The sequence below is a fragment of the Benincasa hispida genome, chromosome 7 (genome assembly GCF_009727055.1).
Source record: "Benincasa hispida cultivar B227 chromosome 7, ASM972705v1, whole genome shotgun sequence".
In the NCBI taxonomy this organism is placed as follows: Eukaryota; Viridiplantae; Streptophyta; class Magnoliopsida; order Cucurbitales; family Cucurbitaceae; genus Benincasa; species Benincasa hispida.
In genome coordinates this window covers 264,531-519,844 of record NC_052355.1, presented here as the reverse complement: position 1 = coordinate 519,844, position 255,314 = coordinate 264,531, and the positions used below count along the sequence as shown (strand labels likewise).

Below are 255,314 nucleotides of genomic sequence, written 5' to 3'. Positions count from 1 at the left end.
ATATTTCTATATAGAATAGAATTCAGAGTTATCAGAAATGACATATGAAAGTAGCGTAGAGAGCCTGGTAGCAATTCCTTGCTTCCCAAGGCTTTTACACTGTGTCATTCTCTATCCTGCCCAAAAGCATGAATCTTGCTGTCCCTAGATAAATAAGAGTCTGCCCTCTCTCTAGTTTCTTGATGCTTCTCGGCTACTCTCCATAGTGTCATCGGATGATCTCTCGTTATAATCTCCCTTCACTTTCTTCCGCCTTCTAAGTAAAAGAAAAACTATGAACAAGGTACTTCTATCTATAGGGAAAATTCTCTAAGCTGAATGAACTCGTTCACTAAAGGTGGTCTTCGATATTTATAGAGCTTCGGGGTGAAAGGCTTCTTCTCTCTTATGATTACACTGATGGAATGACATTAATTCTCTGTCCGATGCGCCAAATATTTGTCACTGAAAAGTTGAGTGTACTTGCTACAGTAGGTCGTTAACGGATTGTCAACTTAATTCGGAATCGACCGTCATCAGCTTTCTGTCCCATCGTGATTTATTAAGCTTTTCACCCAGATGTGCCCACCATGATGCGCTGGCTCTATGCGGCCACCTTCTTGAGTAGATATTCGCGAGTGTAAATAATCACATAGCCTTGTATCAACGCAATCTCTTAATGCGCTTGGACGTTAATTTATTTGGATTGCATTTCCGCCTTGCGTCAATGCATTTTCTGCAAAAAAAAAAATACATAAGTTAGCTATTTTAATGCGATGGACGTATGCGATCGCCATGTTGTGAACTTAATGCTTTTTGACGCAATATTGTATACTTTTATCATCGCAATCCTACATTGTTTTATAACTTTGTGCTGTAATAATGTGTTGACGATTATGAATGACTAGGGTTGGATTGAAATCCGTTGACGATTCCAACTGCAAAGCATATGTCGAGACGTGTACATAACATAGTGTACATCAAGCTCCTGTTTGCTGATGCATAAGGAATTCTTTTCATTTTCTTAACTTCATGAGGTGTCTTAGGATACTACTCCTTGGACAAATGACTTTTGTGTCTAAAAGGTAATATACCTTTTTTGAAAATTTCATGTTATATCTTGAAACAATTTTGTCAATATAAGATTCTTGAGATAGTGCTAGCATTTTATTCTTGCGATTTTGAACAATTTGGATTCCAAGGACATATTGCACATCTCCCAAATATTTTATTTGAAATTGTGATGCTAGTCATCTCTTTACATTAGCAAGGAATCCTGTCTCATCCCGAATGAGTAGGATATCATCAACATAAAGTACCAAGAAAGCTATAGTCTTGTTGACTATTTTCTTGTAAACACAAGTTTCATCAACATTTTGTTTAAAGCCATAAGATTTGATCGCAGTGTCAATCTTATATTCTAGGGTCGAGATGCTTGTTTTAATCCATAAATGGATCTATTAAGCTTGCAAACTTTTTGCTCCTGACCCTATTTAATAAACCCTTCTGGTTGAGACATATAAATATTTTCATCAAGATGACCATTCAACAAGATTGTCATTGTTGGAATATAGAAACATGCAGCGGAAGAAAACAAGATCATTAAGCATTCTAATTCTTCAATTTTGACATCAAAATATGCATGTTCACAGAGAATTAAGAGGGTTTCAACACATACCTTTGAATATCCTTTTCAAACACGAATTTGAGCTATAATCTTCTCCAATCCTTGCTGTGGACCACCACTAGAGCTTCCTTACTATTCTCTAGGAGCCTTAGATTGAGTTGTGGGACTCAAAACAAGCTTGAACTTAGGGAATTGGAGGAGTGGTTTTCAGGATTTCTAGCTTGTTGAAGAACAACTTCTTCAACCTTCAAAAACTCAGCAGTTCAGCATTGCATAAGCTTTTTCACTCAATCAAAAATAGTTTTATTACACGACTCTCATGCAAACTGATCACTTCAAGTGATTTCAGCTACTCCTTGAATTTTGTGGTGGAATTGTGTGTAAGAAGGTGACTAACCTTCTTGCTTGAAAGTGGGAAAATCCCACATTCGGATTTTTCTCAATTTTCAAATTTTCCTCTTTTTTATTTTTAATTTTTTAGTTTTGAAATTGATTTTCAAATCAAAACTTTTTCCTTTTTAAATTCTTTAATTAAAGTTGAAATTTTATTAATTTTACAAAAATTAATTAAATAATCAATTTTTCTAATAAAATTAATAATTAATAATTAATTAAACAATTAATTAATTCTATTAATTTAATATCAAATATTAAATTAATTTTTCACTAATTCCATTATCATGAATCCCTATTCATGAAATTAATATTTACATCATATTTATATATTCATCGATTCTCCAATTACATTTAATTCCAAAATTAAATGTGTAATTATATTACATATAATTACTAATTCCCTTAATTCGAATTTGAATGTTTCAAATAAACTTATCACGCTATTCTAAGGCTAATTCGTTTATGAGCTAGTAGGGGGACCTAATGGACCTACAGATCGTAGGCTCCAATGATCCGAGATTCATTGGCTATATCTTTACACCGAAGTAACCCTTATTCGTTAACTGCCGGGTCACTCCATTAAAGCCCAGTAGTTGCACTCCCTCACTGTAGATATATTGTGTCCACTCGATAACGGTTGGGTGAAAAGGCTGTTTTACCTCTGAGATTACCTCTTGTTCCTTAAGTCCCACTAATTCTCTAATGAACAATTGGTTTGTGATCTGATCATCAAATGAGTCCCTCTCGAGCCAATGAGAGGGTGGGGCCCCTTGTTCAAGATCTGAAATCAGCACTTAAGGGAACAACCTCTCTAATATCCTGAAGTGAATCCCAGCTATCTAATATCCCCAGTTTTACCCCCGAGATTACCTCTCTAATATCAAACTGAGTCCCTCTCGAGCCAATGAGAGGGTAGGAGTGAATTTTGTCTTGCACCCTATGTCCCTAGCTATGTACCCAGTCTTACCCCTAAAATGGGAGGCTTATTGAGCCGGCACTGTTGAGCAAACCTTCACCCATGTAAATCTAAGAATAATCACGAATAAATAGGAGTTCATAGTTAGTTCAGGATTAAGGTTAAGTTACGTAGGTCATAGTTAAGAAATTGTTAGTCTTAAACAGTAAATAGCGTTATAAAGTAAGAGTGACTTATTTCTTGGTCCAATCTTATGCAAACTCATTACACAGGACGCCCCCACTCCTCATGTCATCACATGAAAGAATAAGGATCACTTCGTTTGTAGCACTTTACACTCCTTGTAACAACTACAGAGTGGGCGCATTCGATAGTATTATCAGAATAAGGCACCCAACCTTATTCGTATAATATAGATCATTTTGATTATTTACTCAAACCTGATCCACTTTTATATCTCCACATAAAGTTCAAATGCTCATGTAATAGTCATGGATCTTTTAGTTCACTGGATTTATTTCTAAAACAAAATAAGCAATTCAGATATTCAATAACAACTTTATCGATTTACAGAATGAGTTTATTGTTTACAAACCATGAGTTTTATGACATAAAACCCAACAGTCTTGACATCCATTTGCTAGATTTCATAATCATAGAAAGTAGCAATGGATAAAAGCATTCTAGTAGATTTATTCATGGCAATAGGAGAGAAAGTTTCTTCATAATCTACCCTCTCTCTTTGGGTAAATCCTTTTGCCACGAGTCTGACTTTGTAGGTTTGTACCTTACCATTTTGGTCTCGCTTTCTCTTGTAGATCCACTTGAAATTAATAGGTTTTACCCCATCTAGTTAATCTACAAGTTCTCAGACAGAATTGAAGTACATGGACTCCATTTCTAGGTCCATGGCTTTTATCCATTGATCTCTATCTATATTTTCCATTGTCTGTTTAAAGCTCAATGGATCCTCTAAGCCATCATCAGGTATGATGACTTGAGTTTTTGTTAAACCCATATAGTGGCAAGTTGTTGAATAATCTTTCCACTACATCGAGGCATTCTCAACCCATTAGAAGGATGTGATGGATCAACAACTTTTTTGAAGGACGAACTTGATCAACAACTATTGTTGATTTATCTATAGATTCTTTGGACATCTCATGTAATACTAGCTTACTGTGAGGTTGATGATTTCTTATGTGATCTTCTTCTAAGAATGTAGCATTTGTCAATACAAATACTTTATCTTCTTGAGGATCATAAAATAGGCCACCTTTTGTTTCTTTAGGGTATCCTACAAATAGGCATATTTTTGGATATCGTTCCGATTTCTTAGGGTCTTGTAACAATACGTGTGCTAGGCATCCCCATATTCTGAAGTGATATAAACTACCTTTATGTCCTCTCTAAAACTCATACAACGTTTCTGAAACATTTTTTTAGGGAACCATGTTCAGTATATGTACAACAACTTGTACTGCATACCCCCAAAGGAACTGAGGTAAATGAGCATAACTCATCATTGAGCAAACCATGTCTAACAAGGTTCAATTTCTCCTTTCTACTATACCATTTTGTTGTGGTGCACCAAATGCAATGAGTTGGGATTGAATTTCATGTTCTACTAAATAGTTCTGGAATTGTTAATCCATATACTCACCACCCTGATCTGATCGAAGTTTTTTAATCCTTTTACTAATAGGTTCTCAACCTCAGTCTTATACTCTTTGAACTTTTCAAGAGTCTCAGACTTATGATTCATTAGGTAAACATAGCCATATTAGGAATAATCATCAATAAAACGGACATAATATTTAGATCCTCTTCGAGCTTTAACATTTATTGGACCATAAAAGTTTGAATGTATAAGTTCTTGAGAATATTTGGCTCTAAAATCTTTTCCTGAAAAAGATATTTTGGTCATTTTTCCCTCAAGACATGATTCACATGGAGGTAAAGATATTTCTTCTAACTAATTTTGATGACCATTCTTTATCAATCTCTCAATCCTGTTGAGATTTATGTAACCAAGTCTTAAATGCCAAAGATAGGCGTTAGGAGAAATCTTTCTTTTTTTTTTTTATTTCGAGTTTCTACTGTTTTAAACATCTCTATATTTAAAATGGCTTTTGCCTAAGTTGGTTTTCACATATACAAGTTATTTTCAAGTTTAGCTATACACATTTGAACACCTTTTGAACTAATGAATACTTCATTTACATCAAAAATGACTTTATACATATGTTCCAGTAAACAAGACATAAAGATTAAGTTCCTTTTTATTTTAGGTACAAAATATACATTTTCTAGTAAAATGTAAGAATCTCCAAAACATAACTTGATGTCTCCTACTACTTCTATTGAAATGACTTTACCTATTCTCACCTTGAAAGCCATTTTGTTTTCTGATAGCTACTTCCAGGTACTAGTTTCCTGAATGAAAGTGCAAATATGATTAACGACACCTGAATCTAGTATCCAAGTTAAGTGAGAACTTTCCACTAAACATGTTTCTATTACAAGTAAATCAAATTTATCTTGATTTGCCTTCTCAGCTTTCTTCTATGCAAGATACTTAGGGCAATTGCATTTCCAATGTCCGTCGATATTACAATGGAAACATTTTCTTTTTGTAACTTTCGTCTTGCTCTTTGTAGCAGGAGTCTATTTCTTCCCTTTTCCCTTTTCTTCATTTGGTTACTCTTATCCTTTGAAGATGCAGACTTCTTTTCGGAGGGTTTTGAACTAGATGATGAACCCTCCTGAAATTTCCTTTGGGAAATAACATTTGCTTCCCCTTATTTTTTTTTTCATTAAAGATTGATAAGTTTGGAGTTCATTCAGGAGAGTTGTTAAGTTGTAATCAATCTTTATTCATTACTGCATTTATACAAAAGGTTAGAAAACTCTTCGAAAGAGATTCCATTATCATACTAACTTGACTACTCTCGTCTCTGACAACACCGTTCGAAGAGTTCTTCCCTTCTCTCTTATAAATCTCATAACCACTACTAGGGAGTGGGGATCACATTGATTGAATGTGAAATTTTTTTTCACAGAAAGCTTCTTCTTCCTCTCATCTCCTTCAACAAATTGTTCTTTAAAATTCTCTCAAGATCTAAAAAACTTTCCTTTTTACCAAAATCACAAGGATGCCCATACCTCTTCTGTGATTCTCTCCTTGAGAATAAAAAGGAAGATTTCCTTTGTGGTGTCCAAGAAGCAAAGGTTACTGTGTTGCTGTAGAGATCTTGATCCTGATCCTATCGGTCCTTGATTTTGCAGTAGAGAGGAAGCGAGAAGACCGAATCTTTAAGGGTAAGTTTAGTTTCTTCCCTTTTCCTCTCTAAATTCTTAATAGAAGCATGTTTAAGGGTGTATGATTTTTCCTATAGCTTCCGTCCTCTGGTTTATTCTATGCACTGTAAAATGAAATTGAGATTCAATCACATTCACATGCTTCTGCTATGGGTATTCGGAACCCTTTAAGCACAAGTGTCAAGTTTTACTCAATTACTTCTCAATTGGTATAGATGAAAGGAATTGAATCCTGGTAGAAGCGTATGATTGCGTTCTTTGATTTTTTGAATGAATTAAAAATACAAATAAGCAAGAAAAGGTTAAGCAACATACCTTTGCTAATCCACAATTGCAACAAAATATTCTCTTCGAACCAATAGTCTTCTCCTCGACGTCTTCCTCTTTCCACGAGATCTTCCTTGTTGGGACTCTGGCAAGGATCTAATTTGTGGGAACCCTTCTTGAAAGAATATAGGGAATGGTAAATAAAACTTTTTAGAGAACATTTCTTTAAAATTTGGGAGAATTTTCTTAGGAGAAAAATCTCTACAAAGTAGTTGTAAAGATTATGCTTTAGAGTATATTCCATGAGAGCTTCCTAAGGTCTAGGGGTGATTATCGGTCAGTCGGTGTTAGTTTTTGGCTAAAGCCGACACCGACCACCATCTTTTTAGAAAAGGGTGTCGCTAGTGGACCATTTATTTGGTCAGTCGGTTGATTTAAATCAGTTTTTTACAAACGTCAAACTGAATGAAGAAATAAGAGAGAAAGGAAAAAAAATAATAAAGGATGAAACACATGAAATAAAAACAAGTGGATATGGAAAAAAAAAAAGAAAACAAAAACAAAATAAATGAGAAAGAGAACAAAAATAAGAAAGAGAGAGAGGATACAACACTAGCACGTCGACGGTGGTGGCGACAATGATCTGTGGAAGGAAGTGGAAAAAAAGAGAGCGGTTAGAAAAGGGAAAAAAAGAGAGGGTGAGAGAAGAGAGAGATAGAGAGAGAAGAGAAGGGAAAGGAAGAGAAAAAATGAAAGGGAAAATGAAAAGTTAACGTGTGAAAAGGAGTGAAATTGATAAAAAAAAAATCAATATTTTTTGAAAAGTACAAATGGTATTAAGAAAACCAATGTTGGTGTTTAGGATAAAATCGGTGTCATTAATTCAATTTAACCAAGACAAATGAAATTTATAATACTCAAACAACAACTAAAACTAACACGTAGTTATAGCAGAGTAAGAGGTTGATCCACAAGGAACCTATGTTAATTGACAAGATTTTGATTATTGAATTCCAAAATGTACTGGGGGGAGTTGTTTATTTTAAAGAAACTAAGTACAATCAAAGTTAAAGCAAGTAACAAAAACTTTACATGAAAATTCAACATCCCATAATCCAATAGGGTAAAAATCCTAAAGACCCTATTAGTTAATTAACATGTACCATACCAAATAGTCCTAATCTATGTAAAAACAATTCAATTCAACAAATTCATGTTCTTTTCTTAGATTGCTTTAGAAACTAGGGTTCTCATGATTATGACATTCATGAAACACATTAGAGTAAATTTCAAGAATGATTGTCTGAATGCTCTAAATTAAGAAGTTCAAGAATTAATTTTAGAAAGAAAGTCCTAATTAAAACAAGAAATCTTAATTTTTGCAATATATCTTACTATTACGCAACAATGCCAAGGAAGATTTGCATACAAGAAATTAATAGAATCAAGGCATAAACTATTTTCCATTAATTTCTATTCAAATTCAACACAAGAACATTCAAGAATGTAGAAAATTCAAGAAAATACACAAAAGATCTTAAGAAATTAAACTTAGACTGAAGATTTTCCAAAAAATTTATTTACCTAGCCATAAATTGGAGAAGTCTTGAAGGAAATCATTGAAGAATTGATGAAATACATTAAGAAATTTATAAAAAAAGACTTTTGAATTACAAGAAATCTCTCAAGACAAAAGTAAATTTATGATTTTTCTCTCTATAAAAAAAGATGAAATCTGTCCCATTGAAAATCTGGAAAATTGAAGCATTTATCTGATGAAGGTCGCAGCATTATGATCCTAGGCTGATGCTAGCTCCGATGCTTTGTTGCGCAAAGACAAACACATTTTATTTTTTTCCATCAACTTTCAGAGCGTTGCAATGCTGGGTATAGCGTTGCGACGTTGCCCTGTTTTTACAGTTACTGTCTTCTAGCATTGAGGTAGCGTTGGACTTAATTTTGTTGGGAGCGTTGCAACGCTCTGAGTGTTACTTGAGGCGTGTAGATTTGAATTAGTTGAGGGTAGAATCATAATTTGCCATTGCCTCTTCTTCTTAGTTGATTCTTTTATCTAATTTGGCTCCATTTAGCTCTGAACTTCTCATAATGGCTCCAAAAGTGCCAGGATTAGATTTTACCTACAAAATCGACATTTTAATCAAACAAATAACATAGAATTGAGGGAATTAACATAGAGAACACAACTCTTTTCAAGACCTATCAAAATACCCCTAACTTAGCTCTTGGTCATCCCGAGCAAGTTAAAAACTAGAAATATGCATTTATTCAAGCAAAATGTAAATTTGTTTATTGTTTATTGAGATTATTTAAACTTTCATCCACTTATTCAAATTGTTTATATGCTCAATTGACTTACACAAAAATTCAACTCTCATCTCTTTTCTCAACAATCAAGGAAGTAACTATACAAGCATTTATTTAAAAATTTAAATTTTTCTTAACAAAAAGTTGAAACTTATATTTGAAGAGAAAATGTATTTTTCTTATAAAGTCATAAAAGAAAAATAAACAAAGTTTTAGTTTATTTAAAGGCCAAAACTAGTGGAAAGGTGATATCTAACTCTCAATTCCTCTTCGCCCTACATTGGCCCAGTTATCGGTCTAAGATATATCTAAATTCCATTGGAGAGAGGCAATTCTAAGGAAAGGGTGTCTTCTTAAAACTCACACACAAAATTTAATTGACATTTATTTTACCTAGAGGCATAGCTTTCACACTCACACCGTCGGGAACTTATCACTCTTTTCTTGCGGGTCCTAACAAGACATGATGGAGGTAGCTCTTTTTGCCTCTATCCATACACACACATGTTAGTGAAAGTTATGTTACTTTGGTTTGGCAAGCTTGCTTAATTACCCCCTTTTTTTTATGCTAGCAAAATTTTCTTTTGTTTTTTTAGAAAGCCTATCAAAACTAGTAGGACTGGATTTTACCTACAAACTGGACATTTTTATCAAACAAATAACGTAGAATTGAGGGAATTAACACAGAGAACATAGATCTTTTCAAGACCTATCAAAATACCCTCGACTTAGCTCTTGGTCATCCCGAGCAAGTTAAAAACTAGAAATATGCATTCATTCAAGAAAAATGTGAATTTGTTTATTGCGATTATTTAAACTTTCATCCACTTATTCAAATTGTTTATATGCTCAATTGACTTACACAAAAATTTGATTCTCATCTCTTTTCTCAACAATCAAGGAAGTAACGATACAAGCATGCATTTAAAAATTTAAAATTTTGCTAACAAAAAGTTGAAACTTATTTTTGAAGAGGAAAAGTCTTTTCCTTGTAAAGTAATAAAGAAAAGACTACAATGTGTTAGTTTATTTAAAGGCCAAAACTAGTAGAAAGGCGACATCTAACTCTCGATTCCTCTTCGCCCTACATTGGCCCAGTTATCGGTCTATTTTATACCTAAATTGTATTGGAAAAAGGCAATTCTAAGGCAAGGGTGCGATTTTGAAACTCACACACAAAAAATTTAATTGGCATTTCTTTTACCTAGAGGGATAGCTTTCACACTCACACCGTCGGAAACCTATCACTCTTTTCTCGTGGGCCTTTACAAGACATGATGGAGGTAGCTCTTTTCGCCTCTATCTATGCACACACACAAGCACACGTTAGTGAAAGTTATGTTATTTTGGTTTTGCAAGCTTGTTTAATTAACTTTTTTTTTTATGCTAGAAAAATTTGCTTTTATTTTTTTAGAAGGTCCTATTTTATCCTTTTTGTCTAGACTTACTACTCTAACAAGTCCTATCGGGGTGACAAAGAAAATTAAGTAGACATTACATTTTTGAAAGTTTTAAGATTCTAAATAAATCTAAATTCTAAGTATTCAATTTTTTTATGAAATTAAAAGGGAGAGTTTTTCTTTTCAAAAATGGTTTCAAAATTTTGTTTGAAAATTTTAAGATGTCTAAAACTATCTTTACTAAAAAGTGTGTATCATCAAAATTTCATTGATAAGAATCAAGAGATTGTATAAAAATCATTTGAGAATATAAAACAAATGAATGTGATTCTTATTGTGTGTTTTCATGCATTCAATCATTCGTGCATTTATTTATTCAAACCAAAATGATTAAAGAGTTAAATAATAGTCTTTTGGAGCATTAAGAATTCAATGGTTATGTTCTTAGAGAATCAAAGTTATGGTATCAAAATGTATCAGAGCCTCAAATATATCAAGATAGATCAATTATGAGTTACAAAATCTATATAACTAACTAACCCGAGCTCAGATGCTCAAGGGCTCCAGACATACATCATTATATATCATCATAGAGCAAAAACTTTAGTAAGGCTCATTTTTCCTGCATAACCTCAAAAAGAACTTGGTAATTGAGTATAACTCATCATAGAATGAACCTATTTCTCCTTTTTGCTACACCATTTTGTTGACATTCTAGGTGTTGTGAGTTGGGACTGAATTCCATGTTCTATCAAATAGTCTTGGAATTTTAAGTCCATATACTCACTCCTTTGATCTGATCGAAGTGTTTTAAGCCTTTTTTACCTAATTGGCTCTTAGTCTCAGCTTTATATTCCTTGAACTTTTCAAGTGTTTCAGACTTATGATGCATTAGATAAATATGGCCATACCTTGAATAATCATCAACGAAGATGATGAAATATTCATACCCTCCTCTAACTTTAGCATTTATCAGACCACAAATGTCTAAATGCCCTAGCTCCAAGGCTTCCTTGGCTCTAAGAACTTTTCCAGAAAAAGATCTTTTAGTCATTTTACCTTCAGGATAAGATTCACATGACAGTAATGAATTGTCTTCTAACTAATTTAGATGACCGTTCTTAATCAATCTCTTAATCCTGTTGAGATTGATGTGACTAAGTCTCAAGTACCAAAGATAGGCATTTGGAGAAATTTTCCGTTTCTTATTTGGAGTCTCAATTGTTTTAAACATCTCTATGTTTAAAACGGTTTTTACCTCAGTCGATTTTAACATGTACAAGTTATTTTATAGTTTTGCAGAACAAATTTTGATATCTTTCGAAGTAATAAACACTTCATTATTTTCAAAAAGAAAAAAAAAACTTTGTAATTTTGTTTCAATAAACATGATACAGATATTAAATTCCTTTTCATAGAAGAAATGTAATAAACATTTTAAAGTAAAATGTATCTATCTCCTATAAATAACTTCATATCTTCTATAAATATAGATATTATTACGGATTCGGCCCCCTAATGACCCCGACATTCCTTTCAGCATGCTTTGTCCTCACTCACATGCATCCTAAGAAAATTTCCAACATAGGATTGCTCCAAGCTAAGCATGCTTAAATTTAGAGTTCTTATGATTGAGCCACCGAAAAGGAAGGTGCACCTTGTTAGTATAAATAGTAACTTTCAATTCTTTTTAAGCCCTTCTTAACCATACTTTCATGTCCTCAGGATCCCTCTCGTTCGGATGTGATACCGGTTCATTCATGTATCCCTCCTAAACTCGGGTCATTACAATCCAGGTCACTAAGCATCTTTCGATGCAAGTAAATCGTATTTACTATGTCGTTGATTTTCGCATTCTCATATATATAGTTCAAAACTTTAGATGAGATGAGAGATAGAGGACATTCTTCTATTAGAACTTGTTTTGAATAATCTTTTGCTAGTAATTTGTATGTTGAATTTTTATTACCATTAACTAATGTGGATGCCAGTAGTCTAGAAAAATTCAACATGCTGAAATTTAAAAAAAAAATCTTATTAGTGAATTGCAACTAAATCCAAATCAAGTTCTAGCAAAACGTAATAATGTACCCAAATCATAAATTTCCTTCTGATTTTCCTTGGGTTTCACCTATTCTTCAAAGTTTTTTTTTCATTATTTCTCCTTCGATTTGTGGGTTTCATACCCAAACCAAATCCTAGGGCTTTTTCTTGGATGATTTTTGGGATTTCTTCATTTGAGTTAAATTATTGGTTTTTATTGTGTATTTGTTTCATAAATTTACTTTACATGTTGAAGATCTCTTGGATTGTATGGATTTTATGCTTAAATTAAATAGTGTTGAAAATTTATTTAATGAATTATTTGTTGAAATTGGAATAAATTATTGGGATCTTTCTGAGTGCAAGTGGAATTGAATTGTATTGTTATATAATTTGTTTGGGGTTGGGTCGATTTTGAGGATTTGGTTAATTTTTCCTAGTTAAACCCAGTTTTTGTGAGCCTCTCATCTATATATCCATCATGAGTCCTAGGAGAGAAAGTAGGAAGAGTGGGGCTAGCACTAGTCGGGGTGGACGTGATCCTGAACAAGTTTTTGAGCGCCCTAGGTTTAGTTCACAAGGGGACCTATGTCGTTTCTTCTAGGAACATAGTCCCTTAGAGAGCTTTAGCCTTAGAGGCCGATATCTACCTTCATGTCTGCGCTGAGATATAGTGGAAGGATGGAAAGCCTTAGCTAACCATCCTGGCAAGGCAGTTGTACCTATAGTTAGGGAGTTTTATGCCAACATTGATGAGAATAAGGATTTCTCGTTAGTTAGATGCATTAGAGTTCCCTTTTCGTTCATTTGCATCAATCGAGTCTTCGGGTTGACAGACTTCAATGATGAGTTTAGCACATTCTGCTCCTAACGTTTCCCCAAGTAGGAGGTTATTGAGACTCTATGTGGACTTGGAGTTGAGTGGGCTAGGTCACGAGGTGTTGCAGTTAGGTTTAGGGGAATGGATGTGTCCGTCTTTGGACAATCTAGCATGCCTTTGTATGTTTCAAATTGATGCCAGTGCTACGTCTTACTGACGTCACAATTGACCGAGCCAACCTTCTATACTATTTAGTTTAGAGTATGTCCATTAACGCGGGATAGGTCATTAGGGCCTCGATCCATCGATGTGGACATTGCTCCACCACTGGTAGCTTAGGGCACCCTAGTTTGATTACCGAGCTGTGCTGGAGTTCCGGGGTGGAAATCCCTAATGATGAAAAAAGGATGGGGCATAGGGCACCCATTTGCAGGTCGTCAGTAGTTGCCTTCCGTGGGCGCGGATTTGATCTAAAGGACGAAGATGAAGGGAAGGACGAGGATATTCCCACAGTAGAGGAGCTTCCCCATGCTGATCCTCAGGATCAGTACGATGTGCTAGTAACAAAGGAGTCTTTCGAGGAGCAGGCTTTGAGGATGTCAATTAAAGCCCCTCAGGTGGCTACCGAGTCCCTAAGAGTGAGTCAAGAGACCGCTCGTCGGGCGAGGCATATGGAAAGGATGGTAAACAACATTTATGAGCAGAACCGTCTTTACTAAACATCAGTTTCTAGAGTCACCTTCAGAAGGAATCAGACTCACTCGACTCCGATTGAGGCTAGTCTTCCTTCTCGTGCCCTTGGCAGTATTTTTTTCTTTTTACTTTACTTATTTTTCTTTATTTTCCTTAGTTTTGTTTTGTTTTGTAGTTTGTATTTTCTTTCCTTTAGTTTTTCTAACTTCTTTTTTGTTTTGAAGGTTTCTTTTGCTTTTGTTTTTTTTCTTTTTGTTTTTGTTTTATAGGGACGACCTAGAAGAGAAGAGCATCTTTCTGTGAGGCGAACCCTACTACCACCACCATCCCGTGCGTAATAATATTTTCAAGAGAGGTTTTTTGTTCCCTTGTTACTTTTTCTTTTTGAGCTTTACTTGAGACATTGGAGACAATGTATTATTTTAAGTTGGGAGGTATTCAAGGGTACTTGTTGGGTAATTTTATCTTAGCTTGGGGTCCTTGAGCACTGTGCTCGGACTATGCTTTGTGTGCTTTAATTGTCTTGTTTGCTCTATTTCTCTGTTGTTATTTTGATGGTTTATGACGCACTCTTCCTGAGATAAAATTTGCATGAAAGAACGTCAGTAAGCATGATCATGATTTTTAGCCCACTTTTAAAAGAAATTTTCTTTCCTCTCGTACATCTTTAAGTAATTGTTTTGCGAAATTAAAGTCTTGCATGCTTAGAATTGGGATATCTGGTTAGTATTTTTGTTGTTTTAGAGCAAAACTAGACAAAGTAGATAAAATAGGGCCTATTGTAAATTAAAAAAAAAAAGAGAAAAGAAAGAAAAACGAATTAGTTGCAATTCTAAAAAAAATAATTAAAAAAGGCAATAGCTAGCTTGCCTGCTAAAAAAGAAAAAGAAAAATAGTGTGTGTGAGTGCATAGATAGAGATGAAAAGAGCTACCTCTGTCGTGTCTAGCAAGGGCCCTGTGAGAAAAGAGTGGATAGATTCCCAGAGACGAGGTGTGAAAACTAGCCCTCTAGGTAAAATAAATGTCCTTTCTATTTTTTGTGTGTTTAGGCACCCTTATCTAAGTGTTGCCCTCTTTTTTGCAAGTTAGGTATGTTCAAGGTTGATAACCGAATCAGAGTAGGGGGAAGATGGGATGAGGACCTTATAAAACTTTTCCAGGCTGTGTAAGCTTAACATGCAAGACTCTAGGCTCACTCATGCATTAATAGATTAAGAACCATTCTCAAAATTGTGCTTCACTGATTGATTGTAATTGAATTTCGTTCTTGATTACATTCTTTATTCTAATTGACTGTTGAGACTGGAGTAGCAACCTTGCAACTAGAGCAAGCATATGATTCATGATTATTTGTTTATGTGTTTTACCTCAAGAATTAAGTTGGGGATATTTGATAGCTCTCAAAAGAAGCTATTGTTCCTAGCTTAATTTGGGCTTGTTATTGGATTTTAAGTGTTTATTGTGATATTTTGTAGGTAATGAGCAACTAAGAGGTAGAACCGACTATTTTGAGTTAAACGGGGTTAATTTAAAGTAAATTAGAGTCAAATTGAGCATCTGGGCTTCAAAGAAGCAAAAAGACCAAAATGTCCCCGCTTCAATATCACAATGCTCAACCCATGCCTTGGTCCAACGCTAGCCTGACGCTAGAAGGCAGAACGTAGGTATGCAGGGTAGCGTTGCAACGCTCCAATTGTAGTAGCGTTTCCCCCCACCGTTCGCGTGCACGTCTTATTTAGCCCAAACACAGGGCAGCATTGCAACACTGGGATTTATATTATAAATGCCTCTCTTCATCTTTAGGTCAAAATATGTTGAATTTTGGGGCCGAATTTGATGGAGGTCGAGGTTGATCTTCAATCTTCTTCTTTTTCCTTCGAATTTTAGTATCTTTAGGTTATTTTTTCTTTTGATTTTGGGTTGTAATCAATGGATCAGATGTTTATCTAAAATTTGTCTATGGATTAAGAGGTAATTTCTATCTAATTTCTTTGAGCAAGAGCTCTATGTTTAATTTCTTGAGAATTATTTAATTAAATTTGATGTTCTTCAATTCTATGTTTTTCTTTGAATCTTGGTGTAATTAGATTTTCATTTGTGTGTTGGACTGACGTCTCTATCATAATTGCATGTCTTTGCTAGTTAAATATGAGCTCGCATTCCTTGTGTTCATGAATACTTGAATTTACCCTAGCAGCAAAAGATTAGATGTGAATGCTTAGATTTATAGGCTGACCTTGAATCTTGTAATGCATGCTTAATCTAGATTTGAAGAATAATTTGGTTAATTAAATATGAATTTTCTTGACATTTAATCACATGATTGAATCCTCATTCTTAATGCATATGATTTTTAATTCTATATGATCGCTAAAAATCCAATAAAATTAATAGTATATAGTTTAATAGGGCATGGTCTATCCGACCTTAATTAATAATTAGGACGCTTGATTAATTTTGATTTCATTGATCGTCAGCCTTTGTAGATATTAGTTAAGTCGAATTAATTTAGTAGTTGTGCATGCATAGAATGAAATATTTGTTTAATTATTGATTCCCATGATAGAAATGGCATAAGAACTCTCTCTTGCTATAGAAATTAAATAGACCCCTATCCAAGATTACATTTACACTTTTATTTCAATTTTACGCATTTATCTTCTCCACACAAAAACACCCATTTACCGCTCTAGTTAAAAAAAATTTAGCCAACGAAACAAATCGTGCTTCTCTACGGATCAATTCGGACTTACCACTGTTGCTACGTTTTAGTAGTTATAGGAGTAGTTCGGTATTTACAAATTTTCTTTGCTTCGTAGTTCTTTTCGGGAATCAAACGACACTGGAAAGTGGCTCGAACAAAAATGGCACCGTTGCTGGGGATGCCATTGATATTTCATTAGCTAAATTTCTAGTTAAAGCATTCTTTTGCTTTTGATTTGCTTTCCTTTTTGTGCCAGTATTCTAAGCATGGACAAATATCATCAATAAGGATGGAGACAATCAACTGGAGCTACTCGGCCTAGTGATGAAGTTTTTGACCTTCGAGGTCAACTTGCTAAGTTAACTTCTTTAGTTAGTCAATTGGTTGTAAGTAAACCACAATAGGTGTAAGCATGTAGGATTGATCACCTTGAGCAAGCATGTTCAAACTTCACGAAAATTCTAAGCACAAGTACGCAACATATCCTCTAACGTTTGGTTCAAACGTTCCATCTGGCCATCAGTCTATGAGTGAAAAGCTATACTAAAATCCAATCGAGTACCAAACGCTAACTAGAGACTCTTCCAAAAACTAGATGTAAAGCGAGGGTCTCTGTCTAACACAATGAATACAGGTACTCCATCCAACCTCATTTAAATTAAAATCAACTAATTTTAATTTTAATTTTAAAAATTAAAGGGAGGGAAATAACTTCCCTCCCCTTAATTCTTTCTTAATTTCACATAGTGAGTGAGGCAGTTGGACTAGTGATAATCTTCTTCACAGAAGACTTGTCATAAAGACATTCTCTGTATTTGAGATCTCAAGAAAATCCCAAACATTCTCTCTTCTCCTCTTAATCTATCTCCTTATTCCAAAATCACAAAGGTCATACCTCCTATGAATCTCAGACCCTATAGAGAATACAGAGGTAATTCTTATGGTGGTTGTTGGATCGATATGGCAACCCTAGAGGGGTGAATAGGGTTTAATTAAACTTTTTTTCTCTAAATTAACTCAATTAAACTAATTAATACACTTTTTATAAATAATAAGAAAAATTAAATTTATGCAACAAATAAGATACAAAAAATGTGATAATTTAGTTTTATCAAATTTTAGAAAATAAATAAGAAAAAACTAAAACATACAATAAATTGCTTAAATTAATTGCAAAAATAAAAAGGAAAGAGTTAGAGAAGAAGACACCATAATTTTTATAGTGGTTCGGTCAAACTCGACCTACTCCACTCCGCAAGCACCTCTTGAGAATTTGAATAAAATCTTTCTGACTCTTTCCACGTATTAGAGCCCAATCGTTACACCACCGCTCCTTTTATGGGTTCAAGAGCAAACCCGATCCTTTCCACGGTTTAGGATCAAACCGTTACAAATGTTGGAATTTTTGAAGAACACAATACAACTCTCGCAAGAGTGGATTTACAAGTTTAAGCACTCAACAAATTTATCCCCACAATACAATAACACTCTCTCAAGAAGAAGATGAAAAGGAAAAAAATTGGAAAACTTAGAGAGAGCAACAATGGAACTTTTGAGTTTTGGAGAATTATGAATATATAAAATTTGTTGGTTTAAAATTTGGAGAGGAAGATGGTTTATATAGAGATGGAAAAATTTTTAGAAACCACAATTAATTTGGACCATTAGATTTTGGAAAAGAGAAATCAATGGTGGAGATTTTAAAACTAAACTAGTCGTTAGATACAAACAAAATATAATATTAAATACATTTTTTTAAAAAAAATTAATCCAAAAAATAAGAAAACATACCATGTGTCAAAAACTAGCCGTTAGACACAAATATAAAATAATATTAAATTCATTTTTCTTTTAATTCATTTTCTTTTTTAAATTCATTCTTTTTAAAGTCAATCCAAAAATAAAAAACATACCATGTGTAAAAAACTAGCCGTTAGACACAAACATAAAATAATATTAAATTTATTTTCCTTTTAAATTTCTTTTAAATTTTAATTTTTTTTATTTTAAATCAATCCAAAAATTAAAAGTTCATCATATGTTAATCACTTAATGATCCACCATTCAATCAATATGCTACCACATGTCTACATGCAAATGGTCTGGTTATGCCACATCATCCACCACCGTATTTTCTCTATAGACTTGTTTTAGTTTTAGCTCTGATTTGAATGATTCAAGAGGTGTTGGAATCGTTGTTCCGAGCTCTACGCTATGGACATATTAAAACACTAAGATTTTCAATAATTAAAAATTGAGTTTGTTATTATCAAAATATTGATAAATTAATTAATTTGAGATTAAGGGCCAAAAAGCCAACAGTGGTCTCCCTTGGTTTTACCGTTCTTGGTTGTAATTGTTCGTAATTTTCATTGTCCATGGTTAATCATTATTGAAGAAGAGATTTCGTGAAGGTTGTGAGTTCTTCAAGGGTAAGTGATTTCTAAACCCTAATTCCTTTTCCCTTCTCTCCGCATGCTATAAATTAGTTGATTTTATGTATATTTTAGTTCTGTAAGTTTTTATTTTGTGAAAATTAAAAATTGGGATGATCCCTGCTTCTACAATAGAACTTTACCATTTCTCTAGATATAACTATAGGACAAAATGGTAATTTTGGCCCGACTGTACTTATGAGTAATTTATGAAGGGTCAACGGAGCGTTCATTGGTTATTTCCAATTGACACGGAAATATATTTGTAGTACGAAGAGTGCAGCCGTCGGTCTTTAGTAGAGTGATCAACAGTTAATGGAAGTTGGTTAATTTAATTAGAGAGTTTAATTAATTAATCAATTACCATTAGAGCTTCAATTTATAGGTGCATAAGGTCCACTCGTTAACTTAATTGAGACTAATGAGAATTGCATTAACTTTGGATTAATTTGAATTGTTCAAATTAATAAAGGGAATAAATTATATGAGATATAATTAATTTAAAATTAACTATATGAGATATAATTAATATAAAGTATATGATACATTATAATATAAAGTTTTATTTAAGAGAAAATAAATATTTGAATATGATTAAAATATTAATTATATGAATGTGATTCATAGAAAAACTATAGGTTAAAATTTATGTAAATATGATTCATATTAAATACTATAGGTTAAGTAAGAGAATATTAAACTATAGGTTATATTATATGTGATATAATATAAACTATAAATTACATATTATATTAGATATGACATATGGTTTCAATAGATGATATATATATATACACAGTAAGTTGGTTATTATATATATATTATAATAATAATAATAATAATAAATTATTTTTTTTAATTATTTAGTTATTGGAAGGGAGTTATGCGATAACTCCCCCTTCTCTTGCGGAACGTGGGTGATAGGAAGTTAGGAATTTATTCCCTTCTTCTTTCATTCTCATAGAGAAGCTCACATAGAATAGAAGAGATTGTTCACTCAATCTGTATAATTCTCTCTCAAATTCAATTCCCCTTTCCTTGTCAAAATTGAAGGAAGCCCACAAAACTCTCGTTGGTTCTCTACCCTTCGAGAATACCAAGATCTTCGTGTGGTGATTTCTGAAATTTAGAATTCCAATTATCCTGTTCGTGAGTTCGTGGGAGAACAAAGAGTTTGTGGCTAAAGAGAGATCATGAAGAGATTAATCTTCAATGGTAAATGTTTTCAACCCTTTGATTCTTCTAATTTTCTGTACAACATGCTTAATTAGGAATGTATATTCTGTTTCTGTCCTCTGTAATTTACACATTCTGTTAAATTAAATTGGTATTACGATCCGCTTTCGCTTCGGGTGTTCACACACCGTTTGTAGCATTTACAAAGTGGGTCATATCCATAATATTACCAAGATAAGACATCCAACCTTGTTCATCTACTTTAGACCCTTTAGGTTATTACTTGAACATAATCCATTGTATGTCAACTACATACTGTTCAAGTTTCAGGTAAATGACATTGAATTTTTTTTTACTGGATTGAGTTATGCAATATTGAGACATAAAATAAAATAATAATAATTTTATTATTAATATAAAAATTTATTTATTTACAAACCACGAGTTTAGGGCATAAAATCCAAATTTCAGTTATATATATATATATAAATAAAAGTTATGAAAATACTAAAACCTTAACTAATAAAGAGGATCGCCATCTCCCGCCCTCTCCATGCGATTTTCCTCCCAAGCTTGGCTTTGCAAGCCATCTTCTTCTTTCTCTTTCTCCTCTTCTTGTTCACTTTTCTCGCTAACGATGCCATGATTATTTTCTTTCTATCTTGTCTCTTTTGCGTTTGAATACTTTTATTTTACCTACTTTTTCTCCATTCTGTTTTTCTTCTATATTGTTCCATTAGTACATTTTTTTTTTCTATTTCTCTTTGTTTTTCTTTTCAGATATGTGGCTAAAGTAGAAAAAAAGATTATGTCTTTTTTTTCTTTCATCTCTATTGTTGAGTGAAATAGATTCAAAAAACTTGGTTACAACCGAACTGAATCGAGTGAAATCGAAGATGAATGGTTTGGTTTAAAAATTCGAATCAAAATAGTTTCAGTTTTTGCAGTTTAACAATATCAAAACCAAACTTTTTGGTTTTGGTCCATGGTTTGGCCCAAAACCAGATCGAACCGAACCTTGCACTACCCTACCAGTACCTTCCTACTTGTACTTCTTGTTTAATGTTTCCTACAATAGTTTTGATGTATTGTAGGCATTATAATAAACATTAAACAGTGTTCTCAAGACCATTAAATATGTAATTATGGCATAGAAAATTTGAATGCATCCATACTAGCTTCATAGCTTTCGTTTCAAGAGTTACAACTTCTGGTGAGGTAATTGAGCATTCTTCCTTCAAAATATGAGTAAGATTCAATGTGTTGAGGTAGAAGACCATCTTCTTTTGCCATCTTTTGAAGTTGTCTCCTTTTAAACTTCTCTGGTTTTTCCGCATGAGGTTTGATAATGGACGATCCCATCATGGCAAAAGTAGCAATATTGGTGGAGTAGCTTGCAACCATTAGTTCAGATAATAATCGTCTTTAGATAGTTGAATGATATATATAAATTGAATATACTAGCAAATTGATTACACCTCAACTAGATACAATACACACACTGTATACCATAATAATGTTCAAACCTACAAATAAACAAAATAATATAACAAGGCTTATAAGAACCTCAAGATATATTGTGGAAATAGGTAGTCGAGACATGCTTCTTGAAAAGCACTGCCCTGAAAACAATTATTAGTTATGCACAAGCTGCAAGCAGACTACAACGATAATCGCATTAGGATACAACGACTAACTTTGGTAGAACTGCAACCTCGAACTACTCAGATTTAGCAAAACTTTTGGATACAAGCTCTTAATTCAACTCTATAGGATCGATATGACAATCATAGAGGAGGCTAATAGGGTTTAATCAAATTAATGAAAACTTTTTCCCTAAATGGGCCCAATTAAGCAAACTAACACACATTTTGTTAACATATAATTTAAACAATAATTTCAACCCAAAATAGTCAAGAAATTAATAATAATACTTTAAAGCACCCCATTTGATTTTAATAACAAGATTGGTAATAAATGTATAAAGTTATGAGCTACCCATCAAAATTAACTAATATGAGTAATTAATTTCAAGAACAAAAATTGAAATTAGTTTCAAGCAATAAAATACAATAACAAATCAATTGCAAAATTAAAGTAGTAAAGGATAGAGAAATTGGCCCTAAAAGTTTTTAAGTAGTTCTGCACAACCAGCTTACATCCACTTTTCAAGCTCCTCTTGGATAGGTTACTCAAGTTTGGCTCTTTCCATAACATAGAGTTGAACTGCTACAACATTACTTTTCTGGACGCAAGAATAAACCCGATCCTTTCTACGATTAAGGATCAAACTGTGACAACTACTCTTTTTAGGGATCAAGAACAATCCTTACAATGAATTTGAAAATGTAGAACAAGATGAGAAAAACACTCTCGAAGAGTAGATTTACAAGTTTTTGCTCACAATGAATCAGTCCTCACAATGCAATATCTCTCTCTCAGGAACAAGATAAAAAGAAGAAAAATAAAGATTGAATAGAGCAATAATGGTGACTTAGTGAGTTATAGAGGATTAAAAATAATGATAATTGTTGTTAAAAATTTGAAGAAGATGAAGTGTTTAGAAAGAGAGGGAGAATGGTAAAATCCAAATTCAATTTGGGTCTTCGGATCTTGTTAAAATTCAAATCAATGGTGGCTATTTTTTTTTTTTTTTTTAAAAAAAAAACCAGTCATTAGACATAAATATAAAATAATATAATAATGTATATTTTTTAAATCTTTTTTCTTTTAAAAGCCAAAAAAAGTCATGTGTCATTCCTCCATGGCTTCAAGTGACACCTTTCAATTGGTCCACTTTGATGAAAAAACATGTCATGTCATCAACTCGGATTTTTTCTATTAAGCTTATATAGACTATATCTTCTTCGTTTGAGCTCCGATTTAAGTTATTCAAATTGTGTTAGAATCGTTATTTCGAGCTCTACATAATAGGCACTTCAAAACACTCAAATGATTAATAGATAAGAGCTGATTTCTTTCATCAAAATATTAATTAATTAATTTGAGATTAAAAGCCAAAAAGGCAACAAACTCAAGATCCAAAGAAATAAAGAAAGAAAAAAAGAATTCATCAATTTGGAGTGAGATGCTACAAATGAAGAACCAAGTTGTTATCTATGAGCTAGCAACTTAGTAACTCTCCAAAATACAAAATAAAATCAAATGAATACAAAATTGAAACATTTGTCAAATTTGATACAATTGAGTTATTACTTAACCAAAAGCAAACATAACCCATTCAAACTGAATAAACTACAAATTTAAGTTTCGTACGTGTTAAATTTGTACATGATCTTAATTTGATAGTCTCAATCCAATTTGAAGTTTCAATTTAATCTACCTAATTAAATCCATTTTTATGTTTGGAGAAAGAGTTTCATTTTCTTTTACTATAAATATCCATATGCCTTCACATGAAGTGTCATTTTTCTTAAATAATAGACATCTATAAACTTTGAGATAATTTTAAATAATTGTGCCCCAACAGTTTGAAAAGCTTTGTTTTTATCTCAATAATAATTGAAAAAGAGATCAGCCTCATCATTCTGTGTATAGATTCAAATCGTCTCATAATGAGATATAGCAATATATATTTGTATATACGATCTAATAACAGAGTTTAGGATAATACACATATCAATTAATAAATTAGGTAATTTCATTCAATAATTTATCATTATCGGTTGGTGCTTATGGAGAAAAAATGCCTGAAATAAATAATTAAGATGTTTTGGGAATAAAATTTCAAGAAATCGAAATTCGATAATTTTAGATATTGCAAGAGAATATCATCAATTTCCAAAAGCATAAATAAGATTTGTTTATTTTGTAGAATTAGGTCTGCAAATGTTATATAATATTATTTGTGAACATATTACTAATAAGCAATTTATAATAAATAATTCATTGAATAACATTTAATAACATAATTGACTATATAATTATCCCAAAAATAACACTTCGTTACTAAATTATTTAATTGAACAGATTATTGGTTAGTTTAGTTAATAAATAATTTTAATACATAATTTTTAAGAGTAGTTGAATAAATAATTAATTTTATTAATTTAATATACTTTCTTCCACGACAGTTGTAAAAGTCTAGCTTGGATTGGGAGGAAACCTGCTCATCCTACCACAAAATAATAATAATAATAATAATAAAAAAGTATTTGACCTTCACGTAACTAGTTTGTTTGAAGGGAAAAAGAAATATGACATACGGAAGAGAAAACTCGCATAATAGTATGGTATTCGCCACATACATCCCGTTGCTTAAGTTAGAGCATTTGAAAGTAAGTTTCAAGTCACCTTAATTGGAACCATCATAACGTATTTATAGAGGCCGTCCACTCAGATTGTTCCGATTTGGTTTCAAAGTCACTTTAGCATAATCCTACAACTAATTGTTTGACTGAGGGGCATGTTCTATTTCGTGTTTATTGGCTAGGATCGACCTCGACCTTTGGTCGAGGTCGAGCATCTTCCCCTAAGCCCATTTTGGACCTAGGGTGTTATACTTTAGGCCTATTCCATTAGTTATTTTGCTAAGTTTGACCGAGGTAGAACTTAATGATGTGGGCTTTGACACGAACTAATTCTCTCTTCTAAGCTTGAGCTATAATGCTATTTTTTTACCGAAATCTAGTTATTTTCTCGATCTCATTACTTCTCTTTTTTTTAAGTTGATCCTTTGATACAAAATCATCCATAATAATACTATTATATTGTTGCCTCCGACTTCATTCAAGTCTAAGCCGTTTTCTGATTATAGCCCTTCATTTATTGTGCTAAATTATTAGTTTCTTTATTTCATAATATTTTGTATTAATTTTCATATGTTTCTCACATAGGCTTGATAAGAAGAGGTTCCCCAAATATATATAAATCTAATATAAAAGAGAAAATAAATTTAAAAAGGGAATTAAATTATGGAATCCAATATTGTTCCTGATAAGTACAGAGCCTCTTTGCATTTGGAGGATCCCAATGTTGAATGGAGATATGGGAATCCTCCAACTTATGAAATTGCTAACCAACTCTTTGGAGAGGGAAGAACAAAGGTTGTTTACATATATGTATATATATTAGAGATGGCAACGAGACCGGGACGGGGCGGGATGCATTCCCCGTCCCCGTCCTATTCTCCATTTTAGGGGCTCGGAGAATCTCTGATCGGAGATTCGAGTATTTATTCTCTTTTTCATCGTTATTTCTCTTTCAAGTATCATATTAATTAAATAAAAAAGCTTTTGTTTTGTTTCTTGGTAGGAGTGGCCAAATGAATCTCCCGAAGAAAAAGTGCAAAATGCTATCAAATCATGGCACATGGAGATTGTCCACAAGACTAAATTACAGGATTTTAAGACTATAATCCCTGAAAAATTCAAGCTTTTTGTCAATGGTAATTTCCTTTTTTTTTTTTTTGGTTTACAACATATTGTATATGATCATATGATCTTATTTAATTAAATTTTATTTGGTTAAGTATATGTTTTATTTCTAACATTATTCTTGAGTGCTCTACTATTTTATGTTTAAATTTTAGTTAATACTTTTTAGGTTACAAAATCACTTCTAATCCCTAAATTTCGGTAAAATTTACAATTTAGTTTTTGACATTGCAATGTAACGATCTAATCCCTCAACTTTTAATTTTATAATAATTTAGTTCTTAAACTTTACTATGTAACAATTTAGTTTTTATACTTTGAAATTTGTAATACTTTAGTCATTATTTTAAAAATTAGTGTTAAGATTTAATGAGATTTCTTGCATAAATAAAATAATAAATTAATTACATATTCAATATTTTTATAAAATACAAAGCATACATCATAAAATCATAAAAACTGACATCTAATTTTGATAAGTTTATTTACGTTGAGGACTAAATTGTAACAAATTTAAAAGTATAAGGACTAAATTGTTACACACTAAAATTTAGGAACTAAATTATTATAAAATTAAAAATATAAGGATTAGATTGTTACACACTAAAGTTTAGGAACTAATTATTATAAAATTAAAAATATAGGGATTAAATTGTTACATACTAAAATTTAGGGACTAAATTATTATAAAATTAAAAATATAGAGATTAAATCGTTACAAATCAAAATTCAAGGATTAAATTGTTACTTTTATGAAAGTTTAAGGGTGAAAAATGATTTTCATCCTAGTTTTTATGTCGGTGAAGGTTATAATTATAAACGTTTGACACGATTTCAAACCTTTTTTTTTGTTTCTTAATTTACTACTTTTCTTGTATTGCCTTAAATTAGAATGTTTTCTTGTAATATCATTTTTTCATTAAATAGTTTCTTGTAATAACTTTTTGTAATTTATTATCATAGTTGAATACTCGTCTATCCCTATTATTTGTCTTTATCTAACAGCAATATTATGGTGTGAATCTTGATTGATGAAAGTGAACCATACACTTATTTTTTTTAATCAATTTTGGCGATGACCACCCTAATGACAAATTTCAAACACCACTATTTTAAATTATTAGTTAATAATACTTTATAGTTGTTATTTATAATAATGTGATATAAATAAAAATACTTGTAGTATATTACAAACCAAACAAACTTATATATAAAAACACTTTTAAGAAAAAGTTATCAAACACATGAGCATTTTAATTTTAAATAATTTTGAAAAAGATTTTTTTTTTTTTTTTTTTTCTAAATGAATCTTTTTATATGTGGTATAGGAAGAGATGGGTTATCAGGAGAAGAAATACTTAGGATTGGAGGCTTCAATGCATTGCTAAAGAGTTCTGTGCCAGAGGAATTGCAATATTTCAAAGCAGACAGAGAAACATTTGAATCAACTCATAAAGACTTTAAAACATGTTTTCCAAGAGGATTTACATGGGAAGTTACAGAGGTTTATTCACCTCCTCCTTTAATTGCTTTCAAGTTTAGGCATTGGGGTTTCTTTGAAGGACCTTACAAAGCCCACCCTCCAACTGGTGAATTGATTCAATTCTATGGCATGGCAACTCTCAAGGTAATAAACTTATTTAACATCTAAACCTATCCCGTTCGAGTGATCATTTGATTTTTTATTTTTTAAAATTCATCGGATTTTTCTTTATCTTTCTTAACTAAATGATTAGTTAGATTCAAGTTGTTATAAACCACAGGTCCATTTGGTTACCATTTTGTTTCTGGTTTTTGGTTTTTGAAAATTAAACATATGTCTGTCTTAATTTCTTTTGAGAATTTGCATCTTTCTTAAGTATAAGATAAAAACTACTTTTTTTGTTTTTTAATTTTCCAAATTTGGCTTCGTTTGTTAAAATATTAATAAAAGGAGGGTCGCAAACCAAAAAATTTAGAAGTGAAAGAAGTATTTATAGACTTAATTTTTAAAAAATTAAAAACAAAAAACCGAGTGATTTCTGATCAGATGAATTGGTTTTTCAAATGACCATTATTATTTTATATTTAAAAAAATGTACTTCCATTTTACCCTATTTTTCCCATAAATCTACTTGCAGTAATATATGGAATTTAAAATGTCAATGTCGACGAAAATATTGAATTCTCATATTCAATATTGGAACAATGAAAATATTAACAAAATATGTCAATGTGAATGAAAGTTTCTAAAAACAAATAATTAACAAAATATTTGGAATTTTGGATTAATAAATAAATATTTTCCACCTTTTAAACAAGTTAAAATATTTATATTTTATTCACATTAATGACATTTTATAGATCATTTTTCATGTTTCATGATTTTTTTCTAATATGATGGAAATGTTAATTCACTCATCATATCAATTTCAAGAACATATAGAAAATATCGATGAAAATGTCATCAAAATTTCAATTATTGGTTATATTTTAAACCTTTTTATAAGTTCATATGCGTTCAAAAGATCATTTTATAAAAGTATTTTCATGTGTTTAATGAATACATAGGTCAATACATAAGACCTATGTAGGTGGTACAAAATTAATAAACTCAGAAGAAAAACATTTAGAACTAATTTTAATTTTTTAATTTTTTTTTTTGTTGAAATTTGTGAATTTTTAATATGTACATTGGATCTTTATATAATCTCTTTTTCGGAACTTGATGTTATTGAAATAAGTGTTAGTTCATATGTACGTATATTATTGAGTAAAATTAGTAGGTAAATTAACTGAAATTAACTGGAGAGTAAAAATTACAACAGTAATTTACATTTAGATTTCAAATTTACAACTCGTAAATTAAAGAGACAGTTACAAATATAGACATTAGACCTAAAATATTAACAGATAGAATATAATGTAAAAAAATTACAAATATGACCAAATTTAAATAGTCTATAGTGATAGACCATATTATTAGTAGGAGTCTATCAATGATAGAAGTCTATCACGGATAGATTTGACTATATTTGCAATTTTCTTTAAATGATGTTATACACTTGGTTATTATTCCTAAAAATACTACTAATAGCAATTACCCTAAATTAAATTACTATAAAACACCGATTCACCATTAAATTTTTAGTTTTGATATTTAATTTGTACTCATGTTTTTAAAAATCAAGTCAAATTTTGAACCTTCAGACCTCATTTAATAATCATTTATTTTTTATTTTTTAGTTTTTGTTTTTTTATTAATATTTCAATTATTTTACTTAAAAAATATGATAAAAAATTGGGATGAAATAGACTTAATTTTGAAAAACTAAACATAAAAAAGCGAATGATTACCAACCCGCGCTACTAAAATCAATAAAATCCTTCCACAAGTGGTTTGTATTGATTAACCCAAATAGAAATTTATTATTATTATTATTATTATTATTTAAAAAAAATATATACTTTAACCTTCCATAATATTCAATAACTGTAATAAGAGAAACTTTTTTTTTTTTCTTTTTCTCATTAAAGAGAATGTATATAAGTAGGAGTGCAATAAAAAAATCGGAAAATTGAAAAACTAAACTAAACTGATCCAAATTGAATCACTAATTTGGTTTTATTTCTAATATACAATTAGAAAATTTAGTTTGTATTTGAAGAAAACAAAAAAATTATTACTTTAGATTAGTATTTTAATTAAAAATCTAATCAGAATCAAACTGAACTAAAGGTATATATAAACCTTTAAAAACAAACTTTAGCCCTAGATACTTTTTTAGTATTTTAATTATTATGATGCTTGCATGTTTGTTATTTAGACAAAAAATGGCAACAAAAGAAACAAAGATGTCTGGTTTCAATCTATATATATAAAAAGAATAAAAGAAAGAAATGAAAGAAATTTGGCCCAATAAAAATGAAAAAGTTAGAAGAAGAAGAAAAATGTGCAAACCGATAAAAAATCGATCCATTAATTTTGTCCTTTTTGGAATGGATTTGGTATATACATAAACTAGAGTTCTCTTATTGGAAGGATTTATAATATTCTTGAAAAAAATGGGTGTGTATAGACTATAAAATAACATGATTTTGCAGTACAGGTAGATTGTTTATCCATGAAGATTGAAGAATTTCATATGTACTATGATCCAGGAGAGCTATTTGGAGCTCTTTTTAAGGCCAAAACAAGTACTGCCTCAGAATCCAGAGGCCAACATAATCACAAAGATTTAGCTGCTTCAATAGCCTGCCCATTTTCTAAACTCAACTACCACTTCAAATAAATAAATAAAATAATAATAAATACTTTGTTGGTCTAAGAATTATATACATGTATATGTATATGTTATGTGTAATTGTAACCTATTGATCTATATGTATACATATGCTAATCCCATATGAACAACTTGTTTTTTTTTTTCTATGGAATAAATTTTATATCAAGAATATAATAAAGAATACTTGGATAAGACATTATTATAAATTACAAAGCACACAACATTTTCTCAGTTGTTATATGTTTAATGATCATAAATTTGTCTAAGAGAGTGTAATGTCCCCTGTTATTTTAAGTCTTTTCTTGATAAAGAAAGATTTCGAAGACGAAAGTCTTTAAAGGAGGGAAGTCTGTAACACTCTACGTTATAAATTAAGTTTATTTAGATTTTAAATTTAATTAAAATATAGATTTCTAAATTAAATAGATTATGAAATTTCTAATTTAACTATGTTACGAAATTTCTTTTTTTTTTTTTTATAAGGAATTGTTCCATTAAAACTCACGGGCATCAAATCAGGCGTTATTTGGGCCCATAATGGGAAATAGTTACACCAAGTTTTGGATTGGCAAATTGGAGGAAATAGTAAAGTCGAGGGGTGCCTTTTCATTTTTGTCAAAAAAAAATGAAAATAATAAGATTTTTGGCAAAAATATGTCGACCCTAAAATTGCCCCTGGTATGGTCGATTAACAGCTTTTTAGAGTTTTGCGTAATTGCTATACCTTGTACAAATTCTCAATAGAAATACAGTGTAAATGGAATTATCTGTTATGAGACCGTGTATCAATTCTCAATAGAAATACAGCGTAAATGGAATCGTCGGTTATGAGACTTATAAAGGAACCTTGTTAAAGGTCCTTGAGCAGAACACAAGAACGTCCCAATTTTCTAATTTTCACAATATATTTTACAGAGAAGAACATAAAATATGCATTTAATTTAAAAAGTACAACGTGCTCAAAATTGAAATATAAGAAAAATAAAATGGGTAGAAAACCCTTAACTTTGAAGAACAGTTCTTCAATTGATTCCCTCAAACAAACGAACACCATCACGAAATTTCCTTTATATTCTCAAGGATGAGAACCCAAGAGTTTGTGGGCTCAGACTATTTTGGAAGAAAGAAATTTTTTTAAGAAGAGTAGAGAGTTTTAAAGAGGAGAGCAAGAGCTTGGAAAACCACACAAGAAAAAATTTAAGAACTCTTCTATAAGTTTTCTCTCGATGATGGAGGAAGAAGATGATCTCTCAACTGCACCCTCCTCTCTTCCCATGTAGTAGAGAGAAAAAGGGGAGGGAGTTGTTTTTTAAAAAAATAAAATTAATAATAATAAATAAAATTAATTTTAATAAAAGCTTTAATATATTATATATATATATATATATATATATAAAATAACTACTTTATCATATAATATATATTAAATCATATGTTATATCAAATATAACATATAAACTATAGTTTAGTATTGTATCTAATATAATGTAACCTATAGTTTAATTCTCTCCAAGTCATACCAATGACTTTTAATATCGATCACATTTATATTAAATTCATTATATGAATCCAATTCATATAATTAATATTTGAATCATATTCAAATATTTATTTTCTCTAAAAAATACTTTATATTATAATGTATCAAATACATTATAGTAATCATATCATATATAATTAAAATTAAAATTAATAATATCATATATAATTAATTATATTTGAATCATATTCATATATAATTAATTCCCTCAATTAATTTGAACAATTCAAATTAATCGAAAAACTGATTCTCATTTATTCCCCTCGAGCTACTAAGGGGACCTCATAGACCTATAGCTTGAAGCTTTAACAGATAGTGAATAATTAATTAAATTATTCACTATCTGTTAATTGTTGACATTCCACTAAAAACCTACAGTTTCACTCTTCGCACTACAGATATATTTCTATGTCCATTGGATATAACCAGTCAACAGTATAATGACCCTTCACAAATTGCTCGTAAGTACAGTTGGGTCAAAATTTTCGATTTGCCCATGTAGTTACATCTATCTTCTTGAGTACTACTAATCCCTGTAATGAACAATAAATCATAGTCCAATTATGGTCAAATCCCTCTTGGGCCAAGAGAGGGTGTAGCGCCACATTATTCAAGCCCTAAAATCAGGCCTTAAGGGAGCAATTTATCTACTTCCCGATGTTGGGGAAGGAGTGAATTCCTTCTTGTGTAGCTATGTTCTCAGTTCCCTAATCAGACGAATCCCCAAAATGGTAGGCATGTTGAGTCGATGATCTGACCACTCTGACCCATATAAATCAAAGGACCGTCTTCATAGATAGGAGTTCACAACTCACTTAGGATTTAAGTCATGTTATCTATGGTCATTCTGGTGAAATGTAGGTCTCTATTATGAACGACATTATATAATGAGACTAAACATTTCGTGGTCCAATCTTATACAAACTCCTTTGTGTAGAATATCTCTGCTCACATGTCTCCATATGAATGATGAGGATCAGATCATTTCTAGCACTTTACAACAATTGTAACATCTACAAAGTGGGTCATACTTATAGTGTCACTAGGATAAGGTATCCAGGCTTATCCATCTACTACAGACCATTTAGGTTATCACTTAAACATAATCCACCCGTATGTCTCTACATATATGTTTAAGCTACAAGATAACCTTGGATGTTAGTTTATAGGTTTGTGGTTAATGCGACTCAAATTGAAATAAAACATCATATGTTTTATTAAATAAATTAGATGGTTGTACATTACAAATGTAAACTATAGGACCATACGAGATTTAGGGCATCAACCCCAACAATCTCCTACTTGACCTAAAGCTAGTAGAGTGTACAATATAAGTCAAACTAATATATAAAGTACACAAACAATAAACTATGGCATAACACACCCAGTACAAATCTCCCACTTGCTCTAGTCTAAACGTGACCTGTCCTATAGACCCATACTCTGTAGGTGACCCAAACACCTTAGCCGTGAGGGTCTTTGTAAATAGATCAATAACGTTGTGCTCTGAAGCTATTTGTGTGATGATCAAGTTCTTTTGATGCACAATCTCTCGGATGAGATGATACTTCTACTCTATGTACTTCTCACGCTTGTGACTTCTAGGTTCTTGATAATTAGCCACAACACCACTATTATCACAATAAAGGGTGATGAGCTTTGATATGTCTAGAACGACTTTTAGATCAGTAAAGAATTTTCTGAGCCAAATACCTTCCTTAGCAGCTTCACAAGTTGCTACATACTCAGCCTCCATAGTGGAGTCAGCAATGCACCCTTCCTTGGCGTTTCTCCAAACTACTGCCCTTCGTTAAAAGTGAACATTGATCTTGATATGGATTTCCTAGAATCTTTATCAATCTGAAAATCAAAGTTTATGTATCATGTAAGTATCAGATCCTTACAACCATGCACGAGCATGTAATCCCCCGTTCTCCTTAGATACTTGAGGATATTCTTAATGATGGTCCAATGATCATATCCTGGATTAAACTGATATCTACTGACTATCCCTACCACATAATAGATGTCAGATCTAGTACACACTATTGCATACATTAGACTACCAACACCCGATGAGGATCCGTCTCATTTCTTCAACCTCTTGAGGTGTCTTAGGATACTATTTCTTAGACAATATAACTCCATGCCTGAAAGGTAGTAAACCTGTCATGGGGTTCTTCATCGAATACTTGACAAACATTTGTAAATTATAGGTTTAACCTCATCAGGTTGATCTACAAGATCTAAATGAGTCATCAACTTTTTGCTCTTGACTTTGGGTTATGAATCCCTCGGACTGGTCTATATAAATGGCCTCTTCAAGATTACCATTCAGAAAGGCAGTATTGACGTCCATTTGCCAAATCTCATAATCATAATATGAGCCAACGAACAGGAGGATCCGGATAGACTTTAGCATGAAAACAGGTGAGAAAGTCTCCTCATAATCAACTCCCTCAACTTGGGTATAACCCTTTGCCAGTAGTCTAGCCTTGAAGGTTTGTACCTTCTCATCAGCACCTCGTTTTTTCTTGTAGATCCATTTGCAAATTATAGGTTTAACCTCATCAGGTTGATCTACAAGATCCCAAACTGAATTGAAGTACATCGACTCCATTTTGAGATCCATAACTTTGATCCACTCATCTTTGTCTACATCCTCCATTGCATTCTTGTAAGATAATGGATCCTTAACATATTTATCGGCTACCATAGCTAGGATTTCCGTTAAACCCATATAACAGACAAGCAGGTTTGTAACCCTCCCACTACGTCAAGGCTCCCTCAACACTTGAGGTGGATTTAACCTACTAAATTATCCAACTTCAACAACTCTTGTTAAGGTTTCAGGTTCTTCAACAAATCTTGTTGAAGCTTCAGTAGATTCCTTTGAAAGTTCATTCAACACAATCTTACCGCGGGGCTTGTGCTCCCTTACATGGTCTTCTTCTCGAAAAGTAGTGTTTTTCGTCACAAACACTTTATTTTCCTTAGGGTCGAAGAAGTAACCACCTCTCATTCCTTTAGGGTAGCCTACAAATAGGTATAGTTTTAAAAAGGGTTCTAGTTTCTTGGGATTTTTCTTAAGAACATATGTCGAGCAATCCCAAATTATGAAATGACATAAACCAGCTTTACGACCATTCCATAACTCTAAAGGTATTCTGGTAACACTCTTGGATGGAACATGATTCATATATGTTGCTGTTTGTACTACAAAACCCCAAAACAAATTAGGTAAGGAAGCGTAACTCATCATGGACCGAACTATGTTCAATAGGGATCAATTTCTCCTTTTCTGATACACCATTGTGCTGAGGTGTACCAGGTGTTGAGAGTTGGGATATAATTCCATGCTCTATCAAATATTTTTGGATTGTAAGATCCAAAAACTCTCTACCTCAATCAGGTTGTAATGTCTTAATTGTTCTACTTAATGCATTTTCAACTTCGGCTTAAATTCTTTGAACTTTTCAAAGGATTCAAACTTATGTTGCATTAAATAAACATACTCATATCGTGAATAATCATCAGTAAAGGTTTATTGGGGATTTGTGAAAGCAATTAAGATTCTATTTTGTTCATGAGAAATATTATTGATTTGAACATGTGTAAGAAACAATAATTGTACATGAAATCTTGGTAATCTATAGTGTCGATTTAAAACCGACATTAAAGACCTTTTATAACATGATCTTCGATGTCTTTTCAATCGATATTGTACCCCTATAATGTTAGTTTTAAACCGACATTAAATCCTAGTTTTGTAGTAGTGAAAATTGGAAACTTGTTAAAAAATATTCCTATTTGTAGGCGATCCAAAGGAAGCAAGAGGTTGTATCTTCTACGATCTAAGAGAAAATAAAGTGTTTGTGTCGATAAATGCTACATTCTTAGATGAAGACCACATTAGGGAGCATAAACAATGCAGTAAGTCGTGATAAATGAACTTTCTAACGAAACTATTGAAACTTCAATATGAGTTGTTGAAGAGGCTGATATGTCAACACGAGCTGTTGATGTTGTTGGGATTGGTGTCATAATTCTCTCGGAGTCTCGTAGTTTGTAATCTGTACACATTGTTTTGAATAAAATAAAAGATATTTTATTTGGCATTTACTGATATCCAATAAACAAATATCCATGGTTATTGTATGTAAACTTAAGCATGTATATGAGATATACAATTGGATCATGCCTTAAGTGATAACATAAAAAGGTCTATAGTATAAGGATTAAAGAGGGATACTTGATCTTGGTGGAACTACGGATACGACTCACTTTGTAGAGGTCTGCAATTGTTGTGAACTACTACAGATGGTAGATCCTGACCATTCATGTGGAGACATGCGAGCAAGGGTGTTCTAAAAAAATTTGTATAAGACCGAACCACGAGATGACTAGTCTTTTTATATAACGCTGTTGATACTTGAGACTTACATCTCACCTAAACGACCATAGGTGACATAAACTCAATCTTGAGTGTTTTGGAAATTCATGCCTTCGAGGGTTGTCCATTGATTAGTATGGGTGAAAGTGGCCAGATTGTCAACTTAACATACCTACCTTTTTGGGGATTTTTCTGATTTCGGAGCTGGGAACTCAGTTACAAAAGATGGAATTCACTCCTTCCCCGAAGCAGGGGTAAGTAGATAGATTGCTCTCTTAAGGGCTGATTCCAAGTCTTGAACATAATGACCACAATTTCTCTTTGGAAGAGAGGACTCAGTCATAGTAGGACTATGACTTATGTTCATTAGAGTGATCAGTGATACTTAAGAAGTTAGATGTAACTACAAGGACATAATGGTTATTGGCCCAGCTGTACTTACGAGTGATTTGTGAAGGGTTATCGCACTGTTGATTGGTTGATATGGACACAAAATATATTTGTAGTAAGGAGAGTGTAGTTATCGGTCTTTAGTGGAGTGCCTGGCAGTTAACAGATGGTAGATCCCATGACTAAAGAGTTTAGTCAGTTATTCATATACCGTTGGAGCTTCAAGCTACAGGTCCATAAGGTCCCCTTGGTAGCTCAATAGATTTAAGTTGAGAATCAGTTCTTGGTGTTGATTTGAAATGTTCAAATTGACAAGAGGAAATTCAATTATATGATACGATCGATATGATGTATGAGATATATCAAGTGGAGGATTAATGTAAATGAAATTTACATAAAGTACCATGAAATAGAAAAAGAACTATGGTTTATATGTTTCATGAAATGAAATACTAAAGCTATAAGTTATAAATATAATATGATAAGTTAATTATCATATATATATTTATAATAATATTGATTATTGGATAATTATCTCTTTTTCTCTAATAACCAATTGAGTAGGAGGTTATTGGTGGTTTCATGGTAATCGTGAGATAAAAGGAAAAATGTTTTCCTAATTTTAGTAAGATTTGCTAGAGTTTCTATTCTCGGCAAGTATTCATGGATCGTTGTCAAGTGAGATTTGTTTTCACTAAATGATAGCTGAAAGAGAGACTAAACGATCGTAGAGTGACTGCACGATAGTTCACTCAGCTGGGCGTCTTCTAAACGATCGCGGGACTTTTGCTATATGATAGCTCGCCATCTTCTAAACGATTCGGCATTCGTTTATACAATATACTTTTGTCATCTCCCACTTCCTCAATCGTTTACATGATTGTTACTTCTTCGGTCTCTTCCTCTAACCAAGTCCACACAGAGCCCACAATTCCTCTAACCAAGGTAGCCGTTGTGGTGGTGTCTTACTCAACTTGACTATGTTCAAGGTTTTGGAGGCCATTCACTGGGTTCGTGTTCTTGGAGATCGTTGAGTTCGTGTTTGCTAATTGATCGTGATATGTTGCAGTCGCTGTGGTTGAGCATTTGTGTGTTGCTATCTTGAAGTCTGAATGATCTTTCGTAATCGAGGGAGTTTGAAGGTGAGTCTACAAAGGTATGATATTCTATCCCTTGATGTTCTTAAAGCATGCTGTAATTTCGTATTGTGCATGATCTATATGTTTCCGTTTCTTGATTGTAATTGTTATTGTTTAATAATGAATGGAATTTGGAATAATCATTCCGTTGCTCATGGAAATCCTCATGTTTGATTTCCTTCAGTTGACACATCAAGTCAAGCATATCCATCTCAAGAATTGAGAGTACTGGATGTAGTAGGAGGGTTATAACTCAACCTACTCACTATATCGGTTTAATAGAAGCCCAAGCCATCATTCTAAATGATGATAATGAGGATCCATTGTCCTATAACTAGGCAATGAATGATGTGGACAAAGATTAATGGATTAAAGCCATGAATCTGGAAATGGAGTCAATACACTTCAATTCAGTCTAGAATCTTGTAGATTAACTTGATGGGGATGAAATCTATAGGTTGCAAATGAATCTACAAGAGAAAAAGGGGTGTGGATAGAAAAGTGAAAACTTTTAAGGCTAGACTAGTGGCAAAGGGTTATACCTAGATAGAGGGAGTGGACTATAATGAAATTTTCTTGTTTGTTTTCATGCTAAAATATATTTGTATTCTTATGTCTATTGCCACATATTATGACTATGAGATATAGCAAATGGACGTCAAGATTTCCTTTTTGAATGATAATCTTGATGAGAATATCTATATGAAGCAACCAGAATGATTCATTGAACAAGGTCAAGAGTAAAAGATTTACAAGCTTAATCGGTCCATCTATAGATTGAAATAGACATTTCAATCTTGGAATATAAGATTTGATGCTACGATCAAGTTGTTGGTTTACAGAAACATGCAGTGAAAGAAAACAAGATCATTAAGCATTCTAATTTCTTAATTTTGACATCAAAATAAGCATGTTCATAAGGTATTAAGAGGGTTTCAACACATACCTTTGAAGATCCTCTTTAAACATGAATTTAAGCTGCAATCTTCTCTAATTGATGTCGAGGACCACCAAAAGATCTTCTCTACTATTCTCAGTCTTGAATTTCTTTCAATCTCATAATTGAAGAGTTTTATCATTCCCTTTCATGAAAGCACTCAAGAGACCAGCTGATGCCACTTCAAATGCATGGAATTAATGGGCAATGTGTGTGAATTTAGGAGGAATACCTCCTTACTTCACCAAAATGTGGAAAAGTCCACTACAAAATTTCAATTTCCATTTTCAATCTTTAATTTTAATTAATTCAAAACTAATTAAAATCAAAACCAACATTTCAATTTCTGAAATTGAAATAAAAATGAAAATCAATTTTAATTTTTAATTAATTGAAAAATTTTAATTAAATAAATAGTAATTTAATATAAAATATAAAATTAATCACATACCTAATTTAAAACATGAATCCTATTCATGTAATCAATATTTAAATATTATAAACTCTCCAATTTCGTTTGATTTTGATAAATTAAACGTTAATTAATTATATCAGATATAATTATACAAACCCTAATTTGAATTTGAACGATTCAAATTCAAATCCTAAATTCAATTTGAACACTTCAAATTGATATCATTCCAAATTCACTCAATTTACTAATTCAAGGTGTTCATGTTTTACGAACTAGTAGAGGGATCTTATGGATCTACAGATCATGAGCCCCAACGATTTGAGATTAATTGGCTAAAACTCTTTAGACTGAATTAATCAATATTTGTTAACTATCGAGTCACACCACTATAGCTTGATAGTTGCACTCTCCTCACTGTAAATATATTTGTGTCCACTTCATTTAACCATAGTCAATAAGTCCACCCTTCTCAGGTTATTCGTAATAACGGTTAGGTGAAATGTTGTTTTATCCCTAAAATTACGTCTTCCTCCTTAAGTTCCACTGATCCTTTAATGAACAATAGGTTTGTGATCCAATCATTAAACCAGATCCTTCACGGGCCAATGAGAGGGTGGGGCCCCTTGTTCAAGACCTAGATTCAATACTTAAGAGAACAACCATTCTCTTATCCCTAAATCGGGTAGGCATGAATTTCATCTTGTATCCTATATCCCCAGCTATCTACCCAGTCTTTATCCCCAAAATGGGAGGCTTATTGAACAATGTTGTTGGTTACTCTCACCTATGCAGATCAAAGGATAATATCGAATAAATAGAAATTCATAGTTAGATCAGGATTAAGGTTAAGTTACTTAGGTCATTGCTATGAAATAGTCAGTCTTAAATAGTAAACAACATTATAAAATAAGAGTGACTTATTTCTTAGTCCCATCTTACGCAAACTCATTGCATATGACGCCTATACTCCTCATGTCACCACATGAACGAATTAGGATCACTTCGTTTGTAGCACTTTATAATCCTTTATAACAACTACAGAATGGGTTGCATTCGATAGTGTTACCAGCATAAGGCACCCAACCTTATTCGTATACTATAGATCATTTTAATTATTTAGTCGAACTTGATCCACTTTTATGTCTCCATATAAAGTTCAATTACTCATTTAATAGTCATGGATCTTTTAGTTTATTGAATTTATTTCTAAAAAGAAATAAGCAATTCATAAATTCAATAACAACTTTATTGAACCAAACTTCAATAATAACTTTATTGAATTTCAGAATAAGTTTATTGTTTACAAACCATGAGTTTTAGGACATAAAACCCAATACAAGTTTTATGGCTTTGACTAGAATATTGATGAACCTTGTGACTACAAGAAGAATATCAATAGTTCAATAGCTTTCCTATTGTTGTATGTGGATGATATCTGATAGGTCTTATAAAAGATTATATTTTCTATGATTAAACCCTCAATTCTATCTTGATTCTTTGCTTTAAATGTCTATTTTTTAGGAAAAATAATCTCGAGAGCCATTTGGAGTCAATGCATCAAAATTAGGCAAACGGGATAAAAAAAGTCATGAAGTCAACACAATTGAAGAAAGATAACAAAATTACAAAAATGCCATCGAAGCGCAGTGTCACGACCCTACCTCAGCATTGTGCAACGCTAAAAGACTGAAGCATCACTTCCTCAGCAAGATAGGGTAGCGCACAATGCTACCTTCAGCATCACGATGCTTCGGACAGAACGCATGATGGACTATCTTACGGTGTCACTCAAGAAAGAGGCCGTTCAAATAAATGTATATGCACTGAACAAAGCCTTTATACTAACTAGTAATACAAGTAGTAAGTCTGGGGTCGAACCATAGAGAGCCAAATATGGACTCCTCAAAAGTTAGAACTTGTAGGAAGTAACCAAGGGGGTTTTGAAAATTGTTAAAATAAATTGTGAAAGCGAAAATTGTGCAATGTAAACAATTGAGAAACTTCATTATCAAACAAATATGTAGCTTGAGTAATTATAATTTAATTCATTCCTCATTAATTCTATCATAGACTGCTCGAAAGATACGTGAGATTATTCTAATTAAAAACTTAGTATACTCTATTAGAATCCTAAACAATAGTCCATAAAAATCTAGATTAAAAGAAAAGCAAGAATCCTTAACCAATCAATTAATCAACATGCATTAAGATTCAATGAAAAACTAAGCCAATTAATTAGTTTTTATCGTCTAACTAATTAATTGATTGAAACTTATCTAAGTTAGAAAGTAAATGCTTGCTATTTGGAATCCCACATCAACACAACAAACCTACTTAACTCATGCTTCTAGCGATGACTACCTAACGATTACAAATTAGGGTCAATCAAAGCAATCAATTTAACATGCATAGCTAATTTGTCAGATTATCTCATACACGGAAATTGAATAATATGCTCAAGATAAATTTCATAAAATTCATAATAAAACTCACGGAATTACAAAATCAGTCTCAAGAATTAAATTGGAATGAAATTAAATTAACAAATCCAAGCTAAGTTCTTACCCTTTAGCCATGGAACATTCGAAAATCAACACAATTGACAAAGGGGAAGAACTTATTTTCATAATTTCATGTAACATCCATATATGCATGCTTCTTACATAAAATCGTGTATATAATGTCATACTAATCAGTCGTGAGAACCATGCATAATCTCATATTAATGAATCGATCCTAGTGCATCACTTTCATGTACTAGACTCCTTGAAGACATGTACATAATAAATCATTCATAAGTTCATAATAAATCATATGGCATACATTCATAGTTTCAAAATAAATAACATGAAAATTTGTACATCAATATCTATCTAGTTTTCACCTGGCACTGTGGCATTCTAATAGTGATGTCACTTACTTCAGAATTTAGGCCTATGCTCAATCATTCTTTTAATAACTAATAAAATTCTAAATCATGCTTATACATAAAACATGCTTCAAACATAATTATCACATGCACATGCAACCTCCCTAATTAATAGTCGTGATACATACAATCTCAGAACCAACAAAATTATTCTTAATTTTATTGCCTGACAAGAAGCCAGCTGCAGTAGTAAGATTACTTACCTCAAATAAAAACCAAAAATTAATCCAAGCAAATTCAAACTTCGTAAAAATCTTGAATCTTGAATCAAGCCTAAACATCATCCAAATTTAAAATCAATAATAAAATCCTAGTTCAAATCAATAAGTTAACCAAAATTTATCCAAATGTCTCAAATTTAACTTACCCAAGAACTAACAAGACAGAAGACTAGAAAAACGACCTCACCATGGCCAAATCACGATCAACGACACTAGATTTGCAACGAGACAAATCAAAATCAATATTATGGAGAGGTCATAAAGGTAGGTACGCCACTTCAGGATTTGGGGATGTCCAGCCCACGTGCTTGTGGCTAACCCTAAAATGTTGGAACCTCGTTTGAAAGTATGTCTATTTGTAGGTTACCCCAAAGATATGAGTGGTGGATACTTCTATGATCCAAGTGAAAATAAGGTGCTTGTATCGATAAATACTATCTTCTTGGAAGAAGACCACATAAGGGATTATAAGCCACAAAGTAAGCTTGTTTTAAATGAGATTTCTAATGAGACTGTTGAGACTTCAATAAGAGTTGTTGATGTCAGTACATCTAGTCAACCATCTCAAGAGTTGAGATTTTCTCGACGTAGTGGGAGGGTTATGAACCCACCTGTACGCTACATGGGTTTAACAGAAGCACAAATCATATCTGATGATGGAGTTGAGGATCCGTTGTCTTATAGGCAAGCGATGGAAGATGTTGACAAAGATGAATGAATTAAAGCCATGAATCAGGAAATAGAATCAATGTACTTCAATTCTATCTGGGAGCTTGTAGATCAATCTGATAAGGTAAAATCTATAGGTTGTAAATGGATCTACAAAAAGAAAAGAGGTGTAGATGGAAAGGTACGAACTTTTAAAGCTAGACTTGTGGCAAAGGGTTATACTAGGGGTGAACGGTTTGATTCGGTTTGGTGATCAAATCAAACTAAATCGAATTTTGTAATATGTGAAACCGAACCGGACCGATTTATTGGTTCAAACCGAACCGAACGATTTCAAATTCAATTTTGGCATTTTAAAAAAAAATCCATGTTATATTTTTTTTATTTAAAAAATGGTTCGGTTCGGTTCGGTTTTAAATTCGGGTTTGTTCTTTAAATTAAAAACGGTTCGGTTTTAAATTCAGTTTTACTCTTTTTTAAAATATATAAATAAATAAATATATATATTAGTTAAAAACAGTTCGGTTCGGTTTCAAATTCGGTTTTCGAAAGTGAAATCGAACCGAACTGAATTAATTCAGTTTCAAAATTTCTTCAAACTGGATTGAACCGCATTTTTCGGTTTCACTGAGTTTTTGGTTCGGTTTTCAAAAACGATTCGATTTTTGCAGTTTGAATGACCACCCTTAGGTTATACCTAGGTTGAGATAGTGGACTATGAAGAAACGTTCTCACCTATTGTCTTGTTAAAGTCTATCAGGATCCTCCTGTCCATATCCACATTTTATGATTATGAGATATGTCAAATGGACGTCAAGACTGCCTTTTTGAACGATGATCTTGAAGAGACCATCTACATGGCTCAACCAAAAGGATTCATTCAACAAGATCAAGAGCAAAAATTTTGCAAGCTTAATCGATCCATTTATGGATTGAAATAAGCATCTAGATCTTGGAATATACGATTTGATACTGCGATCAAATCTTATGCCTTTGATCAGAATGTTGATGAACCTTGTGTTTACAAGAAAATCATCAACAACTCAGTAGCTTGCCTTGTGCTGTATTGGATGATATCCTACTCATTGGGAATGTAGGTTTTCTGACTTACGTTAAGAAATGGCTAGCCGCCCAATTTCAAATGAAAGATTTGGGAGAGGTGCAATTTGTTCTAGGGATCCAGATCATAAGGGATCCTAAGAACAAAAGGTTGGCCTTGTCTCAGGCATCGTACATTAACAAGATGTTGATCAAGTATTCGATGCAGAATTCCAAGAAAGGTTTATTACCCTTTAGGCATGGAAATTTTTTATCTAAGGAACAGTATCCTAAGACACCTCAAGAGGTTGAGGAAATGAGACAGGTTCCCTATGCATCGACTGTTGGTAGCCTTATGTATGCAATGTTATGTATTAGACCTGGCATTTGCTATGCAGTAGAGATTGTCAGTTGATATCAGTCCAATCCAAGATTAGATCACTGAACGACGATCAAAACCATCCTCAAGTATCTTCGTTGAACGAGGGACTATATGCTCATGTATAGAGATAAGGATTTGATCCTTATAGGATACACAAACATTGATTTTCAGACTGATAGGGATTCTCGAAAATCAATATCAAGGTCAGTGCTCACTCTGAATGGAGGGGCTATAGTATGACGAAGCATCAAGCAAGAATGCATCACAGACTCCACTATGGAAGCCGAATACGTAGCTACTTGTGAAACTGCTAAAGAGACTTTTTTGCTTAGGAAGTTCCTTACTGATTTGGAAGTTTTTTCAAATATGTCTTTGCCTATCACACTTTATTATGATAACAACGAGGCTGTGGCAAATTCTAAGGAACCTCAGAGTCACCGAAGAGGCAAGCACATAGAAGGAAGTATCATTTGATCCGGGAGATTGTGCATCGTGGTGATGTGATTGTCACGAAGATCGCGTCGGAGCACAATGTTGCTGATCCATTTACAAAGAATCTCACGACTAAAGTGTTTGAGGGTCATCTAGAGAGTCTGGGTCTACAGGATATATGGCACCTTGTCTAGGGAAAGTGGGAGAAGTTATTGGGGTATAGTGTATGCCCTAGTTTATTGTATTTTGTACTGTCTTTGTATTGTACATTAGTCTCCTTAGGCTTTAGGACAAGTGGGAGATTGATTGTCGGGAATGGTGTCCTAAATCTCTTGGTAGTCTCGTAGTTTGTAAACTCTCTAAACATATTCTTATTAATAAAATAAATGTTATTTTATAAGCATTTATTCAATCCAATAAACTAAGATCCGAGGTTATTTTATATAAATTTAAACAAGTATGTAGAGACATACAAGTGGATCTTGTTTAAATTAATAACCTAAATAGTATGTAGTAGATGGATAAGGAGGGATACCTTATCCTGGTGACACTACGGATACAACCCGCTTTGTAGATGTTATAAGTGTTGCAAAGTACTACAAATGTTCTGATCCTGATCATTCACGTGAAGACATGCGAGCGGGGGTATCCTATACAAAGAGTTTGTATAAGATCGAACCACGAAATGATTAGCCTCTTTATATAATGTCGTTGATAATAGAGACTTACGTTTCATTAGGATGACCATAGGTGACATGACCTTAATCCTGAGTGAGTTGGGAACTCTTACCTATGAGGGCAGTCCTTTGATTTGATAGGTGAGAGTCTCCAGATTGCCAACTCAATAAGCCTACCATTTTGGGGATTCGTCTGATTGGGGAGTGATAACGGGCAGAAATGCACGTTATTACAGTGCTAAGTTAATAAACAATGAAGGTTTGCATTGATAAAATATGTTAGATTGCATCCAAAAAGCATTAAGTTCATAACATTGCGGTCGCATGCGTTCATCGTATAGAAATAGTTAATTTTTGTATTTTTATGCAGAATATGCATTGACGCAAGGCGAAAAGCGCGATCACAGGATATCAACGGTCAAGCGCAGCATTACCGCAAGGCTTTGTGGTGATTTGTGTTCGCAAACATCTGCTCAAGAAGGATTTCCGAATAGAGCCGACACAACTTGGTAGGCTCATCTGGGTAAAAGGTATAATTAATCACGATGGGACAGAAAGCTGATGACGGTCGAATCCGAATTAAGTTGACAAGCCGCTAACAATAACAAGTACACTCAGCTTTTCGGTGACAAATATTTGGTGCATCAGTTAGTGAATTAAAGCTATCCCATCTGTACAATCATAAGAGAGAAGCCGCCTTTCACCCTGAAGGCTCTATAAATACTAAAGGCAACCTTCGAAAAAGGAGTTCGAATACTTAGATAATTTTCTCCATAGTTAGAATAGCCTTTTCCATAGTTTTCCTTTGTATTTTAAGGCGAAGCAAGAGAAGGGAAGAGATGTCGAAAGATTNTGATGACGGTCGAATCCGAATTAAGTTGACAAGCCGCTAACAATAACAAGTACACTCAGCTTTTCGGTGACAAATATTCGATGCATCAGTAAGAGAATTAAAGCATCCCATTTGTGCAATCATAAGAGAGAAGCCACCCTTCACCTCGAAGCTCTATAAATACTGAAGGCATCCTTCAGAAAAGGGGTTCACGAGTTTAGCCAGTTCATAGTTAGCCTTGTCTATAGTTTTCCTTTATATTTTAAGACGGAGCGAGAGAAGAGAAGAGAAGCTGGAAGATTGCTCAGGGAAACTCGAGAGTGAACCCAGAGGCGTAGAAAGCAGAGAGTGGGCCGACTCTCACGAGAGCGAGATTATCTTTTGAACAAGAGTAGCAATGACGGTGTAAAAGCCTGGGAAGTAAGAGATTGCTACTAGGCTCTTTATTCTCTTCTTGCATTGTTATTTTGTACTTCAACTTTATATATATACAATGGAAGTTCTTTATCTACATTTGTTCACTCGCTTAGCACGCATGAGTAGCTAAACTTATTGAATGGGTTGGGAAGAACTAAGCAAACATGACCTAGGATTTTTATTGCTTACGATTATCTTGTTTTATGCTGTGCCCAACATCCCTTTAGAGCTACTTTAGAGAGAGTTTAAAGAAAGAACTTAAGACTTGAGAGAGCTAGGTTAGAATCTAGACTCGAGAGAGCAAGATTAGAACTGCATAAACAAGAGATAGGGACTTAGAGTTATGCTTTGTTTGTCAACCTGCATCGCATGCATCCTAGAGATAGATATGATATTATGTGGTCGCCTTGTTTATATGTGTGTCATTTTGTCATCGCATAAATAAGAATAGAGGCTTATGTGTAGGTCCTATAGACTTATCGCATATATCGCATGCATTCTAGCATTAGAAGCCGTGGCATTAGCATCGAGAGATGGTTTACTATTGTATGTTGATAACTTGTAGAAATACAAGTTATTTTTGCTCTTAAGTTGGAACAACTAAGGTTTTTAATGATAAATTCTCCTCATTTTTAGTAGAAACGCATAGAATTACTCAAACATTAGCAAACTCATGCAAAAGAAGTTTTATACTAAATACTGCGGCGCTAACACATTGTATTGCAGGATCTTTACAGAAAGCTAACGCATAATCAAGAAGTGCCGTAAGGAAAGCTCTAACACATGGTCCATGCGTCGGAGGGAATTTAACGCAGAGAAGATACATTGATCCAGGCTGATTGTGTCACATCACCACTTGCAATATGGGTATCTACAGCAAGCGGCGTCTGAAAAGCTTCCGAGAGTCAGGCGGCTAACTAGGGCATGGACTTTAATGCTGCCCATTCACCAAGTGGACATGACCAATGCCTATAAATAGATGAAGACCCTCCAGAGTTCGCAGACAATTAGACAAACATACAAATTTATCAAGACTCTCACTCTCTGTAATTAGCGTAGTCGTAGTTTAAGTTGTGCTATGGTACTGCGACGATCAGAAGGGTTGAGAATCACCACCACCATCGGTCAAGGAGCGGAAGAAGCCAAGCTTGAGAAAGACACTTCGTCCAACTTCTATACAAGTGATTGTACACAGTAGAATTGAGCCAAAGAGATACAAGAGATTGTACTCTGCGGCTTGACTAATATCCTTTAATCTCATTTATCACTTTCATTGCATTTGATTGAATATTTCTTTTGTAAAGACAATTTTCTTCTTTATAAAATTCATATATTTGATCCATCACATTTTGCCATTGTTTATTTCTTGTTTATGTTGAATGCATTTATACTTTATGCAAAACTTCATTTCAACGCTTAAGCCAACTTGATCAATTGGTAAATGCATCTTTAACTTAGATTATCCGAGAGAATAGATAAGTCAGCATCAAGTAGAACGCCTAGTACATCTAGAGATAGACTTATTGGTGTCTATTGCATTCTGTTTTAGACGCATGCATCCTAGAGATAGGTTTTGTATGTTATTTGCACTGAGAAGTATTGAATAAATTTTAACACATAAACAAAGATAAGCAAATCATCTCATCTCATCCACATCACATTCTGGTTTGTGTACACTCATCTTAGACCGACGCATATCACTTACATTAAAATTCATTTTTGCATGATCCATTTAATCACTACTCAACTCTTTTGTATCTTCTTGCACAGGCACAACACTTTAGTGTAAATTACACATTTTTCTCACATATTTAGGAAAACCCCTACAATAGCTACAATGCAAGGTCTGCGTTTGTTTAACTGAATCCCTGAGTTCGACCCTAGACTTACCAGGAACCTAAATTAGATTTATACTTGGGTCTAGTTTAGGAAAACTTGAACGTCAATAGAAGGAGTGTTGTGCGTTCTATTGCATATCTTTAACACACCAACGCATTACAATTACATAACGCATCAAAGCATCAAACGCATCACTTATACTTAGAACTTATTTTTCCAATTTATTTTATACAATACACTCCCAGCTCGAATCACAATAGCAACGAACAAGTTTTTGGCGCCATTGCCGGGGATTTAGAAACAGGACTAACTAGAAATTTTGTTTGTATCTTTTGTAGGAACACTTCAGTCGAGGGAGTATTACAAGTTAAGCCTAAGCTTATGAATGTTTTTTAGCAGGGAGAGCACTCCTGAACTCATATACGACCCCGAGATTGAAAGGACCTTCCGACGTAGAAATCGATATAATCGTCGTCGAAGGTTGAGCAGCAATTTCTCAGACAATAAAACAGGCAATAAGCAATGGTAGACAATCAGGCAAATTAGAACTTAGATCAGCAACTAGCTCATGCTGCACAAAATTCGATCCTAATGGCGAACAGCAGCACGGGTCTCATGAGGGAGTACGCATCCCCTGTTCTATATGATTTCTCTCCAGGAATCATATACCTAATGTCAGACGGGACGAGGTTCGAGATGAAATCTGTAATGCTCCAAACTGTTGTACAATTTGAGGGTGGTCGTGGTGAAGATCCTCACGCCCACATGAAGCGTTTCCTGGAAACGTGTATCTCATTTATGATACCTGGAATCACCCTAATGGCGATCAGGTTGTCTTTGTTCTCCTATTTTTTACGTGATGACGTAAAACAATGGGTAAGCTCACTGGAGCCTGATGAAATCACCACCTGGGAGAAGTTGGTGGATAAATTTACATAAAAATACTTCCCACCTACCACCAACGCGAGGAGGCATCGAGAGATTATGAACTTTGAACAAAAAGAAGCCGAGACCTTAAGCGCCGCATGGGAGCGTTTTAAGGGACTGGTCAAAAATTGCCCGAACCATGGACTACCACTAACTATCCAAATGAAGACTTTTTATGGTGGATTGAATAGAGCATCGCAGATGGCAGCAGACGCAGCAGTGGCTGGTGGAATTATGGATAAATATTACTCTGAAGCTAAGAAGATTTTAGATCTCATTGTTAAGCACAATATGGAATGGGTGGACGATACGTATGATGGAAGAGCTGATAGGAAGAAGAGATCTCAGAATGTTAATTCTATCGATTCCAACGTAATAGCCACACTTTCTGCACAAGTGGCTACGATGACCAACCTTTTGCAGAACATAACGCTAGGAAACGCATCAAATCAGGAGAAGGTGAGTTAGGTAGGAGCATTCGGGCAACCCATGGTTAGCTTTGTGGGCTGTAGAAAGATCCTCACTTCTATGCGGATTGCCCACAAAATCCTCAGTTAGTATGTTTCATTAAAAACAACCCATTTTCCAATACATATAATCATGTATGGAGGAACCATCCAAATTTTTCTTGGACAGGAGGAAATCATTAGGAGCACCACCCAGGGGCAAACAAATAGCAAAGGAATGGACCGCCACCTGCATTTCAACAAATATATTAGCATCACCAACATCCCTTTAATAGAGAAGGATAGGCGTCGAGCTCAGGATCTCCGCTTGAGAGCCTATTAAAGGAGTACATAGCCCAGAATGACGCGTTGCTGAAAAGCCAGGCGTCGTCTATCAGAAACCTGGAAATACAGGTAGGGCAGATAGTGAGCGAGTTGAAGAACATGCAACCTAGAGTTCTACCTAGCAACACTGAAACACCTGGGAACAATAATGGAAAGGAGCAATGTCATGCGGTGACGTTGCGAAGTGGAAAAGCTCTTGAAGAAAGAAGAATGAATCCAAGAAACAACAGTCCTTCAAAAGAATGCATCACACATTCAATGGAACAAGAAGAAAGAACGCCTGAGACTACAAGCCATTCAGAAACCAGTATGTCTAACGCGGGAAAACCTGCGGTGCCGCTGAATGCACCATTCCCTAGGCGTCTGACGAAGAAGAATGATGAACAAAAATTCAAGCGCTTTCTTGAGCTCCTAAGGTAGTTGCATATCAACATTCCACTTGTAGAAGCCCTGGAGTAGATACCAAAATATGACAAATTTTTTAAGGACATTTTGACAAAGACAAAAAGAGTCAGCGAGATGGAAGTAATCGCGCTAACCCAGGAGTGCAATGCATTAGTAAGCAATAGTCTACCCAAGAAACAGAAGGACCCTGAGAGCTTCACAGTTCCTTGCTCGATAGATGGATTGGATGTGGGTCGTGCGTTGTGCGATTTGGGAGCTAGCATTAATCTCATGCCACTCTCAATCTTTAAGAAATTGGGAATTGGCGAAGCATAACCCACTTCTGTTACTCTTCAGCTTGCTGACAGAACGATTAAGTACCCTGAAGGAAAGATTGAAGACATTCTGGTAAAGGTTGACAACTTCATATTCCCAACAGGCTTTATTATCTTGGACTATGAAGCAGATAGGGAGGTACCAATTATCCTTGGATGCCCTTTTTTAGCTACTGGGAAAGTTTTAATCGACGTGTATAAAGGAGAATTAACTATGCACGTAGATAATAAAGAGGTGAAGTTTAATGTGCTAAACGCATTAAAGTTCCCAGATAGTGAAGATTGTCAGCTGAACAGTTTAGAATTGCCTGAAGAAGAGACCCATGTATGCGAGGTCCTTGCATTGGAGAAGAACCTGAAAGAACCAGAGCCACCAAGTCTGAGTGAGCGGCAGACAAAACCAACGTGTCCATCGCTTGAGGAAACATCAGAACTCGAGTCGAAACCGTTACCTAGTCACCTAAAATATGCCTTCTTTTTTTCAGGGAAGTTAAAATCCAAGTGGTTAGGACCCTTCATCATTAAAACAGTCTTTCCATATGGAGCAGTGGAAGTAACACGGGAAGATGACACCAACGCATTCAAGGTAAATGGCCAACGAGTGAAGCCATACTTTGAAGATGAACTGGAACGTCAAAAGTCATCTTTCATACTATGTGAAGCCATCTGAGGCCCGCGTCGAAGCATCCCTGCGTTCACATTGCCATACATTCCATAGACGCTTCCTCTATCCTTGAGTTTTTCTTTTTTTTTTTTTTGCATTCTGTATTTTACAATACGTTTGAGTTTGTTGGTTTGTTTGTTTGTCTATGTTTTTAAGATTGATTGTTCTTTGTTTCTGCCTTCTTGAGTTAGAAATTTCACTTGTTTTTTTTAAAGCTGTGTACAATTGGGAGGGGAATAATGAACGCATCAGACTCAAGTTTAATGCATGGCCCAGTTGAAGAGAAGCGTCTCGAGAATACAAAAGCACTCGAGTGCTTAGAAACCCAAGACGTCCCTTCAGCTTCACATTTATTACGGATGTCAGGCACCGCCTGACGTCAGCCCACTAACTCTCTCAGCCTATAAAAAGATCAAATGTTTCATTTTCCTTCTTCTTCCTCATTTCTCACTCGAGCTATCTCTAAAAAAAACAAAAAAAAAAAAAGAGAAAACCCTAGCCTCTCCGTTTCCCTCACCTCTGATCTGCTCAAGCTCCTCTCCGGCCACAATGTTGTCCGCATCAAACAGTCAGAACCAAACCATGAGTTTTGGGAACGACTCACCAATAAGTTTCTACTCCTCATCCTCTGTTTCGATTTCACCTCCCCCGAACCCTAGAAAAACCTCCAAAGCCCCCCTATTCAAATCAAACCCACACACGGCGAAGCCACCTCCACCTCCCAACGGCCATCTAGGTCGAAACCTTCCACAAAACTCACAAAACTCCCCTCTAAAATCACCAAAGCCATCACAACCCTTCTGGCCAAGACCTCTCAACCAAAACTCAAAACTACCCCTAAGCCAAAGGCCAAAACCCCTACAAAACCGAGGCAGCGTCCGTCATCTACGGCTGCCAGTAAGCCTTACACCCAGCCTGCCCCACCACCATTCATTTCTAACCTAACCCTGGTGGATGCAACGTGTGACCCACTTCCAGCATACCTTCACAATGCACCATCACCAGCCGTGCATCCACCGCCTCCACTTTCTATCTAGACCTTAGCCACCATTTATCTAGTCGAATCAGACCCGTCAAGCCAACCGCCACATTCACCCATAGTCATATCCTCCCCTAGGTCACCTCATACTCCATCAGGTATCCCTCCACTTACTCTACCTAGACCCCTTTCTGACAGTTCTGCGTCAGAGCGCAACCGTGAAGAGTTGGCGGAATTGGCTCAACTGGACGAGCAGGAAGTTTTTGGTTCTATTTTGGTGAGCCTTAATCAAAGCCAAGAGGAAGAGTAAGTGATGCATTTAGACCCACCTAACGCATCACTTGAATTGGACGAAGCGGAGCGGTATGCTATGATGCTTGAAGAAGAATTAGAAGAAGAAAATGGAGAAGAAGAAAAAAGGAGAATTGGCTCAGATGCGTCTCAATCACGCCAACCTGATGCGAATGAAGGGCCCTTAAAATCAACGAGAGTAACAAGGAAAAGAAAATTAATATTGGAGGAAGAAGATGAGCAATCTGCATCCGGTCACTCGAATGATGCAAGCGCATTGCGAAGTTAGCCTCAAGGCACGACGCACTAGAGAAGGACTTGGAAGACTATCAGGCCGGTAAGCAAGGGTAGAAGAAGACAACTCCCAAAAGGGAATTGGAGGAATGAATTGAGAGATCAGGTAAGGGCCAAAGAAAGCAGGCAGGAAAACGCAAGGTAATTGGACGCGTTACCTAAGAAGACCTCAGGAAAAGCGTCAATTCAGTGACATATTGTTCAAAAGAATTCTTTCCGAGCGCCACCTCACTGCCAATATACATATCAGAAACAATAAACGCAATGGGCTGGTGTTAGTTCTGCATTGGGGACACACGAATTTGGCCCAACCTCGTCTGCATGTTCTATAGCAGCGAATTTGACATGGAGAAGAACACAACCTTCGTTGATGGGGTATTAGTTTGTTTCTCAGCCGACAAGATAAACAAAGTGTTCAATATCGATAGTAATCCGGATGCGAAAGGTAATTGCATCTTGAAGCAGCCAACGCCAAGCCAATTGGAAGATGCGTTAAGAATGGTAGCCAAACTTGGAAGCGAGTGGCAAACATCTAGAAACGGAGCAAAGATGCTAGCTTCCAGGAACTTAACCCCAGACGCAAACCTAGGGTACTATCTGATCAAAAGAAGCATCATGCTTACGACGCATAATGAAACACTGTCAAAGAAACGCGTCCTGGCTACCTATTGCGTCATGCAGTGCATCCCTTTAGACATTGGAAGAATAATAAGGGATCAGATCAAAGCCATCAAGACTAAGCCACGAGGGCAACTCTACTTCCCATGGCTGATCTGTGCACTATGTGAATGCGAGGGCATCCCTCTGGGAATGATCATGAAGAGATCGATGGTTTAATAAATATAAAGTTAGTAAGGCGTTTACTTCGTGGTTCGCCGCATCAACCTGCCTTACCTAACAAAGAAGTGGTAACCAAACCTCGATCATCAAAGCGCGCCCTCAAAAGAAGATGCGTCCAGATTGTTGAACACAGCGATGAAGCTTCAGAACATAAAGATTATGAAGCAGAGCTTGATCATACGGGTGAAGAAGCACAGACAATCCTCAACCTTACTCTCTATGACTCGCCAATGGCCCCACTAGAAGGGAGTCTTGATCAAACGCATTAAGAACCTACTGGCAGAGATCAAGACATCCCTTATTCCCTTCCTTCGCCCTCACCAAGTCCAATTCCCAATTTTGTGCCTCCTCCAACAATCTTTGAACCAACTGGGTTAGGATTGAGCAACGTAACAAATTTTGAAGATCCAGATGGAAGAAGTGAAAAACCAATACCACCTCAATGCAGCGCTGACTTAGAAGTGTTGAACACTTTTATTAGTGATCAGCTCAGACCACTGCCGCGTCCATGGAAGGTCTTCAACAACAGAACCAGGTTCGAAGAGATTATCTATGGCAGCAAACAAGATGGATGCAAGACCAATTCATTTATACAATGCAGTACATCAACCAGGTCTTGGTTGGAATGCTTGCTCTGCCTCCATTGCCTGCTCATCTTAGAAACCCCTTGCATTTTATGGATGAAGACCCTGGAGAAGAACGCAAGGATGATGTGCCAGAACAATAGAGTTTTGGGGTGTTGGGTTATTTTGTATTTTGATTTAGTTGATGTTCTTTTGTATTTGTTTGACTTGTTTGTTTGTTTCATGTGAATCTATGAAAATGAATGAGAAATTCCTATCATTTTGTTCCTTGCGTTTGACCTTAGCATACTTTATTTTTGTTCTTTAGATATTTTCTAAGTCTTGTGCTTTGCTTAACCTCAGTGATATCAACAATATGAAATCTATAAGTATAGAGTAGGCGTTAGGAAAATCAACAAAGCCTGAACTTATCTAAAAAGACTACATGTTTTCTTTCTAACGCGTGCAAGCTTTAAGTCTCAACCTCCTTTCAGACTCTCAAAGCCTTTTTGAAATTTCTTTTCTCTTTTAGCAATGAGGATTTAGCTCATCTCTAAATTTGGGATGAGTATAGCTCATCTCTAAATTTGGAGATGAAGGAAATTCGAGTTAAGACGCATCAAACGAGTACATCATAAAGAAAAGGGAACAAAATAAGAAAAATGTTAAACATAACTCCTCTGTCATTACTTCAAAAGAAAAACCTCAAAATAGCATGAGTTAAGAAGTTGGAACAAGCACTTAGCCATAGTTGGATGCTCGCATGACACCCGTGGCAGCAAGCCAAAACGAAGTTAAGTCTTCTAGACCAACGCGTCCAATAGAACTCTTCTATCTATTCTGAAGAAATGATATCTTGAAACGCATGAATATTATATATGAGTTTAGTTGTGAAGGGTTCTCACCCGTAGTTGGATGCTCGCATGACACCCTTGGGGGCAAGCCAAAAGAAAAGTGAGATACCTAGAACAACGCATGAGTAATTGAAAATTCATATTTTTTTTCTTTTTATCCGGAATTTATCTTAAAAAGAGAATCTAACGCATTGCTGGTTTAGGAAAAACGGGAATGTTTTGAGAAACAAAAGAAGTTGTTGATAAAAGGCTTGCTGCATCTGAAACTAAACATTAATCCTTTTACAAAAGAGTCAATTTGAGTTACATTTTCCAAACATTTATCTCAAGCTTATGACTGAATATGATGAGAGGCGAACTCTGCACATTTAAGACAAAAGAGATAACAAAGAATTATTTTGAAATGCTGGAGGACAAGCATTGTTCAAATTTGGGGGTGGTGATAACTTGTAGAAATACAAGTTATTTTTGCTCTTAAGTTGGAACAACTAAGATTTTTAATGATAAATTCTCCCCATTTTTAGTAAAAACGCATGGAATTACTCAAACATTAGCAAACTCATGCAAAAGAAGTTTTATTACTAAATACTGCGGCGCTAACGCATTATATTACAAGATCTTTACAGAAAGCTAACGCATAATCAAGAAGTGTCGCAGGGAAAGCTCTAACGCATGGGCCATGTGTCGAAGGGAATTCAACGCAGAGAAGATACATTGATCCAGGCTGATTGTGTCACATCACCACTTGTAGTATGGGCATCTGTAGCAGACGACGTCTGAAAATCTTCCGAGAGTCAGGTGGCTGACCAGGGCATGGACTTTAATGCTGCCCATTCACTAAGTGGACATGAACAACGCCTATAAATAGATGAAGTCCCTTCAGAGTTCGCAGATAGTTAAACAGTACATAGAAATTTATCAAGACTCTCACTCTCTGTAATTAGCGTAGTCGTAGTTTAAGCTGTGCTATGGTGCTGAGACGATCAGAAGGGTTGAGAACCACCACCACTACTGGTCAGGTAGCGGAGGAAGCCAAGCTTGAGAAAGACACTTCGTCCAACTCCTATACAAGTGATTGTACACAAATAATTGAGCCAAAGAGATACAAGAGATTGTACTCTACGTCTTGACTTAGTTCCTTTCATCTCATTTATCACTTTCATTGCATTTGATTGAATATTGCTTTTGTAAAGACAATTTTCTTCTTTATAAAATTCATATATTTGATCAATCACATTTTACCATTGTTTATTTCTTGTTTATGTTGAATGCATTTATACTTTATGCAAAACTTCATTTCAACGCTTAAGCCAACTTGATCAATTGGTAAATGCATCTTTAACTTAGATTATCCGAGAGAATAGATAAGTCAGCATCAAGTAGAACGCCTAGTACATCTAGAGATAGACTTATTGGTGTCTATTGCATTCTGTGTTAGACGCATGCATCCTAGAGATAGGTTTTGTATGTTATTTGCACTGAGAAGTATTGAATAAATTTTAACACATAAACAAAGATAAGCAAATCATCTCATCTCATCCACATCACATTCTGGTTTGTGTACACTCATCTTAGACCGACGCATATCACTTACATTAAAATCCATTTTTGCATGATCCATTTAATCACCACTCAACTCTTTTGTATCTTCTTGCACAGGCACAACACTTTAGTGTAAATTACACATTTTTCTCACATATTTAGGAAAACCCCTACAATAGCTACAATGCAAGGTCTGCGTTTGTTTAACTGAATCCCTGAGTTCGACCCTAGACTTACCAGGAACCTAAATTAGATTTATACTTGGGTCTAGTTTAGGAAAACTTGAACGTCAATAGAAGGAGTGTTGTGCGTTCTATTGCATATCTTTAACACACCAACGCATTACAATTACATAACGCATCAAAGCATCAAACGCATCACTTATACTTAGAACTTATTTTTCCAATTTATTTTATACAATACATTCCCAGGACGAATCATGATAGCAATGAACATATGTGTGTTGCATGGTCGCATAGCATGAACGCATCCTAGGAAGTGTTAGCCAAATCCTTTCTCAACCCGTTTGCTGCATACTCATCGCATTTTTCGTTTTATCAACTCTTTTCGAAACTCCGCCGCATTTGTTTATTTCTATTACCGCAATAACAATTCAAACAACTACTTGATTTATTTGGTTACCGCAAAGTGTCTTGAAAATTACCACCGCAAACTATTTTCCCAAGTCTCTAAGTTCGACCCTGGACTTACCAGGAAACTCAGTGGAGTTTATACTTAGAATCCGCTGAGAAAATTTGATTGCTCAACGCATTTTCATCATTGAATTTCATCCATAAATCCACCTCATAAAATAACGCATCAGAGAGCTGGGAACTCAGCTATAAAAAACGGAATTCACTCCTTCCCTTAAGCAGAGATAAGTAGATAAATTGCTCCCTTAAGAGCTGATTCCAGATCTTGAACATAATGGCTACACCCTCTCTTGGGAAGAGAGGACTCAATCATAGTGAGACTATGACTTATTGTTCATTAGAGGAATCAGTGGTACTAAAGGAGTTAGATGTAACTACAGGGCAAAATGGTAAATTGGCTCAGCTGTACATACGAGCGATTTGTGAAGGGTCATTGCACTATTGATTGGTTATATCCAATGGACATATAAATATATCTATAGTATGAAGACTGCAACTGTCGGTCTTTAGTGGAGTGTCCGATAATTAACGGATGGTGAATATCGTGATTAAAGAGTTTAGTCAGTTATTCACATACTGTTTGAGCTTCAAGCTACAGGTCCATAAGGTTCCCTTGGTAGCTCAATGGGTTCAAGTTGAGAATCAGATTTTGGGTTAGTTTGAAGTGTTCAAATTAACAAGAGAAAAATTAATTATATATGATATAATTAAGTTGATTTAATTATATGTGATATAATTGATATGATGTATTTGATACATTATTAATTGGAGGAAATAATATTATGATTTATATTAAATACCATAAAATAGAAAAAGAACTATGGTTTATATGTTGCATATGATGCAATATTAAAACTTTACGTTAGAAATATAATATGATAAGTTAGTTATTATATTTATTTACAATTTATTAATTATATGATAATTAATAATTCTTTTTCTCAATAACCAACTTGAGTGGAAGGTTATCAGTGGTTTTATGGTAACTGTGATAATTTATATGTTGCATATGATGCAATATTAAAACTTTACGTTAGAAATATAATATGATAAGTTAGTTATTATATTTATTTACAATTTATTAATTATATGATAATTAATAATTCTTTTTCTCAATAACCAACTTGAGTGGAAGGTTATCAGTGGTTTTATGGTAACTGTGAGATAAAAATGAAAATAGTTTTCCAAATCATTAGATCATTCAATTCATCGTATCATCTCACAAAAAAAAATTCGCTATCGAGTAAAAAGGTTTTATTAAATGATAGTATTAGAGAGCATAAACGATCGAGCGTCGAGTTACTATATGATAGTACTCATTTACTACATGTTTGAGTATCAAGTCTATACGATAGACTTCTTCTACACGATCATTTGATCGCATACTTGATCGTCTACTCAATCATTTACTTCCTCCATTCCTCTATCCAAAATCATACAGAGCCCACAACTCTTAGATACTCATACCGAGAATATCAAGGTAACCTTTGTGGTGGTGTCTTGTTTACTCGCTGTTGATCGAGGATCAAGTTTTACTCAACGAGGATTAAGGATCGAGTTCAACTCGATTGTGATCGAGGTTTTTCCAGTTCGTATTGTTTATTGTGTTGATCGTTGCGTTCGTGTTCTTGTTTGGACGCGTTGGAGACTAATCGAGGGAATACGAGAAGAAAGGGTTCTTTAAAGTTATTATACTCGATCCCTTGTATTTCATAAAGAAGCATGTTCTAATTTATTCTTCATGCATAACTGTTTCTGTATGACTATAAATCTATGTGTTCTTTCTCAATTGAGTTTGGAAAGATCTGATTTTGCTCACTGGTTCTCTAGATTTAGAGTTCCTTCAAGTCCTGCCCATTATTCGATCGTCTTCCTCCTTCCTTCTAACCAAAATAAGTCAAAGGCCACCACTCCTGGATTCTCACACTGAGAATATTAAGGTAATCTAGTGGTAGTGTCCGGATCTATTCGACGATCGATTTTCTACTCGTTGCTGTTTGAGGGAGCTTGTGTTCTTGCTCGTTGTGTTCGAGATTGATCGAGTGATATACTTGAAGAAAGTTTCTTCAAAAGCATATTGTCTCTCTAACCTTTGTATTTATTTCAAGAAGCATGTTGTAATTTATGATTTAATGCATAATTTGTTTAGTATGACTGTAAATGTATGAATTCTTTCACAATGGAGTTTGGGCGATCCACTTCCGCTTATAGGTCCTCTAAAATAGAGTTCCTTCAAATAATCCAATATCCTTTCCAAAATACTTTCCTTTTCCTTCTCTGATTCCAAATCCCAAATCTTTTTTAAATTAAACTCCCAAACCTTTTTGGGAAATAAATTTAAATCAATTATCCCAAAAAACTCGATTTAAATTAATTATGTTCTCCAAATATAAACAATTTCCAAATCTCCCAATTTTAATTCAATTTCTCAAATTAAATTAAATATTGAGTTAAATCCAAACTCTTCTTAAATTAAATTTAAATTCCAATTTCAAATCCTACATCGAAGTAAATTTTAAATTTGAATTATCCTTAACAATAATTCAATTTAACCTTAAAATTCATATTAACCCCCAAAATATTTCAAGATAATTAAATCTAGATTACCTAAAAATTTTGGATGTCACAGCTCTAATGATCTTAGATTAATTAATTAAACTCTTTAATTAAATTAACTTTCATTCATTAACTAAAGAGCAAATCACTATAAACCTATAATTGAACTCTTATACACTGTAGGACATGTTGTATCCATGGATATAATCAGTATAAGCAAGTCGATCCTTCACGAGTTATTCATAATTACAGTTGGGTCAAATGTCCATTTTACTCCTGTAATTACTTCTTTTCTTTAAGTACTAATGATTCCTCTAATGAACAATTTGTTTATAGTCCAACCATAAACTAAGTCCCTCTCATGCTAGTGAGAGGGTGGGACCCCTTGTTCAACACCCGAAACAACACTTAAGAGAACTACTCATCTACTTACCTTATGAGGGAAGAAGTGAATTTTGTCTTATGAAGTTATGTTCACAACTCGCTATTTAATCAAGTCTCCAAAATAGTAGGCTTATTAAGTCAAAAACTTAGTCCACTCTTTCCTGTGAAAATCAAAGAACTGACTTCACAGTCAGGAGTTTATAAATCACTCAGAATTAAGATCGAGTCGCACATGATCATCCTTTGAAATATTAATTTCATCAATTATTGGATTTATAAAGAGAGATTATTTATTTCGCGGTCCGGTCTTATACAAACTTTTTCTATAGGATACTCCCACTCACATGTCTCAACATGAATAGTTTGGATCAAACTATTTGTAACTATTACAAAGTGGGTTGTATTCATAGTGTCAATGAGATAAGGCACTCAACCTTATCCATATTGGGGTTAATGTCCTAAACTCTCGTAGGGTCCTGTAGTTTGTAAACACTTGTATGAACAAACGCTTGTGATGTAATAATATGAGAAATTTTCTTCACCGTTATCTTTGAAATATGAAATATTTTATTTGCATTTACCACAAACCAATAAACTAAGATCCCTGGTTGTTGTTGTAACTCAAGCATGTGTGTGGAGACATACAAGTGGATCATGCCTTAAATGATAACCTAAATGGTCTGTAGTATATAGATATAGGAGGAAAACCTTATCCTAGTGACACTACGGATATGACCCGCTTTGTAGATAGTTACAAGTGTTGTGACGTGCTACAGATGGTTAGATCCTGATCATTCATGTAGAGACATGCGAGTGGAGGTGTCATATATAAAGGAGTTTTTATACGATCAGACCATGAAGTGTTTAGTCTCGTTATATAACGTTGTTCATGACAGAGACTTTTATTTCACTAGGATGACCATAGGTAACATGACCTTAATCCTGAGTGAGTTGGGAAATCCTACCTATGAGGGCGGTTCTTTGATTTGCATGGGTGCGAGTGGCCAGATTGTCGACTCAAACCTACTACTTTAGGGATTCGTCTGATTGGGGAGTTAGGAACTCAGCTACACAAGATGAAATTCACTCATTCCCCGAAGCAGGGGTAAATAGATGGATTGCTCCCTTAAGGGCTAATTTCAGAGCTTGAACAATGTGGCGCCACACATCTTTTCATGGCCCAAGAGGTATCCACTCATAGTAGGACTATGATGTTAGTTCATTAGAAGGATCAGTGGTACTTAAGGAGTTAGATGTAACTATAGGGGCAACACGGTAAATTGACCTAGCTGTACTTACAAGCGATCTGTGAAGGGTTATTGTATTATTGATTGGCTATATCTGATGGACACAAAAATATATCTGTAGTAAGAAGAGTGCAGTTGTCGGTCTTTAGTGTAGTGTTCGACAGTTAATATATGGTGGATCTCATGATTAAAGAGTTTAGTCAGCTATTCACGTATCGTTGGAGCTTCAAGCTACAGGTCCGTAAGGTTCCTTTGGTAGCCTAATGGATTCAAGTTGAGAATCTGTTTGTGGGTTAGTTTGAAGTGTTCAAATTGACAAGAGGGAGTTTGATTATATATGATATAATTAAACTGGTTCAATTATATGTGATATAGTTGACTTGATGTATGAGATACATTATTTGGAGGATATTGATATAAATATGATTTATATCAAGTAAAGGAGAAAAAGACTATGATTTACATATGATGTGATAATAAAACTATAGGCTATAAATATAATATGATAAGTTAGTTATTATATTTATTTATAATTAAAACAATTATATGAAAATTGTGGGTGGTTTCTCCTTTGACCGTGCGTGAAAGTGGGAGTTTATGATCAGTTTTCATTACTGAAGGATAAAATGAAAAAAATTTCATTTTGTAAAGATTCGCTTCATTAAGAGCATTACTGATCGTTTAGTTAACTAGAGACTATACGATAGCCTTCTAAGCAAGAGTCTAAACGATCATGCAAACGCCTTTCTCTAAATGATCGTGTAAAGCATTTTACTAGACGTATCACGTGGCAAGCGAGATTCACTAAACGATCATGTAAATGATCAAGCCTGTTTTGCTAAACGATCGTGTACCTGCTGAGTTTTACTAAATAATCAAGCATACAAAGTCTATACGATAGACAATATACTCTCCCACTTGCTTGGTTATATAATTCGATCGTTATTTCCTCCAATCCTCTACCAAATCCATCAGAGCCCACACCTCCTGGATTCTCACTCCGAGAATACCAAGATTGCTGAGTGGTAGTGTTCGAGAGGTTGCTTGTTCATGGAGAAGTTTGTTCGTGACCACTAGACGATTGGGTAGGCGATCTAGGCGAGAGTGAGAGATTGCTGTCCAAGTTCTTCACGGGAGTGAGAGATCAATAGAAGAAGAGTTCTTTAAATGTATATCTCTCGTTTCTTTTGTATTTATTTTTGAAAGCATGTTGTAATGTGTTTAAGTTGCATAACTGTTTTGTATGTTTGTGAATGCTTGTAATTCTGTCATAATGGGCTTGGAACGATCTTGCTTCCACTTATAGGTTCTCTTTGATAAGAGTTCCTTCACTATAAACCTTTAGGTTATTTATTAAACATAGTCCACATGTATGTCAAGTACATAGTATTCAATACTATATGTAATAACCTTGGATTTTTCTGGTTAATATATAGATTATGCATCATTAATAATTAATTTAATAAGTTAATTAATTACGATATTTTCGGATACAAATCCCAACACTTCGTAAATATTACAAATATTGTAAGTGTTGTTCATGTGGAGACATGTGAGTGGGATATCCTATACAGAGTTTGTATAAGACCAGACCGCAAAATGATTAATTTCTCTTTATAACAACATTGACTGCAGAGATTAACATTTCATAAGATGACCATAAGTAACTCGACCTCAATCTTGAGTGAGTTATAAACTTCTGTCTATAAGGGCAGTCATTTGATTTGTATGGATTAGAGTGAACTATATTATCGATTCAATAAACGTACCATTTTGGGGATTTGTCCAATTATGGAGTTGAAAACATAGCTACACAAGATGAAGTTCGCTCCTTCCCACCTTTTGGATAAGTAGATGAATTGTTCTCTTAAATGTTGACTCCGGACACATTCTAAAAACATAAGATTTGCCACATTATATTTGAAAGAGTTGTCCATTGCAGGCGCATAGAGACTCACATGTCATAATGTACCTCATACCTAATTGAGCAAGATTCTAGGCCTAAGTTGGGCACATTCTCAATAGGGTTGAAACATAGTTTTTTTAATTCCCTTTCCTCTCATTGTTTGCTTTATCAATTCATTTTTCTTTCTATTTTCATACAACTCCAATCCACATTTTTTGTTGGTTACCTCTCGATCATTTTCCTAAACTCAATTAGCTTTTAAATCGTCAAGGAAATCTTGTGAACTATTGTATTCGGTTTAATACTTGGAACATTCCGTTTTATATTACTTGACAACAGTGATACTTTCACTGAAATTAAGCATCAGCCACACACTAATCAACAATTATTAAAATTCAAGGTCGCCTCTTGGAGACACGACAGTCTAGGCAAAATGTTAGTGATGTCATTTAGTTGATTTCATGACACGTGGACGATGTCTACGAGAAATTGTCTAAAATAAAACGCTCAAATTTGTACATTATAAAAATAGTACATTTTCTGCAAAATCGTTAAATGAGTTTATCTCGGGTCTTCTCGGCCAAAATCATCCCTGAGATTGAGTTAGAATTTTGAAAGTAAACAATTCCTCCATGTGTATGAAATCATTAACTGAAAATGAATTTTAGGCTTGCTTTACAAGTTTTGGTTCTTAAATTTTTTTTCATGTGTTTGGTACTCTTGAAGCTTTCAATCCATCTCTTTGCAAAAAATTCAAGAAAAAAAGTATATATATCGATATTGCCTTTTATAAATGTATTTTGCTTGTTAATCGCATGTTATTAAGCCCAATAGATATTTTTTTCGTGGTCCTTTTTTATGGAAATTCAATAATCTTGGTTAAGTTTGATTATATTTACTTGAGATTTAGAGTAGGGTTTGAACTCTCGGACGAGATATTGATACTTTTCTCATCGAGATTACGTACACTCCTCGAGATTATGTATGATTTTAATAAGTTTTTTTTGTAAATCTGTATGAATGTTTAGGATGTAGCATATATTTTTTGTTTCAGGGACAAATGGAAGGAGAATGAGAAAGAATATGTAGTGGGCCTAGGTTTGATCGTAGACGTTGAAATAACATATGAGGAGTTTTTACGGGAAATATATAGAATTAGTGGGATAAATTCCATTGAGTTTGATTTGGTTATAAGGTGTTTGTACAATTTAGGTGGAATGTATCTGCTTTTTTTTATTAGTAATAAAAAAAATCTTCATTTTTTCTTAAATGATGACGATGTGTTTCAAATGACTCTTTTGGTGTTGAAGTTATCAATAGTAGAAGTCAATAAATCTAGAAATACGGTCCTGTCATTTCCAGTTCAAATGGCTCAAAATGTTCCCCATTTCCATCTCACCTTGATTTTATTTTCGAATACAATATGGTTTCGAATGACATGTGATCATTAAGACCATTGAATGATAATGTATTTTTGTAAGAATTGGGAGAAGATATGGATGAGTTATTAAATAGGGAGGATGTGGATATATCTGAGGCGGTTGTTAATATTGAGTATGTATATGTTGTAGACATGTCAACGAATTCTGATGTCAACAAAATTTCAAAGTGAAGGGAGACCTCGGACGAAGTGAGGAACTGACATACTTTCTCTTTAGATGAAGAGTTTTTTCGATTAAGGGTATTTTTGTCCTTTCACACGACTGCACCATTTGAATTCTTAACATTTCAGATTCAATCTCGAGGATGATCTTAACCGAGAAAGTTCGAGATAAACTCATTTAAAGGATTTTAAGAAATCATGTTATTTTTGTAATGTCAAAATTTGAGTGTTATTTTGGACAATTTTCGGATGCCTATCCCAGTAACAAAGCCTCTCCTTCGGAAGTCTAAAAAATAATGATTTTTATAGTAAGTTTGAAAATGGCAATTTTTTTTTTCTTAAGTAGAAAACTTTGCTTAGTTACCATCACCAATGAATCCTACAGACGTTTAAATGCGACTTTATATACCAATAACATAAAATTTTACATATATAAATGTATGGCTCTTACAATTTCTTGATCAAACAGCAAAAAAGTAGACATCAGATTGGTTCATATTAATTTATATGTATAGCAAAGTGTGATAGACTCCTATCAATTTCTATTACTAATAGATATTATTATACACTTCTATCAGCCTTTATCAACTTTTGTCGAAGAAGATTAAAATTTTGCTATTTTGTGCAAATAGTTTCCTTTATTTTTCTATTTTTGAAAATCTTCCATTTATAAATATGTTATATCAAACACATTTTCAACTATTCTTTAAATGAGATTCAATCTCTAAAATTGTTGTCAAATACATATATGAAAACACAAACTATTATTTTCATTGAGTTTTTTATTTTTAAATTCCTATTTTCAAATTATAATGAATTACCAAATATGACGTCAATCATTTGTCATAATCTGACCCGTTCCATAAAAAAGAATAAAAAATAGAAACAAAAACATCCCTCGGTAGAATATTAAATTAGAATAAGGTTAAAATACAATTGATTAACTAATTACTTTGAATAAACATCATTTTCTTTTTTTTTTAAATGAAAGTAATAAAAAAAAGAGGGTTGAAACTTGACATCGAGGTTAAATTATTCCAAAAGACAAAAAAATAAAATAAAGTAAAATAAAAATTAAAAAAATCTCCATCCTCCATTGAGAATTTCTCTCTCTTTTTTTTTAATCAAATATGAATTACCCAAATTACCCTTGAGAGTCCCCAATAATACATACATAGAGCAAATACAGAGATCCGCAGGCTATCAAACAACAATCTGCTGTTTCTTCTCTGTACCACAGGTTCCACTTTCTTTCCTATTTTTCTACAATTATTGATTTTTTTTTCTTTTTTTATTTATTAATATCGTGGATTATATAAATTTGATCATGTTTAATTTCTTCAATTATTTGTATCTGTTAAGTATGTATATACATAATAAAATTCATGGAAAAGTTAGGGACTAATTTGCAATTAATTTGAAGGTGGTATATGAAAAATGGAGAAGGTGGGTAAATATGAAGACAAAAGCATTGAGGTTTTTCTCAAAAACTACAAGCTTGGAAAAATTCTTGGAGTTGGCTCAACTGCAAAAGTTAAGGCTGCAAGGCATAAATTAACTGGACATCAAGTTGCCATCAAGATCCTCAACCATCGCAAAATTGCAAAAATGGGTCTCGAACAAAAAGGTTTCTCTTCTTCGTTATCTATTTATTTACCATTTGTCTGCCACGTAACGGTTTGATTTTTACTTTTATATTTCTTCTCAATTTTTCTATTATGGATTTCATCGATTTTAAAAAAACCATGTTTTTAAAGATTTCTTTTTTCTTTTCTTTTTAAGTTTTTAACTAGTAGATTTGGCTTTTGAAACTGAGTAGAAAGTAAAAATATTTATATGTCCAGTAGTGTTGTAGAAGGATTTTGTGGCTTAATTAGATTGAAAAGAAGAAGAATAATTATGGATAAGAGAAAGATAGAATATCGTATAGTGATTTTATATGTACAAAATCTCTAAAAAAAAACGAGCAACTATATAAAATAAGAGTGAGAAACTTTCTTTTTCATAGAGGAAGAAGAAATTATTCTCTAAAAAAACCTTTCTATTTTTTCTCACATCTTACTGACTTGATTTGAGATGGTTTTTCAATAATGGATATCCCTCGATTTATAATCTAAATAAATTTGATCACCACTCATATAGAAATTCGTATTTGACAATATGAAATATCTAATGATCAGAAATTGACATTGGGAAATATTAAAATATCTAACGACCATAAATTGATCTTAGGATTAAGTGTAAAATCTAATGGTCACAAATTCATTTTACAATCAAATTCAACTTTTCAAAAAAATAAAAAAATAAAAAAATGGTTATAAGCAAATGATTTATCTTCCGTAAGAAGTATACTTTATTTTATTCTAAATGCATCCGGTAATGAAATGTTGAATTAAATAAATGTTGTATAAATGAGTTATTCAAAATGTCAATAAATAGATGTTCATACTAGAAACTTTATTTGAAATTAGTCCACATAAGTATACAACTGAGAATAGGATTTTGAAAATATATTCGAAAGTCAAATCACAATTAAAAAAAAAAAAACTCATTACATATTAAATTATTATTTTTAATTTTATCTTTATTCTTTCATTTGGGAATTGATATTCTTGTTTCTAACGTCCATTGATATTATTCTTACGATAATTTATTTTTAATAAAAACTTAATATTTAATTAAGACAAAAGTATGGATACTACATTTCATATATTATTATTTTGGTAATTGATTTTGAATGATAAAATCGTTAGAAATATTTCTAAAAATAGTAAAATATCATTGTCATTAATAAAAAAATAATGAAATTTTGTTATATTTATAAATAAATTCGACTTATTTTTCTATATTTAAAAACTAATATTTATTATGATCACTTTTAAGTGCTAATTTAAAATAATGGTACATACAAACCTAGACCTATGTATCTATGTAGCAAGATTCAATTCATGCTCTTTTAACTTTAAGACAAGTTTGAATAACCCTTTTTTCGATCTAAAGAAGAATGATAAGAAAATTAGGAATATTCTTTTTTTTTTTTAATTTGAAATCAACGAAGAAAGAATATTTAAAAAAAAAAAATCATAAACACGAAACAGACGATAAGCCATGACAGGCCAAAACATGAGAATTCCTGTCCCAACCTCTTCGTATAAAACATAAACTTGTAGATAACAGCTTCAGCCTCAACACAAATTAGGGACAATGTCATTGCCTTAAAACCAAACGAAGTGGCCTAAATCGTATCAATACAACAATATCACCTCCCCCTCACGACAAGATGTTTCAACATAATAGAGGATTATGGTATTTCAAAAGAACTTAAGAAATACACCCTATGACTAACCTCATATAATGGTGTTATAGAATCGAATAAGTATCGAGATTATCCACAATCCACACACACTTAAAAGAAATCGAGCTCAATAGTTTTCGATTATAATACTTATTTTGATTCCCCCATATAGCCCAAGCCCCGACATATGTGAGGGCAAAGGTCACACTCCGACATTGAAGAAACTCATTTACCCACAAACCGTCATCAAAACTCCTAAAGTCTACATGATTCCAAACTAGTAAGAATATTTTCCAAATTGATCTAGCTCGCTCACAAGAAATCAGAGTACAGTTAGTGTACTCGACCTCATCTCACACTCCTAACAAAAGGGAGAGGTATTGATATGATGTCCACAAAGATTATAACTATTCGATAAAAAAAAAAAATTATGAAACGCCTTCTCCACCAACTATCCCATCTCCTCACACTAGAGGAATGGTGATGATTGCCACACTTAACCAAATACTTTCTGCACATATCATAATGTCAAACCACCTATCGTTTCCCAACCACTGACAGAGGAGAATATTCAAAATAACTTCCCAGACCAATGGATAAAATAAAGGGTTCACCTGTTCCACATCTTACCTGCAGTTATCCAACAAGGTAGAAGTAAATAACTTCTACGCTTTTCCAAAATTTTGGGTGATGATCTTTAAAGAAATGAGTCTAGGGATTCAAAGATCCTCAAAAATCCCCAATCTATTTTTGAAAACTATGCTTGAGTGAGGAAAAGGCCCCAACAAAGCCTTTCCAAAAGTACAGTCTTTGGAAATTAACCTCATAATATTATTTAGAATGAACCATTTGATGGAACAGACACATACGCAACGGAAGAAAAAATAGATCTAAAGTACTCTAATTAGGTTAATTTTAAAGAATAAGCATGCAATTAAAACAAGTAAATAAGGATAGCAGCAATACAACCTTTGTATGCTTGAGTCTTCTCCAAAATATATAGTTCCAATGTCCTCATGAACGGTTCGTAGACCACCACGAGAGTCTTCCCCACTATTTTCTGGTCTTAGAACGAGATGGTGGGAGCCAGTGAGTGACTAATTTGAAGAGGAAAAAGTTAAGTCTTTGAGAGATAAAATTATGAGATTATCACATAATCTCATAAATTTCTACTTGGCCAAGAATTTTAAAATTCATTAAGCTCTTCATTTTAAAGACAATTTCATGCAAAACATGCAATTTTTAGTTGGATGAGAATTTGACAATAAAAAATCCACTAATTCAAAGTGGGATTAATGGGGCAAGTGTTTTCAATTGAAGACAACATTTAGCAATGCAAAAGTCGGCATTTCCCACTCATAAATGTTGAATCTTTCCACTAACATGGTCAAAGGTCAAAGTTTGACTCTCAAAGTCCAAAGTAAAAAGTTTTGACTTTTTAACTTTCAAAGTCAAAAGTCAACAATTTGACTTTCATTACATTTTTTACCTAGTCAACAATTTTGACTTTTAATGTAATTTTGACCAATTCCATTTAATTTCAAAATTAATTTTAATATTAAATAATTAATCAAATAATTTAATTAATTTAATTTAATATTAAATCTAACACTAAGCCCAATCAATATGAATCCCTATTCATAATCTTATTTAAATCTTATTAAATCTTATTTAAATATATCATATTTTCTCTCTCTTTATGTTTAATTTACAATTAAACGTTAGTTTAAATATATCGTATATATTTAACACTTTATTTCAAAAACCGAATTTTTAACACTTCAAATTCGTTCGTCACACTATTCTAAGGTTTACTCCGATATGAGCTAGTAGGGGGACCTCATAGACCTACAGATCATGGGCTCCAACGATTCGAGATTAACTAACTAAACTCTTTAACCAAATTAACCACCATTCGTTAACTACTGGATTACTCCACTAAAGTCTAGTAGTTGCACTTCCGTCACTATAGATATATTATGTCCACTCGATATAACCATGATTAGTAAGTCAACCCTTCACGGGTTGTTCGTAATAATGACTGGATCAAAAGTTGTTTTACGCCTGAGATTGCATCTTGCTCCTTAAGTTCGACTGATCTTTTAATGAACAATTGGTTTGTGATCCAATCACTAAACCAAACCCCTTTCGAGCCAATGAGAGGTTGGGGCCCCTTATTCAAAACCCATAGTCAACATTTAAGGGAAAAATCTCTTTACTATCCCTAAAAATGGGTAGGAGTGAATTCCATCTTGCATCCTATGTCTCTAACTATCTACCTGATCATACCCTTGAAATGTGAGGCTTATTGAGCCGCCGTTGTTAAGCCAACTCTCACCCATGCAAATCTAAGGATAATCCCAAATAAACAGAAGTTCATAGTTAACTTAGGATTAAGGTCAAGTTACCTAGGTCATTGCTTTGAAATAGTCAAACTTAAACAGTAAACAATATTATAAAGTAAGAGTGACTTATTTCTTGGTTCGATCTTATGCAAACTTATTGCATAGGACGCCCCTCGCTCCTCATGTCAATACATGAACGAATCAGGATCACTTTGTTTGTAGCACTTTACAACAAATTATAACAACTACAGAGTGGGCTACATCAGATAGTGTTACCCTAATAAGGTACCTAGCCTTACTGGTGTACTATAGACCATTCTGGCTATTTACTGAACTTGATTCACTCTTATGTCTCCACATAAAGTTCATGTATTTATATAATAGCCATGGATCTTTAGTTTATTAGATTTCATCCTTACAAGTGCAATTCACATATTCAACAACAGTTTTATTAAATAAATGTCATTAACATATTTGATAATAGAATATATTTAACAATACAAACCGCGAGTTTTAAAACATACAACCCTACACCATTATATTGATCTCAACATTAAAATAGAGAATAAAATATAAATTGATTATGAGTTATAAAAGTCGAGGGGGGAAAGATATTTAGACACTGAAGTTTGTAGTCCCATTATAAAAGTCCAGGGGAAAAAGATATTTAGATATTTAGGTAGGAGTTCACAACTCACTCAGAATTAAGGTCATGTTACCTATAGTGATCCTAGTGAAATGAAAGTATCAATTATGAACGGTGTTATATAATGAGACTAAATATTTCGTGGTCCGATCTTATAAAAACTTATTTGTATAGAATATCCCCGCTCGCATATCTAATATACGAATGATCAGGATCATATCATTTGTAGCACTTTACAACATTTGTAACATCTACAAAGCAGGTCATACTCGTAGTGTCACCAGGATAAGGTATCCAACTTTATCCATATACTACAGACCATTTAAGTTATCACTTAAACATGATCCACTTGGATGTTTCCACATACATGTTTAAGTTACAATGATAACCATGGATCTTAATTTATTGGTATGCGATTAATGCAACTAAAATATCAAATATTTTATAGACTGAAGTGAATAAAATATCATATATTATAAATCGCATAATGTTTGTTCACACAAGTATGTTTACAAACTATAGGATCCTACGAGATTTAGGACATCGACCCCAACAATGCTTTCTTTCCTAACTCTTAAAATATTCTAAAGTTGTGCTCTTTTTGGGACATAATATAAAAAATCTCAAATCTTCTCAAGAATAATAATTCCAATAATAATGTTACATATATAAATTCTTTGACAAATCATAAAACATTTTTCTCCAATAATCACGAATATATCAACAATATTACTAAAACAATTCAAAGTAAAACCTTAAAAGTTTTACAATTTCATCCTTTTAAATTTCAGGATACTAAATCAAAATCTAAATTTAGATAACGTAGGTTATTATCTTCATAATTCAAAATTTTATTTTATTTTAATAGTAAAAGCATTTAGGAGGAATTTGGATCATAAGCCTTCCCGATCTCTACTTGACTTGAAATGGTTTCGTCGTTGCATTAGTAACTATTAAATACCCACAACATAAAAAAGCTTCACTAAATTGCTCAAATCCTTAATTGGTCTTTAATAATTGGGGTCACCATTTTCACGATTTTAAACTCTAGTTTTCCTACCAATGCCATAATTTAAGAACAAAGTTTCCAATTAGTTTACTTGTGTCCATCTTTAAAAGAAAAAAAATATATTCTTCATAACCGAAACTCAACGTCCTTCTTTCTTAGGAAGAACTTGAAATTTGAGCTACCAAATGGTCTCTTTTAAATTCCTTCTTCCCAAACACCCATTAACATTACCCTAATTTAAGCTAAGCTTTGGAGTTTCACCCTAAGGAAGAGGAACCATCCAATACTCAATCTTTATCATTTAGATCCCATGAAAAACTTTAAACAAAAGAAGAAGGAAAAAAAAAAAAAAAAAGAAAAAGAAGAACCCACTAAAATAACTCATTCTTTAATTTCCACTCCCAAGAGAAAACCTCAAGCAAAAGGAAATTTAAAAACTTACTCGAATGTTGAACTCTTCTTAATATTACTCTTCTCTTCAAGTGTAGCAACAAGAAAACCCCAAAAGGTCTTCTTCTTCCCTTTCTATTTCTCACCCTCATCTCTTTCTCATTCTTTCTCCCCAAAAGAACGTGGGTTTCTAAAAATATTTCTAGATTTTTTTTTAAATAAATTGGCTTTATGTCCCTTCCCCTCTTTCTTTTATAAAAAAATAATTTTCATCATTTTTTCCTTGGAAATAAAGTTGGCAACGGGGTGGGGTCGGGGATGTACTCCCCGTCCCCGTCCCCGCGGAGATTTTTAATCCTCTTCTCCTCCCCATTTCCCGTTTTGAGAAGTCGGGGTTGGGGTCGGAGAATCCTGTTCGGAGATCGGGTCCCTACGGGAAAAAATTCCCCGCTCATTTGTTTTTCTTTTTAATTTTTTTATTTAAAATCAATAATTTTTTGTATTTCTAATGAAATGATATACTTTTTAGGTAACAAGTTAGTATTTTTTTTATTTATTAATTTAATAATAAAAAATATTTTAACATTTCTTTATTTTAAAATTTAATAAAAGTTAAAGTTAATTATATAATGAAAAAAATTTAAAAATTAAAAATAAATAAAAATAGTAGCAATTGGGTGTTACAGAGGGGATTGATCTCGCTAGCAAATATCATCAACCCATTGAGTGAGAGAGTGATTCTATGGTCGATAGATCCTGAGCTCTTCATCTTCGTAGACTAGACCCTAACACTTAGTCTTTTCTTCTTGTTTTTGTGGACTTCTATCTATTTGCGAGCTAGTTAGCTTGGCTCATTTTGTATTGTTTCTGGCTTATGGGGCCTTAGTAATGAAATAAGTTTACCTTTCTTTCAACTCTTCGCTTTCGTGTTTCAAGTTGTGTTCACTTGGTCTGCCGATTCTGTGTGGATTCAACCATCTGTCGTTCCTCTAGTTTGTCATCCAACTTCCCCTAGCAGGTCAGGGGTAGCTTGAAGGCTAGCCCTAGCCTGACTTTGATGGGATATCGGAGCAAGCCTAAAACAAAGCTGAAGTGATGCTAAGATTGTGAACGTTGACAGGAATCATATCATTGTAAAGAGCGGTAGGTAAACCATTGATCGCTTCAAAAACCACTCTCATCGTTAGATTATGTTTTGATCAGACACTTGGGGTTGCGCATGCAGGGGTATAAATTATGTACCTCTAAAGTCTTCGTTCATTAGCAAAAAATGGCTTATTTTCTTTTTTTTATTATTATATCTTTGTTGAGTCTTCAGAGGGAGCACCATCTTTTACAGCCTCGTCAAGATTCTGTAGTCTGATTTACAATGGCTCAAGCTTCTATCTCAACTAGTCTTTTTTTTCCCCCCTTTTTTTAGCTCAGCTCCTATGTACATAGTTATTGTCAAGGTATCGAGCGGAAAGGAGCAGTTAAACGGTCAATTTCTCTTGTTTCTTTTATTTATCTTTTGCCCTCTCCAAGCTTGCCATGTGACCACTTGTGTATGTTTCATTCTTTCATGTAAATTTTCTATATTACCCCTCAGTCTTTAGGGTTTACTATTCTTCCCTTGTATAAAGAGGATATGATACCTCAAATGTAAAGTGTGTGGAAATATATTGGAGAATACAAAAAAGGCTCTTACTAAATGGTCTGAGTATCTCTCCTTCTTCCCTCTGTCTTACTCTCAACACTGAAAATTCAACTTGGTAGTAGAGTAGCAATGGCCAACGCCTTCCCTTCAATCAACTCAAGTGGACAAGCCTCAAACCCTACATATAGCAATCCGCCCCTAAACCAACTCCTATACCAAATCACCTCCATCAAGCTTGACAAAAGCAACTTTCTTCTTTGGAAAAACCTGACCCTCCCCATTCTAAAAAGCTATAAGTTGTTCAGCTACCTCACCGGAGAGAAAATATGCCCACCTATGTTTGTCCAACAAAACGATGCAACCATCACGCCATCGCCAACCCCAAAGGTACTACTCACAGAAGCTAAAGAGTCGGGGGAGTCAAGCTCAGTGCCTTGTACCCAGACCATTGTTAACCCACTTCATGAGTCCTGGACAGCAATGGATCAACTTCTTCTGGGATGGCTCTATAACTCCATGACTTCAGAGGTTGCCACATAAGTTACGAGTCACGAGACTGCTAAAGGGCTATGGGATGCTCTATAAGAGCTATTTGGAGTTCAATCCCATGCTAAGGAAGACTATTTAAGGCAAGTTTTTCAATCCATTCGCAATGGGTCAATGAAGGTGAATGACTACCTATGAACCATGAAATCCCACGAAAACAACCTAGAGCAAGTAGGGAGTCCAGTTGCCTTATGGGCTCTGATTTCTCAAGTGTTGTTGGGTCTTGATGAAGAATACAACCCACTCGTTGCAACAATGCAAGGAAAAATTAATGTTAAGTGGACCGATATTCAATTAGAAATTCTAATCTATTTAAAACAACTCGAACATTAGAACACTTAGAAAACTAGATCATTCAGTGGATCCACCTCCATCAACATGACCACCAGCAAAAATCCCAATACAGGAAATAAAAAATCAAACCAGAGTCAGTTCAATGGCAGCAGACCTTCTCAACAGCATAACAACAACCAACGTGGAAACTGGCGCAACAGAGGCAGAAGGCGATGGAACAATCGTCCGGTTTTTGGGTATATGCCCTAGTTTATTGTATTCATATGTTTATTGTACTCATATGTCTAATTACACGCTAATTTCTTTTAATTAAAACGAAATTATGCATGTAATTGAAGGAAAAACAGTAATTAAAAAGGGATGAGATACAACTTTTGTAGCTCCTGAACAACGCTTTTCCTCGTCGAATCTCGACCCGAACTCTTCTAGAACACTACTAGAGTTGACCTACTATCCTCTGGACTCAAAACCGGATTGTGGGACCCGGTGGATGAAGAACCCCGAGAGAGAGAGAAAAAAGATGGAAAAAAGGAATGAATTTGGGTTTTGGTTTGGGTTTTCTTTTTAAAATTTACACACAGAAAAGAGGTTTTTTTCCAGCCCAAATTAAAAAAAAAATTGGCAAATTGTCAAAAGTCTTTAATTTAAAATCAAAAGCCCATTTTATAGAAAAAAAACCATGCAATAATTGCATGAACCAAATCCATAAAAACCCAACACCTATAATCCACTATCTTAGTGGGCTTAATGTCTCCACTGTAAGCCAACACCTAGCCCACTATTTTGTTAGTGGAATTATCTAACAAAATTTTGGATTTTCCCACTAACTTTAGTCAAAGGGCAAAATAGTCATTTGGTCAAAGTCAAATTTTGACCAAAAAGTCAACATTTTGACTTTTTATGTTTTTTTTTCGTGTTGTCTAATTTTGACCTCTCGAGCATGAATCCACATTCATTTTCTCGAATTTCAAATCACATTTGAATATAAGGTTGGTCAAAGTTTGACTTTTCAAAGTCAAAAGTCAACTCTTTGATTTTTACATCTTTGACCATTTCCATCATTTTCGAGCTTCCGAATATGAATGTATCATATTCTTCATATTTAAATCATATTTAAATATTAAAGTTGTATCTCTAAACTGAAAATTCCGACCACTATATCACATATACTTGTTGGTTCTCTCTCTTCACCTAATGCGAACAATTCGAATTATTTTACCATACTGTTTTAAGTTTATTCCATATGAGCTAGTAGGGGAACCTAATGAACCTATAGATCATGGACTCTAACGATCCGAGATTAGCTTGCTAAACTCTTTAGACGGAGCTAATCAGTATTCGTTAACTAACGGGTCATTCCACTATAGTCCCGTAGTTGCACTCCCTTCACTATAGATATATTTGTGTCCATTTGATATAACCATGATTATTAAGCTAATCCTTCACAGGTTATTCGTAATCTCGTCTGGGTCATAAAAATCGTTTTACCCCCAAGACTACATCTTGTTCCTAAAATTCCACTAATCCTCTAATGAACAATTGGTTTAAGGTCCAACCTATAAACCGAATCCTTCTCGGGCCAAGGATAGGGTGGGGCCCCTTGTTCAAGACCTGGATTTAGTACTAAAGGGAACAACCTATCTACTATCCCTATAACGGGTAGGAGTGAATTCCGTCTTGCACCCTATGTTCTGTTCTTGATAAACATATGAGTACAATAAACATATGAATGGACAATAAACATATGTTCTGTTCTTAATATCACAATGTTGAATTTAAGTGATAAACATATGAGTACAATAAACATATGAATACAATAAACTAGGACATATACCCAAAAGTTCTCCCACTTGTCCTAGTTTACAAACTTCGTAGACCTAGACTCTATTAGTGACCTTCAAACACTTTAGCCATGAGGGCCTTTGCAGAAGGATCAGCAATGTTTTGCTCAGAAGATATCTGGGTTACTACAACATCTCCACGGTGTACAATCTCTCGGATCAGAGGGTATTTGCGCTCAATATGCTTACCACGATTGTGGCTTCTTGGTTCTCTTGAATTTTCAACTGCACCACTATTATCACAATATAAGGTGATAGGCAAATGCATATTTGGAACAACTTCCAAATCTGTCAAGAATTTCCTCAATCATACTACTTTCTTTGTTGCTTCACAAGCAGCTACGTATTCAGCTTCCATTGTGGAGTCCACAATACAGTTTTGCTTCACACTTCTCCACACTACTGCTCCTCCGTTAAGAGTAAACATTGATCCAAGTGTAAACTTTCTAGCATTTTTATCGGTTTGAAAATCAGAGTCAGTGTATTCAGTAAGGATCAAATTCTCAGTACCATACACGAGCATGTAGTTCCTTGTTCTCCTAAGATACTTGAGGATATTTTGAATGGCAGTCCAATGATCATATCCATGATTGGACTGATACCTACTGACTAGTACATAACATTGCATACATCAGGCTCCCTACTGCAGAAGCATAAGGAATGCGTCTCATATCCTCAACCTCTTGAGGTATCTTAGGACATTGATCCTTTGACAAATGAATTCCATATCTGTAAGGTAACAGACCTCTTTTGGAATTCTGCATCTTATACCTAGATAATATTTTGTCTATATAAGTTGCTTGAGACATGGCTAATGTTCTGTTCTTGCGGTTCTGAATAATCTGAATCCCGAGAACATACTACGTATTCCCCAAATCTTTCATTTTGAACTACGTTGCTAGCCATTTCTTGATGTCAGTTAGGTAACCTACTTCATTCCCAATGAGTAGAATATCGTCAACATATAAAACTGAGAACGTTATAATAGAATTAAGATCTTCTTGTAAACACAAGGTTCGTCAACATTCTGTTCAAAGCTATAAGATTTGATCGCAGTATCAAATCTTATATTCAAGGATCTAGAAGCTGTTTCAACCCATAAATGGATTTCTGAAGCTTACAAACCTTTTGTTCTTGGCCCTGTGCAATAAACCCTCTGGTTGAGCCATATAGATACTCTCCTCAAGATCTCCGTTTAGAAAGGTTGTCTTGACATCCATCTGCCAAATTTCATAATCATAAAAGTGGTAATGGATAAGATAATCTCTAATCGACTTAAGCAGGGCAACGGGAAGAAAAGTTCTTCATAGTCCACTCCCTCTCTCTAGGTATAACCCTTTGCCACAAGTCGAGCCTTAAAAGTCTGTACTTTACCGGCTTGGTCTCGTTTTCTCTTGTAGATCCACTTACAACCAATTGGTTTTACATCATTTGGTTGATCTACAAGTTCTCAGATAGAATTGAAGTATATAGACTCCATTTCGAGGTCCATGGCTTTGACCCACTGATCACAGTTCACATCTTTTATCGCCTGTTTATAGGTCGATGAATCCTCTATGCCGTCATCAGGTATGACAACTTGTGTTTCTATTAAACCCAAGTAACGGTTAGGCTGATGAACAACCATCCCACTACGTCAAGGCATTCTCAACTCTTGAGAAGGATGTGACTGACCAGATGTACTAGTTTTATCTACTACTTTAGTAGATGAGTTAGCTCTATCTGTAGCGTTTTTGGAAATTTCATTCAATACTAGTCTACTGCGAGGTTAATGACTTCTTATGTGGTCGTCCTCTAAGAATATGGAATTTGTCGATACAAATACCTTATTCTCTTGAGGATCATAAAATAGTCCACCTTTTGTTTCTTTTGGATAACCTACAAATAGGCATAGTTTTGAACAATGTTCCAATTTTTTAGGATTTTGCACCAACACGTTTATGGGGCATCCCCAAATCCTAAAGTGACATAAACTGCCTTTACGCCCTTTCCATAGCTCATGAGGTGTTTCTGAACACTTTTAGAGGGAACGTTATTCAAAATATAGACAGCAGTCTCTAATGCATGTCCCTAAAAAGAATCAGGTAACTCAGCAAAGCTCATCATTGAGCGAACCATGTCCAACAAGGTTTTGTTTCTTCTTTTAGATACACCGTTCTGCTGAGACATATTAGGTGTAGAGAGTTGTGACTTGATTTCATGTTCAATCATATAGTCCTGGAATCTTAAGTCCATGTATTCCCCACATCGATCTGATCGTAGTGTCTTAATTGTTTTACCTAACTGGTTTTCAACCTCAGCCTTATATTCCTTGAACTTTTCAAAAGAATCAAACTTGTGATGCATTAGGTAAATATGACCATACCTTGAATAATCATCAATAAAACGGATGAAATATTCATACCCACCTCGAGCTTTGACATTCATCGGTCTACAGAGGTTTGAATGTACGAGCTCTAAGGGTATTGTGGGTCTGAGACCTTTTCCAATAAAAGATCTCTTAGTCATTTTTCCCTCAAGACAAGACTCACATGGAGGTAAAGAATTGTCTTCTAACTGATTTAGGAGTCCATTCTTAACCAATCTCTCAACCCTTTTGAGATTTATGTGGCCAAGTCTTAGGTGCCATAGATAGGCATTAGAAGAAACTTTTTCTCTTTTATTCTGAGTTTCGGCTGTTCTAAACATCTCAGTATTTAAGACAAATTTTGCTTTAGTTGGTCTTAACTTATATAAGTTTTTTTTAAATATAGCAGAACAAATTTGAATACCTTTTCTGAAGATGAACGCTTCATTAACTTCAAAAGATATTTTATACATTTGTTCCATAATACAACCGATAGATATTAAATTCCTCTTCATAAGAGGTGCATACAAAAAATCTTTAAGTATGATATATCTATCGTCGAAAAACAACTTCAAGTCTCCCACTGCTTCGGCTGAGAGAACCTCTCATGTTCCAACCTTGAGGGTGATCTCGCCTTCTTCAAGCTTTTTCCAAGAACTAGTTTCCTGAAAAGAGAAGCAAATATGATTAGTGGCTCCTAAATCCAATATCCAGGTTGAGGTATCATCCTCCACTAAACATGTCTCAGCAACTAGTAAATCATATTTACCTTGTGCTTCTTTCAAGGGAGGGGCCTAAGACAAATCTCAAGTCATCCATGACTAGTGTTGAATTCAGATTGTTTTTCCATGTTGAGTAATTATCGCCGTTTAGTTTCTCGGAAGCTAAGAGTTGATTTAAAGAACTAGTCATGCTGAAAAGAAAAACATATCCTTTTTACTAAAAAACATTAATCTTTCAAATCCAATCAAGTTTAGCAAAAAAAATAATAATGTACCCTTCATTATTATATTTTGCAACGATATTTCAATGGTTTAGAATAACCTCCACCAAGGGGTGATCGACTATTCCTCCATTGAACCAAGACTATCTTGACTAGATACCATCACCAGAATAACTCTTATTCCTATTGTAACTCAGTTATCTCTACTTTGGTCAAGAATTTACTAACACTTAGTAATTCTCGTNAGATACCATCACCAGAATAACTCTTATTCCTATTGTAACTCAGTTATCTCTACTTTGGTCAAGAATTTACTAACACTTAGTAATTCTCGTAAGTGTGACCCTCCATTTTCAGACCTCAAAGATCAGAATCATTATGCTCCCGAAGTTGGAAAGACAAGAATGAAAACGGACATGAGAGACCTTATCAATTTCTAGAGTTCGTGGAGTTCCGAATCCTATATAACAACCCTTCGATTGGTAAGGTCGCTCCAGGGAAGACATGCAGGCGCATTATAGGAATCTCACGGTGTGACCTAATGGAAGAGACCGTAGGATGTGTTGACACACTTCCTTCTCCCACTTACTGTGAACAACTTCCCTTATTCACCTTGGTATTGACTCATGCAAACACTCTCTGTGGAGTCCGCTCCTAGGGCGGCCCAAAGCCAAGCATGAATCTCACGGTGTGAACTCTTAGGGACGCTAGAGTTAAAAGTACATTACTTCTCTGCAGCTGAAGTGTTCTAGACGGTTAGGGTATAAAATATTTAGCGATACATTTCGGCTAACTAAACATATCCTAAGTCTAGGTGATTCATCTGAGTATAACTTTTATACTGAATTTTTAATCTACGATGTGTAGGTGATAAACAAATTTTATTACCTCACACCGTTCACGTATGCTCATAAAACCAGTTTAACCTAACTCAGACGTCGGCTCGATCTCCAGGTAGTAGATGTTCCGTGAACCGTCAACTTAAAAACATTCAACCTTAGTCATCTTATCTGACTTTTTGCCAAGATCTTGCCTGGTGACTTTTCTTGTAACTACGGTTTTAAAAGATATCGACCTATTTTCTATGAAAATTAGGATTGGTCGATGGTTAACCCTAAATGAGCATGCATCTTATCTTTGTTATAGATTTTAGAAGTCTAGGTTATTTTATAATAATTATAACCCTAGAGCATTCATCTATTACATGCTTCCTTCAATCAAACATGCTTTAATATAACACTTATATTAAAACTATGCATGCATAGTATATATTTTATAACACATAGTATATATTTTATAACACTTATAAGATATAAAAAATGCATGTCACATGCTTTTCCTATGGTAGGATTTTAAAACTATATGGCATAATATGCACACATAATGAAACAACATTATACATCACATGTATAATAGGTAAACAACACTAAAGTGAACCGATTTTGGAATTAAAAACAAATAAATAACTAATTTATTACAAAATTCAGCAACCAGCTTCCCGGAATCGGCTTCAAACACTTTGAACCATCTTGAACCGGCCCAAAAACTCCAAAAAACCAAGTTGAACCGGTCAAATTGGCTCAACAAGGTCAAACGGATCGGTCTAGACCGTTGGACCGGCTGGTCAATGGCCGCCGGTGCAGTCAATGGAGGCGTGGGTCGGGTTGGGTCGACGGAACGCACGGGTTGCAAGCAGCAGACAAATGCGCTAGCCAGCTACGAATTGGCTCGGGCGGAGCTGGCGACAGGACTGGTTCGGGTCACGAAACGGATGGACACTTCATCGACAGCTGGCATGCACGGGCTACACCAAACCGGGTCGCATTCAAACTGGTGGGCTGGGTTTGGGAGCTTCTCTCAGGTCTGGAAGCAGAATTTGGGTCTGTGAACAAATTTTCTCCATTTTTGCTGCTGTTCTCTCTCCCGAAATCAAGAAATTACAGCCTAATTTCAACTCTAATGACCCTAACAAATTAACTCTAATGACTCCAACAAATTTACAGACCCTTTTTCACACATTAATGCTCATAAACATGTGAGCAATTACAAATTTCCACAAGAAATTTAGAGAAAAACAATGTCAAAATCATAATAAATCCACTTTAGTCCACATTTCATTCAACACTTGAATAGATAGGAAAAAAACACCCACCAAAAGTAATTGAGCGTAATTTTAGCATGCTCTGATACCACATGATGGAACTCAAGACATACGCAGTGGAATTAGGATCTAATTATACTCTAATTGCTTTTAATTAAAAGGAAATTATGCATGCAATTGAAGGAAAAACAGTAATTAAAAAGGGATGAGATACAACTTTTGTAGCTCTCGAACAACGCTTTTCCTCGTTGAATCTCGACCCAAACTCTTTCGGACCACCACTAGAGTTGACCTACTATCCTCTGGACTCAGAACCGGGTTGTGGAACCCGGTGCATGAAGAACCTCGAGAGAGAGAAAAAAGATGGAAAAAAGGAATGAATTTGGATTTTGGTTTGGGTTTTCTTTTTGAACATCACACAAAGAAAAGAGGTTTTTTTCCAGCCCAAATTAAAAAAAAAAAAAATTGGCAAATTGTCAAAAGTCTTTAATTTAAAATCAAAAGCCAATTTTATAGAAAAAAAATCATGCAACAATTGCATGAACCAAATCCATAAAAACCCAACACCTATAATCCACTATCTTAGTGGGCTTAATGTCTCCACTGTAAGCCAACACCTCAGTGCCCATTTATTTTGTTAGTGGAATTATCCAACAAAATTTTGGATTCCACTAACTTTAGTCAAAGGGCAAAATAGTCATTTGGTTCAAAGTCAAATTTTGACCAAAAAATGTGACATTTTACTTTTTATGTTTTTTTTCGTGTTGTCTAATTTTTGACACCTCCGAACATTGAATCCACATTCCTTTTCTCGAATTCAAATCACATATTGAAATATAGGTTGGTCAAAGTTTTGACTTTTCAAAGTCAAAAGAGTCAACTCTTTTGATTTACATCTTTTGACATTTCCATCATTTTCGAGCTCCGAATATGAAACGTATTCATATCTTCATTATTTAAATCACATTTAAATATTAAAGTTGTATCTCTAAACTGAAAAATCCGACCACTATATCACATATACTTGTGGTTCTCTCTCTTCACCTATGTGCATTTCGAATTACTTTTACATACTGTTTTTTTAAAGTTTATTCCATATGACTACGTAGGGAACCTAATGACTATAGATCATGGCTCTAACGATCCAAGTTAGCTTGCTAAACTTTAAGACGAGATAATTAACATCGTAACTAACGGGTCCATTCGAATTATAGTCTCATAGTTGCACTCCCCTCACTATAGATATATTTGTGTCCATTTGATATACCATGATTTGTAATAGCTAATCTTCCACAGGTTATTCGTAATTCTTGGCTGGGTTCATAAAAATCAGTTTTACCCCCAGAACTTACATCTTGTTCTAAAAGTTCCATCTAATTCTCTAATGAACAATTGGTTTAAGGTCCAACCTATAAACGAATCCTCTCTGGCCAAGGAAGGGTGGGGCCCCTTGTTCAAGACATGGAATTCAGTTACTAAACGGACAACCTATCTTACTATTTCCCTATAACAGGTAGGATGAATTCCGTCTTGCACGCCTATTGTTCCCAGCTATCCACCGAATCTACCTTGAAAGGGAGGCTTATTGGACCAGCGATATTGAGCTGCACTCACCTATGCAGATCTAAGGATAATTCCGAAGTGAACAGGAGTTCAATATTAGCTCGGATAAGATAGATGTTACCATGAAGGTCATCAAATTACGAAATAGTCAGTTTATACAAAACAAGACATTTAGAACGTAAAAAAGTGACTATTTCATGGTTCAGTCTTATGTTAAACTCTTTACATAGAATGCCTCCATCACATTTCTATAGCAACGATTCAGGATCACATCGTTTGTACTAACTACAAAGTGGGCCGCATCCATAGTGTCCCCAGAATAAGGCGCCCAACCTTATTCATATACTATAGACCATTTTGGCTATATATTTGAACTTGATCCACATTTATGTCACTACATAAAGTTCAAACTTCATTGAATAGCCTCAAAACCTTAGTTTATTGGATTCAAGATTACAATTTCAATAACAACTTTATCGAGAAAGAAAAAAAATAAGTTTATTAATTTACAAACTACGAGTTTTAGGACATAAAATCCAACACTAGTATGTCAAATATGCTCCAAACTGGAACACACTGCCCCTCAATGTTATCAGCTACTCAACTGACAGTTTGGTCCAAATGCTCATGGAGAACAATCGAGCAGATGACCCTTCTTCTCGAGGAAACAAAATCCTAATCAAGTCCCCAATTCCTAATGGCCTCCTCTAAATCAGGTGTTTGTCGCAACCCAAAGCACCAATCCTTTTGTTGCAACACCTGAGTCAGTGATTGATCCAAGGTGGTATATTGACAATGGAGCCTCCAACCATGTAGCCTCTGATCACAGCAGTATGACCAACCTTTATGAATATTTAGGTAATGAAAGAGTGATTTTTGGTAATGTAACCTCTCTACCCACAACTCACATCGGTTCATGTTGCATTTCTACTAATGATTGCTCATTGAGTCTTCATAATGTGCTATGTATGCCTACCATTGCAAAGAATCTCATAAGTGTGTCTAAACTCTTAGAAGGTAACAGAGTCATAGTTGAATTTCACTCTTGTTACTGTCTTATTAAGGCTATCAATACCAGCCAAGTGGTGCTGAAGGGGGAGCTTGACGATGGACTGTATAAACTAGCTTCAAGTAGATCCATTGGTAGTACTTCATGTGTGGAATGCAACAACTTGAAGTCGGATAAGAAGATCATGGCATGCTCTATCGTAGTTAACAATATGAGTGTCAATGCTGTGTCTAAATGATTTTGCATAGAAGGCTTAGACACCCTTCCCTTAAAGTCCTTAATGATGTAATCAAACTTTTCAATCTACCATTGAAAGCCAATGAAGAAAATTTATTTTGTGAAGCTTGCAAGTTTGGAAAGTCCTATGCTCTTCCTTTCTCTCCTTCTACCTCTCATGCTGGCTCTCCTTTTGAACTGATCCATTCAAACTTGTGGGGGCCTGCCCCTATTATCTCTACTGCAGGTTATCGTTATTATATACATTTTATTGATGACTTTAGCAAATTTGTATGGATCTACACACTCAAGCTAAAGAGTGATGTCCTTGCTACCTTTTACCACTTTATTACCTTTGTCAAAACTCACTTTGGGGTGGAAGTCGAATCTCTACAAATTGATAATGGAGAAGAGTATGTGAAAATTCACAAGGTATGTATTGAAATGGGCATACTGTCTAGATATTCTTGTCCTTACACCTCTTCACAGAATGGTAGAGCTGAAAGAAAGCATAAGCATATTGTAGAGATGGGCCTCACTCTACTTGCTCAAGCATCTATGCCACTACACTTCTAGTGGGATGCCTTTATGAAATCCACACTCATCATCAATGGCCACCCAACCCCAGTCCTTAAAGGAAAAGCTTCCATGGAAGTTTTGATAAAAAAGACCTTCAACTTCACTGATTTACGCTGCTTTGGGTGTGCCTGCTACACTTGCCTGCGACTCTACAACACACACAAGCTTCAGTTTTGATAAGAGAAATGTGTTTATTTAGGACCCAGCCTAGTGCACAAGGGGCACAAATGCCTCAACAGTAATGGTAGGGTATTTATTTCCAGACATGTTGAATTTGATGAATCTTCCTTTCCTTTTGCAATAGGTTTTGGCTCAAGTCCTGAGTTCTCACTACAACTCAGCCTATCCTCCACTTCTTGGCTATCAAACCCACCGTGGGCTCACTCTACTTCCCCAACCTATCCATCTCACTTACCCCCAATCCCAACTCATAATTTTCCTACATTCCGTGCACGCCCACTTTTTCAGCCCAACCCTTCCCCCATCTCTGCCCCTAGTCCAAGCTCAAGTTTCTCAACACCCACTTTCTCGCCTCCTCCTCACTCATTAATCCACTCTACTCCTCGACTGACTGAATGTCAGTCCCATGAATTTTTCTCAGAAATTGATCTTATGTCACACAACGCATGGATGCATATGATGCAAGGTTCAAATCCATGTGATACTACTTCTAGAAATGAGTTAATTAACAATGTTCTTGTAGTATGCTGTGTGTTGTCACAAGTTTCCTTGCATTGAAACCAAGTATAATTTCAATGCAAGTTTCTCGGTGTGATTCGAGGTCGAACATAGGGACTGTTTGAGGTTATTGCATTATGCTTGTGATACATGCGACCAGGGGTTTTCAATTAATAAAAGTTGTTGTGTACAAGAATATAAACATGTGATAAAGTAAAGTAAGCGGTAAAGATGCGATAATAAAATAAATTGCGTTAAAGTAAATTGCGTTAAAGTAAATCTAAGCTAAGATGATACAAGATACAGGTCTCATGATGCAAGATACTGAGGTCAAGGCTGGCTGTGAAGGTTATGCAAAGATCGTGTAATGCAGTGACAAGACTTATGTACGAAGTAGAAACAGAAAAGATAATTAATACAAACATCGCAAGTTCCTTAATTGCATTAAAGGCATAAATACGGTTCTGATTTTCCCATGACGTACACCTCTCGATGACCGGTCACGTTCCCACATCTCTGTGGTGAAACAAGGACAAACGTAATGAACGCAAGGTTGCTTCCATCTCTGGAAGTACTTCTTGCTTTAGCTAACGCATTCTTCTAACCTTCTCTTGACAAATCAGAATGACATCTTCACTTCTGCTCTCACAGGTGAAGATGCCATCTAGCATGTTTTAGCTAAACGTTCTTATTTCTTTAGCACAGAGTAAGTTACTTGTTTAATTCATATTAATTACCAAGGGATTAAGAAGACTTTATGAAGAAAGCGATAAATGGAGGAACGAAAATAGACAGAGAAAGGGGATCTATTCAGCGTTTGATACATGATGTGTGAATGAAGAGATTAAGAAGGTGAAATACACTTGATGAAAATAGAGATAGAAACAAATACAAATGAGCGCCAACGTCTTAATACCGATCTGGATGGAGATTTGCTTGTCGGTATGGATGGATCGTGCAGAAGGATGAACTTCCCTCTCAGGCTTGCTTAACCGGTAGCAGGGATCTAAGCATAGAGCCTCACGGCGGGGATCTGGAAAATTCGCACTGAGACTCACCTCTCGGTCTTATCTCTTTTCTTCTTGGATTTCTTCCGATCAGTACTCAGCTCAGCCTTTCTCTCAGTAATTTAGCAGCAATTAGCCCTAGTATCAATTATACCCGTATCAAGTATATCTTCTGTGAATTCTATGGGGGTATTTATTGGTGAAAAGCTTTGACTCTTGGCAATAGACCTCACTTCTTATTATGGAAATTCCGAAGATGGAGGAATAAATATTCCTTCTGTTATGCAATCAGATCGTCAAATCTGCACAACGATTAGTTGTACACGTGTCGCAATCCTCTCCCTTTGCATTGCTCATTTGCATCTTTCGATCGGTTGCTCGTATGCAATATTGTTTTTATTACCGCATGCAGTTGAAATTTAGCTCGGGATTGACTGTCGCATTGTGCCGTCATTGCGTTAATTGTCTCTTCATTGTTGATTGTCGGGCGCAATGTAACAGAAATGCGTTATTCAGTTTCTCGTTGAGCTTGATCGTAAGCGGTGACTTGGTTTCCTACGAAACAGAGTAAAAATATCTTCTTCTACCATCTTAACGATGTTCGTGGGTGTAATTGCGTTAATTCATAATTATTGTATTTCTGAGCTAATTTTCATACAATCAACGCATATTTCTTCTCTTTTGGCCGCAATATCTTGATAAGACAGCATAAATAACTTGAATTTCTACAATTTATCACACCCCCAAATTTAGATATATGTTTGTCCTCAAGCATATCTTCTAGTAAGACAATAAAGCTAAATTCCTCTCCGATATTTTGCGTCGATTGGCTGCTCCGAATGTTACACTCAAGCACATTTCTTAACAACACAATTTCTTTCTATCCTTGCTAATTCTGAACAAAGCCCTACTTTATTCTTCTATATAATAAAATTCTGCTCAAAGATGCTTTTCAAATTTTGAAAAGAGAATGTTTATCTCTTCTTTGTCAAAACAACTCGATATGTCTATATGCAGCGGCCAAAATTTGCGTTATTTATTAGAGACTGTTGGTCATGGTTACACTCTTCGTTTTCGTTTGTTCCCATGGGTGTCATGCGAATATCCAACTATAGTTGTGTGCCAATTTCAACTTTAACTCATGATATTCAGAGGAGTTGTCTCTTACACTCTTTTATTTTCTTTTTTATTGCGTTGTTCTTGGAAACCCACCTTCGTTTTGGCTTGCTCCTACGGGTGTCATACGAACATCCAACTACGAGTAGGCTCCTTTTACAACTAAACTCTTATCAGGTTGGGAACATTTTTTAGGTTTTCCCTTGCGCTGACATTGGAGTTTGGCATAAGATTTTTTTTTATTTTTTTTTATATGAAATAAAAAATGAACACATTTTCTTAATCATCACATATTCTTCATCTTATCTGCTCAGACCTTCCCCACCCCCAAATTTAAAGATAAGCAAGGTCTTCATTGTGTTGTTTGGATAGACTAGACAAACACTTAGAATAAAAATTTCAAAAAGAAGGTTTGAGCAGAACTTTGAAAGATAAAAGGTAAAGTACTGCTAAACTAAGAATTAACTAAGTGTTAGTCAAAATTTGCAAAGTACGGGAAATGTTTCTAAGTATAAACATATATTACATCATGACAACGCAATGAATAACGCAACAATAAAAGCTCAGAACATCGCAAATATTGACAAAGGATGATAAAGAAAAAGGCACAGGAAGAAAGGAGTGAATATGTACTCGATTGTATTGAATATTAACAAAGTATATAAAGAATTAAAAATTAACGGAACACAAAAATTTCTGCCTATACAAAGAATCAAAGAATTCCTTTAACTTAGAAAAAAAAATAATGAATTGAATAAAAATATAGAATGGTCGCAAAAATGTAAAACTTATTGTTGAGGAGCTAGAGGATCTGGAGGAGGGTTCTGAGGTGGTGCTGCAGAAGCATCTTCAAAATTCAGTTGCTGCCTGAGATTCGGATGCATCATGGGACCATGAAGATAAGCTGTGAGAAAGTTAAAGTACTTATAGTTTCTCTCCGCAATCTGTCTTTGATGGCAATGGACTTTAAAAATATTGCGTTGAGGATTGATCAACGCCTCCCTTGATGTGGCAGCAGTGCTTATATCATCAATTTGCTCCATTACCACATCAAATCTTTGGTTGAAAAAGTCTTGTTGCTGAGCAAAAAGTTTCTGCTGTTAGGAAAAGAGAGACTGCATTTCAGCTAACTCAGCAGCCAAGGAAGGGATGGAAGGTTGTGCCTGCGATGTCTCGCCAGCATCATGTTGGGGTTGGGCAGAGGTGCCTTCACCCAAATCGTGTGGGTCATCAATATGCAGCGGTGGAATGGAAGGTTGTGGTGATGAAGCTGCAGGTGAGTAGACGGGTGGGTATGCGGTTGGAGAATTTAGAGTGAGAAGAAGGTTGGTGAAATGCTCATGAAGTGGAGAAGAAAGTTGTGCGGGTGAGCTCGAAGGGCTTAGAGGGCGGATAACTAAGAGTAAAGGGTTCAATAGTTCTGGATCTTGCATTGTTTCTTCTTGGACTCCCTTTTCCCTTATCATCTCTACGCTGCCTCTTTGGCCTGGGTTCTTGCGGCGTATTGAGATCGATTGCAGGCCTCTTTAAAGGTAATTCTGTGCAATGTGGGGAGTCTTTGAGGAGCAGCCTCAGGATTTTGATATTGATGAGGCCATGGACTTCTTCCATGGGTTCCTCTTCAATGCCTATGCCCACTGACAGGCACAGACTTGAGATAGTCCATGAAAAGAAAGATTGTCCTCTAATGTGCCCCACAAAGCCTCGAATTTGGCTTGCGATCAACCGACCCACATTGATTGGAATGCCGCACGCAATGCAGTATACGGTCATAACTCAATCCCTTGAAATGGTCTTGTCATGGGAAGTTGGGATCAACCGCTTCTTAACCAGATAAACCCAAAGCCTTACCTCCAGAAGCAGAGTCTTGGACGCAAGGGTCTTGATGCCTTTTAAAGAAACAATGGCTGGGCACTAGCAAAATGTATCCCAGCCATGCTCCACGACCACGCTCATGATGAGATCAGGTAGTGGCATTGGCGCAGGGTAAAAGACCATCTCCATCAACAAGTCGTCATTTTCTTTCTTTCTGGATGGACGTGCCTTTGCCAATGCAGACTTGCTGCTTTCTGCAACCGCTTTGCCCTTTTCTTTAGCCAACGCAAGGCGGGATTGTTGCCTTTTTTTTCTTTCCTGTTCCTTGTGTTGTTGCGCCTTATTTCTTCAAGCCTTAAGATTTCGTTATTGCAGCGAACTTCCTCATCATGCAATTTTCTTCTTCTATGACCTTCTGTGATGATGATTTTTGCCTGCTCCATTTTATCCTACTTTTCCTCCTCTTCTTTTCTTTTTATTTATTTTTCTTCTAATGCGATTATTAATTTTTGAGGTTCAATAAAAGACCCTTGCGGCGCATTCTCCCTGCGACGCCGTATCAGGGGGGTATCTTCTTCTTCTTCGCCTTCTTTCACCGCAACCATTTGCGTTGTTTTAGGTTGCACCGGTTCCAATAATTGCGCTATTTCCCCCTATCCTCCCTCATGGAGGTTGATTCTCCATCCTTTTTAGGGCTCACAGCCTTCTGTTTCTTTTCTTCTTCCTTTTTTAGGCGCTTTTTTTCATGCCGGCGCATTCTTCTCTCTTCCTTCTACTTCTTCTTCCTTTCCTTCTCATCTTCCTCATCTTCGTCATCATTTTTCCTCTTTATTCTTTTTCTCCTTGCGATGATGAGATGACTTAGCTTCTCCAGCCTTTCTCCCTTTTCCTTCTTCTTCTTTTTCTCTTCAGCTCCTTCTGGTTGCGTCTCCATTGCAACTTCAGAAGTCTCTACCACAACTTTAGCCTCCTTAGCAATCTCTTCCATCGCAACTCTGAAGCGTCCGTCATAGGTTTCTGCGTTGGCAATTACCTCAGAAGTCTCGAAGGTTAGAGTGTCTCTTCTTGTATATTCTTCAATCACCACTGCCTCTGCCACCACCATTTCTTCAGCCACCACCACCTCTTCAGCCATCACCGCCGCCACCNAGGGTCTTGATGCCTTTTAAAGAAACTGACCACTTCGTGCCCGGTTGCGTTAATATTTGCAGTGCATCTTCCAACTGTTGTTCTGTGGCATCATCAATGATTTTGTTACCCGATGCATCTGATCCTTCATTTGGTATAGCTCATTGATATCCTTTGCGCCGAAAGGCACCACTTGCCTTTTTATGGTCATCGCATCCCTAGTGCCATGTAGTCGTCCATGGTAAAAGTCACGCATTACCTTTGGAACAACAATGGCTGGGCACTGGCAAAATGTATCCCAGCCATGCTCCACGACCACGCTCGTGATGAGGTCAGGTAGTGGCATTGGCGCAGGGTAAAAGCCAATCTCCATCAACAAGTCATCATTTTCTTTCTTTCTGGATGGACGTGCCTTTGGCAACGTGGGCTTGCTGCTTTCTACGATTGCTTTGCCCTTTTCTTTGGCCAACGCAAGGCGGGATTGTTGCCTTTTTTTTCTTTCCCGTTCCTTGCATTGTTCTTTCTTCTCTCGCTCGGAAAGTTCCTTGCCTTTCTTCTTCTGTAAGTGCCTTCTATTAGCTTCGCGCTTCTTCTCCTTCTCTTCTTTCAATCTCCTCTTCTCTTCTTCGCTCTTCTTTTTCTCTTCCTCTTCTTCTTCTCCTTCTTCTCTCTCAAACTCCTCCACAAACTGCTCAGAGGCCAACAAAAGGCGTTGTTCCTCTTCAATTCACCTTATTTCTTCAAGCCTTGAGATTTCGTTATTGCGGCGAACTTTCTCATCATGCAATTTTCTTCTTCTATCACCTTCTGCGGTGATGAGTTTCACCCGCTTCATTTTCTCCTACTTTTCCTCCTCTTCTTTTCTTCTTCTTTCTTTTTCTTCTAATGCGATTATTAATCTTTGAGGGTCAACATAAGACCCTTGCGGCGCATTCTTCCTGCGACGCTGCATCAGGGGGGTATCTTCTCCTTCTTCGCCTTCTTCTGTCGCAACCATTTCTGTTATTTTAGGTTGCGCTGGTTCCAATAATTGCGCTGTTTCCCCCTATCCTCCCTCACAGAGGTTGATTCTCCATCCTTTTCAAGGCTCGCAGCCCTCTTCTTCTTTTCTTCTTCCTTTTTAAGGCGCATTTCTTCACGTCGGCACATTCTTCTCTCTTTCTTCTTCTTCTTCTTACTTTTCTTCTTCTCTTTCTTATCTTCATCATCATTTTTCTTCTCTTTATTCTTTTTCTCCTTGCGATGATGAGATGACTCTGTTTCTCCAGCCTTTCTCCCTTTTCCTTTCTTCTTCTTCTTTTCCTCTTCAGCTCCTTCTGGTTGCGTCTCCATTACAACTTTAGGAGTCTCTACCACAACTTCAGCCTCCTTAGCAATCTCTTCTATCGGAACTTTGGAGGGTCAGTCTTAGGTTTCTGCGTTGGCAGTTACCTCAGAAGTCTCTATGGTTAGAGTGTCTCTTTCTGTCTCTTCTTCAATCACCACTACCTCTACCACAACCATTTCTTCAGCCACCGCCACCTCTTCAGCCACCACCGCCGCCACCTCCTTCGTGGACAGTGGTTGGTTTACAACCCATGCCTCGGGTAGTCCTCCTCCTTGCTCCAAATGACTCAGAATGTTGCCAAACACTTCCTTGTCATCACGCCTCTTTTTCTCGCTCTCAGTTGAGACGGCAGGAGTTGGAACTGGGGTATTTTTAGTGCTCTGCCCCCTCTTAAACTGAGAAGGCTAGACGGACAATAGGTTTCTCTGGGTTCTACCGGCGATTCTCGAGACGGTATGGGGTTGGGCAGCAAGCCTGCGACTGGCAGCAATGAATGCTGCCTGTCGCATGGCGATTTGGTCAAATGAAGGGGTTGAGGGTGAAACAGAAGATTGAGACGTTTGGTCAACCATGGGAGCTTAGTTAAAAGAGCTGGAAAATCATTAGGGTTTTTGGGAAGAAGAAGGTTTCGTATGCTGGTGCTAGGGTTTTTCAAAGTGCAAATGAGGTAAAAAAAACTCACAGACGGGGAAGGTTTTCTATTTATAGGTTGAGCCGCAGTGGGCCCAACGCGATTTTTGCGGCGACGGGCCTCAAGAATCTCAAAAGGCCCGTCGTTCGAACTTCTCTCATTTATGAATATTCAGAAAAATGTCCTTTCGTCTGCAGAATCATCATTGCTTTGGGATACGAAACGATTGGACATCTCAAATGCAAAAAGAATTTTCTTTAATATTTTATTCGAATGAACACAATGTAAAGATTAATGCAATGTGCTCATCAACGCAAATGCATCTTCCCCGAGGACGGGCAACAACATATACACCCCCGCAACAAACCCCTTAACTAACACATTTCTGGAGGATACCTCAACATAGTGCATTTAGCTAAGGACGGGCAAAGGATATATACGCGTGCAACACACCCCTCAGTTTCAACGCATTAGAGTTGAATGAACGCAAAACATGTCTTGCTTGGTTCAAGATGCATCCATTATCGCCTTGCATACTTGTTGTTAATTATATGATTTTATTATTATTATGATTATGATTATTATTTTTTTCATCAACGCAAGTTGCTATGACTTGCGGTAATAAATTTCCCTTTATTTCTCAATCATTCACTAATTAAGAACCAACGCATTAATTACAGAAAAGTTCAAAGAATTAAAGATGGTATAATAAGAAATGCAGGGGAAATAAATGAAGAGTTAAATTCATAAAGTCAAAATACGAATTAAATGAAGAAGTAAAGACACAATTCAAGAATTCAATAAGACAGAAATTAAAGAAATCATTAAACATATTTGTGAGATATGGACCGGAAGATGCGTTTCTTTGAATTAGCGCAATCCACATCCCTGCAGGCGGTCCGACTTGCCTGCTCAATGTCCTAGGGACATTGTTCCTTTCCATTGGATCCCGGGGCTTCTGAGTTGCTAGGCAATGTTCTTAGTGCTCTATTTCTCAGCTCAGATGCCAGCTGGCCCATTTGGATCTCCAAATTTTGAATTGAAGATACCTGCGCTTACATTACTGCATCATTTTTGTCCATGTATTGTTTCAGCAGGGTCTCCAACGAGCTTCCAAAAGTGTTCGAAGATGAGGGTTGCTGGTTATGCGATTGCCTTGGTTTCCCCTGGTTCGAGTTATGGTGAAAAGGAGGATTTCCTCGACTGCCACTCTGATGGTTGATTGGCCCCTCTTGGTTAGGATTGCCACCCCAACCGAAGTAAGGATGGCTCCTCTCGCTAAGATTGTAGGTGTTGCTGAAAGGATTGTTTTGGATGGCGCATACTTGTTGGAGATTTGATGGGCACATTTCTGCTACATGAGCCCCTCCACAAATAACGCAACTTATTGTGGCCACTTGAGGCGATGCAGCGGGTTGTGCTGATTGTTGGGAGATGGCTCCTTGATTTGTTACCATCGATTGAAATATCGAGGTCACCGCGGCCATCTGAGCAACCAATGTGGTCATTATCTCCGCAGGGATAATGGCAGTTTCATTCTTTCTTCTTTCGGCGCCTCGGCCTCCATAGCCATCATCAATCCAGTCATCCATGTTCCGCAATATGTGGTCAAGGATGACTTTAGCCTCAGTATACGTTTTGTCCATAAAACCTCCTACCGCGGAGGCATCAGCAATAGCCAGCATTGATCTGTTCAGGCCGTTATAAAAGGTCTCCATCAAAATGCAATCAGGTATCCCGATATGCGGGCAGTTTTTCGCGGGCAGTTTTTCACCAATCCTCTAAATCGCACCCAAGCGGTGCTCAGGGTCTCATTTTTCATCTGCTCAAAGTTCAAAACGTCCTTTCGTCTCCTTGCATTGACGGCCGGTGGAAAGAACTTCTTCATGAATCGCTCCACCAGTTGATCCCATGATGTGATCTCGTTTGGCTCTAGTGAGTGAGCCCACCTCTTGGCTTCATCCCTCAAGGTATAAGGGAACAAATACAGTCTAATACTCTCCGGGGTTACGTCAGGTAATGAGAAGTTGCCGCACATTTCGACAAAGCTGGTCAAGTGGGCATGCGGGTCTTCACTTTGTAAACCCCCAAATTGCCCTGCATTTTGGATCATTTGTAGCATGACCGGCTTTATTTCGAACCTTGCGTTCTTTTCAATAATAGGCCTCGAAATCCCAGGCGAAAAATCATATAGGTTGGGTGCCGCATAATTCCTCATGGGGATGTTGCGGTCAGCGCCCGGAAAAATAGGATCCCTGCCACTGCCTAAAAGCTCTTGATTCTCTACGGGAACCATTGGGTCGTTTTATCTGCCATATCTCTCTTCTTTCACCTTATCCCGATTTGACATCCCGTGCGTGAAGTTACGCTCGATCTCGGGTAGCTTCGAATTCTGTTCAGCCACAACATACTCATTAACTGTCCAAGCTCTTTCCTGTGTTGAACAGCATTTTTACAACTGAATATCGTCCGACAAATACACAAACACCTCAAATATAACGTTAACCAGTCTCCGACAACGGTGCCTTTAAACTTGTTTCTCAGAAATTTGATCTTATGTCACACAACCGCATGGTAGATATGACTGCAGGTTCAATGCCATGTGTACTACTTCTAGAATGCGTTATATAATATGTTCTTATATATGTTGTGGTTGTACAGTTCTTGCGTTGAAACAGTTAATTTCCGCAGTTTTCTCGAGTTGATCCGAGTCGACACGGGACTGTTGACGGTTATGCGTTATGCTTCTGATATGTGACAGGGTTTCAATTATGAAATTGTGTATATAGAAAGTAAACAGTTGAAAAGTAAGGTAAGCGGTAAAGATGCGTAATAGAAATAATTGTGTTAAGTAAATTGCGTTAAAGTAAATCTAAGCTAAGATGATACAAAGATACAGGTCTCATGATGCAAGATATGAGGTCAAGGCTGCTGTGAAGGTTATGCAAAGATCGTGTAATGCATGACAAGACTTATGTACGAAGTAGAAACAGAAAGATAATTAATACAAACATCGCAAGTTCCTTAATTGCATTAAAGGCATAAATACGGTTCTGATTTTCCCATGACGTACACTCTCGGTGATCGGTCACGTTCCACATTCTCTGTGGTGAAACAAGGACAAACGTAATGAACGCAAGGTTGCTTCCATTCTCTGGAAGTACTTCCTGCTTTAGTTACGCATTCTTCTAACCTTCTCTTGACAGATCAGAATGACATCTTCACTTCTGCTCTCACAGGTGAAGATGCCATCTAGCATGTTTTAGCTAAACGTTCTTATTTTTTAGCACAGAGTAAGTTACTTGTTTAATTCATATTAATTACCAGGATTAAGAAGACTTTATGAAGAAGCGATAAATGGAGAACGAAAATAGACAGAGAAGGGGGTATGAAATCGATCGAGACATTCAAATTTCTATTCAGCGTCTGATACATGATGTGTGAATGAAGAGATTAAAAAGGTGAAATACACTTGATGAAAATAGAGTTAGAAACAAATACAAATGAGCGCCAACGTCTTAATGCTGATCTGGATGGAGATTTGCTTGCCGGTGTGATGGATCGTGCGGAAGGATGAACTTCCCTCTCAGGCTTGCTCAACGGTAACAGGGATCTAAGCACAGACTTCGCGGCGGCGATCTGGAAAATTCGCACTGAGACTCACCTCTCGGAGCCTTGTCTCTTTTCTTCTCGGATTTCTTCCGATCAGTACTCAGCTCAACCTCTCTCTCAGTAATTTAGCAGCAATTAGGCCTCGTATTAATTATACCCATATCTAGTATATCTTTTGTGAATTTTATGGGGGTATTTATAGGTGAAAAGCTTTGACTCTTGGCTGTGGACCCCACTTCTTGTTATGGAAATTCCGAAGATGGAGGAATAAATATTCCTTCTGTTATGTAATTAGACCGTCAAATCTGCACAAAGGTTAGTTGTACACGTGTCGCAATCTTCCACCTTTGCGTTGCTCATTTGCATCTTTCGATCGGTTGCTCACATGCGGTGTTGTTTTTAGTAATGCATGTGGTTGAAATTCAGCTCGGGATCAACTGTCGCATTGCGCCATCATTGCGTTAATCGTCTCTTCATTGTTGATTGACTGGCACAATGAAATAGAGATACGTTATTCAATTTCTCGTTGAGCCTTGATCTTAAGCGGTGACTTGGTTTCCTACAAAACAGAGTAAATATCTTCTTCTACCATCTTGACGATGTTAGTGGGTGTAATTGCGTTAATTCATAATTATTATATTTCTGAGCTAATTTTCATACAATCAACGCATATTCCTTCTCTTTTGGCCGCAATATCTAGATTAGGAAGCATAAATAACTTGTATTTCTACAAGTTATCAATGACTATCAATACCCTATCCCTCAGTCCTCATCCTCTTCTTCTCCACCTCCTTCAGCTATACCTTCCACCCTGCCCCTTCCCAACCATCCTATGATCGCCCTTGCCAAGGCTGGCATCTTAAAACCTAAAGTGTGGCTATCAACCTCCGATCCTAGTTGGACACTAACAAAACCCATTCGTGTTGTTGATGCCTTAGCTACCCCAACCTAGAAATCGGCTATGGATAATGAATACCAGGCCCTCATCAACAACAACACTTGGGTCCTTGTTCCACCCCCACCAACTGCCACTATTGTTGGAAGCAAATGGGTTTTTAGGATTAAATGGCACCCGGACAGCTCAATTGATCGGTACAAAGCCCGGTTTATTGCAAAGGGGTTTCACCAGAGTCCAGGCATTGATTTTTTTGAAACATTCAGCCCTGTGGTGAAGACGTCGGCTGTCTGCGTAGTGCTATCCATTATTGTATCGTGCAACTGGGAGCTTTGCCACTTAGACTTCAATAACACCTTTTTCAATGGCCATCTCAAAGAGGATGTGTATATGGCCCAACCTCCCGGATATGTTAACCCCTCTTTTCCTTCACGTCTGTAAGCTTCACAAAGCTCTTTATGGCCTCAAGTAAGCCCCTCGTGCCTGGAATACCATGTTAAAGTCTGTTCTACTTAGCTGGGGATTTCAAAACAGTCGCTCCGACTCCTCTCTATTTATTCAGAGGCAAGGGTCTTCAATAACTCTACTCCTAGTTTATGTCGATGATGTCATCCTTACCGACAATAACACATCCCTGCTTAATCTCCTAGCTCACACCCGCAATCATGGTTTTCCCTGAAAGACCTTGGCCAACTCACATACTTTTTGGGAGTCCAGGTAATCCGCACCTCTTCTGGTCTTCTTCTTAGTCAGTCCAACTACATTGATGCTCTCTTGACCAAGTTGAACTTCCTCTCCCTAAAACCAGCTCCCACCCCTTCTACTATGGGAAAATCCTACTCCTCCCATGATGGCACTCCAATGGCCAATCTGTCCCTTTACCGAAGCACTATTGGTGCTTTACAATACTTAACGAATACTCGTTCGAACATTACCCATTCATTGTAAAACACCTTAGTCAATTCCTCCAACACCCAACCGACACCCACTGGCAGGGAGTTAAACAAATCCTCCGGTATCTGAGCAGCACAAAGACATGGGCCTCCTAATCTTTCCATCCGACAATCTCAACATTACTGCCTTCTTTGATGCCGATTGGGCATCCAATCTTGATGATCGATGTTCCGTGGCTGCCTACTGTGTCTTTTGGAAACTCTCTTGTTTCCTGGTCCTCGAAGAAACAATCCACCATTGCTCACTCTAACACGAAATTAGAGTACCGAGCTCTCACTCACACCTTTGCAGAAATCATCTGGCTCCGACAATTACTGTTCAAACTTGGGCTCCAGAATCAAAGCCACCCCTACCATTTGGTGCAACAACCTCAGAGAAGGTGCCCTTGCCACAAACCTAGTCTTCCATGCTCGAACCAAGCACATTTAAATCGACATACACTTCATCTGTGATTAGATTCTTCAAGGGCTTCTTCAAGTCCGATATGTCTCATCTGCTTATCAGATTGCCAACTGTCTCACAAAACCCCTTTCTCATTCTCAGTTTTTCTACCTGCGATCCAAACTCGAGATAACGAAGTTACCCGCTCGTTTGACAGGGATGTCAAGGTATCGAGCAGAAAGGAGTAGTTAAATGGTCAATTTCTCTTGTTTCTTTTATTTATCTTTTGCCCTCTCCAAGCTTGTCATGTGGCCACTTGTGTATGTTTCATTCTTTCTTGTAAATTGTCTATATTACCCCTCAGTCTTTAGGGTTTACTATTCTTCCCTTGTATAAACAAGATATGATACCTCAGATGTAAAGTGTGTGGAAATATATTGGAGAATACCAAAAAGGCTCTTACTGATTGGTCTGAGTATCTCCCCTTCTTCCCTCTGTCTTACTCTTAACACCGAAAATTCAACTGTTATTACATTAACAAAGGATTTTTTTTTGTCTATCTTTAATTTAAATTGTACTTTAGCTTTTATAAATTATCTTTCTACAAAAGCTTCTAACTCTAGGATGCAATCGTGACCTGGACCATGAAATTTGGCTTGAGTTTACCTTGGAAAGTAAGGACAACATAGAAAAGGAAGGAGTGATAGCAATCCAAAAAGTAAATATTATGAAATTTTTGTCTGACACGGTTCAAAAAAAAATTGATGAAAGTATATAGAATGAGAGATGCCAAAGTAAAGTGAGAGACGATTGACATTTGTGGGTCATGGACTCAGTTGATCGAAGTGGCCTTTAATGTCGTGGCGTTGCATTCTCGCGAGGCACATTGCTCGCTTTTGACCGTCTCAACCTCATTCAGGCTAAGGAACTTAAGCATATGGTGGTAGTGGATAAGGGGTCATGGGTTTATCCAAGATCACATAAGGTATGGATAGTGGCTCGTGATGGAGTTGATGTTCAACATACGAAATCTATTAGGATCCTAAGTACTCTAACTACATCAATTTTAGTGCATTAGCATGTATGCTCATGAAAATATCAGAAATAGGATTTCAAGAATACAACCTTTGATGAATTCACTTAGGGGACGTTTAGCGCGCAGAGTTGAGTTGAGTTGAGTTGAATTGAGTTGATAATTATTATAGGAGGAGAGTAATTGGGAGAGTTGATGCAAATAACGAGGTGAGAAATGTGAATTAGTGCGAATAACGAGGTAATAAACCTCTTTAATAATGGGTGAGCCAAATGGTGGGTGGGTTTTTTTTACCCACCCAACCCAACCCAACTTGGGGCCAAACGCCCCCTTAATTTCTACAAACCTCCATGAATTTCTTCTTCAAACCTCGAAGTAGACTACCACTAAAGTCTTCTCTACTATTCTCATGCTTTAGATTGGATTGTGGGATCCATATTGAGAGAGATTTGGGAGGATTTTGAAAGTTGAAGAGAGAGAACTTTTAACAGAAATTCTCTTCTCCAATTTAAGCTCTTGCATGCATGAATTTCCTTCAAATTCAGCTTGTATTTATACAAATTATACATTTAAAATAAATAAGTAGGGAAGTTGTCACTCTAACATCCACTAATTTAGTGGATTAGGTGGAAAAAAATGGAAAAAGTGGGAAAATCTCACTTTTCATTTTTCCAAACATTTTTTCTCTTAATTAATTTAATTTTCTAATTAAATTTAAAGGAAAATTATTTTTTAATTTGATATTTTCAAATTCAAATGTATTTAAAATACTTTAGTTTGAATAAATAATTAATTAAATAAATTTAATTAATTAATGTAATATCAAGTACTAAATTGATTAAATACCTAATCCAAAATATGGATCCTTAATAAAAAATTAATATTTAGATCTCATTTTAACATTTTCAACTATCCAAATCTGTTTAATTTGTTAATTAAATGTTTAATATATCGAATATTGTAATCCACCCTAAACCAAATTTGAACATTTCAAATTCTCTCAATACGCTATTATAAGGTTAATCCTTTTACGAGCTAGTAGAGGGACCTAATGGACCTACAGATCATGAGCTCCAACGATTTGAGATTAATTGGTTAAACTTTTTAAACTTAATTAATCAATATTCGTTAATTATCGAGACATTTCACTATAGCTCAATAGTTGCACTCTCCTCACTGTAGATATATTTCTGTCCACTTGATTTAACCATAATCAGTAAGTCGATCCTTCACAGGTTGTTCATATTTACAACTAGGTCAAAATTATGGTTTTACCCCTATAATACATCTTGCTCTTTAAGTCTCCACTGATCTTCTAATGAACAATTGGTTTATGGTCCTACAAATAAACTGAGTCCCTCTTAGCCATAGAGAGGGCGAGGTTCCTTTGTTCAAGACTAGGAGTTAGTACTTATGGAAACAACCTATCCGCTAACCTTAAAATGGGTAGGGGTAAATTTCGTCTTGCAGGACTATGTCTCCATCTATCTATTTGGTCTTAATCTTAAAATGGGAGGCTTATTGAGTGACAATGTTGAGCCGCTTTCACCCATGCAGATTAAAAGATAATCCCGAATAAATAGGACTTCATAGTTAGCCTAGAATTGAGATCGAGTTACCTTAGGTCATGAATTGAAATAGACAGTTTTAACAGTAAATGGTCGTTATAAAGAAAAGTGACTATTTTGTGATCCAATCTTATGCAAACATCTTTTGCATAGGATGCCTCCACTTGCATGTCCCCACATGAATGACTTTGGGATCACATCATTTGTATCAATATATAAAGCGGGCCGCATCCATAGTGTCCCCAGGATAAGGTACCCAATCTTATCTATATACTTATAGACCGTTTTGGCTATATACTAAAATTTGATCATCTTTTATGTCTCTACATAAAGTTTAAGTATTCATATAATAGCCATGGGTTTGTTAGTTTATTGGATTTAGGAATCTATAAGTGTAATTTATATGCTCAATAACAACTTTGTCGAAACAATCTCAATAACATCTTATTATAAATAGAGATATGTTTAAAGTTTACAAACGGTGAGTTTTAGGATATATAACCCAACTAGTCTACCCAAGATCACATTGTATGGGCTTAGGCCATCAACCACCAGAAACTTTGAGCCATGTGTTCAACTCCTTCCCCAAACTTTATGGGGAGGTTCATCATTAATATGGAGTCACATTTTCAAGACAATTTAACCAACGAGGTTGAAGACCTCTTTAACTCATTTCGTACCTAAATCAAGTTGTTTGAACCTTCAAGGTCATGTCCCTAGGTTACTCATTTCTCTTTTAATCCTTGTTGCTTTCCACCCTAACGAGCTTAATTTCATAGATGTGCTTTTAGGCTCTGCAAAGCATCTCAGTGTAGGAGGTGGTGAGCTTCTTGCTCAACGAATGGTGGAGACCTTCTTGATGAAAGTTTGGAATGTGTGATGTAATCTCTATACACTTTACCTTACCAATCGCATTGTGAACAAGTGGGTAGATGGCCGTAGGGCTCCATGTTCTCCAATGAATTGGTCAATAAAGGCATTGACAGGCTTTCAAAATGACTCAAATGCTCCCATGGACAATTTTTTATACTAGGCTTGAGTTGAATTGATGAGATATACGTTGGAGGCTAGCAGATGATTTCTGGCACTCCGTGTCGCTTCATGGTCGAGCAATAAGTGTCAGTATGTTTTATCTGGTTGGTGCTTCTGTCATACTCTTTGATGATAGGGAGCTAGCTTTTCCGCCATGTGTTGGTGAAGGGGTCGCTGTTTTTTTTTTTTTTTCTAGGAATAATTTGGTAAGCTTCATGCTTATTAGTTTCTTCTAGCCATGTTGGACAACAACCATACTGTTTAGCAGCTTCTTAGGTATATTCCCTCAAACAGATTTGTAATAGTGGGGAGAGGCTCAATTGCAATCTCTCAGTCACAGTCTTACACGACCTCCAAGAAAAGGCTAACTCAGTATTTTAGGCCTTAGCCTTCCTTTCATAGGATCACATATGAGGATTGGTTTAGGGGCTCGCCTCCCATTATGCATGTAAGAAGTGACCTTCTAAAGGAACTTTTATCAAAGAGTACCTCTGAGTGAAAGCAAGATCGTTCCAAACTCATTGTGACAGAAATACTGCATTCACAATCAAACATACAAGTTATGCATTTAACAATCAATTACGACATGTTTTTCAAAATTAAAGAACAAAGGACAAGAGACATACCAGTTGAAGAACTTTTCTTCTTTTAATTATTAGTCTCGTCAAGTCAGCAACTCTCGCTGTCCTCGCTGAGATCGTCAAGGCTATCGTCTACCAAATCTCGTTGTCGTTTACCACCGAATGGACTTCTCACGAACAGGCAGAAGAAGGAAACAACCACTCGGAAACCTCGGTATTCTCGGAGTGAGAATCCAGGAGGTGTGGGCTCTATTGGATTTGGTAGAGGGAAGGAGGAAGAAACGATCGTTTACCACGACCAAGTAAGTGGGAGATATTGAAAGTCTATCGTATAGATGGGTGCTTGATCGTTTAGTACAAGATGCACGATCGTGTAGTAAAAAGGGTCTGATCGTATAGACGATCGTTTAGTAAAATCACTCGAGCCCGCGATCGTTTAGCAAACGCTCCTCAATCGTTTAGTAAAGCGCGCGTGTACACGATCGTTTAGTAAACATTGTGCTATCATGTATGCTCTCATTTGCTAGGTGATGGGCAATGTACCAATTCGTGTAGTGATTAACCGATGCCTTGCAAAATGAAACCATTTTCATTTTATCCTCCCGTTAAGAAAACTTATTGCAACCTCCCACTAACTCATTCGGTTACAGAGAAAAAATCGCCAACAATTATCCCATAATTGTTTAATTAAATTAAAAATATATATATAATCATATTATACCTATAGTTTAATATCACATCAAATGCAACATATAAACCAGTATTTTTTTCCTCCACTAGATATAAATCATATTTATATCATTTTCCTCCAATAATGTATCTCATACATCATGTCAACTATATCATATATAATTGACCTGTTTAATTATATCATATATAATCAAACTCCCTCTTGTCAATTTGAACACTTCAAACTGACCCAAAAAATGATTCTCAACTTGAATTCATTGAGCTACCAAGAGGACCTTATGAACCTATGGCTCGAAGCTCCAACGGTACGTGAATAGCTGACTAAATTCTTTAGCCACGAGATCCACCATCCGTTAACTGCCGGACATTCCACTAAAGATTGACAGTTGCACTCTTCTCACCACATATATATTTCTATGTCCATCGGATATAATCAATCAACAGTACGATAATCCTTCACAGATGCTCGTAAGTATAGATGGGCCAATTTACCGTTTTGCCCATGTAGTTACATCTAACTTCTTAAGTACCACAGATCCCTCTAAGGAACAACCAACATAGTCTTACTATGTGTGGACACCTCTTGGGCCATGAGAAGGGATGTGGTGCCACATCGGTCAAGTCCCAAAATTAGCCCTTAAGCGAGCAATCTATCTATTTACCCCTGCTTTGGGGAAGGAGTGAATTCCATCTTGTGTAATTGAGTTCCCAGATCCCAAATCAGATGAATCTCCAAAGTGGTAGATTTGAGTCGGCGATCTGGCCACTCGCACCCATGCAAATTAAGGGACCGCCCTCAAAGGCAAAAGTTCCCAACTCACTCAGGATTGAGGTCATGTTACCTATGGTCATCCTAGTGAAGTGAAATCTCTATCATGAATGGTGTCATATAACGAGACTATAACACTTCGTGGTCCGGTCTTATACAAACTTCTTTGTATAGGGCACCCTCGCTTGTATGTCTTCACATGAATGATCAGGATCAGACCATCTGTAGCAAGTCACAATACTTGTAACTATTCTACAAAGTGGGTCACATCCGTAACGTTACCAAGATAAGGTTTCCCTTCTATATCCATATATTGCAGACCATTTTGGTTATCACTTAAGACGTGATCCACCTGTATGTCACCACATACATGCTTAAGTTACAACGAAAATTAGAGATCTTAGTTTATTGGTTTGTGGTAAAGCAAATAAAACATCCAATGTTCTATAGACAATAGTGAAGAAAAATATCATATATTATTACATCACAAACACTTGTTCAATACTATGTTTACAAACTACAGGACCCAACAAGAGTTTAGGGCATCAACCCCAACACCTTCGTCATGGCTTCCACTTAAGCGATGAATTGGATTATTGTCACCTGTAAGCTAAAGAAGAGGTTGAAGGCTTGGTTAGCTTGATTGGGCCTTGTCGTGGTTTTGTGCGACCTCCTACAACAAGGTTGTGGTTTGATTGTCTTGTCCTACGATGGTGCCTTCCCCTGTGGGGTTTGGCTCTTCATCACCTGACTTGGTTCGTCCTGCATTGAGCCCAAGATTGTGTGGGGCCACTTCTTGCCTGTTTGAGATTTTCTGTTCGGGTGTGGGGCTTCGGATCATTAATTAGCAAGATTGGGTATGTTCTTATGGCACACGCTTCAAGCTTAGCAGGCCAAACAAACCTAGGTAGCGTGAGGCCAATTGTTGTCAACTATTGTCACTCTTCACAGATGGTGCCAAGTGTTGGCACTCAAATCTCGCTCGCGTTCAATTTTGTTGTGTGTCCCTTATGGGCTTAATCTCTAGCTCGCTTCCCCTGGTGTGGTCTCGCTTCTGAGTTGTCCTACATAGGAGATTCTTGCATTGATATGGTGCCAAACTTACCATATTCTGATGCCTATGATAGTATAAGAAGTGTATAGTTCAGTTAAACACACAAGAAGTAAAAATAGGGCTCTTCTGTGGAGATTACTTACTCTTCCCCTACAGAGTTGTCGAATGAGGCTTTTATTGATTCTTCCTCTGACACTCGGTTTTGGTTGCATGTAACGTCAGTATTGTTCAGGTTTTTTTTGGCGCTCGAGGTTGCATGATGTCAGACTGAGCCCAAGTTGGTTATTTCTTAATAGATATATATTTATCGGCCTGTCTATTCGACCCAAACCTCGAGACATTGAATTTTCCCTTTTGGGACATGTTTTTCTCTATACCTCCTCTCGATATCCTACGGGCTTGAGTTTGCTCATGGGTTTTTGGCCTTGCCTTAGACAACCCTCAACACTATTTAAAGGTGTTAATCAGAAAACAGATCAAATGAATTCTTAAGACTGGAGGTGGGAGCGAAATTGAATCATTTTGACTTTATTAACAAAATTAACTTTCGACCTAAATAATCTTGGTGACAAAAAGTGAAATGTATTATTCTTTCTTTTATGAATCAATCTAAGTATAGCTCAATAAAAAAACACACCGGTTACCTTTTTAAAAAATGATGGTTGTTTCCTCATGACCCGGTTTGAACTTAAAATAACATAGAATAATAATTTTTTATTTTTTTTAAAAAAAATACTTCTTCCAAGAAATTACATTATATATATTCTCTCATATTTAATCGTTTATATATATTTTTATGTGTGGGCTATATTTCCATATTGATTAATCTATTGAAGAATTTTCTTTTTGGTTGACTTGCCTCTACATGGTATTTACTTTAATATTAAAATTGATGCAGTTAGAAGAGAAATAAAAATAATGAAGTTGTTTAAGCATCCTCACATAGTACAACTATATGAGGTTATAGAGACACCAACTGATACCTATGTAGTGATGGAATACGTCAAATCTGGAGAACTCTTTGATTATATTGTGGAGAAGGGTAGGTTAAAGGAAGATGAAGCTCGTAGAATTTTTCAACAGGTATATAATATTTGAGTTTGAAATAACTTTGGAAACAATAAAGTTGTTTAATGAAAACAAAAAATACTATTTTTACTTTCAATCCGTCCAATTTTAGTACATTTATGACATGTTTGGGAGTATACCTACAACGGTTAAAGTCAATTTTGTCATTTTCAAAAGGGAAATTCTTATCAATAGAAAAATTCCAAAAATATTTACACCTTACTTTTAAAGAGACCCCTTACTACGAAAATGATTTTAATAACTCAAAATCTAAATATTTAATTGATTTTGAACATGACCCAAATGATTTTGACCACTTTAGAATCACTCCAAAACATGTACTTACTTCAAATAGATCTTAAAATACTAGTAACTTTTCAAAAAAAAAAAAAAAAAAACAATAATAAGAAAGTTAAAATACCATTTTGGTACCTATATTTCGGACTTTGTCTAGTTTTAGTCCATTACTTTCAAAAGTCCAATTTTAATCTTTGTACATTCAATAAACTCTAATTATAGGAGTCTATCTTTTTTTTTCTCCCTCAAGAAAATCATTTTTATTTAATTGTTACAGTTCAAAATAGACTTGAAGGTGTTTCCAAAACTATTTTCAGCGTTTTGCCAAACATTTTTTTTTCAAAATGACTTATTTTAAAATTTTAATAACTAAAAGTTAAACCAAATACATTCTTAGTCCATCCCTACTAATTTTTATCGAAATTGGTTCATGATAATAATAATAATAATATTGTTCATTTAAGAAAAACAATATGTTAATATATTTTCAAATTTATAGTAAAAATACTAATAGATAATAAACAAATTTTAAAAAAATGTATAAAGAACTAATATTAGGGACTAAATTTATGACTTATTGAAAGTATAAGGATTATAATTTAACATTTGAAAGTATAAAAACTGTCTAGAAAGATTTTATCAAATCATAGAGATTTTTATAATTTAGTTATAATTTAGTTCATAGAGTTTATTCTAGAAAGATTTTATCAAATCATAGAGATTTTTTTTGAGTTTTTATCGAATCATAAAAATTAAGGGTGTGTTTGGAATACATTTTCAAATGTTTAATTTTGAAAAATAAAAAAAATTGAAGTATTTGACGATCGCTCAAAATAACTTTTCAAATGTATTTTAATCTGTTTTTATAAAAAAAATTTAAACAAAAATAAAATTTTAAAAAAAAATATATATATTTTTTAATCTTCTAATCGAAACGTTATTGAGACAGATAATATGTGGAGTGGAGCACTGCCACAGAAATATGATAGTTCACAGAGATCTGAAGCCTGAAAATGTGCTTTTGGACTCCAATTTCAATGTGAAGGTAGCTGATTTTGGTTTTAGCAATGTGATGTATGATGGCCATTTCTTCAAAACTAGTTGTGGCAGTCCTAACTATGCTGCTCCAGAGGTACTGTTTTTTTTTAAAAAAATTTTTATTTTAAAAAAATAAAAAATAATAAAAATAAAAAAACTACTATGGGTTAATTTATAAGTTTAGCCCTTAAATATATTTAAGCCCCTGCTTATTTATCTATGTTTTAAATACATTTTTCAAGTCTTTAATTTTAAAAAATAAGTTATTTCAAAATAAATTAAAGTGTTTAGCAATCACGTATTTTAGTTTTTTTATATCAAAAGTGTTTAAATAAAAATAAATTTTTTGAAAAACAATTTTTTCTCTAAACTCCCAATTTTTTAATATAAAAATGTTTAACAAATTTCTAAATTTTTTTAAAAAATAAAAAATCAATTTTGAGTCACTGACTTCTAACATTATTAAAGTTTTTCTTTTTCTCCTCTCTCTTTGAGTGATTCTAAAGTTCAAACAATGTGGTAATTTTAAACATCTAATAAGTTCCTGTTCTAAATTTTTTCTTATACATTTGTATCAAATTATTATTTTATAGAAAAATGGTATTATAGTGTTTTTTTCTTGAAATGTATGAATTTTTACCATAAGTTATTTTTTTGCATATCTTTATCGAAATTACTGTGTTTATGAAGGTTTTCACGTTGTTTCTTGTTAAAATTAGTGTGTAAAGCAGCAAAAATTGAATAAGAGTAAGAATTACAAAATATTTTTAATCGATCAATTTGATCTAATTTTCAATTTTTTAAACTTGATAGGTCTTTGAACTATTCAAATTATTTAAATTTCATGGTTCTACTTGACATAAATTTGAACGTGTAGATTCCATTAGATATAAATTAAAATTTATATCTTTTACATTAATTGGTTGTTGAAAGTTTTGAATGTCAGGATCTATCGTACACAAAATTAAAAGTTTGATGACTTATTATTATACAATTTCTAAACTTTAAAAATTTACTAAAAAAATTTAAAATACAAAAATTGAACAGATATAAACTTTAAAATTTAGGAACTCTAACTTGTAATTTAAACTAGAAATCACTCTTTTGAAAAGTAAATTGATTTTATTTTATTTTCCTTTTTAAACAAACACTCCAGAAATGATTGTATAGGGATAGATCAATAATTACTAGTAATAAAAAAAATGTGTGGTCACTAAAATTAATCTTCCAGATAAATGCCACTAAAAGAAATTTGTGATTAAAGCACAGTTCTAAAAAAAAATATTTCAAAACAAAAGTGTTTTATTTAAAAATACTTTTCCTGACGCAGTAGGACTTGTTTGGATTGATTAGAGAAAAAAATATTTTTCAAAATAATCTTACTTTGGAAAATTTTCATAAATAAAATAAAAGTAAAACTATTTACAGAAATAACAAAAAGAAAATGGATAAACACTGATAGACTTCTATCAACGTCTATAAGGGATAGAAACTAGACATTGATAGACTTCTATCAACGTCTATCAATGATAGAAACTGATATAAGTCTATGATTGATAGAAGCTTATAGAAGTCTATAAATGTTTATTAGTGATAAAAACGAATAGAAATATTAAATTTTATTTTTCTTCTTTTATATTTTTGAAAATCTCCTTTGAAAGAGTTTGAAGTTTGGTTTTTTGTTTTTTTATTACCATTTTTCAGGTTATTTCTGGAAAATTGTACGCAGGACCTGAAGTAGACATATGGAGCTGTGGGGTTATATTGTATGCTATTTTATGTGGTTCTCTTCCTTTTGACAATGAAAACATTCTTATCCTTCGTCAAAAAATAAAGGTAAATCTTATATTCCATTAAAAACAAAGGTAAGATTTAAATTTATCGACATAAATTATAAGAGACCGTTTGTTTTATAGAAATTAAAAATTTATATGAGATAGATATCAATATTATCGTATTTGTTATGCAGTAATATAAGAGCATAGATAAAACATCCTCTTCATTTTTATACCTTTAATTTTTTTCTTATATATATTGCTCTTTTTTGTTTATATTTTATAATTAAAATAAATATTACCAACGATATATATCACTCTTATTGGTTATATCCTAGTAGTTTTTATTGATTTAAGAAAAATAATTAAATTTACATTATTAACAAAATCTTAAATAAATATAAATTATTTAATCGAGAAAAATATCACATAAAAATAAGGGCCATTTTTAAATATAGAAAAATAAACCAAAACATTTACAAAATATAGCAAAGAACTATCAATGATAGACGCCTATCATTGTCTCGTGTCTATCATTGATAATTCAAAAAATTTGTTATATGTTGGAAATATTTTCAACAGTTTTAGCATTTGAAATAATTTCCCTAAAAATAATATAAATTATATTAATTTAAAAGAAAATCAAATTAATAAAAAAATTATATGTTATATAAATTCAAATTATATTAAATGATTAGTTATATACTATGAATAGTCATAAGGACATTCATGAAATATTATGTAGATTTTAGACATTTTCGAGTAGAAATTCTACAAAATAAACATAACTATCCAACTATTTCTAAATATCTTTAAAAATATAATTACAAAATAAATATAGATATCTAAAAATGCCAAACATCTGTAATTCCGAACATAAAATTTTTTTTATGTTCGGTACTCTAAAAAAACAAACAACCCTAAAGTAGGAAAATTTATTGGGTCACAATTGATCACATGTAATTAATATACATGACAATCTTTCAAAAAAAAAAAAATTATTTGTGTGTATCTATATACACATGTCTTTCATTAACGTATTGGGGTATCTCATTGATGTATCTCATTGAAGTATCAATAATAGATGTTGATATACCAATAGATATTTTAAATGATCGACGTGTCAATTAGTAATGTATCTCTATCATTTTATTGGGGTGATGGAAAGATTTTGTTCTTCTTCCAAATTTTTATTTTTATATCCACCTTTTGTTTTAGAAAGATCATTTTATTTTAGCTAATTTTACATTAAAATTGGGTCTTCTTTTTTTTTTTTTTGTTAGAGATTGAAATTAGTCATTTTGTTTTCTCTTGGCAATTTTTTAAATAAAAAACATAATACTCCATAATAATTGTTTTTTTTCTAAACAACAAATATATATGCATCTAATAATTAAAATATTAAAAAATACCTAATGTTAGATTTTACTTTGAAGGGAATATATATATTCTCGGTTTGGTTTTGTCTCGAGAAAAACCAATCCGAACCAATAGTTTTTTATTCTCCAAATACAAATCAAGATATCCAATTTTATATTAAAAAACCAAACCAAACGAGTGGATTAATTTGATTTTCAATTTGTTTGGTTGTACACGTAATCATGATGAACTAACAAACGTACATAAGTAGAGTATATATATTGGTTTAACTAAAGTTTTGATTAGTTTGTATATTCTCCAATGCTTGTAGAATGGTGTGTATAAGCTTCCAAGTTATTTATCGGCTGAGGCAAGAAACTTGATCTCAAGTTTACTGATAGTTGATCCACTTAGACGAATAACCATGCCTCAAATCCGCCAGCATCCATGGTTTCAAGCTCATCTTCCTCGCTATTTAGCTGTCAAACCAACTTCCACTTTGGGACAACTTGAAAAGGTTAGTTATTACTTCTCAATATACTCTCCATGTACCAATCAAAACCCACGTTTACTTCGAGTTTATTTGGAATATATTTTCAAATGTTTAATTTAAAAAATAAGTTATTTTAAAAAAACATGAACCATTTGACAACCACTCGAAATGACTTTTGAAGTATATTTTCAATCATTTTTTCAAAAATATTTAAATAAAAATGAGTTTTTTGAAAAATACTTTTTTCTTAAGTCAATCCAAACCATCCCTTATTTTCTCTTATTTAATTTATTTTTCTTAGGTATTACCTAATAAACTTTCAATTGTTTTCTGTGCTGGGTGATTATTATAGTTATGAATTATAATAGTTTTTCCAGTTTATAATAGTCCGTATTTGAGATGCAGAGTATTTTAGTTTAGTTATAATAATATATGTTTAGGTGTAGACTATTTTAGTCTAGATAATAAATGGTAAATACGGTAACAAAGAGAAAAAGAAATGATGAGTAAGAAATAGTAAACATTGTAGAAAGAGGAATTTGAAATAGTAGTATTGTAATTAATTCTAGGTTGTTAGTTGGAATTGGAAACACTAACTATTATAACTGGAGCACCAAATGTGGAGTGAGCTATAATAGCACACTCCACCAAATTCATGTTAGTGGCCTAAACACCCTCTTATTGCTATAGTAATATGTCATGTAAAGTCAGGTATTTATTTTATTGTTCAACAATTTGTGTTGAGGATTCACATTAAAAAAAAGTGAAAGAACTCCAATTCTTATATAAGATATATGAGTTACTCTTAATATTATAGTTAATCTTGAGAAGAAATCTCGTGTTATCTCCATACAAATTTGCACATACAAATTTGCACATCTAATCTTTACAACAGATGTATATGATATATGAGTTGTTTGAATTTTATTATGAATCACTGAAATAGTGCTTATGTGCAAGAGTACATGAATCAGAATAAAGAAAAGTGATGAGTTAATTATGATCAAGTACCTTTCATAGGGATTATACTTGAACTTCTTTTTAGCACAAAAACTTAAGTACAAGTTATTATTAAAAGAACAACCTCTTGGAAGCATGAAGGAAAATTAGGCTAAAGTTTAGAATGAGGAGAGAATTATGGAGAAACTTCATCTATCGAGTACTTTGACATTTTGGTTCAATTAGAGTTTTCTTAGTTACTTATTTACGAGAGGTAGAGAACACCTCTATTTGTAGGTGTCAATAGAAGAGTATAGAGAATCCTAATTAATGACCTAGCTAGGGAATAGTTCTCTCTAGAAAACTACACAACCTTTACATATTCCAAAAAGTCATAGTGAAGAACTCAAATGATTAATTGGAAATTGCAAAGTACATTTAACACTCTTAATTTGTAATTTTCAGAAGCATCTCAAACTTCTTGAACGTCTCTAACGTAATATCTTTAGTGAATATATTAGTTGGTTGATTGTTGGTATTGTTGAACTCTAAGTAGATTTCTTCTTGTTTACCAAATCTCTAATATTACGATGGCGTAATTTATTGTGCTTTAACCGAACATGAAAGATAAGATTCTTGATCAGTGCAATCGTTGACATATTATCACATACGATTTTTTCTTTTCGTATTGCCTACTCTATTTTAAGATCTTTGAGGATTCTCCTTAACCAAACTACTTCACAAGTAACTTCAGTTTGTTGCTTTCTCAAACTCCAAGAGTATTAGAACCCAAACAAAACACAACTTAAAGTACTTTTTCGATCGTCAAGGGAACTTGCCCAATCAATGTTAGTGTAGCCAACCAACTTGTAATCTTTCTCATAGACATATTTGAGTTCATCCTTTTTGTATAAACCTTGTTTTTGGAGCATCATCAAAACTTTGTGGCTAATCACAAGCAAACATAACAATTTGTTTACTTGAAGCATGTATATCTTGCAAAAATCACATTATTCTTGAGGATATTCTGAGTTATTATTGTGCAGTTGACAAATAAAGAAAATAGAAAAATGTAAAACAATAGAGAATTGACACACAAATTTACATAGTTCACTAACAGTTTGTTACTACGTCCATGTACAAAGGAAGAGAACAATTTTATTATAAAGACCCTCATACTTAGTCGTTCTGAGTGCTAGATATGAAATTCAAGGCATTCCAACAAATCTCCACCTTGATTTGAATTCTCTTACAGATAACAAATGTCAAATGTTACACAAAACATTGTCAAGTATACCTAGACTTTTCCTTGTCTCAAAGTGTCCTAGAAGGAACCATCAGCAACTTAAAACATTCAACAAGTCTAAGTAATGTAGAAATTTGTCATGTGGAATCGACTTGGTGAACTTCTCGAAAAGATTATCAGCAATACAAATTTTCATCACCTTAACCCTTTACTCACTTCTCAGGAAGTGATGTGTTACATCTATATGCTTAATCCTCTCATGATGAACTTGATACTTGGCTAGGCATGCTGCACTCAAACTACACAATACACAATAGCCGTATCATAATGTAAACCAAGATAACCAACTAGCCCTCTCAACCATGTTCCTTCTTTAGCAGCATCTATCACAGTTATGTACTCTACTTCAGTAGTAGATAAGTAACTATAGGGTTTAAGGTTTCCTTCTAACTAACAGAACCACCCAAGGTGAACACATAACCGATCATAGACCCCCTACTGTCAACATCTCTAGCATAATTAGAATCTAAATACCAGTCACTAAACACTTTGTATCATTCTCATAAACGAAACGAACATCAAACGTACCTCTAAGGTAGAAAAATCATTTTCATAGCTTGCCAATGTTTCTTTCCAAGTTGACTCATGAACTTATTGACAACATTAACAACATGAGTGAAATCAAGCATAGTATAACTATAGCATACATCAAACTTCCCACTACACTAGCATACAGAACTCGAGAGACTACTCATTCTCAGCTTGAGACTATGGTGAAAGCACAAATGAGAAATGAGAATTTGTAATTCTGGGAGTATCTATAGGCTTCGTTGATGACATACCAAACTTGAACAAGATCTTCTGTTTATAACCTTTCAGGGATAAGAAAAGCTTGTTTTAGTCTATTCGTATAGATCTCCATACAATTTTCTTTTTACGAACACTTAAATTCTTCATATTAAATTTAACACTGAGAAGATTCTTCAACTTTTGAATACCATACTTGGACTTTGCAGTTATAAACATATCATTTACATATAAAAATAGATAAACCACTGAACTATCATCAACTTTGTTGTGTACACAACAATCATATAGATTTTTATTGTAACCTAGTCAAACCATTTAGATGTTGAATCATTTATCCCATTGTCTTTGAGATTTCTTTAGTCCATACAAGGATTTCTTCAACTTACAAACATAATCGCCTTTACTTGGACATTAGAACCCATCTGACTAGGTAATGTAAATCTCTTCTTCTAAGTCTCTATGCAAGAAAGCAATATTCATATCTATTTGTTCAAGTTCTACATTCTAATGTGCTACCATAACTAGTAATACTCTTATTGAAGTATGTTTGACTATAGGTGAGAAAATCTCATTGAACCAACGTCTTCTCTTCGTGTGAACCCTTTAACACCAACCCAATCTTTATATTTCATATCCTCTATAGATAAGATTCCTTCCTTAAAAAATTTTCTCTCCTTAGGTCATTTGACCAACTCCCATTCTAGTCTTTATCAAAAGATTACATCGCATCCTAAATAGAAGCAAACACTAAGCAATTTCACTACACGAAACAACTTCTTTACAGGTGAATAGCTCGTAAGGATCCACCTATTCATTAACTTGCAATGCATAATTCACCATATCCTTCAAATCATACCTCTTTGGAGACCGAGCACTAACTCTCCTAACTCTATCATGAGCCATGCTTGGCTGACACACTTATGAACTAGAAGTCTCAGGTACAAAAACTTATGAAATCTCAATCACATAAGTTTCTAACACATCAGGCACATCAACTGATACATCGGTTTTTGGTAGCATATCAATTTCTGTAGCAGTTTGTTGGTCTTCTCCACCTTGATGTTGTAATTCATTCACAATTGAAGTAAGTTACATCTCGACCATTTTATCAACATTATTACTCTCCCTTGCAGTAGTAGACGTCATAATAGACTTGAGTTCAAGTTAAGCATAAAATTCTCATTAAAGATCATATTCCTACTAAGTATAAATCTATTCTTAGAAGGAGAAAAATTTTATATCCCTTAACTCCCTCCCTAAAACCTAAAAGTACACACTTTCTAACTCTCGGTTCTAATTTACCCTCATTAAAAGAATATTAGATAGCACAACCAAAAACTCTTAATAAAGAATTATTTACAGGCTTACCAGATCACATCTCATAAGGCATTTTACAGGGAATACCTATGTAAGGTCAATGGTTGATCAGATAACATGTTATATTTATTGCAGCTAGCAAAAGCCTTCTAGTCAACATAACATCAAAGAGTATGCACCTCGATCTCTCCAACAACGTCTGATACATACGTTATTCAATCTCATTCAACTGTGGAGTATCCTTGATATTATGATGACGAATAATACTCTGAATTTTACAAAACTCATTAAACTCGGACCCACAAAATTCCATATTATTATCCGTTCGCAACCATTCGATCTTTTTCCCAATTTGTGTTTTAATCAAGTTCTTCCACTACTTGAAATTCTTGAAAGCTTCACTATTATGATTCATCATAAATACCCAAGTTATTCTTGAGTAGTCGTCAACTATGGACATAAAGTACATGTTGCCTTCAATGGACTCAACTCTGAAAGGTCCTCAATAATCGGAATGAATGTAATCAAGTGACCCCTTTATACAGTTAACACCTCTTAGAAATTTGTTGAGATGAAGCTTCCTAAATACACAATATTTACAGAATTCAAGATCATGTATCTTATGCCCATGAAGCAGATCCCTCTTTGAAAGAATTTGCATCACTTTTTCATCATATGACCATGTCTCATATGCCACAACTAGGTCATCCTCCTTGTGATCTTTAGACGATGCAATAGCAGGATAACCTGATATTGTGGAACCCAACAAAAAAAGTACAAAGTTCCACGTTTTTACACATCTTAGAACCACCTCAAACCCTTCTAGGCATACACTGCTCCACCTTTACCTTTGAAATTGTAACCCTTACTATAGAGCACACTTAAAGATATTAGACTCTTCATCATTAATGGAACATGTCTAACCCTATCCAAGGTGTAGAAGACACCATCACATGTCCGTATCCTGATTGAGCCTATTCCATCTATCTTGCACATAACATTTTTAGTCATACTAACTTTCCCTCCTTTTATCTATTGATACGTTAAAAACAACTATTTGTTCGAATACATATGATATGATGCCCTAAAATCGAGAACCCATACATAGTCATAATGTGATTGTTCATTTACAACTAGGGGTAGATATCCTTCAGAAACAATCCCAATTCCTTCAGGATTGATCTCAATTTCTGCAACAGAAGCAAAAACTTCTTTCTTTTCTTGTTATTTTTTTTCGTAAGACACTCAATTTTCAAATGTCATTTTTCTTTACAGTAATGGAAAATGTCATCAGACTTAGAATCCTTGGACTTGGTCATTGTTGAAATACCTTGAATCTGTTTGTTGGTGCTTCGAACAACCTAGTACAGGGGTGCACCCTGGTGGGGGATCGGGGGAAATGCCCCCGAAACCTATTCAGATTTTTGTATTCAGTATATTTACTTATTTGCAGTTATTTACGTTTTTTTACCCTAGGGTTTAGAGCAGTGTGATATATAAACTCTCTAACCTAGAGGCATTTTTTATATAGCTAACACATTGTTAGTGAACCACGTGTGTCATTTTTTCCCTACTCTACGTTTCTTTTTGTGTTCTTTAATTATCGATTTCGTAACAAACTTGATTTTAACGTAATCGTGAACAAACATAATGCATGGGGTCCCTTGTAGAGAAACGTGTCCTAAACATGTAATGCAATATAACAATTAACATAATCATACAACATAATAAAGGTACACTACCATAGAACATTTAAAGAGAGGGTGAGATAAACTACTTACTGTGATCTAGTTATTCCTTATTATTCTTTATGATTTGATCAGTAGAGCTTTTCTTTTTTAAACTAGAAGGAAATTTGGGCAGCACCTTACCCGAACTTTTCTCTTTTAACCTCACAGAACTTCCTCACTCACACTTACTTTTTCACAGGATTGAGAATGGGTTAAATCTTCGGCAAAGGGTCCTATTTATAGTAGTTTTCAGCTCTTCTCAGTGTGACAAATCATCCTACAGGTGGCTTCTTTAAAATTACTTAGGGTTAAGGATTTCTTTCAATAAGACACCTAATCTTGCTAACGTTTGCCCTTACGTCATCATTCTTTGTTTGTATTCAATTTTAGGGTTTTTCCATGTATAATCTATAAGGTCGTGGCCAAATTCAATGCATAATCCATGCTTCTGTCCAAATCTCGCTCTCTTTGTTCTCAGAATCTCGCTCTCTCCAGCTTTTTCGCTGGTTTGGCTCTCGCGACTCTCGTTGTCGCTGTCACTGCTCTCGTTGGTCTCGCTCTCGCTGTTCTCGCTCTCGCTGTTCTCGCTCTCGCTTTCACCCTCACTCCCGCTCTCGCTCCCGTGGATGTAGCTAACACATTGTTAGTGAACCACGTGTGTCGATTTTTCCCTACTCTACATTTCTTTTTGTGTTATTTAATTATCGATTTCGTAACAAACTGGTATCCGAGCCTTGTTAGGATTTTTTCGAAATTCCGCATTTTTTCGACAATTGAAGATGTCTGGCGTGAACGTAAAGATCGAAAAATTTACCGAGCGGAACAGTTTTGGTTTATGGCAGATCAAGATGAAATCCCTGCTAAAGCAGCAGGGGCTGTGGGCGCCGTTGACGGGTAAGTCAAAGAATGTTGCCGTGGATGACGGAAAGTGGTAGATTCTTGAGGAGAAGGCTCATTCAACGATCACGCTATGTTTAGCTGATGACATTATCATCGAGGTCACGGATGAAGAAACTATCGCTGGTCTTTGGTTGAAGTTGGAGAGATGAGGAAATCTTTAACCAAGAAGTTGTTTATGAAGAAACGTTTGTACATTCTATGTATGCAGGAAGGTACATCTCTATGAGACCATCTTGATCAATTAAATAAAATTTTATTAGATCTGCGTAATGTAGAGGTTAAGGGTTGATGATGAGGATGCTGCCCTAATTCTGTTGACATCTTTTTCACTGTCTTATGAGACTTTCGTGGACTCGTATATTGGAGGGAAAGAAACTCTGACCTTAGAAGATACAAAGTCCATGTTGCTTATGAGAGAAGACCGTCAGAATGCAGGAAGTTCAGTTACAGAAAGTCAGGCATCTGGGTTAGTTGCTACAAGAAGCAAGGGACATAGGAATTCTGGTAAGCAGAAGTCGAACTAGAATAAAAGGTCTTCGAAGTCAAAAGGTTCTAGATCAGATGATATTTGTAACTACTGTAAAAAAAAAAAAAAGGCATTGGAACACCGAATGTCCTAAGATAAAAAGGAATCAAGAAAAGAAGGAAAAGAGTGACAAAAGGGAAGCATCCGCCTCTGTTGCACAAGTTGAGATTGATTCTGAAGAAGTCGAGATCGATTCTGAAAGAGATCTAGCTTTAGTTGTGAATGAACAGTCACATTCTGATGATGTGTGGATTCTTGATTTTGGGGCATCTTATCATATGTGCCTAAATAGAGAGTGATTCTCAACCTATTAGGAAATAGATGGAGGGAATGTTAGCATGGCTAACGGTGCTGTGTGCAAGATAGTTGGAATTAGCTCAGTCAAGATACGAACACATAATGGTGCCTTCTACACTTTAAAAGAGATTAGGCATGTTCCACTAATGAAGAAGAGTTTGATATCCTTTAGTGTACTCGATAGCAAGGGTTACAGTTTTGAAGGTAAAGGTGGAGCAATGTATGTCTATAAGGGTTCTGAGGTAGTTTTGAAAGGCATAAAGCGTGGAACACTGTATTTTCTATTAGGTTCCACAATAACAGGTTATGTTGCTGTTGCATCGTCGGTCGTTCACAAGGATGATATGACTAAGTTATGGCATATGAGACTTGGTTATATGAGTGAAAAAGGGATGCAAATTCTGTCAAAAAGAGATCTTCTTTGTGGGCATAAGGTACAAGATTTTGAATTATGTGAACATTGTCTATCTGGGAAGCTTCATCGCAACAAGTTTCTAAGAGGTGTTCATCGTACAAAAGGGACATTTGATTATATTCATTCAGACTGTTGGGGACCTTCTAAAGTTGAATCTATTGGAGGCAGTAGGTATTTTTTGTCTATAATTGATGATTACTCAAGAATGACTTGGGTTTTTATGATGAAACATAAAAGTGAAGTCTTCAAGAATTTCAAGAAGTGGAAGATATTGATTGAAAATAAAATTGGGAAGAAGATCAAAAGGCTATGATCTGATAATGGTCTGGAATTCTGTGGATCTGAATTTAATGAGTTATGTAAAGCTGAGGGTATTGTTCGCCATCATATTGTTAGGAATACTCCACAACAAAATGGGGTTGTAGAATGTATGAATCAGACGTTGTTGGAGAGAACAAGATCCATGCTCTCTAATGCAGGGTTGGCTAGAAAGTTTTGGGCAGAAGCAGTGAATACATCATGTTATCTGATTAATCGTGGACCTCACACAGCTATTGATTGTAAAACACCTTACGAGATGTGGTCTGGTAAGCCTATAGATTATTCTTTATTAAAATTTTTTGGTTGTACTATCTACTATCATGTTAATGAGGATAAATTAAAATCAAGAGCTAAAAAGAGTATATTTGTGGGTTTTGGGGATGGAGTTAAGGGATATAGAGTCTGGTCACCTTCTAAGAATAGAGTCATACTTAGTAGGACTGTGATATTTGATGAAAATTTCATGCTTAACTCAAATGTAAAGCCTTTTGTGACGTCTACTGATGTGGAAGAAAGTAGTAGTGTTGATAAACAGGTGGAGATGCAATTCACTTCACTGTGAATGAATTATAACATCAAAGTGGAGAAGATCAACATGTTACTACAGAAACTGATGTGCAACCAGAAATTAATGTGCCTAGAACGTCAGAAGTTGATTTTCCTGAGAATTTAAGATCATGAGTAGATCAACCGAGTATATCTCGTGATAGAACTAGAAGAGTTGGTGTTGGACCTTCTGTGAGGCATGGGTTTGAAGATATGGTTACTTTTACATTGCAGGTTGCTAAAGAGGTGGATCCTCATGAGCCATTCACCTATAGAGAAACTGTGTCATGTGGTGAGTCTGCTAAATGGCTTGCTGCTATGGGAGATGAGATGAAATCTCTTGACAAAAATTAGACTTGGGAATTAGTTAAACGACCAAAGGAGAGAAAAATTGTCACTTGTAAATGGGTCTTCAAGAAAAAGGAGGGAATATCACCTTCAAAGGGCATTAAATATAAAGCTCGAGTTGTTGCTAGAGGGTTCACACAAAGGGAATGAGTTGATTATAATGAGATCTTCTCACCAATAGTCAGACATACTTCTATCAGGGTGTTACTAGCTATAGTAGCACATAAAAATTTGGAACTTGAACAACTAGATATGAAGACAACTTTCTTACATGGAGAGTTGGAAGAAGAGATTTATATGACCCAACCAGATGAATTTCAGTGTCCAGGTAAAGAAGATTATGTTTGCAAGTTGAAGAAATATTTGTATGGGTTAAAGCAGTCTCCAAGGGAGTGGTACAAACGATTTGACAGCTATATGATTGGACTTGGCTATAACAGGAGTCCATATGATTGTTGTGTATATCACAACAAAGCTGATGATGGTTCGATGATTTATCTAATTTTATATGTAAATGATATGCTCATAGCTGCAAAGTTCAAGTTTGATATTCTAAAATTGAAGAATCTTCTCAGTGCTGAGTGTTATATGAAGGATTTAGGTGCTGCTCAGAAAATTCTGGGTATGGAAATTTATAGGGACAGAGGTAAGAATAAGCTCTTCTTGTCACAGAAAGGATATATTCAGAAAATATTGTCTAGGTTTGGCATGTCATAAGCTAAGCCTATAGATACTCCTAGTGCTGTAAATGCTCATTTGTCATCTGAGTTTTCACCACAGTCTGAAGCTGAGAAGGAGTACATGTCTTGAATTCCTTATGGTAATGCAGTGGGAAGTTTGATGTATGCTATGGTCTGTACTAGGCCTGATCTTGCCCATATTGTTAGTGTTGTCAGCAGGTTCATGGGTCAACCTGGGAAGAAGCATTGGCAAGCCGCTAAGAGGATTTTTCGTTACCTTAGAGGTACATCTGATGTTGGTCTTGTTTATGAGAATTGCACAAAGTGTTTGGTGACTGGTTATTCTTATTCTGACTATATTGGAGATGTTGATAGTCGGAGGTCTATGACTGGCTATGTGTTCACTTTGGGTGGTTATGTTGTTAGTTGGAAGGCAACCTTACAGCCTACAGTTACCTTGTCTACTACTGAAGCAGCGTACATGGCCTTGACAGAAGTTGCTAAAGAGGGAATATGACTGTAGGGGTTAGTTGGTGATCTTGGTTTGCATCATGACCAAGCTATTGTATATTGTGATAGTTTGAGTGCAATATGCCTAGCCAAGGATCAAGTTCATCATGAGAGAACTAAACACATAGATGTAAGATATCACTTCTTAAGAGGTGAGCAGAGAGTTAAAGTGATGAAAATTGGTACTACTGATAACCCTGCTGATATGTTCACCAAACCGGTTCCACAAGGTAAGTTCCAACATTGTTTGGACTTGCTGAATATTTTGAATTGTTAGTGGTCCCCTTTGTGGGACACTTTGAGGTATGAGGGAGAAGTCTGGGTACGTCTGGCGATATTGATTTATGTTGCATTTGGTACATCTGTTATTTGGGAGAGAATTCAAGTCAAGGTGGAGATTTGTTGAAATGCCTTGAATCTGTTTGCTGGCGCTTCGAACAACCTAGTAGGGGAGCGCGCTGCCCTCGAAACCTATTCAGATTTTTGTATTCAACATATTTGTTTATTTGAAGTTATTTACATTTTTGATCCTAGGGTTTAGAGAAGTGCGATATATAAACTCTCTAACCTAGAGGTGTCGTTTTTGATGTAATTCTGAAAACATTCTTTCGAAATAATATTGTTCTCCCTTTGCCCGTGGACGTAGCTAACACACTGTTAGTGAACCACGTATATCTGTGTGTCGATTTTTCCCTACTCTATATTTCTTTTTGTGTTCTTTAATTGTCGATTTTAGAACAGTCATTCGGAGCACTAACTATTAGATTCAAGGCATTCCAACATTTATCTTGATTTGAAATAGCTTAAACTAGGGATCCTGCAGGTGTTGACGTGAAATTGTTTGGCGATTTCAAATTTAGAGAATCTTCTTGCCAATCGGGATCATGAATATTTTCATCATGTTGAGAATGTTGAGAAACATAATTCTCTAAATATCAGGTGGCCATTTCATCGAATAATAGTCTCTTGATATCACCAATTTCTTCGTTTGTGGTTCTTTCCTTTTGGAAGTAAAATTCTTTTCTATTTTGATTAGGAGCGGGAAGGCTTTTCTTATTGACGTATTGACCTTCGTTACTATCTTATTGTTTTTACCATACAAAATAATGCATTTTCCATCATCAAAGTGAACTACATATCTTTTTTGGAGCAAATTACCAACACTCAATAAACTTTGAGTTATGCCATGAACATAGAAACATTTGAAATGTACCTTCTATCTCTTATTTTTGGTATGAACAAAAATGACATCCTTTCCTTCTGCTTTCTACATATTGTCATTACCAAGCTTTACTTGAAAACTAAAATTTCGATCAAGCTTAGAAAGAAGTCTTTATTTCTTATCATATGATTACTACAGCCACTATTCATATATCATATATTTTTAGATTCACATTGGTCAAATGTACAATTTCCTTTTGTAAAATTTGCTTCATCTTTTTCCTTTTATTTTGAAACCAATAATTTTTTTGAAAGGTATTGTAATTAAAGTGTGGGATAGGGGAATCGAACCTAAAACCTCGAGGTCAATAGTATGAACACTATGTCAGTTGAGCTATGCTCTTGTTGGCAACCAATAATCTTTTTCATAATGACTTAGAATCCGACATTTAATGCATTAAAGCAACAAATTAACTTCCTTTTGCGTTGGATCTCACCATTTTCTCGTCTCTTTGCTTTGGCGGACTCTTATCTTCCTTTTGCGTTGGACCTCACCATTTTTTAGAATTTCTAAGTCTTCTTTTTTGCAAAATTGAGCTTGATATGAAAAGCTTGCTCCACAAATTAACTTGGAGACTCATCCAGTCGTTCTTCATGAGCATGAATTGAACCTATTAACTCAAAGATTGTCAATTGAGACACATTTTTGGACTCTCCTATGACAGCAATGACATGATTGAATTTTGGAGGAAGACAACGAACAAAGTTTTCATTGACCTTCTTTTTTGGAATTTTCTCCCCACAACACTTCATTTGATTAATTATCTTTGAAACTCAAGAAAATAATTCTCGAATGTTTTCACTTTCCTTCATCACCAAGTTTCCATAATCTCTCCACAAAAGATTGCAACTTCATGGAAATAACCTTTCTATTCCCTTAAATTCTTTTTGCAAAATTTTCTAAGCATCTTTAGCTTTTTTTAATACAAAATGTTCAAAGAAAAATAGACTTACTTACACCGAAGCGCCAAAGCATCTCTTTTTGTTCTTCTTAAACTTTGATATCGTGATCGGTCTGAGGTGCCTTCATTTTCTTCTACAGAAGGTACTTCATAATCTTCTTCAATGATTTTCCTAAGATCTTGAGAAATAAAAAAGGTCCCCATTTGATTTTGCCAATATTCATAATGTCTCCATCAAATATCAGAACTTGATTTGTTGGGAATGAAAACAAGTTTGGAACACAATTTGTGTTCATTTTAGGATGGATTTATACCAAATTTATTGGAGGCAATGAAAGAAAATTACACTAGAGTTTAGAATGGGACAAAATAATGGAAAAACTTCTTCCATTTAGTGTTTTGATAGTTAAGGTTCAATTGGAGCTTTCTTAGTTACTTACATGCAAGACGTAGAGAGCATCTCTATTTATAAATGTCAATAGATGTCTCTAGAGAATCGTAGTTAATGACCTTCGGAAATAGTTTTCTTTGTTAAATTATATAACATTTACCTATTCCAAAAAGACTATTGAAGAACTTAAAGGACTAATTGAAAATTGCAAATTACATTTAACACAACCGTGATTTGTAAAGAGTAGAATTGAGAAAGTATATGCAATAAGCTTAAGCAAAGAGATTTTACGGATGGCATATTAAAAATTAATTAAGCTAGACACATGATATACATGGATCAATATATAATTTTAGGATACATATGAATAGTGTGTATATTTATAATTATTTATTTATGTCCTTTTTTTTGGGAGGTATCTCTCTTGGATGGTATATAAAAATGGATCATTGTTCTCATTTGTAACCCATCAAAACATAGCGAATTGAAATAATTAGAAGTTTAAAAGATTAGTTTTATTCATTTTCCTCATTTGTAACAATGGATCAAAGCTAGTTGTTATTTACATATTTGAATCTCAAAGGAGTTTAGCTCATAATTATGAATTAAAGAACAGTGGAAATAAAAAATGTTGCGTGAAAGAAACAACGAAAACTAATTTCATTGAATTAAAATAACAAATAAATTAGCGTTTTGAACTATAAACAAAAAGAATTACAATAACTTGAACTTAAACACACAATAAATAAATAAATAAATAAAGCTAATAAAGATTTTCTAGCTTGTCTTTCCTTTTCACTTGCCAAAACCTCTTCCAAGGATGATAAGTCCTCACAAATCATTGAAGCAAAGTAGGAAAGATACATGAGTGAATCGATATCACGTCCCAATGAGAGGAATCCAAAGGATATGAAATCTAAGTGTGGTTCAGAAAGACATAAAATAATTGAAAGTTACTACCTATACCAACTAGATGTACATTTCTTTTCAGTGGCTCAATCATAAGAATTCCAAGATTAAACGTGCTTAGCCTTGAGAAATTCTATGTTGGATGTGTTGTGAGTGTCCAGTCACTTGTTGCACAAGACTTTATTTTTAAACTTGTGTTTTGTGAGCTCGCAATGCTGGGGGTTATATGTTTAGCCCAATTGGGGGTAAATGGGTTAGTTTATCTTGAAAGGATAGAATTTTTTTTCTTTGAGATGGGATGGCCTAATTAAAAAGTGGAAAGTTGAAAAAACTCAAAAAAAAAAGAAAAAAAGAAGAGAAACATGAAGAGTAATGCAGTTCAGTTTTTTAGGAACAACGTCCACAAAGTTATCGATTACTAAAATTTCAACCATTGGACTTTACTGAAGTTTGGTCAATCTATTAAGGACACAGGTCAACCTATTAAGGACACATAGGGTCTCACTTTAAACAGTGAGATTTTCGTTTTGAACTATGCTTTGTCCATAGTCGTTGTTGAACAGAATCTGTAAAATTAAGTGATATTTTCATTCTTTTTATCTCTCGAGCATTGATCTCTTATGCATGGAAGTATTAGTAGGTTGTGAATCTTTGTATGACTGATTTGGGTTTTTTATTCACTTAACTTTATCATAATAAGAGAAGGTGACAAGGGTGGGCTCCTCACAAGTACTGTGGTTTTTTACTCTAAATATCGAAGGGGTTTCCACGTATAATTTGTGTGTGTTATTTGTTTTTGCTCTTCCAAAATTTTATAGTTTATTGTTGTCCATTCTTGATTGATTGTTTAGTGATTATTCGGTGATCAAGTTGTGATATATTAAACTACTATTGTCTGGTTGGTTGTTTTAGAGGTGATCCTAGTGTGGATTGTTGATATATTATTTGGGTCCTATCAGGATGACCTTCTAAGAGTTTTTCTAAGAATCATGTGAATGATGACAAAGCATGCTGAAAGGATTCGTGTTAGTTTGCGGGAATAGTCTTTAATACACTTTTGTGTATTGGCAATATTTGTTTAAGTCTAATTGACGTCATTAAGATTGTGTCTGCATTTGTTCTTGTTAGTTTAAGGTTGTCATATGAAAATGTTGTTTTTGCAAAATACTTTCTTTAGGTAGAATATTCTGTCTGTAGTATTTTTGCAAATCTTTTCCTTCTCCTGCATAAGTTCTTTTGGAAATTAGGGTCGGTCTTCCTTGCATCCACTATGTGTATATAATGACACTTAGTCTTTGTTTGAGAGTTAGCGTTTCTAACAAATATTGATTGGCAATTGTCTTGTGAAACTCTTATCACAAGTGTGTTCTTTGTCAATCTTCTTGAGCCGTGAAGATTGTATTGCTGTGAGGTTGGAGATCTACTCTACGCCGTTTATATACTTCATCAATAGTCTTCTTGAGAAGGGATTCTCAAGCTTAGGGGGAGTCTAAGCCAATCGAGTGAAGTGATCTTTACTTGAAGGAGAAAGATAAGCTGCAACTGAGAGGGAGTCCCATGACTTAAGGAGAACTTAAGTCTTGCCGAGAGGAAGTCTCTATCTTAGGGGAGCCTAAGAAGTTCGTCACTGATATCATTACTTAGGGGGAGCCTAATATCCGAGAGAGAGAGTCTCTGATCTAGGGGGAGCTTAGGTGTACGGTTGAGTGGTTGAGTTCTATAGAGGTCATTGTATTGGAGTGGTCAATACAGATAAGTATTATGTTGTAATTGCTTAACATTTATATTAATGAAGTTATCTTTCTACACAAACACTACTCCAAGAGGCAGGTGTGAATCATAGAACTGGGTTAACAATCTCTAGTGTTATTTTATTTTATTATTATTTCTATTTGTTAATTGTTATGTGAATTGTAGTTACAAAGTTTGTAACACCCTTTAACGTGTGGTAGGTACTTTCATATTATTTTTGTTTTGTATAGGAATAGCTTACCATTATCTTTGGTGTTGCGATCCTAGTGTATCTTTATGGAAGGAACCATAGAAGGTGGCTCTACCTCACATCCACCGGTCTTGGATGGAATAAACTATGCATATTAGTAGGCAAGGATGACAACGTTTCTGAAGTCCATTGACAAAATATCCTAGAAGTCTTTCCTCGTTGGTTGGTCTCACCCTGAAATCTCCAATGAAAAAGGTGAGAAAGAACTCAAACCAAAAGTGGAATGGTCTGAAGCTGAGGATGAAGCCTCTTTAAGCAACTCTAAAGCGTTAAATGCCATTTTCAATGGTATTGACAAGAACATTTTTAGGTTGATAAACACTTGTGTCTTTGCAAAGGAAACTTGGAATATTCTTGTTGTTGCTCATGTAGGGACATTAAAAGCTAAAATATCATGACTTTAGTTGTTAGCCATAAAGTTTGAAAATCTTAAGATGCATGAAAATGAAACCATAATTGAGTTTAATGTGCAATTGCTTGATCTTGCAAATGAATCCTTTGCTCTTAGAGAGAAAATCTTAGAGGAGAAACTTGTGAGAAAGATTCTCGGATATCTTCCTAAGAAGTTTGACATGAAAGTGACTACGATCGAAGAAGCTTAGGATATTTCTACTATGAGAGTTGATGCTCTTTGGTTCTCTTCTCACATTTTTTTTGAAATGTCTCTAGAGGACAAGCTTGATAAAAAGAGTCATAGCATTGCCTTGCAATCTACTGTAGAAGATAAAGAGCAAGATCGAGTTGAAGAATCAGATGAAAATCTTGTTGATGCAATTTCTTTCTTGTCGAAATAATTCTATCATGTGTTAAAAAAAATTTGATAGAAGACCAAACTCTTTCTCTTCCCAAAATACCAAGTTAGGAGGTCATTTAGGGTTTGGTTCTCAGAAGGTTTAGAGGATAAAGAAGAATGTTGATAAAGGATGATCCTTTGCTAGAGAGAAATTTGTTCGATGCATAGAGTGTGAAGGTTTTGGCCACTTCCAATCCGAATGTCTGACCTTCTTAAAGCGACAAAACAAAGGGTATATATTGACTCTGCATAATGAGGAGTTCATTGAGGATTGTGAATCTGATGGAGATGTTAGAGCTTTTGTCAGTTGCATTTCCTTTGACAGCTTAAAAGAAAAACTCCAGGAATATGATTTTCCAAATATTGGTGATGAAAGAAAGTACCTGATTTGTATGTTACATCGACCTATCATGATCTTTATAAACAATGACACGAAGACAATAAGGCGTTAGAAGTTCACAAAACTAGAATTGAATCATTGATGCTGATAATGCTAGACTCATATAAGTTATTTTTTTTTATCTAAAGAGGGAACTGAAGAAAGTTAATATGGATAAAGAGGCTATATGACATCACTCACATATTATGGGACTGATAACCTAGACCAAATTATCTCTGTTGGTCAAAGCTCAAGTGATGTTCATGGTATTGGCTATTCGAACTCCAAGAAGTCTTATGGTCGAGGGGAAGCTGATAAAGGAAAGTAGAAAATCATTTTTGTGGACAAAAGAAACCATAGAAGAATATCCAACTAACCAACGCAACTCACAAGCCATATTACAGAAATGATCAGCAAGTTAAAAGACAATGGATTTGTCATTACTGTGGTAAGAAAGGTCATATTAGACCTCATTGCTATAGACTGGTTGGCTATCCAAAATAGAATTTCGAATCAAGAATTCATGCTCATGAATTGGGAATGAATAATGGTTTTTGTAGATCCAAATAAGTATGAATAGTGAAAAGCAACTTAAACTACTATAATGTAGTCTTGACTTCCTTTACATCCTCGACCAAAGGGGATTGGTTCTTTGATAAGGGCTGCTCCAGGCACATGACTCGAGAAAAATGATATATCTTTGATCTTCAAGCTATCAGCTTAAGGCAGTCACTTTTGGAGATGGAACTTAAGGAAGAATCATTGCCAAAAGGAAATTAAAATACTCTGGGCTCTCAGCTCTTGATGATGTGATGCTAACTAAAGGTCTCACTATTAATCTTATCAGTATTAGCCAGTTTTGTGACCAAGGTTTGAATATTAGCTTTACTAGAGATAGATGTTTTGTCATTAGTAATGCTAAGGTTCTCATCATGACAGGCAACCGTTCATCTAATAATTGTTATCTTTGGTCTCTCGCAAATAATAACTCATCTTCTTTTATGTTAAAATGTGATGAAACTGCCTTATGGCACAAAGACCTTGGTCATGTGAATATTGAGTTTATACAGGAAACTGCTTCCAAGGATGTTGTGATTAGATTTCCTAGTCTGAAAGAAAATGAAAAGATGAGTTGTAGAGAATGTCAAACAAGGAAGCAAGTTAAAGTGTCTCACAAACGAGTTCCTGTGGCTATTACAGATCGTGTGTTTGAACTTCTTCATCTGGATGTAATGGGTCCCATTCAGGTGAAAAGCCTTGGAGGAAAACAATATGTTTTAGTTTGTGTGGATGAATTTTCTCATTACACCTAGGTTCAATTCATTAAGGAAAAATCAAATACCTCTGTTGTGTTCAAAGTCCTGTGTCTTCAAATTCAAAGAGAGAAAGATCTCAATGTAGTTCATATATGGAGTAATCATGGGCATGAGTTTGAAAATGATAAATTTGCCGATTTCTGTGCAGTAGAAGGAATTCATCATGAATTCTTTGCACCCTTCACCCGTCAGCAAAATGGGGTAATTGAGAGGAAGAATCGCACTTTAGAAGAGATGGTTAGTGTTATAATTCATGCACATATTTTCCTCATCATTTTTGGGCTGAAAGCCTTAGTACTGCTTGTCACTTTCACAATGGGATTGTCCTCTATCCCGACACAAACTGCACAAATTATGGAATTTAGAAGCGAAGGAAGCCTAGTGTCAAATATTTCTATATTGAAGCCCGTGCTATATTCTAAATGATAGAGACTAGAGGAAGAAATGAGTGGTGAAGGGATCTTTCTTGGATACTCAGCAAATAGCCGAGCCTCTAGAGTCTACAACAAAGGCACTAAGTGTGTTATAAAATCTATCAATGTTCTTATTGATGACTCTATTATGCCTTCTTCTGTTGATGATAAATCTAAAATTGAGAAAATAGATAATCATAAATCTGAGATGAGTGTTTCACCAGATATCAGTGACATTTCTCTTGACATATCTGAGAATGTTAATTGGGATGCTTTCTCAGAAAGTGGAAATGTTCAAATGTGTGCAAAGCCACCATCTAGCACAATCATGAATAATCATCCTTCAAGTAATATCATTGGAAATTTAGAAGTAGGAGTGTTGACTAGGAAGAAAGAAAAAGTTGGATTGCTTGCAAATGATTGGGGATGTGTGTTTCACCTCCCTTGTGAAACCTAAGAGAGTTGCTGATGTCTTAAAAGACAAATGTTTGGTGAATGAAATGCAAGAAGAATTAGGTCAGTTTGAAAGGAGTAAGGTGTGGGAGTTGGTCCCTCAACCTGTATCTACCAATGTGGTTGGAACCAGGTGGATCTTCAAGATCAAGACTGATGTTGATGGCATAGTCATCACAAACAAAGTTTGGCTTGTAGCTCAAGGTTACTTTCAAATTGAGGGTATTGACTTTGATGAAATCTTTGCTCCTATAGCCTTGGAAGCCATGAAACTGCTGTAGGGAATAGTTTTCCTCTTGAAATTCAAGCTCTATCAGATGGATGTAAAAAGTGTCTTATTGAACCGATACTTAAATGAAGAGGTGTATGTGGAATAACCTAAGGGAATTACTGATCCTCTCCATCCTGATTACGTGTTCAGGCTCAAAAAGATCTTGTATGCTTTAAAACAAGCACCTCGTGCTTGGTATATAGGTTGACCATTTCTTGTCAACAATGGTTACATGAGCGATAGAGTTGACAAAACCTTGTTCGTATAGAAACAAAATGGAAATCTGGTCAAAGAAATGCAAACTGAGTTTGAGATGAGCATGGTTGGAGAACTAACATACTTCTTGGGATTTCAAATTAAGCAAATGAAAGATAGCATCTTCGTTTTTCAAAGTTAGTATGCCAAAGTTATTGTGAAGAAATTTGGTTTGGAAGATGTTAACATCGTGAGAGGGAGTCTCACGATCTAAGGGGAACTTAAGTCTTGCCTAGAGGGAGTCTCTGACTTAGAAGGGAGCCTGAGACATTCATCACTGATATCATTACTTTGGAGAGCCTAAGTATCTGAGGGAGAGAGTCTCTTATATAGGGGGAGCCTAGGTGTATCGAATGGTTGAGCTCTACAGAGGTCAATGTATTACAGTTGTCAGTATAGATAAATACTATGTTGTAATTGCTTAACGTTTATATTAGTGAAGTTATCTTTTCATAGGCACACTGCTCCTCAGGTGTAGGTGTTAATCATCGAACTTAGTTAATAATCTCTGATATTATCTTTTTTTATTATTTTTATTTGTTAATTGTTCTGTGAATTTTCGTGACATAGTTCGTAACATCCTTTAACGTTTGATAGGTACTTCTATATTATTTTAAATCTTTGCTCTTAGATGCAGTTTAAGACAAGTAATGATGGCATTATAAGGTCGAAGGAGAATATCGGGGCTTTTTCTAAGAGAGAAAAGTTACGCATTAAAGTGTTTTAAGACATTCAAAAGTAATGGTTGAAAATGAAAGCAACTTGAAGTTGAAAACTACAAAGATGAACAAGACATTATACCTCAAAAAGTGTGAAGCAAATTAAAGCCTGACTGTTAGTCACATAATATATTTGGTTGCATTGCTTATTTTCATATATCATATAAGAAAAAAAGTGACAACTTCAAGGCTTAAAGATTATGCAATCATATAACCATGATGATAATTATTATCCCAGATATGAAATTCAATGAAATAGAATTTTGGAAATGGAATGTATTCAATGAAGATTAGATACCATTACTTATTGAAATCTTCATATCCAAATTTCTCTAGAGACGAAGAAATGTTACTAAGGAAAACAAGAAATATTCTAGAGATCTATAATGCTTCAAGAAGAATGACAAAAAGACGTCAATATTGATTTTGATTTCCAATAAATTAGCTTTAATGAATAAAGAGGTTGATCCATAGGGAAGTATGAGGAAGCTAAACTTCGTGATCATCATGATCGATCACAAGAAGAAACTAAAAAAAAAGCCAAAAACTATGAAAATGAAAGAGAGAAAGGGGGAGAACGGGCTAGAGGCCCAAAATCGGGTGATAAAAGACCTAAAAACGAAGAAAGTTTATAAGATCACGGCAACGCTGCAATGTTGAAGACCTTTTCAATGGCATTGTGCCACATGGCCGTAGAGAGATGCAACGCTTTAATGTGGGCGCGCCTTCTGCTTCGCGATAGCACCACGACGACAGAAGGCAGCGCCACAACATTGTGGCTAATGTTGCTGTTTGTGAGTTGCGCATGATGCCACACCTAGATGAGGAAAATTCATCTTTTCACGTCCCTTGAAGCCTCGATTGCTCTATTAAATTCCTAATTTCTCTAAAGCAGACCCTATAATATTAAAGACATTAGAACAACTCATTTAGGGAGCTATCAAATGCATGTATGAAGAAAAAATATATAGTCAACACCAGTGCATTAAGAGGATAAAAGCAAAAGTACGATGTGGATTATGAAGAAATTTTTGTACTTGTGATTCTCACTTAAAGACGGTTGGTTTTCTTTTAGCTATTATTGCACAAAATGTTTCAAAAGTACATCACATAGATGTCAAAGTCAGTCTTTTTAAATGGCTATGTGGAGGGAAAAATATATGTTGAGAGACCTCGACTGTGTCAAGAGACGTATCGAAGCGCACTCTTTAGACCAAATAAAGACATAAATGTTGATTTATTAAGGCCCGGTTTGGTATCATTTTGTTTTTTGTTTTTATTTTTGAAAATTTAGTCTGTGGACACTACTTCCACTTCCAAAACTATTTTTTTTTTTTTTTGTTATCTACCTTTCACCAATGTTAAAAACAAAGCTAAATTTTGAGAACTAAAAAAAAGTAGTTTTCAAAATGTTGTTTTTGTCTTTGGAATTTAGTAAAGAATTGAACCATTGTACTTGAGAAAGATGTAAATCATGGTAAGAAATGTAGATGAAATAAGTTTAATTTTAAAAAACAAAAACAAAACACCAAATAGTTACTAAACAGAACTTAATTATTTGTCTTTGTGTTTATGATTTAATATGGTTACTCGAAATTTATAATACTATTGGAAGATGTTGAGTTTGTTAATATTTATCTCTTCTCAACATAATTTGTATTTTGCCTAAATATATATTTATATTGTTTCTTGCAGATCGATGAGGATGTTCTTCAAAAAGTAGTTATGATGGGATTTAGTAAGGATAAGTTGGTTGAATCTCTTCATAACAAAAGGCAAAATGAGGTATTTTTCTTTTACATGATCAATGTGACTAATCATATTTAAAATATATCAATCTCAACCTGTTAAAAGTTTTGTTAATTGATCAAGTTAATGATAGTTTACAGATTAAAGATATTCTAGTAATTAGTTGAGTTCATTTTGGTCTATTGTTGACATCTTCAAAATATTGATTAACTATAATTATTTATATATTAGTTCTGATGTTTCGAAAATATTTAGACTCTATTTGATAATCATTTAATTTTTAGTTCTTTTTTTTTTAAAATTAAAACTATAGACACTACTTTTACCTCCAAATTTGTTCATTTGTCATCCATTTTTTATCAATGGTTTAAAAAACTAAGTCAAATTTTGAAAACTAAAAAAAAAGTAGGTTTTAAAAAAATTATTTTTGTTTTGGAAATTTGGCTAAGAATTCAACATGTACCTAAAAAAGATGCAAATCATTGTAAGAAATAAGGAGGAAATATGCTTAATTTTCAAAAATAAAAAACACAAAACAAAATAGTTACCAAATGGGATCTTAGTTGACAATGTTGTAATATTTGATGTAAAGTATTAATTCCACATTGTTTTAGGGAACTGTGACATACTATTTGTTATTGGGCGATCGATTCCCTATTTCTAGTGGCTATCTTGGTGCTGAGATTCAGGAATCAACGGTAAGTTTATTAGGATCTGTTTGGTTTACAATCCAGATTATATTTTATATTTTTAGATTCATTGAATGCAGTGAATATGTGTTTGGCAGACAACCCGGGTTTTGTTTCTAAAAACTGTTTTCGGATTCTGTGATCCGAACAGTGTAAATTTTGAAAACAACATTTTTAAGTTTTCACTGTATCCAAAATTGAATTTTAAAATTTAATTTAAAGTGCAAAATTATATTAAATAAAGTTTAAAACATTTTGAAAAATAGTATATGTCAGGTTATAAAATCAATTCACTTTTTTTAAAAAAATTAAAATATGTATTATATAATATATTATAAATTACGTTAAACTCCATATTCAATCTGTATGGTTTGAATAAAGGTAAAAATTAGTTCATATGGTTTTAGAATTTCGATTGTAATTCCTATGGTTTGATATAACTTCATATATAGTTTCTATGGTTTGTTAAATCCTCTTAAATAATCCTTACCATAGAGACTATTTATAAAACTTTTATCAAACAATAAAGGGTAAATTCTAATTAACAATAATACCTATATTCTAACTTCTTCAGCTATAGAAACAAAAATTTCAATTTATCCTATAAATTTTATATTATTACAAAATAATAATTTATAATTTTTTTTAACATAAAACATGTTCATCAATAAATTTATTATCAAGTAATATTTAGTAGGTAACTACAACTAGTTTGCAATTATTTAAATTAGAATCTAGTTTCTGAATTCTACTACCAAATACAAATTTGAAAACATGAAATACAACTCTGTTTTTATTTAATCCATTGTCTTTAAATTTATGTTTTCAAATTCTCTACCAAATAAACCCTTAGTTTTGTGAGATAATTATTGGTTTTATTAACATATTAACCATGATAGCTTTTATTAGACATGTTAGTAAATAAAACTTTCTTAAGAATATTATTAATAAGAAAATCATATAAATAGTCCAAAGTAACTAACATAAAATATAATCTATTAGATAACATGGAGTATTTATCTTATAAAGAGTGAGATCCATTGGTTCCTCAACCTATCTTTTAAGGAATATTCTTGATCAGATCTAATTTTTTTTTATTGGACTAATTACTCATTTGGGTTTTATGGGTTCTGATACCGTTTTAGATAATACAGGATTTCAACTCAAAACCAATTAGCAATAAGAGGAATATCCTATCTATCTCGTGAAGAGTGTAAGGTTCCTTGGTTTTTCCAATGATCCTCAACATAACCTCACCCTTAATACTTCCCACAAGATGGATTTTGAATATTAGTCACACTCATCTTGGACAACAAGGGAGAAACAACTTTACATGATCAAATGGGAAGAAGCTTCACAATACAATTATCAACTTTTTTCTCTATTGAAGTGACAATCAAGTTCAATTTGCTTCGTGCACTAGTGGAACATTAGATTAGAAACAATATGGATGACCACAAAATTGTCATAGAAAATAGTACTTGGACAAGCTACTGAAACTTAGGGATGAGTAAAGTAATCTGAGAAATCGAGTCGAATGACCGAAACCGGCCGAACTAAAGGCGGGTGGCCGATTTATTTTCAAAGTTGGTCTGCCGTCAGTTTTGATAAAAACAAATCGACCAGTTGGTCGATTTAGAGATAACCCAATCTCGACCAACACTAATACCATTATGAAAACAATATATATTATAGTATATATGTCCATTAATTAAAAAAAAGCGTGCATGAATGGAATGGTGAGAAATTAATCGTACATCTCATTAATGCTCAAAACCATGGGCAATAGTAGTTTTTGGAGAAAACCACTTTTAATTTCTAAAACAATTATATTAACTATATTCTCTTTGTTCTTCCTCTCCGACTCCCAAGTAACCTACTCAACTTTTCTATTCGTGTAAATAAATAGCCAATAGAGTGACACACGATATAACTTGACTTCTCGATTAATCACTTAGGCTCCTACTAAGCGTGAGTCCTCTCAATGAAATTAGGCTCCCCCTATGTATGAGTACATTAGTGAATAATTATTTAGGCTCCCTTTAAGTATGCAAGACTCCCTCTCGGTGTGACTTAGGCTCCTCCTAAGAATCCTCTCAACTCCTACCTTTCCTCCTTTAATTGAAAACCACTCCACTTGATAATTTAGACTCTTCCTACGTTTGAGAATCATTTTTCAAATAAGAAATCAAGTTTGAAATGAATTAATGAAATATTTCAAGATCAATAGAACCTCCAACTTCACAATCTCTAGGATTGAAAATGATTTCATCGTTCAACCACCATAGAGCACACAATATTCAAAATGATTTATGCAAAGCTACAACCCTAGCAAGAAAACAAAAATGCTCTTAAATATGCACAACAAAAAAAATGAAACAAAACCCGATAGAAATCCGTAAAAGCCCGATAGAAAAAAGAATTGTGAGAAACAATTACACAAAACTTCACAAATAAGGAATATAACCTGTAGAATCTCCATGTCGAGAGCTATCCTATTGGACAATTTCAGAGACAACTAGCAGAACATATCATAGGATAAAAGTCTGTGACAGTTTCTGAACCTAACTTAGATAGCCAAACAGAACACAAACAACCAGCAGAAAACAACCAGTAGAAATAAATCGAAAGCAATAAAGAACACCAAGATATATAGTGGTTCGACCAGTTTGGTCTACATCCACTTTGAGAACCAGCTTGAATTAATTTTATTAATGAGCAAAAAGGAATTTACACATTACAGATAATCAACGAAATCACTAATCTGTAATTTCAATATCCACTGATACTGAGAGATCTGCAGTAACGTCGCCTCTGAAAATTGAGAACAATCCACTACAAAACAGCCTAAAACAGTGCACTACCACCTCTGACCAGTGAACCACGTGTAAACCCGCGCGTCTCTCTCACTGTCAACCTACCGAACAAACCATCTGTTCAGACCGGACCTTCCCAGACCGAACCGCACTCCTACGTGGACACCCACGCTCGAACCCAACAGACACCCGTCGGAAACTGAGACCCCCTGTCTCTCTGTCGATCTCGCCGGACACCAATGCCGTCTGAACTGGAATTTACAGGTGCACCCATGATCCAGACCGCCCAGATCTGATCTCCTGCCCATCACCCACGCAAACGCCGACAGACCCACGGCCGGACGACTGCCTCCCGATCACTCAATCCAGACGGTTGCGGCTCTGTTTGATTTCTCGTTTCTCTCTGTCGACTGTAGGGTTGGAAAAATTCCCCACAGGAAGCCCCACCCCGATCAGGGCGGGGAATCCCCGGTTTGACCGGGAATGGGATCAAAACGGAGAATTTTTTTGGGGCCCCATCTGGGGATAGGGCGGGGACAGGGATGGTATCCCCGCCCCGACCTCGACTCCGATCCCGATTAATCCCCGACCCCGATTTTATATATTTATATTTTTAATATTTTATAAATATATATTTATAATATATAAAATAACTTATTTATATGCATGTTTATAATGTATTAACTATAGACTTATTAGTGTTTGTAAGCCCAATATTGAATATATAAATTCTAAATTTAAGCTCAAAAGTCAAGCCCAAACTTAAAAAATTAAAAGGAAAAAATGGGGAATCTCCGCGGGGATCTAATAGGGGATTCCCCGCGGGGAATTGTAGTGATCCATTTCCCCGATGGGGAATCCCTGCCCCCGTCCCCACTTTCAAATGATGGGGACGAGGGCAAAGAAGGGGGGGAATTTCCCCCACGGGGCTGGGGACAGGGGACTCTCCCCCGCCCCACCCCGTCCCTGTTGCCAACCCTAGTCGGCTGCAGTGGCTTACTCACACAAAGGCTGCGATTTTTCTTCAGCCAAAAACCAAAACACGCGAATACCGCCCTAAGTGGAGAAGAAAGGGAAATTATAAAATTGCAACTGTTCATAAATTATAAGAATGCCATTGGGCTTTTAAATTCACCAAAAACCCAATAAAACCCACTTAAATACCTTGTTATTTTCTACAAATATCTCTCATAACAAGAGTATTTAAGTGTCAAGCTGATTCTCCAATCTTCTTATCATCCAGATTTAATATTCAGCCCATCTAATAGGTATTTAAACCTATGGGCTGGAAGAACCTTGGCTAACATATCTGAAAAATTCTCAACTGTATGAACCTTGACCAGTTCAACATCTTTCTAGACCATAACTTCTCTAATAAAATAAAATTTGACATCGATATGCTTAGACCGTTCGTGATGAGATGGATTCTTCGCATGATGAATAACACTCTGGTTATCACAACGGACGATAGGAATGAATTCCTGCAACAACAACTCACCAACTATCCTTTTCAACCATACTGCCTCTTTCATAGCTTCACCCACTTAGATATACTCTGACTTAGTAATAGACAAGGTAACAACTGACTGTAGAGTAACCTTCCAACTGACCATATTACCAAAAAAATGAAAAACATAACCTGATAGAGACCTTCTTTTGTCAAGGTCTGCAGCATAATCTGCATCTGTGAAGCCTTCCAACAGTGCTAATTTATCACAATCCCTGCTAAAACAAAATGATACACTGACACTACCTTTCAAATATCGAAGCACCCATTTAACTGCATTCTAATGCTCCTTCCTAGGATTTAACATAAACCTACTTATCATACTCATAGCATATCCCAGAATCATATCATCTACATATAGAAGTAGCTAAATATATGTACCTTTCTGAGATAGTTTCCAGTACACGTAGGCATCATATGAGCTCCGTGAAACCCCTGCTTCAGAATAAAAGTGTCAAACCTGATATACCACTATCTCGGCGATTGCTTCAGTCCATAGATGGACCTGTAAAGACGATAAACCATATCTTCCTTTCCTTTCACCTCATATCTCTTAGGTTGAGCCATGTAGATCACTTTCTCCAATTCTCAATGAAGGAAAGCTGTGGTGACGTCCATCTGTTCAACAAACATATCAAAGTAAACAGCAATAGATAAAATTAATCGAATGGAAGAATGCCTCACTACCGGAGAGAAAATCTCATGAAAGTTAACTCCCTCCTTTTGAGTGTAGCCCTTGGCTATGGGTCTAGCCTTATACCTAGGCTTGATATCACCTCCTTTACCTGGCTTGATTTTATAAATCCACTTTGACTGAATGAGTTTTCGGTTAGGAGGCTTTGGAACCAATGACCATGTCTGATTCTTTTGCAACGAGAATAACTCTGCTTCCATAGCATTCTTCCATTGTTCCTTCGAATCAGATATAATAGCCTCCTCAAAAGTAAGAAGCTTTGCTTCAATACTGTCAGCTGCACAAGTAAGAGCATAAGCAACTAAATCAGCATAACCATACCTCGTAGGAGCCTGCCTCACCAGCTGAGGCCTGTCACATGTAAGCTGATAGTTCTGTAGGTCACTACTACTTGAGCTTTCTTCACCAAAAGCTCCCTCATCAATCAAAGTCATCTGCAATTGAGGCTATCTACCATTAGAACTAGATGACTGATCACTGGAATCACCTGAACTAACTGATGGTCGTGCTTTAGAATCAATCCTAACCTCTGCCTCAACCTAATCAACTGTTTTCTATTTCTGCTGTTCTTTGACACGAAATGACATCTTTGTTTCATTAAAGGTCACATCTCTACTGATAATGCATTTATTTCTGCCCTCTTCCAAGCACCAAAGTTTATATCCTTTAACACCCTAAGGATAGCAAATAAACATACATTTCAGTGCCCTCTTGTTCAGCTTCCCTTCCTTAACATGAGCATAAGCTAAACATCTAAACACTCTGAGATGATCCAAGCTTGGAGCTTTTCCTGTTCATATTTCTTGAGGAGTCTTTAGGTTTAAAGCGGGAGACAGACTTCTATTAATAAGATAACAGGCTGTTTGGCCAGCTTCCCCCTAAAATTTCAAGGATAATAAAGCATTTGTCAAGAGACATCTTGTACGCTTCATAACTGTTCTATTGAACCTCTCAGCTAAACCATTCTGCTGTAGAGTGTACGTAACAGTAAAATGCCTCGTAATTCCCTCAGATTTGCAAAATTTATCAAATTTTTTATTCACAAATTCCAAACCATTGTCTGTCCTCAGATACTTTACCTTCCACCTGTCTGGTTTTCAACCTGCTTTTTCCATTCAAGAAATTTCCCAAAAGCTTCATCCTTCAATTTCAATGGATACATCCACACCTTTCTTGAAAAATCATCAATGATCGACATAAAGTATCTCGAACCTTCTATAGAAGGTATCTTTATAAGACCCCACAAATCTGAATGAACATCATCCAAAATTCCTTTGGTAGAATGCTTCCCTTTCCCAAACTTCACTTTGGTAGACTTTCCCATTATGCAATGTTCACAAAATGGGAGTTCAATGTCTTTAACTCCTCCAAGAAAACCTTGTTCTGAAAGAGCTTGAAGACCTTTTTCACTCACATGAGATAGTCTGTAATACCATAACATAGATTTATCTGTTTCTTTCCCAGATGCAACAACAACACTCCTGAAACTGCAGCACCCTCTAACACATAAAAGCCATTCCTCAAGGTCCCCTCCAGCTTAACCAAAAAACCCTTGATGACCTTCAAAACTCCATTCTCAGATTTATAGGAATTACCTTTTCTATCTAATTCGCCCACTGGAATTAGATTTCATTTGAGTTCTGGAACATACCTTACGTTTGTAAGAATTCTGATCATACCATCATGTGTTGCAATTCCATCTAACCCAATTCCTTTTACATCACAAGCACCATTATCACCAAGCAAAACTGATCCCCCATCATTTTCTTGAAAGTCAATCAAGAAATCCCAATTAGGAGTCATGTGAAACGTGCACCCTGAATCCATGATCCAAGCATTCTGAATGTCCTTGTTGGACACCATCGAAACCTCTACTGAATCATATCCATCAGTAACATTTGCTGCACTAGAATCCCCTGCATGCTTGCTACTTGATACTTTCTTGCTCTTATTCATAGGAAAATTCTTTCTAAAGTGTTCTTCTTTATGACATAGGAAAAACTTTTTGGTTTTCCTCTTTGATTTCGACCTGGATCTCGACTCTTTTCCTTTTTCGTTCTTTTTCTCACTTCTGCCTCTGCCCATGAGTAACTCTCCATCCTTGCGTTCCTTTTTAATCTCGAGATTTCTCGTTCTCAAGGCATCCAACACTATATCAATGGACAATGAATCTCGTCCATATTTAATAACTGCCTTAATTTCTCAATACGATTCTGGCAAAGAATTCAGAAGAATAACTACTTGATTTTCATCTGACATCTTCTCACCGATGTTATTGAGATCAACTATAATCTTTTGGAATTCATCTAGGTTCTCTCCTAAGCCTTTACTTGAGTCCAACTTATATCTAAAGAATTTCTCATTTAGATATAATTTATTTGGCAAGAACTTAGTCAAATAAAGACTTTTCAGTTTCTTCCACAACTTCGCTATAGTAGTGGCCTCATCTACTAGCCTAAACACTCCATTTGACAAGCCATCTCATCCCTATCCCTTTTCTCAGCTTCTATAATTGTTGGTGGAAGGTTATTTTCGTCTAAGATTTTGGCTACCTTTTGTTGTACTAGAATAGCCCTAATCTTCTTCCTCTGTAACCCAAAATCACCTTTCCTATCAAATTTAACAACTTTGAGTCGTGTAGACATCGAAGCCATCTGTCAAATTAATTCCAACAAAAATCCTGAACAAAGAATGAATAATCTAGCACACAACCACACACCCTCCTTGGATCAACTGGAGCTCTGATACCACTTGTGAGAGTTTCTGAACTTAATTTAGATGGCCAAACAAAACGTAAACAATCAGTAGAAATAAATCGAAAGCAGTAAAGAACACCAAGATATATAGTGGTTCAACCAGTTTGGTCTACATCTACTTTGAGAACCAACTTGAATTAATTTTATTAATGAGCAATAAAGAAATTTACAAATTACAGATAATCAACAAAATCACCAATCTGTAATTTCAACATCCACTGATACCAAGAGATTTGCACTAGACATCGTCTCTGAAAACTGAAACAACCCGCTACAAAACAGCCCAAAACAGTGCACTACTACCTCTGACCGACGAACCACGCGCAAACCCGCATGTCTTTCTCATTGTCAACCTACCGAATAAACCGCCTGCTCAGACGAAACCTTTCCAGAGACAACACTTCTACATGGACACCCACGCTCGAACCCAACAGGCACCCACTTGAAACCAAGACCACCTGTCTCTCTGTCGATCTCACTGGACACCCACACCGCCTGAACCGGAACTGATAGGCGCAACCACAATCCGGACCGCCCAGATCCGATCTCCTGCCCGTCACCCACGCAAACGCCGATAGACTCACGGCCGAACGACTGCCTCCCGATCGCTCAACCCAGACGGCTGTGGTGCTTTTTTATTTCTCGTGTCTCTCTGTCGGCTGCGGTGGCTTACTCCCACAAAGGCTACGATTTTTCTTCAACCAAAAACCAAAACACGCGAATACTCACTAAGTGGAGAAGAAAGGGAAATTACAAAATTGCTACTACTCATAAATTACAAGAATGCCATTGGGCTTTTAAATTCACCAAAAACCTAATAAAACCCACTTAAATACATTGTTATTTTCTACAAAGTCAACAAATCTTAACTAAATATAGTCCACATCTCTCTCTTCTTTCCCCTCTCTTTCTCTCCTCTCTCATGTGACCAACCAAATTCTCTCTTCTTTTTCACTTCTTTTCATTACACCATTTCACTTCTTTTTTTTTTTTGTTTTTTGCTTCTTCTTTTCTTTTCAATCTCCATTGTTTTGTTTTCTCTCTTCTTTTTCTCTTATTTTCCTTTTTATGTTTTTTATTCTTTCTTAGTTTTTCAATTTTTCTCTATTTTCATTATTTTTTCATTTTTTTTTTCATTCTCCTTTGTTCACTTATTTTCTCATTTCATTTTTTTTTTCATTCTCCTTTGATCAGTTGGTCGAACTCCTCAACGTCTCCATAAATAGTCAATTTTGGTCCAAAATTGGTCTCGTCTGACTGATGATCACCCCTATTGAAACTTGTAATTCACTAAGTAATTGAGAAATCCATATAAGTTTACAAGAGCTTGATACTCTGTGTTTGCGGAAGCTAAAGAACTTTCCAATAAATAAGAGAATCACCTACAAAAAGAAATGAAAAATCGTAGATTTATGAGAATCTAGGCATGAAGCCTAATTAAAATCGAGATAGGCATGAAGCTGTCAGAACACGAATGTAAAAGTAGTTCTTAACCAGAGGAATGCTTCAATTACTACCAAAGTAGATAGTGAGCCATGTCAATTACCAACGATGAGACAAACATTGGCTTAGTCTATGAACCATGAATATAATGCCATATCTAGAAATTGTTAAGTAGATAAACATGTCAATCAATCAATGATAAGTAGTAAAATTCTCCAATAGAGGACCATTATTAGTAGATAAATAAAGATTCAGATTCATAGGATCTGAAAAAGGTTTATAATCTAGATGTCAACCATCTTCAAGAAGTTGAACCACATGACAACGCTGAGAAAGGAAAAGTCCGTTAATGACTTGATGATTGCCAAGGTCTTTGTGCTTAAAAACATCATTCAAATGACTTTCATTCTATTATAAAGTTGGATAGATGTTCTTGTTATGTTGTTGTCATCGACATAAACCAATAAATCAAGAGAAGTAGTTCAAAAACTTTGAAAAAATAGAGAGTAGTCAAACTTGGATGGCTGGAATTCTTCACCAATCTTCACCAATCTCTCAATCCTATTAAGATTAATGTGTCCTAGTCTTAGGTGCCAAAGTTGGACATTTTTTTAGGAGAAATTTTACATCTTTTATGTTGAGTTACCACAATTTTAAATATTTCAGTGTTATGGAGGGCTTTAGTAGCTAATGGTCTTAACACTTTTAATTTTTTTTCCAGGTCTACTGAATAAATATTGACACCATTCTTAGAAACAAACACTTTATTTACAAGAAAATTAATGCAATATGATTGTTCTAGCAAACACTTTATAGAAATTAAGTTTCTCTTTAAACCAGGAACTACATATACATTTTCTAGTAAAATGAATTTATTCTAGAAAGTCAACTGGAGACCCCCCACTACCACAGCCGAGACGACGTGTCCAGTTTCAACCCGCATCATCATCTCACCAGCATCAAGTTGCCCCAATAATTAATTGATTGAAACGAAGAACAAACATGGTTAGTGTTGCTAGAATCTATAATCCAAACAGAATCATCATTCTTCACTAAACATGTTTCCAATACAAACAAATCAAATTTATCTTGCTTGGTCTTCTTCTTTTCTGCCAAGTATTTGAGGCAGTTCCTCTTCCAATGCCCATCTTGGTTGCAATGGAAATAAATTTCCTTTGTACCCTTGGCTTTCTTTTGAGTAGGCGCCGATGGGTTAGTTTTTCCCTTTCCACCTTTCTTCTTCTTCCATATTTTATTGTCAGAGGAAGAAGGTACAAACTTTGTCCTAGAGGTCGAAACTCTGTAGAACTTCTTAGAGGATGAAGCAACATTTTTTTCACCCTTCTGTCATTTGCTTTTCATCAAGGACTAGAAGGCTGTAGCTTGTTGAGGAGGGTGGTTAAGTTGTAGTCCATCCTATTCAAAATAGCATTGCCTAAAAATGAAGGAAACTTTCAGGTAAAGATTCCAAAATTATGCTAACCTGGCTGGCTTCATCAATGACCAACCCATTCATCTCCACCACGTTGAAATGGACCATCATATTGAGAACATGTTCTCGAACAAATGCCCCTTCTTGCATATGGGCATTGAAGATGTGTTTGAAAGCGTCATGCTTGAGCTGCGTGGATGGTTGTCCAAACATTCCCAACTCCATGTTCACATGGGTGGTGAGCATGAGCTCATGTTTCTTGGTGAAGACTTCAAAAATACTAGCCAAGATGAATGCTCGGGTCTTTTCATTTGCCTATGTCCATCGCTCATATGTTTCTCGAACATTTCGAGCAACATTGGAAGCTAGAATGGGAGGACAGTCCTCTATCAGGACGAAATGAAGGTCATCAATTATTAAAATCGTGTTGATCATGTTTTTCCATGATATGTAGTTTTCGCTAGTTAATTTATTAGTAGCGAGCAAATTAAAAGTAGCAGTAGCCATTGAAACAAATTTTCTCAAACATAAAATTATTTATAATTAGTTTGTTTGCATTAAACCACACAAACAAGCAATCAATTTTAGCAAAATAGTCTAATGTACCCTTCATGACATCTATTTTGCAATGATGTTTCAGTGAGGCAGGACAAAAGTTACCGTAGGGTAATCAAGTGCCCCTTTACGGAAATGAGACATTTTCAACCATTAGACAGAAAACAACACCTTGTCACTGTAATTAACAGTCACCATTGTTTAGTCCAGAATTTGTTAACTTACTTAACAATTCTTGTAAGTGTAACCCCCTCATTTTAGGTTCTAGAGTTTCACCCAATGAGCCAACCTTAGAAAAAAACTTATTGAGACATGAACCTAAAGCAACCCTATCCATTTATGGAGACAGAATAAAGCGTCATGCAAAAATGTCATCCTTTAGGGCGACACCTACGGTGTCACAAGGCCATGCATGAAACTTTACTTCAATCTAATGAGAAAGACCGAGAGATATATTGTCACACGTCCTGCTCCCACTTACTGTAAACACTCTCTTCATTCACCTTGATATTGATCTATACAAATGCCACCTGTAGGGGGATAACTATGGTGCCTTCAGGCCGAGTATAGACCTCACGGTGTGGATTTTAAGGAGAAACGTGAAAATGATAAAATGAAGTATCATATACCCCATTTTCCTCCCACTGAGTGTTTTACCTAGGGTTAATTAAATTAGGAAAAATCCAACTATTGATTTTATCTAAGTGTTTGTTTAATTTGCCTAAAAATAACTTTTGTATTTGGATAGTTAAACAATTTTGATTAAGGTATATTAAACTCTTTGATAAGCTTTAATCAAACTTGCATGCATGTAACAAATCTATCTAATTCACCTTTCCAGGTAAGTTTTCAAGTAGGGTTGTTACGTTTCCGTCAACTTAAATACCCTAGCCTAGACAGAACTCGCCTTAGACAAAAGATCCCTTATAGATATATTTATTACATTGTTAATCTTTTATTAAGATTAATTTAATCCTATTAAACTGATTAAAAGATCAAACTTAAATTCCTAATCTCATTAGAAACGTGATCTTAGGTCTATGTGAATCATATTTTAAAACAATTTTAAAAGATGATTATAACATAAGGTTTGCATGAAATTCTTAATTATTGATTTTAATTTCTAATTTCATATTTGTTATAACAATTTTAAACTAAAAAAATAAATTAAAATCATACATTGCATGCTTTGACAAACTTTAGTAAATCATAGCATTTATAAATTAACCTAAAGTAGTGTTATGCTTCATGGAATTTTATTTCATTACTAACAAATAACAATTATATAGTAAAGTAATGAAACCTACAATAGCATTGAACTATATATTATAACATTTATAATATAAATGATGCATGGATATGCTATTAATCCATGCATACATTAACTATATATTAACAGGTATACTATATGATGCATGAGAATGCTATATAATTTAAATCATGTGTATACATATATTATAACATTTATAATATAAATTGATGCATGAAATTAAATGTATGATCTATTGCGGGATTTAATTCTATATGACATACGATATGACATATACTTAAGTATAAAACATACATCACATGTATATTAAAAATAACAGTTAATGGATCCGGATAGAACACCTAAAATAAATTTTAAAATTAATTATTACAAGAATAAATGTCAACCGGTTCAAATACAAGTGAACTGAGCCTTAAACTGCTCGAACTAGACCAACCAGCCATCGAACCAAACCCAAATCGATCGAAATGACTGAACTGGAGCTGTACCAAAGTGAGCCACAAACCAAACCGGACCATAACCAGTTGGTTCTTTCCGCATTGCAGCTTAATGACACAATGCCCAGCGTTGCAATGCTAGGGCACAACATTGCAATGTTGTAGTACAGTCCTGATTATACTGCTGCAAAATCCCTCGACTCTTCATTGAAATTTGTCCCATCTTCATTAGAATCTCATCGGAAACGCCACAAACGACTTAAGGACTTGTAAATACAGACTCAATAATAATATTATGCCCCAAAACATGGGGTATTAGAAACAAATTTATAAAGAAATAAAGCCATAAATCTATGTATCCTATCCCGAAACATCCATTAACAATACCACATTCATCAAACAACCATTCATCATAGAATCATGACAGAATATATCAATTAAAAATCTCACCATGACTGTAAAAATATTTAGGAAAAAAAAAGAGAATTTGGAATAAAAAAAAAATGGCTATGATACCAACTGAAGGATCCACATTGAAGGGACCCTTGAGTGGAAGCAGATCCCCCAAATCCCTATTTTTCATAATTGAAAATTTTTACAGAGAAAAAGAAAAAATTATGCATTTAGTTTTAAAACATACAACACGCTAAAAGAAATAAATAAATTAGGGTTTCATAAACCCCTACCTTTGAAGAACTCAAAACTTCACATATCCTTTCCCACGAACAATCACGAACTGTGAATAAAAAGGCTAATTGGGCACCACCGCAAGGAAACCTTGATAGTCTCTAGGATGAGAACCCAGGAGGAGTGAACTCTAACTATTTTTTATTATTGAGGAAAGAAAAAGATTGAGAGGATGAGAGATCACAACGGAATTCTATGGAGAGCACGGTACAAATCTTAACTCTGTGTGTTTTTGCAGGAAGAAGAATAACTGACCATTCAGTTTCCCACTTCCACGATTAGGAGAGAAAGAAGTGGGGAGGAAGTAAAAACTTTAATTTAAAATAATTAAATATTAAATATATTTAATTAAATAAGTAATTTAATATATATTAATATGATAACTACCTTATCATATAATATATATTAAACTATATGTTATATCAAATATAACATATAACCTATAGTTTTAATATTGTAACATATACAATATAACATATAGTTTCTTTTCTCTCACTAATGACATTTAATATAAATCACATTTATATTAATTTGAATAATATGAATCCAATTCACATAATTAATATTTGAATCATATTCAAATATTTATTTCCTCTCAAATAAACTTTATATTATAATATATCAAATACATTATAATAATTATATCATAAATAATTAATTTAACTTAATTATATCATATATAGTTAATTCCCTTAATTAATTTAAACAACTGAAATTAATCCAAAAACTGATTCTCATTTAATCCCATTGAGCTACCGAGGGGATCTCATGGACCTGTAGATTGAAGCAGTACATGAATAATTAATTAAACTTTTTAATTAAATTATTCACCATCCGTTAACTGAAGGGCACTCCACTAAAGACCATCAGCTCCACTATTTGCACTACATATATATTTCTGTGTTCATTAAATATAACCAGTCAATAGTATAATGATCCTTCACAAATTGCTCGTAAGTACAACTGGGTCAAAATTACCATTTTGCCCTTGTAGTTACATCTAACTCCTTAAGCACCACTGATTCCTCTAATGAACAAGAAATCATAGTCCAACTATGATCAAATTTCTCTCAGGCTAGGAAAGGATGTGGGGTCACATTGTTTAAACTTTGGAATCAACTCTTGAGAGAGCAATTTATCTACTTGCCTCGACATTGGGGAAGGAGTGAATTCCTTCTTGTGTAATTGTGTTCCTATCTCCTCTATCAGACAAATCCCCAAAATGGTAGGTTTGTTGAGTTGGTGATCTAGACACTCTCACCCATACAAATCAAAGAACCGCTCTCATAGGTAAGAGTTCACAACTCACTCAGGATTTAGGTCATATTACCTATGGTCATCATGGTGAAATGCAAGTCTCTATTATGAACGGCGTTATATAATGAGACTAAACATTTCATGGTTTGGTCTTATACAAACTTCTTTGTATAGAATATCCTTACTCACATGTCTCCACATGAATGATCCGGATCATAATACCTATAAAGTCAGCCATAGTCGTAGTGTCACTAGGATAAGGTAACCAACCTTATCCATATAGTACATACCATTTAGGTTCTCATTTAAAACATGATCCGTCTGTATGTCCATACATACATGTTTAAGCTACAAGATAACCCTAGATTTTAGTTTATTGGTTTGTGGTTAATGCAACTAAGTTTGAAATAAAACATGAAATATTTTATTACATAAATAAAATGTTTGTACATTATAATTACAAACTATAGAACTCTACGAGATTTAGGGCATCAACCCCAACATTATTCATTCTTTGAGTTAGCCCATTCAATTGAGGAGTTTTAGAAGATGTCTTTTGATATTGAATACCATGATTTATGCAATACTCATAAAAAGTTCTATAGTACTCATCTCCATTATTAGTCCTAGTATACTTCAACTTTTTACTAGTTTATCTCTCAACAAGGGCATGAAACTATTTAAACATTTGTAACACCTGATCTTTAGTATTCAAGGTATAAACTCACGTTTTCCTTGGATAGTTATCAATGAACATCACAAAATATGATGCATCTCCAAGTATAATTTATGCATGATCATTTGTACATTTATTCAATCATCATCCTTCAGTTCTATGCTATACTTGACATGTTCATATCATGGACATATTATCAATCATAACAACTTCTTATGGAAACTTTCCTATAACCCACTTTTCCCGCCAATGTGCACACCGACAATTCTTTTCCCACTAGTAATGCTTAGGTAACTTGACTATATTTCCCGTCGGTCGTCACCGACTATTATTTCCTATCGACTGAGGCCGACTATATTTTATCGCCAAACACCTTTTATTAAGCATGCTAACTTATGTAGTCCGAGTATAATCTCAGTTGCCATAGAAATTTCACAAATAATATCATGACAAACAACATAACATCATAAGCATGCATTTTGCACTTACATATGCATTTATCCACATATCAATGCATAAAACTAAGTAAACACTCACCACAAGAAAGTTTTTCCACTAAAATCACCTTGAGAATACCTTATTGAGAATTCCTCCATACCAATGGAAATTTCTCAATTAATACTTGTTATATCAATAAATAATGTCAAAATAGCCAAAATACCATTATATAATGAAAATATCAGCTTACCCTACTCCATTTTAGCCAAAATCCCAAAATTAGCCTTTTTAGAGGTTATTTGGATTGTGGTAGGCAGTTGGGCGTTTGGCAGTAGGAAGGGTGGGTGTGTTGTGCCGCATAAGGGCTGACGCGTTGGGCATGCGTTGCATGGTGGCCTATTGCACTGGGCGTGATGTGTCGCATGAGGGGGGGTAGTTGCATTGGGCTAGCGCGCGGGATGCGTCGAGCGAGGCACGCGAACGGATGCAGCGTGCATCCAGGCTGACTCAATGCCTCACCAACGCAACCTTTGTTTCTTTTGATCTTCAATTAACTTGGCAACCTAATAATTCAAACGTACCACTCTAAATGTGCTCTCAACACAAGATTTTTGGTGATGGTATGAATAAATCCATCTCGCTCAACCCCTCTATTTATAGCCATTCCAAACTCACCTCCATGTGACAACTCAACTCCCATTTGTCTCACTTTGGAGCTGCCAACACTTAGCCTATCCAGCCTAGCCTTGAGTTGTTCTCATCTCAGCTTGCTAGCCAAAATTCCCTTTTTCGCATGAAATCTCCTTCACCCACCTCCGACTTAGGGTGATAAGACTTCTATTGCATGAAATCTCCTTTGTCCACCTTCTATTAGAACTTTGTGTGATCCTCCTTTTGCCACCTAAATTACTTAAACACTTAAAACATATTTCTCTACTTGAATTTTTTAAGACTTATGCTCGTATAACTATTGGCATCTTTCCTTGGAGTTTTTTCATCAATTAGCCTTATCGTTTATCCTTAACACATAACAACTTACCCTTTCTTCATCAAAGTCCCATTTAGCCATCGCATGAGTCAGCCATCACCAACACATACGGTGTCTGCTCACCCTTGACGCATGGCATACTAGGTATGCTTGCTCGGCCTACTAAGCATGGACGCACGGTACTGACCATCGACGCATGGGTGTGCTGCCTAGGGCTTGTGCACTTGGTCACATAGGCGCTTCGGTCTAAGTGCGCTCGGTCACATAGGCATGTCTCGCCGCATGGGCGAGCGCTTGGCATAAGGCATCGACGCATGGTTGCTCGGTAGACTCGGCAGCGCTGGACGCATAAGATGGGCATCTGGCTTGCCCGTTCGATGCATAGGTAGGGTGTTCGGCATACATGCTCGAGCATGGCCTTTGCACCTAGCATGCTCACTCGACGCATGCCTCCAACGGATGCCCTGCTTGTGTCCGCATGCCCTTGCGTTTGTTGTATGCAAGCCCTTGGGCATTTTTCAAGTCTTCTTCCTTCCATCCTCCATGCACTGTTACGTTCAACATATTTAATCCTCCCATATGCGTTTGGTCTTTTGGTCACCTTTTTGGATAATTTAGTATTAATGTTTTCCAGTCTTTGCCCCAATATCCTTACTTAGGATTTTTCTTCTCTATTTAACCTCCCACTTTAGATTTAGTGTTAGGGTCTTACACTCTTTATATCAGAAAGATGATTTATCTTGGATAATATCTTCAAACCCTTGCTAATGTATTTGAGTCTTTTATGCCATAGGTCAAATCTCGCTTCATCATCACTATATTTATATCACAATCAGTAATCTTAGCCTCCATATAATACATTGAAGAATATTTCTCTCTCTTAGAACCATATATCCTTTAGTAAGCTTTCATTTGCCATTATAGAAGGTAATGTAGAAAGCTTCTTCATCAAGCTTACTTGTAGAAATTAAATTCATATGAATATCAAGAATATGTTTCACATTCTCCAGAATCAACTTAGAAGCATTCTTGTTCTACAAGTGTACATCTCTGATGCCAAGTGTTTCTTATTGATCCATCATTATCCATCCTAACACTATCAAAATCACAAAGTATATAGGATGCAAAGAAATCTCTCTTTGATGTTACATGAACTAAAGCGCCACTGTCAATCACCCAAGCACTCTGTTGTGTAGCAAGATTTATAACATCACCGTCGAATAAAAATGTAAAATTCATTGGTGGCTACAGTGATTGTGTCTACATCATTGTTATCATCATGCTTCTTTTCTTTACTGTCATCATTTTTATTTTTCTTTTTAAATTTTCGACAATGCTTCTTTATATGGCATTTCGCACAATAGTAATAACACTCAGCATTTGCAAACCGATAACTCTTACTTTTACTTTTGTCTTTACCTATCGGACCTTTTCTCTTACTCCTCTCCTTTTTTCAGTAATTTCTTACGGTAAAAGATCTCACTTGAAGTGGCAACCCATTACCCACTGTATTTAATTATAGGTAGCTCCAAAAGAAATCTCCACCATCTAGATTGAAGATCCTCGTGTCAAGAGCACGTTGTCAAAATTTCAACTCGATCATACCACAAATTGACCCCAAATGGCAGAAAAACATTGTTGTTTGGAATAAAGTTTTCTTCAATTTTCTCCTGTCCGTTTTTGAAGTCTCTCAATCTATGCTGGCTATTTAAGGTTTTAAAATTAAAACCTAATTTTGGCCATATGAGCCTTTAATTGGCCTTTACCACTAAGTGAAATAACCCATCAATTCTCAACGTCCTATAATTGATAACTCTCCATACCTATTGGATATCAAATAAACACAGCGGGAATAGTTGGATTGGTGAGAAGGCAAAGTGGAGGTAAAATGTACATAACTAAAGGACCTTATCATAGAGTAATTAGTTGGTTCGCCAAAATGTCAAACATATAGAGTCTGCCAATGTAAAATAGAAAACAATGTATAGTTAATTAAGAATGCAAAATAGTGAGAACACAATTACTCCCGAACATAATGGAAACTCAAGACTAAAAAATACAAGGATCAGACAACATTCAACGAATGTTGATGCTTCTGTTCAACAATCATATTTTGCTCAAGATGGAAAATACATGAGAATTAATGTATAACACCTTTGGAGTTGAAAGAATTCGCGAAGGCTAACTTGGGAGTATTGCGATCTAAACTGCTTGATATGCACAAACTTATTATCAAGGTAAAAATCAAGAAGCAATAAGTATGACTTCGCTATCAACTTTAATCATAAAAATCCAAATAGAACATGAAACGTCATCCACAATAGTAAAAAAATAAAAATATCGATATCATACTTGAGAAGTAAATTGAAATGACACCAAATGTCACAATGTATTAGTTCAAAGACACGGGAAGCAATTTTATTCATGGACAAAAGGAAAATATGCTTTTGGTTAGCAAAAGGACAAACAATAGAAGAACAAGAAGGCACCATGAAGCTAATAGCGCTTATCCATAATATGGCCTTGAATATTGATCAAAAGTGTGAAAACAAGCCAATAATGCCGTTCATTTTGAGAGTTAGAAGATTGAGATTTTGAATTAAAGACAGAGTGATTCGAACCACAGACTGCATCGTCACTAGCATGTCCATATGGCAGTTGAGCCATACTCATTTCGGCAAGGAGTTAATAAGACATAGATTAATTATTTTAATTGTGGAGCCCACGAACTACTTGGGACAAACAAGAAGTCACGTACCTCCTACTCCTTCGACCAAACATGTTCTCAAAGTCTTAAATTAGTTTCTAAATAGTACATCTCTAAGAAACATTGGTTGCTAGTTGATAAAAATGTTTTATACTTGGGAATCAATGAGAGCCGATTAGTATCAAACAACAAAGGACCAAATAGTATTCACAAGTTAATCCTCAATGACCAAACATAGAGCAAGTAAACCTAAATCCAATTCTCAAAGACAAAAAAAAGCCTTCACAAATGAGAAACTAAATTCAAATATCAATGATTATTTCATCTTATGTTTTGCAAAATTTACTTTTGAGTTTGGAGTGTCAACCTCAAAGCAATGTTATTGTTTAGGAACCTAAGCAAATGAATCCAATTGTTGGCGCACTACCTTCTTTTGAACGTATGCATAATCAAGTTGTGGCTGTTGCACCTCAAATTCCTAATAATGGGAAGTGGGCTCTTGGATTACAGGTTTGTCTTCCGCAACTTAATATTTTATATTGTAATGTTTCTAAATTAAAATAAAAATTATCTATATCATAAGTGATTCAAAGGTGTGTTTAATTTAACTATGAATTTTGAGTGTTTAATAATTAATCAATCCTTAATTTATATAATTCTTAAAATTTCTTCAAAAGTCATCTACTTCATCTTTACCATCTTGTCGTGCTTACCATCGCCTTCATCGGTCAATTCTAGCCACCACTTTCGATAACTATCGCCGACAACCTCTAGCTACCAAATCAAACTTATCTAGAAAAAAAACTTATCTAGAAAAAAACTATCATGACTAAAATGACCCAATTTTGTTGTGTGTTATTTGATAGGCTAAAGCACATCCACGTGATATAATGATGAAAGTGCTTAAAGTGTTGCAAGAATTGAATGTGTGTTGGAAGAAGATTGGTGAATACAACATGAAATGTAAGCTAACATCTGATACTATAACACATCACCAAGACATGCCTAATCATTCAATCATGTTGAAGGTCAATCATGTCACTATATTCCAAAATGTGGTCAAGTTTGAAGTTCAGGTATATGCCCTAATTTCACATCCTCATTTGAATTCGTCATTTATGTGAAATGGTCTTCTTATATATCATTTTGATTTTTTTTTTTAACTTTTTTATTTGAGTTGTTTTCAAATATTAGAAAATAAATCAAAATATTGATAAATATAGTAAAATTTTACTGTCGGTCTACGATAGATCACAATAGATCGGAATAGACTACTATTTGTGTTAAACAGAAGTAAAATAAACTTAATTCGATTACAAATTTTGTAACAAACCCAACTACCTTTAAATACTCTACATAACTAATTTTTTAATGAGAGAGAGCAATTGTAATTGAGTGATTACACTATCTTGAAGCAATCTTGAATAAAGAAAACTCCGTCAGCTTCTCCGTGGACGTAGGCCTCCCTTGGCCGAACCACGTAAACGATCGTATTCATCATCTTCTTTTTATCGTCTTCCTCTTTATATAGCCCCCTGACCCAAACAATCGTGTAGCTTTAGCAAACAATCGTTTAGCTTTTACCCAACGATCGTTTACTTCTGCAAGCCTCATCGTGTAGACGACCATCGTTTAGACAACCTTCAGTAAAGCTTTACCATCTAGACGACTCCTGCCTTATCGTGTAGTCGACCCTTGCTTTACCTCCATCACCTAGACGATCGAAGACTCCTCACCCCTGCAAATTCTAGCAGCCTCCCGACATTTCTCTCTTTTCGTTTCTCTCGATTCTTTCTCAGCGAAAGGAAAAGAAAAGATAAGTCAGTCCAAGGGTTTTTTCAGCAGAGGTTTGTGATTCTAATCACAGCCATTGAAGTGTAAGACCGAGATCATACGTCACCCGGTTTGTACATCCTGCTCACGACCTAACATTTGTGTGAAGCATCGAGGGGTATTCGATATTCGTGTAAGGGCCTTCGTTCACTCTCGACCCGAAAAGACTTTGCAAATCCGTCTTATGTTCTGTCTACTTCCGCATTTCAAGCCCAACAAGTGGTATTAGAGCCTGCAAGAATGCTTCAAGATTAGTCAAGATTCAAAGAAGCAATAATCTTGAAGTCTTTCAGTCGAACTTTCAATTTAGAAATTGCAATATCAAGGTACGACATCGAGAAATTTGATGAAAAATGCGACTTTAGTCTGTGGAAGGCCAAAATAAAGGCTATCTTAGGACAGTAGAGGGCACACAAGGCCTTAGATGATCCGGCAAAGCTGCCAAGTACAGTGATAGAAGAAGAAAAAGAATATATGGAGCTTACTATTAATAGAACACTCGTTTTAAACTTGTCTGATAATGTCCTACGACAAGTAATCGATCAGGAGACAACCTACAAAATGGAACAAATTAAATGAGCTTTATGAGACAAGGAATCTGCCTAATAAACTTTTCCTAAGGGAAAGGTTCTTTACATTTAAGATGAATGCATCGAAGTCATTAATAGAGAACTTAGATGATTTCAAGAGAATTACAACTGAGTTTAAGACTCAAGGAGAAGAAATCGGGGCAGACAATGAAGCATTTGTGCTTCTTAACTCATTGCTAGAATCCTACAGAGAAGTGAAGACAGCCCTGAAGTATGGGAGAGATTCCATTACTACTAATATCATTATTTCTGCTCTTAAAATCAGAGAAATGGAACTCATTACACGCAAAGAAGAAAAATCTAATGCATAAGGCTTGTTTGTTAAAGGGGAGTCAAAACAGAATAACAAGGAGAAAGGCAAACAAAGCTCAAATGATGAAGGAGGAAAAGAGAAGTTCAAGATCAGTTGCAAATATTGTAAAAAGCTTGGACATTTGATCAAAGACTGCAGAACGCTCAAGTGGAAAAATGAGCAGAAAAATAAACAATCTCGGCCATAACCCAAAGTCCAACCAAACCAGTCAGGTGAAGCCTCAGTTTGTGAAGATTCTTAATTTTATTCTTATGCTTTGGCTACATCTAATTGTTGGGCAGAAGAAGCAAATAAGAACATACATTGGGTTCTAGATTCAAGGTGTTCATTTCACATGACACCTCACAAAGGCTGGTTCAGTACCTACAGAGAATTGGATGGAGGTTCAGTCTACATGAGAAACAATAACTCATGCCCAGTGGTCGGGATTGGTTCAGTCTCATTGAAGTTAGAAGATGGAACAGTCAAGCTCTTAAGAAATGTCAGACATGTGCCTAAGCTGAAGAGAAATCTAATTTCACTAGGCGTGCTTGACTCTATTGGCTGTGAATACCGAGGCAAGGAAGGATACTGTGAAGTGTTGAAGAATAGTAAGCCTATCCTTAGAGGGGTGAAGATAAATGGAGTGTATGTAGTGCAAGGTGTTCATCAAGTACACTTAGCCTTGTTTATGACTTATAATCAGCCTACTGAAGGAGACCTATGACACAAAAGACTCTCACATCAGTGCCAAAGGTCTATAAGCTCTAGCCAACCAAGGTATTCTACCTAAGGGAGTATATTAGAGTTTATCCTTTTGTGAACATTTTGTAATAGGGAAGGTTACTAGGCAGAGCTTTGTGAAGGCACAGCACACAACCAAGGCCATCCTAGACTATGTGCATTAAGACCTATGGGGTCTTTCACCTTATCAATCATTGAGTGGTGCCAAGTATTTCCTTATATTTTTTTATGATTACTCAAGAAAGAGTTGGATCTATTTCCTTAAATCTAAGGATTTAGTGTTTGAAAAGTTTAAAGAATGTAAAGTGATGGTTAAGAAAATGTCTAACTATCATATTAAATGTCTTAGAATAGATAATGGGCTTGAATATTGTGCAGAAGAGTTCAATGTTTATTGCAGACAGTAAGGCATATTAAGACACAAGACAGTTAGGCATACACCCCAGCAAAATGGGGTAGCAGAAAGGTTAAACAGAACAATAATGGAGAAGGTCAGAAGCTTACTATCTGATGCTATACTACCTGAGAAGTTTTGGGCAGAGGCAGCTTCATATACAGTCTATACACTGAATAGATGCCCTCATGCATCTCTTAACCTTCTAACTCTTGAAGAAAGATGAACCAAGCAGTCTTCTAACCTGAATAACCTGAGGGTATTTGGCTGCACTGGCTATGTTCATCAGAGTAAAGGGAAGGTTGATGCCAGAGCTGTGAAGTATATGTTTTTGGGCTTCACAGAAGGTGTTAAGGGGTTTAGAATGTGGCACCCTATTGAGAAAAGATGCATAACTAGTAGAGATGTGATTTTCAGGGAAGAAGAAATGTATATGCAGAAAACTATTCCAAATGTTTCAGTACCTCAAGCGAAGAGTGATACAATTGAGGTGGAGCAAGTTCTAGTTCCTACTTCTGATCCTTCAAGCTCTGAATCACACTTTGATCAACTACCTCATCAAGAAGAAGAAGTAGAAGATGCTATTATTGATACTGAATAAGAAGAATCAAAATTGAGAAGTTACTGCCTAGCTAGAGATAGGCAGAGAAGAAACATTGTCCCACCATCAAGGTATGAAGACTACTTAGCTTTGAATACTACTGATTTGTCTAATGATGCAAAACCCTCAACCTTTGAGGAAGCAGTCAGTTGTTCTAAGGCTAAGATGTGGACAGAATCTATGAATGAAGAGATTGATTCAGTGGTGAGAAATAATACATGGGAGTTAACATCCTTGCCAAAAGGATGCAAACCAATTGTATCAAAATAGGTGTACAAGCTAAAGGAAGGGTTCTCTAACGATCAATGACCTAGATTTAAAGATAGATTGGTTGCTAAGGGCTTTACACAGAGGCTAGGTGTTGATTTTAATGAAATTTTTTCTCCAGTGGTTAAACAGAGATCTATCAGATTACTATTGTCGATTGTGGCTCAAAACAACCTAGAGCTGGAGCAACAAGATGTCAAAACAACTTTTCTACATGGCTTCCTAGAGGAAGTTATATACATGAGCCAACCAAAGGGATATGAGGTCAAAGAGAGGGAAGATTGTGTGTGCCTACTAAAAAAATCTATCTACGGCCTCAAACAGCCCCCAAGATGCTGGAATAAATGGTTTAGCGAATTTGTTCAGAAGAATGGTTTCTACAGAAGCTCCTATCACAATTGTGTTTATATAAATACAGAGTCCTATACTCATCCTATCTACTTGCTTTTATATATGGATGATATGCTTCTAGCAAGAGCAACAATGAAAGAGCTGAACAAAGTAAAAGATCTACTAAAATCAGAGTTCAAAATGAAAGACATGGGAAATGTAAGAAGAATACTTGGTATTGACATTATTAGAAACAGAAATACAAGTATTCTAAGCATTGATCAGTCACAATGCTGCAGTAAATTGTTGAAAATGTATCCGATGACAACAGCAAAAGCAGTGACTACTCCAATAGCCAACCATTTCAAACTTTCAGCAGAGAATTCACCTAAAGATTCAGACATTGAGCATCAGCAAATTATGTCAACAATTCCTTATTCCCAAGCTGTGGGAAGTTTAATGTATTTAATGGTGTCCACAAGACTTAACATAGCCTATGCTACTAGCCTAGTGAGTAGATACATGGCTAATCCAGGTAAGAGGCACTGGGAGACTACAAAGTGGATTATGAGGTACCTAAATGGTACTACTAATGCTAAACTAAAGTACCAATAGCTATCAGATAGTGAACCAGAGCTGGTTGGTTATATAGACTCAGATTATGTAGGAGATCTCGACAAAAGGAGGTCATTATCGGGGTATATCTTCCTATTTGGAAGATGTGTCCTAAGCTGGAAGGCTACCTTACAATCAGTAGTAGCTCTTTCTACTATTGAAGCAGAGTTCATAGCATTATCAGAACCAGTGAAGGAAGGCTTATGGCTAAAGGGTCTCTTAAGTGATTTCGGAATTAAACAAGACACAGTGAAGATCTTTTGTGATAATCATAGTACAATTCATTTGTTAAAGCATCCACGGTACCATAACAGAACAAAACATATTGATGTGAAATATCATTTCATACGACAGAAGATAGAAGCTAAGCAGATTGAAGTTCTGAAAGTTCATACCTCAGAAATGCCTCCGACATGTTGAGAAAAACAGTCACTCAGCTCAAGCTCCAGAAGTGCCTTGATATAATAGGGTTTGAGCTGAGAGAAAAAGGTTAAAGCAGAGAGACAGTCAGATCAGAGAAGCTGAAGTTCATTTCAAGGTGGAGATTGTTAAACAGAAGTGAAATAAACTTCATTCGATTACAGGTTTTGTTACAAACCTAGCTACCTTTAAATACTCTACATAACTAATTTTGTAATGAGAGAGAGAGAGCAATTGTAATTGAGTGATTACACTATCTTGAAGCAATCTTGAATAAAGAAAACTCCATTAGCTTCTCTGTGGACGTAGGCCTCCCTTGGCTGAACCACGTAAACGATCATGTTCATCTTCTTCTTCTTATCGTCTTCCTCTTTCGTATACCGTCCTGACCCAAACGATCGTTTAGCTTTTACCCAACGATNTTCTTCTTCTTATCGTCTTCCTCTTTCGTATACCGTCCTGACCCAAACGATCGTTTAGCTTTTACCCAACGATCGTTTACTTCTACAAGCCTCATCGTGTAGACGACCATCGTTTAGACGACCCTCGTCTAGATGACCTTCAGTAAAGCTTCATCGTCTAGACGACTCCTGCCTTATCATCTAGTGGACCTCTGCTTTACCTCCATCGCCTAGACGATCGAAGACTCCTCACCCCTGCGAATTCCGGCAGCCTCTCGGCGTTCCTCTCTTTTGATTTCTCTCGATTCTTTCTCTGCGAAAGGAAAAGAAAAGATAAGTCAGTCCAAGGGTTTTTCCAGCAGAAGTTTGTGATTCTAATCTCAGCCATTGAAGTGTAAGGCCGAGATCGTACATTACCTGGTTTGTACATCCTGCTCACGACCTAGCTTTTGTGTGAAGCATCGAGGGGTATTCGATAGTCGTGTAAGGGCCTTCGTTCACTCTCGACCCGAAAGTCTTTTCAAATCCATCTTGCGTTCTGCCTGCTTCTGCATTTCAAGCCCAACAATTTGTTTCTATCTATGTCATGATAGATACAAATAGTAGTCTATCGTAATCTATCTTAGATTGATTGTGATATTATGTTATTATTTGTAAATATTTTTAATAATTTTATCATTTAAAATAATTTTTCTTTTTATTTTATATTTTTCTACTTGTCATGATAGGGTTCAAGTAGGTAACAATAAGTAAACAGGCAAATACAAAAAATATTGTTTGCTTCTTTTAAACTTTCTCTATTTTGTATTACATGGCAATACATTTCTTGACATCTTATGGCAGTTTTCGGCTGTCAAATAAAATTTAATCATGACATTTTTCAATTGTCATAATAAATTATTTTATCCCAAGTAAACATTGGCAATGTAAATAAGTAATAATAAGATATACATATACACACAAAATAGTTCTACAAACAACTTTCCAAAATAAAAGTAATAGTTGAAGATTTGAATTTAGATATCCAACATGATAATCATTTTATTTTTTGTTTTTAGATTTTTAAATTAAATATATTTTTTCCTTTCTTATAATGATTCGTAACTTTCTTAATTAAAATGATTGAATTCTTAGTCAAATTTAAAAAACAAAAACAAAATTTCTATAAAAAATTTCTTAATTCAAATTTACTAGCTACTTTTTTTAGTTTTCAAAATTTGTATTGGTTTTTTAAACAATTGGTAAAAAGTATATAATAAAAGAAAAATTTTAAGGTGGAAATAGTATCTATATGTGTAATTTTCTAAAACAAAAACCAAAAACCAAATTGTTTACCAGATGGGACGTTAGTTTCTAACTTTTTTTGTTTTTGTAAACATTTTTTCTACCTCTAAAATTTTTTTATTTATATCTATTTCTTATCAATATCTCCAAAAATCCAAGTCAAAGTTTGAAAATTAAAAAAAAAGAAAAAAGTCTTTGAAAACTTGTTTTTGTTTTTAAAATTTGGTTAAGAATTCAACTATTATACATAAGAAATATGCAAATCATGGTAAGAAATTTAGAGAAAATATATTTAATTTTTAGAAATAAAAAAGAAATGAAATAGTTATTAAACGGAGTGGAGTAATCATCCATACGATGAATTTGACAAAAAAAAATGTTTAAATTTTTGTGTACAACATCAAAAAACATGATGCTAAAGACATATATATAAAATTTCTATTTTCTTTTTTGCTTTTGTTACTGCACAGCTATATAAAGTACAAGAGGAAAGGTATCTACTTGATCTGCAAAGGATTCAAGGCCCTCAGTTTTTGTTCTTGAACCTTTGTGCCACTTTCATATCCCAACTTCGAGTCGTTTAAAGTATGAAAATGCTTCGTTACAAAGTAAAACGCAACAATATAGACTAAGGGCATCTTTGACAATGTTATGTACTTGAGGCATCTACAACAATATTATACCATATTACGTCGTGATGTGTTTACTTTTTTTTGCCCCTTTGAGCTCAATTATGCATCTAGACCTAAATTCAAAGTTATAGAAAATTATGTATGAATATACTTTTATTGGAGATAAATTTGTGTGTTTTGCCTAATTTATTGTGTGATTTAATTTTTAATTGGATTTAGTGACAATTATTGCACCAGTTGGGCAGGAAACAATCTCACCTGAATTCATGTGCCTTAAATGGTGAATTTATTGAATAAATTTAACATTAGTGGAGTACTAACCTCATTAATTCTGACAATGCAGAAGTTGGTCTAAAGGTTTTAGGAACCAGCAAGAGTCATCTCTTCCCTCTCATATTAGGATGATTTAGGTCACCCCACTTCATGTAAGATTGATCTAGAGCTATTATTGGATAGTATTTGCAATGAAACTAGGTCAATTCTAAATTTTGCAGTTTGTAATCCATAACATATTATTTATTAATAAAATAAAAAGTTATTTTATTTATGTCTTATACTTACTTAACTCAATCTAATAAACTAAAATATGAGGTTATTAAATACAACTTGAACAGTATGTGGTTTACATACAGTTTGATCGTGTTCATGTAACAACCTAAAAGGTCTATAGTATATGGATAAGGATTGGATACCTTATCCTAGTAATATTATGGATACGATCCACTTTGTAATTGTTACAAATGTTGTAAGTATTACAAATGATTTGATTCAAGTCAATCATGTATAGATATGTGACTGAGGGTATCTTATACAAAGAGTTTGTATAAGATCGAACTGCGAAATAGTTCATCTTTCTTTGTAAAACCATTGACTAAAAAGATTAATATTTTATAAGATGACCATATGTAATTTGATCTCAATTCTGTATGAGTTATGGACTCCTGACTATGAGGACTTGTCCTTTGATTTGTATGGCTGAGAGTGGCTTGTGTCACTGGCTCAATAAGCTTACTATTTTTTGGACAGTGGGGAGTTGGGAACATAGCTTCACAAGATGAAATTCGCTCCTTCCCCAACTTTAGGGTAAAATAGATGAGTTGTTCCCTTAAATACTGAATCCAAGTCTTAAACAATGGCCCCCTCCCTCTCATTGGCTTGGTAGGGATTTTGTTTATAGTTAGACTATAAACAGGTTGTTCATTAGAGGATCAATGAGACTTAAGGAGAAATAGGTAATTACAAGGGTAAAATAGTAATTTGACCTGGCTATAATTACGAACGACTCGTGAAGGATCGACTTGCTTGTAATGGTTATATCCATTGACACATAAATATATCTACAATGTGAAGAGTGCAACTGTGGATCTTTAGTGGAATGACCCATAGTTAATGAATGTTGGTTAGTTTAATTAGAGATTTTTAATTAATTAATCTCAAATCATTGGAGATTCTAACCTGTAGTTCCATTAGGTCCTTCTGCTAACTCACTAATGGGTAAATACGAAGACATATAGTTTTTGAAGAATTTGAATTGTTCAAATTTTATTAGGGATGTAAATTAATTGTATAAGATATGATTAATATAATGTTAGTACAAATATTATAATATAAAGTTAATTTTGAATAGATTAAAAAATTAATTTTCGTAAGATGAGAGAACTAATATTTGAATGAGATTCAAATATTGTAATATGAATAGATTCATATTAAAACTATAGGTGAAAATTTAATATGTATTAGATTGATATTAAAATTGTAGGTTATAAGAGAGATGTATTTCCATCTACTTAAATATATGTTTAAGATTAATTAATTAATTTAGTTTAATTTCATTCAGATTAATTAATTAATTAATTAATTTAATCTTATTTTATTTTATTTTATTAAATCAAATGTTACCACCCTACAGTTATAGTAGGGGAGTGGATGGAGATTGAGGGGAATTAACTTCCTTCCCCAGTTATATAGTTTTTTTTTACTTCTTAACGTGAAAAAGGAGATCTCTCTAGCTCTCTTAGAAGTTTTGCATCTATCTCTAAAAGCTTTCTCTCAAGAAAAATACAGATTTTTCTCTGCTTATTTTTCCTTTTATCCTACATAAGAAACCAGTTCCCAGAAGTCTATCCTTGTCTTTAGAGAATAGTACGAAAAATCTTGTGGTCGTATCCTCTTTGGTGTTTAAAGAAGCTTGTGATCTCAACAAGGAGTTGAGAAGAATTTTGAAGAAAAGACTTCAAATGAAATTTATCTTCTCCCTTTATCAAGTTTAGGGTATCCACGTGATCGAATCCTTTAGAAATTTAATTCATGACTAAGAAAGAAGGAATAGATTCCATTAATTAAAAATCATGATTACGACAACATTTAGAGAATAAAGAAATGAAAGATGAGAAGTGCAATAAAGAAACTAAAGTATTGCAGGAAAAGCACGGTAAAGAACTCCTTGAGGCTAATTCACACACTCTTAAGACTCTTTCCAGGATAGAATCATTTTTCTCAAGGTTGAATCCTAGTAAATGGACCTATATTTAATCAATTTATCTGATTCAAGCCAATTAGAAGGATAAATAACATCAAAATTATGACTTTTACTAGGAAAATGTACCGAAACTTGTACAAAAAATATGCATTTTGTGGCATTTACCATCTTCTTTATGGGACTTGTTTAGCGCTTAAAACCAAGTTATTGAATTGTTTTAACATATTTTTGGCTTAAACTAGGAAGGAATTATAGGAAAGGAGACATATTTCAAGTGAGTCCATTAAAAATCTTTGATCCTTTATTTTTGGAGTATACCTTATAATTCTCGTGTTTCCTGAAGAAAATTGGTGCAAATTGAAGAATTACAATTTCTGATGCAATTGCATTATCAGGTAGCTGAACAAATCTTTAGAAAATGAAAGAATATTAGAATTACAGCAGCCTTGAAAAGAATTCTCCAGCGCATTAATGCCTGATTTTTGAAATTTTATCCTTCAAAAAGATCTTGATGAAGCCCTAGTTTAAAGGCTATAAATAGACCATCAAGTTAAGGAATCAAGACACACCATTCTCGAAGAAGAATTTCTCGATTTTGCTTAGCATTTAGCTTCTAGTTTTATTATTTTCTTGCCTCCATTATTCGTGTAATCTTCTTGAGTTCTTGATACTCTTTAGTCAATCTCTCCTTATGGAAAGATTTAGAGTGTTAAAGACCCAAATATTAGATGTGAGACCAAGTCAAACCACAGGAAGTGTATTTAACTTCTCTAAGATAAATGTTTGGTTCGACATAGAGATGTCTAAAAAATTTGCGGGGATCCGCCCCGAACCGGATAGGGAATCCCCGAATACACGGGGAATGGGAGAGGGAGTGGGGAATTTGTTTCTCCGCCCTGCTCCGACTTTGTATATAAATTATAAATTAATATATATATATATTCATATTAATATTGTAGACTTTATTAAGATAATTATAGACGTTTTAATTATTTAAGTTCAAGATTTTTATTACTTTAATTCTTTAGATGTTGTAATATTTAAGATAGGATGCTCTAAATATTGAATTTTAATTTTTACAAATTATGAGAATTTAACATTTTAATTATATTTTTTAAATTACATGTGTATTATTGTTTTAATTAGTAAAATTGATAATATTTCATTTAAATGTAAATTCCATTGAAAATGTTTAAAGAATTGTAAAAAATATATATTTAATTGAAATTTTTAAAAAAATATTAGAGAAAAATAAAGGCGGGGAATTTTTCCCTGCAAGGACGGAGAATGGAATAGTGCTGGGATGATGCCCTGAACTCTCGTTGGGTCCTGTAGTTTGTAAACACAGTTTTGAACAAACGCTTGTGATGTAATAATATATGATAATTTCTTCACTTTTGTCTATGGAACATTGAATGTTTTAATTGCTTTACCACAAACCAATAAACTAAGATCTCTGATTGTTTGTAACTTAAGCATGTATGTGGAGATGTACAGGTGGATCATGTCTTAAGTGATAACCAAAATGGTCTATAGTATATGGATATAGAAGGGAAACCTTATCCTGGTAACAATATGGATGCGGCCCGCTTTGTAGAATAGTTACAAATGTTGTGACTTGCTACAGATGATCTGATCCTAATCATTCATGTGGAGACATGCGAACGGGGGCGTCCTATACAAAGGAGTTTTTATAAGACCGGACCACAAAGTGTTATAGTATCGTTATATAACGTCGTTCATGACAAAGACTTCACTTCACTAGGATGACCATAAATAACATGACCTAAATCCTGAGTGAGTTGGGAACTTCTGCCTTTGAGAGCGGTCCTTTGATTTGCATGGGTGTGAGTGGCCAGATCGCTAACTCAAACCTACCACTTTTGGGATTCGTTTGATTTGGGAGCAGGGAACTCAGCTACACAAGATTGACTTCACTCCTTCCCCAAAGCAAGGGTAAGTAGATAGATTGCTCCTTGAAGGATTGATTCCAGGGCTTGAATGATGTGGCGCCACACACCTTCCATGGCCCGAGAGGTGTCCACACATAGTAGGACTATGTTGTATTGTTCATTAGAGGGATCAGTGGTAGTTAAAGAGTTAGATGTAACTAAAGAGGCAAAACGGTAAATTGGCCTAGTTGTACTTATGAGCATGCGTGAAGGGTTATCGTACTGTTGATTGGTTATATCTGATGGACATAGAAATATATCTGCAGTGAGAAAAGTGTAGTTGTCATCTTTAATGGAATGCCTGACAGTTAACGGATGGTGGATCTCATGACTAAAGAGTTCAGTCAACTATTTACATACGGTTGGAGCTTCGAGCCATAGGTCCATAAGGTCCCCTTGGTAGTTCAATGGATTCAAGTTGAGAATTAGTTTTTGGGTCAGTTTGAAGTGTTCAAATTGACAAGAGGGAGTTCGATTATATATGATATGATTGAACTGATCAATTATATATGATATGGTTGACATGATGTATGAGGTACATTAATTGGTGGAAAATGATATAAATATGATTTATATCTAGTGAATGAGAAAAAGACTATGGTTCATATGTTGCATTTGATGTGATATTAAACCATAGGTTATATATATAATAAGATTATATTTATTTTTTAATGTAACAATTATGGAATAATTGTGCTGGCTTTTTCTCCGTAACCGAATGAGATAGTGGGAGGTTACATTCAGTTTTCGTAACTAAAGAATAAAATAAAAATTATTTTCATTTTACAAGGATCAGACATTCGCTCACTAAATTGTGTATACTGCCTATCGCATAGCAAACCGAGAGCATACACGACAGCTCAAAGTTTCTAAATGATCGTATACACGTGCACAGTTTACTAAATGATCGCATAGGTTTTACTAAACGATCGTCTAGCTTTTTCCTAAATGATCGTGCGCCTGAGCATTTACTAAACGATTGTCTATACGATCACGCCCCTTTTACTACATGATCGTCTACCTCTACCTAAATGATCAAGCATCGTCTATACGATAGATACTCGATATCTCCCACTTGCTTGGTCGTGGTAAACGATTGTCTCTTCCTCCTTCCCTCTACCAAATCCAATAGAGCCCACACCTCCTGGATTCTCACTCCGAGAATATCGAGGGTTCTGAGTGGCGGTGTCTTCCTTGTTATCGAATTCGTGAGGAGTTCGTTTGTGGGTAGACGATCGTGATTTGGTGGACGATTTCTTGGACGATCTCAGCGAGAGTTAGAGGAGCAGTCCATTTGATGAGGTGAGATTTCTGTGAAGAAGGGTTCTTCAATTGGTATGTATCTTCTCTATTTGTTGTTTAAAGTTTCAAAGCATGCCTGTAATTTGTTGTTATTACATAACTAGTCTGTTTGATTGTGAATGCGGTAATTCTGTCACAGTAAGTTTGAAATTATCTTGCTTCTGCTCAAAGGTACTCTTTGATAAGAGTTCTTTCAATTGGTATCAAAGTCAGGTTCTGATATTCCAAATTCATTAATGCAAAGAATAGCATTTACTTTCTTGGTGGGTAAATCACGTTTGCTCTCTGTTTAATCATTAAATAGTTATATGGATGTGGATTAATGGAGTTTTTTGGGATGAAGCCTCTGGTTGTTTAAATTCTTTTACATTTGAAGTTAATTGTAAGGGCCCCTGTGTTTCTGGGCATATTAACTTTCTATCGAGTCTGTAAATTCAAAATGTTTATGTCTGTGAGTCATTCGTGATGAAGCTTCGAAGCAAGGAGTTGTTGTTCTTCGAGGTTGAAGACGACCAAACGTTGGTCAGCTAATGTAAACGATGGGGTAAACGATTGTAGATTATCGGATACTCAGGAGCAGGTTGACACGCGCGCACTAGACGATCATGTAGCTCAACAAGTTTCAACGCTTAGTTCCTGACTACACGATTGTAGAGTAAAAAGTTTACTTAAGTGCTTGTTATGTGATTGTCTAGACGATCTTATGATGACGGGAAATTAGATGTCAAATTACTCAACAACTAAAATTTCGTGGACACAATATGTGATGCATGTTCTTAAGGTATGCGTTGATTGTCATGCGTCAATGGTCATGCATTGGAATGACTATGCGTTAACAAATGTATGTGATGACCATGCATCCTATCACAAGTTTTCTTGCATTCACGCAAAGTATAACGCGAACGCAAGTTTCTCGGGTGATTCGAGGTCGAATCAGGGACTTGTAGCAAGATGTATGCGGTAATGTGCATGCGGCGGTTGAATAAAAGAATGTTGGAGGGGTTGTTAAGCTAACAATACTCCTACTTCTAGCTAACAGACAACGCAATGAGAATATGAAAGAGAGGTGGATCTTGTGACTAAAGAGTTTAGTCAGCTATTCACGTATGGTTGGAGCTTTGAGCTATAGGTCCATAAGTCCCCTTGGTAGCTCAATGAATTCAAGTTAAGAATCAGGTTTTGGGTCAGATTGAATTGTTCAAATTGACAAAAGGGAGTTAATTATATATGGTATGATTGAACTGGTCAATTATATATGATATGGTTGACATGATGTATGAGATACATTAATTGGAGGAAAATGATATAAATATGATTTATATCTAGTGAAGGAGAAAAAGACTATGGTTCATATGTTGCATTTGATGTGATATTAAACCGTAGGTTATAAATATAATACGATTATATTTATTTTTTAATTTAACAATTATGGGATAATTGTGTCGTCTTTTTCTTCATAACCAAATGAGATGGTGGGAGGTTGCATTCAGTTTTCGTAACTCAAAGATAAAATGAAAATTGTTTTCATTTTGCAAGGATCAGACATTCGCTCACCGAATTTTGTATACTGCCTATCGCATAGCAAACCGAAAGCATACACAACAGCTCAAAGTTTCTAAATGATCGTATACACGTGTACTATTTACTAAACGATCACATAGGTTTTACTAAACAATTGTCTAGCTTTTTCCAAACGATCGCGCGCCTGAGCGTTTACTAAATGATCGTTTATACGATCGCGCCCCTTTTACTACACGATCGTCTACCTCTACCTAATTGATCAAGCATCGTCTATACGATAGATACCCGATATCTCCCACTTGCTTAGTCATGGTAAACGATTGTCTCTTCCTCCTTCCCTCTACCAAATCCAACAGAGCCCACACCTCCTAGATTATCACTCCAAGAATACCAAGGGTTCTGAATAGTAGTGTTTTCCTTGCTGTCGATTTCATGAGGAGTCTGTTCATTGGTAGACGACCGTGATTTGGTGGACGATTGCTTGGACGATCTTAGCGAAAGCGAGAGGAGCAGTCCATTCTACGAGAGCGAGATTTCTGTGAAGAAGGGTTCTTCAACTGGTATGTATCTTCTCTCTTTGTTGTTTAAAGTTTCAAAGCATGCTTGTAATTTGTTGTTATTGCATAACTAGTTTGTTTGATTGTGAATGTGGTAATTCTGTCACAATAAGTTTGGAACGATCTTGCTTCCGCTTAGAGGTACTCTTTGATAAGAGTTCCTTCAAATAGAGGGGCGGGGGCGGGGATGGGGAATGTTTCTCCATCCCCGCCCTGTCCCATGGACATCTCTAGTTTGATAGGTAAAACACAAAGAGAAAATAAAACTATAGGAAAGTAAAATAGCGATGAGAAAGTATGAAAGATAACAAGAGATTACCTAGCCAATTTAGAGATGGTTAGTGATGACATGTAGAAATGCACGTCATCACGTCATCTTAGGCCTTTTATTTAGAATTATGAGGGCTGTTAAGCAAAATATGCGACAATTATGTTAAGAATTCATGAGAAAATGAGTTTGCATCGTTCAGCATCAAGAATCTTGGCTAACCCACTATTATGCGTTATTATGCGTTCAATTGTCTATCTTTTTAGCTAATGCAGGAATCGGATGCAGATGCGGGAGCCAGGATATCGTATAGACGACCGCATGCGTCCATTACATAGGAGTTGCGATTGTCAAGCGATTGCGGTCATCGTGTAGAAGTTACAGTAACCAAGCGAATGTGGTCATTTCAAGGTTACGGCTACACGATGATAACCATAATAGTAAGATTACCGCAAGGTTGGTGGAATAGAAACATCAACGTATATCTCAAGAAAATCAAAAGATGATGTTGACATTTCACCTACCACACCATTAGTAGTCGAAATTCAGAAAAGGACCATGATGCCACGAGTGTCAAAATCAGAGCAGGTCCATTAATTCTGTCGGCGATCAAACTCTATAAATAAAAGCCGATGAGTAGAATTTCAGATCATCCAAGGTTTCCTACCTTCGGGTGGATCCTTGTGATCCAGACGAACGCGTTAAAAGAAAGCTTGAGAGTTCTTTTTCTTCTTCATCCATTCTGAGTGACGACCGAAGCCTTCACCGGAGTTAGATCCCAATAGAGTCAACTCCATCGCCCTTCCATGGCACCACCGGCAGCCTTAACATACATCTGCTGGAAGCAAGACATTGCTTCCAGCTGGTTCTTTCATTTTCTCTTCTTTTCTTATATTGTATTGTATTACATTTTGGATTAAGAAATTAATACATTGTGTGTTCAATGCATTTCTATGTTTCTTCAATTCCATCTTCATCTTCCTTTACTTAGCATACTTAACTTTCATCGCATCACTTAGTGAGACTATAAGAGTATCGCATACTTAATCATGCGGCATAGGAATATGAAGCATGTAGCAAACCACCAGGAGGTGTGTGTTGTGTGAGTGTGTGAGAAAATCTTATTTGCTTAGTGTGAAGCTGTAGCAATGCTTGTTTATAAGCAGATGCAATGCTTGTCTATGAGTAAAATCAACAACAACTAACTACCTGGGAGGGTAAGTGGTTGGTTGCATTAAGCAGTGTAAGCAAATGTTCACTAGAGATAGGAATAATCTTACGTCAACCAGGCTTTTGCGGTTACCTTGTCTTATGTATGCATCCATCACACCTTTAGAGCTACTCGGGAGAAAGTCTAAAGAAAGAACCTAAGACTCGGGAGAGCTAGGTTAGAATCGATGCTCAGGAGAGTTAGATTAAGATCGCATAAGTAAGAATGGAGACTTAGGAATAAGTTTCGTTTGCTAATACAAATCACGTGCATTTGCGGTGGGCGTGTATGGCATGAACGCATTAGTTGGCGTTGGCTGAGGTTGCCCTTGCGGTCAAGCTTAGGGTTGCGATGAAGACATCTTCACATTTTATCTATTTTTCCATACATTTACTACGCGTCAACAGTTGTCATGTCTCTACCTCTCATTCATACTTTCAATGATTTTTCTGTTAGTTAGGAGTAGGAGTAATTATTAGCTTATATCCCCCATCATTCTTTTATTCATCCGCCGCATACACATTACCGCATACATTTAGCTACAAGCCCCTGGGTTCGACCTCGGATCATTCGAGAAACTTGCGTTTGCGTTATACTTAGCATGAGTGCAACAAAACCTGTCACGGGAATGCATGGTCATCGCATACATTTGTTAACGCATAGTTTCATTCCAACACATGATCACCGATGCATGAGAATTAACGCATAGCCTAAGACATGCATCGCATAATTGCATCCCTTTAATTTTAGTAATCAGTTAGAATACTTATGATTTTGTGCATCAATTTATCATGGGAATAGGATTAATTTATAACACAATTAACTAATCTTTTGGAAAACTTGGACAAATGCTCCTAATCCAATTAAATAGACATTTTAAACGTAATTAATCATAAACAACAAAATATGCTTGTCACGATAGTGTTTCATACTTGACGATTAGGACCATTTAGCCTACGAATTGATTAGGACGACAAATTAAATTGGGCCAAGTTCAATTATATCATTTGTCTATTCCTATGGTTGATTATGAGCAATATGATGAACACAAAAAAATCATTGATTCGACAACAACCATAAGCTTAGCCTATTGCTCCTCAAATTAGGCATGCATATTGTAAAAAATTGCATATCTTAATCATATGCATAGCATAATTGAACATGCAACCGTGATTAAGCATCAAATTAATTAACTAGCATGCTTATAGAAATTAAAATGAGGAAAAGAAAACAATAAATCAGAGAAACCTACAACATTCCATTAAAAATCTTAGAAAACCCTAAGTTTTCACAAAAAAATCTCAAAATCAGCATTTCAGGCCTATTCGGACATCGAAACTCAATGCTTGATGCCAAAATCATTGATTAAAAACCAAATACATGGAGATCTCAAGGGTTTTAGCCTAAATCGACAAAAATTGAACATGAAGCCCTAGAAATTTTCCACACTAAAGATAAAAATGGAAGATAATTATTATAGTCCACGCGAGATCAACACGATGCTGGTAAAAAGTGTTGTGACACCTATAAGGAATAGCCCAGTGCCCCATAGTATTCAGCAATGTTTGTAATCTGGATTACCATAACAGGGTCGTAACACTGGTGGATAACATTCGAATATTGTGTCTCTTTCTTGAAGCATTGATCCAACCGTTATATCTAGTGTTACAATACTCTAATGTAGAGATATTTTGATCTTTTCACCTTTGTAAAAACCTAGTTACTCAATTAAGCTTCCAAATGCTCTGATTTGACCTTAAATCGCCCTTAACACTTTGAAATGTACCTTGTGCTTGATTTTCTAATATAAATATATAAGTACCAAATTCCTAAGAACTAACACGAGTTAAGCAAAAAACAAAATAGTACTTTTAGGAAGCTATCAAATGGCCCCCAACCTAAATCTTACTAGTCCTCTGACAATGTATAATCAAGATAATAAAATGAATAATCATTTGCACATCAATGACTCTAACCTCAGAGCTTTAGATAACAACAATATTTACAAAGACAAGCCCAATCAAATGCACTCAATCATTTGCAAATTCAAAACTAATCTTTTTATCCCTTACATGTGTATGCACTTAGCCAATCCTAACTAGGTCTTTATAAGCATTTATCCCTCCCTCCCTCCCTCCCTCCATTTATTATAGGGTAATAATAACCTTCTCTCCTCCCTTAATATAACATTAGACTATCATTCAAGATTATCATTTTGGGGTAACAATTAGCATATAGGCTAAATAATACAACTTCAAGCCTTCAAAACCATAGATAAGAAAATTGTGTACTCAATAAATACAATGTGAATAGAAATTATCTAAGACCTATTACAGATCGTCGTAATCACAAAACATACAACCAAATCATCATAGAGTTTAATCTCAATAAACAAATTCTGAGCTTAAATTCTTAAGGACTTGACATACATGCACATCCACCTCCAACCAAAAATGATACATAAAGAAAGAAATGGTTAATGAAACATAAAACCTCCCCTTAAAGAGATTCTCTTGCATAGGTTCATGGGTGGTGAGGCTCTCACTTCTTTAAACTTTTTGCTAGGCAAAAAGAATTAAAATTGATTTGAAAGGAACAAAGTTTGGGAATAAGTTCTTATGCCTTTTGATTGTTTTATAATTGGGATTAAATAGTCTTTAGAAATAAGATGAATAAAAATGGAAATATCGTTAGAAATAAAGCTAGACTTATAGCTCAAAGTTATTGTCAAAAGGAAGGTATAGATTATGAAGAATCTTTTTACATCAGTTAGTAAATTAGAAGCTATTAGAATGTGTCTTGCTTTTGCCTCTTATAAAAATTTTATTTTATATCAAATGGTGTGAAAAGTGCGTTCATAAATGGTTATATTTTGAAGAAAGTTTATGTAGAACAACTACTGGACTTTAAGGCCCTGTTCGATAACTATTTCTTTTTTGTTTTTTAAAATTAAGTCTACTTCCTCCCCATTTCTTACCATGATTTGCATTTTTCATAAGTATAATGGTTGAATTCTTAGCCAAATTCAAAAAACAAGAACAAGTTTTTAAAAGCTACTTTTTTTAGTTTTCAAAATTTGGCTTGGTTTTTTAAACCATTGGTAAAAAGTAGATTACAAAGGAATAAATTTGGAAGTGAAAGTATTGTCGAAAGGCTTAAATTTCAAAAATAGAAAACAAAAAACCAAATGATTACCAAAATGAGCCCTAAAAGTTTTGATTTCCTCAATCATTTCTATGAGTTTAAAAGGGATATTTATGCCTTAAAAAATCTTCTTGATAATTTTCTACTTGAGGATGGTTTTGAAATGAGAAAAAATTGTACTATTCTCTTTATTAAGGTTGAAGAAAATGATATGATTAAAGTGTAAATATATGTGGATGATATTATTTCTTGTTCTGCTGATCCTTCTTTATGCGTAGAATTTTTAAGTCTATGCATAATGAGTTTGAGATGAATATGATGGGGAAATTAGTTTCTTCCTTGGACTCCAAATCAAACAACAAGGAAAAAGGTAAATGTGTGGACATAAAGACTTTTCGAGGCATGATCGAATCTTTACTTTATTTGACCGTTAGTAGACCTGATATCATGTTTAGTATATGTTTTTTTGGATTTCAATATTGTCTTAAGAAATCACATTTGCATGTCATTAAAATAATATTTATATATTTACTTGGAACTACTAATGTAGTTTGTGGTATCTTAGAAATGTCGAGTTTTATTTGGTAGGATATCCCATGCAGATTTTATCGGTAATTTACTTGACTGTAAGAGTACTAGTGGGGCTTTCTAATTTCTAAGTAATTCCTTAGTATCTTGGTTTAGTAAAAAGAAAAATTTGGTTACTTCATCTACTACCGAATTGGAATATATTGCAGTTGCTAGTTGTTACACACAAATTCTTTGGATGGAACAAACTCTATGTGATTTTGGATTAAAGTTTGATAGTGTGTCCATATTTTGCGATAATACTAGTGCTATTAATTTGATTAAAAATCCTATACATCATTCTAAGACTAAGCATATTGATATTAGACATCATTTTATTATAGAACATGTGCAAAATGTGCTAGAAATTTTGATTTCTAATATTGATTCATATAATTTAAGGAATTGATAATTGTTATTATTGCACACACGATAATGATTAGTGTAGTATTGAAGAAATAACTATCGGGTATAAATCCCTTCTTCTCATACCATAAAATTTATAATTTGAGTGGTTGTATGTGAAATTTGAAAAGTAGAGGGACTTTTTTATTATTTTATGTTTTTTAAAACTAATCTCAGATAGGTATCCATGTACTTGGCAAGTGGGTAATTGCCCAAAATGTGGGTAGTTATCTAAGTTAGTGGTAAGTGGGTAGTTGCCCGAAATGTGGGTAGTTTTCTATATATATATATGTGTGTGTGATGGACAGTTCTTCTATGGTGCTCTCTCTCAATCTCTGCGTGGTTTTTTATTCCAAAAGAATAACACACTCTCTGTCACTCATAGTTTAATTCATTGAATTAAACAAGCCCTTATATCATTAAAGAAAAAATTCAAATATATGACATTGGGATTGGAGAACATTGATTTAAAGAATTTCGGATATTCATCATGTAGTCATCAAGTGTTCACTCCTTTACCATATGTATCTTGGTTGATTTAATCATCCTATTAGAATCCATTGGTGATAATTGCTTCCGCATTTGAGTCCAACTGATGCTAATATTTGGTAACAAAGCCAACTTTTTAATAGGAATTAATCACCAATCTAGATTTATGAGAATTTAGGTATTTTCTCAATCGAAGTTAATTGATTATAACTGATGTTAATTAATTATTATAGCTCATTAAAACTTGACCAATAAATTATTCACAATCATGGCTCAATTTCAATTCACGAAATAAAATTCCTCCATGAAGAAATTGAATTCCTAGCGGAAGTGTGTAATCTCTTTGCTTAATTTATGTAATTGAAATTCAAGTTACAAAATTGTCATACCCCCTCCCAGATTCCCTCTTAACTCGTAAGGGGATGTGACGACAGTAGTTACTGACCTACTCGCCAGCACTTACTGCCTAACTTAACCCTAAACCTACTTTAAGCCTTATTATGCAATTACAACTTAGCGGTACAACAATCTATAACTTGAACCAGCAAAAGCAACTTACTTATAAACTCATAAGTGAGAACAAAACGTACATCCAAAAATATAACACAAGAACAGATACATAGGTCTCAAAACAAATTCACTAGTCCCAGACTTCTCTAAAAAACATGTGTATATTAATTACAAGTTTAAACCTAAGCTTTCTCCTTCCTAGCTGAGTCTTGAGTGGCAAGTAGCAGTGGGATCAACCTCAGAGGATCTGACTGCTACCTGGAAAAAAGAAAAACATTTGAAAACGGTGTGCTGGTTATCCAGTGAGTGACTCATAGAAAAATAGTTTGTCTCATGCCTTTCATACACATATTAAACATGTAAACATGCTGAAATTAGTCTCCAGCAACTTACGTAGTAACATACATTAAGCATAACATCATAATCACACATATTATCAAACCTTAGTTGAGAACGAGCGTTCGTAGCTCAAGCTCCCAACGTCCATTCATGATCATGAGACCCATACTTCGGTCCCATTATAATGACTGTGGCCAGGATACCCATACTTCAGCCTCTCATACTGAATTACCTACGTGCACGTGGAGTATATTAAGTACCGTAAACACCTTAGGTACTTCCTTGAATACCTTCTATACCTTCATAATCCAGCTTACTAGAATCGTACCATTCATAGAAAACATGTGTAAATAAAGCTTTAGGCATGGCATTTACCTAACTTTCACCATAAGAACATAGTCACGTTTCAACATGAATGCTTCACGAAGTATAAACATTTAGCTTTTACAATACTTTAGTATTCAGCCTTGACATGCGTTAGAACTTGTAAAACTTATTTAATTAGCTTAAAACATCATGTTTAAGAAATGCTATGAAATCTTTGAAATCATAGGTGTAAACCTTAGCATGAAATTCATTTGGAACACATGAAATTTTATATATAAATTTTTTGAAGACATTTAGTCACTCACGGGTCTTTGGGCTTGTTTTCTTAGGCTTGGTAGGCTTCCCCAATGGACGTTGCTCTACCATAAGAATAAAAATTTAACTACTACCTTGGTCTCCCTTTTAAGACTACTCTTTTTAAACCAAGCTCACATTTAGCAAGTAATTGCCTGTTCGTCCAACAAATTCCAAATTCAGCTTCTAATGTCAATAACTCGAAAACCAGAACTTATTTTAAGAAAATTCCTTTTTCAAATATGCTCAGAATTGTGTAACAATGTTACCTCAAAATTTTAGTGTAAAAATCCTTGTGGTTTGATCTGGGGCTTTAAATCTTCTTCAATGGCCCTAAACCACAAACTGCCTGCTTGTTCAAAAATTTCTGGGTTTAACTTCCAAAATATGTAACTCAAACCCCAGATCTTATCTTGCCAAAGTTCCTTATAGAAACTTACTTAAAATGGTGATAACAATATTACCTTAAACTTTTAACTTGAAATTCCATGTGGTTCGACCTAGATCTAATATTCTTCGTTGAATGCCCGAAAATGCCCGAAAACGTGATCCTTCGCCATTTCCTTCCAATGCTCAGCTTCAGAAACTAGACTCATAGAGCTTTCCAACGGTAGTAAGATCGCGAGCTCTTGAAGTTCCCTTTCCTTTCTATATTATCGCCCAGCCTTCTACATGAAATCTTCTCAAGTCACCTCACCCATAGTGAAGATTAAGGGCCTAGATTAAGTCATCTGTCGAGATAAAAAAAAAGTTTAAAGCTGAACGTTTCGAGCAAAACTCGATACTCGATGGAAGACTCGATGATAATTTGGTAATTACTCAATGGAAAATTCAATGGTATTCTAGAGAATACTTGATGGAAAAACTCGATGCTCGATGGGATGCTCGATGGGATACTCGATGCTCGATGGCTTGCTCGATGAACGATCCTTCCTCGATCGCACATACTCGATGCTCGATGGCTTTTACTCGATGTCTGTATTGTGCTTATTTGATGCTCAACCACCATTTTTCATGACCAACACTTAGCAAAAAAAAAATTTTTTAATTTTCTTTTCGCAAGGCTAGCTTAAAAGTACCCGAGAGCCAAGTTTCCTATACTTAAACATTTCCTTATTCAAAACTTATCCTTTACCCATTTCCCACAATTCCAATCTAACTTAAATATTTAACCCCCTTACTTTAATCAACTCAACAATAAACATATTTAAAAAGGGAAAGTAAGGTTCAGATTTTACACAAAATACTAAAATATGGTATGTTAAGCATGCTTTTGTACAAGTTACAAAGAAGAAGTTACTACCTTTGAAGAACTGTCTTCATAAACTTTTCCCAGTCTCGATGAAAATGCAACACATACAATTATTGAACTGAACACCACCAGCAGATCTTCTTTACTATTCTCTAGACAAGGAAGGGATGGTGGGATCCTCTTGAAAGAGAAGGGAATGGTGTTATATAGAGAACCCTTCTATGTAAGTATTTTAGAGAGAGTTTTTGTTGCATTTTCCAAAAGATGTGATGAATGTAGTCTTATGTCATGCTCTAATTCCTAAATAAAATGAGTATGTTACTCTAAACATAATGTTTTCTCTAAATAGGCCAAAGTGCAAGCCTAATTAGAGTATTCTCGGTGAGATCTGAGGTCGATCACAGGGACGTATGACTAAAAGATGATGAAATAACTATTTTGATATTGACGCAGTAGGTTGTTCTTCAAGTATCCGATGAAAGTGTGTAATGAAATTAATGTTTACTAACCGATAGAATACTTACATTAATGGTGGAATGGATAATGATATAGGTGTGATGGTAATTGTAAGTACTAAATGAAGCAGTATGTATTGAGAATGAATAAAATATCAATGATTAAACAGGGTTGAGAAAGGTCCACTAATATTTTCCTAAGCAGTGCATTAGTCATTCTTCATGTGATAAACTCCTAGAGTAATAACTTTAGCCCTCAGTGTTTTGAGCCATAGTGTCCTATCTCTAGGATGCATGCGAATAAGTTTTGGTTGCAATAGGTTAGCTTTATTTCTAAAGTTACTTCTATCTTTATTTAACGAGTTCCATCATCTCATACTTTCTCAAGTAGATGACTATTATCTAATTGGACCAATCTTTTGATGTCATCTCAATTTCCTACTTAGATCAATCTCCCGATTTAATCTTATAAAAAATTTTGCATGTGTTAAACAAGATGAATGCATGCTTATGCACAGTTTGTACAAATATTAGTTTATCTTTCTCAACCCATTAGAAATTTAGTTATTCATGCTTGTGAAAAGAGACAAGGATGGATAAAATATGGCGGAAATTGCATTCATATTGAGAAAAATAGAGTTTTTCAATCTTTAAAAACTTAATACAAATAAAGATGGCAAAAAGAATTTAATGAAAACGAGAATAAAAAAATCTCAAGTCGCCGTCACAATTCCTTGCTTCCTTTGGCTCTGGTGGTGGTTGCTTCACTTAGGTTGCAATGGTGTTAAGGTCTCTATCTCTTTTCTCAGAGAAGAACTCTAAACTTTCATTTAGAATTCCTCAAAGAAAAACTCAAAGAAATGGTGGTTATGATGGATTGTGGGTGGAAGTTTGACAGAGCTTTGGCCTTTTTCGATGGTAGAAATCTCTATCTTTTCTTCAATTTTCGAAGGGCTATTTATAGGCGTGGAAAGGAAGGTTCCTCGCCTCTCTCTAATGATTATACTGACACCTCGCATTAAATTCCATGTTCTACTGCAATGCTTGCTTCGCATCAGAGATTCGTTGACTCTGCTATGAACGTCTCACATCAACTACTATGTTCTGTTAATTTGACATCCATTGTCCATGCGTTTGTCGTTTTCTATTTGTTGTGTTTCATCTCATTACATGGTGCTATGCATTGTAAAGTTGGGCGCCAAGTTGATTCCTTCTATGTATTCATAGTTGCAGCTTGTTTCTTTTGTCGGTTTCTTCTTTATTTCATCTGAATCTTACGTCCAAAAGTGACAAATTTTATACTTTTCAAGAATTATCGGTTTTGTAAGCACATGATCGCAAGATATGATTATTTGCATGAATTTTTTATCAAGCTAATGCATTTCCCTCAATTTTTCTAGTTGTTCTTAATAAATAAGCAGAATAACTTGTGCTTCTACAAGTTATTAGTTTTTTAGAGAGTTTTCTTTCTCTCTTTCTTTTATTTTTAGAGAGTTTTTGTCTCTTCTCTAAATAACACAATCCAAATAAAATACGTGAGGGGAGTTACAACTCCCCTCCCCACTCACGACTCCCCTACAATTGCAGGGGAGTTATTTAATTTAACTAAATAAATTTAGTTTAGTTTAATATTAATTAATTAAATATATTTTTAATTAATTCATGTATTAAATATCATATATTTAATTTAATGTATACATGAATCATATTCGAATATACACATTTTCTCATAACCTATAGTTTTAATATGAATCTCATTCACATTAATTTTAATATATGGATTCAATAAAAAACCAATTCATATTAATTTAATATTTGAATCTTATTCAAATATAAATACTCTATTATTATATAGTTTAAGTTTGAATATAAATCAAAATTAACTTTACATTATAATATATCTATATATATTATATTAATTGTATCATATACCATTAACATAAATTTTCTTAAAATAATTTGAACATTTAAAATTCTTTCAATACTAAAAATCCTTGTTTAACCCGTTGTGAGCTAGTAGAGGGATCTAATGAACCTATAGTTATAAGCTCCAAGGATACGAGATTAATTAATTAAATTTTTTAAATAAAGTAATCAACATTTATTAACTATGGGGCACTCCACTAAAGACTCATAGTTACACTTTTATGAACTGTAGAATATTTACGTGTTCATTGATTTAATTGTTTCATGTAAGTCAATCTCTCATAAGTTGTTTGTAGCTATAGTTGGGACAAATTACCGTTTTACCCCTATAGTTACCTCTTGGTTCTTAAGTACCACTGATCCTCTAATAAACAATTTGTTTATTGTCCAACCATAAACAAAATTTCTCTCAGGCCAGTGAGTGAGTGAGGTTGCATTGTTCAAGTCCTAGAGTTTACAATTAAGATAAAAACTTATTTACTTACCCTAAAGGCAAGAAGAAGTGTATTTCATCTTATGTAGTTATGTTCCCAGCTCCCCGCTTGGTCCCGTCCCCATAATGTTAGGCATATTGAGTCGGTGTCTCAGGCCACTCTTACCCATACGAATCAAAGAATGATTCTCATGAGAAGAAGTTCTGGATCAATCTCTGTAAATTTCTTCTGTGAAGAAGAAGAAAAAACCTCTCAAAACTTTAACCACTCCTACATAGTCAATTGAGAGAAAGATCAGGGGAGGGAAGTTATTTTTGTCCTTTAAAAAATTCAAAAATAATTAAAATTAAATAATAAATTAATTTTAATTTATATGTATATATAATACTATATGTTATATGATATATAACATATAACTTATAGTTTAATATTGTATCATATATAATATATAATCTATAGATTCAATTTCTCTCAAGAATACATATTAAATAAATTATATGAATCCAATTCATATAATTAATATTTGAATCATTCAAATATTTATTTCCTCTTAACTAAACTCTATATTATAATTTATCAAATACATTATAGTAATTATATCATATATGATCAAATTAAATTAATTATTCACATATAATTAATTCCCTTAATTAATTTGAACAATTCAAATCAATCCAAAATTGATTCTCATAAATCCCTGTTGAACTATAGAGGGGACCTCATGGATCTGTAGCTTAAAGCTCCAATTGTACTTGAATAATTAATTAAAGTTCTTTAATTAAATTATTCAACATCTATTAATTGTTGGGCACTCCACTAAAGACCGATAGTTTCACTCTTCGCACTACAGATATATTTCTGAAGGAACCTTGTTAGGGTTCTTAAGTGGAAGCGGATCGTCCCAATTTTTTCCAAATTTCACATAATGAATATTTCACAGTAAAACAACAAAATTTATACATTTAACAATAATTAATACAACATGCATTTAACAATTAATAGAAGAATTAAAATAGGGTTCAAAACCCTTACCTTGGAAGAAACCAATCTTCACGTGAAAAACCTCGAAACACCAAATAGGCAAAATCACAAAAGCTACTGTGGTATTCTCTGGAATGAGAATCCAAGAGGATGTGGGGCTCTGACTATTTTGGATCTTGAGAGGGGAGATGAAGGATCAAGCAAGAAAAACACATAGAACTCTTATGTATATTTCTTTCATGAAGAAAAAGACTGAAGGCCATTCATCCACTCCTGCACGTTGTGGAGAGAATAATGGGGAGGGAGTTACAACTTGCTCCCTAAAACTGTTTATTTTTTTATTTAAAAACATATTAAAAATAATAAAATAAATTTATTAATAAACCTTTATGAATATATGTATGTATGTATGTATGTGTGTGTGTGTGTATATATATATACACGATAACTACTTTATCATATAATATATATTAAACTATATGTTATATCAAATATAACATATAATCTATAGTTCAATATTGTATCCAATACAATATGGCTTGATTCTCTCAACAACGATATTTAATATAAATCCCAGTTATATTAAATTTAATTATATGAATACAATTCACATAATTGATATTTGAATCATATTCAAATATTTAATTGATCTCAAATAAATACTTAATACTATAATGTATCAAATACATTATAGTAACTATATCATATATGATTAAAATTTAATTAATTATATCATATATAATTAATTCCCTCAATTAATTTGAACACTTCAAATAAATCCAAAATAGTTTCTCATTAAATCTCATTGAGCTATCAAGGGGACCTCATGGATATGTAGCTTGAAGCTCCAACTGTACGTGAGAAATTAATTAAACTCTTTAATTAAATTATTCACCCTCCGCTAACTATCGAGCACTCCACTAAAGACCGACAACTGCACTCTTCGCACTACGGATATATTTTGGTGTCCATTGTATATAACCAATCAACGGTACAATGACCCTTCACAAATTGCTCGAGTACAGCTGAGCAAAAATTAACGTTGCCCCTATAGTTACATCTAACTTCTTAAGTACCATTGATTCCTTTAATGAACAATAAATCATAGTCTAATTATGATCAAACCATTTTTAGGCTAAGAGAGGGTGTGGCGCCACATTGTTCAAGCCCTGAAATTAGCCCACAAGGGAGAAATTTATCTACTTGCCCCGATATTGGGGAAAGAGTGAGTTTCTTCTTGTGTAGTTGTGTTCCCAACTCATCAATAAGATAAATCCTCAAAATGGTAGGCTTGTTGAGTCGATGATCTGGTCACTCTCACCCATACAAACCAAAAGATCGCCTTCATAGGCAGGTGTTTACAACTCACTCAAGATTCAGATCATGTTACCTATAGTCATCCTGGTGAAATGTAAGTCTCTATTATGAATGACGTTATATAGTCATGTTATCTATGGTCATCCTGGTCATAGGCAGGTGTTTACAACTCACTCAGGATTCAGGTTATGTTACCTGGGTCATCCTGGTGAAATGTAAGTCTCTATTATGAACGACGAATTTTGTGCTCCGGTCTTATACAAACTCCTTTGTATAGAATATCCCCACTCACATGTCTCCACATGAATGATCAGGATCAGATCATTTGTAGCACTTTACAATTGTAACATTTGCAAAGCGGGCCAAACTCGTAGTGTCACCAGGATAAGGTATCCACTCTTATCCATCTACTATAAACCATTTAGGTTATCACTTAAACATGATTCACTTGTATGTCTCTACATACATGTTTCAGCCTTTTGATGAATTAGGTAAACATAGCCATATCTTGAATAATCATCAATGAAACTGACATATTATTCAGATCCTCCATAAGCTTTGACATCCATCAAATCACAAATATCTGAATGTATAAGTTCTAGATGTTCTTTGGCTTTAAGTCCTTTTCTTGAAAAAGATCTTTTTGTCATTTTTTCCTCAAGACATGTTTCACATGAGGTAAAGATCCGTCTTCTAACTAATTTAAATGACTATTTTTAACCAATTTCTCAATCCTGTTGAGATTTATGTGACCATGTCTTAAGTGCCAAAGATAGGCGTTAGGAGAAATCTTTCTTTTCTTATTTTGAGTTTCTGCCATTTTAAACATCTCTATATATAAAATGGCTTTTGCCTCAGTTGTTTTAAACATATACAAGTTATTTTCAAGTTTAGTTGTACACATTTGAACACCTTATGAACTAATGAACATTTCATTTATATCAAAAATGACTTTATATATATGTTCCAGTAAACAAGATACAGAGATTAAGTTCCTTTTCATTTTAGGTACATAATATACATTTTTAAATAAAATATAGGAATCTCCAAAAAAAATAACTTGATATCTCCCAATGTTTCTACCGATATGACTTCACTTGTTCCCACCTTGAAAATCAATTCAGTTTTTATAGTTGCTTCCAGAAACTAGTTTCCTGTAAGAAAGTGCAAATATGATTAGCGACGTCTGAATCTAGTATCCAGGTTAAGTGAGAACTTTCCACTAAACATGTTTTTATTACAAGTAAATCGAATTTACCTTGATTTTCCTTCTCAGCTTTCTTTTCCGCAAGATACTTAGAGCAATTGTGTTCCCAATGCCCGTCGACATCGCAATGGAAACATTTTTCTTTTGCAACTTTTGTCTTGCTTTTATTGGCAGGAGATTGTTTCTTCTCTTTTCCCTTTTTCTTCATCTGGATACTCTTATCCTTCAAAGATCCAGACTTCTTTTCAGAGGTCCTTGAACTAGATGAAGCACTCTTCTGAAATTCCCTTTGGGAAACAATATTTTCTTCCCTTTCCTTATTTTCATAAAGATTGGTAAGTCTGGAGTTCATTGAGAAGGGTCGTCAAGTTGTAATCAATCTTATTCATTACAGTATTCGTACGAAAATTTAGAAAACTCTTTAGAAGGGATTCCATTATCATACTAACTTGGCTCTTCTTATCTATGACAACCTCGTTTGTCTCCACTATATTGAAGTGGACCATCATGTTTAGGACATGTTCTCTAACAGAGGTCCCTTTCTTCATACGCGAATTATAAACATATTTAATAGCATCGTGTCGTTCTGATGAGGATGCTTGTCCAAATATCCCTTGCAACGACACCATGATCTCTCTCACAGTGACCATGGTTTCATGCTTTTTGGTAAGCATATCAGATATGCTTGCCAAAATATAGGCTCTAGCTTTTTCATTTGCCCAGACCCATCTGACATAGATATCCTGAAACATTTCGAGTTGCATTAGGATTGGGAAGAGGAGGAAGTTTCTCCAATAAAACAAATCATAAATCATCAACTACTAGTATTGTGTTTATGTTCGACTTTAAACCCTCTCCATTGAATTTGTCAAAAACTAAGAGTTGTATGATCGAGTTTGACATGCTAAAACATAAACAAATTCTATGAGTAAATTGCATCTAAATCCAATTTTAGCAAAAGTAACAAAGTACCCGTATTTCTTTATTTATTTGCAACGATACTTTAATGAGTTAGAATAGATGTTACCGAGAGGCAGGCAAATACTCCTTCACTAGAGTAAGACAATCTTAACCAAATACTATATCTAGAATAACTCTATTCCTATAGTCATTTACTAACACTTAGTAATTCTTGTAAATGTGACCCTCCATTTTCAAATTTTATAGAACGGTATGAATATTCCTTCAAATAGGAAGACAATGATCAAACCGAAACTAAGAAACCCTATTCATTTCTAAAGTTTGGGTTGTTCCAAATCCTATGTTACCCTCCAAGGGGATTGTCGTAAAAACGACTAACTAGTGCCGCCTAAAAACAACAGTAGGCGCAACATAGAAATCTCACGATTCAAACTAATGGAAGAGATCGTAGGATATGTTGATACATTTCCTGCACCCACTTACTATGAACTACTTCCCCTATTCACCTCGATATTGACCCATGCAAATACTTACAGAATGGAGCAGTCGCGGTAAAAGCGACACGAAGTCGAGCATGGATCTTACGGTGTGAACTCTTAGGGACGCGAGAGCTAAAAACAATATATTGTATATACTATTGATCTTCCACTGAAGTTTTCTATTTATTTGGGTATCTCTTGTACTTAATTATATTTCAGCTAAAAAAACATCCTAAATCTATGTGATTTATCTAAGTATAATGTTTATATTTGAATTTAACCTATGTTGTCTAAGTGATAAAATCATTTTATTACCTCACACACCACTCATGCATGCTCATAAAATTGGATAACAAAGCTCAGTAATTCGACTAAAATCCCTAAGTAGGAGGTGTTACATAAACCGTCAACATAAGTGCCCCTAGCCTTAGGCAGGATTGTAAACCAACTGAGTTTGTAACCATGTTTTATAAGATAACGACCTATTTTAACTATTAAAACAAGTTTTTATTGATCCTAAGTGAGCATGCATCTTATCTTTGTCACAAATTTTAAATGTCTATCCCATTTTAAAACTCTTATAAAACTATAGACATGCTATAACATTCACATAAGCGTTTCATACATTAATATAATAATTATATTAAACTTATGAAACCCTAATCATGCATACTATATATTACAACTTATTTATGACATATATCAATGCATGAAACATGTTTTCATATGGTGGGATTTTAAATCTACATGGTATACTATATGCATATACATGTTTAATTTAAATATAACATACATCAAATGCATAAAATATTTAACCAACACTGATATGGATCAAATTTGGCATCCTAACAAGCAATAAACTAATTTATTACAAAAATAATTTAAAAACAGCTCGAGGAAGCCTCTGGATCGCTTGAACTAACTCGAACCAGACTCAAACCACTCAAATCGGCTCTCCAAAGCTCCATTTGAGATTGAACCGGTCCAAAGTAGGTTGAACCAGACCCCATACCTCTGAACCGGTCGAACCGGACCGCTCCCGTGAACTAATTCACAGACGCGCGCATTTCTGGGCTAGGATAAGCAGCATCGCAATGCTCCATCCCAGCGATGCAATGCCTCGGGTTCATCAAGAACAACATTGCAACGCTATCTAGGCAGTGGCTACTTCTCTAGTTTTTTTCAACTGAGCTTGCGTGCTTTAATCTTCAATTACAACCTAGTTTCAACTCTGTTGACTCCAATAAATTACAAACTCTCAAGCACACATTAAAACTCATTAATCAAGAGCCAATTACAGTTTTAACAACTGAATCAAAGAGAATTTTAAAGTCAAAGTTGAATTAAAAACCATATCAGTCACCAAATATGCAATGCTAGAAATTTACCCACCAAACTCAAATTAACATTAATTCAGCGCTTAAATCAAGCTCTGATACTAATGGAGTCTTCTCTACTATCCTTATCCTTGGATTGAGTGGTGGAAACTGAAGATTGAGATAGATTGGGCAAGGGATTGTAGAAAGTTTTAGAGTTGAAGAGTTTTTACAGAATTTTCATCAAATTTCAAAATGCATGGCCTTCAAAATTCTGAATAATGAAGTAATTAACAAGTTGTAACATGCAAACACTCAAACATCAGCCAATTGACATCTCAAATAGCACTAAGTGAGTGGGCAAGATGTCAAAATGTGGAAAAATCCACTAACAAACTTAATGTAGGATTTTTCACTCAACTCAATTTCAATTATTTTAATTTGATTCAATTCTTTCAACTTAATTAAATTAAATTGAAATTTAATTTTCTAAATTAAAATTTATTTAATTTAAATAATTAAGTAAACAAATTTAATAATTAAATAAATAATACTTTAATATCAAATATCAAATTAATAAAACACCTAATTTAAACATGAATCCCTATTAATGTAATCAATATTTAAATTAATATTTAAATTTTTTAAACTCTCTAATTTACGTTTAATTTCAAAAAATTTAAACGATTAATTAAATCGAATATAATTATCCAAACCCTAAATTAAATTTGAACATTTCAAATTCAAACCCTAAATTCGAATTTGAACACTTCAAATTCGCTCAATTTTTTAATCCAAGGTTTAATTTTTTATGATCTAGTAGAGGGACTTTATAGACCTACAGATCATGAACTCCAACGATTTGAGATTAATCGGTTAACTCTTTAACCCGAGTCAATCAATATTCGTTAACCACCGAGACATACCACTATAGCGCGATGGTTGCACTCTCCTCACTATAGATATATTTCTGTCCACTTAATTTAACCATAATCAGTAAGTCAATCCTTCACTGGTCGTTATTATTTATAGCTAGGTCAAAATTACCATTCTACCCCTATAAATACATCTTGTTACTTAAGCTCCTACTGATCCTCTATTGAACAATTGGTTTATAGTCCAACTAATAAACCATGTCCCTCTCGGCCATGAAAGGGTGGGGTCCCTTTGTTCAAGACAAGGAATCAGTACTTAAGAGAATAACCTATCTGCCATCCCTCAAATGGTAGGAGTATATTCCATCTTGTAGGACTATGTCCCCAACTATCTATCCGATCTTATCCCCAAAATGGGAGGCTTGTTGAGCAGTGTTGTTGAACTACTCTCACCTATGCAGATCAAAGGATAATCCCGAATAAATAGGAATTCATAATTAGCTCAGGATTAAGATCAAGTTATCTTAGGTCATCGAATTGAAATAGTCAGTTTTACCATAATGGTCGTTATAAAGAAAAAGTGACTATATCGTAGCCTGATCTTATGCAAAACTCTTTTGCATAGGATGCCCCTACTCACATGTCTCCACATGAACGATTTTGGAATCACGTCATTTGTATCATTATACAAAGTAGACTGCATCCATAGTGTCTCAAAGACGAGGTACCCAATCTCATCCATATACTTATAGACTTTTTTGGCTATATACTATAACTTGATCCTCTTTTTTGTCTCTAGTAAATCTGAAGGATCACAAACCTCTAGTGACCCACTAGAAAGACAGACCTTTTTCTAGAGTATATAGCTATAGGTAGGAGGATAATTCTCACTAGCTGAACTGACATGCATTATGCATAAGGGTCCCACAATATAACATCATACCATAGTACCTCATAGTAAAACATAACATGCTTTACAAAACTAACTAAAATCATGAAAGTCATAACATTTTCCTTTTGTAGCTTTATTGACCTTGACTCTTTTTTCTTTAAGTGTAGTTGCCATTTTATTCTTCCAGTTTTTGTTACTAGAAGAGAAAGCTCGAAACTTTGTTCCAAAGTTGAACCCGTGGAATTAAGGACTGGTATGTCTGAAGCTCATTGGACAATGTGGTGAGATTATAAGTAATCTTGTTCATAACATCATTGCATTGGAATTGAAGAAAACTCTTCGAAAGAGTCGACAGAATAAACCTGACCTGACTAGACTCGTCAATGATAGCACCATTCATTTCACTGATGTCGAAATGAACCATCATATTAGGAAAATGTTCCTAAACAGATAACCTTTCTTCATTCTCATATTATGAATGAACTTTAGAGCATCATGCTTGATTTGATTGGACAACTATCCAAACATACTGTGCAGTGACTCTGTCATCTGAAATGCAGGGACCATGCTCTCAAGTTTCTTGCCAAGACATAAGTTATACTTGCCAAGATATAAATTTGGACCTTTTCATTGACCTTCGTCCATTTGTCATATGTTTCATGAACATATTTTGTAACATTTGGGCTATGAACTTGAGGACACTCCTCAATCGGGAAAAAATTTCATGTTGTTGATCACTAGTATGTATTGATATTATTTTTTAAAGTTGTATAATTGTTACCAATCAATTTTTTCGTGCCGATAATGGAAATAAGAGAGCTTGACATCTTGTTGAAAAAAAAAATCTATTGAGTTAGTTTTTGCATAAATTTCACCCAATCAAAATTTTAGAAAAAGATTAATCAAATTTCAATAAACAATGAACCTTGTAGATCATTTCTATTGCATTGATACTCTAGTGATTTTAAATAAGTGCCATCATATAGTAGTCAATTATTCCTTCACTGGATTGAGACATTCTCAACCAAACATTACACCAGAATAATTCTTAGGTCATCCTAGTGAAATGTAAATATCTATTATTGACGGTGTTATATAATGAGACTAACATTTCATGGTCCAGTCTTATACAAACTCTTTGTATAGGATACCCCCGCTCACATGTCTCCACATGAATGATCAAGATCAGATCATTTGTAGCATTTTACAAAATTGTAACATCTACAAAGTGAGTCGTATCTGTAGTGTCATCAGGATAAGGTACCCAGCCTTATCCATCTACTATAGACCATTTAGGTTATCATATAAATATGATCCACCTGTATATCTCTATATACATGTTTAAATTACATAAAATAACCTAGAATCTTAATTTATTGGATTGAGTATATGCTCATAAAATAAAAATTATTTTACTAATAACAATTTGTTTATACAATATTTACAAACTTCGAGAATATAATAAAGATTTAGGATACCAATCCCAACATATTATAGATTAATAACGATTTAATGGTATAGATCTAATAAAACATTTAATCTTTCAATTAAACATTTAACGTAACAATTATCAATGGTCAATCAATAAGATTAAACATGATACCATTAAAAAGCAAAGTGTTCAACAAACATCCATGAGAAGAACTAAATTCAATCTAAATTCATAACAACTTCATCAATACACTAAAACAACAAGTTTAGCCACTCATAGCTTGCAAAAACATATTTTCATATATCAATTCAAGCATAAGATCTAGAGAAAGAAAAGGAAACAAAAGAATCTTCGAAGCTCGCCTCGATCGTCACCTTGGCAACTCGAAAGAACTTCAAAATATCCCTCAAATTCTCTAATTTTTAAACATAAACTCTCTTTTAAGTCTCAAATCTCAACCTTCAACACTCAATTCAGTCAGAATTCCTCTTTATTAGGTTAGAATGGCATCCAATTATATAGAGGGTGAGAAACTTGGTACAAAATCTTTATCAGAATAGCATATTTTCAGGTGTCCAGTCACACCCTCTAATCAAGACTAGTGGAAACTCAATTTTCTCATCTTGGGAACAAAGTCGACCACTCGTATCACAAACCCATATTGACAGGTATCAACGGAAATAATTATTTGCCATGAGTATTTGATATTATAGTTCATTTGAATGCCTTGAATCTTAAGAAAATGATAGGAGGAAGTACGACATCTGGTCAACCATATAATCTTCATAAGGGATTAAAGATGGAATATATTACGGTAAATGATCCTTATTTCATACGGCAAAATTTGAAAGAAAGAAAAGATCAGTAAAAATAGTAATTCTTCTAAAGCTTGTAATGATTGGATGCACATAAGGTTGCAAAATTTTAAATCACTGATTGATTATAATTAAAATTAGTTCAAATTTTTTATTATCCAGAGAAAAAAAATTAAAAATGAAGATATTAGAGAAGACATTTTCTACATTTCATATTCTTAAATATGCTTCTGCAACAACAATATTGAAAAAATAGGGTTTTGAAAAGTATTTTGAATTTATATCATGTCATCTCGTGGTTGAACAAAATAATGAGTTGTTAATGAAAAACTATGAATCTCGACCAACTGGAAGAACAACATTCCTTTAAGCGAATAATGAAGAAAATATTTGTGGTTGAGATCGTGGTCAAAGTTGTGACCGCAATAGATGAAGAAATAATTATTCTTTTTGTGGTAGTAATCACTCAAATTTTTTTTTTTTTTTTAAAAAAAAAAAAAAAAAAAAAAAAGAAAACTAAAACTTATTCATAGCCTCGTGAGAAATCCATAACCACAAATAATGCTCCATCTCGATATACTTTCTTCGCAATCTTAAGTTCATAATAATATTTTGAGTTGATGACTATGTTGCAATCACATCTCACACGCTCACTTGGTAAAAGGAGTAAAATCAACGAATGAAGTAAGTCATGTAGCATGTATGTGTTTCTCAGTGACCTCAAGATTGAGTGATAATTTGTTAATGTTTGGGTACTAAATTTAGAAGCATCAAGCTGATGGAGTAAACTAATATATAGCGGAGAAAATAAGAATTAATAAACACTCTAATTACACTTAATTTGAGTTTAAAACATGCTTAAAACAATTTCATTAGAGGGTTTACTGAACACAATACCTTTGATGAACCTTCTTCAAAACTAGCTGAGCTCCACGAAAAGATGCTTCAATCTTCATGTAGACCACTACAAAGATCTTCTCCACTATTCTCTTGCAAGGATTGTGTGGTGGAAACACTAAATTGAGCGAGTTTTGATAGAACTGAAGAGGGTTTGCTGAGGGTTTCAAATTCTGCAAATTTTTTATAGAAATTTTGAATGCTTGGCTAATCATTCAGCCTAACACTCCAATTTATAAAGCTTTCAAAATGTAATCTCAAAGCTTGCATGAAGGTCAGCTCCTTCTTCATGAATTGGGTGGAATTGGATGAATAAGGTGCTTGCACCTTTAGTGGAGATTTCCAACTTTTAGAAATTTCCCTTTTGTTTTCAAATTGTATTTTCAAAATTTATTTCTAAAATCAATTTAATAAATAAACTAATATATTTGTTTATTAGTTTTTATAAAAATTAATTCAATTAATTAATTTTAGATAAAACTAATTAATTAAACCTTTTAATTAATTTTGTTAATTTAATATCTAATATTAAATTAATAAAATACCAATTTCACTATAATGAATTTAATTTCATATAATTAATATTTAGATTAAAATTTAAACATTAATCATTTCTCCAATTTTGTTTAATTTTGATGAAATTAAACATTTCAATTATATCAAATACAGTTAATAGAAACCCTAATTGAATTTAAACATTTCAAATTCTAAATCCTAATTTCAAATCTCATCAAGATTACTCAATTTACTAATCCAAATTACGAGCTAGTAGAGGGATCTTATGAACCTACAGATCATAAGCTCCAATGATTTGCAATTAATTGGTTAAACTCTTTAAACAGAATTAATCACTATTCGTTAACTACCAATACATTTCACTATAGCTCGATAGTTGTACTCTTCTCGCTGTGGATATATTTCTGTCCCTTTTAACCATAATTGGTAAGTCAATCCTTCACAGGTCGTTCGTATTTACAACTGGGTCAAAGATTACCGTTTTACCTCTGTAAATACATCTTGCTCCTTAAGCTCCCATTGATCCTCCATTGAACAATTGATTTATAGTCCAATTTATAAACTATAATCCTCTCTTTCATGAGAGGGTGGGGCCCCGTTGTTCAAGACAATGCATCAGCGCTTAAGAGAACAACCTATCTACTAACCCTAAGTCGGGTAGAAGTGAGTTCCATATTGCAAAGTTGTGTCCCAGCTATCTATTAGGTCTTATCCCTAAAATGGGAGGCTTATTGAGCAGTATTGTTGGACTACTCTCACCTATGCAGATCAAAGGATAATCTCAAATAAATAGGAGTTCATAGTTAGCTTAGGATTAAGATCAAGTTACCCTAGATCATTGAGTTTGAAATAGTCAATTTTAATAGTAAACGATTGTTATAAGAAAAGTGACTATTTTGAGGTTCGGTCTTATGCAAACTTATTGCACAGGATGTCTCTGCTCACATGTCTCCACATGAATGATTTTTGGATCACATCATTTGTATTAATATACAAAATGGACAGCATCCAATAGTTTTACTAGGAAGAGGTACCTAATCTCATCCATATACTTATAGACTATTTTTTGCTACATACTAAAACTTAATCCTCTTTTATGTCGCCACATAAAGTTAAAGTATTCATGTTATAGCCATGGATTTGTTTTATTGGATATTTTTTTAAAAAAAATACAATATCAATAATAATTTATTGAATAAAATACTCAACAATATTTTATTGATAAATAGAAGGTGTTAACAATATTTACGAACTGCGAGTTTAGGAAATTTCCAACACAAGCCCCATTTTCTATGATAGGACTCTATCATATTACATACTAAATTTGTTACCGCCCTAACGAGCTTATAGACTAGTGGGATAGGGTCGTCTCATAGGGAATTTGTGACCTATTTAGCGTAATTATCAAATTCAGCAGTTACAAGGGAGGTTTTGTAGGTGATCATGCAAGAAAATTAAAATGAGTAAATTGCAAGGAAATTAAATGAGCACTGAAAAGTTTATTAAGCAATTCAATCAAGAAAGTTACCCATGGATAGGAAAGGATTCGACTTAATTTTTCTATCAATAAACATTAGAGATCATGGTAATCGCAAATAAATGCACAATCATTTTAAACTAATCACTAGACGTCCCTAAGTAACAAACAAGATAAGATCCAATTTGAACTAAATTCTTCAACATTATTTCAAATCAAAGTGGCCTAGATAATGATCCGAATTTGCATTACGTACGTTGGGATGATTATTGTGATGAATGATAGACTAGAAAGCCTAAATCTAGCATGTGATTTATCATTTGAGTTAATTAGTTCATGAACTCTAATTGAACTCTCATTCCCTAATAATGCTACTGAGCTTATTGTTAATGCGAAGCGCCAATGAACACGGCAAAGAAGGAAACATTCATCAAGAATTGTCAAGTCTATCTAAATTCTTCAATGTAAAATATTATCAAAACTCGAGAGATTTTAAATCAATCCCATCAAAGAAAATACAGGTTCTCAAGAAAAACTAAGTCTAAAAATCCTATCCTCAGGTAAAAATGACCTTAGCCACCCATTGTCATCAAGAATCTTCAATGAAATATAGAGATTACAAGGAAAAGTAAATGAAAAATGATTAAGAGAGGGGAGATGAAGGATGGAGGCAGTAGATGATCAGTAATGGAGTCTAGAATTCGTGGTGGATCCTGAACTAAAAGGGTAGAAATTTCTTTTATAAAAGTGGCCCAACATCGCAATGCTCTAAGGCAGCATCATTGCGCTGACTTTTTGTTGTCATAGCGAAAGGCTCTAACGTAGCGATGCTCAACCCTACGCTCTCCAATTGATCAGGCATGTGCACGAGCGTTGTAGTTTCGTTAAACTTCGGAGCATCGCATTGCTTCCCTGTAGTATCGCGATGCTCTATAAAAGTGAGCTCTCGGGTTGACAGCGCAACGTAGAGCATAAAGGGGAGGGTCACAACGCTCGATAAAATAGCAGCTATTGCCTTTGGGCATAACATTGTGCTTGGTAGAGGGTAGATACACTCAGTGCAGTGGCATTCTCGTAATTATGGTCTCTTCAATTGGTTGATGCTTTCAAAGCCCCGTTTGGACAAATTTTAACTTCAATTTTGCTCCATTGGTTTGTTCTACCTTCTTAATGCTCAAGACCTACAAAATTCAAGGAATAACCTGATAAAATCATGAGCCTGAATAAATCTGGAAAAGATAGCTCTTTTCAGGAGCTATCAAATCACCACCAACTTAATTCTTGATCGTCCTCGAACAAGGTAGAAATAGACAAAATCATGAAAAAATTTGTTCTCTTGGTTACATGATTCATGACTCAAGTTTTAACAGTTCTCAAGACATGCTTGCAATCACTTAGATAATCTGACTACAAACAATCAATTGAGACACATTTAAAACACTTTTTCAAGTTAAATTATGCATGAGTGAGTGAAAAGCTTCATTATTTTAACATTAAGCATACCCAAAAAGGTTTATCAAGCTCCCAATTTATTTTTACCCTACTCTAGCTTGGTTATCGGCTTTCGAGGTATCTAAACTTATAAAAATGACATTAAATTTACCTAAGGGTGTTACCTTTCACACATCAATTGTAGGGACTCTTACCTACTCTTTTCTTTCGGGCGTCCTAATTGATCACAACAGAGGTAGCTCTTTTTACCCCTATCCATATACTCATGCCATTTTTTTTCTTATTCCTTTCTTTTTCTCCTTCTATTTTTATTCAAACACATAGGCTCAACACTTCTTTTATTCTTCTAGTCTAGCATTACACTCAATTAAGAAAGGTTACCAAAGGTGGACCTTTTCGGATGACAACAAAAACCTGAATAAGATAATCCAATTCTAGACACTGAAGATTCAAAATGACTCAACAAAGCACTTAAGTATGCATGAGATGATAGGAAAATTTTTTAAAACGGGCTAAAAATCATGAATGTTTTATTCATACCAAGATCATGCAAGTATAAACAAGAAAGGTGCATCATCAACTTTCATAGAAACGAACACAAGTAATAGAGCGAACAACATACAAATTAATCAATTCCATATAAAACCCGAGCTCAGATACACAAGGGTTCATCAGACCAAATCATGAATCAAATATATCATCAACCAAACTAGAATAGATAACATGTAAGCATGCTAAACATAACCACCCTCAACTTATGAATTATGCATTGTCCACAATATATAAAGCAAGAACAAAGCACAAGGACAAAGAAAAGGGAGGGAAACAGATAACTTTCCTGAATTTGGGCGTGTATGGAGGTTAAGCATGCTACACGACTCGCAATGCATGAGACCATTTTTCAAGAAAAATCATATAAAATCCCTTAATCAATCCAAAGACCTAAAACAAAATAATAAAATAATAATAAAATAAAGCATTAAAGTTCAACGCTGAGATCCCTCAATCAGAACAAGGTGGGTCGATCTCTCCTTCATTGTAGATCGTCAGGCGGTGTCCATTCACTTTGAATTGTTTCATTATCTCTAAACTTCGAATCCCAACTATACCATAAGGAAACACATTAGTAATTTCCAAAGGACCTAACTACTTTGACTTCAACTTACCAGGCATGAACTTGATACTAGAGTTGTAGAAGAGGTCTTTTTGACCAATCTTGAAGTCCTTAGTGACGAGCTTCCTATCTTGAAAGATTTTTATCTTCTATTTGTAAATTCTCAAACTCTCATAAGCCTCAATTCCAAAATCTTCAAGCTCTTAGAGCTCCAGCAATCACTCCTCGCTAGCTTAGGCCAAATTCATCTTCCATTGTTTAACCACCTAATATGCCTTGTGTTCGATTTCAACTAAAAGATGGCATGTCTTGCCATAGACAAGCCTATAGGGAGTGGTCCCAATAGGTGTCTTAAAGGTTATCCTGTATGCCCATAGAGCATCATTGAGGCGCAAGCTCCAATCCTTTCTCTTAGGGTTCACAATCTTTTCTATTATATTTATCATCTCTTTGTTGGATATCTCAGTCTAGTCATTGGTTTGAGGATGATAAGGTGTTGCCACGTGATGTTAAACATCGTATTTCCTCAAGAAAGCATCAATGGTGTGGTTTGCAAAAATGCATGCCTTGTCACTAATGATGGCATGCAGAATTCTAAATATGCAAAATATGTTGGTCTTAAGGAATCCTGAAACCACAGTAGAAGTGTTAATTCGAGTGAGGATTGCCTCAACCCACTTTGATTTATAATCAACAACAAAAAGAATATAAAGATAACCAAAAGAATAGGGAAAAGAACCCATAAATCTATTCTCCAAATGACAAAGACTTCACAAAACAGGATAATTCAAGGGCATTTCATTTCTTTTAAAGTGGTCTATATCTCTAACACTTATCACATGATTTACAGAAAGCATACGACATCAGCAAACAATGTATTCCAAAACAAACCACTAAGACTTTAGAGGTCGTTCTCTTAGGGCTAAAATGCCATCCATATACAAGTTCATGAAAAAAAAGGACAAAACTGACTCAAATTCCTATTCAAAGACACACCTCCTAATGACTTGATTAGCACAAAATTTCCAAAGATGGGGAGGGTCCCAAACATAGTACTTTGAATCACTAAGAAGTTTAGAGTTTTCTGAAGCAAGTATGTCAAAAGGAAACTAACTTGTGACTAGGTAATTCACCATGTCAACATACCATGGAGTACAAGCAGATACCTAGAACAAATGTTCATTAGGAAAGCCTTCTCTCAATGGCATAGAATCTTTGTCTTGCAAAATTCTGCTCAAATGGTCTACCACTGAGTTTTCAATTCCTTTCCTATTCTTAATCATTAGATTGAACTCTTGAAGAAGGAGAATCTACCTCATAAGTCATGTCTTTGATTCCTTCTTGTTCATCAAGTACCTGAGGGCAGTGCGATCACTATAGATAGTAATATGAGAACTAAGAGCATAAGAGCAAAACTTATCTAAAGTGAAAACGAATAGCAAGAAGCTCCTTTTTTGTCGTGGTATAATTCATCTGTGCAGAATTGAGGGTCTTGGATGTGAAGTAGATGACATGGCTTCTTTTGTCAATTTTCTACCCCAAAAAAACCCCCATGACTAGGTTACTGGCATCACACATAATCTCGAAAGGCAAATCCTATTAACGGGCCTCGAGAATGGGGGCATTCATTAGCTTGTCCTTCAAGGCGTCAAAGGCCTATTTGCATTCATCATCAAACTCAAATTGAACAACTTTCTGAAGAAGAGAAGATAAAGGCAAAGTGATCTTTGAGAAGTTCTTGATGAAGCGTCGATAGAAACTTGCACTACCAAGAAAAGATCGCACTTTGCTAACATTTGTGGGATAAGGAAGGTTAGAGATAACATCTATTTTTGCTTTATCAACCTCTATACCTCTAACATAAACAAGATGTCCTAAGACTATGAAGTGACTCGCCATAAAATGAAATTTTTCATAATTTAAAACCAAGTTCGTTTCTATGCATCTTTTCATTATCAAACCTAAGTTGTGCAAGTAGTCATCGAAGGAATTCTCATATACCATGAAGTCATCCATAAACACTTCAATGTATTTTTCAATAGAATCAGGAAAAGTGTTCATCATGCACCTTTAGAATGTATCTGGGGTGTTGTAGAGCCCGAAAGGCATCCTTCTGAAAGCATAAGTTCCATAAGTGCAATTTAAAGTAGTCATTTACTGATCTTCTTGTGTAATGGGAATTTGATAGATCCCTGAAAAACCATCGAAAAAGCCGAAAAATGGTTTCTCGGTGGTCATTCCACCATTTAATCAAGAAATGGAATAGGAAAATGGTCTTTCTTGGTTACCTCATTAAGCTTTCTGAAGTCACTGCACATTCGCCATACGTTCTGAATCCTCATTGGTACCATCCCGCCCTTTTCGTTTTCCATGATCATCATACTGGTCTTTTGGGAAAGGACATAAATAGAGTTCACCCATTTGCTATCTAGAACTGGGTAGATTGTGTCGACCTAATGGAGCTTGATTACCTCTTTGAGCACCACCTCTTTCATCTTGGATTAAGCTTTCTTTGTGGTTGCATAGTGGGCTCAACTCCATCTTTAAGGATTATTCTATGCACACAGGGGGAGGGAATTATACCATTAATGTCATCCAAAGTCCAATCGATTGCTTTTTTGTAAATCCTCAATGTCTCCACTGAAGTGTTTTCCTATGAAGGTGTCAGTTCTCTAACAATTATCACAAGGAGAATATTCTCCTCACCTAAGTATACATGATTAAGGTAAATGGGGAGAGCCTTAAGCTCAACCCCTTGTACCTAAGGAGTAACAAAGTAATCATTAGAGGAATTATCATGGTCCAAAATAATCAGAAGATTTGCTAACTCATCACAATCAACATCAACAACAATCATCAACTCATTAACAATATCATAAGTCTCAAGGAAACATAAGGACAAATACTCTTCAGGGAATTTCATTGCGTCATAAATATTGAAAGAGACAACATTGCCATCAAAATCTACTAAAAACGAACCCTGCTCTACATCAATTTTAGTTTTGGCAATTTTCATGGAGGGTCTCCATAGCAAAATAGTAGAAGATGAAAGAAAAGAGGACTCATCCATTTTCAATATGTAGAAATCCTCTAGGAATATTAAATCCACAACCTAAACTAACACATTTTCGATGATCCTTAATGGTTGAATATAAGATCTATCAACAAGTTAATATAGACAATAGTTTTTTGCAAGTCATTTAATTTCAAATCATCATACACATGATAGGGCATAACATTAATAGAAGCTCCAAGGTCAAGCATCGCATGTAAAATTTTTCTTTCTCCAGTCACATAGGGCAAGGTAAACATACCTAGGTCTCTGCATTTCTTAGGTGTGTTCCTTTTCAACAAAGCATAAACATTTTTACTTACATAACTTTGTCCTTGTCCTTTACCTTCTTCTTTTTAGTGCAAAGCTCCTTGAGGAATTTAGAGTGCCTCGGTATTTGTTGGACAACATTTAGAAGAGGGATGTTAAGTTGTACCTTTCTGAAAGTCTCAAGTTATAGAAGTATATCAGCATGCAGCGGAAGCAATAAAGGATCAATAAGCATTCCAATTCATCAATTTTGGCTATAAATGAAGCATGCTCATACAATAATAAGAAGGTTTCAAGTCATACCTTTGTAGGACCTTTTGAATCACGAATTCAGCTGTAAGTCTTCTCCAAATCTTGTTGTGAACCACCTCAAGGTCTTCCTTACTATTCTTTTGGGGCCTTAGATTGAGTTGTGTGACTCAAAATAAGCTTGAATGGAGGGAATTTGGATAAGAAGCTTACTGCTCCAACTTGAAGAACACTGCTTCAACCTTACAAGTTTTCAATAAAACTTCAGCAAGTTCATCAGCTTTTGCATGTCCGACTTCCACTTCCATCTTCTCTATTTATTATAGGACTATCATGCAATGGAGAAGGCTGAATAGAGAGCACCTCATGCTTGGAAGATTGAAGCAAAATCAAGTGGATGTTAAGTGAGCTACTTGGTTGATGTAAGTGGAGAAATCCCATTTCCAAATTTGTGTTTTTTTTTTTAATTTTAATTTTATTTTATCAATTGATTTCTAAAACCAATTTAGTTTTCAAAATTAAAAACTTTATTAATTTTAATAATTAATTTCATAAATTAATTTTTCTAATAAAAATTAATAATAATTAATTAATTAAACAATTTAATTAATTATAATTAATTTAATATCAAATATTAAATTAATTTACACAAATTCCACCTTCATGAATTTAATATTTAAATCATATTTAAATATTAATTAATTCTCTAGTTTCGTTTAATTTCAAAATTAAACGCGTAATTATATCTTATATAATTACTAATTCCTTTAATGCTAATTTGAACGTTTCAAATTAAATTATCACGCTACTCTAAAGCTAATCCATTTACGAGCTAGTAGGGACCTAGTGGACGTACAGATCATGGGCTCCAACGATTCGAGATTAATTGGCTAAACTCTTTACACCAAATTAACCCCATTCGCTAACTAATGGATCACTCTTCTAAAGCCCATAGTTGAACTCCCCTCACTGTAGATATATTATGTCCACTCGATATAACTATGATTAGTAAGTCAACCCTTCACAAGTTGTTCATAATAATGGTTGGGTCGAATCTCTATTTTACCCCCGAAATTACCTCTTGTTCCTTAAGTCCCCACTGATCCCCTAATGAACAATTTTTTTTGTGATCCAATCAACAAAATCGAGTCCCTCTCGGGCCAGTGAGAGGGCGGGGCCCCTTATTCAAGACCTAGAATCAGCACTTAAGGGAACAACCTCTCTACTATCCCTAAAAACAGATAAGAGTGAATTCCATCTTACACCCTATGTCCCTAGCTATCTACCTGGTCTTACCCCTGAAATGGAGGTTTATTGCACCGGCGCTGTTAAGTCAACCCTCACCTATGCAAATCTAAGGATAATCCCGAATAAACAAGAGTTCATAGTTAGCTCAGGATTAAGGTCATGTTACCTAGGTCGTCACTTTGAAATAGTCGGTCTTAAACAGTAAACAGCGTTATAAAGTAAGAGTGACTGATTTCATGGTCCAATCTTGTACAAACCCATTGCACAGGACGCCCCCACTCCTCATGTCATAACATATACGAATTAGGATCACATCGTCTGTAGCACTTTACAACTCTTTGTAACAACTACAGAGTGAGTCGCATCTAATAGTATTACCAGAATAAGGCACCAGCCTCATTCATATACTATAGATCATTTTGACTATTTACTCAAACCTGATTCACTTTTATATCTCCACATAAAGTTCAAGTATTCATGTAATATTCATGGGTCTTTTAGTTTATTGGATTTCTAAAACAAAATAAGCAATACATATTTTCAATAACAACTTATTGAATTTTCAGAATAAGTTTTATTGTTTACAAACCACGAGTTTTTTTATATAAAACCTAATAAACTCCCACTTGGACTAAAACTCCAATGGTAACTTATATATCCAAATATATAATACTGAATTTCTAACTTTTATAGAGAAATACAATAAACTAGGGTATCACATACCCATGGTTTACCATAAGGTATCCCATACCCGATATTTCTCCCACTTGCCCTAGGTTATTAACCTGGTATTCCTAGTCTTACTAGGAGATTCTCAAACACTTTAGCCGAGAGAATCTTTGTAAATATGTTAGTGTACAATAGACTTCTTATTAAACTATATGGGGAATGCATCTTATTCTCAATAATGACCAGGAAGTCATACTTTCCTCCCACTACATCGAGGTACTCTCAACTCTTTGAGTAAGACACATCTAACCTGCCTAAACAACTCTTGTTTATAATGTTAATTCAATAACTCTTTATTGATTTATGCAAGTTGTATGTAATTAAATAATACAAGGTGATCTTAATCAAATTTCTAACCATTTTAAATATCTAAATATTTGTAAATGGATTTTAACTAGGTTGGTTCTTAACAGAAGTTGCTATGAGATAGAACAAACATAATTTTCGAAAATAAATATTTCATTTACAACAAAAATATATACAATTTGTTCTTTACAAGATAACAAAAGCAGATAAGATTATCTTCAAACAGCAACATCTCCCACTGGTTAAGTTGAGCAAGCAGTCTTCAGGAACTAGTTTACCTATTTTGCTTTCTTTGCTCTCTTCTCAGCAAGATACTGAGGGACAGTTCCTCTTCTAGTGCCCTTCCTCATTGTAGTGAAAACACTTTCCTTTTTCTGCAGCGTTAGCCTTGCCTTTTCTCCCAGTGGGTTTCTTCTTCCCTTTCTTTTTGCTCTTCTTAACAAGAATACTCTTACTCTATGAAGAGGAAGCAACATCAAGCTTTTTGGAGGATGTTCTTTTCTTCTCAGTGGTAGTAATGTGTACTTCCGGTTCCAGACCTTTAGCTCTCATCATTGTCTGGAAAGCCTATAGATCATTCAAAAGAGTAATCATGTTGTATTCAAGTTTATTCATAAGCGTGTTCATGCAGAACTGTAGAAAACTCTTCGGAATAGATTCTAGAATAAAATCGACTTGAATTCTCTCATCAACAACAGCCCTATTTACTTCCACCACATTGAAGTGGACCATCATGTCCAGGACATGTTCACGAATAGAGGCCCCCTCTCATGTGGTAGTTGTAAACATACTTAATAGCATCATGCCTTAAGGAGAAAAACGGTTGTCCGAACATCCCTCGTAGAGATTCCATAATCTCTTTGGCATGATTAATATATCATATATTTGATTTTCCAGTGAACAACTTCCCCTCATTCACCATGATCAATTCACGCAAACACTTTCTGAATGGAGGTCACTTCCAGGGTGACACAAAGTGCCATATGAACCTTTCGGTGTGAACATCTTGAGGACGTGAAAATTTTAAAATCGAAACATAACATTTGATTTTAAAGTGAACAACTTCCCCCATTCACCAAAACCTCGATTCATGTAAACACTTTCTGAATGGAGGTCACTTCCAAGGTGACACAAAGTGCCACATGAATTTTGATCATGAACTCTTAGGGACATGAGAGCTAGAAATAATCATATCATATATGTTTATTAATCTCCCACTGAAGCATTCTAACATATCATATACATTTTTTGATTTTCACTGAACTGTTCTAATAGCATATCATATATGTTATTAAACTCCCACTGAAGTGTTCTAATAATTAAATGGGGTATACGTTTCTTAGGTTTGTTTCGACTAATTAAACAACCTAAGTCTAGATGTTTATCCAAGTATAACATTTATAATTGGATTTAACTTATGATTTATGGGTGATAAACCAGGTTTAAAACCTCACATCGCTTACATACTCATAAAATCGGTTAACAACGCTTAATAATTCGGCCATTATCCCAAGGTAGGAGGTGTTTCGTAGACCGTCAAATTAATACCCCCAGCCTTCGACAGAATTATATACCGGTTGAGTTTATAACCCAGGTTTTATAAGTTTAATAACCTATTTTAACTATTAAAACAAGTGGTTAACCTACATGAGCATGTAGTTGTTCTTTGTTATGGATTTTAAATGTCTAACCCAATTTTATAACAACTTACAAAATTTTAGACATGCAAAATATCCACAACATACATCAAAGGAATTCAATATTTAATATAACATTTATATTAAATAAAAGAAACCCTAAACATGCATACTATATATTATAATATTTTATAACATACTTTCAATGCATGTAACATGCTTCCTATGGTGGGATTTTAAATCTACATGGCATACTATATGCACATATAAGATTTATTTAATTATAACATGCATCACATGCATAAATAATTAAACATATACTGATATGGTTTTAGTTTTGGCATAAATAAACAAACAAAAGCCTAATTATTACAAAACAGCAAGAAACAGCTCCAAACGGCTTGACCCGCTCCAAACTAGACCTGAACAGCTTGAACCGGACCAGAATTTCCTGAACCGAACTAGCTAAGAATCATTTTAGGCCGAACCGGATAGGACTTGAAGAAAACCGGTCGAACCGACTGCTCTTGCTAGTTCTGGTGTCGCTCGATTCAATCTCGCTATACCATTCAATCTTGCTTGTTGTCGTTGAAAATCGATTCAACTCTCGCTAGCTCCAGTCGAATCTCGCTACCTCTCGTCGATTTTGAACAGAAATCTTGCTCGACGCTCAAAATCTCGCTCAAACTCGATTCAAAATCTCGCTCGAACTCGATCTCTCGCTTGAAATTCCATTAGAATCTCGCTCGAACTCAATTCAAAATCTTGCTTGAACACGAAATCTCGCTTGAAAATTCCATCAGAATCTCACTCTAAATGAAATCTCACTTGGAATTGATCAAATCTCACTGGATAGAATCTCACGATCTGAAAATCTGTAGCTCGGCCTTCTTCACTTCTTTCTTCAATTACAACTTAATTTCAACTCTAATGACGCCAAATAAATTAGAGACTCTTGAGCACACATACAAGCTCTTCAAACAAGAGCCATTTAAAAATTTAATCAAGGGATCAAAGAGAATTTAAATGCCAAAACTCAGAAAACCATATCAATGCACAATTTTCATATCTCATGAAAAACACCCACCACACCAAAATTAAACCAAATTGAATGCTTAGATGATGCTCTTATACTAATTGTGGAGTGTATCAACATGTAGCGGAAGAAACGAAGGATCAATAAGCATTCTAATTCATCAATTTTGGCTATAAATGAAGCATGCTCGTACAATAATAAGAGGGTTTCAAGTTATATCTTTGTAGAACCTTTTGAATCATGAATTCAGCTGCAAATCTTCTCCAACTCTTATTGTGAACCACCTCAAGGTCTTCCCTACTATTTTCTTGGGGCCTTAGATTGAGTTGTGAGACTCAAAATAAGTTTGAATGGAGGAAATTTGGAGAAGAAGCTCACTGATGCAACTTGTAGAACACTTCTTCAACCTTAAAAGTTTTCAACAAAACTTCAGCAAGTTCATCAACGTTTGCATGCTCGATTTCCACTTCCATCTTCTCTATTTATTGCAGGACTATCATGCAATGGAGAAGGTTGCATGGAAAACACCTCATGCTTGGAAGATTGAAGCAAAATTAAGTGGATGTTAAGTGAGCTACTTGGTTGGAAGGTTGATGTAAGTGGAGAAATCTCATTTCCAAATTTGTATTTTTTTTAATTTTAATTTTATTTTACAAATTGATTTCTAAAACCAATTTAGTTTTCAAAATTAAAAACTTTATTAATTTTACAAAATTAATTTCATAATTAATTTTCTAATAAAATTATTATTAAATAATTAATTAAACAATTTAATTAATTATAATTAATTATAATTAATTTTACACAATTCTACCTTCATGAATTTAATATTTAAATCATATTTAAATATTACTTAATTCTTCAATTTCGTTTAATTTCAATATTAAACGCATAATTATATCTCATATAATTACTAATTCCTTTGATTCTAATTCGAACGTTTCAAATTAACTTATCAGCTACTCTAGAGCAATATATTTTAGGAGCTAGTAGGGGGACCTTGTGGACCTACATATCATGGGCTCCAACGATCCGAGATTAATTGCTAAACTCTTTACACCGAATTATCCCCCATTCATTAACAAATGGGTCACTCCATTAAAGCCCATAGTTACACTCCCCTCATTGTAGAGCTATTATGTCCACTCGATATAACCATGATTAGTAAGTTAACTGATAACTTGTAGAAATACAAGTATCAAAAGAAAAGTTATGTCGTAAGTAAGAAATTGGCTAAGAAATGCGGAAATTATAAAATGTCGTCAATACACCCACTAACACCATTGCGATTGTAGAATATAGTGTTTTAATTTCTGTTTTGCAGGAATCAGTTGCCGCATGCGTTCATGGCTTCAAAGATAAAATAAAAAACGCATCTACGTCACATTGTGCCTATCATTCAGGAATGAAGAGATGATCAACGCAATGACGGTGCATGCGACAGTCGATCAAGAGCTTAGCGATCAACGCAAATTCAACCGCATGTGGTAATAAAAAACAACACCACATGCGGCGATTGATCGAAGATGTAAAGAGCAACGCATTTGCGGAGGATTCTGACAAATGTACAGCTTTCAGTTGTGCATTTCTGACGGGTTGATTGCGTAACAGAAGGAATATTCACTCCGCCATTTTAGGAACTACCATAACCATAAAGTGGGGACCACGAAGTCAAAGAGCCAAGCTTCTCCTATAAATAGCTTTTGCAAATTCACTGAAAAATATACATGAATACATAGAGATGTGCATATATCGATTCTGAGAGAGAGATTGGTCTGAAGCGACTCACAGAGTAGATCCGGAATAATCACGAGACAAGGCTGAGAGGTGAGTCTCCGAGCAAGGAATCCTTCCAATCCTCGCCGTTGAAGCTCTATGCGAAGGTCATTTCTACTACAAGAGCAAGCCTGAGAGGGAAGCTCTTCTCTCCATTACTTCCACACGCCGGCAAGCAAAATCTCCGTTCGGAATCTGTGTTAAGACGTTGACACTTCTTCTGTATTTGTTTTTAATCTCTTTTTTTCATCATTTATATTCATCTTCTCTAATCTTTCATTCACACCATGTATCGAATGCTTAATTCTATAATTAAATGTTATGATAATTACCATTGTCATCTCTTTGCCTATTTTCGTTCATCCATAAGCCATTTTCTCCATGATGTTTTCCTAATTCCCTAGGTAAATAGAAAGAATTAAGAGAGTGAGTTAATTGTATTAAAGAAATAATTAAGTTTAGCTAAAGCATGCTCGACGGCATCTTCACCTGTAAGAGCAGAAGTGGAGATGTTATTCCACCTATCGAGAGAGGGTTAGAAGAATGCGTTAACTAAAGCGAGAAGTATTTCCAGAGATGGAAACAACCTTGCGTTCATCACGTTCATCCCTATTTCACCATAGAGATATAGAAACGCGGCGATCACTGAGAAGTGTACGCCAAGGGAAAGCGGAACCTTAGTTGCATCTTTAACACAATTGACAAACTTGCGTTGTTTTTACTATTTGCTCTTCCCTTTATGATTCATTCATAAAGACTTGCCATCACATCCCACGATTCTTTGTACAATTTAACAGTCAGTTCTCGAACTCAGTATCATGTATCATGTATCTTGTATCTTGTATCTTGTATCATATTAGTTTACGTTTTATTTTATCAACGCAATTTTATTTCATCGCAATTTACATTATTGTATAAACAACCATTCTTTATTAATTGTAAAAATCGGTTGCATATACCACATCAGTAACACATTAACGAAAAGAATCCCTGTGTTCGACCTCGGATTATTCTGAGAAACTTGCATTGGAATTATACTTGGTTTTAGCAAAAGGAAACTTGTGACATGCATTACTCCATTGCATACTACGAGCATAGCATTAATAACACATATATTTAGATGTAGTATCACATAAAATTCTCTTTAACGCATATATTTGTTCATTCATTCATATTCATATTTGTCCACATGCTTAAAGTTAAAGACATAAATTTACCGTTACAAGTTTATGGCGCCTTTGCAGGGGATTGGTAACGGTTAGTGTTGAGTACTTTTGTGATATTTTGCAGGACATATCTCTTTGTACTGCCTGTTTAAAGCGAAGAATAGGCTGACGGTTTATGAGTACTAGAACCGATCCAGAATTTGAAGTTGACCCAGAGATCGAGCGCACCTTTCGCGCAAGGGCACGCCAGAATAGAGCAAGGTGTAGAAGAGTCAATATGGCAGACAACAATAACAATTAGGCACCCGAAGGAAATCAAGGGGTAAATTGGCCAGCGCAAGATCTTGTTTTTCTTGCTGCTGACCACAATATCCCAATGAGGAATTATGCGGCGCCCAATCTCTATGAATTCTCGCCTGGAACTTCACGTCCAATGGTTGAGGAGAATGCACGTTTTGAGATAAAGTCGGTCATGCTCCAAATGATACAAAACACGAGGCAGTTCGGAGGTCTATAAGGTGAGGACTCGCATGCCCATCTTACCAGTTTTGTCAAGATGTGCAGTACCTTCTCCATCCCTGGCATCAACTCAGAAGGTATTAGACTTTACCTCTTCCCATACACCTTGGGGATGAGGCTAAGAGGTGGGCTCATTCATTGGAGCCAAATGAAATAACTTCCTGGGACCAGTTGGTGGAACGGTTTATGAAGAAGTTCTTCCCTCTAGTAGTCAATGCAAGAAGACGAAAGGACGTGCTGAACTTCGAGCAGATGGATAACGAGACCTTAAGCACCGCCTGGGTGCGATTCAGAAGATTGGTGAAAAATTGTCCGCATATTAGGATACCCTATTGCGTTCTGATGGAAACGTTTTATAACGACCTGAACAGATCAACACAAGTTGTTGCTGATGCCTCCACAACAAGAGAATTTATGGATAAGACCTACACAGAAGCCAAGGTCATCCTTGATTGCATCTCGCGGAACATGGATGACTGGGTGGATGATGGGTACGGGGGAAGAGGCTTCGAGAGAAGAAGAAATGATAATGCCATTGTACCTGCGGATACAATGACAACTTTGCCGCACAGATGGCCGCGGTGTCTTCTCTTCTACAATCGATGGCACTTAATCAAGGTGCCCTCTCCCAAGGATCACGCAACCCAATGCACCGACATAGTCGCAATAGTTTGAGTCCAATGTGTGAGAAGGGCCATCGCTAGTAGAAATGTGGCCCATTCAACCCGTAACAGTGTGTGCTATCCAGAACAATTCCGTATAGTAACACTTATAATCCCAGTTTGGCAGAATCACCTAACTTTGGTTGGGGAGAAATAAACCAAGGGGGCCGAAATAACACAGAACAACAACTCAGGAATGAGGAATCCTCACCTTTTAATCAAAAAAACCAGCCAGGGTCATCAAGAGACACCGCAAAACAAAAGCCAACCATTCCTCAAACACCTTTGGAAATTCAGAAGTCACTGCTCAAGAATATTTGAAAAAACGTGTGTAATGTATTAGCAGGCGTCTTTCCAATAGAAATTGGAGATCCAGTTGGGCACTGCGCGAAACTAGCATCGAACACACTCTAGAATGCTGCCAAGTAATTCCAGAGCCATGGATTCACGGAGGAGCAATGTCTTGACAACATTGTACAGGCCAACTTGACCGCCCGCAGAGGTGTGGATTGCGTTTTCATCATGGGAAAAATGTCTTCCATCCATATCTCTAAATTCTATGTTTAATTGCTTCTTAATTACCTTTCTTTAATGCTTTATGAATTTTGTTTTATTGCTTCCTTAAACTTGTTTTATTGCTTTAATGAAATTATTCTCATTTAATTCACTTGGCGTTAATTTCCGTGCCTTTCTAAATTCTTACTTTTCTGTATTAATGTGTTATCCTTAATTATGGTGAATGATTTGTTAAAAGAAATTGATTACGCAAAGTCTTAGTGACTTGCGTTGATGAAAAATATACATATATATATTAATAATAAAAATAAAAATAATAATAAAACACATCCAGTATGCATTTTGATGATGGGTGCATCTTTGTGCTAACAAGAGACACTTTGCGTTCATCCTATCCAAATCATTGCGTGTAGGGTGTGGTTACGCTCGTCATGTATTTTTCTCCCGTCCTTAGCGAAAATGCACTATGTTGAGGTAGTGTTGCACCAGTAGAAATACAGTACACCCGTCCTCTAGAAATGCGTTGAGCCGGGGGGTGTGTTGCGCTGATACATGTGTTGTTGCCCGTCCTCTACAAAGATGCATTTACGTTGATGGAAGCATTGCATTGATTCTTAACCTTTCGCCCATCCGAATAAAACACCAAAGACAAATTCTTTTTGCAAATAGAGTAGTCCAATCGTTTAGGCTTCCAAGGACATGATGAATTCACAGATAAAAGGACATACTTCTTTGTTGATTCATAAATGTGAGGAGCGCGGCGGTAGGCTTTTTGAGTACCTCGAGGCCTGCCATCGCAGAGTTTGCGTTGGGACCATCAAGGCTCAACCTATAAATTATGGCCTTCTCCTTCTTAGGTCGTCTATTTGAGTCTTTTGCAAGCAGAAACCCTAATCGCCTCTGCATACCCAGACTTTCGAGTTTTCTTCATAAAACTCTAAGAACTTTCCTAGTTGTTCAACTCAGTACATCCATGGCCAATCAGTCTTCACATCCATTCTCTTTACCCTCATCACCCTCACAAGCCCAAATCACTACAAGAGAGGCAGTATTCCTCGCAGCAAGCCATCGTCTCGCCACCCAACCAAAACCCATCCCTTGAGTCGCCGGAAAACCTCGGCAAAAGGCTTTAGCAGCCGGACCACTCTGCAATTAGAGAGGGGCAGAGCATGGAGAGTGCCCCACTCCCAACACTGTCTTCTGAAAGTGAAAAGAAGAGAAGAGATGATAGAGAGGTGTGTAGGAGCATACTTAGTAATATAGAGAAGGAAGGGGGGTTGGTCGAAGCGGGGGTTGTCAATCAGCCACTACCTTTGGAGGGGGAGATGGAGGAAGCTTCGAGAAGAAATGCTCTGGCAGTCTCGGATCCTAAGGAAACTGCTCACGCAGAATCCTATGAGGGACCCATGAGGGTTGCTTTGGAGGAAGCAGTGGCGGAGAAGCAATCTGAAATGGCTGAGGAGAAGAAGAAGAAGAAGATCAAGGAGATGAGGGTTGAAGGATATAAGGAAGCCCATCCAATCAAGAAGAAAGAAAGAAAAACGAGTGAAAAGAGGGAACGCAGGCGGGAGGAGACATGCCTGAAGAAGAAGGAATAGAAGAGAAAGAGAGCTGAGAGCCTAGAAATCGATGGAGAATCCACCTCCGCAAGGGTGGATAAAGGGGAGTCAGCACAACAAAGAGAATCAGCGTAACCTGAAGAGGAAACAATGCAAATAAGAACGGTTGCGACTGATGATGGAGAAGATTTAGACACCACCCCCCTTAGGCGGTGTCGCAATGAGAATGCGCCACAAGGGTCAACAATTGACCCGCCAATTTTGTAAACTGCATTAGAAAAGAAGGAGATGAGAAGAAGAAAGAAGGAAGAAAAACAAGAGAAGATGTTGCGGGCATAGAAAATCATCGCAGAAGGTAATCGAAGAAGAAAATTACAAGATGAAGAGGTGCACTACAACAACGCAATATTGGCAGAAGAAGAGAGAATAAGGCTCGAGGAAGAACAGCACATTTTACTGGCCTCAGAGCAATTTGAAAGAGAATTTGAAAGAGAAATGAGAGAATAAGAGGAGGAAGAAAAGAAGAAGAAGGAAGAGAAGGAGAAAAGGCGTCGAGTGAATGTTTAGCGCATTCGAAAAAAGAAAGGCACAGAAATTGCGGAGTGGGAGAAGAAAGAACAATGCAAGAAAAGGGAAAGGAAACAAAAACAAAGATCCCACCTTGTGTTGAAAAAAGAGAAGGGCAAAGCAGTAGTGGAAATCAGTGAGCCTGCGTTGGCTAAGGGACGACCATCAAAGAAGAAAGAGAATAATGATATGATGATGGGGATGGGATTCTTCCCTACGCCAACGCCACTACCGAACTTAATCACAAGTGTTGTATTGGAACATGGATGTGAAACATTCTATCAGTGCCCATCCATCGTCATCCCAACGGTAGTGCGAGACTTCTATAATGGACGGCTTCATGGCACCAAAGATGCGGTGACCATGAAAGGGGAAGTGGTGTCTTTCAGTACAAAAGACATCAATAAATTATATCTGATGAAGGATCCCGAATGCGCCGGGTAATAAAAGCATTGATGATCCCACAGAAGAACAGATGGAAGATGTGCTGAAGGTATTAACACAACCGGGCACTCAGTGGTCGGTCTCCTTAAAAGACATCAGAACCCTTACATCCAATAGACTGCTTCCAGAAGCGCGGCTTTGGGTATATTTGTTGAAACGGCGACTCATCCCGACTTCACATGACAAAAAAATTTCGAGGGATAGAGTCATAGCAGCATACTGCATCGCTCGGGACATTCTAGTAGACATGGGCCAATTGATCGCAAGATAGATTCGAGGTTTTGTGGGGCATATAAGAGGCCAATATTTCTTTCCTTGTATAGTCTCAAGCTTATGCCTCTCACTAGGTGTGGGTATTGAAGAGGAACCAATGCCAGAAGTATATGGCCTCATCAACGTCAAGATTCTGAGAATGCATCTCAAAGATTCCCTACATTGCCCCGAACTCCCACTTAAAATGCCCATGATCGATTTAAATGTGCCGCAGTAGCTCTATCCTTCCCTTCATCTTCACCGCAATTTTCCCCTCCACTGCCACATGTTGATGACCCACGTGATTTGGGTGAAGGCACTTCTGCCCAACCCCAAAACATTGATGGTGAAACATCGCAGGCGTAGCCCACCATTGCCACCCTAGTTGCTGAACTTGCTGATATGCGTTCTCTTCTTTCTCATCAACATGATTATTTCTGTCAGAGAATAACGGATGTACACGAGCGACAAGAAGAGTTGCAATGCAGTGTTGTGATGACCAGGCAGGTGTTAATCAACATTCAACGCAATATCTATACGATCCACCTGAACCAAAGACAAGTAGCAGAGCACAACCATGAGTACTTCCACTTCTTGACAGCCTATCTCCATGGTCCCATGGTGCCTCTGCACTTACAGCAACGTTTGCACTTTGAAGAAGCTTCTCGTGTTCCTCCACAAAATCCTCCTCTTAAACCTCCTCCTCAATAAATTCTACAATTTTTTTTTTTTTTTTTTTTGCGGTCATTCTTTCATTGTTTATTTCATTTCATTATTTTTCTATGTATAGAAGCTATTTCTTGATTCTTTGTACATGCTCAAATTTTGTATTGCGTTATTTGTAATTCTTTGTATACTTGGTCAATTTTTAATATAACTGAGTAACAATTCTTTCCGTATGCGTTAGCCTCTTATTTATCATCCTTTGTCAATTATTGCAATGTTTTTTATCTTTTATTTTGTGTTATTCATTGCGCTGCCATGATGAGTTATATGCATACCCTTATAAACATTTCACACACTTTGTATTTTCTGACTAACACTTAGATAATTCATAGCAATAGCACTGCTTTACTTTTTATCCTTCAAAAATCTGCTCAAACCTTTTTTTCAAAATTTTGACTAAGTGTTTTGTCTATTCTGTCCAAAACAACGTAATGAGGACCTTGCGCATCTCTAAATTTGAGGGTGGGGAAGGTCTGAGCAGATACGATCAAGCGGATGCAGTCATTAGAAAAATGCATTCATTGCCATTAAAAAAAATTCATACAAACTCCAATGTCAGCGCAAGGGAAAATCAAAATCCCAACCTGATAAGAGTTAGGTCGTGAAAGGAACCTACTTGTAGTTGAATGTTCGCATGACACCCGTGGGAGCAAGCCAAAACGAAGGTGGATTTCTAAGAACGACGCAATATGAAAAGAAAGAAAAAAAATGATGAGAGAAAAATAAAAGAATATAAGAGACAACTCCTCTAACCAGCAAAAGTTAAACTTAGCTGAAAATCAAAAGTTGAAGTTGAGATTGGCACACAACCGTAGTTGCATGTTCGCATGACACCCGTGGGAATAAACCGAAACGAAGGGTGTAACCATGATCAACGGTCTCTAATAAAATAATGCAACCCGACCACCGCATTCAAGTCAGACCAAGTTGTTTTTGCATGAAGAGGTAAACATTCTTTTCAAAACAAGAAAGGAATTTTTTAGTAGAGATTTGTTGTATAAAATAATAAAGTAGGCATGTTTATGAATTATCAAGAATAGAAAGAAATTACGTTGTTAAGTAATGTTGCCTAGGTGGAGCATTCGAAGCAACCAATCAACGCAAAATAAGGATAGGAATTGAGCAATATTGTCTTAGTTGAAGATATGCTTGAGGACAAGCATATGTCCTAAAGCATATATCTAAATTTGGGGGTGTGATAACTTGTAGAAATACAAGTTATTTATACTGTTTTATTTAGATATTGCGGTAAAAGAAAGAAAAGTTGCATCGATAGTATAGAAATTGGCTAAGAAATGCGGGAATTATAAAATGTCGTCAATACACCCACTAACACCATTGCGATGGTAGAATAGAGTGTTTCAATTTCTGTTTTGTAGGAAATCAATCACCGCATACGTTCATGGCTCAAAGATAAAATAAAAAACACATCTACATCACATTGAGCCCATCATTCGGGAATGAAGAGATGATCAACGCAATAACGGTGCATGCGATAGTCAATCAAGAGCTTAGCGATCAATGCAAATTCAACTGCATGCGGTAATAAAAAACAACACCGCATGCGGCGATCGATCGAAGATGTAAAGAGCAACGCATTTGCGGAGGATTCTGACAAATGTACAGCTTTCAGTTGTGCATTTCTGACGGGTTCATTGCGTAACAAAAGGAATATTCACTCCGCCATTTCAGGAACTACCATAACCATAAAATGGGGACCACAAAGTCAAATAACCAAGCTTCACCTATAAATAGCTTTTGCAAATTCACTGAAAAATATACATGAATACATAGAGACATGCATATATCGATTCTGAGAGAGAGACTGGTCTGAAGCGAATCATAGAGTAGATCTAGGATAATCACGAGACAAGGCCGAGAGGTGAGTCTCTGAGCAAGGAATCCTTCCAATCCCCGCCGTTGAAGCTTTGTGCGAAGGTAATTTCTACCAGAAGAGCAAGCTTGAGAGGGAAGCTCTTCTCTCCATTACTTCCACACGCCGAAAAGCAAAACCTCCGTTCGGAATCTGTGTCAAGACGTTGACACTCCTTCTGTATTTGTTTCTAATCTCTTTTTTTCATCATTTGTATTCATCTTCTCTAATTTTTCATTCACACCATGTATCGAACGCTTAATTCTATAATTAAATGTTATGATAATTACCATTGTCATCTCTCTATCTATTTTCGTTCATCCATAAGCCATTTTTTCCATGATGTTTTCCTAATTCTCTAGGTAAATAGAAAGAATTAAGCGAGTGAGTTAATTGTGTTAAAGAAATAATTAAGTTTAGCTAAAGCATGCTCGACGACATCTTCACCTGTGAGAGTAGAAGTGAAGATGTTATTCCGCCTATCGAGAGAAGGTTGGAAGAATGAGTTAACTAAAGCGAGAAGTATTTCCAGAGATGGAAACAACCTTGCATTCATCACGTTCATCCCTGTTTTACATAGAGATATGGGAACGCGGTCGATCACCGAGAGGTGTATGCCAAGGGAAAGTGGAACCTTAGTTGCATCTTTAACGTAATTTACAAACTTGCGTTGTTTTTACTATTTATTTTTTCCCTTTCTGAATCATTCATAAAGACTTGCCATCGCATCCCAAGATTCTTTGTACAACTTAACAGTCAGTTCTCGAACTCAGTATCATGTATCATGTATCTTGTATCTTGTATCATATTAGTTTAGGTTTTATTTTATCAACGCAATTTTATTTCATCGCAATTTGCATTATTGTATAAACAACCATTCTTTATTAATTGTAAAAACTGGTCGCATATACCACATCAATAACACATTAACGAAAACAATCCCTGTGTTCGACCTCGAATTATTCTGAGAAACTTGCATTGTAATTATACTTGGTTTCAGTACAAGGAAACTTGTGAGATGCATTACTCCATTGCATACTACGAGCATAGCATTAATAACACATATATTTAGACATAGTATCACATAAAATTTTCTTTAACGCATATATTTGTTCATTCATTCATATTCATATTTGTCCACATGCTTAAAGTTAAAGACATAAATTTACTGTTACATTAACCCTTCACAGGTTATTCATAATAACGGCTGGGTCAAATGTCTGTTTTACCCTCGACATTACCTCTTGTTCCTTAAGTCCCACTGATCTTCTAATGAACAATTAGTTTGTGATCCGATCAATAAATCGAGTTCTTCTAGAACCAATGAGAGGGTGGGTTCCCTTGTTCATGACCCGGAGTCAGTACTTAAGGTAACAACCTCTCTACTATCCCTAAAAGTGGGTAGGAGTGAATTTCATCTTGCATCCTATGTCCCTAGCTATCTACCCAGTCTTACCCCTGAAATGGAGGTTTATTGAGTTAGTGCTGTTGAGCCAACCCTCACCTATGCAAATCTAAGGATAATCCCAAATAAACAGGAGTTCATAGTTAGCTCAAGATTAAGGTCAAGTTACCTAGGTCATCGCTTTGAAATAGTCAGTCTTAAACAGTAAACAACGTTATAAAGTAAGAGTGACTGATTTCATGGTCTGATCTTGTATAAACCCATTGCACAGGGCGCTCCCACTTCTTATGTCATAACAATATGAATTAGGATCACATCGTCTGTAGCACTTTACAACTCTTTGTAACAACTACAGAGTGGGTCGCGTCCAATAGTGTTACCAGAATAAGACACCAACCTCATTCATATACTATAGATCATTTTGACTATTTACTCGAACCTGATCTACTTTTATGTCTCCACGTAAAGTTTAAGTACTCATGTAATAATTCATGAGTCTTTTAGTTTATAGGATTTCTAAAATTAAATAAGCAATACATATTTTCAATAACAACTTATTGAATTTTCAAAATAAGTTTTATTGTTTACAAACCACGAGTTTTAGGACATAAAACCCAACACAAGTAACTCTTCATCTTTTTCCCCCTAGTAACATTCTTAAAATTAAATGTGTAATTATATCTCATAATTACTAATTCCTTTAATTCTAATTTGAACGTTTCAAATTAACCTATCGCGCTACTCTAAAGCTAATCTATTTACGAGCTAGTAGGGGGACCTCACGAACCTACAGATCATGAGCTCTAACGATCCAAGATTAATTGGCTAAACTCATTATATTCTTAAAATTCACATTCTTAAACCCCTACTAACATTATTAAAATTAAACGTGTAAGACCAGACCCAACAGATACCTTGTCCTAGTGACACTATGGATACGGCCTGCTTTGTAAGTGTTACAAATGATCTGATCCTGATCATTCATGTGGAGACATGCGAGTGGGGGTATCCTATACAAAGAGTTTGTATAAGATCGGACCATGAAATAATTAGTCTCTTTATATAAAATCATTGATAATAGAGACTTACATTTCACTAGAATGACCATAGTGACATGACCTAAATCTTAAATGAGTTGTGAACTCCTGTTCTTGATGGCGGTCCTTTGATTTGTATGGGTGAGAGTGGCCAGATTGCCAACTCTACAAGCCTACCATTTTGGGGACTCATCTAATTGGGGAGCTGGGAACTCAACTACACAAGACGAAATTTACTCCTTCCCCGATGCAGGGGCAAGTAGATAAATAGCTCCCTTAAGGGTTGATTCCGGGTCTTGAATATAGTGACCACACCCTCTCTTGGCTAGAGAGGACTCAGTCATAGTGGGACTATGACTTATTATTCATTAGAGGAATCAATGGTACTTAAGGAGTTAGATGTAACTACAGGGAAAAATCGGTAATTTGATTCAGTTGTACTTACGATCAATTTTTGGAGGGTCATTGCACTGTTGATTGGTTATATCCAATGGACATGAAAATATATCTATAGTGCAAAGAGTGCAACTGTCAGTCTTTAGTGGAGTGCCCGATAGTTAACAAATGGTGGATAAAGTAATTAAAAAGTTTAATTAATTATTCACCTACCATTAGAGCTTCAAGCTAAAGGTCCATAAGATCCCCTTGGTAGCTCACAAGGATTATGTTGAGAATCAGTATTTTGTTTAATTTGAATTGTTCAAATTAATAAGAGGGAATTTAATCATATATAATATAATTCAATTAATTCAATTATATATGATATGATTGATATAATGTATATGATACATTAATTGGAGGAATAAATATTTGAATGAGATTCAAATAGTTGTAAATTTAATATAAATATGATTTATATTAAATGTCATAAAATAGAGAAAAAGAACTATAGTTTGTATGGTATGTGATGCAATATTAAAACTATAGGTTATAAATATAATATGATAAGTTAGTTATCGTATTTATTTATATTATTTATTATTTTGAATAATAATCCTTTTTCTCAAAAACTACCTTAGTGGGTGGTTATGGAAACATTATGGCAATGGGAATAAAATGAAAAAGAGTTTTTCATTTTACTTTGATGAAGACAAAAACACACAAGAGAACAACAAGAACACAAAGAGAGACTATACAATCGTCTACACGACAAACACAGAGCATATACGATAGGCTCTTGTTGTCTATGCGATAGGAAGTCTTTATCTATGCGATAACCTATGCGATAGGTAGTTCAGCTATGTGATAGCCTAAACAATCGAGAAGTTCCTATGCGATAGTGCTTCTTCGATCGTCTTCCTCCTCTAAACTCACAAATATCCTTTTAACCAAAATAGTCAAAGCCCACCATCATGGGTTCTCACCTTGAGCATACTGAGGAATCCGAGTGGTAGTGTTCCTATTGGTTCGAGGATCGAGTTGTTGTTTGCTGCTTGTTCGAGGGGAGTGTTTGTGACTTGTTCGAAGTGTTCGTGAACAAATTGGATCGAAGGATTACTTGAAAAATAGTTCTTCAAAGGTATAATCTCTTAACCTTTGTTTTATTTCAAAAGCATGTTGTAATTTACTTTATTGCATAATCTTCTAGTATAACTGTAAATGTATACATTCAATAACAATGGAATTTGGGCGATCTGCTTCCGCTCAAGGAACTCCTCATGTTGAGTTTCCCTTCAATTGGGTCATCTCACAGGAAGTCTATGACGTATTTAGCATAATTATCATTTCAATGGTTACAAGGGGGATTTTGTAGGTGATTATGCAAGAAAATTGAAATAAAGCACCAAGTAAATTGCAAGGAAATAAATGAGCATTGAAAAGTTTCTGAAGTAATTCAATCAAGAAAGTTACCCTGGGATAGGAACAAATTCGACTTAATTTTTCTATCATTAAATAGTAGAGATCATGGTAATCGCAAATAAATGCACAATCACTTAATGAAACTAATCACTAAACATCCCTAAGTATCAAACAAAATAGGATCCAATTTGTACTAAATTATTCAACATTATTTCGAACCAAAGTGGCCTAGATAATAATCTAATTTTGTATTAAGTACGTTGGTTATTGTGTCGAATGATAGATTAGAAAGCCTAAATCTAGCATGGAATTATCACTGGAGTTAATTAGTTCATGAATGCTGAATTAAAGGATTAGCCCCTAATTGAACTATCACTCCCTAATCATGCTACTAAGTTCATTGTTAATGCAAGGCGCTAAATGAACACTACGAACAAGGAAACATTCATCAAGAATTATCAAGTCTATCTAAATGCTTTAACGTACAATATGATCAAAACTCAAGAGAGTTTATAACAATCTCATCAAAGAAAATACAACTTCTTAAGAAAAACTAAGTCTAAAAATCATATCCCCAAGTAAAAATTACCTTAGCCATTTATTGTCATCAAGAATCTTCAATGAAATATAGAGACTACAAGGAAAAATAAATGAAAAATGATTACGAGATGGAAGATGAAGGATGAAGACAACAGATGATCAGCAACAGAGGTTGGAATTCATAGTGGATCCTGACCTAAAAGGGCAAATTTTCTCTTTTATAAAAGTGGCCTAGCATCGCAATGCAACAAGGCAGCATCATGACATTGACTTTTTATTGTCGTAGCTTAAGGCCCTAGTGAAACGACGCTCAATGCTACACTCTCAATTGATCAGGTGTGCGCACAAGGGTTGTAGTTCCATCAACCTTCGAAGCGTCGCAACGATCTACGAAAATAAGCTCTGAGGATGACGGCATAATGCAAAGCGTAAAGGGGAAGGTCTCAGCAATGCTCTATGAAACATTAACTACCGCCTTTGAGCACAACGTTGCGTTCAGTAGAGGGTAGCTACACTGCTAAGGCTGGTTCGAGCTAGGCTGGGGTATTTAAGTCGATGGAACTTTGCACCCCTACCTGGTGTTGGATTGTACCAGCATGTAACGGAAGCAATGAGGATTGATAAGCACTCTAATTGATTAATTTTGGCAGAATCGAAAGCATACTCAAGCATACTCAAGAAGAATTTAATGGGTTTCAAGACATACCTTTGAATAACCTTTGAAATCTTGATTTCCAACTATTAATTCCTCCAAATCTTTGTGCAGACCACCACAAGATCTTCCCTACTATTCTCTTGGTGCTCTAGATTGAGTTGTGGGACTCAAGATAAGCTGGAATCAAAGGGAATTTGGAGAATGCTCACAACAACAACCCAAAGGAAGAACACCTTCTTCAACTCGAATTTTCAGCTAAAATTCTATCGGTTGCCATCCATCAAAATTACTCCAATCTCTTCAATATATTGCAAACTATCATGCAAAGAGATTTACTGCATGGGATGCAACTCATGCTTGGAGTAAATGAAGCTTGAAGATGATGGGTTATTTGTAAGCTACTTGAAGATGAAGTTGAAAAATCCTATTTTTCTTTTTGTGTATTTTCTCTTTCCAAAATCCAAAATTTGATTTTAAAATCTCTTTTGATTTCTAAAATCAAAATTTATTAATTTTACAAATTAATTTCATAAATTAATTTTCTAATAAAATTAATAAATAATTATTTAAATATTTTAAATAATTCTAATTAATTTAATATCCAATATTAAATTAATTTTACACAAATCAATTTTCATATATTTAAATCATATTTAAATATATATTCTCCAATTTCGTTTATTCTAATTTGAACGTTTCAAATTAACTTATCACGATACTGTAATCCATTTTCAAGCTAGTAGGGGGACCTCGTGGACCTACAGATCATAGGCTCCAATGATCTGAGATTAATTGGCTAAACTGATTAGACTGATCTAACCCCCATTCGTTAACTAATGGGTCACTCTACTAAAGCCCATAGCTGAACGCCCCTTACTGTAGATATATTATGTCCACTCAATATAACCATGATTAGTAAGTCAACCCTTCATAAGTTGTTCATAATAACGGTTGGGTCGAATCTTTGTTTTACCCCCAAAATTACCTCTTGTTCCTTAAGTTCCCATTAATCCCCTAATGAACAATTGTTTTGTGATCCAATCAATAAAATCGAGTCCCTCTCGGGCCAGTGGGAGGGTGGGGTCCCTTGTTCAAGACCTAGAATCAGCACTTAAGGAAAAATCTCTCTATTATCCCTAAAAACAGGTAGGAGTGAATTCCATCTTGCACCCTATGTCCCTAGCTATCTACCTGGTCTTATCCTTGAAATGGAGGTTTATTGCACCGGCGTTGTTAAGCCAACCCTCACCTACGCAAATCTAAGGATAATCCCGAATAAACAGGAGTTCATAGTTAGCTTAGGATTAAGGTCAAGTTACATAGGTCATCGCTTTGAAATAGTCAGTCTTAAACAGTAAATAGCATTATAAAGTAAGAGTGACTGATTTCGTGGTCCGATCTTGTACAAACTCTTTTGCACAAGGACACCCCTACTCCTCATGTCCCAATATGAACGAATTAGGATCACTTCGTTTGTAGCACTTTACAACTCTTTGTAACAACTACAGAGCAGGCTGCATCCAATAGTGTTACTAGAATTAGGTACCTAACCTCATTCATATACTATAGATCATTTTGATTATTTACTCGAACCTGATCCACCTTTATGTCTCCACATAAAGTTCAAGTACTCATCCAATAGTCAAGGGAATTTTAGGTTTATTGGATTTCTATCAAGCAAAACATCTATTTAATAACACCTTATTGAATTTTCGGAATAAGTTCCATTGTTTACATACCACAAGTTTTAGGACATAAAACCCAAAAAACTTCCACTTGGACTAAAACTCCAGTGGTAACTTATATATCTGATATATAAGACTGAGTTTCTGAGTTTCATAGAGAAATACGATAAACTAGGGCATCACATACCCATCTTTTACCATTCGGTATCCCTACCTGATATTTCTCCTATTTTCCCTATTTATTTATCTGGTATTCCTAGTCCTATTAGGTGATTCTCAAACACTTTAACCGAGAGAATCATTGTAAACATGTTAGTATACAATAGGTTTTTGAATAAACTATATGGGGAATGCATCTTATTCTCAATAATGGCCAAGAAGCACATTTTCCTCCCACTACATTGAGGTACTCTCAACTCTTTAAGTAAGACGCCTCTGACATGTCTTAACAACTCTTGTTAACAGTTAGATCTAGATATCTTTAAACTTTCTATACTTTGATCTAGCCATTTAAATATCTGAATATTTGCAAATAGCTTTTAACAATTTGATTCTTAACAGAAGTTGCAAGAACAAACATAATTTCTAAAAATGAACACTTCATTTATCAAAAAAATATATACAATTTGTTCTTTACAAGATTTACAAAAACAAGTAACATCAAGCAACAACTTCTCCCACTAGTTTAGCTGAGCAAACAGTCCCAGGGACTAGTTAGCTTGTTTACCTTTTTCTACTCTTTTTTCCAAGATATTAAAGGTAGTTTCTCTTCCATTTCCCTTCTTCGTTGCAGTGGAAACACTTCCTTTTATCTGCAGCGTTATCCTTGCCTCTCTTTCCAGTAGATTTCTTCTTCCCTTTTCCTTTACCCTTCTTCACAAGAATACTCTTACTCTTCAAAGAGGAGGCAACATTAGGCTTGGAGGACATTCCTCTCTTCTTAGCAGTAGTAACATTTACTTCTGACTCCAGACCCTTCTCAACATTGTCTGGTAAGCCTGTAGCTCATTCAGCAATTTTATTCATCAATGCATTTGTACAGAATTGCAAAAAATTCTTCGGAAGAGATTCTAGAATAAAACCAACTTAACTTCTCTCATCCATGACGGTATCGTTTACTTCTGCCACATTAAAGTGGACCACCATGTCCAAGACATGTTCATGAATATTGGTCCCACCTTTCATGTGATTGTTGTAAACATACTTGATGACATCATGTCTCAGGGTGAAAAACGTTGTCCAAACATTTCTCGTAGAGATTTCATAATCTCTTTGGTAGTACTCATATCCTCGTGTTTCTTCGCCAAGACATCAGATAGACTAGCGAGGATATAAGCACGGGTTTTATCATTTGCCCTGACCCATCTGTCATACCCATCCCGAACATTTCAGTTTGTGTTAGAGCTAGGAATGGGAGGACAATCCTTCGTTAAGACAAACCACAAATCGTCTATCACAAGTATCGTGTTCAAATTTGATTTCCAAGTCACGTAGTTATCCCCAATGAGTTTATCTGATGCCAAAAATTGTATTAATAAACTCGTCATTCTGAAATTATAAACAAAATCTATAAGTGAATTGCTTTTAAATCCAATCAAGTTTTAGCAATTTTAATAATGTACCCAAGATTATTCTTTTGCAACAATATTAAAACAAGACATTCTTGTCTAAATACTATTTCCAGAATTACTCATATTCCGATATCATTTAGGTACCGCTTTTTGTCAGAAATTATTAAAACTTAACAATTTTGTAAGTGTAACCCTCCATTTTTCAGACGTCAGAGGTCGGTCCCAACTATGCTACCGAAGTGGAGAGTCAAGGTTTGGAATGGACCTAAGAAATCTTATCCATTTCTGGAGCTTGTGTTGTTTCGAATCCTATGTTACAACCCTCCATGAGGATAATCGTCATTAAATGACTAGCAAAGGGCCACTTAAAGCTAACCAGCAGGCACAACATAGGAATCTCACAATCCAAACTAACGGAAGAGACTGCAAGATATGTTGACACATTTCTTTCACCCGCTTACTATGAACTACTTCCCCCGTTTACCTTGTTATTGACTCATACATCCGCTTTTCGTATGGAGGGCACTCCCAGAGTGACACGAAGTGTCATATGAATCTCATGGTATAAACTATGTGGAGACATGGCAGTTGAAATCGTAAACTTGATTTCTGCTTGAACAACTTTCTCTTATTCACCGAAATCTAGATTTAAGCTAAAAAATACTTTCTGTATAGAGGTCACTCCCAAGGTGACACAAAGTACCGCTTAAATCTAGACTGTGAACTCTTAGGGACGTGAGAGTTAAGAATAACATATCGTATATGTTATTAATCTCCCACTAAAGTTTTCTAATAACTCTATCATATAGAAGTTATTGCACTACCACTGAAGTGTTCTATTTTTTTGGGTAAATTTATACTTAGGTTCTTTTCCAGCTAATAAAAAAACAACCGTAAATCTATGTGGTTTATCCAAGTATAACACTTATAAATGGACTTAAACCTACGATGTCTAGGTGATAAACCCTTTTATTACCTTACATCGCTCACGGATACTCATAAAATCAGTTACCAATGCTCAATTATTCAGCCATAACCCTCAGGTAGGAGGTGTTCTGTAGACCGTCAACTTAAATACTCCCAGTTTTCGACAGGATTATATACCGATTGAGTTTGTAACCCTAGTTTTACAAGTTTAACGACCTATTTTAACTATTAAAACAAGTGGTTAACCTATGTGAGCATGCAGCTGTTCTTTGTTATGGATTTTAAATGTCTAACCCAATTTTATAACAGCTTATAAAACTTTAGACATGCTAACATACATAAAGGCATTCAATATTTAATATAACACTTATATTAAATACGGGAAACCCTAACATGCATACTATATATTATAAAAAATTATAACATACTTTCAATGCATGTTGCATGCTTCCTATGGTTGGATTTTAAATCTAAATGGCATACTATATGCACATACAAGATTTATTTAATTATAACATACATTCAATGCATAAATAATTAAACACAGACTGATATGGTTTTAGTTTTGGCAAAACAAACAAGCAAAAACCTAACTATTACAAAAACAGCTTCAAAATCACTCGAATCGCTCCAAACCACCTGAACCAGACCCGAACCGTCTAAACCAGACCAGCCAAAAACCATTTGAGGCTGAACTAGACTAGACCTCAAGAGAACCGGTCGAACCGACAACTCTCGCTCTCGCTCAAAAGCTTGCTAAGGCTGATCGTTTAGCATTGACGACCATCGTCATGCGTTTACCTAATCGTTTAGTGTTTACGTGATCGCTTAACAGCCAACGCATAGCGCCTGACCAAGCTATACGATCGTGTAGTGTCTATTTTCTATCGCATAGTGTCATCATCTTATGCCAGAGGATGCTACACGATCGCTTAGTGTCCAACACTATCGCACAGCTCCATCGTTTAGTGCCAGACATTTACTACACGATCGCTTAGCGTCATCGTCTTGATCGTTTAGCACGCACACGAAGGTAAGCGATTGTGTAGTGCTATCGCTTAGCTCTCGACGCATCACTCAGATGCTGATCAAAGGTAAACAATCGTTTAATGTTATCATGTAGCATCTCAATGCATTGCTTAGCTCCCACACGAAGCTACATGGTCGTGTAGTGCCATATGGAAATACAACGCATCACTTAGCTCCCGCAAGTACACGATCATCTAGCGTATATTTACATTGCAATAGGCACTTACAGAAATAAGGTTCCCCTTAAGTTCAGGAACAACATATACATCATTTAAAACTAGAAACCTATTCTATAAAGATAACTGGATTCCTCCCACTGCCATAGTTGAGACGACGTGCCAGTGTCTAATCGCATCGTCATCTCACCAGCCTCCAGCTGCCACCAGGATCTAATCCCTTGAAAAGAAGAACAAACGTGGCACCCGAATCAATTATCCAGGCAGAATCATCATTATCCACTAAACAAGTTTCTAGTACAAGTAAATCATATTTACCTTTATCTGCCTTGGCGGCCTTCTTTTCCTTCAGCTAGCAAGGAAAGTTTCTCTTCCAGTGTCCGTCCTAATTGCAGTGGAAACATTTTCCCTTTTTAACCAACGGCAGAAGCCTTCTTGGGGCGACAAGTGGCAGGTTAGTAGGCGCTTTCCCTTTCCCCTTACCATTGATGATTGGAAAAGGAGAGAGGAAAAATAAAAATGTGTGCATCTTATGTTATGCATTGGTCTCCATGCGTCGATGGTCATGCGTTGGACTAAGAAATATACAATATGCATTTAAGCGTGTATGCAATGACCATGCGTTCCTATCACAAGTTTTCTCGCTTTCTCGCCAAGTATAACGAGAACGCAAGTTTCTCGGGGGGGATCTGAGGTCAAACATAGGGACTTGTAACTCAATGATGTTTGTGAAGTAATGCGTTTGAGGCGGTGAATAAAAGTAAAAAGATAGAAATTAATGAAATTATGCACTACTCCTACTCCTAACCAAACAGATTGAGCAATGGAAGTTTAACTATGAGAATTGATAGAGATGCGACAACTATTAATGCGTAATAATATGCATGAAGAACTAGAATTGTGGATGGGATAAAATTCACTGTGGCATTAAGCTTGATCGCAAGGGTAATCCCAGCTCGCCACACTAATCGCATCGGACACCTATCGGTGGTCAGCCTCATGTTTATATCTCTATAACGTATGGTTGCATTGAGTATAAGATTATTCCTATCTCTAGGAACACTGCTTACTTTGCTTAGCGAGTTCCACTACTTACCTTCTTGGGCAGAGGTTATAACTCATAGACAAGCATTGCAATAGCCTCACACTAAGTAAAGAGGATTGACTCGTTATACTCGCACAATGTACACCTCTCGGTGGGTTGCTACATGCGTCATATCTCTATGCCACATGATTGAGTATGCGATAACTCTTGCAATCTACACTTAACTCTCTGCAATGAAAGTAAAAGTTGATAGAGAAGAAGATGATGATGAAAACGGTGTTGAAGGAACTAAAGAAATGTATTGGTTACAAAATGTATTAATGTCTTAAGCAAAAATGTAATACAATACAAAGATAAGAAGAAAGATGGAGGGCTAGATGTAGGCAATCTCTTGCTTCCATCAGATGTACGTCAAGGTTCCTGGTGATACCATGGATGGGTGGTGGAGTAGTCTCTTTCGAGCTCTATCTCTGGGGAAACTCTAGTCGTCACTCGGAATGGGCTATGGAGGTGAAGAATCCTTAAAGAAAATCTTGCTCATGCTCTCATCTGTGATCACAAGGATCTGCCTTAAGGCAGAAGCCCAGATGCTTTGAATTTGGGCTCTAAGGCTCTATTTATAGAGCTCAAACGCCGACAACATTGGTGGTCCCGCTCTGAATCACTGCCACTTTTGACACGATAGGTGAAATATCAACATCATCTTATCCTTTTTTATACTCCCAAGGTATGCATTCATGCTTGTTTCTCTCGAAGTACCAACACATTCCACCCACCTTGCGATCAACCTTCTATCATGGCTATACTCTGTAGCTACGGCATTCCATGCGACAAACTGATCTTCATGAAGGTCAACACATGCGATCAACTATGCGATGGTCTGGCATCAGCGCATGCGATCAACTTTGCGATAGTATGACATCATCGCATGCGATTGATTCCTGCGATAGCTGCCAAAAATAGACATTTTGACACCGTATAACGCATGATATAAGGTTAGCAAGGATTTTTAGTGCTGATCGACGCAAGCTCATTTTTCACATAAATTTTTAGTATTATCAATGCATATTTTGCTTGTTAACCCTCATAACTCTAAATAAAAGGCTATAATAGCTTGTATTTCTACCCGTTATAAACCACCCTTCTTCTTCTTCCCCTTTGCAAAGTTAGAAGTAGAAGATGCAGACTTCGTTCCTGAGGTCGAACCTCGATGGAACGTCCTTGAAGATTAAGCAAAATTTGCCTCAACCCTCTTCCTCTCCTTACTTTCAGTAAAGATTGGTATGTCTGTAACTCGTTGAGAAGAGTTGTAAGGGTGCATTTCACTTTGTTAAGAATCACATTGCTAACAAAGTGTAGGAAGCTCTCTGGCAAAGAATGCAGGATTATGCTAATCTGACTGCCCTCATCGATAGTAGACCCATTCAACTCCGCCACATTGAAGTGGATCATCATGTTAAGCACATGTTCACGAACAGAGGTGCCTTCCTCCATCTTAGAGTTGAAAATGTCTTTAAGAGCCTCTTGCTTAAGCTGTTCAGACGGTTGTCCAAACATCCTCCGCAGGGACTCCATGATCTCACGCAGTGAGACCATGGGCTCATGCTTCTTGACCAACACGTCATTAAGACTCGCCAAGTTATAGGCTCGAGCCTTCTCATTTGCCTATTTCCATCGTTCGTACGCCTTCTGAACATTTCGAGCGGCGGTGGGAGCTAGAATAGAAGGACCGACCTCCGTAAGAGCAAACATGAGATTCTCAATGATTAGAATAGTCGCGATCATATATTTCCATGTTGAAAAATTGTCGCCAGTAAGTTTCTCGGCGCTAAGCAAAGCTAAAGTGGTTGTAGCCATTTTAAAAATTTGTTGCTGAAAAACGAACAAAATTTTATAAGATTTTGCTAAACCACATTTTAACCAATTAATTTTAGCAAAACAGTTTCCAAGTACCCTAAGTGTTTAAGACTTCTATTTTGCAATGATGCCCCAGTGAGGCAGGACAAATGTCACTGGTGGGGTGATCAAATGCTCCTTCACTGGGATGAGACATTCTTAACCATTAGGCAGAACCAACTCTTGAAACCTGTCTCTTATACACATCTAGATGTGTATAAGAGACAGGACCAAGGGATATGCTGTCGCACTTCCCGCTTCCACTTACTATGAACATTCTCTCCATCCACATTGATATTGACCTACCGAAGCACCATCCTTTAGGGGGGACACTCCCAAGGCGCCACGAGGCCGAGGGTAGATCTCACGGTGTGGACTATATGGGAGAAACGTGAAAGGTTTAAATGAAGCATCATATGCCCCAAGAACCTGTCTCTTATACACATCTAGATGTGTATAAGAGACAGCTCCCAGGGTGCCTCGAAGCGATGCACAGAAACTTTATTCAATCCAACGAGGGAGACCATGGGATATGCTGTCGCACTTCCCGCTTCCACTTACTATGAACATTCTCTCCATCCACATTGATATTGACCTACCGAAGCACCATCCTTTAGGGGGGACACTCCCAAGGCGCCACGAGGCCGAGGGTAGATCTCACGGTGTGGACTATATGGGAGAAACGTGAAAGGTTTAAATGAAGCATCATATGCCCCAAGAACCTCCCACTGAATGTTCTACCTAGAGGTTCATTAACCTAGACAATCTGGCTACTGATTTTAGTCCAAGTCATCTTTTTAAGTCCGCTCATAAACAACTTTTGTCTATGAAATATGAACAAGTTCAAGTAGTCACATTTAAACACTTTAATAGACTGTCCTTAACTTGCATGCATGCATCAAATCTATCTAATTCACCTTTTCAGGTAGATTCCCAGGTAGAGGTGTTACGTTTTCGTCAACTTAAATACCCCAGCCTAGACAGAACCCACCTTAGACAAAAGGTCCGTTATAGATAGATTTGCTACACGTTAACCTTTTATTAGTTAGTTTAATCCTATTAAACTGATTAAAAGATTAAAGCCTAAAGGTTGCTAATCATATTAGAACCGTGATCTTAGGTCTATGTCATCCAAGTTTTAAACATTTTAAAACCATGAATTAAACCTAAGTTAGCATACATGTCTCTCTTATTGCTTTTAGTTCTAATTTCTCTTTAACCTTTAAAAAGAAGCAACTAAAACACATTGTGCATAACAAGGTATTTATAACACTTATAAAGTAACCTATGTGTCATACTTCATGCAATGTCTGGTCGTTATTATACATAACTTTTGTATACACGTAATAACCAAGCAAACATTCTTTCCATACACCATTATACTATAACAATTATAATATAAAGATGATGCATGTCAATGCTTTTTATGCATGCAAAAATATAACTCTTATATTATATGATGCATGAGCATGCTCTTACGTAATTAAACCATGCTTCTCTAAATTATAACATTTATAATTAAAGAGATGATGCATGACCAATGCATTACCTAAGGTGGGATTTTCTATATGTGCATACCATATAACATATAATAAACATACATCTCATGTATAAACCAAATATTAATGGACCGGGATGAATCTTTACAAAACCGTAATGAAAAGTTCTATCTATTACATTTTTCAATCAAACAAACTGGTTCACAGGCAAACCGGGTCTTGAACCGCTGGGCGAAGCTCCATCGTTTAGTAAACGCCTCAGGTAAACAATTGCTTAGCGTATAGACGATAGAGCGAAAATGCTAAACGATCGCTTAGACAACAACGAGGCTACGAAGCCTAATCGTCTAGACGATCGCTTAATACGGCGAAAGGTAAACGATTTACCACGCGATTTGCTCCACGATCGTTTAGTCAGGTACTAAGCGATGAGGCTTGCTGAGCTATATGATCGTCTAGTGCACGCGCACATTAAACGACACCTGAGTATCCGATACTCAGCAATCGCCTACCCCATCGTCTACACGACCCAACCAACGCTTGAACGTCTTCTTCCTCGAAGAACAACAACCCTTGCTCCGAACTTCTTCACGAACGACTCAAAACTCAAACTAACTTTGAATTACAGACTCGATAGCAATTAATCATGCCCAAAAACGCAAGGGCCTTTACAATTAACTGGAAATGTAAAAGAATTAATCAAACTGAGGTTTCATCCCAGAAAACTCCATTAATCTGCACATCCATAAACGATTTAACAATTAAATAGAGAATAGATATGTTGCACCCACCGAAAATGTATATGCAATTCTTTGCATCAATGAAATTGGAATATCAGAAACCTGGCTTTGATACCAATTGAAAGAACTCTTAAACAAGAGTGCATATGAATGGAAGCAGATCCCTCCGATTTCTTTGTGACAGAATTACCACGCATACATTCTAACATACAGATATACATTGAAACACTAATTACTGGCATGCTTTAACAAATAAAGTACAAAAGACCAAGAGAATGTACCAGTTGAAGACTTTCTTCAATCGAACTCAGTCCAACGTGAACGAACTCCTCTCGATCTTACTCGTCTAGCAAGCAGTCGCCTAGCAACACCATGGTCGTTTACACGATTAGCAGCGCATGAACAAGAAGCAACTAGGGACGACACCACCACTTAAAGCCCTCGGTATTCTCGGAGTGAGAATCCAAAGGGTGGACTTTGATGGAATTGGTAGAGGGAAAAAGGAAAAGTGATCGTGTAAAACGAACAAGCAAGTGCGAGAAAGGGATGACTATCGTATATCGGGTGCTTGTCGTTTAGGTCGAGGTACACGATCGTGTAGTAAACACTAAGCGATCCTCTATCAAAAGATAACCGATCGCTTAATTATGCTCGGTGCGCTAAGTGATCATCTAGTAAACGTAAGCGATCGTTTAGATAATCGCAGGCGATCGTTTAGGAAGGCGGGCGCTATCGTATAGGCTCTCAACATTAAGCGATCGTCTAGTAATCACACCGTGAGCGAATTTTTCCATGTCTTTTTAGTATATTTTTCAAAATGAAAATTATTTTCATTTTTATTCTTCAGTTACAAGAACTGAATTGAACTTCCCACTTTTCCACGAATTCGGAGAAAAACTCGGCCAATTAACTCATAACCGCCTAATTAATCAAATAATGAATATAATCATATTATATTCTTATCCTATAGTTTGACATCATATATCTACTCTAGTTTTTTCTCCTCTACTTGATATAAATTATATTTATATCCAATTTCCTCCAAAATAATGTATCCCATAAATTTAGTCAATCATATCATATATAATTAACCCGTTCAATTATATCATATATAATCTAACTCTCTCTTGCCAATTTGATCATTTCAAACTGACCCAAAAACTGATTCTCAACTTTTATCCAAGCTACCAAAGGGACCTTATGAACCTATGGCTCGAAGCTCCAACGGTACGTGAATAGCTGACTAAACTCTTTAGCCACGAGATCCACCATTCATTAACTGCCAGGTATTCCACTAAAGACCAATAGCTGAACTCTTCTTACCACAGATATATTTATGTGTCCATTGGATATAACCAATCATGAGTATGATGACCCTTCACAGATGCTCGTAAGTACAGTTGGACCAATTTACTATTTTACCCTTATAGTTACATCTCACTCCTTAAATACCAATAATCTCTCTAATGAACAATACAACATAGTCCAACTATGTGTGAACACCTCTCAAGCCAAGAGAATGTGTGTGGCACCACATCATTCAAGCCTTGGAATCATCCCTTAAGGGAGCTATCTATCTACTTACCCCTGCTTTGGGGAAGGAGTGAATTCCATCTTGTGTAGCTGAGTTCCCAGCTCCCAAATCAGAAAAATCCCTAAAGTGGTAGGTTTGAGTTGGCGAACTGGCCACTTACACCCATGTAAATCAGAAGACCGCCCTCAATGCCAGGAGTTCCCAACTCACTCAGGATTGAGGTCATGTTACCTATGGTCATCCTAGTGAAGTGAAGTCTCTGTCATGAACGACATTATATAACGAGACTATAACACTTCGTGATCCGATCTTATACAAACTCTTTGTATAGAACGCCCCCGCTCGCATGTTTCTACATGAATGATCAAGATTAGACAATTTGTAGCAAGTCACAACACTTATAACTATTCTACAAAGCAAGACGCATCCGTAGCATTACTAGGATAAGGTTTCCCTCCTATATCCATATACTACAGACCATTTTGGTTATCACTTAAGACATGATCCACCTGTATGTCTCCATATACATGCTTAAATTACAACGACAACCAGGAATCTTAGTTTATTGGTTTGTGATAAAGCAAATAAAACATCCAATGTTCCATAGACAAAAGTGAAGAAAAATATCATATATTATTACATCACAAGCGTTTGTTCAAAACTATATTTACAAACTACAGGACCCAACGAGAGTTTAGGGCATCATCCCTAACAGCTTCATCATCCAGAAACTTCTATAAAGGTTCAACCTCAGAAGCTAAGTCTGCACCTTTTTCTTCCGGCACCAACAAGTGGAAGAACAAGAAGAATCGTAAGGGGAAGTCGCCTGCTAACCCACAACCTGCTGCTCCGCGGGGTAGGCAACCAGTACGGGTTGACAAGGGAAAGTGTTTCCACTATAACCAGGACGGGCACTAGAAATAGAATTGGCCACATTATTTGGTTGAGAAGAAGAAGGCCAAACAAGGTAAAAACGATTTACTAGTTTTGGAGATTTGTTTAATAGAGAATAATGATTCTGCTTGGACTATTGACTCTGGGGCCACTAACCATGTTTGTTCTTCATTTCAGGGAATTAGTTCCTAGCGGCAGCTTGGTGTTGGTGAGATGATGATGTGAGTTAGAACCGAACACGTCGTCTCAACTATGGCAGTGGGAGGTCTCCGATTGACTTTACATAATAGGTTTATCATTTTGAATGATGTTTATGTCATTCTCGAGTTAAAGAGGAACTTGATTTCTGTAAAGTCATTGCTTGAATGTAATTATACACTTAATTTTTCGGTTAATAAAGTGTTTATTTTGAAAAATGGTGTTGATATATGTTCGGCTCAACTAGAAAATAATTTGTATGTGCTAAGGCCGTTAGCAACAAATTCCCTCCATAACATAGAGATGTTTAAAACATCGTAACTCAGTACAAACGACTTAAAATTTCTCCTAAAGAAAATGCCCAACTTTGGCACCTATGTTTAGGGCATATTAATCTCAATAGGATTGACAAGTTGGTAAAGAATGGATTTCTAAAAGAGTTAGAGGAAAATTCTTAACTTGTGTACGAGTCATGCCTTAAAGGTAACATGACTAAAAGATCTTTTACTGGAAAAGGTTATAGGGCCAAAGAGCCTCTAGAGTTAGTGCATTCAGACCTTTGTGATCCGATGAATGTACGAGCCAGGGGAGGTTATGAATACTTCATCACTTTTACTGATGATTATTCAAGGTATGGGTACGTTTATTTAATGCAACATAAGGCTTGAGTCCTTTGAAAAGTTCAAAGAGTTCAAGGATGAAGTTGAAAACGCATTAAGTAAAATGATTAAAACGCTTTGATTTGATCGAGGTGGGGAGTTTTTGGATTTTGAGTTCCAGAACTATATGATCGAACATAGAATAGTTTTTCAACTCTCAACACCTGGTATACCTCAGCAGAATGGTGTATCAAAGAGGAGAAATCGAACCCTATTGGACATGGTTTGGTCGATGATGAGTTACGCTTCCTTACCTGACTCGTTTTAGGGTTTTGTAGTAGAAACTGCTGCTTACATCCTAAACTGTGTTACCCCTAAGAGTGTCGCCAAAACACCTTTGGAGTTGTGGAATGGTCGTAAAGTTAGTTTACGTCATTTCCGTATTTGGGGTTGCCCAGCACATGTGTTTGAGGCTAATCCTAAGAAACTGGAACCACGTTCGAGGCTATGCCTATTTGTAGGCTACCCCAAAAAGATAGAGGGGGTTATTTTTATGATCCTAAGGAAAACAAAGTGTTTGTATTGACAAACGCTACTTTTCTTGAGGAGATGTGATTGTCATGCAGATTGCCTCTGAAGACAACTTGGCTGATCCATTTACAAAGGCCCTCTTGGCTAAAGTGTTTGAGGCTCACCTAGTGGGACTAGGACTGCAAAATAGATAGAACTAAGGCAAATGGAAGAAGTACTGGATATATGATACCCTAGATTATTGTATTTATTCTCTCATTACTCAGCATTATATATATATTTGTATATATATGTAAAATCCATTGGAGTTTTAGTCCAAGTGGGAGTTTGTTGGGTTGTATGTCCTAAAACTCGCAGTTTGTAGTGTTAAACATATTCTATTATCAATAAAGATGTTATTGACATTTATTCAATAAATAAACTAAAGATCCATGGCTACTATTTGAATACGTGAACTTCATGTGGAGACATAAGAGTGGATCAAGTTTAATAAATAGCCAAAATGGTTTATAGTATACGAATAAAGTTGGGTACCTTATTCTGGTAACACTATTGGATGCGACCCATTATGTAGTTGTTACAATTTGTTGTAAACTGCTACAAACGAAGAGATCCTGATTCGTTCATGTATTGACATGAAGAGCGGGGGTGTCCTATGCAATGAGTTTGCATAATATCAAACCAAGAATTAAGTCACTCTTACTTTATAACGTTACTTACTGTTTAAGACTAACTATTTCAAAGCGATGACCTAGGTAACTTGACCTTAATCCTGAGCTAACTATGAACTTCTGTTTATTTGGGATTATCCTTAGATTTGCATGGGTGAAGGTTGGCTCAATAGTGCCAGCTTAATAAGCCTCCCATTTTAGGGGTAAGACTGGGTAGATAGCTAGGGACATAGGGTGCAAGACGGAATTAACTCCTACCCGCTTTTAAGGATAGTAGAGAGGTTGTTCCCTTAAGTGCTAACTCCGGGTATTGAACAAGGGGCCCCACCCTTTCATTGGCCTGAGAGGGAATCGGTTTAGTGATTGGATCATAAACCAATTATTCATTAGAGGATCAGTGGGACTTAAGGAGTAAAATGTAATCTCGGGGGTAAAACAGCTTTTGACCGAACCGTTATTACGAACAACCTGTAAAGGGTTAACTTCCTAATCATGGTTATATTGAGTGGACATAATATATCTACAATGAGAGGAGTGCAGCTACTAGGCTTTAGTGGAGTGACCCGATAGTTAATAAATGGTTGTTAACTAGGTTAAAGAGTTTAGTCAGTTAATCGCAAATCGTTGGAGCTCATAATCTGTAGGTCCATGAGGTCTCCCTATTAGCTCATATCGGACTAAACCTTAGAACAATGTGATAAACGAATTTGAAGTGTTCAAATTCAATTTTTGGAGCAAAGCATTAAATATATACGATATATTTAACCTAATGTTTAATTGTGAATTAAATATAAAGAGAGAGAAAATAAGAGATATTTAAATAAGATTTAAATATAGAGATTATGAATAATGATTCATATTGATTGGGATTATTGTTGGATTTAATATTAAAATAAATTAATTAAATTGTTTAATTAATTATTTAATATTAATTAAATTAAAATTAATTATTAGAATTAATTTTATTTAATATTGATTTCAAAGAAATTTTANATATGAGATATTTAAATAAGATTTAAATATTAAGATTATGAATAGAGATTCATATTGATTGGGATTATTGTTGGATTTAATATTAAAATAAATTAATTAAATTGTTTAATTAATTATTTAATATTAATTAAATTTTAAAATTGATTATTAAAATTAATTTTGAAATTAAATGAAATTGGTCAAAATTACATTAAAAGTCAATTTGTTTACTAGGTAAAAAATGCAATAAAAGTCAAATTTGTTGACTTTGGGCTTTGAGAGTCAAACTTTGACCAAGTTAGTGGAAAGATCCAACATTTGTGAGTGGAAAATGCCAGCTTTTGAATGGTTAAATGTTGTCTTCATTTGAAGGCACTTGTCCCACTAAATCCCACTTTCAGTTAGTGGATTTTTTAGTGTCAACCTCTCATCAAACTCAAAGTTTTATCTTTTGTATGTAATAGCTTTTAAAGGAAGAGTTTATTGTTTGTTTAGAACTTTTAGCCAAAGTGAAAATTTATGAGAATTATGTGATAATCTCATAAATGTTTTTTTCTCAAATACTTAGCTTTTTCCTCTCCAAATTAGCCACTCATTGGATCCCACCATCCTGTTCTAAGGCTGGAGAATAGTCGGAAAGGCTCTTATGGTGATCTATGAACTATTCATGAGGAGATTGAAGCTGATTTGGAAAAGACTAGAGACTATAAAGTTTGTATTTCTTCTTCCCCTTTTTATTTGTTTTAATTGCATGCTTGTCCTTTGTAATTAACCTAATTAGAGTACTTTAGATCCATTTTTCTTCCGTTGCTCATGTGTTTGTTCCATCAAAATTAATTCAAATAATTAATTCTAAATTAATTTTAAACAATTAATTAAAATAATTTAATATCAAATATTAAATTATTAAACTATCAATTTCATAAATATGAATTCCTATTCATGTATTTAATATTTAAATCATATTTAAATATTTTCTATCTCTCCAATTTTGTTAAATTCAATAATTAAACATCATATTATATCGTATATAATATTCTAATCCCTAATCCGAATTTGAACATTTCAAATTTTCTCAACACACTATTCTAAGGTTTAATCCATTTATGAGCTACTAATGAGACCTAATGGACCTACAGATCATGAGCTCCAACGATCTAAGATTAGTTGGCTAAACCCTTTTAACCAAATTAATCAACATTCATTAACTACCGGGTCACTCCACTAAAGCCCAATAGTTGCACTCTCCTCACTGTAGATATATTTCTATCCACTTGATTTAACCATGATCAGTAAGTCGATCCTTCATAGGTTGTTCATATTTATAGCTAGGTCAAAATTCATCTTGCTCCTTACGTCTCCACCGATCCACCAATGAAAAATTGGTTTATGGTTATACTAATAAACTGAGTCCCTCTCAGTCATAAAGAGGGCGGGGCCTCTTGTTCAAGACTAGGAGTCCGTACGTAAGGGAACAACCTATCTACTAACTCTAAAATTGGGTAGGATTGAATTCCATCTTGCAGGACTATGTCCCTAGCTATTTACCCGATTTTACCTGAAAATGGGAGTCTTATTGGGCGGCGATGTTCAACCACTCTCACCATTTTAAATTAAAGGACAATCCCAAATAAACAGAAGTTCGTAGTTAGCTCAAGATTGAGATCGAGTTACCTTAGGTCATCGAGTTAAAATAGTCAATTTTAACAGTAAACGGTGTTATAAAGAAAAGTGACTACTCCGTGGTCCAGTCTTATACAAACATCTTTTGCATAGGATGCCCCCGCTCGCATGTCTCCACATGAACAATTTTGGGATCACATCGTTTGTATCAAATACAAAGTAGGCCACATCCATAGTGTCCCTAGGATAAAGTACCCAAGCTTATCCTTATACTTATAGACTGTTTTGGCTATATACTCAAACTTGATCATCTTTTATGTCTACATAAAGTTTAAGTATTCATGCTATAGCCAGGGGTTCGTTAGTTTATTAGATTTAGGCTTTACAAGTACAATTTACATGTTCAATAAAAACTTTATTACAAATAGAATATGTTTAAAGATTACAAACTATGAGTTTTAGGATATACAACCTAACAAACTCCCACTTGGACTAAAACTCCAATGGGTTTATATATATACAAATATACACAATGTTGAATATGAGAGAATAAATATATATACAATAAACTAGGGCATCAGATACCCACGAATTCTCCCACTTTCCCTAGATTTATGAATTTCGTAGTCCTAGTCTGACTAGGTGGCCCTCAAACACTTTAGCCATGAGGGCTTTTGTAAATGGATCAGCTAAATTTTCTTCTGAGGTTATCTGCGTGACGATTACGTCTCCTCGATATACTATCTCCCTGATAAGATGGTACTTGCGCTCGATATGCTTCCCGCACTTATGACTCCTTGGTTCTTTGGAGTTTGCAACTGCTCCACTATTAGCACAATAGAGGGTGATAGGAAGATGCATATTTGGAACTACTTCCAAATCGGTCAAGAACTTCCTTAGCCATACTGCTTATTTCGCTACTTCACATGCAGCTACATACTCCACTTCCATGATGGAGTCAGCAATACAACTTTGCTTTATGCTCCTTCATACTATAACTCCTCCATTTAAAGTGAATATTGATCTCAAAGTAGATTTCCTAGAATCCACGTCGGTCTGAAATCAGAATCAGTGTATCCTGTTTGGGCATGTACACAACACGACATACATTAAACTCCCAATTGCTGATGCATAAGGAATTTTTTTCATAGCCTCAACTTCTTGAGATGTTTTAGGACGTTGTTCCTTAGACAAATGAATTCCATGTCTGAAAGGTAACATACCTCTTTTAGAATTTTACATCTTATATCTAGACAACAGCTTGTCAACATAAGATGTTTGAGATAAGGCTAGTGTTCTATTCTTATGATTCCGAACTATTTGGATTCTAAGAACATATTGTGCATCTCCCAAATATTTCATTTGAAATTGTGATGTTAGTCATCCCTTGACGTCAGCAAGAAATCCTACCTCATTCCCAATTAGTAGGATATCATCAACATATAATACTAGAAAAGCTACAATTTTGTTGACAATTTTCTTGTATACACAAGGTTCGTCAACTTTCTGTTCAAAGCCATAAGATTTGATCGAATTGTCAAATCTTATATTCTAGGATTAAGATGCTTGTTTTAACCCATTAATGGATTTTTAAGCTTGCAAATCTTTTGCTCTTAACCCTATTCAATGAACCCTTATGGTTGAGACATATAGATACTCTCCTCAAGACAGCCATTCAAAAAGGTTGTCTTAACATTCATTTTCCATATTTCATAATCATAAAGGCAGCAATGGATAAAAGTATTCTAATAGACTTAATCATGGCAACCGGAAAGAAGGTTTCTTCATAGTCCACCCCCTCTCTTACCCTTTTGCCACGAGTCTAGCTTTGTAGGTATGTACCTTATTTAAAGGATCCTGTTTTACAGAGAACATTTGAGCGGAAGCGAATCGTCCAAATCCCATTTCGATTGAAACAAACATTTACAGTAGAACAGTACAGACTATGCATAAAAACATAAATTACATCATGCTTTTTAACTAGAAAAAAGGTTTAGAGATTATACCTTTGAAGAACTCTTCTTCAAGTAAATCCCTCAAACGTTCACGAACACTTCGAATAAGCACGAACTCCTCTCGAACAAATAGCAATCAGAACGAATGAACCAAAAGTGTAAAGGACACTCCTCTTGGTGACCTTAGTATTCTCGGGGTGAGAACCCAGGAGTGGTAGGCTCTGGCTATTTTGGTTTGGAGGGAGTTTGTGGTTTGGAGGAAGAACAAGCTATCGCATAGAGTTTTCTTCAATCATGTAGTGTCTTGAGACTATCGTATAGGCTCTTCAAAATTTGTGTAGAAGACTTATGAAAAAGAAGAAAACCATTTTTCTTTTTATTCCATTTTTCGTAAAAAAAAAAACACTAACCTCTCATTAAGGTGATTAGAAAGAAAAAGGAGATCATTATCAAATAATTAATAATTATAAATAAATATGATAACCAACTTATCATATTATATTATAACCTATAGTTTTAATATTGCATCATATACAATATAAACTATAGTTCTTTCCTTCTATTTTATGGCATTTAATATAAATCATTTTTATATTAAATTTAAAAACTATGAATCTTATACATAGAAAATATATTTGAATCTTATTCAAATATTAATTCCTCCAATTAAACTATAATGTATCAAATACATTATGTCAATTATATCATATATAATTGAATCTATTTAATTATATCATATATAATTAAATTCTCTCTTATTAATTTGAATAATTCAAATTAATCCAAAGACTAATTCTCAACTATTCTTTTGAGCTACCAAGAGGACCTTATAGACCTACAGCTTGAAGCTCCAACGGTACGTGAATAATTAATTAAACTCTTTACTCACATTATCCACCATCTGTTAACTGTCAGGCACTCACTAAAGATCGACAGCCGCACTCTTCGCACTATAGATATATTTTTGTGTCCATTGGATATAACCAATCAATAGTACGATGACCCTTCACAAATTTCTCGTAAGTACAACTAGGCCAAATTGTCGTTTTGCTCCTGTAGTTACATCTAACTCCTTAAGTATTACTAATCCCTCTAATGAACAATAGATTATAGTCCCACTATGACTAAACCCCTCTCGGGCCAGGAGAGGGTGTGGCGCCACATTGTTCAAGACCCGGAATCAGTCCTTATGGGAGCAATTTATCTACTTACCCCTGCTTTGGGGAAGGAGTGAATTCCAACTTGTGTAGCTGAGTTTCTAGCTTCCCAATCAGACGAATCCCCAAAATGGTAGGCTTGTTGAGTCGGCGATCTGGTCACTCTCACCCATACAAATCAAAGGACCACTATCATGAGCAGGAGTTCACAACTCACTTAGTATTAAGGTCATGCTACCTATAGTCATCCTAGTGATGGCGTTGTATAATGAGACTAAACATTTCGTGGTCCGGTCTTATATAAACTCCTTTGTATAGAATATCCCCGCTCGCATGTCTAATACATGAATGATGAGGATTAGATCATTTGTAGCACTTTACAACATTTGTAACACTTACAAAACGGGCCATACTTGTAATGTTACCAGGATAAGGTACCCAGTCTTATCCATATACTACAGACCATTTAGGTTATCACTTAAACATGATCCACCTGTATGTCTCCACATACATGTTTAAGTTACAAAGATAACCATAGATGTTAGTTTATTGGTTTGTGGTTAATGCAACTAAAATATCATATATTTCATAGACAAAGTGAATAAAAATATCAAATATTAATAATCACATAAATGTTTATTCATACAAGATTTACAAACTATAGGACCATATGAGAGTTAGGACATCAACACTAACATTACCAGCTTGGTCTTATTTTCTCTTGTAGATCTATTTGCAACCAATAGGTTTTACACCATCTGGTTGATCTATAAGTTCTTAGATTGAATTAAAGTATATAGACTCATTTCGAGATCCATAGCTTTTATCCATTGGTCTCGATCCACATCTTCCATTGCTTGTTTAAATGGATCCACCAAGCCATTATCAGGTATGATGACCTGAGTTTCTATCAAACCCATGTAACGGTCAGGCTGTTGAACAACCTTCCCACTACGTCGAGGCACTCTCAACTCTTGAGAAGGATGTGATGGACTAGTTTCATCAACAACACTTGTTGAAGGACTAGCCTAATCAACAACGTTTGTTGATCGATCTGTAGTTTCTTTGGTCATTTCATTCAATACTAGTTTATTGCAATGTTGATGATTTCTTATGTGGTCCTCCTCTAAGAATATAGGATTTTTCGATACAAATACTTTGTCATCTTGAGGATCATAAAATAGACACCTTTTATTTCTTTGGGGTATCCTACAAATAGGCATACTTTTCGAACAGCTTTCCAACTTCTTGGGTTTTGAACTAGCACGTGTGACGGGCATCCCCAAATTCTGAAGTGACGTAAACTATATTTACACCCTCTCCATATCTCGTACGGTGTTTCAGAAATACTTTTCGAGGGAACCTTGTTCAAAATATAAATAGCAATATCTACTGCATGTCCCCAAAATGAATTAGGCAAAGTGGAGATTGAATTCCATGTTCTATCAAATAGTCATGGAATTTCAAGTCCATATATTCCCCACCTCAATCTCATCGAAGTGTTATAATCTTTTTACCTAATTGGTTCTCAACTTCTTCCTTATACTCCTTGAACTTTTCAAGGATTTCAGACTTATGATGTATTAGGTAAATATAGTCATATCTAGAATAATCATCAATAAAACTAATGAAATATTCATACCCTCCCCGTACCTTAGCATTCATCAGACCACAAAGGTCTGAATATATGAGCTTTAAGGGTTCTTTGGCTCTAGCACCTTTTCCTATAAAAGACCTTTTAGTCATCTTACCCTCAAGACAAGATTCACATGGAGGTAAAGAGTTGTCTTTTAACTGATTTAAGAGTCCACTTTTAACCAATTTTCCAATCCTATTAAGATTTATGTGACGAGGTCTTAAGTGTCAAAGATAACCATTAGGAGAAACTTTTCACCTCTTATTTTGAGTTTCAACTATTTTAAACATCTCTATATTCAAAATAGTTTTTGTCTCAGTTGGTTTTAACACATATAAGTTGTTTTCTAGTTTCGTAGAACATATTTTAATTTCTTTTGAAATAATGAAAACTTCATTAACTTCAAAAGAAACTTTATACTTTTGTTCTAGCAAACATGAGATAGATATTAAATTCCTTCTCATATCAGGAACATAAAATACATTTTCAAGAAAAATGAAGCTATCTTCAACACAACTTCATATCCTCCACTACTTTAGTTGAGACAACCTCTCAGGACCCTACCTTAAAAGTTGTCTCACCTTCTGTAAGCTACCTCTAGGAACTAGTTTCTTGAGCAAAAGCGCAAATATGATTAACGACTCCTTAATCAAATATCAAAGTTAATTTATCCTTTTCCACGAAACACGTTTCAACAATCAGTAAATCATATTTACTTTGTTGTGTTTTCTTAGCTTCCCCATCTATAACATTCCTGATTATTACTTTCAACAAATCTAGAACATGTTCATTAAGAAAGGTTTTATCTTGTATGTCACGGTTATAAACATTATCAAGGGTATCATGCTTAACAGATTGTCCAAACAATATCTTCCTCGAGTCCATGATTTCTTTTGTGGAAACCATGCTCTTGTATTTCTTAGCTAGTATATCGGGTATGGTTGCTAATATATAGATTCGGGCCTTATTATTTGCCCTAATTCATCTGTTAAGCATTCCAAACTATTTGGTTTACATATGAGTTGGAAGTTAGAGGACATTCCTCTGTGAAAACAAACTTTAAATCATCTTTTGCTAGTATTACATTTATATCTAATTTCCATGTTGAATATTTAAAATCGTTAAACTTATTGGAAGCAAGTATTTTAGAAGAATTCGACATGCTAAAAACATAAACAACTGATTAGTAAATTACTCTTTAAATCCAATCAAATTTTAGTAAAGGTAATAATGTACCCAAATTTCATTATTTATCTACAACAATACTTTAGTGAGTTAGAATAGAAGCTACTAAGGGGCAGTCAAATATTCCTTCATGAAGTAAGACATTCTTGACTAAATACTAACTCCAGAATAACTCTTTATTCCTATAGTTATTTAGTTAGCATTTTCGATCAAGAACTTACTAACATTTAGTAACTATTGTAAGTGTAATCCTCCATTTTTAGAACCTCAGAGGTCGGTCCCAACAATGCTACCGATTTGGAGAGCCAAAGTTGGGAATCAACCTAAGAGACCCTATCCATTTCTAGAGTTTGAGTTGTTTCGAATCTCATGTTACAACCCTCCAAGTAGATAGTCGCTGAAAAGACGATTAGCTAATGCCACCTAAAAACGAAAAGCAGGCGCAACATAGGAATCTCACAGTCCAACTTAATGAAAGAGATCGTAGGATGTGTTGACACACTTCCTTCTCCCACTTACTATGAACAACTTCCCCTATTCACCTTGCTATTGATCCATGCAAACACTTTTCGAATGGAAGTCATTCCTAGGGTGACTCGAAGCCGAGCATGAATCTCACGATGTGAACTCTTAGGGACGTGAGAGCTAAAAACAATATATCATATATATTATTAGTCTCCCACTTAAGTGTTCTATTTGTTTTGGGTAAATATTTACTTAGATATATTTTGGCTAATAAATACAACCTAAGTCTAGGTGTTTATCCAAATGCAACGTTTATATTTGGATTTAACCTACAATGTCTAAGTGATAAACCAATTTATAACCTCACATTGCTCACGCATGCTCATAAAACCGGGTCAACAACACTCAAGAACTAGATAAAATCCCGAGGTAGCAGTTGTTTCTTAAACCGTCAACTTAAGTACCTCTAGCCTTAGATAGGATTTTAGCTCGGGTGAGTTTGTAATTATAGTTTTACAAGATAACGACTTATTTTAGCGAATTAAAACAAGTTTTTATTTGTTAACCCTAAGTGAGCATGCCTCTTATCTTTGTTATAGATTTTAAATGTTTGATCCATTTTATAACACTTTATAAAACTATAGACATGTGAAACAATCCATAACATTTGCCAAGCATTTCATAATTTAATATAACAAATTATATTAAACACATGATACCCTAGATCATGCATACTATATATTATAACAAATTATAATACTTTTAATGCATGATACATGCTTCCTATGGTGAGATTTTAAATCTACATGACATACTATATGGCCATACAAGATTTATTTAATTATCATACATTTATAATGCATAAGCGCACACTAATATGGACCAGTTTTGGCATCTTAAGCAAGCAAACAAGCTAATTATTATAAGAATTATTGAAAAACAACCTTAAACCACCATTGGACTGCCTGAACCGACTCAAACCAGCTCCAAATCGTCCGAAGCAAACCTCTAAGGCATTAAATAGGGTGAATCGGTCCAAAAACAGGTTGAACCAAACCTCCACGAACCGAACCGGCTAATCGGCTAACCCTCGAATCGGACTACACCTCACACATGCGTTTCTGGGTTGCTGAAGAATAGTGTTGTAACACTCTATGAGCAGCGTTGCAACGCTATGAGGATAGAAGCCAAAAAATGGTTTTCTTCTATTAAGCTTCAAATCTTTTTCAATTACAACCTAATTACAACTCCATCGACTCTAATGAATTTACATACTCTTAATCATACATTAAGGCCCATAAACAAAGAGCCAATTAAAACAATTACAACATAATTGAAGAGAAATCTAATGCCAAAACTGTAATATATCCATATCAGCACCCATTTCATACAACCTATGAAAAACACACACCAAGCTAAAATTAACGTAAATTGAGTACTTAAAACATGGTGTTGACATTCAACATGCGGAAGTAATTAGGATCTTAAGCACTCTAACTACATTAATTTTAGATTTAAAGCATGCATGTCCAATTTCCAGAAAATAGGGTTTCAAAATTTACCTTTAAAGAACTCTTCAAGTTGCTCAATCTCCAATTGAAATCTTCACTCTAATGGCTTGTAGACCACCACTTGATCTTCCATATTATCCTCTTGGCCCTTAGATTGGATGGTAGGATCCAAATTGAGAATGAACTTGAGGGAATTTTGGAGATGGATGAGGTTTTGGTGTAAAAAATCGAAGAACAAAAATTTCTTTCAATTTTTCAATTTTGCATAAAATACTTCTGTTAAGAATTCTTTTGTTTTAAAGAATTCATTCATGCAATACAAAGCCCTCTTGTGATGAAACCAAGTTCTCGACACTTGGAATTGGTAGTGTCTAAAGTGGGGAAAAACCCACTTTAAAATTTTCAATTTTAAAAATCAATTTTCAAAAAAATATTAAAAAAATGATTTTCTCAAATCATTTTATTTGAATTTCAATAAATTCAAATTTTAATTTTATATATAAAATTAATTCAATTTAATTAATTATAATAATTTAATATCAAATATTAAATTATTAAACTATCAATTTCATAAATATGAATCCCTATTCTTGTATTTAATATTTAAATCATATTTATATATTTTCCATCTCTCCAATTTTGTTTAATTCAATAATTAAACTTCATATTATATCGTATATAATATTCTAATCCCGAATTCGAATTTGAACATTTCAAATTTTCTCAACACACTATTCTAAGGTTTAATCCATTTATGAGCTAGTAGAGGGACCTAACCTACAGATCATAAGCTCCAACAATATGAGATTAATTGACTAAACTCTTTTAATTGAATTAATCAACATTCGTTAACTACCGGGTCGCTTCGCTAAAGGCCAGTAGCTACACTCTCTTCACTGTAGATATATTTCTGTCCACTTGATTTAACCACGATCAGTAAGTCGATTGATTTTTCACAGGTTGTTCGTATTTACACCTGGGTCAAAATTACTATTTTTACCCCTATAATTCATCTTAAATCTCCACTGATCCACTAATGAATAATTGGTTTATGATCCTACCATGTCCCTCTCAGTCATAGAGAGGGTGGGCCCCTTGTTCAGGACTAAGAATCGATACTTAAGGGAACAACCTAACTCTGAAATCGGATTGGAGCAAATTCCATCTTGCAAGACTATGGTCCCAACTATCTACTCGATTTTACCCTTAAAATGGGAGGTTTATTGAGCGGTGATGTTGAGCCACTCTCACTATTGCAGATTAAAGAACAATCCCAAACAAATAGGAATTCATAATTAGCACAAGGTTGAGATCGAGATACCTTAGGTCATCAAGTTGAAATAGTCAGTTTTAATAGTACACGGTGTTATAAATAAAAGTGACTATTTCGTGGTCTAGTCTTATACAAACATCTTTTGCATAGGATGCCTCCACTCACATGTCTCCACATGAACGATTTTGGGATCACATCATTTATATTAAATATAAAGTAGGTCGCATCCATAGTGTCCCCAATATAAGGTACCCAACCTTATCCTTATACTTATAGACTATTTTGGCTATATACTCAAACTTGATCCTCTTTTATATCTCTACATATAGTTTAAGTATTCATGTTATAGCCTGTGGTTTGTTAGTTTATTGGATTTAGTCTTTAAAAGTGCAATTTATATGTTCAATAATAACTTTATTGAATAAATCTTAATAACAACTTTATTGCAAATATAATTTATTTAAATATTACAAACTGCAATTACAATAAGAAAAACAACACTTGGAATATACAAAATTTAATATTAACCAAGGAAAAAAACATGAAAATAAAAAAGGACAATATTAATACTAAATATTCTCAAAATCAAAAGAAACGCTTGTTATGCCATCAATTGTGTCCATTTTCTCTTCAGAAGATTTGAAAAAATGTGCCACATCCAAATCTGTTTTGTATGCAAAATTTGCTTTCACATTTTTCCCTTTTTCCTTCTAGGGGACTCGATAGAGATCAACTAAGTATTTTGACATACGACAGGTACGTGACAGCTGCCTAATCATTCCACATCGAAAGCATTTATTTTCAACACTTTTTTTTAACTCTTATCTTGTAGAGTTCTTCCTTTGTGATCATCATTTTGTGTGATTCTTTTGAAATTTGAATGATTAGAACGACCACCACGAAAATAATAATTATTTCTTTCTTTACCACGATTATTAACATTCACAACATTCACTTCAGAGAATGGTGCTATTTCAATTGGTCGAGATTCATGATTTTTCATCAATAACTTATTATTTTGTTTGGCCATGAGAAGATATGAAATTAGTTCCTGTTTAAAACCTTTTTCTCGATATTGCTACTGCAGGAACATATCCGAAATGGAGAAAAATGTCTTCTCTAACGCATTGATTTACAAATTTGGAGCCTAAGTGTATCCATTTACGGCGAGCTTTAGGAAGAAAAGTTGTTTTCCAATGATCACAGTTTTATGGCATCCAGGTGTACTTTGACATCAAGTACTAATGACATATAATTATTACCATTAATATTAAATAATAGTAATTTTATAATATTTTCATAGTAACACAACATTACAAAATATTATATTTATATTAGAAATTTAATATATATTAAATATGTAAAACAACATTTAATTTATTAATTAAAATGAAAAGAGAAAAACCGACATATCTTTAGTATCTACCTTTAGCAAGAAAAACAATAAGAGCTAATTTGAGGAGCACAATGGAACATGGATACCAATAAAATATAATATTAAAATAAATATAATATAATATAATATTAAAATAAATTAAACATAATATATAAATATATGAAATAAATAAATAACAAAAGTAAATAAAATAAAAAGGATGGATTTCTCTACTTTCTCCAATCTTTTTAGATTTTGTCCAATTTGTATGTTCCAAAACTCACAAAATGTCGTTATTTATAGGCAATTTGGCAACTAGATGTGTATGGTATAGGTACAATATGTATAATGTTAAAGCCACATACTACGTAATGTTGAGACACATATAAAACTTTGGAAAATAAAGGCATGAAACATGCTTAAAAGACACTGAGATGAGCCTCTCATGAACCTCTATTATCATTATATTTATAATATTTATATATATGGGAAATTTTCCTTTATAAAGAAAAAAAAGTAAAGAATATGAAAAATGATTAAAGAGAAAAAATAGATTGAAAAATCCTAGCCACTCATCGTTTTTCTCTCTCCCTCTCTTCCCATCGTGAATTAAGTCACACGGACCCTCTTTTTTGTGTTTTCTTCAGCAGCCGCGTTGCCCCTCTTCCTCGATCTCCTCTCCGTTCGACGCTCCTATCTTCGGCGACGCGTGGATAGCGACCACAACGGCGATAGCTTTCCTTGTTCTCCTTGTCGGCGACTTGGAGTTGCGGCGAACGACGACGGCATCTCATACCAGCGACTAGACCAGCGTTTTCCTCCCTTTTGACAAGGTTTGCCCCTTACCAATTCTATTTCGACCTTAAATTTGAATTACCCACTTATTGACGGCGTCCATTATGCAACAATAAACTTGATGCATTGCATTATTGGACTCCAAACAGCCCTAGAGTAGGAAAAAGGCTGTATCTGAATGAATAATAACTTTTCTAATAAAGAAGAATAAAATTTATTCTCATTTTTTAAATGATTATTTGGGCACGTTCTAGCAAGGTTTCGAGTCCGTTTGAGTACATTTCAGTGGACGAATGTGCTATAAACTCCTTTGAAAACTCAAGTGTTGTGGCCTAATGTCAGACCCCTAGAACTCGACCATGAAGAGTGTGACAAGGGGTGTCACAAAGTAGACTGACAATTGACGGCGGTAGATACATGCAGACCGAATCAAAAGACTTGGCGAGCGATCGAGTCAATGTGAAGAGTACAGGCGGTGCACACCTTGACTGAGAGGAGCAATTGGACATGGAGTGGCTTGCCTATGGGGGCGTTGGGGAGCGCGTGGGCCTGCTGGCAGCACTAGGAACCTTGGGCTAACCTCTAAGCTCATCCCCACATAGTGGGAGGCACGCATGGCTGGATGCACACGGGCCACACAAAGTCCCGTGTGCGCCATAAGGGACAGGCACAGGCGCACACGTAAGTTGGCACGCTAGGTATCACAATCTAACTTTGAGATAGTAGATTTTGAACCCACTTGTGCAAATAGTACAGTGGCAACATATGAGTGTCAACACATCCAGCGAAGACAGAGGGCCACGAGAAGTGCCATGATGCGATCGAGGAGGACAGTGCATCATCCAACACACCAACATTAGTGGGCAAGCATGTCATGTTGAACATTAAGTAGAAAGACTAGCAACCATATCATCAATGCTCAATGGGGGCCAGATAGAGATGTCCACAGGATCGGGGATGCCATTCCCCATCCCCATCCCCATCCCCATCCTCGCTCTCCATTTCATTCCCCATCCCGTGAAATTCTCCACGGGGATTAGGGTGGGGATTCCCTGTAGGGAATTCGTGGGGATCGGGTTCCCCGCAGGGAATTTTTCCTCGTTATTTTTTTTTTTTTTTTTTTTTTTGTAAAAAACTAATTAATTTAAATCACTAATGTGAGTAAATTTTAATTAAATAATTAACTTTATAACTAAATTGTTTATTATGGTTAGTTTTATATGACAATTTGAATTTAAAGATAAATTACTCAAATTTTGGCCTAAAAAGCTAATTAATTTTTTTAGTAGAAAGAAATAAATATAAATCAAATTATTCACATATAAATAATCTAAATTTAAACATATTCATTATGTTTCCCAATAAATAATCAAATTTGAAATTTAAATGTAATATTTATATAATAATAATAATAATAACATACATTAGATAACCATACTAAAATAAATATGTAAAAGCTAATTGGAGCGGGGATGGGGAACGGGGTGGTGTCGGGCCGCGGGCGAGGATGGGGAATGCATTCCCCGTCCTGTCCCCGTTTAGCTCACGAGGAATTTTTTCCCCCACTCCCTCCCCCATTCCCTGCCTAATCGGGGAATAGGGCGGGGCCTCGTCCCCGTGGGGAAATTGGACATCTCTAGGGCCAGATGGGGCCTCGAGCCGTGACCTCGGAAGGTGGGGTTTCGTCGTGAGTTTGGACGAATGGCTCTAGAGTTAGATGCATGTTGATAAGATATGCAAGCACGTCGAATTTCATGTCAATCGGAGTTCAGACGGGAGCTCTACGTTGGGGAGTGACCGTTCATCACATTTCATATGTATGGGTGGCAAAGAGGAAAAATGTTCAGAATGCACTATAGGGGGAGGCATGGTGTCAGCCCTCCACCACCCCTGAGTCTTGTGGCTTAATTGAGCTACCCCGTGGCACATGTGTGTGTCATGGTGTGGGCAAGCGTTGCAAGACAAGTGTCTTAGGCATCTTCCATCGAGAATGGGATCTCATGGACAGTGTCGGGCGGCACGAATGTGCCTACATTGCGCCCCTTCCCATGGGTCGGAGGTTTGATGTAGCACCCGGTTTGCCGTTTTGATTCAACAAGGACTTGGAAGGGTCTAAGTCTTGATTATGTCTAGATTGATGGAAGTCTGGGAAGTCCAGAGTTGGGTAGTTGCCCATGGGTTGGTTGACGAGGGTTGAGAATGAAAGAACCTCGCCTAAGGTCTGATGAAGCTTCAAAAAGTCGAGCAAAAAGTGGGTTGGGAATTGAGTTTCCCTTAAGGCTGACCATGATCGTGTGAGAATCATGGTGTTGCACGGTTGGAGAAGCACAACCGTGCACCAGAGACGCGCATGTGCGGCCAACTCACGTAGTAGGAGATGGCAAGGGCAGGCATGCACATCGGCAGCACCCCATGCCCACTCAGGCTCAGTTGTCCAGGCAATTCCAAGGCTTGAGACCACTAGAGGCAGTTTGTGGGTGACATGTGGCACAATTGGAGCCGGTCAAAGATAGACACGTGGTAGTGGATCCATAGACAAGGTGGCAGTTTTTGGAGTCAAGGGGGTGAAGAGTGTTTATAGATGGAAGAAGGTCATGACCATGCTAAAAACACTCTCCATTCCCTTGACTCCAAAAACCGCCACCTTGTCCAAAATTGCTACCTTGTCCATAGATCCATTGCCACGTGTCTGTCTTTGACCAGCTCCAATTGTGCCATGTGTCACCGACGAACTACATCTAGTGGTCTCAAGCCCTGGAGTTGCCTAGACAACTCAGCCCGAGTGGGCATTGTCGGTGTACGCGTCTGCCCTTGCCATCGTCTGCTGTGTGCGTTGGCCGCACGTGTGCGCATGCATGCACCTGCCCCATGTGGCGTGTGCGGGGCCTTGTGTGGCCTGCGTGCGTCTAGCCATGTGTGCCCCCTGCTATTTGTGCAAATGGGCTTAGAGGTCAGTGTAGGGTTCCCAGTGTCGCCAGCAGGCCCCCATGCCCCACAGTGTCCCTGTAGGCATGCCACTCCTTGTCCGACACTTCCTCTCAGTCGAAGTGTGCGTCGCCTGACCCTCTACCTACCTGCACTCAGGTTGGTCTTCTCCGCATTGACTTGGTCTATCACAATTGTCAGTCTATCCTTGTGATACCCCTGATCACACTCGAACCTTCATAGGTGTTCATGTTTGAGTTCTAGGGGTCTAACACCTAGGCTCTAACCTTGAAATTATCTCTCTTTGTAGCTTCGGATTGATATTAGACCTATTCATATATTTTTCCAGCAACATTTCCCTTTTCGGTGTCTTTTGGTAATGACCCACTTACTTGTGACTTTAGTTTTTCTTTACCCATCACTTAATGGCTGCTAATAAATAGGATTTACTCGCTCTATGACATGAACCAACAAGAGTCTTGTTTGGTGGCATTAAGTTGATTTAAACTAGTTAGAGCCCACTTGGAATCTCTTTGAGTTTGAACTCATTCTAGCAAGGTTCTGAGCCTGTTTGGTGTGGTTCAATAGGTAATAACTCATTTTCAACCTTTTTGAACTGGTTTAAAGTGCTGTAGAACTCCCTTTTTGTAGCTTGGAACTAAGTCAGAGCTTTTGAATTAAGGCTTAAGGTTGTTTTTGGTTGGTTTATTCATTATGAACACTCTTTTAGACTTCAATTAAGGTTTGGAACTAAAGATTGGACGTTGGAATCTTGTTTTAATATTTTAGGAGTCTTTCAAATATCTTAGGAACAGTTTTAAACAATATTTAAGTAGTTTTCTACCTGATGGATTTGTTTGTTTGTTGTCCTCTTATGTAGTTTACTTCTGCTATGTTTAAATGACACATGTGAGCTGATCTTGAAATGATTGTTCTGTAATGATTATGTGTGGTGCTCATTGATATTTTATGTGACATCCTATTATTTGGTCGGGCATGCTTGGATGTTCGATGTGATGATTATGTTTTGTAGAGCATGTCAAGTTGTATGGGTGGCGGAGCATGATGCGTAAATCATGTATGGGTAGCAGAGCATGCTACGTAAATCATGTATGGGTTGCAGTGTGTAACGGTCATGCTTGTCCAGGGCCTGTTGCCCATGGCCGCATGCCCAATCCAACCCCCTTCTAGCATATTTTCATGTCCTATATTGTATTAGTTTAGTTAGCTTGCTTTCTTTACATTTTCATTGTAAGTGACCACTCGCCCTTTTGCATATGCAAGGGCGCCAGTTGGCTTT

General features: G+C 35.1%; 3 protein-coding genes and 1 non-coding gene across 5 annotated transcripts in view; 3 read left to right on the top strand and 1 right to left on the bottom strand.

The window, feature by feature from the left end:
- The first annotated feature begins 25,035 nt into the window (after window positions 1-25,035).
- LOC120082092 (pathogen-related protein-like) lies at window positions 25,036-29,958 on the top strand. The gene is made up of 4 exons (XM_039037314.1): window positions 25,036-25,169; window positions 25,378-25,510; window positions 26,828-27,126; window positions 29,588-29,958. Exons 1-4 carry the CDS (start codon window positions 25,038-25,040, stop codon window positions 29,768-29,770), a joined length of 747 nt encoding a protein of 248 aa, XP_038893242.1. The 5' UTR covers window positions 25,036-25,037; the 3' UTR covers window positions 29,771-29,958.
- Window positions 29,959-48,983: 19,025 nt separating this feature from the next.
- On the bottom strand, window positions 48,984-49,087 carry LOC120082318. Its single transcript, XR_005483148.1, has one exon. It is a non-coding gene; the product is annotated as a small nucleolar RNA R71 (small nucleolar RNA).
- A 16,928-nt stretch (window positions 49,088-66,015) lies between these two features.
- LOC120081788 (SNF1-related protein kinase catalytic subunit alpha KIN10-like) lies at window positions 66,016-162,958 on the top strand. Of its 2 annotated transcripts, none has more exons than XM_039036950.1 (11): window positions 66,016-66,067; window positions 66,251-66,454; window positions 106,757-106,941; window positions 108,173-108,268; window positions 109,966-110,097; window positions 111,727-111,912; window positions 134,193-134,282; window positions 134,861-134,944; window positions 154,989-155,108; window positions 155,465-155,674; window positions 162,840-162,958. In XM_039036950.1, exons 2-11 carry the CDS (start codon window positions 66,265-66,267, stop codon window positions 162,951-162,953), a joined length of 1,407 nt encoding a protein of 468 aa, XP_038892878.1. In that variant the 5' UTR covers window positions 66,016-66,067; window positions 66,251-66,264; the 3' UTR covers window positions 162,954-162,958. The 2 variants fall into 2 exon arrangements, with proteins under 2 accessions (XP_038892878.1, XP_038892877.1); XM_039036949.1 differs by having other exon boundaries at window positions 108,173-108,355.
- Window positions 162,959-250,873: 87,915 nt separating this feature from the next.
- LOC120081647 (succinate dehydrogenase assembly factor 2, mitochondrial) overlaps window positions 250,874-255,314 on the top strand; it is a 12,378-nt gene continuing 7,937 nt past the window's right edge. Inside the window, exon 1 of the mRNA XM_039036694.1 lies at window positions 250,874-251,127. The gene's annotated coding sequence lies outside the window, so the exon portion shown is untranslated. The remainder of the gene's footprint in view (window positions 251,128-255,314) is intronic.

Coding starts and splice junctions, on each gene's coding strand:
- LOC120081788 (XM_039036949.1), top strand. CDS start 66,265: ATGGAGAAGGTGGGTAAATATGAAGACAAAAGCATTGAGGTTTTTCTC. Junction 66,455..106,756: donor AATGGGTCTCGAACAAAAAG/GTTTCTCTTCTT, acceptor AAATTGATGCAG/TTAGAAGAGAAATAAAAATA. Junction 155,109..155,464: donor AGTGGGCTCTTGGATTACAG/GTTTGTCTTCCG, acceptor GTTATTTGATAG/GCTAAAGCACATCCACGTGA.
- LOC120082092 (XM_039037314.1), top strand. CDS start 25,038: ATGGAATCCAATATTGTTCCTGATAAGTACAGAGCCTCTTTGCATTTG. Junction 25,170..25,377: donor TTGGAGAGGGAAGAACAAAG/GTTGTTTACATA, acceptor GTTTCTTGGTAG/GAGTGGCCAAATGAATCTCC. Junction 27,127..29,587: donor ATGGCATGGCAACTCTCAAG/GTAATAAACTTA, acceptor TTTGCAGTACAG/GTAGATTGTTTATCCATGAA.